The sequence below is a fragment of the Delphinus delphis genome, chromosome 17 (assembly GCF_949987515.2).
Source record: "Delphinus delphis chromosome 17, mDelDel1.2, whole genome shotgun sequence".
Taxonomy (NCBI): Eukaryota; Metazoa; Chordata; class Mammalia; order Artiodactyla; family Delphinidae; genus Delphinus; species Delphinus delphis.
Window position 1 is genome coordinate 41,088,226 of NC_082699.1, and position 288,358 is coordinate 41,376,583.

Below are 288,358 nucleotides of genomic sequence, written 5' to 3' on the forward strand. Positions count from 1 at the left end.
GGTGGCTGTCATGGACACCTGTCATTGGTTCTGGGACCCACCCACATAATCCAGGATGATCTCATCTCAAGGTACTTAATTACATCTGCAAAGACTCTTTTTACAAATAAGGTCACATTCACAGGTTCCAGGAGTTAGGATGTAGACATATCTTTGGGGGGTGGGGGAGGGTACTATTTAACTCAATACAAAATTATAATTCAGTGTGTTGGAAAGAACTTGTTTGGTCTTTGGAGTGAAAAATACATGCGTTCAAATTCCACCCATGCCATTAGCTCAGGCAAATTACTCAAATTTTCTGATATGTTAGTTTGGGTCTTCTGAGAAGAAGATGCCACCTGGAATTAGATGTGCAAGAGGTTTATTGGAGGAAATGCCTGTGGGATTCCTCAGGGATCCTCACTTGCATTTCACTGGATAGACTGTTCTGCATGATTATATCTAGCTGCAAGGGAGTCTAGAAAGATAAGTTTCCAGGCTTTATTGTACAGATAGGCAAGGGGGAAAGGGGATTTTGAGTATCTGATCCGTAACACCTGCCAAGATAATACAGTAATAGTGTCCACAGTGTCTGTGGCATGACGTTTGGAAACACCAGTTCCTATTGTGGAAGCAAAGTGCCTAAATCCAACTAAATCTGTGTTTGGGGATGAGGCAAAGGTCATCAAAGTGACTCTTGGAAGTGCCTTGGTTTGCCAGATGAATGAAGGCATTTCAGGCAGAAGGTGTGCATATGCAGATCTGTGGGTCAGAAGGGCCTGCTGAAGAAATGGCCAGCAATTTGGAAAAGTTAGGCCATAACTAATGAGGTAGAGAGTGTTGAAAAATGATGAAAAACACATGTGTCATATCAAGGCATTTGGATTTTATGCTTTAAGACAGGGATGTCCAACATTTTGATTGTGTAGTTTTATTCAATAAAAATCTTTTTTGGAGTGTATACCCCTAGTGTATATTTATTTATTTATTTACCTATAATTTATATACTGCACCAATTTGTCAGGTGGGTTATAAGTTGCACACTAGAGTATAAGCTCCCTGAGGGCAGGGAATTATTCTTTTATTCACTGCCTATCCCCAGTACCTAGATGGCCCCTGGCACAGAAGAATACTTAATAAATACTTATTAATGACAGAATGAAAATTTAATAGAAAGTGTAATTCTAGATTTCTTCTTGCACCCCATGGATCATCTTGTTACACTTGGGAGGCATGCAACCTCCCCTGGATTTCAGCAGTGTGAGTAATAAGAGTTTCTGAAGGGTTTGAAACAGTAACATGATGAGATCTCAGAAATATGATTCTGGAGTGGTATGGAGGAGACCAGAAGGCAAGTTAGCAGGTAGACTAGAACAATAGCTCCTGAACCTCTAGGATTTCATGGACCAGTAATGGTAATAACAGTAGTATCATCAACTATTATTTTTTTCAGTTTGTCAGCTTTTTTGTTTTTGCTAAATAAGGATTAAGGGGGAAAAGATTATTTGAGATTTTTTTTTATTATTATTATTTTTTGCAGTACGCAGGCCTCTCACTGCTGCGGCCTCTCCCGCTGTGGAGCACAGGCTCCAGACGCGCAGGCTCAGTGGCCATGGCTCACGGGCCCAGCCACTCCGTGGCATGTGGGATCTTCCCAGACCGGGGCACGAACCCGTGTCCCCTGCATCGGCAGGCGGACTCTCAACCACTGAGCCACCAGGGAAGCCCGAGTTCCTTTTTTTATAGATTTTTAAAAATTGTGGTCAAATATACATAACACAACATTTACCATCTTGACCATTTTTAAGTTTACAATTCTGTGGCATTACATATATTTGCATTGTTCTGTAACCATCACCACCATCCATCTCCAGAATGTTTTCATCTTCTCCAACTGAAAGTCTATACTCCTTAAACACTACCTCCCCTTTCTCCCATCCCTTCATCTCCTGGCGGTCACCATTCTATTTTCTGTCTCTAGAAGTTTGACTCTTCTAGGTACCTCATACAAATGGAATCATATAATATTTGTCATTTAGAGACTGGCTTACTTCATTCAGAATAATATCTTCAGAGTTCATCCGTGTTGTAGCATGTCTCAGAATTTCCTCCTTTTTTAAGGCTGAATAATATTCCTTTTGTATATATTCCATGTTTTGTCTATTCATTTATCTGTCAGTGGACAGTTTTTTCCCATGGAATTACTGGATCGTAATTCCATGTTGATAATTCTATGTTTAATTTTCTGAGGAACTGCCTCTCCACAGTGGCTGCACAGTTTTAAGTTCCCACGGGCAATGCACAAGGGTTCTACTTTCTCCATATCCTTACCAACAGTTGATATTTTGTTTTGTTTCATTTTTTATAACTGCCATCTGAATGAATGTGAAGTGATATCTCATCGTGGTTTTAATTTGCATTTCCCTAATGATTAGTGATACTGAGGATCTTTTTATGTGTTTATTGGCCATTTGCATATCTTCTTTGGAAAAATATCTGCTCAAGTCCTTTGCCCATTTTTTAATCTAGTCATTTTGTTGTTGGATTGCAGGACTTCTTTATATATTCTGGATATTACTCTCTTATCAGATAGATGACTTGCAAATATTTTCTCCCATTCCATGGGTTATCTTTTGCTCTCTCGATAGTATCTTTTGATGCACAGAAGTTTTATATTTTGATGAAGTCCAATTTTTATCGATTTTTTCCCTTTGTTGCCTGTGCTTTTAGAATCATATCCAGGAAATTGTTGCTAAATCTAATGTCATGAAACTTTCCCGTATGTTTTCTTCAAAGAGTTTTCTGGTTTTAGATCTTACATTTAGGCCCTTGATCCGTTTTGAATTAATTCTGGTATATATTGTAAGGTAAGAGTCCAACTTCATTTTTTGAGTTTTTTATTTTAAATAAATTTAGACATATCTAGAAACTCACTGCATTGTCTTTAATTTTCCTTTTCCCTGAAGATTGGTGCAAACTTCATCAGAGTCTGCAAGATGATATTTGGAAGCCCCAGTCTAGGGAAGAGATAGTGATGGCCTAAACTAGAGCTGCAGAGTGGCGTGGGTGGGGTGAGGTGGGAATGGAGGAGCTCAGCATGAGGGCGTTCTCAGATGCAGAATCAATAGAATGTCATGGCTGATGGGATGTGGAATGTGAAGCCAGGGAAGAAGTCTATGTGCGTGATGGGCAGATAATATTTTCTTTAATTGTCTGATATAAAAAAAAAATTCTGAAAGCTGGAAGTTACCTTAGAATCCTTCCTAAGCAACAAAGGAGTTTTTGTTTAGAAAACGTCGAGTCCTTCTCTAGGAGGTTAAGGGAATAAACATAGGCCTTGATATGAAGAGGAAGTTAAGGCAAAGGAAGGCTGAACTAGTTTGCAAAGGAAATGAAAGTGGTTTATTTTTCAGAGTGGGCACAGAGGGAGAGGGTGAGGGACCCAGGAAGATGGGGAGGATAAAGAAGATGCAAGGAAGGTGGACCAGTGGAAGGGGTGTTAAGCAAGATGGTGGATGCTGGTACTTAAAAGGAAAAGAGAGCCAGCTTGGAAGGATAGCACAGAGACTTTGAAGAATGGGCCAATATCTTACATTGTTTGTTGTTCTGTGTAGCCTGTAACCACTTCCATTATCCTTAACTTCCAGTAACCATTTGTTACATACTCTGTCTTGTGTTACTGGTTCTTTGGGAAGGTAAGTCAAAGAAAAAGGGACTAGGTACCTTTTAGATGCAAAGTAGAAAGGAGAAAGGTGAGATGCAAAAGAGAGCTCTTTTCTCCCCCAATTAGTAAAGAAAATCTGGTACTGTGCAAGATTGACCCAATCCCTGTGGCCATGAAATGCAAAGCACTGATGGGCTTAGAGCTTGGTTACTCCTCTCTGAGACAGAGAGGTAAGGTTATGCTGACACCAACAGGCCTACCCTTGAGGTTGGGGGCAGGGTCAACCCCGCTCAAATCAATGGCTTCTATACATGGAGGAAGGGGGGGTGGTGCATGGGTGCTGGGGAAGCAACCACAATGTTCACTATAGGGTTTGAGCCAGTTCTTACGATATTAAAGTAAAAGCAGGAAAGCCTGAGGACACTCAGGTTGCTGGTAATTGAGTGACGTAGGATGACATAGAAATACTCAAGTCCAGTGAAAGAAAAAATGGCGCATTGTCTTGACGCCTCTGATGATAATGTTTGGGCATTTTTCAAACATCCTAATTTCTGAATATAAACTTTAATGTATTCACGGAAGCAAGGTGGTGGTGGTGTTCAAATTCCAGCACTTCCCTTACTATGACTCTGTGACTGAGTCTCTTCATCCATAAAATGACATTAGCAGTAATACCGGCCTTACAGAGTTGGCAGGAGGATTAAAGTCACTGAATATGAGTAAACCCCTTAGAACAGTGCCTGACACGTGGCAAGTGTTGGTTAAATAAAAAATTGCAAACTAGAGGTTTCTGAGGTCCCTGATGGTCAACTAAATTTTATCTGCCTTCCAGACACATCTGCCTCCTTCCTCTCCTGTCCCATGGCAAAGTCTCCTAAAATCAGAAGGCAATCAGTTGACTCTCCCTAGCTTCCACAACATAGATTCATCTCTGGGGACCAAGAATAGATAATTGGCCTGTTATTGATTAGACTTTGAGGTCACTCTTTCTTTCCAGTGACTGTTGATCTGTTTAGAACAATAAGCAGTCAGTGATTTACAGAATGTCATCCTGCGCGCACAGAGGAAGATACCCCCTCTAGAATGGCAAAGGTAATGGAACAGGGCTCTGGCTGGGCAGAATCCTTCAAGTGATGCTGGTATTTAAAATCATGTGAGGGTCTATCTTAAATGCTTGGTCATAGCCTTTTTCTTTCTTTTTTTAAAGATAAATTTATTGATTGATTTATTTCTATTTTTGGCTGTGTTGGGTCTTCGTTGCTGCATGTGGGCTTCTCTAGTTGCAGCAAGCAGGGGCTACTCTTCGTTGTGGTGCGCGGGCTTCTCATTGCGGTGGCTTCTCTTGTTGCAGAGCGCAGGCTCTAGGCGCGCGGGCTTCAGTAGTTGTGCCTCGATGGCTCTAGAGCGCAGGCTCAGTAGTTGTGGCTCACGGGCTTAGTTGCTCCGCGGCATGTGGGATCTTCCTGGACCAGGGCTCAAACCTGTGTCCCCTGCATTGGCAGGTGGATTCTCAGTCACTGCGCCACCAGGGAAGCCCCATAGCTTTTTTCTTAATCATAAATTTCAATGACTCAATGTACCGTGATATTTATTACAGTGTCGTTTATAGCAATGAAAAATTGGAAATGTCGAACACCAGGGGACTGGTAAATGAATTAAAGGCACAGCCACATGATAAAATTATTCAGCCACTAAAAGTCATCTTTTCAAAAAAGCTTTCAATGACAGTTCAATGTTTACGGTACAAGGTTAAGTGAAAAGAGCAAGACACAAAACAGTATAAAGTGTAGGAGGACCTCAACCTCGTGAGAAATACACATACTCACCCACCTTCTCACAGAATATAAGACCGGAGGAATACGTATTAGAGGCATAACAGTGAGTGTCTCTGGGAGGTAAGATACTGGGTGGGCTTCATTTTCTTCTTTATATTTTCCAGTGTTTTCTAAAATCCAGATGAGAGAAGCTCCCATTTACCCACTCCCATTTACCCCAGTAAACACCCCATATGACAAATCTCAACAGAGAAGGTCCACAGTCCCACTACTAAGATCCCCGGGCTGCCCTGGATTCTGTACGCACTGCATCCTGGTTGTCAAACTCTCCTTCGGTTTTGGGTGATTACCTTGTCTCCACCCAGTAATTTTCCCCTTTTGCTTAAGAGGGAAGAGATGGTTTCTGTTGCCTGTAAATAAAAGAACTTGAATTAATACTATACCCTAATTGCTTTAGATACATCCATTTTTATATCCTCAACTAGATGTTAGCTCTTTGATGCTAAGGACTCTGCTTTGCTTTCTCTGTACCTCTCAGAGTACAACTAAGCCAATTCTAGGAACAACAGGAACACAAATACTGTGGATTTCCCTCAAATAAGTGGGGAGCTCAAGGGGGCACCTAACACGCCTGGATGGTATGTTCGGTAACTGCGAGCCTTAAGGTATGGGGAAGGTGATAAAAAATAAAGAGGGCCTCCCCTCGCCTCAGCCGTGGGGGCACAGGACTGGGCTTTTCAAGAACAGAGCTAGCTTTTAGGAGGAGAAAAGTCCTGTTTATAAAAATATTCTCTTCACTGCTAGTCATTAACCAGCAGGCCTAGCTCACCGAGAGAGTGACCAGCCACGTGGGCCCTGAGCAGAATCCAGCCCCATCTAATTAGAAGCCCGGTCCTCATCGACAACGATCCTGGGGACATTTCAGGGGCCTTTCTGAAGTCAGAAAATGCAGGCTTACACCTGCTTACAAACTGAGCCCTCCCCAGCCAGGCTTTTCTTTCTTCCTTCTTTTTTTTTTTGTAATAAAGCAATTTCATAGCTGGTGTCTCTACTGCGTGATGAGGATTTTGTACAGTATCTTCCCCTCTTCAAAAGAGGTAAATTTAGACAGGGTAAACTTCACTGCCTCTACCCTGAGCGTGGCGGCCTGCCCCTCCCATCTGTGTGTCTATCCCCTTGGGTCTCTGCTGCTTTGTCCCTGACTCCCTTTCAAGTCTCGGCTCTGTTCCCTTTGGCAGGAATGACTGTGCTCAAATTCCTTCCTGCCATCACCCGCCTACTACCTACCAGTTCTGCTTAGATGCCACCTGCCCCAGAGAACCTTCTCTGACCCCACCCCCAAACCTCACCCGCCTTCTCCCCTCCCGCACCTCTAAGACTGGGTCATACCCACCCACCTGGGTAACACGCCACCCCTGCTCAGGCTCTTCCCAGCGCTTTCACACCGAATAGCGATGGTCTGCTTGTCTGTCTCCCCACTAAACTGAAAACTGCATGAGGCCAGGAGCTGGATCTTACTCCCCACTGCAGTTGCTGTGTCGGCACTCGGTATAGGGTTCACGCATTCGCTCAGCGAGCATTTGTTGACTGCATCCTGTGCGCCAGGCGCTAGGAACAAATGGTGAACAGAAACACGGCGCACACCCCCACAGTCTGTGGCACTTCCTACGTACACAGCTCTCTCCTCACGCCCTGGCTTTCTGCTGAATCCCCTTGTCGCAAATCTGCCGTGCAGAGTGACATCAGGGAGTCAGACTTTGTTATAAAAGTTCTGTGAAAACGCATGCAGGTGGCTGAAGCCACACTCCTTAAGCAGCAAAAAAATGTGTCTGAATCATTTTCTAATTTTGCTCTTAAAAATCTCTCTTCTACCTTATGTAAAGCTGAAGAACTCTTTAAGATGAAAACATGGATTTCCTTGAAGGAGCTAATATAATGCTTCCAAACCTATCTTATGCTATTGGAACAAACCAGGAAGCTACTCTTTAGCCTGTTTCCCTCTTTTTACATGTCTGTTTCATAGATCAAATAATGTCTAGTTGCTACAATAGGCTCTCGTTACTTCTTTGTTTCCCTTTGCGACTCATGGGCTCCTGGGACAATTCATTAAGGTCTAATGTATGACCCCCACTCTTCACCATCTAGGAAGCTCAGGAAGAGACAGCACAGGAGAGGAAAGACAACAACAGCCCCCAAACTAAGAGCAAGAGACCTCAGTGACAGAAGTTGCATGTCAAAGGAAACTGGACAGTGAGAAATGTGCCTGGGCCACTAGCCTTTGGGCACCAGAAGGCTTACACCTGCTACAGGTGGCCCACCCCTGGGGGTCAGTGATCAAGTGAAGGCTGGACAGAGATGAGATGGCTTCGGTTTAGGCTGAGTTTGAAAGCAGAGACAGGAAAATCAAGGCCATTTGCAATTGAAGAATGAGGACACTGAATGATGACAGGAGAGAACGGGACTTCTCCAAGCCAGAGACCTCACTAAGCAGTTGGCCCCCTGTGGATTTCCTGTGAAGTATCCTGGATCTTTAAGAAGATATTTTATAGTTAGAGACCAGGCTAAAATGACACCACTGAATAGACTGGTGTCTTCGTTTTTTGTAGATGTATTTTTCTGTCATAAAAAGTAGCACATACAGAGGAAAAGCGTAGACACAAATAATCTAATCCCATCACCCAGAGACCTTGGGTCTTTCCCTAAAGTCTTTGTTAATCTGCGCATATGAAAGCACCCTCAAACTTTCCCCCCAGATTAGGAAATCACATGGCATATTCTGTGTTCTAACCTCCTTTTCCTCACTTAAAAATATATAACAACGTTGTTCCACATCGATTTATGTAGATTTGTATGACTTTTTATGATTAAATAGTATTCAATCATATGAATTTTGAGTAATTTATTTAATTCCCTCTGGTTTAGAAATTTTTTAATCATTATAAACAATGCTACAGAGAAGTCTTTGCCAATAAAACTCAGTCCATAGCCATGATGATTATCTTAGGGTAAATTCCTACAAGTAGAATTACTGGAACAAACGGTATGCATGTTTTTAAAGAATTTGAATAGGATTCCAAATTACCCTTACAAAGATCATGTCAATTTATATCCCTGGGTCCTGCTGGCAGTATAAAAGCATTTCCGTTTTCTCACATTCCCAATAAAGTGTACCTTACCAGATGTTAATGCAGGAGAACACTGCGATACTAATTAGGCAGATTTGAAGGGAAGTGTGCATGAAAATTTTATCATCCCAGTTTCCTTGCATCCTCAGCCCTCTCACACCCCTCTATTCTGTCTCTTTGTTTTCTCCTTGGCACGATTTGGGTACCCATCTCTCTCTCTTGCATTGTCTTAACAGGTTTGAAGGTAAGGAACATGTCTGATTCAATTTATATTGAATAAATATATTTATTCAATAAGGATAAATAAATATATTTATTCAATAAGGAACATGTCTGATTCAATTTATATTCTTCTTAGGGCCTAGCACAGTTTTGTTGGTGACACATTTGTTAAATAAGCTAAGTTAACTGAATTCAAATGTATAATTTTGATCCAAAATATCTCAAGAGATAGAAAGTGACATAGTGTAGAAAAATGGCATTTGGTAAATTATGAAGAGAATGAAAATGAGTGTTTTATTTTGAAGTCCAAAAGCTGCTTAGCAAGAATCTGTACCCTTGGGTTCCTAAAAGAATCCTTGCCAATGTTGCCCATAGTCAACAGGTTCACTTAGTTATTCATTCTTTTATTCAGACACTTACTAGGGGCCTGTCAAGCACCAAGCACATCAGTGAAATAAACATACTCGCTGCACTCAGGGATCTTACAATGGAGCTGGAGAGCAGAAACATACACATTGATTCTGCAAGAGATATCAAGCGCTCATGATGTGCCAGGCCCCAGGGATACAGAAATAACTATCTCATCTGTGACCTCTAGGAGCTTATGATCCCGTAGAGAAGAGAAACTGTAGAGAAATAATTTCACCATTGTGTGATGAGTGCTATGCGTATCACTGCACCGCACCAGCAGAAGGCACCATGGCGTGGAGGGAAAAGAATGGGCTTCAGGATCAGGCAGATCTACGGTTGAATTTATGATCTGCTTTCTAGCTCTGTGACCCCGGGCAAGCCACTTCTAGTTTCAGTTTCCTTATACCAGGCTTAATGTACAGATTGAAGGAAATAATGTGTATGAAGGGCCTTCAATACCTGTAGGTGGTAAATGATGTTGTTAGCAGGGTGAGGTCAGGGAAGGATTCACAGAGGAGCTGGTGCTGGGACTGGACCAGGAAAACGATGTGACGTTACTGGGCACAAAACATGGAGAAGGACATTTCAAAGGAAAGGGAATAGCATGGGCAAATTAGAGGCCTAAAACCACTTGGTCGGGCTTCCCTGGTGGTGCAGTGGTTGAGAGTCTGCCTGCCGATGCAGGGGACATGGGTTCGTGCCCCAGTCCGGGAAGATCCCCATGCCGCGGAGTGGCTGGGCCCGTGAGCCATGGCCGCTGAGCCTGCATGTCCGGAGCCTGTGCTCCGCAACGGGAGAGGCCACAACAGTGAGAGGCCCGCGTACCGCAAAAAAAAAAAAAAACACTTGGTCTGTTTGGAAAACCATGGTTGTTAAGTGATGTTGTACCATGAAAAATAAGGAACAAGGAAGGGCAGGAAACAAGGAGCAAGAAGTGAGCAAAGTACAGATCACCGTATGTCAAAGTACAGATCACCGTATGTCATAGTGAGGAGCACGGGTGGTGTCTTCTACAGTTGAGATGTCCAATACAGCAGCTGCTAGCCTCATGTGGCTATGTAAACGTAAGTGAATGGCAGACATAGAAAACAAACTTACTTTTACCAAAGGGGAAAGTGCAGGGAGGGATAAATTAGGAGTTTGGGATTAGCAGATACAAACTACTACATATAAAATAGATAACCAACAAGGACCTACTGTATAGCACAGGGAACTAAACTCAATATCTTGTAATAACCTATAATGAAAAAGAATATATATATGTACAACTGAATACTTTGCTGTGTACCAGAAACTAACACAACATTGTAAATCAACTATACTTCAATAAAAAAATAAATTAAAAATAAATAAATGTAAGTGAATAAAAATGAAATAAAATGTAAAATTCAGTTCCTCAGTCACACAAGCCATATTTCAATAGTCACATTTCATTATTCAGTCCCAATAGTCCCATGAGGCTAGTGGCCAGCATATTAGACAGTTCGATAGCGAACATTTCCATCGTTGTAGGAATTTGTATTGGACAGTGCTGCTCTAGAACCCAGCTACTCAGAGTGGTAAGCAGACCAGAAACATTGGCCTCATCTGGGAGCTTGTTAGAAATGCAGGCCCTCAGATCACCAGACCCAGTGAATTAGAATTTGCATTTAACAAGACGCACCCCACTTCCCCACCCCATCTCTGGTGATTCATGTTGCACATAGAAGTGTGAGACGCACTGCTCTCTAGAACAGGGGTCCTCAACCCCTGGGCCGTGAGCAAAGCTTCATCTGCCGCTCCCCAGCGCTCCTTATCACTCGCATTACTGCCTGAACCATCTCCCTCCACCACCCCCCCGTCTGTGGAAAAACTGTCTTCCACGAAACCTGTCCCTGGTGCCAAAAAGGTTGGGGACCACTACTCTAGAATGGGGAGCCATCGAATGGTTTAAGCGGAAACAGCATGGTCAAACTCACATTTTTTTCTTCATTTTTTTATCCAGCTCCCCATCTCCCCATTTCCCCCACTGCCCCACCCCACCCCTCCAGCAAACAGCGTTCTACTCTCTACCTCTATGAGTAGAGATAGAGATTGTCTTTTTGTGCCCATCTTATTTCACATAGCATAGTGTCCTCCAGGTTCATCCCTATTGTGGCAAATGACAGGAGTTCCTTCTTTTTAAAGGCTGAATATCATATCATATATCATATATTATATAAATGTGATATATATATATATATATCGCATTTTCTTTATCCATTCATCAGTCGAGGGACACACTTGGGTTGTTTCCATTCTTGAATATTGTGAACAATGCTACCGTGTACATGGGAATGCAAATACCTCTTTGAGATACTAATTTTATCTCCTTTGGATACACTGTACTCAGAAGTGAGCTGCTGGATTATATGATAGTTCTATTTTTTATTTTTTCAGGAACCTCCATACTACTTTCCATAACGGCTGAACCAATTTACATTCCCACCAACATTGTACAAGTGTTTCTCTTTCTCCACATCCTTCCCAACATTTATCTTTTGTCTTTTGATAATATCCATTCTAACAGGTTTGAGGTGATAGCTCATTGTGCATTTCCTTGATGACTAATGATGTTGGGCATCTTTTCATATATCTGTTGGCCATTGGTATGTCTTCTTTTGAGAAATGTCTGTTCAAGTCCTTTGCCCATTGTTAATTGGGTTATGTGTTTTCTTCCTATTGGTTATTTGAGTTCCTTGTATATTTTAGATATTAGCCTTTTATCAGATATATGGTTGGCAAATATTTTTCCTATTCCACTAGGTTGTCTCTTCACTCTATTCATTGTTTCCTTTGCTATGCAGAAGGTGTTTTTGTTTGATGAAATCCCATTTGTCTATTTTTGCTTCTGTTTTCTATGCTTTTGGGGTCATCTCCAAAAAAATCATTGCCCAGACCAATGTCAAGAAGCTTTTCTCCTATGTTTTCTTCTAGAAGTTTTACAGTGTCAGGTCTTATATTTAAGTCTTTCATTCATTTTGAGTTGACTTTTGTATATGGAGTGAGATGAGGATCTAATTTCATTCTTCTACATATCGATATCCAGTTTTCCCAGGACCATTTACTGAAGAGACTGTTCTTTCCGCATTGTGTGTTCTTGGCACCCTCATAGAAGATCACCTGGCCATATATATGAGGGTTTATTTGTGGGTTCTCTTTTTCTGTTCCTTTTGTCTATATGTCTGTTTTTATGCCAGAAACCATACTGTTTTGATTACTATAGGTTTGTAATATAGTTTGAAATCAGGACGTGTGATGCCTCCAGCTTTGTTCTTCTTTCTCAAAATTACTTCAGCTATTCAGGGGTTTTGTGATTCCCTGTCAATTTTAGAATTTTTTTTTTCTATTTCTGTGAAAAATGCCACTGGAGTTTTGATAGAGATTGCATTGAATCTGTAGATCACTTTGGGTAGTATGGACAGTTTAACAATATCAATTCTTCCAGTTCATAAACACAGAATATCTTTCCATTGATGTGTGTCTTCAATTACTTTCATCAGTGTTTTCAAACCTGCAGTTTAGAAGTTTACTCTTGAATGAGGATAATGAAAGGAAGGCAAGACCAGCAGAAGTGAGCCCAGTCAGGGGACACTAGCAACAGGGCTGCTGTTGCCACTTTTGAGTAAATTTTAAAAAGGCAACTTTTCTTCATAGAAGCAGCCCAGACAAGCTTGGTAAAGAGAGTGTACTAGATTTAAGCCCTGCTTCAGCTCAGGCATCCTTGTGCAATGAACCCAGTGCATGATCATATGAGGAAGTGTATTGGCAGTTGTCCACGTGAGTGATGAGGAAGGCCTGAACTACACAGCTTGAGGATGTTGATTAACAGCAACAAGCACCACTATAGGCAACATTGCTTTGTAACATACCATGTGCATCTTACACATACAAGGGCAGTGGCAGTTGTGAGAAAGTAAGAATCTGCACTGCAAAGACCAATAAGGACGGCTGGCCTCTTTACATCATGTGCTAATTGGCAGCCCTGCCCTGTAGAGCCCCTGTTTCATTTCACATCAGGAAAGTGATTAAACTAATTGCCTTACACCAGTGTTGTATTTCATGTGTATAATACCCATAATTTGAGGTTTGAACACAATTGCAGTAAATTATACTAATCACAGGAAAAGTTCATTAAACTTACATAGGCTTATTGAAAAGTGTGTTGTTTTAAGCAATCAGTATCCGCAAGTTGAAATGTGCTTTCTTGTTTTATAATAAAAGAGATTGCGTACTTCAAAACTCTGTTCATTCGAAGTCTGTTTTTTTCTAAAATAATGGGAGTTTTTAGAAAATGTTTGGAGGATGGTCACCTTTTAAATCATGGGACATAATGCTAAAAAGATTAGGAGAAAAACCTAAAAGCAACCTTAAGTGGAAAGAGTCTTAAAACTCAGTTTCTCTCATTTGTAGAGAAAAATTTTTTTTAAAAAAGAAAAATACCCTCAGTTTTCTCTCTATTCTGAATACTTCTGAATTTCTTGGACGGCAAAGTTTAATTTATGCACTTCCAATGGCTTTAGATAACATGAGTTGGGGCAGAGAAAATGCCTACCATTTGCTATACAATGTTGTACAAACACACACACACAAATATGCACACACATCCTGTATTGGTCAGGGTTCCCACAGTCATCCAATTGGTACACTCAGCCAGGGTAATTGAGGATTGTTGAATAAAAGGGTCATTCACAGCTGTATTGTTAGGGCCAAAGGGAATCAAGGAGGACTGCAGCAGCACTCTGGGTCTAGCAACGGCTGGGAGATGTTACGAAACTTGGCCAGAAGAGGAAAGGGGAGAAGGTAGTTTCTGAAACTCTGCCAGAGAAGGCTGAACATATGGAGCCTTGGCCTTTGGTAGAGGGATGCAGCCAACATACAAGACCTAGCAGAAAGGGAGTTGAGGGAATAAATGTCCCAGCCTCACACTCCTCCCTTCCTCTCTTCCTCTCCTGGCACCTCCCATTGGCCAAACCTAATAGGAAGCCAAATGGTAAGGAATCTATTGCTACAGTCTCTTCAGGAGAGCCTCCCAAAACACAAAGCAAGGGGGAGAAGGGTAAAGAGTGAACAGGAGGGTGGAGTCAAGATAGCATACTAGGAGGACATGGAATCCGTGTCTCTTCACAACTAGGGCACATATCAGGCACCAGTGGGGGACCACGGACACCTAAAGGGACGGGAGGAACGCCCAGCAACCAGCTTGTGGGATCTTGGTTCCCAGGCCGGAGGTTGGGCCTGGGCTCCTGTGGTGGGAGCTCCGAGTCCAAACCACTGGACTAACAGAGAACCTTAGACCCCAGGGAATATCAATTGGAGTGAGGCCTCCCAGGTCCTCATCTCAGCACCAAGACCTGGCTCTATCCAACTGCCTGCAAACTCCAGTGCTGGATGTCTCAGGCCAAACAACCAGTAAGACAGGAATATAGGACCACCCACAAAAAAAAAAAAAAAAAGAAACAACAAAAAAATATGTTACAGACAAAGGAGCCAGGTAAAAACCTACAAGAACAAATAAATGAAGAGAAAATAGGCAACCTACCTGAAAAAGAATTCAGAGTAATCATATTAAAGATGATCCAAAATCTCAGAAACAGAATGGAGAAAATACAAGAAACATTTAACAAGGATCTAGAAGAACTAAAGAGCAAAAAAAAAAAAACAGTGCTTAACAAAACAATTACTGAAATTAAAAATACTCTAGAAGGAATCAATAGCAGAATAACTGAGGCAGAAGAACAGATAAGGGATCTGGAAAATAAAATGGTGGAAATAACTACCTGGGAGCAGAATAAAGAAAAAAGAAAGAAAAGAATTGAAGACAGTCTCAGAGACCTCTGGGACAACATTAAACGCACCAACATTAAAATTATAGGGGTCCCAGAAGAAGAAGAGAAAAAGAAAGTGTTTGAGAAAATATTTGAAGAGATTATAGGAGGGGAGCTTCAAGATGGCAGAAGAGTAAGACGTGGAGATCACCTTCCTCCACACAAATACATCAGAAATACATCTACACGTGGAACAGCTCCTACAGAACACCTACTGAACGCTGGCAGAAGACCTCAGACCTCCCAAAAGGCAAGAAACTCCCCATGTACCTGGGTAGGGCAAAAGAAAAAAGAAAAAACAGAGACAAAAGAATAGGGACGGTACCTGCAACAGTGGGAGGGAGCTGTGAAGGAGGAAAAGTTTCCACACGCTAGGAAGGCCCTTTGTGGGCGGAGACTGCAGGTGGTGGAGGATGGAAGCTTTGGAGCCATGGAGGAGAGCCCAGCAACAAGGGTGCAGGGGGCAAACTGGAGAGATTCCCGCACAGAGGATCGGTGCCGACCAGCACTCACCAGCCCGAGAGGCTTGTCTGCTCACCCACTGGGGCAGCCGGGGGCTGGGAGCTGAGGCTCCGGCTTCGGTCGGATCCCAAGGAGAGGACTGGGGTTGGTGGCGTGAACACAGCCTGAAGGGGGCCAGTGCGCCACAGCTAGCCGGGAGGGAGTATGGGAAAAAGTCTGGACCTGCCGAAGAGGCAAGAGACCATTGTTTTGGGGTGCCCAAGGAGAGGGGATTCAGAGCACCGCCTAAATGAGCTCCAGAGATGGGCATGAGATGCTAAGGCTACTGCTGCAGCCACCAAGAAGCCTGTGTGCAAGCACAGGTCACTATCCACACCTCCCCTCCCAGGAACCTGTGCAGCCCGCCACTGCCAGGGTCCCGTGATCCAGGGACAACTTCCCTGGGAGAACACACGGTGTGCCTCAGGCTGGTACAACGTCATGCCAGCCTCTGCCGCCACAGGCTCGCCCTGCATTCTGTACCCCTCCCTCCCCCCAGCCTGAGTGAGCCAGAGCCCCTGAATCAGCTGCTCCTTTAACCCCGTCCTGTCTGAGCGAAGAACAGATGCCCTCAGGTGACCTACATGCAGAGGCAGGGGCAAATCCAAAGCTGAACCCCAGGAGCTGTGCAAAAAAAGAAGAGAAAGGGAAATCTCTCCCAGCAGCCTCAGGAGCAGCGGATTAAATCTACACAATCAACTTGATGTACAGTGCCTCTGTGGAATACCTGAATAGACAATGAATCATCCCAAATTGAGGAGGTGGACTCTGGGAGCAATGATATATATATTTTTTTCTCTTTTTCTCTTTTTGTGAGCGTGTATTTGTATGCTTCTGTGTGTGATTTGTCTGCTTAGCTTTGCTTTTACCATTTGCCATAGGGTTCTGTCTGTCCTTTTGTTTGTTTGTTTTTTAGTATAGTTTTTAGCACTTGTTATCATTGGTGGATTTCTTTCTTGGTTTGGTTGCTCTCTTCTTTCTTTCTTTCCTTTTTATTTTTTTATTACTTAAAAAAATTTTTTAATAATTATTTTTTATTTTATTTTATTTTATCTTTTCTTTCTTTTTTTTTCTCCCTTTTATTCTGAGCTGTGTGGATGACAGGCTCTTGGTGCTCCAGCCAGGCATCAGGGCTGTGCCTCTGAGGTGGGAGAGGCAAGATCAGGACGCTGGTCCACAAGAGGCCTCCCAGCTTGATGTAATATCAAACGGCAAAAATCTCCCAGAGATCTCCATCTCAACACCAAGACCCAGCTCCACTCAACGACCAGCAAGCTACAGTGGTGGACATCCTCTGTCAAACAACTAGCAAGACAGGAACACAACCCCATCCATTAGCAGCGAGGCTGCCTAAAATATTAGTAAGGCCACAGACACCCCAAAAACACCACCAGACATGGACCAGCCCAGGAGAAAGACAAGATCCAACCTCATACACCAGAACACAGGCACTAGTCCCCTCCACCAGGAAGCCTACACAGCCCACTGAACCAAACTTAGCCACTGGGGACAGACACCAAAAACAATGGGAACTATGAACCTGCAGCCTGAGAAAAGGAGACCCCAAACACAGTAAGATAAGCAAAATGAGAAGACTGAAAAAACACACAGCAGATGAAGGAGCAAGATAAAAACCCACTAGGCCTAACAAATGAAGAGGAAATAGGCAGTCTACCTGAAAAAGAATTCAGAATAATGATAGTAAAGATGATCCAAAATCTGGGAAATAGAATGGAGAAAATACAAGAAACGTTTAACAAGGACCTAGAAAAACTAAAGAGCAAACAAACAGTGATGAACAACACAATAAATGAAATTAAAAATTCTCTAGAAGTGATCAATAGCAGAATAACTGAGGTAGAAGAACGGATAAGTGACCTGGAAGATAAAATAGTGGAAATAACTACTGCAGAGCAGAATAAAGAAAAAAGGATGAAAAGAACTGAGGACAGTCTCAGAGACCTCTGGGACAACATTAAATGCACCAACATTCAAATTATAGGGGTCCCATAAGAAGAAGAGAAAAAGAGAGGTACTGAGAAAATATTTGAAGAGATTATAGTTGAAAACTTCCCAATATGGGAAATAAAATAGTTAATCAAGTCCAGGAAGCACAGAGTCCCATATAGGATAAATCCAAGGAGAAGCATGCCAAGACACATATTAATAAAACTATTAAAAATTAAATACAAAGGAAAAATATTAAAAGCAGCAAGGGAAAAACAACAAATAACACACAACGGAATCCCCATAAGGTTAACAGCTGATCTTTCAGCAGAAACTCTGCAAGCCAGAAGGGAGTGGCAGAACATATTTAAAGTGATGAAGGAGAAAAACCTACAACCAAGATTATCCAGCAAGGATCTCATTCGGATTTGACAGAGAAATTAAAACCTTTACAGACAAGCAAAAGCTAAGAGAATTCAGCACCACCAAACCAGCTTTACAACAAATGCTAAAGGAACTACTCTAGGCAGGAAGCTCAAGAGAAGGAAAAGACCTACACTAACAAACCCAAAACAATTAAGAAAATGAGAATAGGAACATATATATTGATAATTACCTTAAATGTAAATGGATTAAATGCTCCCACCAAAAGACATAGACTGGCTGAATGGATACAAAAACAAGACTCGTATGTATGCTGTCTACAAGAGACCCACCTCAGACCTAGGGACACATACAGACTGAAAGTGATGGGATGGAAAAAGATATTCCATTCAAATGGAAATCTGAAGAAAGCTGGAGTAGCAATTCTCATATCAGACAAAATAGACTTTAAAACAAAGACTATTACAAGATACAAAGAAGGGAACTACATAATGATCAAGGGATCAATCCAAGAGGAATGTATAACAATTGTAAATATTTATGCACCAACACAGGAGCACCTCAATACATAAGGCAAATGCTAACAGCCATAAAAGGGGAAATCGACAGTAACACAATCATAGTAGGGGAATTTGACACCCCACTTTCACCAATGGACAGATCATCCAAAATGAAAATAAACAAGGAAACACAAGCTTTAAATGATACATTAAACAACATGGGCTTAATTGATATTTATAGGACAGTCCATCCAAAAACAACAGAATACACATACTTCTCAAGTGCTCATGGAACATTCGCCAGGATAGATCTTATCTTGGGTTACAAATCAAGCCTTGGTAAATTGAAGAAAATTGAAATCATATCAAGTATCTTTTCCAACCACAACGCTATGAGACTAGACATCAACTACAGGAAAAAATGTGTAAAAAACACAAACACATGGAGGGTAAATAATACTCTACTTATTAACCAAGAGATCAAAGAAATAATCAGAGGAAATCAAAAAATACCTATAAACAAATGACAGTGAAAACACAACAACCCAAAACCTATGGGATGCAGCAAAAGCAGTTCTAAGAGGAAAGTTTATAGCAATAGAATCCTACTTTAAGAAACAAGAAACATCTCAAATAACCTAACCTTACACCTAAAGCAATTAAAGGAAGAACAAAAACACCCCAAAGGAAGCAGAAGGAAAGAAATCATTAAGATCAGATCAGAATAAATGAAAAAGAAATGAAGAAAACAATAGCAAAGATCAATAAAACTAAAAGCTGGTTCTTTGAGAAGATAAACAAAATTGATAAACCTTTAGCCAGACTCATGAAGAAAAAAAGGGAGAAAACTCAAATTAATAGAATTAGAAATGAAAAGTAACAACTGACACTGCAGAAATACAAAGGATCATGAGAGATTATTACAACCAACTATATGCCAATAAAATGGACAACCTGGAAGAAATGGACAAATTCTGAGAAAAGCACAACCTTCCGAGACTGAACCAGGAAGAAATAGAAAATATATACAGACCAATCACAAGCACTGAAAGTGAAACTGTGATTAAAAATCTTCCAACAAACAGAAGCCCAGGACCAGATGGCTTCACAGGCGGATTCTATTAAACGTTTTGAGAAGAGCTAACACCTATCCTTCTCAAACTCTTCCAAAATATAGCAGAGGGAGGAACGCTTCCAAACTCATTCTATGAGGCCACCATCACCCTATTACCAAAACCAGACAAAGATGTCACAAGGAAAGAAAACTACAGGCCAATATCACTGATGTACATAGATGCAAAAATCCTCAACACAATACTAGCAAACAGAATCCAACAGCACATTAAAAGGATCATACACCATGATCAAGTGGGGTTTATCCCAGGAATGCAAGGATTCTTCAATATACGCATATCAATCAACATGATACACCATATTAACAAATTGAAGGAGAAAACCCATATGATCATCTCAATAGATGCAGAGAAAGCTTTTGACAAAATTCAACACCCATTTAAGATAAAAACCCTCCAGAAAGTAGGCATAGAGGGAACTTTCCTCAACATAATAAAGGCCATATACAACAAACCCACAGCCAACATCGTCCTCAATGGTGAAAAACTGAAACCATTTCCACTAAGATCAGGAACAAGACAAGCTTGCCCACTCTCACCACTCTTATTCAACATAGTTTTGGAAGTTTTAGCCACAGCAATCAAATAAGAAAAAGAAATAAAAGGATTCGAAATCAGAGAAGTAAAGCTGTCACTGTTTGCAGATGACATGATACTATACATAGAGAATTCTAAAGATGCTACCAGAAAACTACTAGAACTAATCAATGAATTTGGTCAATTAGCAGGATACAAAATTAATGCATAGATATCTCTTGCATTCCCATACACTAATGATGAAAAATCTGAAAGAAAAATTAAGAAAACACTCCCATTTACCATTGCAACAAAAAGAATAAAATAGCTAGGAATAAACCGACCTATGGAGACAAAAGATCTGTGTGCAGAAAATTATAAGACACTGATGAAAGAAATTAAAGATGATACAAATAAATGGAGAGGTATACCATGTTCTTGGATTGGAAGAATCAACATTGTAAAAATGACTTTACTACCCAAAGCAATCTACAGACTCAATGCAATCCCTATCAAACTACCACTGGCATTTTTCACAGAACTACAACAAAAAATTTCACAATTTGTATGGAAACACAAAAGACCCTGAATAGCCAAGACTTCAGACTATACTACAAAGCTACAGTAATCAAGGCAGTATGGTACTGGCACAAAAACAGAAATATAGATCAATGGAACAGGATAGAAAACCCAGAGATAAACTCATGCACATATGGTCACCTTATCTTTGATAAAGGAGGCAAGAATATACAATGGAGAAAAGACAGCCTCTTCTATAAGTGGTGCTGGGAAACTGGACAGCTACCTGTAAAAGAATGAAATTAGAATACTCCCTAACACCATACACAAAAATAAACTCAAAATGGATTAAAGACCTAAATGTTAAGGCCAGACACTATCAAACTCTTAGAGGAAAACATAGGCAGAATACTCCATGACATAAATCACAGCAAGATCCTTTTTGACCCACCTTTTAGACAAATGGAAATAAAAACAAAAATAAATAAATGGGACCTAATGAAACTGTGCAAAGTTTTTGCACAGCAGAGGAAACCATAAACATAACCAAAAGACAACCCTCGGAATGGGAGAAATTATTTGCAAACGAAGCAAGTGACAAAGGATTAATCTCCAAACTATACAAGCAGCTCATGCAGCTCAATATCAAAAAACAAACAACCCAATCCAAAAATGGGCAGAAGACCTAAATAGACGTTTCTCCAAAGAAGATATGCAGATTGCCAGCAAACACATGTAAGGATTCTCAACATCACTAATCATTAGAGAAATGCAAATCAAAACTACAATGAGGTATCAACTCACACCAGTCAGAATGGCCATCATCAAAAAATCTACAAACAATAAATGCTGGAGAGGGTGTGGAGAAAAGGGAACCCTCTTGCACTGTTGGTGGGAATGTAAGTTGATACAGCCACTATGGTGAACAGTATGGAGGTTCCCTAAAAAACTAAAAATAGAACTACCATATGACCCAGCAATCCCAGGGCATATACCCTGAGAAAACCATAATTCGAAAAGAATCATGTACCACAATGTTCATTGCAGTTCTATTTACAATAGCCAGGACACAGAAGCAACCTAAGTGTCCATTGACAGATGAATGGATAAAGAAGATGTGGTACATATATACAATGGAATATTACTCAGCCATAAAAAGAAACGAAATTCAGTTATTTGTAGTGAGGTGGATGGACCTAGAATCTGTCATACAGAGTGAAGTAAGTCAGAAAGAGGAAAACAAATACCGTATGCTAACATATATATATATAAAATCTAAAAAAAAAAAAGGTTCTGATAAACCTAGGGGCAGGACAGGAATAAAGACACAGACGTATAGAACAGACTTGAGGACACAGGGAGGGGGAAGGGTAAGCTGGGATGAAGTGAGAGAGTAGCATGGACATATATACACTACCAAATGTAAAATACCTAGTGGGAAGCAGCTGCATAGCACAGGGAGGTCAGCTCGGTGCTCTGCGACCACCTAGACGGGTGGGATAAGGAGGGTGGGAGAGAGATGCAAGAGCGAGGGGATATGGGGATATATGTATACGTATAGCTGATTCACTTTGTTATACAGCAGAAACTAACACAACATTGTAAAGCAATTATACTCCAATAAAGATGTTAGAAAAGAAAGAGTGACTGGACTATATCCAGCAGTCACACCACAAACACAGACACAGTTAAACATGTATCTTACATGTTCGTATCACCTCACAGTTAGCAAGAAATTCAAAATATCCTTCAAATATGCACCTGACTCATAGCTAATACATATATATATTTATTTATTATTGAATAAATCAATGAAATATATTATTTTCAACTGATCTAATTTTTTTCTTATTCCCAATAATTAGATTTCTTTATAGATTTATTTTTTTATTATGGAAAAATATACATAATTTACCATTTTAGCCATTTTAAAGTGGCATTAAGTATATTCATGATGTTGCACAACCACCATTACTATCCAGTTCCTTCATTAACCCAAATGGACACCCCATACTACAAATTTGTTTTTAAAGTGACAGACTTGTTTTGTGTGCAAAGATTTGTGAAAGATAATTGGTATATAAGAGCTATTAAATGCAAAATAAATAAATAAAGAGATATTAAATGGTGTGACAATTTTCCTATTAAGAAAGAATAAAGGATAAAGAAACAAACTTCAGTGTGATTCTATCTACAGAAACATAGTGAAACACATGGAGGTACACAGGATTAGCACACAGTGTGTAGTTAATTCAAATATAGGACCTGGATATTTACAGAAATAACTTCCTGTTCACCACCTTGATGATCAAATTGGCCAGGAAGTCGACCAATTCTTCACTTCACTTTGACTATACAGATGTGAATGCCCTGATAGCACAGCCTTCTTCCTTCTCCAATGGGGAAACAGCCATTTTCAATTCTCAGACCTTGCCAATGAAACCAAAACAAATTCCTGAAGAGTTTTGAGCGAGCATAATTTCAGTCACAATTGGCCTGTTAGTGGCAAGTGGGAGGTCCAGTCCTGGGTCTGCCGTTCACTAGCTGCGCGGACGCAGAACCCACCAACCAGGCCTGCCTTATCTGTAAAACGTCAGGGCTGGACTTTGAGCCCTAAAGCCCCCTGTGACACTAGCCTCTGTCCAAAAACCTCCAAAGCTTTCACTGAAAAACTCTCTCAGTCTAAAGACAGCAAATATCTAAACACACAGTATTTACCCTTCTGATGAAATGGACGGTGTGGAATTTGACCCTTTTGACAAATCATGGATATGAAAGCCAACATTCTGTGAGTGTACAGACACTGGAGAAACAAGTAAGCCAGATTCACTGACCAACGTACTTTTTAATGGGTATTTTAATGATGTGAAGAAGCTAGTTCTGAGCTTTTATCTGCAGCACAGTTCTCCCCATGGTGCTGGGACACTGGCACTGATCCATCCTCACCTGGTCTCCTTGGTAACCAAGGGCCTAGATCTGTGAGACGTCTGCAGGACATCTGGCCAGGATTAAAATGCAGCCGACCACGATAAGAGATCAAGCCCAGAGCCCTGGCTTTTGAAGACCCCCTGCTAATTAAAGACTCAGCAGCCTCGGGCTGGGATGTGGAGTGCCCAGAACGTAGGCTGTGGAATCAGACTGCTTGGGACTAAGTACCAACCTGTCTCTCGCTAATGGTGGAACTTTGGGCAAGTTTTAATTTGCCTCTCTGAGTCTCAATTCCCTCACTTGTAAAAGGAGTTTACTAAAGTACCTTCTTCATGTAGTTGTTGTCAGGATGAAGTGCATTTAAAGACTGAAAGTACTTAGGGCAAGGGTTCAGCATGAAGTAGCCAGCAGTAGTAACAATGAGATGATTATGTAACCCAATAAGAAAAATAGAGCTTTCTTGAGATGACCGCATGCAGCATTGTTTTTGGGAGATCCTAGCAAAGGTGCTGGGACTATAAAAACACAGCTGGAAAAGCCTCTGCTCTGTTCCTTAACAGGTACGCAAGGTTAGACTAGCACGGCAGGGATTTGAACAGCAGGAGAAGATTGTGAAGCTTGAAATCGATGATTTTGGCATCAGACAGATCTGAGTTGGGATCCTACTTCTGCAGATTACTAGCCGTGTGAACTCCAGGAATTCAATCTGTCTGAGATTTACTTTCCTCAGATGTACAATGGGCAGAACCTACCTCCGAGGGTGTGTTGATGATTAAATGGATGATGTATGAAAAGTGCTCAGCACACTTTCTAGAACATAGCAAGTGCTCAATAAATATTAATGACTGTTATTACCAGGTCCCATCCTGCTCCATCTGGCCCAGTGTTGTCCCATATCCCTAAGTTTATACACTTGTTCATTCATTCCATCTGTCAAACATTTACCAGGACTAGCTTTGTGTCTATTACCAAACCTGACACCAAGAATTCAAAAATGATTATGAGGTGAGGTTCATGCTCCTAAATATCTAAGCAGCATAAATATCCTCCTAAATATCCTAATGTCCTAGTTTAGTCTGAAAATGAATCCTAGATCCACCAGGTAACAGGAGAGCCACCTTCGGAGCGCCCCGTGCACAGGTGTGAGATTACAGAGGAGGACCCAGGTGGGGGATGAGTCTGGTCAGGACTAAAGGAAGCTCCTGGAGGGTTTTGACAGCTGAGGAGAGGCAGTGTGGTCTAGGGGTTAGGTACAGGCCTGTCTCAGATGGTCGTCATCCTAGATCTGCGCCCATGAGTTCATACGACCTTGGTTAAGTTACTTCATCCCTCCCTGCCTCAGTTTCCTCAGCTGTAAAATGGTGCAATGATAATACTTGCAGAATTAAATGAGTTAAAACCCAATGAAGCATGTGGCTTATAGTGAAAGCTATTGTTATGGCGTGGGTAAGAGAAAGGGAGAATTTTTCAGGCACATAAGATATCAGGGGTTTTGCTTTTTGTTGTTTTGTTTTGAAACTAGACATTACCCCATGGAATGCCACCACTGAACCCCTTGAATTCTAGAAAGATGGATCCTCTTAGTTTACCCCCAGAAGAACCCAATCTTCCTTGTGGCTTATCTGAAACACATGGGGCTCCTAAAGGCCTGCATAGATACTTATTTACTTGCCCTGGGGGCCACTTTTCAGCAAGGGCTGGCTTATTATGTGGGCACCTGGAAGGCCCTTCTCCTCGGTCACCTACCCTCCCACCATCCACTTTCATTTCCCCAGGGTCCTGGCTTCATCCTGACGTTGGCCCTGAGCTGGAGCCAGTAAATATCATCTCTCAGGGCTTCCCACAAATCCGTGACTGAGGTCCTATTTGCCTGTGTTTTAAAATTCTTCAGAGAGGGCACCCACTACATAAGCCAGCCTCTTTCCAGCTAAAACCAATCACTTCCCATAGAATAATTTGTATTTTATACTAAGACCCCTTCCCTGCTAAGGTAGAACAGGGAGGGACAATGGGGGTGAACATTGTTGACCCTACATAAAATATATCATAAAAGTCCCTACTCAATTCCCCACACTGAAGTCCGGCATAGAGCACATTTCGTGGCTTGCTTTACTTATGAGCTCACCCAACGCCAAGCTTAAGCCCCTGAGGTCTAATTTAGGAGGGTTAAGTGTTTAGTGGAGGCTTTGCATTGCTGAAGAGCAGCTGGATAGAAGCGTCACCCTCTGCCCAGCTCGGGATTCTGATTCCAGCAGCATCCCAAATCCTATCATCCCAGTGACTCAGTGAGCAGCCAGGCTCTGTGAGTCCCCACAAAGCTTGCCACTGGATGCGTTTGTCTGCTCGGAAGAGTTCGGAAGCAGTTTGGAAGAGCTCTTTTATAGTTTGATGGTCTGGAAACAACTAAGGCTGTCTTCACATTCTGTGTTGTTGGCTCATTTCTGTTTGGGAAGAGCAGATGGTGCTAGGGCTTCCCTTGCCCTTGACGGTGCTGAAGGAGGCTTATGGACTCATCCTTTCCCTCACAGATGGGTAAGGACCAGTAGTTTAGAATCCCTTAATCAGCAAGCAACATTTCTTGAACAACTAATGTAAACACTACAGATGGCTTGGTCCAGTGAGGGAGAGAGGTGAGGAGAACACCAATCACAGTAAAATGGGAAAAGACCAGAGGAGAAAGCTACACGAGAGGCCATGAGAGAGAAGAGAGCCAGAAGTAGCTTCCCCAAAACAAGAACAAGTTGAGTCTCAAAAGAAGGGCATCATTTACAGAACACCTGTCCTGGGTACTTTACTTACCTCATTTCGATTAATTCTCTCACCAGAGTCACAGAGCTAATAGGTGTCGAAACTGGGGTTTGAATTAGATTGATTTATACCCAAACCCATTCGACTTCATCCCACTGCTGAGAAACCAGGCAGGCCTGGGCAGGTGGGTTGCAGGATGGGATCTCAGGCCAAGGGAATCACCTTCCCAGCGGAGGGAAACCTCTGTGGACTCAAGTCAGACAGAAAAGGCCCGTGTCTGAGGCAGGCACATGGCATTGTTTGTTGCTGGGCCCTGAAGTGGCCTTAGAATCCTTCCCAGTCTCACACTCCAGGACCACCGTGGATCGGATCTGAAACCTATTTGCCACATAGAAGAAGAAAATGGATCTGGAAGAGCCAGAGGCGTTCTAAAGGAACCTCACAGAGCCAGAGGTTCAGGAAGGATGATTTGAATTTTCTCAAGTTTTCGGTTGCCCTAAGGCGAAAAAGTTATTGACCTGAGAATTCCACTGCTAAAAAGCTGAGGCTTAATGCTTGCCTAAGGAAAAGGGCCTGAGCTCAGGTAAACACTTGTTGACTACCCCAAATTCAGACTCCAGAATGGTACTGAAAGCTTACTAAAAAGTGCCCCAAATTGGGTCTTGGCATAGAAAACTTAACAGCTGAACAGATTCACACAAGCTGCTTACTTTGCTTTCCCTAATTAAAGCACTCTTCAGTTAAGGAGAAATGTTAAAGGCTATTCAACTTTGGTCGAAACATATATGTTAGGCTAAACTAACCTGAAACATCACTCTGACTCAGCCAGACTTTGATTTAAAACCTGCCTCGCTTTCTACCTCAAGTTTTTGAGCACTTGGCTGATGTCTGAGGCCCAAATAAGGTTAACCTCCACATCCCATTAAGAGGAAGAACTATTTCTCAGGTAGGTTATTTTTTTTTTCTGGCTGCAATATATTTGTAATATTCTTCCAAGGGCTCCTGTGGACTTAAATATATGACATTCAAAACATAATAGGTAAATGAATTTCTGTCCATTTCACCGAGGGAGTTTTCTCCTCCATTTGTAATCAATTTTTTATGATTTTCTTCTTGCAGGAAACAGAAGTAGAGGTGCATTTGGGCCACATGCATAACTCTGGGATCAGCTTTCTGTGATGAAACTGGAAGCAAATCCCAGGTGAGAGACCCAGCTGTTTCAGATGAACATGGCAAAGCCCCATGCTCCTGACCAAGTTGTCACACACAGAGCAGAACTATGGATGAGAGCCGTACAACATTGTTGCGTGGGTAACCACCCATCCACTGAGCCAGCCCTGAGTCATAAATGGCGTGGAGAGGAGGTCTGCCAGGATAGAAGGCAGTGCAAACTCCTCTCGTCCTTCCCCGTCTCCAGATATGGCCTAAGGATGCCATACAAGGTTAATAGAAACCGAATAGATCCCTAAAGACCTAAGGACCTGTCTTTCCCTAACCCTCATTCAAAGGTTCCTGGACCTCCATTAGTCTAATCACAAAAGTTTCCCAGATTCTCATCAGTGCTTAGCACATTACCAATGCTAAGCAACACTGCTCAAGATGCCAGTCCCTGACTGGTGCTACATCGTTCACATGCTGGCACCTGGCTCCCAGCCTGCATTTTGAGTAGGACTAAATTAGAGAACCAACTCCTTAGGACCAATATGGCAGCCCACCAGAGCTCACACACTTACCTGTGGGGATGGGAAAACTTACCATACGGTTCTGCTTTCATGTATTCTGTCACATCTAAGATGCTGCACACACATTTAGAGAGATAAATTAATATGCCTTCACTGAGTAACTAGTTCCAATTCTCTAAAAACACTCCTAGATATATTCCCCAAAGAATTGAAAATAGGTATTCAAACAAAAACTTGTACACAAATATTCATAGCAGCACCATTCACCATAGCCAAAAGGTGGAAGCAGCCCAAATGTCCATTGATGGATGAATGGATAAACATAATGTGGTGTATCCATGTAATGGAATATTATTCAGCCATAAAAAGGAATGAAGTACTGATATATATTAGACATGGATAAACCTTGAAAACATTATACTAAGTGAAAAGCCAGGCACAAAATGTCACATGCTGTATGATTTCATTTATATGAAATATCCAGAAAGGTAAATGCATAGAGATAGAAAGTAGACCAGTGGTTGCTAGGGACTGGGGGGGATGGAGAAATGTGAGGAGGCTGCTTTACAGGTGTAGGGTTTCCTTTTGGGATGATGAAATGTTCTGGAACTACATAGAAGTGATGGTTGCACAACACTGTGAATGTACTTAAAGCCATTGAATTGTATACTTTAAAAATAGTTAATTTTAGGGAGTTACCTGGCCGTCCAGTGGTTAGGACTATACGCATCCACTGCAGGGGGCATGGGTTCGATCCCTGGTAGGGGAACTAAGATCCCACATGCCACAGAGCCAAAACAAAAAAGGTTAATTCTATGTTAAGTGAATTTTACCTCAATTAAAAAAGAACAGGGCTTCCCTGGTGGCGCAGTGGTTGAGAGTCCGCCTGCCGATGCAGGGGACACGGGTTCGTGCCCCGGTCCGGGAAGATCCCACATGCCACGGAGTGGCTAGGCCCATGAGCCATGGCTGCTGAGCCTGCGCGTCTGGAGCCTGTGCTCCACAACGGGAGAGGCCACAGCAGTGAGAGGCCCGCGTACCGAAAAAAAAAAAAGAATAGTACAAGAAAATGTATAAAAAAGAGAAGCAGAAAGAAAAAATATTCCCCAGAGTTGCACCATGCAAAGCCAAATACCCTTCGCACTTTGTTTCAGTTTATGTTCCAGAGTAATAATTCACAGTGCATTTAAAATTTATATTTTGTTTTCGCACTTAATGTTATTTCCAAACTATTGCCTATGGTCCATATGTTCCATGAGCGTAAACACTGGGTAAAGCTTCCTTGTTGTTTTTTTTTTTAAACAGCAGATTCTTATTACTCATCAATTTTATACACATCAGCGTATACATGTCAACCCCAATCACCCAATTCATCACACACACCCCCACCTCCCCAATGCTTTCCCCCCATGGTTTCCATATGTTTCTTCTCTACATCTGTGTCTCAATTTCTGCCCTTAAAACCGGTTCATCTGTACCATTTTTCTAGGTTCCTCATATATGCATTAATATACGATATTTGTTTTTCTCTTTCTGACTTACTTCACTCTGTATGACATGTCGTCTCTAGATCCATCCATGTCTCAACAAATGACCCAATTTCGTTCCTTTTTATGGCTGAGTAATATTCCATTGTATATATGTACCACATCTTCTTTATCTTCTTCGCCTGTCGATGGGCATTTAGGTTGCTTCCTGGCTATTGTAAATAGTGCTGCAATGAACATTGGGGTGCATGTGTCTTTTTGAATTGTGGTTTTCTCTGGGTATGTGCCCATTAGTGGGGTTGCTGGATCATATGGTAATTCTACTTTTAGTTTTTTAAGGAACCTCCATACTGTTCTCCATAGTGGCTGCATCAATTTACATTCCCATCAACAGTGCAAGAGGGTTCCCTTTTCTCCACACCCTCTCCAGCATTTGTTGTTTGTAGATTTCCTGATGATGCCCATTCTAACTGGTGTGAGGTGATACCTCATTGTAGTTTTGATTTGCATTTCTCTAATAATTAGTGATGTTGAGCAGCTTTTCATGTGCTTCTTGGCCATCTGTATGTCTTCTTTGGAGAAATGTCTATTTAGGTCTTCTGCCCAGTTTTGGATTGGGTTGTTTGTTTCTTTAATATTGAGCTGCATGAGCTGTTTATATATTTGAGAGATTAAACCTTTGTCTGTTGATTCATTGGCAAATATTTTCTCCCATTCTGAGGGTTGTCTTTTCATCTTTTTTATGGTTTCCTTTGCTGTGAAAAAGCTTTGAAGTCTCATTAGGTCCCATTTGTTTATTTTTGTTTTTATTTCCATTACTCTAGGAGGTGGATCAAAAAAGATCTTTTGTGATTTATGTCCAAGAGTGTTCTTCCTATGTTTTCCTCTAAGAGTTTTATAGTGTCCGGTCTTACATTTAGGCCTCTAATCCATTTTGAGTTTACTTTTGTGTATGGTGTTAGGGAGTGTTCCAATTTCATTCTTTTACATGTAGCTGTGCAGTTTTCCCAGCACCACTTATTGAAGTGACTGTCTATTCTCCATTGTATATCCTTACCTCCTTTGTCATAGATTAGTTGATCATAGGTGCGTCGGTTTCATCTGGGCTTTCTATCTTGTTCCATTGATCTATGTTTCTGTTTTCATGCCAGTACAATATTGTCTTGATTACTGTAGCTTTGTAGTATAGTCTGAAATCAAGGAGTCTGATTCCTCCAACTCCATTTTTTTCCATCAAGACTGCTTTGACTATTCAGGGTCTTTTGTGTCTCCATACAAATTTTAAGACTTTTTGTTCTAGTTCCATAAAAAATGCCATTGGTAATTTGATAGGGATTGCATTGAATCTGTAGATTGCTTTGGGTGGTATAGGCATTTTCACAATATTGATTCTTCCAATCCAAGAACATTGTATATCTCTCCATCTGTTGGTATCATCTTTAATTTCTTTCACCAGTCTCATACTTTTCTGCATACAGGTCTTTTGTCTCCCTGGGTAGGTTTATTCCTAGGTATTTTATTCTCTTTGTTGCAATTGTAAATGGGAGTGTTTCCTTCATTTCCCTTTCAGATTTTTCACCATTAGTGTATAGGAATGCAAGAGATTTCTGTGCATTAATTTTGTATCCTGCAACTTTACCAAATTCATTGATTACCTCTAGTAGTTTTCTGGTGGCATCTTTAGGATTCTCTATGTACACTATCATGTCATCTGCAAACAGTGACAGTTTTACTTCTTCTTTTCCAATTTGCATTCCTTTTATTTCTTTTTCTTCTCTGATTGCTGAGGCTAGGACTTCAAAAACTATGTTGAATAATAGCGGTGAGAGTGGACATCCTTGTCTTGTTCCTGATCTTAGAGGAAATGCTTTCAGTTTTTCACCATTGAGAAGGATGTTTGCTGTGGGTTTGTCATATATGACCTTAATTATGTTGAGGTAGGTTCCCTCTATGCCCACTTTCTGGAGAGTTTTTATCATAAATGGGTGTTGAATTTTGTCAAAAGCTTTTTCTGCATCTATTGAGATGATCATATGGTTTTTATTCTTCAATTTGTTAATATGGTGTATCACATTGACTGATTTGGGTATATTGAAGATTGCCTGCATCCCTGGGATAAGTCCCTCTTGATCACGGTGTATGGTCCTTTTAATGTGTTGTTGGAGTCTCTTTGCTAGTATTTTGTTGAGGATTTTTGCATCTATATTCATCAGTGATACTGGTCTTTAATTTTCTTTTTTTGTAGTATATGTGTCTGGTTTTGGTATCAGGGTGATGGGAGCCTCATAGAATGAGTTTGGGAGTGTTCCACCCTCTGCAACTTTTTGGAAGAGTTTGAGAAGGATGGGTGTTAGCTCTTCTCTAAATGTTTGATAGAATTCACCTATGAAGCCATCTGGTCCTGGACTTTTGTTTGTTGGAAGATTTTTAATCACAGTTTCAATTTCATTACTTGTGATTGGTCTGTTCATATTTTCTATTTCTTCCTGGTTCAGTCTCCGAAGGTTATACCTTTCTAAGAATTTGTCCATTTCTTCCAGGTTGTCCATTTTATTGGCATAGAGTTGCTTGTAGTAGTCTCTTAGGATGCATTGTATTTCTGCGGTGTCTGTTGTAACTTCTCCTTTTTCATATCTAATTTTATTGATTTAAGTCCTCTCCCTCTTTTTCTTCATGAGTCTGGTTAATGACTTATCAATTTTGTTTATCTTCTCAAAGAACCAGCTTTTAGTTTTATTGATCTTTGCTACTGTTTTCTTTGTTTCTATTTCATTTGTTTCTGCTCTGATCTTTACGATTTCATTCCTTCTGCTAACTTTGTGTTTTGTTTGTTCTTCTTTCTCTACTGTCTTTAGGTGTAAGGTTAGATTGTTTACTTGTGATTTTTCTTGTTTCTTGAGGTAGGCTTGTATAGCTATAAACTTCTCTCTTAGAACTCCTTTTGCTGCATCCCATAGGTTTTGGATCATCGTGTTTTCATTGTCATTTGTCTCTTGGTATTTTTTGATTTCCTCTTTGATTTCTTCAGTGATCTCTTGGTTATTTAGTAACGTATTGTTTAGCCTCCACGTGTTTGTGTTTTTTGCGTTTTCTTTCCTGTAATTCATTTCTAGTCTCATAGCGTTGTGGTCAGAAAAAATGCTTGATATGATTTCAATTTTCTTAAATTTACTGAGGCTTGATTTGTGACCCAAGATGTGATCTATCCTGGAGAATATTCTGTGTGCACTTGAGAAGAAACTGTAATCTGCTGTTTGGATGGAATATCCTATACATATCAATTAAATCTATCTGGTCTATTGTGTCATTTACAGCTTCCATTTCCTTATTTATTTTCATTTTGGATGATCTGTCCATTGGTGTAAGTGAGGTGTTAAAGCCCCCCACTATTATTGTGTTACTCTCGATTTCCTCTTTTACAGCTGTTAGCAGTTGCCTTATATATTGAGGTGCTCCTATGTTGGGTGCATATATATTTATAATTGTTATATCTTCTTGGATTGATCCCTTGATCATTATGTAGTATCCTTCCTTGTCTCTTGTAACATTCTTTATTTTAAAGTCTATTTTATCTGATATGAGTATTGCTACTCCAGCTTTCTTTTGATTTCCATTTGCATGGAATATCTTTTTCCATCCCGTCACTTTCAGTCTGTATGTGTCCCTAGGTCTGAAGTGGGTCTCTTGTAGACAGCATATAGATGGGTCTTGCTTTTGTATCCATTCAGCAAGGCTGTGTCTTTTGGTTGGAGCATTTAATCCATTCACGTTTAAGGTAATTATCGATATGTATGTTCCTATGACCATTTTCTTAATTGTTTTGGGTTTGTTTTTGTAGGTCTTTTTCTTCTCTTGTGTTTCCCACTTAGAGAAGTTCCTTTAGCATTTGTTGTAGAGCTGGTTTGGTGGTTCTGAATTCTCTTAGCTTTTGCTTGTCTGTAAAGCTTTTGATTTCTCCATCGAATCTGAATGAGATCCTTGATGGGTAGAGTAATCTTGGTTGTAGCTTCTTCCCTTTCTTCACTTTAACTATATCATGCCACTGCCTTCTGGCTTGTAGAGTTTCTGCTGAGAAATCAGCTGTTAACCTTATGGGAGTTCCCTTGTATGTTAATTGTCATTTTTCCCTTGCTGCTTTCAATAATTTTTCTTTGTCTTTAATTTTTTCCTATTTGATTACTATGTGTCTCGGCATGTTTCTCCTTGGTTTTAGCCTGTATGGGACTCTCTGCACTTCCCTGACTTGGGTGCTATTTCCTTTCCCATGTTAGGGAAGTTTTCGACTATAATCTCTTCAAACACTTTCTTGGGTCCTTTCTCTCTCTCTTCTCCTTCTGGGACCCCTATAATGTCAATGTTGTTGAGCTTAATGTTGTCCCCAAGGTCTCTTAGGCTGTCTTCATTTCTTTTCATTCTTTTTCCTTTTTTCTGTTCTGCAGCAGGGAATTCCACCATTCTGTCTTCCAGGTCACTTATCTGTTCTTTTGCCTCAGTTATTCTGCTATTGATTCCTTCTAGTGTAAATTTCATTTCAGTTATTGTATTGTTCATTTCTGTTTGTTTGTTTTTTAATTTTTCTAGATCTTTGTTAATCATTTTCTTGCATCTTCTTGATCTTTGCCTCCATTCTTTTTCTGAGGTCCTGGATCATCTTCACTATCATTTTTCTGAATTCTTTTTCTGGAAGGTTGCCTATCTCCACTTCATTTAGTTGTTATTCTGCGGTTTTATTTTGTTCCTTCATCTTGTACATAGCCCTCTGCCATTTCATCTTGTCTATCTTTCTGTGAATGTGCTTTTTGTTCCACAGGCTGCAGGATTGTAGTTCTTCTTGCTTCTGCTGTCTGCTGTCTAGTGCATCAGGCTATCTAAGACACTTGTGCAGGTTTCCTGATGGGAGGTACTGGTGGTGGGTAGAACTGGGTGTTTCTCTGGTGGGCAGAGCTCAGTAAAACTTTAATCCGCTTGACTGCTGATGGGTGGGGCTGGGTTCCCTCCCTGTTGGTTGATTGGCCTGAGGCAACCCAACAGTGGAGCCTACATGGGCTCTTTGTTGGGGCTAATGGCAGACTCTGGGAGGGCTCACACCAAGGAGTACCTCTCAGAACTTCCACTGTCAGTGTTCCCATCTCCATGGTGATCCACAGCCACCACCCGACTCTGCAGGAGACCCTCCAACACTAGCAGGTAGGTCTGGTTCAGTCTCCCTTTGGTTCACTGCTCCTTCCCCTGGGTCCTGAAGTGCACACTACTTCATGTGTGCCCTCCAGGAGTGGAGTCTCTGTTTCCCCCAGTCCTGTTGAAGTCCTGTAATCAAATTCCACTAGCCTTCAACATCTGATTCTCTAGGAATTCCTCCTCCCATTGCCAGGCCCCCAGGTTGGGAAGCCTGACATGGGGCTCAGAACCTTCTCTCCAGTGAGTGGACTTCTGTGGTATAAGTGTTCTCCAGTCTGTGAGTCACTTACCCAGCAGTTATGGGATTTGATTTTGCTGTGATTGCACCCCTCCTACCTTCTCATTGTGGCTTCTCCTTTGTCTTTGTATGTGAGGTATTTTTTTAGTGAGTTCCAGTGTCTTCCTGTTGATGATTGTCCTGCAACTAGTTGTGATTCTGGTGTTCTCATGAGAGGGAGTGAAAGCACGTCCTTCTACTCCACCATCTTGGTTCCAATAAAAACTGGGTAAAGCTTCTTGATACATTTTTTTAAAATTGCTTCTTAATATTGTTGTACTAATTTATGCCTACACGTGAAATATATGGAAACATCTATTTCCATACTTCCTTGCCAGCATTGACTGGTCTCCTATAAAAGAATAAAAGAGATTAGTGCATGGTTGTTTTAATACTCTTTCATTTGCACAGGGAACTCTACTCAATACTCTGCAATGGCCTATATGGGAAAAGAATCTAAAAAAAAAAATAAGAGTGGATACATGTATAAGCGATTCACTTTGTTGTACACCTGAAACTAACACAACATTGGAAATCAACTCTACTCCAATACAAATTTACAAAAAAATACTATTCCTTTTGCTTGTTAGTGAGGTTTTCACCCTATGATATTTTTTTCTGTTTTGAAATAATAAATGTTTAGTAGAGATTTCTCTGTGCTTTGTCTTTGTCAGAGTAGATACTAGCTAGTTACTATTGTCTGCGGGAGAAGCCAACGGTAAAGGCTTTAAAACACTAGGCTAGACTAGGCTAGGCTAGACACAGTTGTCCCTGAAGAAGGAACTAGAGAATTGGAAGACTGATGCTATCAAATTACCTGAAATGTAACACTAAGCAGAGATAGAAAATATGGAAGAGAAGAACATAGAAGATAAAACTTTACAATTTTGATAAAAATAAAATAGTTTGCATCCATGAAGGACTTTACCTTGCACGACTGAGGGAGGTGGTTATACACTCTATGAGGCTATTGTCTTCCGGAATGATGCTGGAATAGCTACTATTCTAGCCCTGAGAGCTGCGAACAAAGAGTCACAGAAAGAACACAGACAAGCATTGGAATAAATCCTGAGATGCAAGCTGTTCAGTCTTATACATGCTTATCTGGTTATACCTCAAGGTGTGGAGCAGGGGACAGTGACAACAGGAGCTGTGGCTGTGGAGGCCACTTAGTCTTTCTTCCCCAGGAATTAATAGATACTAAATTCCAGACCTGAAACTTAAAAATAATAGCAGTATAAATTTTAGAATTTAATCTGGAGCATTACTGTGTGAGATGCTGCCCACCAAGGTCACACTAAAATACTGAGCCTTGTTAATGAGTCATTGCAAGTGAGACATAGGACCACCATATCACTGATTGCCTTTGGACCCTTGCCTGTAGCCTTTCTGCTCCTCAACTTTGCCTTCTTGCTAAGCATTCCTTTTCAGGAATGTGAAGAATGGCTGAAAACCCAGAAATTTTAGGATTACAATGAACATTGCCCAAGATTAATCTGGTCTCTGCTGTTCTTTAGTAAATCTAGGGGAGAATTTCACAAATTAACAAAGGCTACTGAGGGTGGTAGTCTGTCAAGATGCAGGATGCCCCCTCTCTTTCCAATTTTCGAGTAAAAATAACAAGAAAAATGGATTCACCTTTAGCGTGCACAAGGAGAAACTGTTATTGAACTTGACAAAATCTGTTGAAATAAAGAATGCATGACAGATGGGCTTCACCTCTGGTGAGAAGAAGCTATGTTTTCAGTGGTCACGTCTCAGTCCTTCAACGCCTAATTGTGATACATGGCAGTGGTTTTCACCCTCTATCACTCAGAGTATAATGTCCTACAAGCCAATCCTGCAATCAGAGCAACTCTGCTCATGTTCATTTATATACTGGAGTTGTATTAATATATTGCTTGAAAACACATTCCTAATTTTAAAGTTAGCTTGTAATTCCACTGCCATAAAGGAGGAAACTGTGTATAGTGTATAATCAGTTGGTCCCCATTTTTTTTTTTTTTTTTTTGCGGTACGCGGGCCTCTCACTGTTGTGGCCTCTCCCGCTCCACGGCATGTGGGATCTTCCCGGATCGGGGCACGAACCCGTGTCCCCTGCATCGGCAGGCGGACTCTCAACCACTGCGCCACCAGGGAAGCCCCGGTCCCCATTTTAATTTCTACAAGCTCTGCTATCTTAGACTGGCTACTTATTATTTTGCTTCTCATATTCCTTACCTAAAAAATGAGAATAATACATAATTCTTCACTGAAGGCTATGGGGATCAATATGTGCGGGAAGACTTTTTGTAAACTGTGTCACCATGTAAGTGTTAAGAATTATCATCTACTATCAGTGATTGCAGGATTGTCAGGTGAGAAATGAATCTGGTTTCACTGCTGCCACAATATGTTGTAAAACAGGGTAGTAAACCACTGACAGTTAACCTTAGCATATTTTTCGTATTTTGAAGGATAATACTTCAGGAATTAGCCAGTCAAACAATAAAAAGAGAAAAAAGAAAAAATAAAATGAACAGAACCTCAGGGATCTATGGGACAATACACAAAGGCCTGATGTTTTTGTCATCAGAGTCCTAGAAATGAAGGAGAAAGAGCATATATGTATATATTTGAAGAAATAGTGGCTGAAAATTTCTCAAATTAGAGTAAACTTGGGATTCAATAGTTACAGGTTCAAGAAGCCCCAACAGGGTAAGCTCAATCCATGCTCACATATATCATAGTCAAGCTGCAGAACACTAAAAAGGGTGGGGTGGAATCTTGAAAGAAGTCACAGAAAAATGATACTTTTACTTATAGAGGAACAGGAATTAGAATGACTGTAGTTTTCTCATCAGAGACTATGGAGACCAGAAGGAAGCCACAGAACACTTTCAAAGGGCTGAAAGGAAAGAACAGTCAACCTAGAATTCTGTATACAGTGAAAATATCCTTCAGGAATGAAAGCGAAGTGAAGACATTCTCAGGAGGAGGAAAAGTAAGAGAATTTGTTGCCAGCAGATCTTCTCTGAAAGAAATGCTAAAGGCAGTTCTTGGGAGGGAAAGGAAATGATATCAGAGGGAAAAGTGAAACTTCATGAAGGAAAGAAAATCAATACACAGAAGTAGTAAATATCTGGGTAAATAGAATAATTGTGAAGTTTTAAATATATGTTACAGTTAAAAGCAAAAATAATAACACTATTTGATGGTGTTTTCAATGCATGTAGATGTTACACACAGGACCACTATAACATAAAGGAGGGGTCTCCAACCCCCAGGCCGCAGACCAGTACCGGTCCATGGCCTGCTAGGAATGGTGCTGCATAGCAGGAGGTGAGTGGTGGGTGAGCCAGTGAAGCTTCATCTGCCACTCCCCATCACTCACCATCGCTCCCCATCACTTGCATTACCACCTGAACCATCGCTCGCATTACCACCTGAAACATCCCCCCCACCCAGTGGAAAAATTGTCTTCCAAAAAACCAGTCCCTGGTGCCAAAAAGTTTGGGGACCACTGACATAAAGGGAGGAGAGTAAAGAGACTTATATGATGGTAAGTTTTCTGAACTTCACTTGAAATGCTAAAATATTTATTCTAGGTAGGTTGTGAATGTTAAGTAATATGTTGTGATCTCTAGAGCAACCACTAACAAAATTATTCAAATAATTAAAAAGATAGCAGCAGAGGGGAGGAATCAGGGGAGGTATCAAATAGAAAACAAATAATAAAGTGGAATACTTAATTCAAATACATAAATAATTACAGAAAATTTAAGTAGTCTAACTGCATCTTTTAGGAGAAAGAGAATGTCATAGTAAATAACAGAGAAAGACCTAACTACATGTTGTCTCCAGGAAACCCACTTTAAATACAATTGTATAGGTAGGTTAAAAGTAAAAGGATGGGTAATATAGACCATGCAAACACCAATGCAAAGAGAGCTAGAATGGCTACATTAATAACAGACAAAGTAAATTTCAGAGCAATGAAACTTACCAGGGGTAACATCAGGCTTCCCAACCTGGGGGAACAGCAATGGGAGGAGGAATTCCTAGAGAATCAGACTTTGAAGGCTAGAGGGATTTGATTGCAGGACTTTGACAGGACTGGGGAAAACAGAGACTCCACTCTTGGAGGGCACACACAAAGTTGTGTGCACATCAGGACCCAGGGAAAGGAGCAGTGACCCCATAGGAGACTGAACCAGACCTACCTGCTAGTGTTGGAGGGTCTCCTGCAGAGGTGGGGATTGGCTGTGGCTCACCGTGGGGACAAGGACATTGGCAGCAGAAGTTCTGGGAATTACTCCTTAGCATGAGCCCACCCGGAGTCCACCATTAGCCCCACAAAAGAGCCTGGTAGGCTCCAGTGGTGGGTCACCACAGGCTAAACAACCAACAGGGAGGGAACCCAGCCCCACCCATCAGCAAACAAGCAGATTAAAGTTTTACTGAGCTCTGCTCACCAGAGCAACAGTCAGCTCTACAAACCACCAGTTACTCCCATCAGGAAGCTTGCACAAGCCTCTTAGATAGCCTCATCCACCAGAGAGCAGACAGTAGAAGTGAGAAGAACTATAGTTCTGCAGCCTGTTGAACAAAACCCACATTCACAGAAAGATAGACAAAATGAAAAGGCAGAGGACTATGTACCAGATGAAGGAACAGGATAAAACCCCAGAAAAGCAACTAAAAGAAGTGGAGATAGGCAACCTTCCAGAAAAACAATTCAGAAAAATGATAGTGAAGATGATCCAGGACCTCAGAAAAAGAATGGAGCGAAAGATCAAGAAGATGCAAGAAATATTTAACAAAGACCTTGAAGAATTAAAGAAAAAACACCTAAAAGAATTAAAGAACAAACAAACAGAGATGAACAACAAAATAAATGAAATGAAAAATACACTAGAAGGAATCAATAGCAGAATAACAGAGGCAGAAGAACGGATAAGTGACCAAGAAGACAGAATGGTGGAAATCACTGCCATGGAACAGAATAAAGAAAAGAGAATGAAAAGAAATGAAGACAGCATAAGAGGCCTCTGGGACAACATTAAAAACAACAACATTTTCATTATAGGGGTTCCAGAAGGAGAACAGAGAGAGAAAGGACCCAAGAAAATATTTAAAGAGATTATAGTCGAAAATTTCCCTAACATGGGAAAGGAAAGAGCCACCCAACTCCAGGAAGTGCAGAGAGTCCCAGGCAGGCTAAACCGAAGGAGAAACACAACGAGACACAAAGTAATCAAACTGACAAAAATCGAAGAGAAAGAAAAATTATTAAAAGCAACAAGGGAAAAACGACAGATAACATACAAGGGAACTCCGATAAGGTTAACAGCTGATTTCTCAGCAGAAACTCTACAAGCCAGAAGGCAGTGGCATGATACACTTAAAGTGATGAAAGGGAAGAAGCTACAACCAAGATTACTCTACCCATCAAGGATCTCATTCAGATTCAATGGAGAAATGAAAAGCTTTACAGACAAGCAAAAACTCAGAGAATTCAGCACCACAAAACCATCTCTACAACAAATGCTAAAGGAAATTCTCTAAGTGGGAGACACAAGAGAAGAAAAAGACCTACAAAAACAAACCCAAAACAATTAAGAAAATGGTAATAGGAATATACATATCAATAACTACCTTAAAATTGAATGGATTAAATGCTCCAAACAAAAGACACAGGCTCGAGAAATGGATGCAAAAACAAGACCAGTATATATGCTATCTACAAGAGACCACCTTCAGACCTAGGTTCACAGAATGGATACAGAAACAAGACCCATATATATGCTGTCTACAGGAGACCCACTTCTGACCTAGGGACACATACAGACTAAAAGTGAAGGGATGGAAAAAGATATTCCATGCAAGTGGAAATCAAAAGAAAGCTGGAGTAGCAATACTCATATCAGGTAAAATAGACTTTAAAATAGAGAATGTTACAAGAGACAAGGAAGGACATAATGATCAAGAGATCAATCCAAGAAGAAAATATAACAATTACAAATATATATACACCCAACATAGGAACATAGGAATTATAAATATATATGCGCCCAAATATGAACATAAGGCAAATGCTAACAGCTATAAAAGAGGAAATCGACAGTAACACAGTAATAGTGGTGGACTTTGACACCTCACTTACACCAATGGACAGATCATCCAGACAGAAAATTCATAAGGAAACACAAGCTTTAAATGACACAATAGACGAAATGGACTTAATTGATATTTACAGGACATTCTATCCAAAAACAGCAGATTACACTCTCTTCTCAAGTGCACACAGAACATTCTCCAGGATAGATCATATTTTGGGTCACAAATCAAGCCTCGGTAAATTTAAGAAAATTGAAATCATATTAAGCGTATTTTCCAACAACAACACTATGAGATTAGAAATCAATTACAGGGGGAAAAACGTAAAAATAACAAACACATGGAGGCTAAACAGTATGTTACTAAATAACCAAGAGATCACTGAAGAAATAAAAAAATACCTAGAGACAAATGACAATGAAAACATGATGACCCAAAACCTATGGCATCAGCAAAAGCAGGGAAGATGGAACTTTATAGCAATACAATCCTATCTCAAGAAACAAGAAAAATCTCAAATACAATCTAACCTTACACCTAAAGGAACTAGAGAAAAAAGAACAAACAAAACCCAAGGTTAGTAGAAGGAAAGAAATCATAAAGATCAGAGCAGAAATAAATGAAATAGAAAAAAAGAAAACAATACGAAAGATCAATAAAACTAAAAGCTTGGTTCTTTGAGAAGATAAAATTGAAAAACCTTTAGCCAGACTCATCAAGAAAAAGAGGGAGTGAACTCAAATCAATAAAGTTCGAAATGAAAAAGGAGAAGTTACAAGAGACACTGCAGAAATACAGAGCATCATAAGAGACTACTACAAGCAACTCTATGCCAATAAAATGGACAACCTGGAAGAAATGGACAAATTCTTAGAAAGGTATAACCTTCCGAGACTGAACCAGGAAGAAATAGAAAATATGAACAGACCAATCACAAGTAATGAAATTGAAACTGTGATTAAAAATCTTCCAACAAACAAAAGTCCAGGACCAGATGGCTTCACAGGTGAATTCTATCAAACAGTTAGAGAAGAGCTAACACCCGTCCTTCTCAAACTCTTCCAAAAAATTACAGAGGAAGGAACACACCCAAATTCATTCTATGAGGCTCCCATCACCCTGATACCAAAACTAGACACATATACTACCAAAAAAGAAAATTAAAGACCAATATCCCTGATGAATATAGATGTAAAACTCCTCAACAAAATACTAGCAAAGAGACTCCAACAACACATTAAAAGGACCATACACCGTGATCAAGAGGGACTTATCCCAGGGATGCAGGCAATCTTCAATATACCCAAATCAGTCAATGTAATACACCATATTAACAAACTGAAGAATAAAAACCATATGATCATCGTAATAGGTGCAGATAAAGCTTTTGACAAAATTCAACACCCATTTGCAATAAAAACTTTCCAGGAAGTGGGCATAGAGGGAACCTACCTCAACATAATAAAGGCCATATATGACAAAACCACAGCAAACATCATTCTCAATGGTGACAAACTGAAAGCATTTCCTCTAAGATCAGGAACAAGACAAGGATGCCCACTCTCGCCACTATTATTCAACATAGTTTTGGAAGTTTTAGCCACAGCAATCAGAGAAGAAAAAGAAATAAAAGGAACACAAACTGGAAAAGAAGTAAAACCGTGCCTCTTTGCAGATGACATGATGCTATACATAGAGAATCCTAAAGATGCCACAAGGAAACTACAAGAGCTAATCAATGAATTTGGTAAGGTTGCAGGATACAAAATTAATGCACAGAAATCTCTTCCATTCCTTTACACTAACAATGAAAGATCAGAAAGAACAATTGAGGCAACAATCCCATTCACTTTTGCAACAAAAAGAATAAAATACCTAGGAATAAACCTACCTAAGGAGGTAAAAACCTGTACTCAGAAAACTATAAGACACTGATGAAAGAAATCAAAGATGACACAAACAGATGAAGAGATATACCATGTTCTGGATTGGAAGAATCAACATTGTGAAAATGACTATACTACCCAAAGCAATCTACAGATTCAATGTAATCCCTATCAAATTTCCAATGGTATTTTTTACAGAACTAGAACAAAAAATCTTAAAATTTATATGGAGACACAGAAGACCCGAATAGCCACAGCAATCTTGAAAAAGAAAAATGGAGCTGGAGGAATCAGGCTCTCTGACTTCAGACTATACTACAAAGCTACAGTAATCAAGACAGTATAGTACTACCACAAAAACAGAAATATAGATCAATGGAACAGGATAAAAAGCCCAGAGATAGACCCATAAACATATGGTCACCTTATCTTTGATAAAGGAGGCAAGAATATACAATGGAGAAAAGACAGTCTCTTCAACAAGTGGTGCTGAGAAAACTTGACAGGTACATGTAAAAGAATGAAAATAGAACACTCCCTAACACCATACACAAAAATAAACTCAAAATGGGTTAAAGACCTAAATGTAAGACTGGACACCATAAAACTCTTAGAGGAAAACATAGGAAGAATACTCTTTGACATAAATCACAGCAAGATCTTTTTTGACCCACCTCCTAAAGTATTGGAAATAAAAACAAAAATAAACAAATGGGACCTAATGAAACTTAAAAGCTTTTGCACAGCAAAGGAAACCGTAAAAAAGACAAAAAGACAACCCTCAGAATGGGAGAAAATATTTGCAAATGAATCAACAAAGGATTAATCTCCAAAATATATAAATAGCTCCTGCAGCTCAATATTAAAAAAACAAACAACCCAATCTAAAAATGGGCAGAAGACCTCAATATACATCTCTCCAAAGAAGACATGCAGGTGGCCAAGAGGCACATGAAAAGCTGCTCAACATCACTAATTATTAGAGAAATGCAAATCCAAACTACAATGAGGTATCACCTCACACCAGTTAGAATGGACATCATCAGAAAATCTACAAACAGCAAATGCTGAAAAGGGAACCCTCTTGCACTGTTGGTGGGAATGTAAATTGATGCAGCCACTATGGAGAACAGTATGGAGGTTCCTTAAAAAACTAAAAATAAAATTACTATATGACCCTGCAATCCCACTACTGGGCATATACCCAGAGAAAACCATAATTCAAAAAGACACATGCACCCCAATGTTCATTGCAGCACTATTTACAATAGCCAGGTCATGGAAGCATCCTAAACGCCCATCAACAGACAAATGGATAAAGAAGATGTGGTACATATATACAATGGAATATTACTCAGCCATAAAAAGCAACGAAATGGGGTCATTTGTAGAGAGGTGGATGGATCTAGAGACCGTCCTACAGAATGAAGTAAGTCAGAAAGAGAAAGACAAATATCGTATATTAACACATATATGTGGAATCTACCAAAATGGTACAGATGAACCGGTTTGCAGGGCAGAAATAGAGACACAGATGTAGAGAACAAACGTATGGACACCAAGGTGGGAAAGTGGTGGGGTGGGGGGTGGTGGGATGATGAACTGGGAGATTGGGATTGACATGTATACACTAATATGTATAAAATAGATAACTAATAAGAACCTGCTGTATAAAAAATAAAGAAATAAAATTTAAAAAAAGAATAAAAGCAAGTTACCAGGGGTAAAGATGGACATTACACCACAATAAAAGGGTCAATTCCCCAGGTAGACATAAGTCTAAATGTGCATGAAACCAGCAACAGTTTCAAAATACATGAAACAAAAGCTGATAGTACTGGAAGGAAAAATGGAAAAATTCACAATTATAGCTGAGACTTTAATACTCTTCTCTTAGTAGTTGTTAGAACAAGTAGACAGAAAATCCACAAGGATATAGTAGAATTGAACAATACCATCAACCAACTACATCAAATTGACATCTTTCCAACCGCAAAAGCCTGCAGATGGTTTTCAAATACACATTGAATATTCACCAAGACAGACCATATTCTGTGTTCTATTGCAAACCTTAAATCATTTAAACGAATTAAAAACATACAATGTAAGTTCTCTGGCCATAATGGAATTAAATTAGATATCAATAACAAAAATATAACTGAAAATATTCAAATACTTGGAAATTAAAGAATATCCTACTAAATAATCCATGGATCAAAGAGCAAGTTTCAAAAGAAATCAGAAAATATTTTGAACTGAATGAAAATAATACTACAGCATTTCAAAATTTGTGAAATAAAGTTAAGTTAGTGTTAGATAAGTCATGATTCTCAATTTTGATTCACATTTGAACCTGGAAAATACTGATCCCTGGACCCCACCCCAGACTAATGACATCAAAATCCCTAGGGGTGGAGTCCAAGCAAGGGCATTTTTGCAAAGCAACCCCAATGTTTTTACCATACAGCCACAGTTGAGAACTACTGTCTTAAGTGCTACAAAAGTGATAGAAAATGATCTGGGAGCACAGATGGAACAATGAACACAGCCAGGGCCATGATGGATGGCTTCAAGGAGGGGGCACTGGGTTTGAAGGATATGCAAGAATTTATCAGGCAGGAAAGGATTAGGAGGAAAGGCATTCAGGCATAGGAACAGCATGCATCAAGCCACAGAGATATGAAAGGATATTTAGGGAATGAAGTACAAAGTGTATCTATTGTGCCACCTTACAAATACACATACACACACACACACACACACACACACACACACACACACACACACACACACACACACATGCTTGTATATATATGTACATGTATACCCTCATTCAAATATAAGCTTATTTCTTACCATTAAGGTGAAACTTACAAATGACATAAACTTACACAAAACTCTACATCAAGAAAGGATAGAAAATATTTGAAGATAGGTTCTTATTGAGAAGGAGAAATTTGGGGAGTAAAAATTGCTTAAAAACATTTGTTCAGGGCTTCCCTGGTGGCGCAGTGGTTGGGAGTCCGCCTGCCGATGCAGGGGACACGGGTTCCCCGGTCCGGGAAGATCCCACATGCCGTGGAGCGGCTGGGCCCGTGAGCCATGGCCGTTGAGCCTCCGTGCCCGGAGCCTGTGCTCCGCAACGGGAGAGGCCACAACAGTGAGAGGTCCGCGTACCGGAAAAAAAAAAAAACCATTTGTTCATATTTCAGTTTACATATAAGAGTTTTCATATTGTACAAAATTGTGGCAGACAGAGTCACCAAATCAATAAATCCCACTGGAATAGAACATTTTGTGTTCAGCCTGGACCAGTGTGGGTTTTTTCTTTTGTTCCCTCCCTAGGTTTCTAGTCTCACTTATGACCAATCTCCCTCTGCCCCCCACACCACCTTGTACTTTATTCTTTAAATAGCAGAACACTGAACAGATTCACTTCCCTACTTCTTGCTTCTGTACCTTTGCTCATATCACACTCCTTGCCAAGACGGTCTCACTCTTTGCCCCCCACCCCACCCCAGTTAACTCACTCATCCTTTACTCTTTAACTCAGATATCACCTCTTACAGGAAGCCTTCCCTGAACGAGAGTGCTTGGGTTGGGTCTTCAAGATCCTTTTTTGTAAATTCAGGATACTTTGCATTTTTTCTGCATTGTCTTCAGATGTGCAGTAAAGTTTTATAAAGTTTTATAATTTTATTCTTTCTTAATTTTGAAGCACAGGTCTGAATGAGTTTCAACAAGGTTATGTCATTTCTGAGACTTAAGTGGAGCAGCTGGAATCCTCTATTGTCATTATTTCGCAGGAAGCCGATTTGATAGATTGTAGCAAACAGGCATTTGTTTTTCTTGGGTATTCCAGAAAACATTGAGGAGGCCTTTAGAAAACAAAACTCTAAACTGTGGCAGGTGGTGTTATTTCAGAGAAGAAATTAGGCATTAATAAGGTTGGTAACACTAGACCCAGATGAGTATCTCCTCTCCTGTTGGAAATTTGCTGCGAGGATGCCAGGGTGTTCCGTGGACACATCCTAGGCTCTCTAAGAGACACAGAATTTCATCCCAAGAGGCCCTTTAAGGTAGGGAGATGTTTGTCAGCTGTAAAGCTTTTAACCAGAAGTGAAAACCCCACGTAAACATTAATTCTCCCTCTCCCTGTGGCAGCGGACAGAAAGAGAGAGCACAAAAGTCTTAACAGAGTAAGGAAATTAACCTGGCAGTGGGACAGCCATGGGGATGAGTGTTTTTATGATGAAGCATTATGACTATCACTGGGGACAGAACTGCCAATTGCCCTGCTTAATGATGTGAATGTGTAAGAACAAGACTATGCGTGATAAGATGTTACATGAAAATAAAAGTAAGCTACAGAATACTATATTTAATGTCATACTAACTCTATTTAAAAATAACACGTGCGCCTTACAAAAGCAGTTGTGAGGAATATCTTCAACCTTTCAACAGTGATCGCCTATGGCTATTGAGACTACAGGTAATTTTTTAAAATTCTTTTCCTTTATGGTTTATCATAGGATATTGAATATAATTCTCTATGCTATATAGTGGGACCTTGTTGTGTATCCATTCTCTATATAATAGCTTACATCTGCTAATCCCAACCTCCCACTCCATCCCTTCTCCAACCTCCTCCCCCTTGGCAACCACAAATCTGTTCTCTACAGGTAATTGTTTTTGCTTGCTTGCAGTTTTTGGTATTTTATCTATTTTCTGAACAGAGCACATATTGCTTTTATAATAGAAAAGCATTAAGCTTTATTCAATAATAGTAAATAAATAATAGTAAATTAAAATATGAGGCTGTGTGCAGGAAGAAGGCACTGGCTGGACCTGAGAATTAGACCAGTCAAGCTGTGAACTTGCAGAGTGAAGGTATGGACAAGAGCATTTCTTATTCTTTGCCAATTTGACAAATGAAAAAGATAATTACTCAGTGTCGTTAATTTTTCTTATTTTGATACCAGTGTTGTCGAACACTTCTCTTTTGGAAAACACACTGAGAAATCACTTTGGGAATCTGTTGTACAGTATGATGTCATCCAAGGGACACCCACAGTATTCTCTGTACACACAAAATTCACATTTCTATCCTTAGTGAACTTTCCTTTAAAGCTGGATGGGCTTTCAATGAATGCATAAATAAGGTTTGTGGAATTCTATGTTCCACCAGGGAATCGTTAGCCTCGTGTAGGGACTCCGAACTCAGAGCGGGCCTGTGGATGGTAGGTGAGCTGGGTGGGCTTTGGAGAAAAATTGACAATCCAAAGTGGGGGAAGGTGGTCCAGTGGCTACACTTTCCATATACAAATGGTACCCAGATACCTCCATGCCAGCCTTTATGTTCTGCCACTGGGCTAGGGCCAGCCATCTGCCATCCAGCGGAAACTGGTGACAACACTGCCCGATCATCAGAAGCAGGGTCAGCCACTGACAAAAAGCCAGGGCTTGAGTAGAAAGTGACAAGCAAAAAGGTGATGAATCAAGCCTCACAGTTATTTCTGTGGCTTCCACTCTCCCGTGCAGACCCACTGAGAGTTTTTCTAGGAAGCCAAAAGAATCATTTAGTTCCTGAAAGCAACAGTGATGTGTCACTCCAGGGATTCCCCAGGAAGTCCTCACTACATTTTGAGCCATGACTTGCTGACTTTCATGCCAATGGGAAGCGTTAATGTTAATATCTCTTAGGCTCTTCTTACACGTATGAACCATTGAGAAAATGCTCCAGAGCTTCAGAACACCGTTATCATAATCAGCATCATCACTGTCATCATTACTAACTTCAAGTAAATCGACTATGCGATCTTCATAGCAATCGATAGCTATCCTTTGCTGAACCAATTTTCTGAACAAAATCTTCCTAGTCTGACCATGGGACTGAATGACGTTTTAGAACACAGCAAGCATGAGTCTGATGGTAGGTTTAGCAGGGTGTGGGAAGTGAAAAACAGGAACACTTAAAACAATTAGACAACGATCAGTGCAACTATTATTTACGTAACAAACATTCAGTGATATCAATAACATTAATGACTAATTTTTAAATTAATTTTATTTTTAAAATTCTCATGGAAGGGGGACTTCCCTTGTGGTTCAGTGGTAAAGAATCCGCCTTACAATGCAGAGATGCGGGTTCGATCCCTGGTCAGGGAACTAAGATCCCACATGCCGTGGGACAACTAAGCTTGCGTGCCGCAACAAAAGATCCCAAATGCCACAGTGAGAATCCTCCCTGATGCAACTAAGACCCGACACAGCCAAAATAGATAAATAAATTAATAAAATAAAATAAAAAATATTCTCATGTAGTAAAATCACCCTGTGTGTGTGTGTGTGTGTGTATGTGTGTGTGTGTGTGTACAGCGCTATGCATTTTAGTATATGTAGGGATTCACATACCCACCACCACAATCAGGGTACAGAACAAATCCATCACCTCAGAAAACTCCCTCATGCTGCCCCTTTATAGTCACACCCTCCCCAACCCCATCCCCCGGACACTGATCAGTTCTGTATCACTACAGTTTTGTCTTTTAGAGACTGTCATATAAATGGAATAATATAGTGTGTAACATTTTGAGATTTTCTTTCACTCAGAATAATGCCTTGAGATACATCCAAGTTGTTGCGTGTATTAATAGTTGGCTCCTTTTCATTGCTGAGTAGTATTCCATTGCATGCCTCTACCACAGTTTATGCATCATTTGTGGAAGGACATTTGGGTTGTTTCCAGTTTCAATTAAGAATAAAGCTTCTCTAAATAGTTGTGTACAGATTTTTATATGAACACAAGTTTTCATTTCTCTAAGGTAAATGCCCAGGAGTGGGATTGCTGGCTCATATGAGAAAGTTGCTGGCTCATATGGGAAAGTTCCAGAGTGGCTGTACTATTTTGCCTTCCCATCAACTATGAATGAGAGTTCCAGTTGCTCTGCATCCTTATCAGCAGGCCGTATTGTCAGTAATTTTTATTTTAACCATTCTACTAGACATGCAGTAATATCTCATTGTGACCTCAATTTGCATTTTCCTGATGGTTAATAATGTTGAACATCTTTTCTTATACTTCTTTGCCATCTTTGTATCCTCTCTGGTGAAGCATCTGTTCATCTTTTGCCTGTGTTTTAATTCATTTGTTTGTTTTCTTACTGTTGAGTATTTAGGGTTCGTATATATTCTGGATATAAATCATTTGTAGAATATTTAACTTGCCAATATTTTCTCCCAGTTTGTAGCTCCTATCTTCATTCTCTTAACAATATATTTCATTGACAAAAAGTTTTTAATTTTGATGAAATCTAACTTGATTATAGTCTTTCATGTATCATGCTTTTGTGTCATATCTAAAAACGAACACCAAGTTACAAATACTTTCTCCTGTGTTTTCTTCTAAAAGTTTTATAGTTTTAGATCTATGATCTATTTTGAGTTAAGTTTTGTATAAGGTGTGAACTTAGGTCAAGCTTCTCTTTTTTTTTGCCTATGGATGTCCAATCGTTCCAACATAGTTTGTTGAAAAGACCATCCTTTCTCCATTGAACTGCTTTTACACCTTTGTCAAAAATCAATTGGTTGTATCTGTGTGGGTCTATTTCTGAGTTCTTTATTCTCTTCCATTGACCGATGTGTCTCTATCCCTTCACCAATGCCTCCACTGTCTTGATATCTGTAGCTTTATAGCAAGTCTTACAATCAGGTAGTGTGATTCCTCTAACTTTATTCTTCTTCCTCAGAATTTCATCAGCCAATTTTCAATGTGATTTTGCTAGGAGTCCAACACCATGCCAAGCACCTTATGTGAATGATCTCATTTAATCTTCACAAAAGACCTCTGAGGATCTGTGTCAGTTCAAGCCTGCCAAGAAGCAGATGTCAACATTGATTTAAAAGTGCGAAAGTGGTTATTTTTTTATTTTTTATGTTTTTGTGGTACGCGGGCTTCTCACTGTTGTGGCCTCTCCCGTTGCGGAGCACAGGCTCCAGAGGCGCAGGCTCAGCGACCATAGCCCATGGGCCCAGCCGCTCCGTGGCACGTGGGATCCTCCAGGACCGGGACACAAACCCGCGTCCCCTGCATCGGCAGACAGACCCCCAACCACTGCGCCACCAGGGAAGCCCCTACAAAAGTTTTATTGCGTGCAATTTCTATAGAGGCTGAAAGGGAGAGGGAACAAGAGTAACAGGGAAAGCCTTTAGGTCATGATGCTGCAAAAGGTCTGACACGGTGAAAGAAGGGGGTAAGGAAGGAAGTTTAAGTAGGAGGAGACTCAGACTGTAGCACAGGTCTGAGAAAATCTCAGCCAGGTTTATGGGGGAAATTCTAGAACAAAGCTTTCCCGCTAGAGGAGCCCCATGTTGGGTAGGAATCACCAGGATTCTTATATCCCCACGCCTTACCATGCTCAGCTATTGGCTGGGAGCAGCCTTGGAGAGGCTTGGCCTCTCTGTAATGCTGCAGAGGAATTAATATCCAGAACGATCGGATTCTAACTCTTATTATTTCCCCAAATGCAAATTTCATCTCAAGGTTAAATTTAATTGGAATATTACAAACATGTAAAATAATTTGAACCCTCCCCTGCTCAGAAATGAAGATCTCAAGGTTAATAGAGTTAGAAATTCTACAGCATTTTCCTGCTCAGGCAAAACCCAAATATTAATAGAACTCAATATAATGCATTTCTAATGGCATTTAGATCAATTTCCCTGGCCACAGACACGGAACTGGACTTGGAATCTATTTCTTGCCCTGGCTCCTCATTAACTGATGTTTTTTTTCCTTAATATTGTGGCTCCTTCCTCTTCTTCCTTTCTTATCCTTCTGTATAAATTTCTTCAAAGATCAAAGTCACCATCCACTCATATCCTCCTATCTGGCCAACAGAGGCCAGCCGTCTTCTGCTTTATTAAAAACCACATTCAGAATCTCTTTAATCAATGTTCTCATTTAACATTTGTAATACAATGCTAAAAATGATGAGGCCTGTATGCAATGCCTATCACTGACTGGCAAAACTATCACTGCACCTTGATACTCTAGGGCAGGGGTCCCCAACCCCCGGGGCTGCAGACCTATACCGGTCCACAGCCTGTTAGGAACTGGACCGCACAGCAGGAGGTGAGCAGAGGGCCAATCACTCGCATTACCTCCTGAACCATGCCCCTGTCTAAGTCCGTGGAAAAATTGTCTTCCACGAAACCGGTCCCTGGTGCCAAAAATGTTGGAGACCGCCACTCTTGAGCACCCCATTTGAGCATTCTAGAGCATATCTAGAGCAAATCACATTTTTAGTGTGATTTAAACATGTATACTGACCAGCAGCTGGCAAATCAAGATGTTTTATCCACTGATTTTTCACCATTCTATTCTTTAAGAAAAATAACAGTTACAAATGTAAAATGTATTCTTTTTAATAACAGCAATGATAATATCAATGATGTCACTCCCATTTTACAGATGAGAAAAGTGTGGCCCAGAAAGTTAAAGTGACATCCAAAGCAGAACTGTGATGAAAATCTAAGTTTTATGACTCAAATCATGTGCTCTCTTCTCTATACATGAAAGTCTGTATATAGCATCATAATTTGTAAACATAGAAGATAAACAAACCTTTAAAAAGTAAATAGTTGACAGAAGGTTTGGAGTGTTTGTAAACATGCATCACATGTTTATGTAGGAGCCCAACCACTGACACTAATGGGAGACTGACCTCAAGAAGTTTCAGAGACAGTTGGATGAATGAATGAATGAATGAATGAGTGAGGGCCTGCCCCAAATCCAACACTGCCACTGCCAGCCTCAGGGTCCAGAGGGTAACTACAGAGTTCCACCTGTTCCAGAACATCTCTTCCTGTGTCATGATGTCACATTTTCCTCCCATTTGTCCTGAAGCCCTCCCAGGCAGCCTCTGTTAAGAGCCAGGCAGCAAAGGTAGAGTGTTTTCCCCAGTCCTGGACAAAACATACATTCACAATCTGAGAGGAAATGGAAATGATGGGTCAGCCTTTCCAGAGAGCACATCTAGGCCCGTTCAATTCATCCAGAGAATCCTCCTTCTACCCTGCTCCCTGCTGCCACCACCACTGTCACTTAACTCACCGCTTTGTCTATGTGTTTGTCTCCTTCACTGAGTGAGCAAAGTGATTTCAGCAGCATGTTTATTCATCTTTATATCCTACAGCGCCCATCACTGTTCTTGGTATAGTTGATGATCCTTAAGCAATGGTCTAAATGAAGGAATGAGCCCTATATGCTCAATATTAGGGCTAGTTTTCTAGCATTATGAGGAGGAAGATAATGACAATGACGATGATGACGATGATGATGTTGAGCATGATGATATCGATTAACATTTATCGGCATTTATTATACACCAGGCGTTCTGTCACATCTTTTATACACACAATCTTATTTAATTCTCACATCAGCCCTTATGAGGTAGGAATTTCTACTGGTCACATACACATCCTAGGAAACTGGGGCTTATTGGGCTTAAATAATCTGTCCAGGACCACACAATGAGTATGTGGCAGAATTATATTTTCTTGGACTCCAGGGAGCATAGCCTGAACTTCTATGTTATTCTGCTGGCCATACGGTCCAATCCAGAAAATGAATGCATGGTCCCGACCACGGTACCTCAAAGAGATCAGGAAAGGTTCCTTGAAAGATCTGGGAACCAAGTCAACCTTAGCAATGGGGGAAAAAATTAAGCAGAAGGTAGGGTCTTCAAGGAGCTTACAGCCATAATAAGGAGATGAGATCAACATACATGTTAATGAGAGAGTGACCCAGACACATGAAACTTACTGTCTAGATATCCACTCATTTATCTAGACAGCCGTACCTCTACCAGTTGGTATGTGTACCCTATATGCCCCACCCTATGCTAAATGCTTTACATCTACTTTTAAAATAATCCTTCCAATGACTTTTAGAAAGTACATATTATCTTCAATTACAGATGAACAAGTTCTAATTAGGAAAAGTAATTAATTTGCGCTAGACCACAGAGCCATGAACAAGTTGTGGATTTGGGTTTCTGAGCCAGGTCACAGGACTGCAGAACCAAGATTACAAACCCCGTCCTCCACGTGCTCTGAACCAGGAGTGGTAGAGGTCTGGCAGTCATGCCGTAAGAGGAGAATGTGTTTCCAAAATGGTGACATCTTGATTAAAAATGAGGATTCTTAGCAAAGACTTGTAGATCTGGTATAAACAAGTTCTTTCAGATTAGCTAATAATTCAGTCGGGATCTTATGGACATAGGACACAGTACAGATAGATATTTTATCTTCTGCTCAAAGATGGTAGGTCTGTATGAGGGCCACATGAGGCATCTTGAGTAGACAGGGTGATGGGACATGAGGGGACAGAAGTACTATAGCCCAAGGACTCTGGAAGTCTGAAGAGTAGCAGGTCTGCAAAGTGAGTAAGGGAATTATTAGGAGCAAGTCCATAATTTCACCAGGGACTGGCCCTGTTTAAGGAAGTGGAAGAATCATGTCTTAGAGACTTATTCTTGGAGATTATTCTGCATACTTTGTTATTCTGCTTATACAAGCAGAATATTGTCTAGTAAAAGAACTAACATTTTGGAGCACTTAATATATGTGCCAGTGTTCTAAGTAAGTTTTACATGATTTCTAATTAAGTTTTGCATGAGTTATACCTCATTAAATTCTCACAACTAGCTATTAGGCAGTTCACTCTCAAAAAATATGGGTTGGGGCTTCCCTGGTGGCGCAGTGGTTGAGAGTCCGCCTGCCGATGCAGGGGTCATGGGTTTGTGCCCCGGTCCGGGAGGATCCCGCATGCCGCGGAGCGGCTGGGCCCGTGAGCCATGGCCGCTGAGCCTGCGCGTCCGGAGCCTGTGCTCCGCAACCGGAGAGGCCGCAACAGTGAGAGGCCCGCGTACCGCAGGAAAAAAAAAAAAGGTATTTGAGGAGTCATTAGTACATTTCTCCCTATATTTTGCAAGGAAGCCCCTCAAGTACTTTTTTTAAAACATATTTTGCATCTGTACATACTTTGATTCAACTACCATTCCTAAATCCCTGAATTTGTCATTTCAGAATTAGAATGCAGTTGGTAGGGGTGGGGGGGTGAGAGGTATAAACTACTGGGTGTAGGTATGTTCAAGGAGGTATTGTACAAAACAGGGAATATAGCCAATATTTTTTAATAACTGTAAATGGAAAGTAACTTTAAAAACTGTATGAAAATAAAAAATTTTTTAAAATAAAGATGAGGCAAAGAAAAAAGAATGCAGTTAGTGGCAAGAGTCTGTAGGAGGTGAAGAAATAAAAAGCCAAACTCCAGTGTTGCCTGTGGGGTCCTCCTCCTGTAGAGATGGCTCCTAGACCCTGAAAGAGTTACAGACAAGCAACTCAAATGTGCATCGACAGATGAATGGGTCAACAAAACGTAGGATATACACACAGTGGAATATTACTCAGTCTTAAAAAAGAAGGAAATTCTGACACATGCTAAAACATGGTTGAACCTAGAAGACATTTTGTTAATTGAAATAAACCAGTCACAAAAAGATAAATTCTGTATGATTCCACTTATATGAGGCATCGAGAGTAGTTAAACTCATAGAATCAGTTGCAGAATGGTGGTTGCCAGCGGTGTGGGGAGCAGGAAGTAGAGAGCCATTGTTTAATGGGTATAGAATTTCACTTTTGCAAGATGAAAAAGTTCTGGAGACTTCTTTCACAACAATGTGAATATACTCAACACTACTGAACTGTAGGCGCACTTAAAGATGGTTATGATGGTAAATTTTGTTATGTGTGTTTAATCAAAATTTTTAAAAATTACAGATGATCTGACCCAAATAACAAGGCATCTGCTAGACTTTGAGGAACCTACCCTCTAGTGCTCATGTTTAAAGTTGCACTTCAAACTTAGTTGTACTAGTTGGAGTAGCCTAGACCCCAACAAGTTGACCTCAAAATGTAAAGTGGCTAAAACATAATAGAAGATCATTTCTTTCATGTAACAGTCTATGGCAGGTGGTAAATAAATGTTTGTTAAATGGATGAATGAATAAGTGTGGTTTACAAGATGTGTATACAAGCCATAGTACCAGGTATGAATATCAGTTGATAAACTCAGATGTGAAAGAAATGTGAGTTTATTCTTCCATAATTAAAATAAAAAAATATATTAAACCTTCCTTCTGCTGGGCTAGGTGGCCAAAACTAAATCTGAGACAGCTCCTTGCCACTCTGTGGTGGGCAGAGTAGTGGCCCCCAAAGATGTCCACATCCTAATGCCCAGAACCTATGAATATGCTAAAGTTTCTTAACAGAAGGAACTTTGCAGATCTGATTAAGGATCTTGTGATGGGAAGATTATCCTGGATTATCTGGGTGGCCCAGTGTAATTACTAAGGGTTCTTATAATTTAAAAGAGGGAGGCTGGAGAGTCAGAGTGAGAGAGAGATTTGCTGATGCTACTTTGATGGCTTTGAAGAAAGAAGAAGAGGCCATGAAGCAGGGAATGTAGAAGATTTCTAGAAGCTGGAAAAGGCAAGGAAACAGATTCTCCCCTAAATCCTCCAGAAGGAACCCTGCTGAGTTGATACCTTGATTTTAGCCTGATGAAACCCCATTTTAGACTTCCAATCTCCTGAACTGTAAAATCATAAGTGTGTGTTGTTTTAAGCCACGAAGTTTGTGATAATTTGTTATAGCAGCAATAGGAGACTAATACACACCGTCCCCACTTTGCTGGCATGGTAACTAAATTCTGGAAAGGGGTGGCAATAGTGATACCGAGAGGTGATATAGAGCACAGGGACTCAGAGTAGAAACTGCCTGGATTCAAAACTCGGCTCAGTCACCTGTTGGTTTTGTAACCTTAGTGAATTTATGGAACCTCTCCACAAATGGCTACTTCCTCATCTGTAAATTAATGTTCTCATCTGTAAATTGGGAATAAGATCAGTACCTACTTCTCTGGGTTATTGTGAAGAATAAATATGTTCATTTAAGTAAAGGGCTTAGAACAGGGCCTGGCATGCAGTAAACACGATATAACTATTAGTTATTATTGTGGTTACTCTTATTATTATCATCTAGTCTTAGGCCTTGATTAGTCCATGTTGGTTCCTGCCAAGTGAGCCCTCAACACTAGACCCAGGTCTGTCTTTATTTCAGTTAATTCTGCTCCAGAATGCTCCCACCATTCTGGAAGCAAGATGCTGATTCCCATACCAATTTGAAACAGATATCAGACCCTCACCCAGATCCCTTGGAATCCCTTTTACCTGCTGGTTGATGTGCTTGTCCCCCTAGCTTCTGCTGTGGCTTTGGCTAAGGCTCACCCCTACAACCTTGTCCAGAGGATTGCCCTTGGGCAATGGAAGCCACCTTGCCCAAAGTTAAGATACCCTCATCCAAGGTCAGGAACCCAAGGGAAGGGTATAAACGTCTTGCTCTCTTGTTTCAAGGTAGGACAGACTCTACAGTACAATTTATGCTCCAAAGCTTGAGAGGATCTGATGGAAACCACATGCTTCCCCCTCCCTGTCCTGCTGCCTTCACTACCCTACAGATGCCTCCTGAGAGAACTCCTTCAAGGTATCACTTGCACATGAAATTCTGTCTTTGGCTCTGTTTCTACGGAACTTAATCTAAAATGTGGCCTAAGTTCTCAAGACACTTAGTAGGGGCTGTTTAGGGCACATGATAGGTGACCTGGAAGATGATAATAAGAAGCTATGGGATTGCAGAAGAAGGAGAGATTTGGGCTGGAGGAGCAGGGAAGGCATCCCAGACTAACCTGGGCCAAAATTCCGGTTGTATGCACCTAATCAAAAAAGCATCCTTTCAGACCAGGCTTGTGTCCTATGTACGCAGTCATTGTGTCCTATGTACGCAGAATGTGTAACACTATTTTCAATTCAACCTTAGTTGTCACAAAGTCATTTTTTTTTTTGCTCAAAAGCAATAATGCTTCTACCCCTTAGGTCCTCAATGTTAAAAGTAAAACTTAAAAGCTCAAATTTTTGTTGCACCTGGAAACCAAATAAAAAGTTTCTAAGGCAAGTAAAATTAGGTTTGTAGTTTTTCCTGAATACATTAAAAAAAAAAAGACAAAATAAACCATTAAGTTCTGAGACATCTCAGCAATTCATACTATGATCTTTTTGTTTTATTTTCCCTTTAGGTGATATACTGCTTAATATGTAAGCATTTATTGCCATTGTGTCTCAGAATTTTAATTCATTACATTTTCTGTGGTTTCCATGCTTCTGTTCTTCCTGACATCCTCTGCTACCCAACACAACTCCTGCCCCCATTCAAACTCTTCTCCCCCACCATCCATACAGATGCTTCCCACACACACATTTTCTATTTTTAAACAAAAGAACTATGGCCATTGGCCAGCTATTCTGGGAGTCATAAGAATATCATATGAATTCACTGAAAAAGACACTGACTATATATTCCATTGGAGGTGCAGATAGCAAATCTAAAGGACAGTGAACAACAGGTCCTACCGTATAGCACAGAGAACTATATTCAGTATCCTATGATAAACCATAATGGAAAAGAATATTTTAAAAAAAGAATGTGTGTGTGTGTGTGTGTGTGTGTGTGTGTGTATATATATATATATATATATATATATATATATACACACACATATATATAGCTGAATCACTTTGCCGTACAGCAGAAATTAATACAACATTGTAAATCAACTATACTCAATAAAAATAATTAAAGAATCTGAAGGACAGTGTCTTCCCCAGCACATAAGAACAACCAACAAAGACCAATCATTTGCCGCTGAATAGGACAGAAAAATGGTAATTAGTGACTGTCCACTACACATCTGCTTCTTTATCCCCTTCCTTCTTACCCCCAGTTCCTTACCTTTCCTGGACCGTTGCCAGGAACCAAACACAAACCAAACTGAATTGTGGGAACTGGCCCTAAACTGACTCAGTTCGACAACACAGTCACTCCAGCCCTGCTGGGTACCACCTGGAGAGCCTGGCCCTGCCAGGGTGGCTGAAAGGCTGCAGGTCTTCCACCCTGGACCAGAGGTGCTTATGTATGAAAGGGGGAGTTAGAAGGGCCTCCTTACCTGCCTCTGTCTACTTCTCACTCAGAAACACACTGGCATGTATGTTTTGACACTCAGTTGGAGAGCCCCCAGTGTAATTCTTTGATTTTTGCTTTCTTAGGGTATAAAGTTGAAACTTGGAGGAAAATGACAAAAAAGATGCTTTTACTCCTTCCTCTCATTTCTCTCTTAAAAATATACAGTAATATATGCTTTGGGCTTTCATATAGTCTTTTTTATAATTATTTGCTTTGCTCTTTTTAGTTCTAAACCAAGAATGGAGGTACACCAGAATCCAGATACCTCCTAAATTACTTCAAGGGCAAATGAGGAATCATGCTAGTGAACATAGCATGTCGTAGTTAAACATACTGAAGTATTTCTATTTCTAACAAAAGCCTTGTAAAACATGTTGGTCATCTGCATTTAATATCGTAACAAAAACAGAAGAAAAATAGAGTGATTTGTTCAAAACTCATCACATTATGAGAGGCAAAGCAAGAACCCAAGAACTCTTTGATCTGAACCCAAAAGAGCTTGTTTACCTTCCAGTATAATGGGGGGGGGGTGGTGGAAGTTGTGAGTATACGTCTTTGAACATAAAACAAAAACAGAAATATAACTTCTAGTCCATTTACTAATTCTCAGAGAATGCAACCTCCAGTTTTAAAGTCTGTTTCAGCATTTGAATGATTTCAGTACAAGCCTCAGTTAAGGCTTCATTTAGATTGCTATTAGCAGCATTGCTATATAAGAGATTTTGTGACCACCTAGAGAATTGGGATAGGGAGGCCAGTGGGAGGGAGACACAAGAGAGAGGGGATATGGGGATATATGTATACATATAGCTGATTCACTTTGTTATACAGCAGAAACTAACACAACATTGTAAAGCAATTATACTCCAAAAAGAATGTTAAAAAAAAGAAAAGGAAATTAGATGTTTACATATCATCTCTCTATCCCCACCCTTAAATGTGCATTGCTGTTTCCAGTTGTCCATAAAAGCAATAAAGCCATCATCAACAACTTCTATCTAAAACTGATGTGTGCCTTTATGACTCACTTCTCGTGTACCTATCTTGAGAGCACTAAAGCTGAGCAGGAAAACCATAACTCAAACCCTGCCCTTAAAAAAAAAGTATGCTTTGTCAGCCAATGACAAAGGATCTGCAATGAGAACGTTAAAGGCAAGCAAATTGAGACGTACCAAGAAGAAGACTTCACCAGGGAAGAAGAGCACTAGAACATAATAGAAAGAAATGAAATAATTTACGGTTTTCTCAGAATTAGCAGGTTGGGGTAAGTTTCCTGGCTTACTCTTTTTTTTTTTTTTACATCTTTATTGGAGTATAATTGCTTTACAATGGTGTGTCAGTTTCTGCCCCACAGCAAAGTGAATCAGCCATACATATACACATGCTCCCACATCTCCTCCCTCCTGTGTCTCCCTCCGTCCCACCCTCCCCTGGCTTACTTTTATCTTAATTCTTTACAAATATGAAGACAATTATCACTTTTATTACTAGATAAAATATCTATCCAAGAGTATGATCTCGTATTTGAATTGTCAGAAGGGCTTTCTTGTGCTATTTTCTGCATGTAATTGGCTAAAATGGAACCACAGCCTATTTAATTATTTCTGCCCCTTGTTTCCCTGTTATCTAAAGAAGTTCCAAAACCTGAGAATTAGGTTTAAACTCATAATTTGCAACTCATCTTTCGGTTTTTGTTGCTGTTGTTATCGTGTAAAACAGTTACCATTTCTAACTCTATTCCTGTATTTATTCCCTCCTCTAGGAGGGCAAAAATAAATTGAGTTAGACTTCAATAAAATTAAATGGTTGTGATATTTTTCAATCGAAAAAAACCCCCACCAATATTCTCTATGCTATTAATGACCCCTGCCATCGCCACAGCTGTGCTCTGACTCTCTTGTGGGTCCAAAAGAGAGGCAACTGTTTTATAGGCCGGTGAAAGTTATAATGGGCAAGGATTCAAAACCTTTATCTATAATGCTAATTTAAACTAATCAGAGTTTTTGATCGTTGGGGAGATTTGTGATCCATGTGCAAATTATTATGACAATAAATTATTTTCCAGTAGGGTTTAGTGTAAAGGAAATGAGCATGATGCTATGACTAGGCAGAGGAGAAGTTTCCTAAGAAAAACAAACAAGGGTTGGAATGAGAAATAGTTTCCCAGAGATATGTCAAAATGTGAGTCAGGTACTAATTTGTCCTGAGAGATTCAGTTGAAGCATCTCTGGAGGCTGAGTGATAAATGATATAACTCTGAAGGCTCTTCCCATTCCTGCAATCTGATGATAAATCTGGACATTACATTAGATTTGTGTCCTTTCAAATGGGTGACATGGCCTTCTCTCCCTTTGACTCCAATAAGAAAAATATCTGTTGCGAGATTTTCTTCTTAGACTTCCTGTCACTTTTCCTACCTGAAAACAATAAAGACAGACTCAATTACCTATAAAGGGAAACAAAGTGAAACTGGATCCCTCCCTCATACCAAACACAACAATCAATTTTATCAATATATGAATTATTTATTTGTCAAATGCAAAACTTTTAGAGTTCTGTAGGTGATTATTTTTCTGACCATAGATCTTTTAAATATGTCAAAATGTGCTGGCCATAAAATAAAAGCTTGAGCAATTCAACTACATTAAAACAACTTCAGCTCATCAAAAGAGGCCTTTCAAAAGTGAAAAGGTAAGACTGAGGGAAGGTATCTGGAGCACATATAACAGACAATATTGTTATTAAGATATACACAGAACTCCTTCAAGTTAATAGGAAAAAGACAAATAATACAAAAGAAAAACAGGAAAAAGAAATGAAGAGTCATTTCACAGAAGAGGTAACATAAATGGCCAATGCAAATCAAGACTGTGAGATACCATTTTATACCAACTTAATCGGCAAAAATTAAGAAATCTGACAATACCAAATATTGGAAAGGATCTAAATCAACAGGATCACTTGTACATTGCAAATAGGAGTGTAAATTGATACATTCATTCCGGAAAACACTTCAGCATCATCTTGTAAAGTCATGTCTCATGACACAGCAATTCTACTCCTAGGCATTTACTTGTGCATTACACAAACACTCATATTTTGGAGGATAGAAAAAAATGGACGTTCACACTAGAAGAATAGATAAATTATTCTGTGACATGTTCACTCAATAGAATGAGTGAACTATAACTACAACAACATGCATGAATTTTAGTAACACAACATTGAATAAGAAAAACAAGTCTGAGATATAAAATAAGCAAAACTGGGACTTCCCTGGTGGTACAGTGGTTAAGAATCTGCCTGCCCATGCAGGGGACACGGGTTCAATCCCTGGTCCGGGAAGATCCCACATGCTGCGGAGCAACAAAGCCTGTGTGCCCCAACTACTGAACCTGCGCTCTAGAGCCCGCGAGCCACAACTACTGAAGCTCGCAAGCCTGGAGCCCGTGCTCCACAACAAGAGAAGCCACTGCAATGAGAAGCCTGTGCACAGCAACGAAGACCCAACTCAGCCAAAAATAATTAAAATAAAAAATAAATAAATTTTTTAAAATGCTGCAAATTGAGAACACAATGATAAAAATTATAAAAAAATAAAACAAGCAAAACTAGACAGCATATTGTTTAAGCATATATTTAAAAATGATAAACCAAATTCAGGATAATAGTTTTTTTCTGGAGTTGAGGAAGATAGCACATAGAAAAGTTTAATTTAGGGATAGTTGTAGATCTTAGATTGCATGGCACGTTCTTAGGTTTTTACTAAATAATTAAAGACATAAATAACTGAAAAGAAAAGATAGTTATGCCCAGACCAAAGAGGACAGTGTGAACCAAGGATTATGATTAACCCGGTTTTGTATATATACATCCAAAAGAAATAAAAAAATAAAACAAGTGTTTTCACAATTGGTTTATTTGTGCTTTTATGATATTTCAAGTATTATAAAGTATTGACAAATCTCCTCCATTCACAGATTCTACTACTTAACAGTATGTTTATCCACCTCTCCCCACTTTATCTCTTCTTACTGTTTCCTTTTTGGCTTACAGTTGAGAAAATGAGCAGAAAAGAAAACACTTCAATGTTTTTCTCATAAAACAGTGGTGAGCCTAGAAAAATGACTTCTTAGCTTTTAGCTTTATACCCAACAGCACACCAGTGCCCACTTCCCCTAATTAGCAGCAATGACTTCATAGTTCTTTGAGTTTTTCATTTTTGTTTATGGGTCTACTTTTTTTCTTAATCAATCTTGCTTCAGGGATTAATAGTTTCATTAATGTTTTCAAAGAACTGACATTTTGCTTTGTTAATTTTCTTTACTGTTGGTCTATTTTCTATATTATTATTCCTGACTTTACTATTTTCCTTCTTTCTACCCATTTGAGTTCATTTTGCTTTTTAAGCTGGAAATTTAGGGAGTTGATTTGAAAACTTTCTTTGTTTCTAATATAAGTATTGAAAGTTATGCATTTCTCTCTAAACACTGCTTTAGTTATATTTCACAAACCTTGATACAGAATTTTCATTCACTTGAAAAGTCTTTCTCATGTATCTTATGATTTCTTCTTTGACTTATTGGTTTAAAATTATGCCGTTTAATTTCCAAAAGTTTGGACCTTTTCTAAGTATCTAATTATTATTACTTTTTAATTTGTTATTAGTTTCTGAGTAGTTTCTACTGTGGCCAGAGAACATATTCTGCATGATTTAAATCACTTCTGAAATTTAAGGATACTTACTTTATGTCAAAGGTATGGTGTACCTTAGTGAATGTCCCTTGAAAAGAATGTATATTCTGCAGTGGTTGGGTATAGTGTTCTGTAAATGTCAATAAGGTTAAGTTGATTGGTAGTTTTGTTCATATCTTCTACCTCCTTACTGATTTTTAAAATCTATTTCTTGTATCAATTACTGATAAAAGAGTGTTAAAATATCCAGCTACGATTGTCTTCCTTTAGTTCTGACAGTTTTACTTCATGTCTTTTGAAGCTCTGGTACTAGCTGCATAAATATTCAGGATTATTATGTTTTCCTGACTAAATGACACTTCAATATTATGAAAAGTCTTTTTATTTATTTAAAAATTTCTTTAACTTTTTATTTTATATGGGAGTATAGCTGATTAACAATGTTGTGATAGTTTGACCCGGCCATACATATACATGTATCCATTCTCCCCCAGACTCCCCTCCCATCCAGGCTGCCACTTAACATTGAGCAGACTTCTCTGTGCTATACAGTAGGTCCTTGTTGGTTATCCGTACATGTCAATCCCAAACTCCCTAATTATCCCTTCCCTCCACCCTTCCCCCACAGGTAACCATAAGCTCATTCTGTAAGTCTATGAGTCCATTTCTGTTTTGTAAATACATTCATTTTTATCATTTCTTTTTAGATTCCACATATAAGCAATATCATATTATATTTCTCTTTCTCTGTCTGACTTAATTCACTCAGTATGACAATCTCTAAGTCCATCCATGTTGCTGCAAATGGCATTATTTCGTTCTTTTTTATGGCTGAGTAATATTCCATTGTATATATGTACCACATTTTCCTTATCCATTCTTCTGTTGATGGACATTTAGGTTGCTTCCATGTCTTGGCTTTTATAAACAGTGCTGCAATGAACACTGGGGTACATGAATCCTTTCAGACCCTGTTTTTCTCCAGATATATGCCCGGGTGTGGGATTGTGGGGTCACATGGTAGCTCTATTTTTAGTTTTTTAAGGAAATTCCATACTGTTCTCCATAGTGGCTGTACCAATTTACATTCCCACCAACAGTGTAGGAAGGTTCCCTTCTCTCCACACCCTCTTCCAGCATTTATTGTTTGTGGATTTTTTGATGATAGCCATTTTGACTGGTGTGAGGTGATATCTCATTGTAGTTTTGATTTGCACTTCTCTAATCATTAGCGATGCTGAACATCTTTTCATATGCCTCTTGGCCATCTGTATGTCTTCCTTGGAAAAATATCTATTTAGGTCTTCTGCCCATTTTTTGACTGGGTTTTTTGTTTTGATGATATTAAGCCACATGAGCTCTTTGTAGATTTTGGAGACTAATCCCTTCTCAGTCACATCATTTGCAAATATTTTCTCCCAATCTGTGGGTTGTCTTTTCATTTTGTTTATGGTTTCCTTTGCTGTGCAAGAGCTGTTGCGTTTAATGATATCCCATTTGTTTATTTTTGTTTTTATTTCCATTACTCTGGAAGGTGGATAAAAGATATTGCTACAATTTATGTCAGACAGTGTTCTGCCTATGTTTTCGTCTAGGAATTTTATAGTATCCTGTCTCACATTTAGGTTCTTAATCCATTTTGAGCTTATTTTTGTGTATGGTGTTAAAGAATGATCTAATTCCATTCTTTTAAGTTTAGCTGTCCAGTTTTCCCAGCAGCATTTGTTGAGGAGACTGTCTTTCCATCATTGTATAGTCCAGCCTCCTTTGTCATAGATTAAGTGACCATAGGTACATAGGTTTACTTCTGGGCTTTCTATCCTGTACCATTGAACTATAGTTCTATTTTTGTGCCAGTAAAATACTGTTTTGGTGACTATAGCTTTGTACTATAGTCTGAAGTCAGGGAGCCTGATTCTTCCAGCTTCATTTTTCTTTCTCAATTTTGCTTTGGCTATTAGGGGTCTTTTGTGTCTCCATACAAATTTTAAGATTTTTTTATCTAGTTCTGTAAAAAATGACATTGGTAATTTGATAAGAATTTCATTGTATCTGCAGATTGCCTTGGGTAGTATAGTCATTTTGACAATATTGATTCTTCCAATCCAAGAACATGATATATCTTTCCATCTGTTTGTGTCTTCTTCAATTTCTTTCATCAGTGTCCTATAGTTTTCAGAATATAGTTGTACTGTCCCCTTAGGTAGGTTTATTCCTAGGTATTTTATTCTTTTTGATGCAGTGGTAAATGGGATTGTTTCTTGAATTTCCCTTTCTGCTCTTTCATTGTTAGCATATAGAAATGCAACAGATTTCTGTGTATTTTGTAGCCTGTAACTTTACCAAATTCATTGATGAGCTCTATAATGTACTGTTGGATTCGAATTGCTAGTATTTTTTTTTTTTTTTTTTTTTTGCGGTACACGGGCCTCTCACTGTTGTGGCCTCTCCCGTTGCGGAGCACAGGCTCCGGACGCGCAGCCTTAGCGGCCATGGCTCACGGGCCCAGCCGCTCCGCGGCATGTGGGATCTTCCCGGACCGGGGCACGAACTCGCATCCCCTATATCGGCAGGCGGACTCTCAACCACTGCACCACCAGGGAAGCCCCGAATTGCTAGTATTTTGTTGAGGATTTTTGCATCTATGTTCATCAGTGATATTGGCCTGTAATTTTCTTTTTTTGTGATATCTTTGTCTGGTTTGGGTATGGTGATGGTGGCCTTCTAGAATGAGTTTGGGAGTGTTCCTTCCTCTGCAATTTTTTGCAAGAGTTTGAGAAGGATAGGTGTTAGCTATTCTCTAAATGTTTTATAGAATTTGCCTGTGAAGCCATCTGGCCCTGGACTTTTGTTCTTGGAAGATTTTTAAATACAGTTTCAATTTCATTACTTGTGATTGGTCTGTTTATATTTTCTATTTCTTCCTGATTCAGTTTTGGAAGGTTGTACTTTTCTAAGAATTTGTCCATTTTTCCAGGTTGTCCATTTTATTGGCATATGGTTGCATATAGTAGTCTCTTATGATCCTTTGTAATTCTGTAGTGTCAGTTGTAACTTCTTTCTCATTTCTAATTTTATTGATTTGAGTCCTCTCTCTTTTTTTTTTAACATCTTTATTGGAGTATAATTGCTTTACAATGGTGTGTTAGTTTCTTCTGTATAACAAAGTGAATCAGCAGTACATATACATACATCCCCATATCTCTTTCTTGCGTCTCCCTCCCACCCTCCCTATCCCACTCATCTAGGTGGTCACAAAGCATGGAGCTGATCTCCCTGTGCTATGCGGCTGCTTCCCACTAGCTAGCTATTTTACATTTGGTAGCATATATATGTCCATGCCACTCTCTCATTTCGTCCCAGCTTACCCTTCCCCCTCCCCATGTCCTCAAGTCCAATATCTATGTCTGCATCTTTTTTCCTGTCCTGCCCCTAGGTTCTTCAGAACCTTTTTTTCTTTTAGATTCCCTATATATGTGTTAGCATGCAATATTTGTATATCTCTTTCTGACTTACTTCACTCTGTATGACAGTCTCTAGGTCCATCCACTTAACTACAAATGACTCAATTTCATTTATTTTTATGGCTGAGTAATATTCCATTGTATATATGTGCCACATCTTCTTTATCCATTCATCTGTCAATGGACACTTAGGTTGTTTCCATGCCTGACTATTGTAAATAGAGCTGTAATGATCATTGTGGTACCTGACTCTTTTTGAATTATGGTTTTCTCTGGGTATGGTTTTCTCAGTGGGATTGCTGGGTTGTATGGCAGTTCTATTTTTAGTTTTTTGATGAATCTCCATACTGGCCTCCATAGTGGCTGTATCAATTTACATTCCCACCAAGAGTGCAAGAGGGTCCCCTTTTCTCCACACCCTCTCCAACATTTATTGTTTATAGATTTTTGATGATGGCCATTCTGACTGGTGTGAGGTGATACCTCATTGTAGTTTTGATTTGCATTTCTCTAATGATTAGTGATGTTGAGCATCCTTTCATGTGTTTGTTGGCAATCTGTATATCTTCGTTGGAGAAATGTCTGTTTAGGTCTCCTGCCCAGTTTTCGATTGGGTTGTTTGTTTTTTGATGTTGAGCTGCACAAGCTGCTTGTATATTTGCGAGATTAATCCTTTGTCAGTTGCTTTGATTGCAAATAATTTCTCCCATTCTGAGGGTTGTCTTTTCTTCTTGTTTATGGTTTCCTTTGCTGTGCAAAAGCTTTTAAGTTTCATTAGGTCCCATTTGTTTATTTTTGCTTTTATTTCCATTTCTCTAAGAGGTGGGTCAGAAAGGATCTTGCTGTGATTTATGTCATAGAGTGTTCTGCCTATGTTTTCCTCTAAGAGTTTGATAGTGTCTGGCCTTACATTTAGGTCTTTAATCCATTTTGAGTTTACTTTTGTGTATAGTGTTAGAGAATGTTGTAATTTCATTCTTTTACATGTAGCTGTCCAGTTTTCCCAGCACCACTTATTGAAGAGGCTGCCTTTTCTCCATTGTATATTCTTGGCTCCTTTATCAAAAATAAGGTGACCATATGTGCATGGGTTTATCTCTGGGCTTTCTATGCTGTTCCATTGATCTATATTTCTGTTTTTGTGCCAGTACCATACTGTCTTGATTACTGCAGCTTTGTGGTATAGCCTGAAGTCAGGGAGCCTGATTCCAACAGCTCCATTTTTCTTGCTTTGGCTCTTCCGGGTCTTTTGTGTTTCCATACAAATTGTGAAATATTTTGTTCTAGTTCCGTGAAAAATGCCATTGGTAGTTTGATAGGGATTGCATTGAATCTGTAGATTGCTTTGGGTAGTAATTTTCACAATGTTGATTCTTCCAATCCAAGAACATGCTATATCTCTCCATCTGTTTGTATCATCTTTAATTTCTTTCATCAGTGTCTTATAGTTTTGTGCATACAGGTCTTTTGTCTCCTTAGGTAGGTTTATTCCTAGGTATTTTATTCTGTTTGCTGCAGTGGTAAATGGGAGTGTTTCCTTAACTTCCCTTTCAGATTTTTCATCATTGGTGTATAGGAATGCAAGAGATTTCTGTGCATTAATTTTGTATCCTGCTACTTTATCAAATTCATTGATTAGCTCTAGTAGTTTTCTGGTAGCATCTTTAGGATTCTGTATGTATAGTATCATGTCATCAGCAAACAGTGACAGTTTTACTTCTTCTTTTCCAATTTAGAATCCTTTTATTTCCTTTTCTTCTCTGATTGCTGTGGTGAAAACTTCCAAAACTATGTTGAGTAACAGTGGTGAGAGTGGGCAGGCTTGTCTTGTTCCTGATATTAGTGGAAATGGTTTCAGTTTTTCACATTGAGAACGATGTTGGCTGTGGGTTTGTCATATATGGCCTTTATTATGTTGAGGTAAGTTCCCTCCATGCCTACTTTCTGGAGTTTTTATCATAAATGGGAGTTGAATTTTGTCAAAACTTTTTCTGCATCTATTGAGATGATCATATGGTTTTTCTCCTTCAATTTGTTAATATGGTTTATCACATTGATAGATTTGCGTATATTGAAGAATCATTGCATTCCTGGGATAAACCCCACTTGATCATGGTGTATGATCCTTTTAATGTGCTGTTGGATTCTGTTTGCTAGTATTTTGTTGAGGATTTTTGCATCTATGTTCATCAGTGATATTGGCCTGTAGTTTTCTTTTTTTATGGCATCTTTGTCTGGTTTTGTTATCAGGGTGATGGTGGCCTCATAGAACGAGTTTGGGAGTGTTCCTCCTTCTGCTATATTTTGGAAGAGTTTGAGAAGTATAGGTGTTAGCTCTTCTCTAAATGTTTGATAGAATTCACCTGTGAAGCCATCTGGTCCTGGGCTTTTGTTTGTTGGAAGATTTTTAGTCACAGTCTCAATTTCAGTGCTTGTGATTGGTCTCTTTATATTTTCTGTTTCTTCCTGGTTCAGTTGTAGGAGGTTGTGCTTTTCTAAGAATTTGTGCATTTCCTCCAGGTTGTCCATTTTATTGGCATATAGTTGCTTGTAGTAATCGCTCATGATCCTTTGTATTTCTGCAGTGTGAGTTGTTACTTCTCCTTTTTCATTTCTATTTCTATTCATTTGAGTCTTCTCCCTTTTTTTCTTGATGAGTCTGGTTAATGGCTTATCAATTTTTTTAACTTCTCAAGGAACCAGGTTTCAGTTTTATTGATCTTTGCTATCATTTCCTTCATTTCTTTTTTATTTACTTCCTTTTTTTCCTTTTCTCTTCTTTTTATTTTTTTGAGGCAAGGAGTATGACTTTATTCAGCAAGCCGACAGACCGAGAAGGTGGCAGACTACTGTCTCTGAAAACGACGTTCTTTCAGTTTTTCTTATCTCATCTTTATGGTTTCTTTCTTTCTGCTAACTTTCAGGGTTTTTGTTCTTCTTTCTCTAATTGCTTTAATTGTAAGGTTAGGTTGTTTATTTGAGATGTTTATTTTATTTTATTTTATTTTATTTTGCAGTACATGGGCCTCTCACTGTTGTGGCCTCTCCTGTTGTGAAGCACAGGCTCTGGACGTGCAGGCTCAGTGGCAACGGCTCATGGGCCTAACTGCTCCGCGGCATGTGGGATCCTCCCAGACCTGGGCATGAATCTGTGTCCCATGCATCGGCAGGTGGACTCTCAACCACTGCGACACCAGGGAAGCCCTGAGATGTTTCTTGATTCTTGAGGTAGGATTGTATTGCTATAAAATTCCCTCTTAGAACTGCTTTTGCTGCATCCTATAGGTTTTGGGTCATTGTGTTTTGACTGTCATTTGTTTCTAGGTAATTTTTGATTTCCTCTTTGATTTCTTCAGTGATCTCTTGGTTATTTAGTAGTGTATTGATTAGCCTCCAAGTTTTTGTGTTTTTTACAGTTATTTTCCTGTAGTTGATATCTAGTCTCATAGCATTGTGGTCAGAAAAGATACCTGATATGATTTCAATTTTCTTAAATTTACCAGGGCTTGATTTGTGATCCAAGATGTGATCTATCCTGGAAAATATTCCATGAGCACTTGAGAAGAAACTATAATCTGCTGGTTTTGGATGAAATGTCCTATAAATATCAATTAAGTCCATATTGTTTAATGTACCATTTAAAGCTTGTGTTTCCTTATTTATTTTCATCTTGGATGATCTGTCCATTGGTGAAAGTGGGGTGTTAAAGTCCCCTACTATGATTGTGTTACTGTCGATTTCCCATTTTATGGCTGTTAGCATTTGCCTTATGTATTGAGGTGCTCCTATCTTGGGTGCATAAATATTTACAGTTGTTATATCTTCTTCTTGGATTGATCCCTTGATCATTATGTAGTGTCCTTCTTTGTCTCTTGTAATAGTCTTTATGTTAAAGTCTATTTTGTCTGTTATGAGAATTGCTACTCCAGCTTTCCTTTGATGTTCATTTGCATGGAATATCTTTTTCCATCCCCTCACTTTCAGTCTGGATGTGTCCCTAGGTCTGAAGTGGGTGTCTTGTAGACAACATATGTACGGGTCTTGTTTTTGTATCCATACAGCCAGTCTATGTCTTTTGGTTGGAGCATTTAATTCATTTACATTTAAGGTAGTTATTGATATGTATGTTCCTATTACCATTCTCTTAATTGTTTGTAATTTGTTATTGTAAGTCGTTTCCTTCCCTTGTGTTTCTTGCCTAGAGAACTTCCTTTAGCATTTGTTGTAAAGCTGATTTGGTGGTGCTGGATTCTCTTAGCTTTTGCTTGTATGTAATGGTTTTAATTTCTCTGCTGAATCTGAATGAGATCCTTGCTGGGTATAGCAATCTTTTTTGTAGGTTTTTCCCTTTCATCACTTTAAATATGTCCTGCCACTCCATTCTGGCTTGCAGAGTTTCTGCTGAAAGATCAGCTGTTAACCTTATGGGGATTCCCTTGTATGTTAAGTGTTGTTTTTCCCTTGTTGCTTTTAATATTTTTTCTCTGTATTTAACTTTTGATAGTTTGATTAATATGTGTCTTGGTGTGTTTCTCCTTGGATTTATCCTGTATGGTACTTTCTGCTCCTCCTGGACTTGATTGACTATTTCCTTACCCATAGTAGGGAAGTTTTCAACTATAATCTCTTCAAATATTTTCTCAGTCCCTTTTTTTTTCTCTTCTTCTTCTGCAACCCCTATAATTCGAATGTTGGTGCATTTAACGTTGTCCCGAGGTCTCTGAGTTGTCCTCAATTCTTTTCATTCTTTTTCCTTTATTCTGCTGTGTGGTAGTTATTTCCATCATTTTATCTTCCAGGTCACTTATCCGTTCTTCTCTCTCAGTTATTCTGCTATTGATTCCTTCCAGAACGTTTTTAATTTCATTTATTGTGTTGTTCATCATTGTTTGTTTGCTCTTTAGTTCTTCTAGGTCCTTGTTAAATGTTTCTTGTATTTTCGCCATTCTATTTCCAAGATTTTGGATCATGTTTACTGTCATTACTCTGAATTCTTTTTCAGGTAGACTGCCGATTTCATCTTCATTTGTTTGGTCTGGTGGGTTTTTAGCTTGCTTATTCATCTGCTGTGTATTTCTCTGTCTTCTCATTTTGTTTAACTTACTGTGTTTGGGGTTTCCGTTTCTCAGGCTGTAGGTTCGCAGTTCCCATTGTTTTTGGTGTCTGCTCCCAGTAGGTAAGTTTGTTTCAGTGCATTGTGTAGGCTTCCTGGTGGAGGGGATTGGTGCCTCTGTTCTGGTGGGTGGGGCTGGATCTTGTCCTTCTGGTGGGCAGGGCCAGGTCCGGTGGTGTGTTTTGGGGTGTCTGTGAGCTTAGTATGACTTTAGGCAGCCTCTCTGCTAATAGGTGGGGTTGTGTTCATATCTTGCTAGTTGTTTGGCATGGGGCTTCCAGCACTGGAGCTTGCTAGCCATTGGGTGGATCTGGGTCATAGTGTTGAGATGGAGATCTCTGGGAGAGCTCTCGCTGATTGATATTACGTGGGGCCAGGAGGTCGCTGGTGTTCCAATGTCCTGGACTCGGCTCTCCCACCTCGGAGACTTAGGCCTAACAACTGGCCGGGGTGCAGAGACCCTGCCAGCCACATGGCTCCGAAGAAAAGGATGAAAAAGAAAAGAAAAGAACGAACAGATAGAATCCCAAGGCAAATGGGAAAAGCAAAACTAAACAGACAAAATCACACAAAGAAACATACACATACACACTCACAAAAATAGAAAAAAGGATAAAATAAATAAATAAATAAAAGAATTAAAAATTTAAAAAGGGAAGTGAGCAACAAAACCAATAAACAAATTCAGCAATGATAACAAGCACTAAAAACTAAACTAAGTTAAACATAAAACCAGAAACAAATCAGACGCAGAATGTAAACCCCAAGTCTCCAGTCGCTCCCACAGTCCACCACGTCAATTTTGGGAACATTCGTTGTCTATTCAGGTATTTCAGAGATGCCGCATTTATCAAGTTGATTGTGTGGATTTAATCTGCTGCTCCTGAGGCTGCTGGGAGAGATTTCCCTTTCTATTCTTTTTTCGCACAGCTCCTGGGGTTCAGCTTTGGTTTTGGCGCTGCCTCTGCATGTAGGCCACCCTCAGGCGTCTGTTCCCGCCTAGACAGGAGGGGGTTAAAGCAGCTGCTGATTAGGGCTCTCTTGCTCACTCAGGCTGGGAGGAGGGAGGGGTAAGTCGTCATAATTGGAATGTGTGCAAGCCTGTGGTGTGGTGGCAGAGGCCAGCACGACATTGCAACAGCCTGAGGTGTGCTGTGTGTTCTCCAGAGGCTGTTGTCCCTGGATCATGGGACCCTGGCAGTGGCGGGCTGCACAGGCTCCAGGTGAAGGTGTGGGTAGTGACCTGTGCTCGCACACAGGATTCTTGGTGGCAGCGGCAGCAGCATTAGCAGTTCATGCCTGTCTCTGCTGTCCGAGCTGATAGCCACTGCTCGCACCCATCTCTCAAGTTCACTTAAGCGGTGCTCTGCCTTCTGTGGGCACATGGAGCAGGAATCCCCTCTTCTCACACACCCCGAAACAAAAGGCCTCTTCAGCAGGTCCAGATTTTTTCCCCCACTCCCTCCCAGCTGGTTGTGGCACACAAGCCCCCTTCAGGCTGTGTTCACGCAGCCAACCCCAGTCCTCTCCCTGGGGTCTGACCTCCAAAGCCCAAGCCTCAGCTCCCAGCCCCCACCCGTCCCGAAGGGTGAGCAGACAAGTGTCTCAGGCTGGTGAGTGGTGGTTGGCACCAATACTTTGTGTGGGAATCTCTCCGCTTCGCCCTCCGCACCCCTGTTGCTGCGCTCTCCTCCGTGGCTCCAAAGCTTCCCCCCCCAGCCACCCCCTGTCCCCACCAGTGAAGGGGCTTCTTAGTGTGTGGAAACTTTTCCTCCTTTACAGCTCCCTCCCAGAGGTGCAGGTCCCATCCCTGTTTTTTCTTTTTTCTTTTGCTCTACCCAGGTATGTGGGGGGTTTCCTGCCTTTTAGGAAATCTGAGGTCTTCTGCCAGCATTTAGTAGGTCTTCTGTAAGAGTTGTTCCACATGTAGATGTATTTTTGATGTATTTATGGGGAGAAAGGTGACCTCCATGTCTTACTCCTCCGCCGTCTTGAACGTCCCTCTAAAATGGTTTATTTTATTGTCTAAAATATTCTTCGAACTTATATGGATGAAAAAATACCCAAAGATGTCCAAAAAAAGTGTGAAAAGAAAAGAAAACAATGTGATGTTAGGGAGAGCAGCAATAATGGTTTTGGAAATTTCAGAAGGTACTATATCTTCAAGGTAATTAAATGAGTATGGTATGACATAGAAACAGACAAATAGATCAGTGGATAGAATAGAGAATTGGAAATAGATGGTAGTATATATAAAAATATATGTAAGATGGATGAATACCATAGTTGTAGATGGATATATTTATAGCAATCATGCAAGAGCTCTTATAAGAAAAAGGCATGTTGCCATGTATAAAATGGGAAAAGGATACCAACAGATAATTCACAAAGGGCCAATTCCAAATATAACAAATACACAAAAAGATGCTCTAAAGCTCTGGAACTCAGGAAAATGCACATAACACTAGCAATGAGCTGTCACTTCATACTTATCAAACGGCTAAAAAGAAAGCTAACATCTATTGCTGGCTGTGACATAGAGAAAGGAAAAGCACGATCTCAAGCATCACTGGTGGAAGTGTGAAAACTTTTTGTTGTTGTGAAACTGTCGAACAACATCTGATAAAATTAAAAATGTTTACACTTTCCAACCCAACAATCCCACTCTTGGGAATCTAGCCTTCAGAAAGAAAATCACCATGAATTAAGGAAATATATAAAAGGTATTTCCTGTAAGATTGTTTGTAGGAAACAACTGGAAACAGAATGAATGCCTATTATAGGGAAATGGCTGAATCGAGTAGGAAATACCCACACCAAAGGGAAATATGCAACCATTTAAAAAAATGCATGAAAGTTCTGTCAAGTGACTTGAAGGAATTTCTACAAGATGAAGAAAGTGTTTAATGGATACTATTTTGTAAAACAGTAAGAACAAAATAAACACAAAAAACTCACGTGTGTGTCATGTATGTGTGTGTGTATCCATACAGGGTTACATGAGAAGGGAGGGAAAGGGAGACATCCAGACTGGGCTGTTCACATAGGTCATCTTGGGGTGCTGGCGTGTGGTGAGTTGGCAAGCATGAAGAGCTGCTTTTGCAATGCAACCCTGGAGTGAAATCTGCAGAGAACTTCCCTTCCTTTGCTTCATGAATCACTAACAGCTACAAGAAAAAAGAGCAAACATCAGACATATTCAGTTCTGACTTTATGATAGATTGTATTTTTTTCCTTCCCAGAAGCATTTTCCTTATTTCTATCTGAATTCAAAATAGTGAGATTGTTTTGTTTGTTTTAACAATTCAATTCTCTTTACTTTTATTTCAGAATTTGCAACTTTAGATTTTTACACTCTTTCCCTAGGTTTTTATTCAGGTTTAAACTTGTTATGGTGCCCATGTTTTTAAAGGTAGATTGATGGGTACTCTTGTTTCCTATGCCCTTACTGATGCTGTTCAGTTTTTTGTTTGTACTTTTACCCACAACAGAACATGTTTCTATGAGCAAATTTTATTAATACTCAAATATTCTATCCTAGGTTATAATTAATAGGTGAGAATTAATTGTCTTTTTAAAAATTTTCCTTTCTCCGATTTCTTTATCTTCTTTCTTTATTTATTTTTGGCTGTGTTGGGTCTTCATTGCGGCACAAGGGCTTTCTCTAGTTGCAGCGAGCACGGGCTGCTATGCGTTTGGGTGTGCGGGCTTCTCGTTGCGGTAGCCTCTCTTGTTGTGAAGCACAGGCTCTAAGCACACAGGCTTCAGTAGTTGCTGCACGCGGGCTCAGTAGCTGTGGCTTGCGGGCTCTAGAGCGCAGGCTCAGTAGTTGTGGCGCACGGGCTTAGTGGCTCCATGGCATATGGGATCTTTCTGGACCAGGGCACAAACCCATGTCCCCTGCATTGGCAGGTGGATTCTTAACCACTGCGCCACCAGAGAAGCCCCGAGAATTAATTGTCTTAAAGGTCTTTTACTCAGTTGAGGTGGCTCAGGAAAGGTTACCTGGAGGAGGTGTGTGATACATAATAGGTATTCAAATGTTTGCCAGTGAGGACACTTCTAAACTGACACTGAAGGGGCAAGTAGGAATTAGCCAGAGAATTGGGAGAATAGATAGGTTATTCCAGGCAGAGGAAATACTAATAATAACAATTGGCATTTATTGAGACAGCCTGCATTTATTGGAAATTCACTATGTACAAAGTAACTTGATAACCTCTTTGATGCACTAGCTCACGGATTCTACACATTAACCCTATATTTCCAATCTACAGATGAGGAAACCGAGGCTTAGATTCAGTGGCCTGCTCGGGTGTCAAGGCCTCTTAAAACACCGTAAGGGGACTTCCCTGGTGGAGCAGTGGTTAAGAATCTGCCTGCCAATGCAGGGGACACGGGTTCGAGCCCTGGTCCTGGAAGATCTCACATGCCGCAGAGCAACAAAGCCCGTGTGCCACAACTACTGAGCCTGTGCGCCTAGAGCCCGTGCTCCACAACAAGAGAAGCCACCGCAATGAGAAGCCCATGCACCGCAACGAAGAGTAGCCCCCGCTCGCCGTGACTAGAGAAAGCCCATGTGCCTCAACGAAGACCCAACACAGCCAAAAATAAATAAATGAGTAAATAATACGAAACACACACACACACACACACACACACACACACACACACAGAGTAAGGGGTGGAATTGGGATTCAAACTCCAGTCTGTCTGTCGCCAAAGCCTGAGCTATTACCCGCTAGAGTGTACAGCCTCCCCTAACTGCAGGTGTAAGAGGCTGCATTCTGTCTCCTGAATGTATTGGGTTACTTAACAACTCACCCAGGCATGACCATACTACCTTCTTCACATTTCACTACCTGAAAGAATTTTGTAACGTTTCACACCTGGATGTTTGTACACCTTGCCTTCTAGATCTTTTAGAAAAATGTTCAGTGAAGCAGTTTCCAGCATTAACCTGCAGGTGGTCCCAGTATTAATACTATCTATTCAGAGAAGTATCTATGTATTCTATTCTGCTTCTAGAAATTTTAAGACACCTAACTCTACTGAGTGGGGAAAATATTTTCCCTAAGGTAATTCAATAATTTAAACACATTTTTCCCTAAATTTTTTCTGAAAATCTAAATAGTTTTTATAGCAGCTTGTCTTCATTAGCTGTTCTTTACTCATATATGTGTATAAAGCACTAAATGACAAGGATTCTATTCTATTCCAAGTGAAGGTAAGGTAGTCAAAACTCTGCGTCATTTTCAGCTCTGTCTTTGGGATCGCTTGTTTACCAGGAACAGAAATCCTCTTAAACGAGCTAAGGAAAAAATGAGGAATTTACCTTAAGATACCAGAGTATCTCGTGGATCCTGAAGGAATCAAGTTGACTTGGGTCTCCAAAGAGGCTAGGAAAGGAACTGGAAAAAAATCAGGAACCTACATTATTCTGGAGTCAAGCGTTCTCTATTTCTGATTCTCTCTGTTCACTTGCTTTATTCTTTCTACTGCAGATCAGCCACTTCTATTTCAGCACACAAGGACCCCCTACCGGTTTTGGATGACTCCCAGGTCAATGTACAGTGGAGTTAGACTCTGAGTTCCCTGGTTTAAATGATCTGAAGGTCTGCTGGCCCACTAATAAATTGCTTCCCCCCACATCCAGCCCTGGTCTGAATAATTGTGAGCAAGGAAGTGTGGGATCATTTAATATATAGTATGTAGGGTTCCCTTCCAGGGCTTTGGAGAGGATGAATCTCTAAGAATAGTAAAGGGGGAATGGCTTGCTGCCATCAAAGTAATAGTCAACAGACAGTAGTAACAAGAGAAGTAACATTTTATATAAAATCAGCCAAGATTAGATATTCCTGTCCAGCTGGACATATACAAATGCAATGCAAATAATTTCAAGATGCCTTAATGGAACCTTTCTAAATTCACATATCCAAGTATGGCTCTTAGGAAAATGTTGTTTGATGCCCAAGAACGATGCAGTCCGTAAATAATGCTTTCTTTCCATTTTCATAGGATGAAGTTTGACTTGGACCTTAGTCACAGACTTGCGACTTGAGGAAGACTCTTAGTGTAAAATCTATTAACTCTAACACGTTTCAAGAAAATTCATGTTCCTACCATGGGTACCTGGCATGTGCCAGGTGATCCACGTATGTTTATCAAGTGAGTGAATGTCAAGTTTTGCCAGTCTTTCAAGAACCATGCCACTCTGTTAGGTAAACTGATAAGAATGTTTTGCCTCCTGTTTTATTCAGGGGACAATTTATGTATTATACAATTTTGACTTTCCTGCCTGTGCCCTGCTGCCCAAAATGTGACAATTTTGTTCAACATTAGCACCGAATCAAATTATAAGACTCAAATGAGCCAACTTCCCTGGCAAAGGGTTGACAGAGGTGAATGGAGAGAATAGTGGAAAGACTGAGGCTAAGAATAGATTTTTTGGATTGCTGGTAGATTTTTATCATGGTCTCCGCTCACTTGCCATTATTAGCATGGGTAATTAATAGCTGGCTAGCTGGATTTCCTCTTAGTCTCAGGTTCTATCATAATTCGAGTGAATTTAATCAGGACTGATGCTAATAACTGGATTTCTAGCCTGGACCCCTGGGAACTTTCCAGGGGATGGTGAGTGGAAGAACAACCGAGAACAACCAAGTGGCATATTTGTCCCTCTGCAGTTTCCTGCTGTGACAGATCACCCTGGAACATACACCTGCTTGTCCACAGTTATCATATGATATCCTTAGATACCATAATGATAGAATCCAATGTGTCAGCTTGGGTTTAAAAATATGTTTCTAGTAGCTTTCGTTTTTATTATTTCATGTTGTCTGGTTCTCATTATTTCTTATTTTTTATATTTCTGCATGTTAGTCTCTATATTCTGTTCCTTTGTTATATTTTCTTCTAAGATTCTTGAGGAAGGGTGTTTATTTTTTAGCAATCAGTGACACTATTTGGGAAGTGATGAGTTTTGCTATTGTATTTGCTGTGCCCCTCAAAGTACAGTCCTCAAATGAAGGACTTGAAAACATATATTAGAGAGAAGCCTCTGGCCCTAGTCACAAGCTACACTTAGTGTATTAGATATATTCCACAAAATTCTACTGAATTTTAGTCCTCATCAGGTTAAAAATATTCCAGGTAGCAAAACACACAAATAGGTGACTATAGACTGAATGTCTGTGTCCCCCACAAAGTACATATGTTGAAACCCTAATCTCCAAGGTGATAGTACTTGGTGGTGGGGCCTTTTGGGAGGTGTTTAGGTCATGAGAGCATAGCCCTCATGGATAGGACTTGCATCCTTACAAGAGGCTCCAGAGAACTCTCTCACCCCTTTTACCACATGAGGACACAATGAAAAGACAGCTGTCTATGATGAACCAAGAAGCCTGCTCTCACCAGACACTGAATCTGCCAGTGCCTTGGTCTTGGACTCCTCAGCCTCCAGAACTATGAGAAATACATTTTTGTTGTTTATAAGCCACCCAGTCTATGATATTTTCCTTATAGCAGCCCAAACAGACTAAGACACAGGCCTTCATCATTTCCAAGTTTAGACGTGCTTCTAACACCGGGGGACAAGGCCCACCCCCACTCAGCATGGGTAACTTTTTTGTAGCCAGCTCTTGTGTAAGTGCTTTCACTATTCGTGATTTTTACACAGTCAGATTATCCTTTGACCACAACTGTTCATGCATTTGAGCACAAGAACTTGAATATTTACTTGTTATCATATATCTGATATTCTGTGACTGTCAAAATAGTACCATCGCCTTATTACATAAACTCTCAATGCTACATGACCATTGATTAAAAAATACCCAGTCACTGAGAGTCTCATAAACACCAAGAGCCTTGGGGTATGTCTTCAGGTGCACAGCTACATTCCTTCAACAGATGCATCTGCTAATTCATTTTTATCACTGCCTGCCCAAGCTGAATCAGCCACCATGTTTCTTGTTAGGTGGATGCCCCAATAAACAGCAATAGCTGTGAAAGCCAGTGGAGAAGTGCATTTTCCCCTTTCGCTGGAATTCTAATTTATTTGATGGGTTCTTAACTGCTGGGGAGAAAAGGGGTATGACCTTGCCCAAAGCCTGGAGAGCGGACTAGATCTCTTTTGGGAGTAGAGGTGACATTTTATGGCTTTGTGCATTTCTCTCACATTGTTCATTGTCCTTTGGAAAACTCCTTTCAGAAGTCTCCCCTTCTCAAGAAATTCTTCAACCCACAAATAAATTCTACCGAACCCACAGGATCCGAAACCCATAGACCCGGGTTCAGTTTCCCTCCTTAGAAGCTGCTGACTTAGCGTGTGTAGCTGGACCCTTTTCTGCGGCAGGGGCGAATATTACTTTCATCCAAATTACAGGATGACAGTGGCCCCTAGTTTGGCAGCCCTGCAGAAGTAGGAATGGCCATGTTCAGCCATGTTCAACCCACAAAGAATCCATCTTAAAAATATAGTCGTAGCTCATTCTTCCAAAAACCAAGCCAGACCCACATTGACCCACCCAGGTGCCAGCTCAGTTTCTGTGGAATCAGAAACATCCTGATGTTACAACGCCCAGTCTCCTGATCTTTTTCTTTTCTTTCTTTTTTGCCTACTCTTCCATTTTTCCAAATTACCTCTTGGCTGCCAATGACTTAGATTTGCTTGTTGGGAGCCTGGTAGTTGGGACTTAAAACCAAAGAGGCAGACGTCTCAGAGGTTGTGTTCTCTAAAATTCTCTCCAGTTCTCTAAATTTCTCTAAATTTCAAAACTTATATTTTGAAATATAAGTTCAAAAAATCTCAAGGTCTAGTATCTATATATCTACATCTATGTTTCTTAAAGACTCACAACTCTTATGCAGTATAGATTGAGTTTTAGATGAAAGTTTATCCAAGAAATATTTATTGTGTATCTTTATGCAGTCAGAATGAGAATACAGTGGTGAACAAGACAGAAAGATCCCTGGTTTCCTAGAGTGGGCATTCTAGGAGCAGAATGGCTCCATAGAATTATCTACTTCAGAAGTCAGAGAGAAAAATCGTGCTAGAAACTGGAAGGGAGTATGCATTTGCCATGTTCTGTAGTGTACTATAGACACAGAATTGAAAAAAAAAGATTTCACAGGAAAATATTTCAGGTAGATTACTTCCATTCAGGAAATACATGCTCATTATTTTCTTCAAACTTGAAATTACTTTTTCCTTTGAAGTTCTCTTAAATCTGTTATTATTCAGGATCTCTATCCAATTTCTCATCAAATTGCCCTATTTGTAGCTTCCAAACGTTAACACCTCTGTGCTGAAATGGAGCCTATAAAATGCGTTAGGGGCTTAAACTGTGTGTGAGGCAAAAATGGTATTTAAGCCCTTAATGAAATTCTGAGCTTTGGAAAGTGTCGCATTTTGGGTTTATGGGAGTCTTCTTTCACTTCCTTTTTTTGGGGGGGGGTGGGGTGGGGTTAGGGAGGGTGGGAAATAATACACATTTAATATATTTATTGTCTTCTTTTTTAAAATACAATTTTCATGAACTAGCCATTGTATGAAAATTTCACATTGCTTGAAGGCATCTGTAAACTTCGTGTGTGTGTTTTTCCGACTCTCAAAGCAGTTTCTTCGTGCTGGTCTGATTCTCACAGGCAGAAAAGCTAAACATGTCTCTCGTCGCTTCACCGATCTTTCTCCAGAAAAGTGAAAGTGAAGAGAATAGAAAATAGAGAAAAAAGGAGCACGGAGGAGGAGAGAGAAAAAGGGGGAGAGAGTGGGGGGGGGGGGTGTAAGGGAGTCAGAAAATGAAGGAATACTAGAGCACTGGAGCACAGACTGCGGACGCGCAGACCCAGAGCAGCCACAGCGCGGAGCTGCTGGTGGCCACTGGCCCCCGGAGCTGCCAATCCGGGCGTAATCCTGTAGGAATGTCTCCCGGGTTTAGCTGGGAGTCACACTGCCGCCTCCCCTCCTCGAGACGCCGGGAGAAGCCCGGAGAAGCGGGCTCCGGAGGGAGGCTGGGAGCGGTAGGAGAAGAGGAGGAGGAGAAAGGGAGGAGGACCCTGGGAGGGAGGCGGCGGCGCGGGAGGAGGAGGGGCGCAGCCGCTGAGCCACTAGCTCCGCTCCGACGCGCTTCTCTCCAGATACTCCGGGAGCTCCAGCCGCGCGGATCAGGCGCTCCCACCGCTCTGTACCCAAACTTCAGCTGCAGCTACATTCCAGGGCACCTAATTTATTCCTCAAAAATCAGAAACGGAGCCGCGACACGGGGAAGGAGTCCGCGGAGGAGTACAACAACAGCAGAGCAAGAAGAGCTCCAGAGAGCTGCCTCACCGGAGCAACAGCTAGGCATCGGTTGTGTAGGAACCAACAAGTGAGAAGGCGCCGCGTTCCCGGGGCGCAGCCGCAGGCGCAGCAGGAGGAAGCGAGAGCCCGGAGCCCGAGCTCCCGAGCCCGAGCCGCGGTCGCTGCGGCTGCTCTGCTCCGGTCCTTCTGCGCAGGCTGCGCCGGGCGCTGGGCGAGAGACTTCGTTTTTCCCTCGTTGTAAAGCGGCGGCTGGGAGCAGCCGGGCCCCGGGGAATATGCGGCGCGCTTGGATCCTGCTCACCTTGGGCTTGGTGGCCTGCGTGTCGGCGGAGTCGGTGAGTGGGCCAGGCTGGGGACGCGCGCGCCGCTTAGGGTGCAGAGACCGAGCAGAGTCCGCAGAGCCCGCGGGGAATCGGGGAGCGCCACCTGGGGGATGCCCCCCACTCCCAGACGTGCCCCTCGGCCCCCGGGGATCTGCTGGGACAAATGAGCTCGCTCCTCCACTCCTCTCCCCCTTCGCTTCCCGCAGAAAAGCTCCGCTCGCTGGAGTTGTCCCGAGGTCCCCCGGCATGAGGGCAAGAGTACTGCAGTTTTGTCGAACCGCAGAGGCCCCTGAAGTCACTCCCAACTTCTTCGCAGTCGGAGGGTCTTGCTGCGTGGCCGGGAAGGACCGATGGGGAAGGGTGGCCGGAGAGAGGAAGCCCGGATAGGGCTGCGAGGGAACTGGTCCCCTCCGCGCGCTCCCCGAGACCCGGAGACGCCCTGGAAACTTTGGAGTCCCTTCTCCTGCACACCATCCCCCCCACCCAACCCCCACGCCAGCTTTCCTACTCGATTGAATGCAGGTTCTGGGGAGATGGGGCTCAGCTTTAAGAAACCCTTGAGTGTCCGGAGAGGAAAGTTTGCAAAAAGTTCTTTTGTTTGATGTTCCTCTGGCTGGGGCAAGGGAGCAGACACTACGTGGAAACGCTACCGGCGGAGGGCAGTCCTCGGTCCCGCGGTGGGTGAGCGGAACGCGCCCGAAAATGCCGGGGTGCGGGCCGCTGGACTCCCGGTGGTGCGGCGACCCGTGCTTCCTGCGAGGCGGGGGGCAGCTCGCGGGCCCTTAGGGACAGGGGGGCATTTCAGTATGGATTGCACTCGAGTGCAGCAGCGGGGCGAGGCGGGGTACTGTGACACTGTGATCGGCCTCGGGTCGATCGGCCTCGGGTCGTCCGGCCGCTCGGAGACCGAGGCTTCCATCCCGCCATGCTTGCTTGGGACCCGGCGGGAGTACCCCGAGGCCCGGAGGAGTCTCTTCTCCGGCGGGGCCGGCTGCGGGCACCCAGCCTCCCTCCCCGGCCTCGGCCGTGGGAACTTGGTTTCTCCTCCTCTGGGTCGCGTTTCGGGGGGTTGGAGCTTGTTTCCTTAAGACGCCCAATGAGCGCCCTCTAAAGAGAACTGCCTCCTGGGCTTTCACTTGTGCTTGGCGGCCCCTACCTGGGCGCCCTGAGCTTTGTCCGCGATCCCGTCTGCAGCCTCAGTGCGGTCCGGGGCCTCGGTTAGGGAGTGCAGCTGTTTCTGTCCCTTCCAGTTCGCCATATCTCCTCCCTTTGCCACCGAATAACTTGTCCATTTCTAATAAACTGAACCGCCTCTTCGAAGACAAATAATGTCATCTTTAGAGGTGGTTTTGTGAGTTTTTCCTCCTCTCTTTTGGCGTGTTATTTCTCCCTTCTCCCCCCACCCCAGCCCACTTTTTTGAGTTGATGCGATTTAGGATTGGGAAACCTCTTTGGCACTCAGCAGCAGATGGGCATTTTTCATCGGTGTGGGAGCCTCTGTGTGTGCTAGCAGGTGCCCAAACGTTAGGCGAGATTGGAGAGCAAGTAGGATTGTAAACTGAACACAGTAGATGAGAATTTGGGTGCTCCGGCTGTAGAATAGAACTCCGAAACTTATCAGCATTTCTCTTTGGCAAATGATCGTTTTATCCCTTGGGATTGGTAATCTCCCAGCCAGTTATGAACTTTGGCTCTTTGCACACCGAAAGGGAGAGATTCTCTGTTTATTTCAGAAAAACATTATTGCTCATCTTGTTGCAAAACAGGGCAAAGGGAGAACTCCATCTAAAGATTTTCAGGAGAAGCCTGCCTGCCTAAAAAGCTGTACAGGATTAAGGAGGTCCCTTTTTTGCTGCGTCCTGTTCATAAATTTGCTAGAAAGTGTTGATGTTTGGGGATTCTAGAGGAATAATGTCTCCTTGGAGTTTTGCATAAATCTGACAGTGCTTCTTTTTTTTTTTTTAACATCTTTATTGGAGTATAATTGCTTTACAATGTTGTGTTAGTTTCTGCTGTATAACAAAGTGAATCATCTATATGTATACATATATCCCCATATCCCCTCCCTCTTGCGTCTCCCTCCCACCCTCCCTATCCCACCCCTCTAGGTGGACACAAAGCACCGAGCTGATCTCCCTCTGACAGTGCTTCTTAAGGAAGCTTTTTGGCTGAACTATACCTGTCTTCTCTGGTGACACCTCTACCCCCAACTCTGTGCCTTTGGGGTTCTAATATTTCTCATTTCCAACCAGAATTGGATGCTTTCCAAGTGAGCTGTTTCACTGTGGTAGATACTGTTTTCAGTAATTGGAATATCATTCAAAAGGGTGATTAGATATTTTTAAAATGTCAACTTGAAGACTGTAGCAGAGAGTCTTTGTTAGGCAGTGAGTCAATTTTTCTCAATAGAAGCATTTTCAAGGCCCAGGACAGCCAATAGTCCATTTAAATTACTTTGCAGCCTCTGTTTCACATGTAGCGGCATAAATGTATGCGAAGTTGAAAGACTTCACTTTTCAACATTTAGTTATTAGAGTACCTTATTTCCAGTACTTCTGATTTTAATTGGAAAACTGCAACTGTTTTCTGGGAGTTAGAAGTAGTGATCATCTGAGCGTAAATCCTCTCATTTTTAAAAGGAAAAACATCTCCAGTTAGTGCATTCTTGAGTTTTATACTAAGTTCAAGGGGGGGAAAAAAAAGAGGTTCTCAGCAACCAAGGCTCAAAGCTGTCTGTGGAGAGGAACTTGTGGCCCTGCCTTTCTGGACGCTGGAGACAGCAGGGCGAGCCTGGTCATGGCGGTGCATTTATACCTCCCACCGGCATGAGAGAGGAAAGACTGACAGAGTGTGGCAGTAGTGATATGCTGCTGCTTTTCTATCAATTTTTTACATGACTGTTTATCTTCAGAAATAATACATCGCAGACTGCCATAAACACGTAATTTGAACTGGAAGTATGTTTAAGAAAAGGAAGCGTTTTGAACTAGTGGAATGTTTTGCACATGCTTAGATGTGTGTAAATTAAAAGAAACTGTCAAGTCATTTGGACCCGTGCATTACGACTCAGTGTATTATGAAAGGCAGGCATTGGAAAGCTTGCATTTGAAGGAAAAATTAAATTGGAACCATATAACCTTTTGCAGTTCTTTAAAAAAATACATTTTGGCTGCTCCAGTAATCTGGCAAATCGTACTTGCTAGGGAATCTTAGAGAAATAAGGGCTCTTTCTCTGTTAGTTGGATATTAGCAGTAGGTAGATGTCACTTGAGAAGGAAAGATCTTATTAAGGCCAGGCTTGTGGAAGATGGGCATACAGAGGAATTTGAGTACACGCTCCAACTCCTGCTTCTGGGACCTGGAACGTAAAATTTTGAAGGTGCTTGCCATTTGAGGAACTGTGGAATATGATTACACACAAGGCACCTTGAATAATCATTAGTTTGGAAGGGATTTCAAAAGATCATCTAATTTTTTACCTGCGTAGAACTAGTTCTCAAGTCTCCTAGAAGCCCCCAGAGACCTGTCCGGCCAGCTTCAGGGGGCCCTGAGTCTCCTCAGGTTGGCAAAGCCTGAGGCTGACCGAGCCACACAGAGCCCGGCCAGCTCTGTCAATTCAGGTTTACAGGGAGTCCGGTGGCTTAACGCCACGGTGCTATCGGCATGTCAGCTGGCGGTGATCTTAGGTCATGTGAAGAATGTCATCTGAGTTTAGATTCTCACGAGATTGTCTCTCCTCCTTTGCCAAAAATCAACCCAAAAGATCTTGCCCATCGTTTTTTTCTTCCCAAGACAGAAGACCTGCTGTTCATGTCACTGTCGAAGGTACATTCCGGTATTTCAAAACCACCTAATTCTTTCATGCACCAGAAGCCAAAATAAAGTTTTAGAGAAAAGCAAGAAGTAATGAAGGAGAGCTTTCGCTGAAAACAAGCTACTCTTTTTTAGTCACCTCTGCCAGTACCATCATCTTAATTCTAGATTTGAACCGGATTTGAATCCTGAAGTCCCGTCCTTGACCCGTTCATCTTTGTTGACTTTCGTGACCAGTTGGCCACTATAGGTACCTACATGTTGTTCAGTCCATGATATTTATTCAGCATCTATTGTACTGAGTGCTCAGGATAAAGGCGTAATCCATCCAGGCAGCCAGGAAGTGTTCCCCTTCAGGTTCTTCTTTGTTGGCACCTTGCCAGCACGTGCCCCATGTCAACAGCCTTGCCATTGCCCTTCCTGGCCCAGATGCTCACCTGCTGTTTGATTTACCCTGTACCACTTGGATTGTGTTTTCTTGTTCTCATGGTGTGGAGTCTAAATACCTCTGCCCGATTTATATGATGCTCCAGAATATCGCTCCTTCCTAGTTAGTCCCACCCCCCTGCCCCCATCCCTCTCCATCACGTCTCCCCGCCCTCGCCCACTCATCTCACTTTTGTGAACGCTCCCTGGACATAGCCACCTCTTCAGTGTTTCTCCTTTTAAATTCTGTTGATTCAGATCCAAGCTCCAGACAGCCTTTCATGACTGATCTAGCCATTGTTTTTCTCTTTCTGTAACTAGTAAGGCAGACTGACAATCAGAATCAATGTAAGTATGTAAAAAATAGAGATTTCAGGGCCTTCTAACAATCAGAAGCCTAAAGGGGGTCGGGGGATTTGTATTTTTATAAAGCATCTCAGATGATGCTAATGAATTAGCTACATTTGGGAACCACTGGTCTAGTCACACACTTTACCCCTTCTACGTGCTATTTTGTGTTAGTCCTGGGGCTCCCAGGGATAAGAAGCTTTGTGACCTGAGGGACCAGCGTAGAGATAAAGGGTTTGGGTGGGGGAGATGTTGGTACTTTGCCACTTACTCCGTGTTAGGACTTGGACAAGATACTGACACTTTGAGTCACTTAAAAAAATACATATATGCGTGTGCATATAAATTGCGCCTGAGAATGCCTTTATAACAGGATTGTTGTGAGGCTAAAATGAGGGAGCATGGGAGTGGTACCTGAGGCACAGAAAGTAAGTGTTGTTTTTTTTCCTTCTTCTTTCTTGGGCTGTTTTCTTGACTATGAAATGAGAGAGCCATATATGATATTCTTGAGGTCCCTTAGCCCTCTGATGTTTTGGAGATTGGCACTATCTGAGGGGAAGGTCCTTGTTTCCACACCTTTGACCCCTGCAGTAAACACCTGTTGATGCTCCGTACTTAAGGGCAGGTGCCCATGGCTGGGGCAGTCAGGGTCAGCTGGACCTGCTGAAGCTCCCCTTTGCTCTGGCCACTGAAGACAGTGTGGTCTGGGGTCAGCTGAATCTACCAGCTTGGGGGTGGACCTGGGTTAGTTTGCAAGTTTTGACTCTCGACCTCAGTTTCATCAACATTGTGGTGTTGAAGAATAAAAAGACAAATCCAGTGCCTCCCATCAGCGTACATTCCTGCTTCCTCCCGTGTCCATGTCCTTTGGCTGAGTTGAAATTCTAGCAGGTCGGAAGGAGAGAGTTACAGCGGCATCTCATGCTTAAGTGCCACTGGGTATCTAGAATGAGGTGGCACGGGAGGTCAGGGAATGTCGGGCAGCTGTGAGTAGCAATAGTGAGGATTTTTATTTTGTAAGAGTAGAAATGCATGGAAGAATTTCTTCTCTTAGCAATTTGAGATGTGGGTCCTACTATTAAAAATCTCCATTGCATTTTGATGAGTCTGTTTCTAGGGCAACATCAGTTTTAACAATAAGGCTAGAGGGGTGATTGCCTCTGAGTAGGAAAGGATACTGTTGAAATAGACTGTGTACATCTGTTTTTCTTGGGTATCTCAAAGAATTGGTGGGACTAGGAGAAAGTCATTGGAGATTTCCCATTTGAATCAGCAGTGAGGCCAACTGGTACCCCAGTCGGTGATGTGAGAGTCAGGTCATGGTGTTGGACTCCAAGCTATAGAAAAATATTATTAAAGACAAGATATGTTTTCACATTTCTCTCCTCTGTTGTTGAATCTGTTCTGTGAAAAATGTCACAAAGATGCAGTAAAATGTGTCCTTTACAAAGCATTTTGATGTTTTCTTATCTTTATGCAGGTATGTTAAATACAAATAGTACAGATGTCTAAGGAATATGTACAATTAATAGAGGTTAGTCTCACGGTAAGAATGACACACGGAGCAAGATATACAAATATTAAAGGAAAATTACATTTTTAAAGTTCTTATCATAAAAAGAGTAAGAGTTAAATATGTATTTTTGTACAATGTATTGTTAAATATAAAGATAGTGAAAATAAATGTACAGAATTGAAGGCAAAAGAGAGGCTTTGCACACATGTAATTAACAATCTTAATCCCTGTGGGACCTCAGCTTTCCCATCTATAAAATGATAAAGGGAACTAGAAGAACTTTCTGTCTTTAATATTTATTTTTTTCTATATGCTTCAGGGTGTGATTGGAGCAATGTTAAGATTAACCTAATCAATAAGTAATTATTAAGCTCCTGCCAAATACTTACTATTTTATTACTGGAGCAAGGAATTTATTCACATTACAGAAATGTAATGCTACTGGTAAAATGCTGGTGGTAATCAGTTAACTTGAGCTAACTATTCACCCTGTACTGGGATTATATACATTGCTCTGAATATTCATGATCTAATATCTAGTGTTTTCCCATATATTTTCTGATATAAGCTAATGTAGCAGCAAGAGCAGTTGATGTGATGGAACTCACTTTCATTCTAGAAAGAAGACAACATGACTTGTTGATGTCATCTGGAGGGCTTTTGAAGCATAAGCCACTGAGGGTCTCAGGCTTCTCATTTGGTTTCTGGCCTTGACCTTCATTTCCAGAGAGGGGCCTTTAACTGCCTTCCCTTTGGTTCCTTTCTATAGCACCGGAGCCCAGCGTCAGTGCTGTAGAGACCATAGCAAGAGTCTAAATGAGCAGGCGGTATGGTACAGTGGTTCAGAGCCTGGGCACTGGAGTTAAGACTTGCCTGGGTTAGAATCCACTTACTGTGTAAACTTGGGCAAGTTTCTAAACCTCTCTGTGCTCAGTTTTCTCATCTGTAAAATGGAATATCATCAAATAGGTTCTTAGGATTACGTGGGACAGAACACACTGGAGCTTTTAACACAGTGGCATCTTCACACTCTGTGTCACATGTTAGTTACTCGTGTTCTGTTTTCTGCTTCCCTAAGGAGTGGGGGCTTGACACTCTATGGGCACATCTGATAAGCTCCAGCCCAGAGGGTGGCCTGGAAACTACACGATTGAGCCTGTGTTTTCATAGCTGGGGTTCTTTCCCTGCCTTGGGGAGGCCTAGCTCTACCTCGAGATATTGGGGACGTTTTTGTGTAGATATACTGGGAGATACTGTGGGTTTGGTTCCAGACCACCACAAAAAAGCAAAGATTGCAATAAAGCGAATATCACAATAAAGTGAGCCACGTCAGTTTTTTGGTTTCCCAGTGCATATAAAAGTATGTTTATACTATACTGTATTCTGTTAAATGTAGTGTGTTGTGTCTAAAAAAATCAATGTACATTATCGTAATTAAAAAATACTTTATTGCTAAAAATGCTAACCATCATGTGAGCCTTCAGCGAATTGTAATCTTTTTGCCAGTGGAGGGTCTTGCCTGGATGTTGGTGGCTGCTGACTGATCAGGGTGGTGGTTACTGAAGGCTGGGGTGACTGTGGGAATTTCTTAAAATACGACAACAGTAAAGTTTGCCGCATAGGTTGACTCTTCCTTTCATGATTTCTCTGTAGTATTTGGTGCTGTATGATAATTTTACCCACAGTAGAACTTCTTTCAAAACTGGAGTCAATCGTGTCATACCCTGGTGCTGCTGTATCAACTTGGTTTATGTCATATTTTAAATCCTTTGTTGTCATTTCAACGATCTTCACCAGGGGTAGATTCTATCTCAAGAAACCATGTTCTTTGCTCAACCATAAGAAGCAACTCCCCATCCATTCACGTTTTATCATGAGAGTGCAGCAATTCACTCATATCGTCAGGTTCCACTTCTAATTCTAGTTCTCTTGCTATTTCCACCACATGTGCAATTACTTCCTCCACTGAAGTCTTGAGCCCCTCAAAGTCATCCCCTCAAAGGGTTGGAATCAACTTCTTCCAAACTCCTGTGAATGTTGATATTTTAACAAATGTTCTTAATGGCATCTAGAATGGTGAATCCATTCCAGAAGGTTTTCAATTTGCTTTGTCCAGATCCGTCAGAGGAATCACTGTCTATGGCCCTACAAAATGTGTTTTTTAAATAGTAAGACATGAAAGTTGAAATGATCCATGGGCTGCAAAATGGATGTTGTGCTTGTAGGCATGAAAACAACATTACTCTCTTTGTACATCTTCATCAGAGCTCTTGGGTAACCAGGTGCATTGTCAATGAACAGTAATATTTTGAAAGGAACCTTTTTTTTCTGAGCAGTAGGTCTCAACAGTGGGCTTAAGATTAAGTAAACCATGTTGTAAACAGATGTGCTGTCATCCAGGCTTTGTGATTCCATTTGCAGAGCACAGGCAGAGTAGATTTAACATAATTCTTAAGGGCCGTAAAATTTTCTGAATGGTAGATGAGCATTGGCTTCAGCTTTAAGTCACCGGCTGCATTAACTCCTAACAAGGGAGTCAGCCTATCCTTTGAAACTTTGAAACGAGGCACTGACTTCTCCTCTGTAGCTATGCAAGTCCTAGATGGCATCTTCTTCCAATAGAAGGCTGTTTCATCTGCATGGAAAATCTGTGGTTTAGTGTAGCCACCTTCATGAATTATCTCAGATCTTCTGGATAACTTGCTGCAGTTTCTACATCAGCACTTGCCGCTTCACCGTGTACTTTTACGTTACGGAGACGGCTTCTTTTCTTAAACCTCACGAACCAACCTCTGCTAGCTTCAAACTTTTCTTCTGTGGCTTCCTCACCTTTCTCAGCCTTCATAGACTCGAAGAGAGTCAGGGCCTTGCCCTGGATTAAGCTTTGGCTTAAGGGAATGTTGTGTCTGGTTTGACCTTCTAACCAGACCATTAAACTTTCTCCATATCAGCAATAAGGTTGTTTTGCTTTGTTATCATTTGTGTGTTCACCTGAGTAGCACTTTCATTTCCTTTAAGAACTTTTTCTTTGCTTTCACAGCTTGGCTAACTGTTTGGCACAAGAGGCCTAGCTTTCGGCCTCCCTCGGCTTTTGAGATGCCTTCCTCACTAAGCTTAATCATGTCTAGCCTTTGATTTAAAGTGAGAGACTCTTTCACTTGAACATGTAGAGGCCACTGTAGGGTTATTAATTGGCCTAATTTCTATATTGTTGTATCTCAGGGGATAGGGGGGCCAGAGGAGAGGGAGAGAGATGGGGAACTTCTCCGTGGAGCAGTCAGAATACATCCAACAGTTACTAAGTTTGTGGTTTTATATGGCCGAGGCTCGTCCCCAAAACAATTACAACGGTAACATCAAAGATCACTGATCACAGATCACCATAACAAATATATTACTAATGAAAATGTTTGAATATTGTGAGAATTACCAAAATGTGACACAGAGACACGAAGTGAGCAAAAGCTGGTGGAAAACTGGCGCCGATAGACTTGCGAGACGTAGGGTTGCTGCGAACCTTTAATTTTAAAAAAATGCTATATCTTTGAAGCACAATAAAACAAAGTATGCCTGTACTCACCCTTTTCTCTAAATGTGGGTGACGTGAGAGAATATGTCATTGATTATTTCTGGCCCATGAAAAGTTTCTCCAGTAATTTTATCTTTACAAATCTCTCCAAAGGAAATAATCGTAGCTGGGTAAATGTATTTATTGAAGCTTTACTTATAATAGTTAAAAAAATGGAAACAACCTATGTGTATAATACTAGAGGAATGGTTAAATAAAAGATTCTAAATTATACATGAATTATCATACAACCATTAAAAATATATTGGAAGAATGTTTATAACTTGGAAACTCTTTTTATAATAGAAAAAAAAGTCAGACATAAAACTATGTATAGACAACATTGTAAATCAATGATACTTTAATAAAAAAACTATGTATAGTAAAACGCTGGTTATATTGAATAAATTTAAATATATCTACACATATATGTATATACTATGTATTTATGTATCCACAAACCTGTGCATTGATGAAATTGCATAGAACTAAATACACAGAGACGCAAACACAAGTGAGTACAGGTAAAACTGGGGAAAACTGGGGCTTCCCTGGTGGCGCAGTGGTTGAGAGTCCACCTGCCGATGCAGGGGACACAGGTTCGTGCCCCGGTCCGGGAAGATCCCACATGCCACAGAGCGGCTAGGCCTGTGAGCCATGGCCGCTGAGCCCGTGCGTCCGGAGCCTGTGCTCGGCACTGGGAGAGGCCACAAGAGTGAGAGGCCCGCATACCGCAAAAATAACCCCAAAAAACCTGGGGAAATCTGAATAAGATTGGTCAATTGTATCAATGTCAGTGTCCTTGTTTTTATATTTATAAAATGGTACCATTGGGGTAAACTGGGTAAAGGGTACCAGAAGTCTCTGTGTTATTTCTCACAACTGCATGTGAATCTACAATTATCTCAACAAAAATTTCCATTAAAAAAAATGGCACCAGGGGACTTCCCTAGCAGTCCAGTGGTTGAGACTTCGCCTTCCAATGCAGGGGGTGCGAGTTCGAACCCTGGTCAGGGAGCTAAGATCCCACATGCCTCACGGCCAAAAAAGCCAAAACATAAAAACTATTGTAACAAAAATTCAATAAAGGCTTTAAAAAAATGGTCCACATCAAAAAAAAAGAAAAAAAACCTTAAAAATATGCCACCAGACCTAGATGGTTTTACAAATAAGTTTTGCTGATCCTTCAAGGAACAGATACTTGTTCCAAAGCTTAGAGAATGACAGAAGATTTCATGAGGTTGGCATTATTCTGTGTCAAAACCAGAAAAGGAAAGCACAAGAAAACAAATCACTTGTGATCATAGATGCCAAATTTTTATTTTATTTATTTACTTTTTAAACATCTTCATTGGAGTATAATTGCTTTACAATGGTGTGTTCGTTTCTGCTTTATAACAAAGTGAATCAGCTATACATATACATATATCCCCATATCTCCTCCCCCTTGCATCTCCCTCCCACCCTCCCTATCCCACAATTTTAAATAGAATGTTATCAAACCGAGTACAGCAGCTTATTAAAAGAATAATGATGAGTTCAAGTAGGGTTTATCCAAGGAATGCTTTAGCATCAGAAAGCAATGCAGTTATTAACAGTTTAAGGGAGATAACAGTATGGTCATCTCAACAGATTCAGAAAAGCATCTGATAAAAATTTACAAAACTGTTAATATAAAGGTCTAATATCTGGTTAACTGAAGGCTTACTGTATTAGGGTTAGTACATCTGTGCTGAAGACTCAATACATTTGACATGTTTAGGAACCAAAAAGCCACTGTGTACTGAGTTGTTAGGCAACAGTCTCTGCATGGATGACAGGTGTGTGACAGTGCAGTAAATTATGGGTCATAACATATATAGATCCTAATTCACATTAAGTTGTAGTTCTAGCATTGTCATGTTTCACTTGTGTGCCCTCCCAAATTAAGATAACACAGGAGATGATATTGAAGGGTATGATGATGAGTCAGGCATGCTGTAGTTCAGTTTCTGGTATTACCACCTAAAAGCCACATGACCTTGGGGAAGTTTCTTATCATCTCTGAGCTCGTTTTTCTCAGTGTAAAATTGGGAATTATAATATTTTGCTTTTGGGTTAATTTTGAAGATTAGCCTCAGTAATGACTGAAAACTAACAAAAAACCTGACCCGAAGTAGGTGTTATAAACTCATTTGATCCTCTTTCCTTTCAGCTTTAAGTTTCATGATTCCCAAGTATATTATATATGCACAAATATGTATGCATGTTTCTTGTTTCTTGCTTGCATTCTGACCCTTGGCACCAAGGGACATATATGTATATATATATATATATATATATATATATATATATACACACATATATATATATATATATATATATATATTTTTTTTTTTTTGTACGCGGGCCTTTCACTGTTGTGGCCTCTCCTGTTGCGGAGCACAGGCTCCAGATGCGCAGGCTCAGCGGCTGTGGCTCACGGGCCCAGCCGCTCCGCGACATGTGGGATCTTCCAGGACCGGGGGCGCGAACCTGCGTCTCCTGGATAGGCAGGCGGACTCTCAACCACTGCGCCACCAGGGAAGCCCACCAAGGGACATATATTTTCACACATTTATGACCAGTTTATTTTTCACCAAGCAGGGTGTGATGCTGAATTATATTTTTTCTTTCCTGCATCATCCGTTTCCTGGATTACATTCAAGTAAAGCTCAAAATAGACTTGCATACGGGTTGGAAATTTAGTTGAGATTTGAAAAATCTAACATAGAACTTGGGATTATAATTGTAAAATGCTTAAAGGAGGTCTTATAAACACTGATTTATCTGTTAGGTTTACTAATGAATTAAAGTCTTAACTTCATTTATGTCTCACCTCTGAACTCATTTAGATAAGAGTGCAGAGTATTTTGGTTTGAGTATTTTGTTTATTTTTGAGTTGATTCGATTTTGTAATTGTCCTGGTTAGTTATTGGATGAAGTTTTATATTTGGTAAGTCAGTTAATAGTTAACTCATGTTACTGCACATCAAACAAGGGCAAAGCTCTTGCTTGTCTTGCGGATTAAAAAGAAATGACATGATACCTACCTTCAAGCAACTATTATCTACGTTTTGATTGTTTAGGGTAATTGCACCTGGGTTGAGCCCATATTTAACATATGCATTCTTTGTAAACTATGAATCAGTTTGTTTTTGTCTGAATCTAGTTAAATGTATCTAGCCATCAAACTGCACAAGAACTACAGTTGAGAAGGATAAGAAGAACCCCTTGTAGAAGAGAAGTTACTGCTTTCCTAGAAAAAAGCCTTCCCTGAAGTGGCACAGTGTGCTAGAGAGAAACCAGAATTAGACACTGGATTTTCATACTTTTTAGTTTTCCTTCACCTGCTCTGCAAGCAAAGACTTCCGAATATTAAAATGTACAAAAGACACAAAGAGCAAGAAATTGTTTAGAACCTGTATAGGCTATTGATATTTATATTATGGGAGAAAGAAATCTTACATTTCATCCAGTTTAATTCTCCATACTTTATAAGCTTTGGACTCTTAAAGGGGAGAGCTAGACCTTATACTATGTGTTCAGTTGATCAAATAGTCTTAGCTGATGAATGAAAGAGGTATACAAGTGTTGGGATGATTTTCACCGTGTTCTTTTGCATTCTGCCTTTCAGTATGTAACAATGGGTTTTGGAGCTAGAATTGACTTGTCCAAGATCACATAGTTAGTTAGTGGTGGAGTTACACGTTGGGCCCAGGCTATCTGATTTGTTGCTGTTTTCTTCTTACCATAACACATTCCCTTTTTGGCTCCATCCTCTCCCTTATTCCCTACACTAATGATTAGCACCTAATACACTTACTTCTGCCACATGTTTGATAAATAAATGAAATTCCAAGTGGAACATACATTATATGTTATATACTCTGCATCAGTGTGTTTTGCGCAAAATGAGTATTTGAAGTGATGTTGAGATAATTTCAGAATTTCCAGCAAAAGATGTGCTCCTGCTAACTTCTTTATTGTCTGTGCACCTTTGGGCTGATTAGGGGAGGAGGCCTGAGAGCACTAGGATCTGGAAGACCCAGAGAGAGAGAGACTGAAGTCAAGTTGATTTGTAAATCTTGGGAAGATTGTGGAGACTTGCAGGCAGAAAAGGAGATAAAAACTTCATGGAGATAAGAATCAAAACTGGAAGCGAAATCCTCATGAATTACTACCACATTTTATGTAGGTAGCAAACTGCTGTTGTAGGTTGAGGGGAGAAGAACATTCTTTGGATTTTTATACTAAAATTATGTCAGAGCCTTCAGGGAAAAATGTCTGTGGAACTGAGGGCCCAGGTAGAAGCACTTTTTGCCAGCATTGGATAATCTTCTAATATTTTTCTCTTGAGTACTGACGTCAATCTTAGTGTAATAACATGAATATATTTGAGTCCTAGTTTTTTAGAAAATAAGTCTGTGGGATGATATTTTTAAGAATTGAATTTTGTTAAAAGACAATAACATGAGAAATTACTACAGTGATCTCCTACTGTGTGCTTAGAACTATGGTAGGCATTTCCCATTTATTGCCTATAATTGTCTCACAACTGCTAGGCGGTATTACTTGCCATGGCTGTATTTTAGGTGACAGAGCAGAAGTCAGATCCTCAGTTTTTCTAGCTTTAAATAGCCCTGGCTTGATACTGTAATCTTTCAAGAGAGCAGTGAGAGTGTTTAAATGTCTAATCACTTTTTAAAGCAATCTGATGGGTGCAGCCCCCGTTAGTGAAGGGTCAGACCCTTCATTTGCATTGTTGGGCTAATATTCTAGGTCACACATTTCCTGATTTCTTTACCAACATTTAGCATCTTACCTCAAAGGCTTCTCTCCCCAAGCTTCTGTCTATGGAGAGAATGGGAGAACTGAGTGTAGAATGAATAGGAATCTCTTTAAATACCAGATCTGCTGGTGTCTGGCTGTAGGGCTTTCAGCAGGTTGCTTAGTCTCTCTGGGCCTCAGTTTTCTCATCTGTGAAAAGAAGATGAGTCACAGTAGCAGCTCATCGAGATGCTATGAGGATTAGAGTTCCTGCATGTCCAGCATTTAGGAGAGTGCCTGGTGTAGAATAGGCACTAGTCTCCTGCTGACGCTAATTGAAATGGATGGCTAATTAGGTGTGCTGATCAAAGAAGAAAGCATCCTCTTTTGAGGTTTTGAAACTCAGACAGAGAAGAATGATGGTGCCACTGACCAGACGGGAAAGACAAAAGGAGAGGCTGACTTTTCTTCTTTTTCTTTGTAGCTGTTGTTTTTTGGTGAAAAGAGGTGGTGTTTTACCTCCTCAGCTCTTGTTCTCATCTGGAGAGTGAAGAGCAGGTTCTAGGTCAGTGGTTCTCAGCTTTTCCTGCACATTCAACTCATTCAGGGAGCTTTTCAAAGCTCTCTCTACCTGAGCCCCACCCAGAACCAATTAAGCCAGAATCTCTGGGGATGGGGCCCAGCCAGCTGGAAAGCTCCCCAGGTGATTCTAACTTCTAGAAGATTTGAGAAGAGAACTGTTTTGGGTGCTTTTGTCATCTCCTCCAGCTCCAGAGGAAGTCGGGCACTCAAGATTTGTCTTCTTAAACCATGCCCTCCACTGCCTGTGACCCAGCCACGTGGAATACAGTGGCTTCCCGGCACAGTCTAAGCTGTGTAGAATTGGGAAGTGCTCGCTCCATCCGAGCTTTTTCCTCTTCTGCCCTTCTCTTCAACATCTCTTTCTCTTGGGTTATACTCTTCTGATAATTATGTTGGTGGATGAGGATGCCATTTGAGAGGTTTTTAGACAGAAGATTATACATGTATAAATGAAATTCATCTAAGGATGTCTTAAAAAATGTGAAATATTTCCCTTGCCTTTTGAACGTTCTGCTTGGTGGAACAAAGGATGCCTGTCCTCTTGGCCTGGTGGCAGAAAAGCATGTTGGGTCAGCTTATTAGATTTGCCTGAGTTCACGCTTTGAGCAGAGAGATGGTGTGTTTTACTGATTGAAAGTGTATTCTAGGGCTTGTCTGAATGTCCTGGTCATGTATAAGCCCAGCACACGTGTCTTAATGACGGCCCTCTTATTGTAACTGCACTTCAGCTACTTGAACCTGGTTCAAGTCGAATTAATTCCATGGAAATAGACTGTTTCCGGTTGGAGTTGGGAAGAGAGAGTGCTTTAGGCTGTCCTGTGAATAAGACATCTGAGTTGTCTTTCGTTCTTTCTTAAGTAGAAAAGCAGCAGCCCATTATCTAATCTATTCATAGTTTACTTTGTTCAGATATCTAATTTGGGAGCATGTTTGCCCTCACTCAACTCTGAACACAATTTTCCATCCCTCGAATAAAAGAGGATCTCTTTAATTGACTCAGGGGAAAAAAACCTTGTTTAAGAATGCTGGAGTTCTCAAAGCTTTTAAAAACAGCTCTGCAGGATAACATTAAAATGCTGACCCTTTCGAAACTACCACTCAACATGTATCTGTCCTACAATACAGATGGAAGAAGTATTATTCTGAGCAAGCTGTGAAAGGGAGCCATTTGCTATGATTCATAGGCTTTTAAACCCAATGAGTCTGTAATATCCAGAAGAAAATGTATCGTTACTGTTTATTGTTTTGGCGACAATAGGGTTAAATCTGTCTTTACAAAGTATTAAGCGTGCACAGAGACTAGTCTTAGAAATCAAGGACGTGGAAATGTGAATTCTACTCCCCTCCCCCAGTGTATCCCCTGATAGATGTTCCGGAGCATTAATAGAATAAAATTGGCAGATAAAGGCATTTGTTCTCAGTGGAAATTGAGGTCTGTCGCAGGAGTCATTAACTCTAGCTTTGGACGAGCGGTTCTTAAAGTGTGGATGGATCGCGGCATCTTTATCACCTAGGATCTTGTTAGAAATGTGGGTTCTGGGCCATGCTCCAGTCCAACCAAATCAGAAATCTGGGGGTGGGGCCCAGCAATCTGAGTTTTGAAAAGCCCTTCGGGTGATTTTTGTGGCATGCTAGAATTTGAGAACTACTGAGAAATGGTTCTCATCCCGGACGGTACAGGAACCACTAAAGGAGGGCCCCTAGTGGTGGGCCCCAGATATCGGTGTTTTTTTTCTTTAAAGCTGCCTTGGTGTTTCTACTGTGCAGGCAGGCTCGCAGACCACTGCTTTAGGGCGCTGCTACTCAAAATGTGGGCACTGGACCAGCAGCCTGCGCATCACCTGGGAGCTCATTAGAAATATAGAACCCCAAACCCCATCTGAGACTGCTGACTTCTAATTTGCGTTTTAACAAGACTCTCGGTGACTCATAGCCACATTATAGTTGGTAAAACACTACTTTATAGAAATAGTGAGTTTCCTTTAAAGAAGTCAGTCCCTAGAATGCCCTTAATTTACAGTTTTGAGGGGAGGCAGAATAGCTGCTTTGGCTTCTGTCCGGTGTTGACTCAGGGAAGCAGGCACTGATGAGGACGCAAGGGATGGCTCGATAGCTACTGCTTAGGAGATCCTGGGACCATGAGGTATAACAGTAGCCCATAAGCCATCATCATTTAAGCAGTTAAGACACTCCCCAGTGCAAGTAATAAAACTCCCAATTCAGACTGGCATAAGAAATAAAAAGAAACTTTTTGGCTAAGATAATGGAGAAGTCCAGGAGTAGTTTTGTCTTCAGGCTGGACTGCATCAAGAGGCTTAAGTATCAGGTCTTGGGTTTTACATGTCTTTCAGTGCAACTTTCCTTTCTTAGGTTTACTCCCAGGACTTCTCCTAATTAAGGTAACAGCTCAGCTGTTGTTAAAAAGAGATCTCCCCAAATATAGTGGCTTAAAATAGCTGTTTTATTTCCCTTTGACATAACAGTCCAAAGACAGAGCTGGTGGGGTGGTTTTACCGTGTTCCTACGCAGCTCTTATCTGTGGCTCCAAGGTGGCTGCTTCATCCTTCCCGTCTCCCAGCCAGGAGGAAGAGTCAAAGGGTGGACATGCACCTTCCTCCTTAGGCCACAGCCTGGACGCGTAGTGTCACTTCCACTTACATCCCATTGGTCAGAGTATAGTCGTGGCTACACAAGATGCAGTGCTGGTTGGGAAATGTCTCTCCGTGGGCAGCCACGTGCCTAGTAAGAATCTGGAGAGGTCGTATTACTAAAGAAGGGACGATTTTGGATATTGACGACAACCAGGAGAAACCGCTCCCCTTGTGGTGGCAACATGGGGTATGGCAACTTCAGGTTAGCAAACAGCCTGTCTTCTCAGCAGTTGTGGTAGAAAGAGCTTCTCTTTCCCAGTTATTCTAGTAAGAATCCGAAAATAGCTTTTCAGTAACTCTTTTTTTTAAATATAAATTTATTTATTTATTTGGCTGTGTCGGGTCTTCGTGGTTGCTGTGCGTGGGCTTTCTCTAGTTGCAGCGAGCGGGGGCTTCTCTTTGTTGCGGTGCGTGGGCTTCTCATGGCAGTGGCTTTTCTTGTTGCAGAGCACAGGCTCTAGAACACAGGCTCCGTAGTTGTGGCACACGGGCTTGGTTGCTCTGCGGCATGTGGGATCTTCCCGGACCAGGGCACGAACCCGTGTCCCCTGCATCGGCAGGCGGACTCTCAACCACTGTGCCACCAGGGAAGCCCCCCCGTCATTGACTCTTGATTGGCTTGACCTGACTGCCTCTGGCCTAGGTAATATGCATCATCCCTGGAACTACAAGTGGAGGAAGAGCCTGAATCCCCTTGGACTGTGACAGGAAAGGATTGGCTCCCCAGATAAAAATGGAGTGACTGTTACCTGAGGGAGGAGAATGAATGCTGTCAAAATGGACACCTTTTTTTCCCTTCACCTGTGCTCTGGCTCTTACTATAGTAACTTTTCTCTCCTCTTTCAAGCCTGACCTTCACCTTACCTGATTTTGCCAGGGTAAGATATTTGACACACACAACAGTTTGCCTTGGGGCTTACACTCCTGATGACCATATCTTGGAAGTAGGTTCATATCTTGGAAGGGGGGTCATATCTTGGAAGGGAGGGGGTCATAACTTGGAAGTGGAGGTCGTAACTTGGATGTGGGTTCAGGCATTGCCCTTCGTCCGGGTAAAAACTCCAGTATTCATCTATTTAGTGACAAATTAAGTAGCAGGCATAGTATACAGTGAGCTTACTCTTTTAACTGGCATTTGGACCTAGACAAGAAAGGGAAGTGGAGAACTTGGGGGTGCTAAAGCCAGGGGTGGGGGAGTATTTACTGTCAACTTAGTCGTGTATGGAATATTTGAAGATTATTGGCACATTAGATAAAAGGCATTTAAAAACAAATATTTTGATGAGTTTAATAAACATAGGAGACTGCAGCAATGTACTTTTGATGTCTTATTTTAATGACTGGTAAATATTGATAAAGGAAAAGATACATTTGTTTATCTTTGACTGATTGGTAAACTTTTTTTTAAATATTCTAAATGAAATGGTTTGCATCTTTAACTGCAAAAGATTGTATAAATAGAGGCCATGATCAAACAGTGATGAGTGATGAGTGTTATAAAAATGATGAATTGTGCTGTGTTTACCTCTTATTCTGAAGGTTTTGTTTCCTTTTATATATATATATATATATATATATATATATATAAAATAACTTACTCATTGCATAGAAGATTTGAGGTGATTTCCAGAATGCAAACTTTTCCACAAACTTTAGAAGAAATGCTATGTTGTTGAATTCTAGGAAACAGGAGCATTTTAAAAGTATACCATGTTAAAAAAAAGTTGTAACAGTTAAATGATAGAAAACTAGTGCATAATATTCAAAATAACGTGCTATTTCCAGGCCTCTTAACTGAATGCTTATTGCTTATTTCATTCTTGTCCTTTTTAATAAAAATGTGGATTGCAGGTACATTTGATGTAAATGAATGAAAATTTCATTTGCCCAGAACTTTGTGTATTGCGTTAATAAGATTTACCCAAAACACTATTGTTGGTTTAATAAATATTAAGAGATGCCTCGTAGTGTTTGCCATTTTTCTCCCTGGGCATTAACTACTCTGTGAGTCTTTACCAGACCGCTTGTGTTGTTTTGTGCCTTGAGGTATAAATAGAGACAGAAAACCTAGAAGATTCAAACAAGTTCCATACCATAAACTATTCGCAGATGTGTTTAGTATTCATTCAGGAAAGCCTTTTAATCTATTTCATATAAAACTACTTTCTTTTAGCATCTACATGTGCAAGAGCTTGTATTTATTTTACTGGAAATTTAAAAAACAATAATAAAAACATTTTCTGGAAAGCGTCATCATCTAACAAGCACTAGGAAGATACAATGTGATGACTTCCATCTGACCCTTTGCCTTCTTGGATCTTATATCCTTTTGGACAATTAGGAATGAAAGGGGTGGTAGCTTCCAAAGAGACAGATGTTGATTGAATAAAAGGAAGCCCTTTCTAAAAGGCAGGCGGGGATGGAATAGACCACTTCAGAAGTAGTGAGGGCCCCAGCCTGGGGGTAAGTAAGCATGTGCTTGGATGGCCTTTTGGGATTTTTAGAGGAGATTCGAAGCATTAGCTGGCTGGGAGATGAGCTGACCTGTATAGCTTCCTTCTAACTTTAGATTCTATTGTTCTTATAATATTTTGAAGTTAAACGCCAAACAACTTAAAATATATTTTATTTCCTGATAACTTGGTCTTAGACTAGACATCATTTGTTGCCTTAGTTGAAGGAGTATGGCACTCTAGGGCCAATTTTCTGTTAAACTGTTGGCAAGATGTCTATTTGCCAACTTGAGGGGACAAGTAGCAATTGAAATTTGCCATTGCCTCAAACTTCAAGTGACCCTGACAGGTACTTAAATCAGGCAGAATGGCCAGCATGACTGTCTGATGTGAACCAGAGAGGTGTGGACCTGGGAGATGAGGCAAACTCAAGTCACAGCAAGGGGCCAGGACTTGAGGGCAGCGGAAGAGTCTTCAAAGGAGGAGAGGTAGACGGTCTCCAAGCCAGCATGAAGAGTATCAGGCAAAGAGGCCACTGTCCCAGGCTGTCAGGGATGTGGAAGGTAGGCTTAGCCTCCGAAGCATTCATTCCCCCATCACTTTGTGACATGCACCAAGTACCTCTTCTTCGACTGGATGAGATGGTCATGCTGCGTCATGATCACCCATGACCCATGGGACATAGCACAAAGCTTTCCTTATGAGGCTTAAGCAACCACTGTGAAAAACACCCCTGAAACAAATGATGGGCAGAAGGACTCTAGGTTAGGAACCATTTCTCTACCTCTTTACTCTTGTCCAAATAGCACCCCGTTCATGTTTACTTCTTTATTCTGCATGAAGCAAGAGAATGCTGGCCAGGTAGCCAGAAGACTTGGGTTCTTATAAGCTGGCCTTTCTCTGCCAGTAACCAGCAGTGACCTCTGGCACATCACTCAACCTCTTTTGTCTCATTTCCCCCCTTTGTAAAACCCCCTGATCTCTGCCACCAAATGTGCTATAGTTCTATAATGGCTGCACTCTTTTTTTTTTTTTTTTTAAGGAAATAATTTTTTTCTCCTCTCTACCTGTTGCCTTGGAATGAAGTTTTTGAAATTCCAGTCCACATTTTAACATTTTGCTCTATTCTCTTCTCCTTTGTCAGCCAAGTAAATTGGTTGCAGTTGTCATTTAGAATGCTATAATCTTTCATGACTAACCATTTCCTCTCAGGGATGCCACTCCATCTAGCTGTTATAGCTCAGATTTCTTCCTCCCAGATAGGAGGGTGGAGGTTGCTTCGAGTATGGGAAATAGAAGCTGGAGTAGGAGGTGAAGTTCTCACAGTAGGGAGAATGTTCTCCACCTGTTAGAGACAGGAAACAACTGGGGTGTGAAGGCCAGCTGTCCTTGTTCTGTGGATGGCAATTCCCAGCCGATTTTTTTCCTCATTTTTGGGCTCTGAATATTACACACTGTACAGTTTCTTTGTCCTGGAATCTAATAGTTGTTAAAAACTGTGCAAGTGAATGCACTCTAGAAAGATACTGAGACTTTGAGTAGCTCAAGCATGGTATTCTGGGGTTTCAAGGAGTGACTGAACCTCCTCTTCTAAAGGCGAGCATTTCACCCAGCATGATTTATCCACAGAGTTTCAAATTTGACTATCTCCCAAATGCCTATGAAATTGATGGCAAGCATTAGTATGAAAAATGCTGCCCAACTGTGATCACGACTGGCCCACCGATTTATAGCTCATTAGCTCCAGGACTGCCCAGAGGAGGCTTTCCAGGTGGATGGGTCTCCCTGCCTAAAGTGCTGTCCTCACACTGCCTGGATTGGAATCATCTTGGGGGAGGGAAAGGGGGGTTTGTTAAAAATGCACGTTCTTGGTTCCCACCCTTGACTCTGCATTTTAATGTCTAAACACACTGAAGTTACAGAATGAACTGCTTTTGGCCAAAAAACTAGAAAGCTTGGAAGGACTTTCTGTGGACCCCACCTCTATGCTAATAACCTTTTTGGTGTTTTTAGTTCTGGTCTGAGGTCCTCTACAAAATGCAAAATTTGACACTGAGCTCAGGATCAAAACATACCTTGCATTGTTGGGAAATTATTTAGTTATTAAAAGATAGTTTATTTGGCTGTGCAATAGGATCACTGGCAAACAGTCTGTCTTTTATGCTGCTTGCCGTTGAGGTACATATATACATAGAATTTAATAGCTTTCTTAAGCTATAACTCACATACCACAAAGTCACCCATTTAACGTGTACAGTTTAGTGACTTTTAGTATTTTCACAGTTGTGCAACCTTTGCCCCAATTTGATTTTAGAACATTTTCATCACCTCCAAAGGAAACCCTCTACCCATCTACCGTGACCTCTAGTTCCATCCCCACCAAGTCCTAGGTAACCATTAATCTACCTTCTGTCTTTATAGATTGTCTCTATAGATTTGTCTATTCTGGACATTTTGTGTAAGTGAAGTCATATAATATGTGGTCTTTCGTGACCAATTTCTTTCACTTAGCATAAACTTTTCAAGGTTCCTCCATATTGGTGCCTGATGAGTACTGCATTTCTCTTTTATTGCTGAATAATATTCCGTTGTATGGAGGTACCAAATTTTGTTTACCCATTCATCAGTTGATGGACATTTGGGTTGTTTCAACTTTTGGGCAGTTATGAACAATGCTGTTTCGAAAATTCTTGTACAGGTTTGTGAGTGGACATGTTGTTTTGTTTCCCTTGGCTGTATACCTAGGCGTGGAATTGCTGGGTCACATAGTAACTCTATGTTTAACATTTTGAGGAACTGCCAAAGTGTTTTCCAAAGTGGCTGGAATATTTTACATTCCCACCAGTGGTGCACAAGGGTTCTCTGCATCTTTGCTAATACTTGTTATTTTCTGTCCTTTTTGATCATAGTCATTCTAGTGGGGGGTGACATGGTACCTCACTGTGGTTTTGCATTTAATGACTAATGATGTCGAGCATCTTTTTGTGTTCCTATTAGCCACTTGTATTTCCTCTTTGGAGTAATGTCTGTTTAAATCCTTTGCCCATTTAAAAATTGGGTTCTTTGTCTTATTATTACTGAGTTCCGAGAGTTCTTTATATGTTCTTAATGCAAGTCCTTTATCAGATGTTCAGTTTGTAAATATTTTCTCCCATTCTGTGGATTGCCTTTTCATCCTCTTGGTAGTGTACTTTGAAGCACAGAAGTATTAATTTTTATTAAGTCCTGTTTATCTGATTTTTCATTTGTTGCTTTTGGTGTCACATGTAAGGAACTGTTTCCTCACTGAAGGTTGCAAAGCTTTACTCCTATGTGTTCTAATAGTTTTATGTTTTTAGCTCTTACGTTTAGGGTTGTAATCCATTTTGAGTTAATTATTAATTTTTGCATGTGTTGTGGAGTAGGGGTACAACTTTTTTTTTTTTGCATGTGGTTTCTAGTTGGTTCAACACATTTTATTAAAAAGACTATTCTTTCCCCCATTGAATTGTCTTGGCACTGTTGTCAAAAATCAGTTGACCATAAAGGTAAGGCTTTATTTTTGAACTCTTGATTTTATTCCATTTATCTGTATGATCTATAATTACTATATGTACATATTTATGTACATAAATAATGTGTGTCTCTCTATAGACACACCTATGGAAGGGAGTCTTCAAACAAACTTGGTTGTGATGGATGTCTTTCCTTTGGCTTTAATTTAGGTGGTTAGGAAATGGGATGAATTAAAAAGTAGGAATGTAAGACATTAACTCTATCAGGAGACTTGGCCATGAGGTCCCTCAAGCCTCGTTGAGCCCACTTGCCAGGGATACAAAGGGTAGGTAGCAGAGTGGTTGGATTGCTGTTAGTTTTTATTCTGTTTTTCTCCCTTCTGAAATGGAACGCATTTCTGAATGTTTGGAGTGGAGCACATTTTAGGTCTCTGGTCCCTGGCTTAGCCTTGCCGGTAAAAACTTGGTTAAGTGACCTTCCTGAGCTCTGACTGCCTCTACCCTGCCTACAGTTTCTGAGCCTGGGTTCCTTCAGCTGTGAAATGAAGGAGCTTGAGTAGATGCTGATGCTTCTCCCCAAGTCAGCTTGAAATTGTGTGATTTTTGTGCCTGGCCACCCTTTAAAAAATGGTATGTTTTATCATTGTCGCCTACACATATAATTGAAAGAGTAAAGACGTGTCCTACTAATGTTCTCTATTGGTGATTCTGGTGAGAAGAGGCTGGGAAGCACATAAACGGTGGGATTGAAGTGATCAGTTCTCTTAGTTTAATGGTATAAAAAGCCTAGTCGTGTGCTTTCATAATATTTCTTGGTTATTTTAATTTTTAACGATAAAATGTGTGACACAGAAAAAGGAAAAAACAAAATTTTGCTGTGACACTGTGTACTTCTGCCTTGTGGATATAGTTAGAGAGACTGCCTTACCTTGAGAGCAGTTAACTTACAGATAAATAGGTGAAACTTCTTTCAGAAATGTCTTAATTTTATTCTTGGGTTTGTGGGAATTTTAGAAATAAAGGCTTTTAATTGTTCACAGCTGGTGCATGGATATAGTGGTAATAATAATTAGGAACAATATGGTTCACCTCTTAAGTTGTTAGTTTTAATCCACTAAATTTTTTTGATCTGAAGTCCGGCAGCGTCTTCCAGTGGAACATTAGGTGGGGGTCCATCCTAGTTTTCAGTCAGGAAGTGTGCGTGTCTTGCCTTGTCTTGCCAATTTGTTAGAATGATTTCCATGGTTTGATTTGAATGTCTTCCACCTAAAAGGACATACACAAAACCAGCCCATACTCAACAAAATCCATCCAGACATCCTCACTACAGAGCCCTTGAGCAGATGCAGTGAGTACCATGAGCCGGGATCAAGCATATCTGGGGAGCTTGGGGCCTCAGATGTGGCCCCTGCAGTTGGACCCTACCTAATGGAGATGCGAGCCTTGTTAGGAGAGGAAGTGAGCTTGAATTAAGCGCTTGTGAATGGGGGCTGAACCCCATTGTGGCGTTCATTACTTCCTTGGGATAAAAAACACTTTCTAAGGCTTCCCTGGTGGGGCAGTGGTTGAGAGTCCACCTGCCGATGCAGGGGACACGGGTTCGTGCCCCGGTCCGGGAAGATCCCACATGCCGCGGAGCGGCTGGGCCTGTGAGCCATGGCCGCTAAGCCTGCGCGTCCGGAGCCTGTGCTCCGCAATGGGAGAGGCCACAACAGTGAGAGGCCCACGTACCGCAAAAAACAAACAAACAAACAAACAAAAAAAACCTCTTTCTATTCCCTGGATAGTAGACCCAAATCAGAAAGCTGATTTTTATAAGTTATTTATCCCTCCCACCTTGCTTTTTGTGAAGTCTTCAAATTCCAAAGTATTAAGACAAGTTATTGGTGGAGTTCATGCTCCATGGCTCCATCTTAGAGAAATTTTTCTAAGTGATAAATATTTATTAGAGAATAAGTATTGGACACAGTGGTTAAGACTCTGTGTTTCCACTGCAGGGGGCGCGGTTACATCCCTGGTCAGGGAACTAAGATGCCACATGCCATGAGGCGCAGACACAAAGAAGAAAAAAAGAGAGAGAGAGAATAAGTATTAAAAAACATGTATTCTTGAACAGTGATTTGGATGGAAGTAGTATTCTGAGAAACTTTTTTTTTTTTTTTTTTTTAGGATAATGAAGCTATTTTAGTATTATTTAAAATAAGAACAACCTTTAAACCGTATGAAGTGGGCAATAGGGGAGAAGCACGCCTTCCTGAGAAGGGTCTTCTCAGGGGCAAAGGCAGCAAGGGTGGGTGGGCAGGAGGGAGTGCAGGCCTGGACGTCAGCGGTGCTTCCTCGGGGCGGGCTCTGCAGGTAGGAGAGGTGGCTCTGGGGCTTGGCAGCTCCTGGCTGGAGTGGAGGGAGCTGGCCTGGCGGTCCGTGCCAGTGACTCAGGCAGGGGTAGGGCAGGGGTCAGCTGGGGAAAAGAAATGTGGGTTTGAGTGTCAGGAGGAGGTGGCCCTGGCTTTCAGGACTCAAGGGGGACGTCAGGCTGCAGGAGGCCCAGGCCCGGGAGTGCTGATCCGCCCCCATCTCTCCAGTGAGGCTCTGTGACTGTGCCCTGGGCGGGTGGGGGGTGGGGGGGCCTCACAGCAGGGTGGGCGGCAGACGGGGAAGGCTCAGGCAGGGCTGCTAATCAGGCTGGGGCTCAGTGTCCTCTTCTCGGAGGCGCTTGCACCCGGAGCAGGTGCTTCTTATCAGAGGCCCCGGCCTGGGCACAAAGACAGGGACCACTCCATTCCTCATCACGGGCCGGAAGGCCGACAGCCTGGGCTCGGGGCTCTCAGACCTGAGAGGCCCGTCGAGCCACCTTTGTCCTTCCTCGCGTCGGCTGAGGGCCCTCAGCTCGGTCTCCATGGCACAGGGGTCTGGGGACTCCTGGCTGGGCGGACACGGGGACAAGCTGTTTAGGCTTTCAACGGGGGGGGTACGGATGTCCACCAGGCTCTGCGTGTGGCAGGAGAGGCGGACGGTGCACCGGGACCTCATCGTGAAACCGTTGCCATGGCCGGAAAACCCCAGCCCCGAGGAGGTGCGGAGGGGCGGCCCGCTGGGAAAGCGCCTCCAGCCCTGGGGCGCCGAGGACCCGCGGACTGGGTAGTACTTCCAGCGGCGCAGGGCGGCGGGGAGCGGCCGCCTGCAGCGTAACCAGAGCTCATGATCCTGGCGGCGGCGGCGGAAGGACAGGATTGGGCGCCCGTCCCGGTCCATCGGGAAGTAGGTGCCTTGGGCGGACCCGGTGCGTGGCAACCATGGGGACTGGCACTTCCGGACGTGGGCTGGCTGCGTGGCCTCGGCCGTGTCCAGGTACATGCTCAGGTAGCTGCCCATGCTAGCGGGTCAGCGGGGTCGGATTTTCGACGGGCTTTGGCTTCTGGGAGGCCCCGAAGTCAGTAGACGCGAAGCTTACGGCGCTAGGCGACCGTTGGCATCGGGGTGTGTGACGGTTCGTGGGGCGTCATAACCTCTGGGCACGAGGTTCTGCGCGAGCCAGGCCGGGGCCTCGCGGACTCACTCGGGGCCTCGCGGACCCACCCGGGGCCTCGCGGACCTGCGGCCTCGTGGGGCGCCCCTGTGTTCTCAGCACAGGGGATCCTTCAGCTCCCACTGCTGGCCCAGGCGCTTGGCTCTGGGTGGCGGGGGAGCCCTCCACTTTTTGCCCTTGACATTTAAAGGGAGAAAATATAATAATTTGTACCAGGTCCTGAAAATTGACTGAAGGGCACTCTCTTTCATTACTGTAAAAATGAACAAAATGCACTTGAATGCTCCTTTAAGGAAAAAGAGCGAATTTACTTGTATTTCTACAGAGGCTGTGTGCTTCTTCTAGAATGGTTGCTAATGTCACTTTTTGTAATTTTATTCTTTTTTTTTTAACATCTTTATCGGGGTATAATTGCTTTACAATGGTGTGTTAGTTTCTGCTTTATAACAAAGTGAATCAGTTATACATATGTTCCCATATCTCTTCCCTCTTGCGTCTCCCTCCCTCCCACCCTCCCTATCCCACCCCTCCAGGCGGTCACAAAGCACCGAGCCGATATCCCTGTGCCATGCGGCTGCTTCCCACTAGCTATCTACTTTACGTTTGTTAGTGTGTATATGTCCATGCCTCTCTCTCGCCCTGTCACAGCTCACCCTTCCCCCTCCCCATATCCTCAAGTCCGTTCTCCAGTAGGTCTGTGTCTTTATTCCTGTCTTACTCCTAGGTTCTTCATGACAGTTTTTTTTCCTTAAATTCCATATATATGTGTTAGCATACGGTATTTGTCTTTCTCTTTCTGACTTACTTCACTCTGTATGACAGACTCTAGGTCTATCCACCTCATTACAAATAGCTCAATTTCGTTTCTTTTTATGGCTGAGTAATATTCCATTGTATATATGTGCCACATCTTCTTTATCCATTCATCCGATGATGGACACTTAGGTTGTTTCCATCTCCGGGCTATTGTAAATAGAGCTGCAATGAATATTTTGGTACATGACTCTTTTTTAATTTTGGTTTTCTCAGGGTATATGCCCAGTAGTGGGATTGCTGGATCATATGGTAGTTCTATTTGTAGTTTTTTAAGGAACCTCCATACTGTTCTCCATAGTGGCTGAACCAATTCACATTCCCACCAGCAGTGCAAGAGTGTTCCCTTTTCTTCACACCCTCTCCAGCATTTATTGTTTATAGATTTTTTGATGATGGCCATTCTGACTAGTGTGAGATGATATCTCATTGTAGTTTTGATTTGCATTTCTCTAATGATTAATGATGTTGAGCATTCTTTCATGTGTTTGTTGGCAGTCTGTATATCTTCTTTGGAGAAATGTCTATTTAGGTCTTCTGCCCATTTTTGGATTGGGTTGTTTGTTTTTTTGTTACTGAGCTGCATGAGCTGCTTGTAAAATTTGGAAATTAATCCTTTGTCGGTTGCTTCATTTGCAAATATTTTCTCCCATTCTGAGGGTTGTCTTTTGGTCTTGTTTATGGTTTCCTTTGCTGTGGAAAAACTTTGAAGTTTCATTAGGTCCTATTTGTTTATTTTTGTTTTTATTTCCATTTCTCTAGGAGGTGGGTCAAAAAGGATCTTGCTGTGTTTTATTTCATAGAGTGTTCTGCCTATGTTTTCCTCTGAGAGTTTGATAGTTTCTGGTCTTACATTTAGGTCTTTAATCCATTTTGAGCTTATTTTTGTGTATGGTGTTAGGGAGTGATCTAATTTCATACTTTTACATGTACCTGTCCAGTTTTCCCAGCACCACTTATTGAAGAGGCTGTCTTTTCTTCACTGTACATTCCTGCCACCTTTATCAAAGATAAGGTGTCCATATGTGCATGGGTTTATCTCTGGGCATTCTATCCTGTTCCATTGATCTATCTTTCTGTTTCTGTGCCAGTACCATACTGTCTTGATTACTGTAGCTTTGTAGTATAGTCTGAAGTCAGGGAGCCTGATTCCTCCAGCTCCGTTTTTCGTTCTCAAGATTGCTTTGGCTCTTCGGGGTCTTTTGTGTTTCCATACAAATTGTGAAATTTTTTGTTCTAGTTCTGTGAAAAATGCCAGTGGTAGTTTGATAGGGATTGCATTGAATCTGTAGATTGCTTTGGGTAGTAGAGTCATTTTCACAATGTTGATTCTTCCAATCCAAGAACATGGTATATCTCTCCATCTGTTTGTATCATCTTTAATTTCTTTCATTAGTGTCTTCTAATTTTCTGCATACAGGTCTTTTGTCTCCTTAGGTAGGTTTATTCCTAGATATTTTATTCTTTATGTTGCGATGGTAAATGGGAGTGTTTTCTTGATTTCACTTTCAGATTTTTCATCATTAGTATATAGGAATGCCAGAGATTTCTGTGCATTAATTTTGTATCCTGCTACTTTACCAAATTCATTGATTAGCTCTAGTAGTTTTCTGGTAGCATCTTTAGGATTCTCTATGTATAGTATCATGTCATCTGCAAACAGTGACAGCTTTACTTCTTCTTTTCCGATTTGGATTCCTTTTATTTCCTTTTCTTCTCTGATTGCTGTGGCTAGGACTTCCAAAACTATGTTGAATAAGAGTGGTGAGAGTGGGCAAGCTTGTCTTGTTCCTGATCTTAGTGGAAATGCTTTCAGTTTTTCACCATTGAGGATGATGTTGGCTGTGGGCTTGTCATACATGGCCTTTATTATGTTGAGGAAATTTCCCTCTATGCCTGCTTTCTGGAGGGTTTTTATCATAAATGGGTGTTGAATTTTGTCAAAAGCTTTCTCTGCATCTATTGAGATGATCATATGGTTTTTCTCCTTCAATTTGTTAATATGGTTTATCACATTGATAGATTTGCATATATTGAAGAATCCTTGCATTCCTGGAATAAACCCCACTTGATCATGGTGTATGATCCTTTTAATGTGCTGTTGGATTCTGTTTGCTAGTATTTTGTTGAGGATTTTTGCATCTATGTTCATCAGTGATATTGGCCTTTAGTTTTCTTTCTTTGTGACATCCTTGTCTGGTTTTGGTATCAAGGTGGTGGTGGCCTTGTAGAAGGAATTTGGGAGTGTTCCTCCCTCTGCTATATTTTGGAAGAGTTTGAGAAGGATAGGTGTTAGCTCTTCTCTAAATGTTTGATAGAATTTGCCTATGAAGCCATCTGCTCCTGGGCTTTTGTTTGTTGGAAGATTTTTAATCACAGTTTCAGTTTCAGTGCTTGTGATTGGTCTGTTCATATTTTCTATTTCTTCCTGATTCCGTCTTGGCAGGTTGTGCGTTTCTAAGAATTTGTCCATTTCTTCCAGTTTGTCCATTTTATTGGCATATAGTTTCTTGTAGTAATCTCTCATGATCTTTTTTATTTCTGCAGTGTCAGTTGTTACTTCTCCTTTTTCATTTCTAATTCGATTGATTTGAGTCTTCTCCCTTTTTTTCTTGATGAGTCTGGCTAATGGTTTATCTATTTTGTTTATCTTCTCAAAGAACCAGCTTTTAGTTTTATTGATCTTTGCTATTGTTTCCGTCATTTCTTTTTTATTTATTTCTGATCTGATTTTTATGATTTCTTTCCTTCTGCTAACTTTGGGGGGTTTTTTTGTTCTTCTTTCTCTAATTGCTTGAGGTGCAAGGTTAGGTTGTTTATTCGAGATGTTTCCTGCTTCTTAAGGTGGGCTTGTATTGCTATAAACTTCCCTCTTAGAACTGCTTTTGCTGCATCCCATAGGTTTTGGGTCGTTGTGTCTCCATTGTCATTTGTTTCTAGGTATTTTTAATTTCCTCTTTGATTTCTTCAGTGATCACTTTGTTATTAAGTAGTGTATTGTTTAGCCTCCATGTTTTTGTATTTTTTACAGATCTTTTCCTGTAATTGATATCTAGTCTCATGGTGTTGTGGTCGGGAAAGATACTTGATACAATTTCAGTTTTCTTCAATTTACCAAGGCTTGATTTGTGACCCAAGATATGATCTATCCTGGAGAATGTTCCATGAGCACTTGAGAAAAATGTGTATTCTGTTGTTTTTGGATGGATTGTCCTATAAATATCAATTAAGTCCATCTTGCTTAATGTATCATTTAAAGCTTGTGTTTCCTTATTTATTTTCATTTTGGATGATCTGTGCATTGGTGAAAGTGGGGTGTTAAAGTCCCCTACTATGATTGTGTTACTGTCGATTTCCCTTTTTATGGCTGTTAGTTTTTGCCTTATGTATTGAGGTGCTCCTGTGTTGGGTGCATAAATATTTACAATTGTTATATCTTCTTCTTGGATCGATCCCTTGATCATTATGTAGTGTCCTGCTTTGTCTCTTCTAATAGTCTTTATTTTAAAGTCTATTTTGTCTGATATGAGAATTGCTACACCAGCTTTCTTTTGGTTTCCATTTGCATGGAATATCTTTTTCCATCCCCTTACTTTCAGTCTGTATGTGTCTCTAGGTCTGAAGTGGGTCTCTTGTAGACAGCATATATATGGGTCTTGTTTTTGTATCCATTCAGCCAGTCTATGTCTTTTGGTGGGAGCATTTAGTCCATTTACATTTAAGGTAATTATTGATATGTATGTTCCTATTCCCATTTTCTAAATTGTTTTGGGTTCGTTATTATAGGTCTTTTCCTTCTCTTGTGTTTCTTGTCTAGAGAAGTTCCTTTAGCATTTGTTGTAAAGCTGGTTTGGTGGTGCTGAACTCTCTCAGCTTTTGCTTGTCTGTAAAGGTTTTAATTTCTCTGTCAAATCTGAATGAGATCCTTGCTGGGTAGAGTAGTCTTGGTTGCAGGTTTTTCTCCTTCATCACTTTCAGTATGTCCTGCCACTCCCTTCTGGCTTGTAGGGTTTCTGCTGAGAGATCAGCTGTTAACCTTATGGGGATTCCCTTGTGTGTTATTTGTTGTTTTTCCCTTGCTGCTTTTAATATGCTTTCTTTGTTTTTAATTTTTGACAGTTTGATTAATATATGTCTTGGCGTATTTCTCCTTGGATTTATCCTGTATGGGACTCTCTGTGCTTCCTGGACTTGCTTAACTATTTCCTTTCCCATATTAGGGAAGTTTTCAACTATAATCTCTTCAAATATCTTCTCAGTCCCTTTCTTTTTCTCTTCTTCTTCTGGAATCCCTATAATTCGAATGTTGGTGCGTTTAATGTTGTCCCAGACGTCTCTGAGACTGTCCTCAGTTCTTTTCATTCTTTTTTCTTTATTCTGCTCTGCAGTAGTTATTTCCACTATTTTATCTTCCAGGTCACTTATCCGTTCTTCTGCCTCAGTCATTCTGCTATTGATTCCATGTAGAGTATTTTTAATTTCATTTATTGTGTTGTTCATCGTTGCTTGTTTCATCTTTATTTCTTCTAGGTCCTTGTTAAATGTTTCTTGCATTTTGTCCATTCTATTTCCAAGATTTTGGATCATCTTTACTATCATTATTCTGAATTCTTTTTCAGGTAGACTGCCTATTTCCTCTTCATTTGTTAGGTCTGGTGCACTTTTATCTTGCTCCTTCATCTGCTGTTTTTCTGTCTTCTCATTTTGCTTATCTTACTGTGTTTGGGGTCTCCTTTTTGCAGGCTGCAGGTTCTTAGTTCCAGTTGTTTTTGATGTCTGTCTCCAGTGGCTAAGGTTGGTTCAGTGGGTTGTGTAGGCTTCCTGGTGGAGGGGACTAGTGCCTGTGTTGTGGTGGATGAGGCTGGCTCTTGTCTCTCTAGTGGGCAGGTCCATGTCTGGTGGTGTGTTTTGGGGTGTCTGTGGATTTATTATGATTTTAGGCAGCCTCTCTGCTAATGGGTGGGGTTGTGTTCCTGTCTTGCTAGTTGTTTGGCATAGGTTGTCCAGCACTGTGGCTTGCTGGTCGTTGAATGAAGCTGGGTGCTGGTGTTAAGATGGAGATCTCTGGGAGATTTTCGCCGTTTGATATTATGTGGAGCTGTGAGGCCTCTTGTTGACCAGTGTCCTGAAGTTGGCTCTCCCACCTCAGAGGCAGAGCCCTGGCTCCTGGCTGGAGCACCAAGAGCCTTTCATCCACACGGCTCAGAATAAAAGGGAGAAAAAGTAGAGAGAATTGGAAGGAAGGAAGGAAGGAAGGAAGGAAGGAAGGAGAAGGAAGGAAGAAACGAAAGAAAGAAAAGAAGGAAAGTAGGCAAGAAAGGAGGGAGGAAGGAAGGAAGGAAGGCAGGAAGGAAGGAAAAAAGACAGAAAGAAAGAAGATACAGTAAAATAAATAAAGTATAATAAAGTTATTGAATTAAAAATAATTATTTAGAAAAAAAAGGGACAGATGGAACCTTAGGACAAATGGTGGAAGCAAAGCTATACAGACAAAATCTTACACAGAAGCATACACATACACCCTCACAAAAAGAGGTAAAGGGGAAAAACTCATAAATCTTGCTCTCAAAGTCCACCTCCTCAATTTGGGATGATTCGTTGTCTAAAGGAGGGAGGGAAGGAAGGAAGGAAGGAAAGAAAGAGAAGGTAAAGTATAGTAAAGTTATTAAAATTAATTATTAAGAAAAAAAATTTTTTTTTAAAAAAAACAATGGACGGATAGAACCCTAGGACAAATGGTGGAAGCAAAGCTATACAGACAAGATCTCACACAGAAGCATACACATACACATTCACAAAAAGAGGAAAAGGGGAAAAAATCATAGATCTTGCTCTCGAAGTCCACCTCCTCAATTTGGGGTGATTCGTTGTCTATTCAGGTATTCCACAGATGCAGGTACATCAAGTTGATTGTGGAGCTTTAATCCGCTGCTTCTGAGGCTGCTGGGGGAGATTTCCCTTTCCCTTCTTTGTTCTCACAGCTCCCAGGGGCTCAGCTTTGGATTTGGCCCCGCCTCTGAGTGTAGGTCGCTGGAGGGCGTCTGTTCTTCACTCAGACAGGACAGCCGGAGTGACGTTGCACCAGCCTGAGGCCCGCCGTGCGTTCTCCCGGGGAAGTTGTCCCTGGATCCCGGGACCCTGGCAGTGGCGGGCTGCACAGGCTCCCCGGAAGCGGGGTGTGGATAGTGACCTGTGCTCGCACACAGGCTTCTTGGTGGCGGCAGCAGCAGCCTTAGCGTCTCCCGCCCGTCCCTGGGGTCCGTGTTTTTCGCCGTGGCTCGCGCCCGTCTCTGGGGTCCGCACTTTTAGCCGCGGCTCGCGCCCGTCCCTGGGGTCCGCGCTTTTAGCTGCGGCTCACGCCCGTCTCTGGAGCTCCTTTAAGCAGTGCTCTTAAACCCCTCTCCTAGCGCACTAGGAAACAAAGAGGGAAGAAAAAGTCTCTTGCCTCTTCGGCAGGTGCAGACTTTTCCCCGGACTCCCTCCCAGCCAGCCGTGGTGCACTAACCCCTTCAGGCTGTGTTTAAGCCACCAACCCCAGTCCTCTCCCTGCGCTCCCACCGAAGCCCGAGCCTCAGCTCCCAGCCCCGCCCGCCCCGGCGGGTGAGCAGACAAGCCTCTCGGGCTGGTGAGTGCCGGTCGGCACCGATCCTGTGTGCGGGAATCTCTCCGCTTTGCCCTCCGCACCCCTGTTGCTGTGCTCTCCTCTGCGGCTTCGAAGCTCCCCCCTCCGCCTCCCGCAGCCTCCGCCCGCGAAGGGGCTTCCTAGTGTGTGGAAACCTTTCCTCCTTCACAGCTCCCTCCCACTGGTGCAGGTCCCGCCCCTATTCTTTTGGCTCTGTTTTTTCTTTTTTCTTTTGCCCTACCCAGGTACGTGGGGGGTTTCTTGCCTTTTGGGAGGCTTGATGTCTTCTGCCAGCATTCAGTAGGTGTTCTGTAGGAGTTGTTCCACGTGTAGATGTATTTCTGGTGTATCTGTGGGGAGGAAGGTGATCTCCGTGTCTTACTCTTCCGCCATCTTCCCAGCACCCCTCCCGAGAAACTTTAAAGCAACGACAAAATAGATCTCATATGAGAACATGTAATTACATCAAATTGTTAAAAGATACCTCTTTTACCTTGGATACCTTGGGGAGAAAAAAGAATCTTAAATTTACATTTCATGGCAAAGAAATGTAAATCCTAATTTATGTTATTTTTAGAAGTTAGTGGTAGAACTTTAATTTTATGAACAAATTGATAGCTTCTTATAATTCACACAGACCACTAATTTGGCTGCGGCAGTCCACACTTGTGTTCTGAAACTAAGTGATTCTCATAGCACATCCTCTTCACTTTTCCCACAGGACTTCCTGGAACATGAAAACTTTTGCCAGGTAGAGCTGGTATAAGAATCCTGCCAAGAAAACTTTGTAATGACAACCTTTTTGCTTTTAAAAGAACACATTGTAAAAAGCTCTCTTGAATCTACAAATAGAACCCATTTTACAAAGCTAAGCTGTTGTTCACATTGTATTTCCAGGGGAGCAAGTTGGAATTGTTTTTACTTCAGAGGGCCATGGAAGTGAAGTGGAGAGAGGTTCTGACTTTGTGGAAACACTAGGTCACTATTAGGAATTAGTGTGAGATCCATAAATTTAGCAATTTCTAAATGGGTGATTTTTGTTGTTTTAGTCACTTTTGCTATTTCATGAAAGATTGTCTGTCCAGGTGAACAGAGGGACAGTAAGAATCCCTTTAATAAGGAGCCCTACCTCCCTGCCCCTCAAAGACTCTCTTTTTTTCATCCCGAGCTGTTTATATATGATGAACGTGTGGACACTGTGCATGCTTATGTCTTTTAAGTATTTGCTTCTGGAGAGCCAGCTTGAAAAAGCAAAACAGAAAAAGCCATTGGCATTTTGAGAGTTGAATCCACAGAAGATGTTGTTTGCAATGTGCCGAAAACATAAGGTCCAAACAGCCGGAACAGGCCTGGTGCCAGGCAGTTTCACTGTGAGAGAAAGAGGAGGTCTGAAGTAGTCCTTTTAGGATTATCTCCAACTCCGCAGCTGCTGTCTGAGTTTGATTATGCACATCCTGCTCCGGGAGACCTGCCTTAACCCTTGGGCCCCTGGGGAACATCAGGGCTATCTTTTAAACAAAAGACTCTTCCCCTGCACACCCAAGGGCAAAAGCCAAAACAATATGGAGGTTAAAAGAAGGTGGAGCTTTTGAAGATTGGATTTGAGAAAACAATCTAGGAAGCAACCTGATTGCAGAAGTTCGGAACTGCATTGTGCCTTTTAAGACCCTTTAATTTTACAGACGAAGGAGCAGAGGCTTGGGGAAGTTAAGTGACTTGCCCAAAGAGAACTAGTCAGGACTGAAATCCAGGTCTCTTCGCCCCCAGATTACAGCTGTTTTGTAGAGCACCACATTCTTTCTTTCTTTTTTTTTTTAAGGTTCTTAAATAAGGAAATTTTTTAATTACAACATTTTGACACCCATGTAGAGAAGAAATTTGATGTACATGTTGAAGGAAATAATACCTAAGTTAGCAAGATGTTGCACCAACATCTATCAAAGTTGCATTTTTCTTTCAACTAATTATTTAACTTAGCTTAAAGAATTCTGAGGTTCACAAAGCTGAATAATCCAAAAGCAAATATGTCTCAGGCATAGCTTTATTCAAGAGTCAAATGATAGCAAGAGACCCCCCCTTTATTTCTCTTCATTTCTTGGTACGAACTTCTCAATTGTTGGCACAACCCTGAGGCTTTGCGTGCTCATAATATGATTACAGGAGTCCTGTGGCCACTCTCTCAGAAGCCTCAGGAAAATTATTATGGCTTTGTATTCCCTAAATTGCATTCACAGTGGTCTGGAGAATGGAATAATTAACTCTGCCGATAATTAACTTAGGCGAATGACAGTCAAAGGCACATATTTTGCCCTTGAATTTAGGGTTGGGAAGCAGTAGATTTTTTTCTCCAAGTTTTCTCTGCTGTTTTTTTTTTACATCTTTATTGGAGTATAATTGCTTTATAGTGGTGTGTTAGTTTCTGCTTTACAACAAAGTGAATCAGTCATACATATACATATGTTCCCATATCTCCTCCCTCTTGCGTCTCCCTCCCTCCCACCCTCCCTCTCCCACCCCTCCAGGCGGTCACAAAGCACCGAGCTGATCTCCCTGCAGCACCACATTCTTAATGACACGATTCTCACATTAATATACGTAATACGTTGTATATTTTTGAAAATTGAGCCGAAAGAGAAGAGACTTTAAAAAAGCATTTGGAGTTATGAGCTAACCAGCCACATTCAGATTTTTCTTTAAAGCAGTAGTGTTTCCTCCGTGTGTAAATCCTAATAACTGGACCAGTATATAGATTATTCCAGTAAATTCTGTGTATGATTCCTAAAGACAGAACAGGCATATTAGAGAGGTGTTGGGAGGGAAAATTTGAGTCTAGGAAGGATGTTTACATAAAGAACTCTTTTGTTCAACAATGGTGGTGTCTGGAGCAGGGCTGCCACCTCTGAGGATTTATGGCCTCCAGTCTGGAGAAGGTAGGTGGGCTCACATTATCTGTGCTGAAGAATGTGTGTGGGGTCCTTGAGCCTAATGGTGTCCAGGTAACAAAAGGCTTCGTCAAAGAAGATGGCTGTCTAGAGTTCTTGGAGAGTAATGTGTGGCTGTTTGTTTCACATTTGTGTTGGGAAGTGATAATTTTCCCTGCTCTGTAGTTGAAACAAGATCCCCATTTTTCTTCCTTTTAAAGGTTGGGAAGCGAATTTCTTGTAGGAAATAATACATTAAATCCAGGGATGTCACTGAAATGTGAATGCTTTCCCTTCTTGGCCAGTTAAAGGACTGAACTGGTAGAGTTTTGTTTGGTATAATGGAACTGGGTATCATTGTTGACCTAAAAGGGTGTTTGACTAAGGAAGAGAGAAAAATCAGGATGATCTTATTCACTAACAGGCCAAGTGGATTTGGAACCTATTATTTTTTAATATAAATTTATTTATTTATTTTTGGCTGCATTGGGTCTGTTGCTGCGCGCGGGCTTTCTTTAGTTGTGTCGAGTGGGGGCTACTCTTCGTTGCGGTGCGCAGGCTTCTCATTGCGGTGGCTTCTCTTGTTGTGGAGCACAGGCTCTAGGCACGCGGGCTCTAGAGAGCAGGCTCAGTAGTTGTGGTGCACGGGCTTAGTTGCTCCGCGGCATGTGGGATCTTCCCGGACCAGGGCTCAAACCCGTGTCCCCTGCATTGGCTGTCAGATTCTTAACCACTGCACCACCAGGAAAGTCCCTGGAACCTATTTTTATACTTTTTAATAGTGGGGTTTTTAATTACTTTATTCACTTTTAAAGGTTATGTTGCGTGTGAGCTGAGCATCCTTTTCTATGTCTCAGCATCCTTTCTGCAAGACTTAATAGAAAATACTACATTTAGGATACCCTACTGAGATAACAGTGGAATGTCTTCCTTTGCATTTATTCTCTTTCTAGGATTTTGGTGACGTCTATAGCTGAAAATAAAGGGGTTGACGGGAGGTCTGGAGCATATCCCAAACAGGCAAATGTGAGAGTCTTCTTTTAGAGCTATGCCTTGGGAATGTCTTTTATTTAGCGGTCTAATTAGGACATGCCTGAGTCCGTTTATTGATTGACAAGCTTTTGAAGTACCTGTTGCCTGCAAGTGAATTTTTCAAGTAGTTACCTGATTTTTTTTTCCCCCTCGACTGGAGAAAAGTTAGGGCACAAGAAGAAGCTATATATTATTATCCTTCTTTTCTTCACCAAAGACAGAGTTTTGGGAACTTTGGAAAGAGAAGGTTATCAAAAGGTAATGAATCCTTTCCTCCTTTGTTTCCCTTAATTGATAGCAGTGGCTCTTTGTTCCTTTGAGAAACACTTTCTCAATGCTATTCTAATGCTGTAATGATATCAAAGGAGGCAACTAAAGTGATTTTCTCTGAAGGCAATTATTCCAGTTTATGATATATTATAAAACTTTTTGAAGAGCCATTTAGACTCATAAGAGAGGGGAAGTAGCTTAGGGATCTGTGATCTTTATTTGAGATAGTTATTAGTCTCTCTAATTGGATATTTTGAGCAGAATGGTCAGTTTCAGGATGTGTAGCATAAGATGAATTTTGTGTATGTACTGCCTCCAAATTGTCACCTTGCCCAGAAGCAACCTTCTTCAGGTGGAAGCTTTCTCTGGGAAGGGGATGTACATGTCTATTTGTGGATTAGTTTCACACAAATGAAGTGTCTTTGCCACCTGCTGCTCTCTGCCTAGGGTTGGAAGTTTTCCCTTTCACTGCTTGTCACTTGGCCTTTGAATGGCAATGTGTCCTCCCTTGCAGAGCCAGAAGATTCTGCGTAATTCATCAGGAGAAGTTTCTCCGAGGAGTTATTAATTCAGTCGCTCCGTAGCAAATAGCTCACACTGCAATGATAAACCTCTGAATTTGAAGTCTCTTAAAAAATTTTTTTTTCTTTTCTTCCCAAAATGTATACAATGGATTTCCGAGCAGCTAAAAATCCCACATTGCATCGCGCTGTCATCGTCTGTAATCTCTTTTTAGAGGATTCAGTGTCGTTTAGCTGCTTCAGCTAAACCACATTAACATGAAGTTCAGGCTTTTGAAGTGTAGAAGCAGTGAAGGAATAATAACGGGAGATCCTTTAGATTTCCTTGAAGAAGAAAGAGGAATGTATGGTGAATATACATGAATGTCCCATGTTTGAAAATGTGACTTATTAATTTTGGCTGGGAGTTAAGCTTGCCCCTGGTGCCTTGGGCCTCTTCCAGGAGAGGTACTCAGAGTCCTAGGTACTGTTAGAGAGGAGCCTTTCATTCTTGGCGTTCTGGGGGAGATTTACATCTGTAAGCCGGATAAAAATACATGGAAAGGTGATTAGTTTAATTGGCCCACTATTATAATTATTCAGTAGGAGGTGACTGTACAGGACGGCTATTCCAGCCCGAAATGCCTGGTAGGAAGGGGAGGAAACTCATTGAAAACAGCAGCAACATTATAAAATGTTGGTTTAAATGTGCGTTTAAAAGCAAATTACTCTGGCACTTTAAGAAGGATGGAGGAATTCTTAACTATGTGGGATTAGAATCCACCCTCACCACCCCCAAAAGAGGTGGGCTTTTTTCAAGGAAAATTGTGGGGAATTCTGCTAATGATCTCTCTCCCCTTAAATATTACCAGGGTAACAGGATTTAGTGGATGTAAACTCCTTCCAAGTGTTTGTAACATTCAGATAGCCATTCATTCCCAAGGTGTTGGGACCGACAGGGTGGCCACAAGGGTGGGGATGTTTGGGCTTCTTTCAGAAAAAGCCCCGTCGAAGGGAATGTTGTAAAGCAGAGTATTTTTCTTTCACATCAAAGGGCAGGGAATGTTGTACAGACAGTGAGCTAAGAAGTAGGGAACAGGCCTTTCAGTGCTCGCTTTGGGAAAGTATGTGTGGAATGTCGTAGTTCACGGACCTGGGCCCCCGTCCCCAAGTGAATCCAGGTGCCTGCCCGGGGCTGTTTTCCTGGAGCCCAACGACCGGAGGCAGAAACTGAAGCCAGATGAACCAAAAATAAAATTGATGGCTTTATTGGACATTCTTTTCATGAAATTTAACTTTCTAATGTGCACATATATCACTCGGGGGATGTCATTATCTGTGGCTGACCTTTTGTTTGGGGGAGTTGCAGCTCACTGCTGCTGTGCTCAGCTCGGCTTTGATTCAGCCTACATCTGTTGAACATGTGGGGTATATATATATATATATATATAATTTTTTTTTTTTCCCTCTGAAGCACACTGACAATTGGCTAAAAAGATTTAATGAAAACCAGTCAGAACTAATTTCACTTAGCTATTCCAGTTTAGGGTCTCAGCTCTCCTCGTTTCAGATGTAGACGTTAGGGCTTCCTGCAAGTCACAGCTGGAGGCAGCATCAGGAAGGCTTCTTGGGCGGGGGACTGGGTGCCTTTGTCTGACAGCCCCCCTCCGCGCCCCTCCCCCCGCCGCTTCCCCCCCCAACCCCGCTCCCGCTGCCCGGGTTAATGATTGCAGGGCGGCTGGGAATAATGAGCCAGCGCTGCAAGGCTTGTTATCAACGTGCTCGAGAAATATTTAAAAACCATCCCTCCTCCCTCTCCGCCTTTCCAATAGGAGTCAGAGCATGGCTGTGGTTACACCTAATAAATCCCTTAGACTTCACTGGGCTGTTTAATGGGACCTAATGGAGTGTCATGTGCACTTCAGTGGGTGGCGGATGGTTCTTATTTTTGTGTGGTGTACTGCTCACTGTTGAAAAGCTGTGAGGTCTGAAGACTTTCCAATAATTACAGTCTTTTATGGTATCAGAATCTGCGGGAGACAAGACTTGGGCCATTATTTAACAAGTCATCCGAATTTCCTTGTGAGCTTGGGGGATATCAGAGGAATTAGGTCACAATAATATAAAATTGGACTTTGTCCTTCAACTTACTCCAGAGAAGTGGCTGGAACGCCTGCTCTCCCTTCTTCAGGCAAATCCCAGTCATGGTTTCTCCCTCTGCCCAAGTGCCCCTGAGTGTTCCTGGCTGCCCGTTCCTTCTCCCTACGGCATCCTCACTCTCATCTTTGGCCAATCTGGAGGCAAGCAGTGGTGAGGCTTCTGGTTTGGGTATGATGTCACTTAGGGCAGGAGATGGCCTTGTCTTGAACTTGGTCATCCTGGAGAAGCTTCTGCCTCTCACCTTGGAAGATGCCCTCCTTGGGGTTGATGCGGCCTTCTTTCCACAGCAGCTCCATGTTCAGCCTCCCAGCTGTGCTTGGTTAATACTGGTCAGCCTCGTTCCCTGTAGCACTGGGCCGTCCACTTAGGTCACTGGACAAGTTCCTCGACAGAGCCCCCTTCCTGTTAGACTGAGGCTGCACTGCCTCCTACCCCTGCTGTCTTGGTTGGACTGCATTATCTGTGGGCCGCTTAGGGAGCAGGGACAAGGTTCTTGCCCTGGGAGCTAGAAGTCAGGCCCAATTCCTTCAGTCTTTGTCTTCAGCTTAAAGCTTTCTTGTGATAAAATCTTCCTCTGCTGGTCTACCCTCCAGGCAGGTTTGTTGAACTCTGACAGATTGAAACCGCGGTGCTTGGAAGGGTTAGACTCCTCTAAGATCATACCTTACTATTGGATTCCCCAGTCTTTATTCATTTCTGGGGGCTTTCTCTTGATTTGTTAGATGCCCACCTGGCCTGGAAAAAGCATTGTCTGGCCTTAGTTTCTCCGTAAGTAAAATCAGATTAAGACAACTAACTCATGTAACTGAAAGGGGAGCAGTCACAGTGCCTCCAGAGGCAAGGATCTAGGATGTTTTCATGGCTCTTCATAACTTACAGAGCTTTTCTCACACTTATCAAGGTCATTCCTCACAGTAACTGTGTGGGGTGGGCATCACTGACCTTGTTTCACAGGTGAGGAAAGCAGTCTCCTCGCGAGGTTGAAGGACAGGCTTAGCAAAACTGAGCATTCGGTCTGAAGTTTATGAAGCGTCAGATGGTAGACGTGGCCTTGACTCTTGGACATGACGGGTAGTGGGAGGCATGTTTTGCCTTTCTTGATGTTTTGGGCCTGGCAGCCTCCCCAAAGTGGCTTTGTACCTATTTTTGTTATAGGTCTAAGGAGGTTAGAATTCAGTGAGTACATACTGATTATTTGTGATTCCTGATTTTAAACATAGGAATCTTTAAAGGGAATGCAGACTTTTAAGTCTTACAGAAAATGAAGTATCAAAAATCATTTTACATAAGCCAGAGAAAAAGTTACAAGTTTACATGCTCGATGTACAGAGCTGATCTCCTTAGAGCAGTTGCTAAAACCACCCTGTTATTATATAACAATATGTGATTCTTGTTACGCCTTACATGCAGAAATTTCTTCACTCCTTTCCTTGACGTTAAAGAGGTGGAGCAGGGCTTCTCTGGTGGCGCAGTGGTTGGGAGTCCGCCTGCCGATGCAGGGGACGCGGGTTCCTGCCCCGGTCCGGGAAGATCCTGCATGGCCGCGGAGCAGCTGGGCCCGTGAGCCATGGCCGCTGGGCCTGCGCATCCGGAGCCTGTGCTCCACAACGGGAGAGGCCACAACAGTGAGAGGCCCGCGTACCGCAAAAAAAAAAAAGGTGGAGCAGATGTCTCTAGTCTGTTTTCAGTGCTATGGGGGAAATAGAGAAACTTCTTTCTAGATGACACGAGTGCCAAGAGGGTGGTCTCCTGTTAACAGTGGGTGGATTGTGCCCAGAGAGCTGTGGAAACCACACCCCCATCAAGGGGAGGAGATTAAACAGTGAGCAAAAAGTGGGGAAAAGCCCATCCTTTTTCTTCATGAGAATTAAGGGCCTTCGTAAGTACTTGGGATACATCACAAAGACAAAGTGGACAAGCCAGGGAATCCAAAATTGGGTTCTGTTTTGATCCCCCTGCATGTAGCCATGGTCGGGGCGCCTGATTTCACTTGTCTCTGTTGATCCATCCGTAAAACCGGGATGGTGATACCGCTTCAAGGAAGGCTTGAAAGGCACTCACAGGGCTCCCGGATCTGCAGGGGGAGATGGGGGCCTGGCCACTGGCCTGCAGTGGAGAGACAGGTGTCCTCTGGAAGATGGTGGCTCCGTGCAACAGTCTTCCTGATGTCCGGGTGACGCCGGTTCCTAACACTTGGTGTTTGGATGTCAGAGTCATATCCTTCGTTCTCTTGTGACACCTGCTGATTTTTGGCACTGACCCATCCAGGATTTATTTCAACAGCTAGCATGGTGCCTGACCCGTAGTAGGTGCTCAGTGAATACTGGTCGAGCGAATGTACCTCAAGGGGAAGAGGGACAGTGTGCTTACTGACATGTGGGGAGAGACCATGCCTGGCGACAAGTTTCGAGCTTCATTATTTCTGCTTCTGGAGCGTTCAGATGTACCCTACATAGCAATAGAGGCGATGCTGCAGTGCTATAAATATCACCAAAATCATTCTTTGTTTTCCATTGCCATTGTCCTGGTCACTGCTTGTCTAGAACAGGTACTGCGGGAGATTCCCAGCTGTTCTTGTGCCTCTGTTGGATGCTTTTACACTAAGCTAGCTGTCCACTCTCACGGCTAAATTTATCCTTCTAAAAGAGAAATCTGATCACGGCACTTTCCTTACTACTTAAGTGCCCTCAGCGGCTTCCTATCGCCCCCAGTGAAGTCCGCACTCCTTGCTGCCGCGGCACAGGGCCCTCTGATCTGGCCTTGGTGCCTCCGCTGTGTGATACCCCAGGGCCTCCTTGGGCAGCCCTGCACGCTATTTGGTGGGGGGGAGGGGGAGGGGCTCGAATCTGCCAGGTGGAATTAGATCTGCTGGGTTTAAAAACAGGGAGTTTTAAAACCAGCTATGTGCTGAGTCTCCAGATGAGCTGAGAATCAATATATTTGGGACAAGTCAGCAAGGTACACTAAAAAAAAAAAAAAAAAGTCATTGAATGTTTGGAACAGGAGTGCAATAATTCATGTTAAGTGACCAGAGCAAATTGAGATGTTAAGAGTTCTTTGCATATAGTCTTCAAAACTCTATTCAATAAAAAGTGTTTTTCAACTGATCCTATAGTTTATCTGAAAGAATATATATGTTTGTATAGGTACACACATATATACACACACATATATATATTTTACTTTGGAAAAGGAATGAGACGGGGACTTGTACTACTGGAGATTAAAACTTACTGTAAAGGTATAATAAAAGAGGATGATGTGGGAGTAAAAATATTCAAACAATCAAACAGAATAACACCTCTCAGAAGTTTTCAGTGTGGAATAGCAATTCCATGATAAGTCCTTGGGGGAAGGTCCAGATTATCTGGTAAAGGAGGTCGTGAAATTGGATAGTTTAAAAAAAAACATACACAACCTATTTAGATCCTTGCCTCAGGTCATCACCAAAATATATTCATGTGGTTTGGGTTATATATTTTTATATAAAACAGAAAAAAAAGGATATTTGATCTCTGAAGAAGGATATCTTTTAAAGCCTGAAAGCAAGAAACTTAGTGATTTCTCAACTTGAATATAGAAAATTATCCCTTTTACCAAGGAATTACAAATGACAGTAATGATCACTAGTACCAAAAAATACAAACCCAAACAAGTGTTCATTGTTCTATCCTATATTAGACAAGCTTTAGAAAATGCAAATACCCACTTGGTATTTGCATTAGGATACATCCTTTCTAGATACATTAGGATACATCCTTTCTAGAAAGAAATGTAATTTAAAATAAATTCTAGATATTTTTAAGTGGTTTGGATTTTACATATACTGGGGGAATGTTACTATTTCAAAACTAGTGTAAATTATTTCAAAATGAAAATCTCTAATTTTAGTTTTATAACCCTGGTTTTTCATCTTAGTTTTGTTGTTGTTTTTTAAAATAACAAAGGCCTTTTGGCCTTTGGGTTGTCCAAAAGAGAGATATCTATAATTTACTTCTATTAATCATTTATTTCTCCATATAAAATATGGCAAAGAGATAAACCATCGGGGAAAACATGCCTTATGAAGGGGATTTATGATCCTTAATATTCTAGAAGATCATAATGAGGCATCCTATGTAAAAAACAAGTCATCCTAGACTCCAGTTTCTGAAATGTTCACATTGTAAGTCGCAGGGTGACTTTGTTTTTTTGTTTTTCTTTTAATTTGGCTGCATTGGGTCTTCGTTGCTGTGCGCGGGCTTTCTCTAGTTGCAGCGAGCGGGAGCTACTCTTCATTGCGGTGCGCGGGCTTCTCATTGCAGTGGCTTCTCTTGTTGCGGAGCACGGGCTCTAGGCGCGTGGGCTTCAGTAGTTGTGGCTCACGGGCTCTAGAGCGCAGGCTCAGTAGTTGTGGCACACCGGCTTAGTTGCTCCGCGGCATGTGAGATCTTCCCGGACCAGGGCTCGAACCCATGTCCCCTGCATTGGCAGGCGGATTCTTATCTGCTGCGCCACCAGGGAAGCCCCACGGGGTGACTTTGAACAAGCTGCTTTACCTCTCTGGGTCTCAGTATCCTCATCTGTAAAAATGCGAGAGTTGGATTAGCTCACAGTTTCCCAACTGGGATGCCGTGCTACAGCTGTGCCGAGATTCTGATGCCCCTGAACCTTCAGGGCAGCTGGACAGAGCCTGTGGTGGAGGCCACAGGTCCGTCACTTCCAGCCAACAGCAGCCATTTCTTTCCCCCAGTGAGTCGTGCAAATACTACCACAAATCACACGTAATGCATCAAACCTGTGTGAAGCAAGTTGTTCTGTTCTTAAATTCAAGAGGTGAAAGCTAGGTGGAGAAGGAGATAATTTCAAATATCATAATAAACCACTCATCCTTTCCACTCAATATTCAATAGCGTGTTAAAAAATGAATGGTGGAAAATACATCAGAATGTTATCAGTAATTGTTTCTGGTGGTGGGTAATTTTATTCTCTTATTTATAATGTTCTATATCTTTTAAATCTGCTGTGTTAGGAATGGGTTAAGTTTAACGGAAGAATAGTCTTTAAAAACAAATTCTCCCTGTAGCCGTCCTTATATTCCAAAACTCCATAAGTACAGGTGGCCACTTGCGGCTGTCAGTGTTAAGATTCTAACAAAAGTAAAACACCAAACCCGGACCCATTTCTCTTTATGTAAATATCCCTGGGCATTTTCATCCCAGGGTTTCTTGCTCAGGCTGGTTTAAGGTGTGAGAAGTAATCTTTAAGCAGAAGACTTATCTGTCAAGGGAGTTAGAAGCCTTCTCCTTACTCAAGGGTAGCTCACCAGAAAAGTCTTCTGCCCCATATTCCTCCCCAGATGCTCTCTTCTCTGTCTTTTCCCTTCCCTGGGATCTCTGGAATTACGGAATAATCCTTCTTTCTTTGTTCTTCTTGATCCCCGGTGTGGATTTAGTTAGATGTCCCTTGTGCCCGCTCAGCTAAGTGATGGAGATTCTGTTAACCTGTCCTTTATATGGCAGCCCTTCTCCTTCCTTAGTCATTATTGTTTTTCCTCTGCCAGCCCCCACCTGCTTATTTACATCTTTCTGGTAATAATGAGTTGCCTGGAACTTTCCAACCTATTAGTTTAAATCAGATTGGGGAACGTGGGCTTTTTTTCACCCTTTGTTGGCTTTGCTTTACTTTGAGGATAAACATTATAGACATTAAATCTGTTTAAACCCTATTTTCTCTGGCTTCTTAAACAGGTACTTTTGATTGACTCCAAACATTTTAATTTTCTGAAAAATGTAATTGCTTTGTCTAAGCCATGGGAGTGGCGGGCGCATGGGAAATGAGACGTGCCATTATAATTCTTAAGCAAAATTTTAGGTTGATTAATAGTGAGGCTACTGTGGCATATAGTAATTACTTATAAAGTTTAGAATATACTGTCATATTGTTTATATTAAAACTATACTAAATATAGATTACTTTCTTTTATATAACACTTTAGGGTCCTACAGGGTGCTTTGACATTCTGAGCAGAGATAACAAACTAAGGTATTAAGTAATCGAAATTTCCAGTCGGTAGAACCCTAGTAAAGAACATTGTAATTATATATTTAATTTTTAAGGTAATGTCATTTTCTTAAGTGATGCCACTGCACTTTGAGCCATTGTAACAAATTTGTTGAGTGCTTCCTGATTATACAGCGCCATGCTCCGCATTGCAGGTGATAGAATCACTTAGTAGCTGGCCACTGGCAGTAGCTCAGACTTAAAATTTAGAGTTACAAGATGTCAGAGGTAGTATGGACCCTGAGGTCATCTTATCCAGCGCTTCCCAGCCATTTTCACATCATGGCACACATTGAAACGGTTTGCACAGCCCACTGCCGGGAAACAAATGGTCGCTTTTGGCTGGAGGTAATGGTTCTGGGGCCTCCAGAGTGGGCTCTGTCCAGATGCCCTGAGGGCCCAGGGGCATCAGAATCCTGGCACAGCTGTGCCAGCGCATCCCAGTTGGGGAACTGTGATCTAAACCCACCCTCCCATTTTACAAATGAGACGTCTGTGTTTACACTGAGACCCAGAGAGGTGAAATAGCTTGTTCAAGGTCATACAATGAATTAGTGATGTGTTATAGTAGATAGAATTTGGAGCATGTCGGAGTCTGAAATGACTTCTTTTTCACATAGAATGATCTTTTTGAAGATCATTAAGGACCATGAAGACCTTTTATAGGGCACGTTTTCCCAGAGGTTTATTATCTCTTTGCCCTATTATATAAAAGAGAAGTACATGCTTAAGAGTAGGAAATTATACGAATATTTCTTTTCAACAATCCGAAGAATAAAAGGTTGCTTAAAAAAACAGCAAAATGAAGGTTATGAAACTAAAAACAGTCCAGTATACGTAAAAAACACCAAACCATTTTAAAATATTTTATTTACACAAATCGAAAATGTACTCAAGGGCTTCCCTGGTGGCGCAGTGGTTGAGAGTCCGCCTGCCGATGTAGGGGACACGGGTTTGTGCCCCGGGCCGGGAAGATCCCACATGCCGCGGAGCGGCTGGGCCCGTGAGCCATGGCCGCTGAGCCTGCGCGTCCGGAGCCTGTGCTCCGCAGCGGGAGAGGCCACAACAGTGAGAGGCCCGCGTACCGCAAAAAAAAAAAAAAAAAAGATGTACTCAACCTTTAAAACCTGTAAGTTTGGGAGTTATCTTGCTCTTGAAATTCAAGAGATAAAAGTAAGATGGAAAAGGAGATGAAAAATGTTAATATCATCATGAACCACCATCACCTCCATTCTTATGTTTACTGACCGACTATTTAATATGACTCAATGATTCTAGTATATTCGTGGCTTGGTTCAGCCTTATGTACGTCCACGTGTGTGCCAGTCGAGATGGGCACTGGAACACAGCATCTCATTTTCAGTTCCTTGACTGAACTACAAACTCTGTGTGCCAATTTAGGACAATTTATGGCGTGCCAGAGTTGTGACATCACATCGAGTTGTTCCATCGTTACCTTTAGATGTGTAGCTCTGGACCAGTATCACCTGCCATTAACAGCTATATGACCTTGAAGTTCCTTAATCTCTCTCTGACTCTTTCTCATCTATACAGTGGGGGAATAATAATACCTGTCTGCTAGGCTTGTTGCACAGATTAAATACTTTTTATAAATGCAAAGACTTAAGAATAACATCTGGCACATAGTAAACCCACAATAAATGTTAGTTGTTGTTATTATTTGCCACGATTGTCATTGAGAAGGCAGCAGTTGGGGTCTTCAGGTGTAGCTAAGAACCACCGTAATTTGTTAGTCTCAGACTTACACCTTTTATATAAACAGCAGTCACCTAACTGAGTGCTTGGGACCCCAGCGAGTGACTCTTGCCAGGCACCAACTGGCTGCCTTTTGAGGGGGCTTTTTGTTGGGCTTTCATATGTGGGGGGGAAAAAAAGAAAGCCCACCTCCTGGGACATGGGTAAATATATTTTTCCCCATAGTTAACATGAAATTCTAGTCATTATTTTGCAGAATATCGTGGAATAAGAAGGAGGGATAAAGGTCCCAACTTCCGGCTTTCCGAAGACTGCAAGTACCAATAATCTAGACAGCTTCTGGCCCACATATGACTGAATACATCCTGGGCTGTGCCTTCACCTTCTCTGACAGTCCTCCAGGTGGGAGCCAACTGCTAGAGGTGTTGTGAGCCATCAGGGATATGGTGTAAGAGACTAGCTAGGTGCCTGGAATGTAGACTGCATGCCATGAATGTGACTTCTCTCTTCTGAGTTCATTGGTGCCAGCGTGCAACAATGAACTCAGAATGCATTTTTTTTTTTTTTCTTACGCCGGCCTCCCATAGCTGTGGCCTCTCCCGTCGCGGAGCACAGGCTCCGGACGCGCAGGCCCAGCGGCCATGGCTCACGGGCCCAGCCGCTCCGCGGCACGTGGGATCCTCCCGGACCGGGGCACGAACCCGTGTCTCCCGCATCGTCAGGCGGACTCTCAACCACTATGCCACCAGGGAAGCCCAGAATGCATTTTTTTGCCTTTGTCTTTGGGCAGTCTTGTGTGGTGGCCCATGGGAGGCTATTTCACTCCAGTGGCCTTTCCATGGTGGCTTTCAATGCATGGTTCTCAGGTTCGTCGTCCTCTGCCCTCTTCCCTCACAAACTTTTTGAGCATCATTCTAAGTTATTTCAGCCCCTTTAGTTTTGTCACCCAAGTTCTCAGTCCCCTCATCACAGCCTCTAGCCTCACTGCGCTTCTTTGCTGTCTCACTGTCCTACCCCCTCACCCATAGGGTTGACAGATAAAATACAGGACTCTCAGTTAAAATGTAATTTCAGATAAACACCAAATTTTTTTTAACATGAGTACCTCCTATGCACTAAGTGGGACATACTTATACTAAAAAGTATTCATTATTTGAAATTCAGATAGCTGAGCATCCCTATTCTTAGGGCTGACAACCCCGTGCATACCGGTACCAGTGACACTGTTGTAACTTGCTCCTGCAGGGGCATCTTTTGGCTTTAGGAGCGTCCGCGGGAATAAGAGAGGCTTCCTAGGCACCTCCCGAGGCCTTGGTTTGACTTCCTTGAAACGAAAATGGCTGCAGGTTAAGAGGAGAGTCTGACAGTTATTAGGGGGCTCTGTGATGTCAGGGCATGAGATACATATCTATTACTTTGATTTGGGAGATTGACACTATAAAAAGATGGTCGTTCAGCAGTTAAGTGTTACATCAGGCAGTTTTATGAAACGTAGAAAAGGCGTTTTCATGCAGCTCAAAGGCATGATGTTGAAGGGGAAAACCCAATCAGGAATGATTTGTGTTCATCGACTATGAACACTTCTGGAAATGTCCATGGAGCGCACCGAAGTAATCAGATGACATGGACTTGCCCCACGAGGAATCTGATTCATGGGTGAGAAATCTGAAAATAGAATGGCTCATGCCAACTTTTCTTTTTCTTCTTTTTGTTTCTTCCTTTCATTTCCCTCCCGAAAGACAGAACTAGGGGCTGCCACAGCTCTGGATAGGACTAATTACGTGAAGGCTGGTTACGGCCAGAATGCTCCCACGTAGGGGTTACACTGATGGCTCCGTGATATTTCCTGAGTACCTGCTGGATGTGGGTGGTCATCGTATTTATTGAGTGCCTTGTGTGTGTCTGGCAGGGCTGTAGGTGCTGGGGTTGCAGCAGCGAGTGACATGGGCACAGTCCCAGCTACGTGGAGCTTGTGCTCCATCCATGTGGGCGCTTCGAGAAATACAGATGTACCAGGTTGGGAGGGAACCCTGGCCTCCAGGAGCCTAATTAGGATTGGTTCCTATGTGCTTTCCCTCTGTTCAATTAGAGAAAGAGTCTGCCGTTGACCAGAGCACTGGAAGTCTGTCTGTGCGTTGTTGTTTGGGAAGCTCATCAAACCTCAGGTCCCTCGTTGAGGAATTTTATACCAGAATCTTCGGTAGCCAGTCCAAGCTGACAGTGGCAGGCTGTAATAAAATAGCTAGTCAACCAGCCAGTCCGTCTATCTTCATAAACTAATGAAGGAGCCCTCCATCTTTTGTTAGATAGCATGCCTCCTAATATTGGTACGTTAGCAGTACTTTTGTAGGGGGTCTACTGTTATGAAAAATGGTGGAACTTGATTAATTCTGATGACATTTTGATAAATTTGAGGGGGCTAAAAAGATTGTACTGTGACAGTTAGGTTTTTCTTCCTTACCAAGAGAATTTATAAATGGTTCAGAGTAACAGAGAAAGCTCATGGTTCTGGAATTTCTAATTTTTTTTTAAGATAAGAGAAAAAATAAGCCTTATTTTAAACCCCTTGGAGTTTGAACTCTTGCCTGTATTCTAGAAGCCTCTTGGGCTGCTTGAGATCCCCAGCCTGAAGTTCACGGGATCTCACAGTGTCCAGGTATCTCAGAGATGTCACAGAGTTCTCCAAAAATTCTGAAAACAATATACTTAAGGAACAATATACTTAAAGAGGCACGCAGTGGAGTACTCTTGAGGGCTAGCAGGGTTCTCTGTGGGGGGGAAATAGCAAATCAGGCAAATCAGGTGGTTATCATGTCAAAAAGACTGCATAGAAATCATTGGTTTTAGGTGTTCAGGGAAGTTGAAAGAAACTAATAACTTTTCTTCTGAAAGATTTTTGCTTTGGGGTATTTTGTTTATTTTGTACTGGTTTCAAATGCTATTTTAATGAGCCTAGTATTTTGTAGTGGGCCTATAACCTAGCCATGAATTTTAAGGATAATTTAGGGGGGAAAGAGTTCATTCTCCTATTCCTTAAGGGCTAATACACTTAAAAGTATGTCTTTAAAATCTTTTTATTTACAAGTGACCTCTGACTTTAGACCTAATTGGTTCCCGAACGTTTAGTCTTGAGGCATGGCCATAACACAAACTCTTATTTCCTGTAGGCTGTGTTAAATGTAAAGCTTATGTGATGTATTGGGCTTCCATTCCTGGAAGTCGGTTTTATAATACTAAAAATAACAAAATGGATATGAAAATATATCAAAAATACAAATGCACTTTTTAAAAAACAAACATTAAATATTTTAAATGAAAGATACTAAAGATAGTAAAAAAAAAAAGATTTGCTGTAAATGAATGTTACTTTGGGGGAATTTTTCTGCTTAGGTTGGATTGATTGAAGCTTGTTATTTGAATTTCCCTTAAGCAAATATAGGTATTTTTTCCATTGCTTCAAGGACCTTAAAATTGTATTATATGGTAGGGTTGTCTGCCTCAGATTCTGTTGCACATGAAAATTGTTAGAAATGCCACTAAGTTTCTTAATTGCTGAAAGTTGAAGGAGGGGCAGTTGCCATGGCAACTTCTGCAGCCACCCATGCTCTGATATTTCAGAAGGATCTTCTCTGCTGAGCAGTGAATGAAATACTAAGAATTCATTCAAGTCTTCAGAATGAGCAGTTGCTAAAGAAATTCATTTCCCCTAAGTACGGTTAGAGCAGACAGTTAGCTGGATGTGTGCTGTCCCCAGCTGTGTCAGCCAGGCCAGTTCACTGACCAAGGCATTGACTTTTGTGGGTCTGATTGCCATCAGTTTTGTTATCCCCATAAGGATCTTTTAAGAGGAAAGGCAGTTCCAAGTTGAGCTGTCTTTGGGGTTTTCTGCCCAAACATCATTAGGATGTTCTTTAATCTGTGTGTGTTTGTGTCTCAAGAAAGTAAGCAAAACATAAATTTTGGCTAAGAGAACAAATTTATGCTGTAATCATTTGTTGGTTTTCCTTTTAAATAAGAAAACAAAGCGGGGCCTGGCATTACTTGTAATAACCAGCACTGACCATAGAATTTCATGTAGGAGTTCCTGCAGAAATGACATTAAAGGAAGATCTTTTATCTCCCATGTTGTCAAAGATGAAACACATCTAAGTGTGAACGAGATGATATAAAAGTATTTTCTTCAAACATCTTGGGGTACTTATTTTTTCTTACTGATCATCTCATCTAGATTTTGTGCTTTGTAGAGTTGCATACATGGTAAATTACTTAAGAATTTATGGATATGTTGACTCTCACTTTCTGGTAGAATTTTTATTTTAAAAAAATAATTGAATTATGTTAAGAAAGGAAGAGAACCAGCAATCTTGCATTATTGCTCATAGTCAAGTAAACATCAATCTATATATCAACATGTGTTAATCAACAGTAGTTATTTGCCTAGCACTATACCACAGGGGTCCAAAGGAGACATGAGGAATGGTCTCTACTCCCTTGAAGTCGCCTGACCACTTATTAGTGATTAAAAAGCAATATGACATGAGTTTAATGAGGTTTTCACTACCAGTGCATTCTACGTCCATTTTTTTTCATTCATCCAGTTTGCTTGTGTTAGATAACATTTCTGGTATTCTTAGTCTTATAGATCACTCCCCTATTCAGGTTTCCCAGTTTTCTAAGGTGTCCTTTCCGGATCAAGGTATAATTCAACCCTTTCCTACCCTTTGGGACATCATATGAGAGGAATGAACAGAAGGAGTTCTGACCAATTAACGTGGTTGGGAAAATGAGACCATATTCACAGAAGAAATGCTTCTAAAACAAGTCATTATATTTAGCTTCACTGAGATAATTAGATCAAGCTTCCAAGAAGTTCCAAGGAGTAGGAAGAAAAAGTGTCGGGTTCATTATGAACAGCGTCTGTGATTATGCATTTCTGATGTCTGTTTAGAATCTCAAGGTGGAGGGAGGAAGGAAAAGGGAAGCCCCTACAGGGGCGGCAGTAAACGCCTTGATGACTCAGAATTGTACACAGTAGCTTTCAGCAGGTCCCCCCGTGCTCACCTGCCCGCCTTGAGAGGTCACCCTTGTGGAGACAGTGGCTGCCCAGAGGCCCCTCCCCACACACAGCTTTTTTTTTTTTAAAAACTTCTGTGGTTTGTGGAAGTCTGGATTTGAAAAGATTTAGCAATTGTTTATTCATTCCGTAGCGGCTTTCTCTTTCCAGATGAAGAGGCTACCTTCTTGGCCTCCGTGAAAATAGGTTTTACTCCTGCCATGAAACAGAAGCATTAAAATAAAAGCTGATGGGCTTCCCTGGTGGCGCAGTGGTTGAGAATCTGCCTGCCAATGCAGGGGACACGGGCTCGAGCCCTGGTCTGGGAAGATTCCACATGACGCGGAGCAACTGGGTCCGTGAGCCACTATTACTGAGCCTGCACGTCTGGAGCAACAAGAGAGGCCGCGATAGTGAGAGGCCCGCGCACTGCAATGAAGAGTGGCCCCCACTTGCCACAACTAGAGAAAGCCCTCGCACAGAAACGAAGACCCAACACAGCCATAAATAAATAAATTAATTAATTTAAAAAATATATATATATATATATTATAAAAAATATAAGCTGATAAAAGCAAGGCAGTTTACTGGAAAAATCTCAGTTCACACAGGCCAAGTGAGCTTTTAAGTCCCACCTTCTCCTTGAGTGGTAGGTAATAGAAGAGAGCCTCGGGAAGCATTTTCTTACCTGATTTTTTTTTTTTAAATTGCCAATTCATCTCTGTTTCTCTAAGAAATTTCAAATAGTCCGGTCTAAGAAAGAGACTTAGAGCTTCCCTGGTGGCTCAGTGGTTAAGAATCTGCCTGCCAATGCAGGGAACACGAGTTCGAGCCCCGGTCCAGGAAGATCCCACATGCCGTGGAGCAACTAAGCCCGTGCGCCACAAGTACTGAGCCTGCGCTCTAGAGCCCGCGAGCCACAACTACTGAGCCCACGTGCCACAACTGCTGAAGCCCGCGTGCCTAGAGCCCATGCTCTGCAACAAGAGAAGCCACCACAATGAGAAGCCCACGCACCACAACAAAGAGTAGGCCCCGCTCGCCGCAACTAGAGAAAGCCTGCTCACAACAACGAAGACCCAACACAGCCAAAAATAAAGTTAAAAAAAGAAGAAAGAGACTTAAAACTCCCTCACATGTGGGGAGACTGTGTTCTAGTCTCTGAGGTACACCTAGTTCGATTCAAAAAGTATTTATTATAGAAAAACTGTCCACGGTCTATACATACAATGGGTTATTACTCAGCCTTCAAAAGGGAGGAAATTCTGACACATGCTACATGGATGAACCTTGAGGAGATTATGCTAAGTGAAAGAAGCCAGTCACAAAAGGCAAGTATAAGTATTGTATGATTCCACTTTCATATGAGGCACCTAGAGCAGTCAGATTTATAGAGACAGAAAGCAGGAGGGTGGTTGCCAAGGGCTGAGGGAAGGAGGAATGGGCAGCTGTTTAATGGGTGCAGAGTTTCAGTTTTGTAAGATGAAGAGAGTTGTGGAGGAGGCTGGCAGTGATGTTGTAGAACATAATGAATGTAAACACTACTGAACTGTACACTTGAAAATGGCTACGATGATACATTTTATGTTCTGCATACTTTTTATGTTTTTTTTTTAAAGTATTTGTTGGTCATCTGTTTTTTGGGTGCCAATTATACTCCAGTGACTGACACAAAAGCGCCCAGGTTTGAAGGTGCTCACAGGAGAGGTGAGGGTGTGATGCTGCTGGGATGAGGAGTACAGTCACGTCACGGTTAAGGATGATTTGGTCCTAAACTCAGGTGAACCTGAACCGAGCTATGAAAAAGGACCAGACGTGGTTCTCTGATTCCCACTTCTGCCCAGCTTCCCCTCACAACACGTAGTGCTGCCTTGTTGCTGCATCCCCAAAGCCAGTGCCTTGGGATCATTTTTTTTTTTTCCTTGGCTGTGTTGGGTCTCCATTGCTGCGTGCGGGCTTTCTCTAGTTGTGGCGACCGGGGGCTACTCTTCGTTGTGGTGCGCAGGCTTCTCATTGCGGTGGCTTCTCTTGTTGTGGAGCGTGGTAGGCACACCGGCTTCAGTAGTTGTGGCTCGCGGGCTCTAGAGCACAGGCTCAGTAGTTGTGGCTCGCGGGCTCTAGAGCGCAGGCTCAGTAGTTGTGGCTCGTGGGCTTAGATGCTCCGTGGCATGAGGGATCTTCCTGGACTAGGGCTCGAACCTGTGTCCCCTGGCGGATTCTTAAGCACTACGCCACCAGGGAAGCCCCCTTGGGATCATTTGAACCAGTTTTTCCTTTAACTGTTTTGCTTTCTGCTCTGTTCCCAAATCCAGCTCTGTTCTTCCTCCCTGGCCTGCATTTTTGTACCCTCTATTTGATGTGTGAGTATCTCTTACTTTATAGCCCATGTCATTTTCCTTCTTGGACTGTAAATTCAGGGGGGACGAGGGCTATGCCCTTTGACCTTTGCAGCACCCAGCACAGTAAACTACACTTAATGAATGTTTTGGATGAGCCTCTGAAGTTGGAAGATGACATTGCTAATGCCTATTTAATTGAAGGTTATTAATGTCTCTTTAACAGTGAAGGATAGTCCTCCGTTTAAACCAGAGGTCAAACAAGGCCTCAAGCTTTTGCCAGTGGTCCCAAAGAATTTGCAGTCAGGTACATTCTGACCTGGACTTTGCACCCCAGAAAGGAGGAGAGATGGGGCAGCAGGGCAACTTTATTTCTTGTTCATGGTTCAGAGATGGAAATCAGGGCTGGGATGGGTCCGAATACTTTTTTTTAAGATAGTCTTTTATTTTTAAAATTTTTGTTTATTTTTTATTTTGGCCACACTGTGCAGCTTGTGGGATCTCAGTTCCCTCACCAGGGATCGAACCCAGGCCACAGCAGTGACAGCGCTGAATCCTAACCAGTAGACCACCAGGAAACTCCCGTGTCCGAATATTTACATACTAGTTCAGCCTATAAAATAAGAGATTTCCTTCTCTCCCTCTTCCTGAGTAGACTTTTCCCTCTACCTAGAATAATAGCTGTAGGTAGGGTTACTGAATGTCCCGGTTTTTTTTTTTTTTTTTTTTTTGCGGTACACGGGTCTCTCACTGTTGTGGCCTCTCCCGTTGCGGAGCACAGGCTCCGGACGTGCAGGCTTAGCAGCCATGGCTCACGGGACCGGCCGCTCCGCGGCGTGTGGGATCTTCCCGGACCGGGGCACGAACCCGCGTCCCTGCATCGGCAGGCGGACTCTCAAACACTGCGCCACCAGGGAAGCCCCTGTCCCGGTTTTTTATACCTGTTTTTCTGGCTTAATTATTAATAGCTCCCCTCTTTCACTCACCAAAGTGCCCTGGTTGATGATAAAGTTTTTTGCTACTGTGGTAAAAGGAGGAACATGTAGAGAAAATCAGTTATTAAGGGAAGGTGGGGAGAACGAGGAAGGGAAATTTATCCTGCTAGAGATTCAGGAGGTGAGGAATTTGAGAAATAGCTGTGTAGTCTGGCATGTTAGATATTCTTTGGTTGGAAAAAATTAGTTGGCTCTTAAATTATAAGCATGCTAGTCTAATATGTTAGAATTTGAAAGTCTTGAGGGCTGCATGGCATCAAATGAAGATTTATTTTAATTAGTCACACTATAGAATCCTTTAGTGCAGGTTAGCAGGTTAATATATTTACTTAGAGCTTCAAACATTTTTATGGCTAATGGCAAAGGAGTTCACTGTAACGTACAAGTGGATGTGAATATCTTGCATTTGTTTCTTTAACTATGAGAATGAATTTCAATCTTTTAAAGTTCTGTTTTATATGTGTATGTATTTAACTTAGATAATTGTATATTGGGTATTCGTTATTGATTGACCCTTGCTTTTAAAAAAAGCCAAGATGATAATGAAGGAAATTAGGTAGGACCATAGTAATATCTTTTTAGTTATTGAGGGGAACATCATGTAATCTGAACAGAATAAGTGTTTTCTTTTTAAATCCAGTATCATTTAGGATTTTTTTATGTCACAGGTTTCAATTTAAACAAGTTTGAGCTGATTTTCTGTTAAGGAGGTGTTTCTGTTTAAGTAAATGGAAAGACTAGCTGTAGGGTGCTTTCAGGGTTGGTTTTCTAGCAGCCCAACAATTTCAGCACCATCCTGTTTATTTCCATTTTTCTGCACTGGCATCTCTGGTATCTGCTTCTGCCTGAGCCTAGCGCTCGCCTTGCTGTGGACAGTCATCATGTTATTTGAGGGTCTTTATTTTTTTTTTAATCACGACAATGTGTACTTAAAAATAAAATTTAAAACTTTTCGAAACTTATCCAGTAATATTGCCTTACATTTTGAAAGAGCTTTATAATTTCACAGAGGACCTTCCTTCACATCCATGCTGTTGGAACAGCACTCTTACTGGGTGGAGAAATTATCATTTGCATTTTGCATGCGAAGAAACAGAGTGTGAGTGACTTACTGCAAGTGTTACAGCTGACAAAATGAACTTGAACTCAAACCCAAGTCTTCTGACTTTACGTCCACTGGTCTAGCCATGATGCTCCCTGGTACTTTTTCTCGCCTAGTTTATTGCAGAATATCGTTTTTTCCCCAGTTTCCTTTCCATGGAGGCTTAATTTGAGGTTGGGCTGCACTACTGTTAGTAAAGAAATAACCTGGGTGCCTTTAGGCTAATTGGACATGGTTTACCCATCAGCAAAGTGACTTGACCGTTGTAAAATCATCCCCATCCTACAGGTATACCCAAGAGAGGCCAAGGAGCGTCCGTTCAGTTATCCTGTCGACAGCTCTGCCTCAATTGCCATCCCATTCCATTCCGAGCAGAAGGATTTTCCCATTTGTGTTCTTAAGCCCTTGCCCTTCTTGCACGCTGACTGTGCTCTCAATTCTAACCTCAAGAACCAGGTGAACTGCTGCTGCCTCAGTGCTGTTTTCCCTATTGATTCTAGTAATCACTCCTTCTCTCCTCTAGTACCTTGAGAATCTCATGGCACTTATCACACACTGCTTTGCACTATTTTTCTGTATTATATTCCTTCCTACAAGATCGTGCTGAGCTCCTCAAGGGCAATGAACCATTTCTCATTGATCTTGGTGTCCCCACCGCAGTTAGCACAATTGCCACATCCCTAGGAAGCTTTGCAGTTAATTTTTTTTTTAATAAATGGATGGGTTTAGCCATGGTTATGCCCACTCATAAGATTTGAGGACTGAAGCTTTTTATAACACATGCATATTCTAGGGAACCTTATTATCGCTGTAATTATCACCTGGTTTGTGCATAATTTAAAAAAAAATAATTGTATATTTTTATGCAGCAGGTCATCATGTGCAGTTTTAAGTCCCCACTACTTTTTATGGGCCTGTGGTTTAATGAAATGGCATAGGGATTTTTGAGACACTGCTGTGAGGAGCGGGGAGGGGCAGAGTTGAGGTCTTTTCCAGAAGCTCAGTGAGCTGTCTCTTTGTACTGTCAGTATATCCTGTTAGGCTAAGCCCTGGCACAGCTGTCCCCACCTGACTAGCTTTTCTCTGGTAGCTGGCATCTGTTGCATTAGCTGAGAGAGCAAGTTTAAAGACTTTAACTCTTCTCTGCCTGGCCTTGGTTTCAGAAGTATTTTAGAGGACTTTTGGAAAGTAGAAATTTAACAGACAAGATTTTGGTGGTTTTGAGAGTTCTCTCAGTTTTTCGTCTATTTCATTTCTTAACGTTTACGTATTTACATTTCACTCCATGTTCCACCAATTCTGTAGCACCAGGACTGGGCTAATAACTGGTATTTTAAGGACTAGGTAATCCTGATGTGTGAGGTCAGAGAAAAATTCACCTCGAGAGAGATCAGAATAGATCAGTATCGGGGAAGGAGGGGCTTTGAGATAGACCTTTTGAAATGTGTAAGATTTAGGTAGGTGGAGAATATTTCCATGTAGAGGTAAGAAATAGAATAGAAGTCTAAGGTGAGAATGAACACATAATATTAGGAGGGAGGCAGGCAAGGAGGATCTTACCCAGGCTTCAATGGAGGATGATTTGTGAGCAACGGTCCACAAACTGTGGGTGCATGAGAAATGTCTACGAGCTCTGTAAACACGCACATTCCTGCACCCCACTCTGAAATTCTGTCAGTTTGGGGTGTTCTGAGATTTAGGGTGTGGCCTGGGCATCTGCATGTCTGACAGACATCCAAATGACCTTGAACTCCCTGCAGTGGATGGAACCCCTGCTCTGTGGAGTAAAGAGGATAAGCTGACGGGGTAGCAGGGACTACATTTTGGCAGCCCTTCCGTTTTGGGATGAGGTTTTGGGGTTTAAGGTGGGGAGACCAGAGCTCTGGCTGGGGAATCGGTTCCAGGGCTGTTGAGTAATCCTGGTGAGGAGTTACAAGCAGGCAGGGGACAGGGAGAGGGGAGAATCAGGAATTAAAGGGCAGAAGTTTAACTCGGAAGAAGATATTAGCTGAAAAAGGAGTTTACTCTGCTGTAAACGGCACAGAAATTGCGGAGAAATTTTCCATTTCATAATCTGTTGCAATTTTTTAGAAAGGTAAACCTTTTCATCCATCCCTCGAAGGGTCTGTCAGTGGTCCCTCACAGACATCCAAACTAGACTAAGATCGGAGAGTGGTCCAGTCTTGGGGTTTGACTAGGAATCCGTGAATCCTGGACGGACCTAAGGATTTCATGAATCAACTCCAGAAACTGTAGAATTTTGTGTGGACACACGATTTGGGGGGAGAGGGTCCGTAGTCTCCCTCGTGTTCTCAGAGGAGCCCTTCCTAGGATTTGGGTTAAGATAATTTAGTACTTGGCCGATTGGCTGGCTTGCTTTCTGTCTCTTCTCTCTTAAAATATGAAACAAAGTTCCTATTAGTGAAAAAATTAGCCAAGAGAACACAGAAGACTCCAGTCCATAGTATGGAGCGATGGAGGAGCCGTGGACTTCCGTGAAGAAGACCGTCCCTTTGCTTTTGTGTGATGGGAATGCCATCGTCATAGTAAACTGGAGGAAAAGGGGAATGGGGAGCTTTTTGTAGAATGTGTGATGAATTTTTCTGTTCCTCATGGAGCAATTTCAGTGGTCTCAGCTGAAGTACAAAGAAAGGGCTATTTTAACGACAGGGAGGTGAATTACTAGTTATCGCTATCAAGTTTGGAACTGAGGGAAAAAGCTGGTGTGTGAAATAGGACTACGTGTGAATGGATTTCTCATGTGTTTCATTAAAGATTTGTCAGAACGGTTAGCCCTCTAACCAACTGGAGTATCGCCTCTGATTCCTCTGTGGAATTAAAAAATGTTTTTGGGAAGAGGGCTTCCACAAGCCTTTTGTTTGAATTTCCATATATTGATTAATGGGCCCAGCAGAGCATCCTGCTGTGAATTCCCTCTGCTGATGGGAACCTTCACAAAGAGCAAAGCTTTTCTGAACTGGCACTTTCCACGCAGCCTGTAGCCTGCTCTACTGGGTGTGACCATTTTAAAAAAGCCACCGTGCTAGAATGAAAGGGCCTGTTGATTTGCAAAACCTTTTGGTGTCAGATTGAATGGTCTCATATCTGAGTTGAGGGGGAAACGCAGGCTATTTTCAATTTATTACTGTGTCTCAAAGGTTTGAGTTGACGACATTTAGGCAGTGATGTTCCCCTGCTGTTGAAAGGTCTACTACCATCAGGTGCCTTGGATGTACATGTAAAAATCTGGTTCAGTAGCTTATCCTATGAAAGACTCCTGCAGCCCTGCTTACAGCGTGAGTCACAGTCGGTAAATATGGATCTAGAAGGCCTAATTATGACTCGAGCTCACCCATAAACTTGGAGCCCACCTCCCCACCAGCGCTCTCCACCCACTATTTATAGAAGAAGCCACCGGCGATTGTCAGGGTCTGTATTCTTTCGCCGCATCCCAGTATTCAATCTTGAGGCCAGTCTGGGCTCTTCATAAGGTTTGCACATGGTAATGAGTGGCATCAGGGTGTACCTGGGTAAAGTTTTTTTTGTATTATTATTATATTTTTTTGCCTGCTGACCAAGGATATCAAAGTGGCTCTTACACAAAACTGTGGGGTCTGGATTTAAAGGATGCTTTGTTTGTCTTGATATCTGGCCTGACTTGAGTGGGTCCTGGTTTGACTTTTTATGCAAATTATACTGCAGCTTTCGTAGATGTTTATTACTAACACTAGCAACAACAACAATGATAGAGGCAGTTGAGATATCCACTATTTGTCTTTCCCCAAACATGAAAGGTCAAGGAGGAAGAAAGTTCTAAGTATCACAGATGCTTTTTGCTGCAGACAGACGTACAACGTGATCCATCTTGATAGAGGGATTCTCCTCACCTTCAGGCAGTCTTCCCTGCAGGGAGCGAGTGGCCGTCCTTTCACTGTTTTTTAACCTATATTTTACCCCACCATTTCAGTGCTTCCTTTTTTTCTTTTTGAAGTGACAGGAATATTCATGAAAGGTGAGGCGCTACTGGAAGTAGCTATGACCGGAAATGGACCAATGAAATTCCTGGTCTGAACCTTCTGTTTAAACGGCCAGTTTTAAAGGTGAGAATCTGCTTTGCAATGAACACGAAACAGGGAATTTGCAGCTTTGAGGGCATGCAGTTTACTGTCTTCATGTCGATTTTGGTGGTAAGTAGGACCACAGTAACAAAAAAGCTCTGATTCCCAACTTTAGAGCGTCCTAGAAAACTGCGCACACGGAGTAGACATCATTTAATGGGTTTCTGTGGCATATTATGTGTTGTGTACAATTCCTTCTTATCACTGTTCTAGCAAATTGAACTCAAATGCGCCTGGGTACCTTTTATCTCTTGGATCTCAAATTCTCTGTCAGAAACATTTCTTGGGTAGTCATAATACAGGAATCTAAAAATGGAGTGTTTAACAGAACACCTTATACTGAAATTGAGATCCTTAGTTCTTCAAGAAAACTTAGGGAAGAGTGTTATTTGAAACCAATTGGATGCATTTCTAAACTTTCCCCCTCTTTTTCTCCTTTGCATTCATTTTCCTCCCAAGCAATGGCCTTGACATGGGGAAAAAACAAACAAAAATGTTTTTCCCAGTGTTTTCTGTATGTTTCCTGCTCTTGAACCACAATCCCCCTGAACAGCTGGGTGGCTTGAGGCTCTCCTGAAGGGTGTGGTATAAGTGAATAACAAAACACTTATCTGTAGGTAACCCTGAAAATGGGACTGAAGTCTTTGTCTCTGAGAGCTGTCCAGCAACTGCTGTGAACTGAGCAGCCTTTTAGAAATGAGTGGCTTATGAGTTGTTGGGAAAGGGGAAGTTCAAACCTGACAGCAACACTAGGAAGCTTTAACACAGCTGGTAGATAGACCCAGTTGTCCTTCACGAGTAGGCCCTTTGGAGCCAGTAATTTGCGGATTGTTTATTAATTGGCCCTTTGTTTCGCCTTGTCTGGAGTATCTTCATCAGGCTGTTATCTTGGTGCCTCCTATCAGGGACAATATGGTTTTAAAAGCCCTAGTATCAGTTTCTCTTCTGAGGGCTATGGTAATAACTCCCATATGTTCGCATACCCAGAAATGCCTTTGTATAGGGGCTCAGTAAGTACTGAATATTACTCAAATAATTACTCAAATATTACTGAATTTGATTTTTTTTAATTTAATGAGCGGTGTTTAAAACAAATAACGCCTATTTCCTTAGGTTGAACCAGAGCCTAGAAACCGTTGCAGTGATTAGTAATCCTTTAGCTGAAAGAATAGAGTTAGAAGAACTTTTCTGATTCATCAGTTTTGAAATCCAGCTCACCTTTGAGACTGCTCTCTTTCTTTTCGGTTTGAAATTTTACCCTTGGGCTTTTGGGGTTTCCCTAGTAGTGTACAGTCCCTCCAAATATGGTCAGCTTAGATAGGCTGGGATCTCTGTGCTCACATGAAAATTTGAACCCTAAAAGCTTGTCAACGGTCTCATATTTACAAGTGGGTATAATGTAAAATATAAAAATTAAAAGCAAAATGGAGGACGGGATGGTTGCCCCAGTCTCACTGTAGGATTTTTGGTAGAATCTAGTGATAATTCAAGCAGTTGATGGAGAATGCTAACAGTCATTCCCAGAGAGAGACAAATTCTACTGAAAAAGAAAGCTTAATGGCTAATTATACTATCATTATTGGCACCACACTTGTGCCAGTGGTGCTGGTGAGGAAGGAGTTTTAATACTCCCCACTGTGCATGTGTAGCAAGTGCACTGACTTGGGCTGTTTCCCACCCAACACACAGAGCCCTAGAACCCTGGGGAAAGTCACTGGGCTGGTAGAACCAGGAATTAACCCAGCCTATCTAGCTCCAAGGCTTTTAGCCCAAATCAAGTCCCCTGACCTCCCTTCGCTAGAATAAAGTGTTCCATTGAAGTATATGACAGTGATTCTTATTTAAACTGGCCAATCGTTAACAGTCAACCGCCCTTCTGTGATTATTCCTCATTGGCGTCTGGAGCCCCCAGGAGCCTCCCGTGTGGGTCTCGCTTCTGGAGTTACAGGAGTCAAATTACTTCCTGTTGATGGGCGCCCTGATCATTTTTCTAGTTCCTAATATCATCAGCTCTTGGTTCCTACCCACGGTCTCCATGATCATCGGTCTGACAAGGTCCCTGGGTTGCACACAGCTCGCAGGTTACTGTTGAGGAGGACTCCGAACTTGCCTCCTGCCCAGCCAGTGATTTCAGCACGCTCACCCAAGTTCCACCCGCGAGCAGGGCTACTGGAAAAGTAGGTGACTGTCCCTGGGAAGCTCCGCTTGGTTCTAGCCATTGAGCACATTAGCCCATTCGCCGGGGGAGGCTTTCTTTAGCCCACACCTAGCCCAGGCAGGTGGTGTAGGTGCAGAGAAGACACCTGTCACGTGCTTGTTGTGGGTTGCATCACATTCCTCCTACAAGCCCCAAGAAATTCACCTCTCACCCCCTAAATGGGATTAAGAGAGAAAATCTGCCTGTGGTTAAAATTTTCCTTATCAAACCCATCTGTTCTTCATAGGACAGTAGAAAACCGACGACTTCGTCAGTAAATAATTACTAGTAACTAATGCTATGCACTGCTTACTTAGGTGCCGAGCAGCTCTCCTAAGCAGTCTATGTCTGGAGTCCTCACTGCCATTGTGTGAGGCAGGCATACTGTTATCCACCCCAGGTTACAGGTGGGTTAACCAGAGAGACCCGGGGCAGGTAAGTCACTTGCCCAAAGTCACTGGGCTGGTAGAACCAGGAATTAACCCAGCCTATCTAGCTCCAAGGCTTTTAAGCTCTTGCACTGCTCGTCATCAAGTGCAAGCTAGTTTTAGGGTGGTTAATTTTGGATTCTAATGGGCTTTTCAGGTGACTGAGTTTGATTATTTCTGAGACTAGGCAGGTCATTTTGAGAATCTACGGAGGAGAGATATCAAGAAAGAAGCCAGTAACAGAAAGAGTTCTTGACCAGCTCAGCGAGTCTGGCAGGCCCAGTGCTCTGAGACTTCTCTCCTTCAGCTCTGATTCCAACCTCCGTGAACCTGGGTGCCTCTTGTGCCCATTTCCTTTTTCTTGGAATAGGTTTTCTTGGATATCTCCATTTCCTTCAGATGTTTTCTTCTCTTCCTCCTTCCTTTTTCTTGAACAAGATCAGCCTGTGTTCACTCTGGGGGGGGGCAGGGTATCTGCCCCATGAGTCAGGGACTTGATTGGCAGTGCGAGGGGCCAGTTCTTGCTGCCTCCTTGGAGGGCTTGATGTGTCCTGATTTGGGGAAAGTAACCCACTTCAACATTCTTCAGCAGAAGCTGCGACACATTGGTATGTATTTGGCTTGCCTCTCATTTGATGGTGCTCTTCTCCAGCGAGGCTTGGCCAGAACCCCTGCTTCACCCAGACCTTGTTCCAGTGACTGTCTCAGCTTCCAGGTGAAACGAGGAATGAAATACAGATTCTAGCATCTAATATAAAACTCTAACTTGTTTTTACTCTGAGCTGCATCTTGGGACTCTGTTCTATCCAGAGGCCCCGAGGACCTTCTTTCCCTCTTTTGTTTTGATACATTAAAGTTCTTGAATTATATTCCATGTTATTGATCTTGGCAAATGGGGGTTTCAAAATTGAGAGACGTAAACGGTGCCGTGTCGTTACCATGCATTTGTTTGAATTCTATCCAACATCTAAAAGGAAGGAATTCTATCCAGCCACTGTCTTTTGACATAAAATCAGTTTGCACTTTGGATTGACTTACTCAATACATTTGGTGTTTGCCGTATCTAAGAGTTTATTCTGATTCAATGTCATTGTAAAGTCCTAAATTTTACTTAGGACAAAATTTTCTAACAGTCCTACCTATAGGCAGTCTTCCTCTGCTTTCAAGGCTAAAAGGGACAAAGGAGTTTTTAGACTTTTGTCACTAACTTTTAACATATAATTAAAAGTATTTTCATACTGTTTTGAAGTCTCTCTATTTTGTTTTGTGGTTCTGTTTTCCTGTAGAAGGGATACTTTACAATCCTTCAGTGTATTTAGTTAACTTTTCCTAGAGTGTGGTCTCCCCTCCCCCATCCCCCATTGGAAAACTGAATGATGAAATTCCTGTGGAGTCTTGAAGCTTCTTGCCTTTGTTAGCGGGTAATGCTTCTCCAATTCATTAAGCTTATAAGAGTTTTCTGGGATTGAATGAAAAAGTCTTGTAGGTATTTCAGGAATTCCAGAATGGCTATTTTATAATCAGACTGATGAAAAAAAAAAAAAAGCAGTCTTGGGCTTGGAGTTAATATGTAATGCAAGGTTGATATTTTAAAAATGATGCAAAAATCTGACACGCTTATTTTACAAAATGCTCTTCTACATTGAGGGAGAAATTGCTAAAAGGCATAAAATAAGTTTCATTTGATAAATACTTGTAAGAAAAATGTGTTTTATGAGGCACACTTTTTAAATAGACTTAAACCCTGTAAACCAGTATGAATTTCAGAAAATATTAATTACAGGCATTCAGTTCTGATAACAAATCTATAAGAATACTATACACATGGGTTGTATGAGAAGGCACTTTTATAAAATTTTATACTGTTTTATTATTTTGATTTTTTTAAATAATTTTTTGAAGATCCCTACAGCAGTTGTAACTGTAAAGGACCTAGAAGTTTACACTGTTTGATATGCAGATAGCCTAAACAGTTGAGGGCTGTGTGTGTGTGTGTGTGTGTGTGTGTGTGTGTGTGTGTGTGTGTGTACTGAGTCATTCCTCTTGCTAAAGTTTGATTGCTTTAATGTTTTCCTTTTAGGAAGAGATAAGGGTAATGGGAAGCTGTAGAGATAAGCTAACCTTATCCCAACATCAGTTTAGAGCACCTCGCTTTTTTTTTCTTGCTTGCTTTCTTTTGGCAGCAAGAACTTCACCCACCAAAAACAGAGTAGATGATACAGCTATTTATCCATCGTAAAGAACCACAGATGTATTCTTTTCTTTCTGCTTTATTGCTGTACTTCAGGATATTGCCTTCAGACCATGAGAGCCACTTGTACTTCAACTTATTTATGTTTAATTGTACACAGGAATAGGTAAGCTCTCTGTCTAGTTTGGCTCCGAGCTCTCTGTGTAATGAGATAATTGATTGATGACATACAGTTCTGGATTTATACCAGGGATATTTTTTTCTAGGGAGGTTTACATGGTGATTATTTAAGATATGAGATTCCGGTGCATTGAAATATAATAAATGAATATCCGAACAGCCGGCCATCCATCCGTAAAGGGTCATAGAACAGGTTAACATCTGAAATTTAATAAGGTCTTGAGTTTTGTAAATATCATTTCCTTCAGTGAAGCACAAGTATGAGAGTATTACTCTTAAAATGATTATATCTTTGGACACATTTTCCTAACTTGTGATTTTAAAAGGAGAAAGTAGATTTTATGCAAATTCTCGTTTCTTTTACAGCATTTAATTAAAAATAATCTATACTCTTATAATGCTATTAATTTGCTAAACACTTTACAAAGCAATTTCACATCCTTCACCTAATTCATTCCTCACAAGGTGCTCTGAGGTAGGTTTTGGTATCTTCGTTGACACACTGAGTGGGGCAGAGGTCAGTGCCCACCTGATTTTGCTCTGGGACTTGGGACTAGGGATCACTTGTCTGATTTGGGATCCAATCCACTTTCTACTGTGCTACGTGGAACTTTTGGGGGGTTTTGTTTTTTCTCTTTTTTTATGTTAAGATAAAGACACATCCTTAACTAGATGCTGCAGGTCTGGCCTCTGCCTACTTCTCTGCCCTCTCGACCTGTATTGCCTGCCTTCCTGTCAGCCAGCGGTGTGGGCAGCTTTCAGCTTCTCCCGTGGGCTGCTTCCTTCCTCCAGGGACTTTCGCATTAACCGCTATTTCTGCTTGAAACGTTCTTCTTCCCTGTTTCCTCTTCCTTTGCTTCCTTCTTGCCTTAGTAAAGACCTAGCAGCCTTCAGGCCTCAGGGCAAGTCTTCTTTGACCGCCACCCCCCCCCCCCCCCCCCCCCCCCGCCAAAAAAAAGCCAAACCCTACATACTTTCACAGCTCTGCTCACCTCTCCTTGGAAGCGCTTTTTTCTACAATTTACTTTCATGGTGCTTGATTGTCTCTCATTAGACCAAGCTCCAGAGGATGGGGATTTTGTCCAGTTTTGCACCCTGTGTTATCAATGGGGGAGTATGGCCTCCTTGTGGGGTCTTTAAGGATCATCACAAATGGCCCTAGAAGTTACCCCTGGAGAGGCATATGAAATTAAAGGAGTTACTACACTCACAGGTCCCAGAAGAGGGAGGCCCCGCGTGCCACTCAGGGGACCGTGTGAGAGGAGCTCCAGGGAGCACATTCAGCCAGGCAGGTGGGGGGCCCAGGGGGAGAGAGGACCCACGGGCAGCTGCCTTTGTTGGGCTCAGATGGAGTACACAAGTATAGGACGTGAGGTGAGTTCCTTGGTATGTCTGAATGTCACTAGCTCGCAGTCGGGGAAGGGCAGGAAGGGGAACTTGTGGTAAGACCACCTATATTGTAGTGCTGCAACTGGTCACCTGGACAAGGTGTTGGCAGCCTATTTGGGGGATGCTGAGGCATAAGAAAAATAAGAAGTTGGAAAAATTTACTATACACATATTATATTCTCAGCCATTCGCTTGGTGCCCAGCACATAAGAGGTTTCACATACCTGGATGGGTAGATCGATGGATGGATAGCGCAGACTTGTTTTGTCTCCTTTCTTAGGCCATTAGAATCATGGGGAGCTCATGGGATTCAGTTAGCATCCTTTAAGCGTAGCTGGGATGGGAATTCCCTGGCGTCCAGTAGTTAGGACGAGGCGCTTTCACTGCGGTGGCCCGGGTTCAGTCCCTGATCTGAAAGCCATGCAGCGAGCCCCCCGCCTTCCCCCCACCACAAAAAAAGAAGTAGCTGGTATGGACTTGGCCTGATTTGAACAAATTAGAAATGTTTTGTTTAGTTCCAACTCCAATCAGTTAACCAATATCTATTGCATATGAGACAGGGTGTGAAGTGTTGTAGCTCTGTTGTCTTTTTGATGTCTCCATCTTAGCATTTATTCGCGTTTATAGAGCAATGAGAATGATTCAAGTAGCTGATGGAAACCACCAGGTAAAACTGCACAGCTAATAGATACTAGTATTTATTTAAGGGAGCTGCATAAACATTTAAACGCAAATGTGGAATTGATAAAGTGGGCTAGATTAAAATGTTTTCCCTCTGGCATGTAATACTTCATGGTCTTGGAAGTTTTCAGAAAATGAGGTCACTTCTCAGTTACTCCTGACAACACTTACTCTTCCGATTTAATAGCATTTTCTACACCAGTGTCCTTCCTTTGTTCATCTCTCAGACTCCCTTTACTGACCCTGCAAATTGAGGCATCCGTACTTTGCCTGTTGCAGAGGTTTGAGATAGTATAAATTTTCTCATGATCTAAGAATAATATATATCCAGCTTGAGCCGTAATAAATTGTTAAACTTAGTGAAAGCTGGACCTCTCAACTTCCTCTTGAGCTTGGTTGTTAAAACATAGTTTGTTTGGAGTGAATTCTCAGAATATCACACATACACGTATATTCGAATGGGATTAAGTGACATACTTGGAAGTCCAACTTGAATTAGAAAATTTATGGTTTGGATTATTTTTGTAATGTTAGTTCAGATTTTTCACCATTATGTTTCCCTCTCTGGGGCTGATCATCTGAGAGGTTAACGACATATAAGCCAGCTTTATAAAATAGCTATAAAATAGCTGTGCAGTTTCACCTGGTGGCTTCCATCAGCTACTTGAATCATTCTCATTGCTCTATGGGGGATAATAAGAAATGTTATTATGTTTAAAAGAAAAAGAAACTAAACATGGAAATTATTCCTCCTCTTCGGCCACACTACTGCTCTCACACCGTGGAGTTTTAACTTTTAACCAATTTTAAGATTGGATCAATTGAATATTTTGTCATATGTGCGATCACTCCATATCTTTATATATAGAGTGTTGTTTCTCCATATGTAAGGATATGTGTTGTTTCCTGCTAAACAATATTTTTGTCTCTTTGATACTTGCCCCAAGTCCAACAACAAAACAGCTGTGTTGTGTAGCAGAAAGGTGCTAGAATGCCAGGCCGGGATTTTTTTTAAAGAAGATACACAAGTACAGGTGAAACATAAGTACATTAAACCGATACTGAGGATAGATGTCAGGGCATGTCTAAACCGTGTCTACACTCAGTGTACTTTGTAAGTGAAGCCCATACGCATGAGTAGTTAGCAGTTCTAATTGCATGAAACCCGTCTGAGAAGGATCCATCCTGTTCTTGGCGGGTGAGGAGATTGTAAGTGTAGGGTAGAGATGTGTGTCACTTAGAAATGGTTTGCTAGGGTTCAGACATGCTGCTTTTCTGGTGGGTGGAGAGGAAAGTAACTGGATTTGCCCTGGTTCTTGGGAGAGAAGAGGATTTGTGATTCAGGCTCAAGGTTTGGGTAACCAGGAACAATACTCAAGCAAAAGAGATGGCAGATGGTGGCATTGTGGCAGGAAGCTGATGGACCTTCATTGGTAGCGATGTTGCCTGTGTCGGCGCCTGTGTTGGCTGTTGTCTTCAATTGCATCCTTGATGTGTACGGAGGAAATCTTTTCAAAGTGAATGTAACGATGCTGCATTTCTGAATTTCACCTCTTGAAATTGGCTTGAATTGTGATGATTAAGTTCCTGACACCTAGTGGGTGCTCTGAAATATTTATTGAATGGAAGAACGCTGTGATTTTTAAATGGGATAAGTCCATATAAATCAAATAACCGTTTTTGAAGCACTTCCATAAATCATATGAATTTTTTATTACTGTGTAATAAACCAAGTGATATATATTAGTAAAGCACCTCAATAGAAAACTCTTAAATCACACATTATCTTAAATGTCACTTATAAATATAATTTCCAGATTATTTCATGGATTGCTAGTAGAGGAACTGGTCTATTTTTAGACTGTTTCACATGACTTACTGGAGTTGGGGAGTAAGTCTACTCATGGTAATTTAATGACTAAGTTATCTACCTTATACTCAGTTCTGGTCTAGGTGCTTGTCATGTGGGACCTCCTCCCCAAAGAATGATGGTGGAAACAAGGTTGCCATATTTGGTACAAGATCTGGTGGTGACTAGATAGGATGTAATGATGTGAGAGAGGAGAGTCAATGCTGAATGGCCAAGAAGGAGGTGAGATTTGAGGTGGGGCTTAAAAGATTTAGGAGTTTGAAGGCTAGAGGAGAGAATGAAAGCGATTGCTGGCGAATCTCCACTAATTTGGAGATGGAGTTGAGTGTGAGACTGAGGAGGGTGACCGACCTTGAGGCTATTATAATAGGTGGGAAATGAGGTGGGGTGTGAGGCCAGGCAGAGGATATGGGATTTAATAAGATAAATAATAAGAGACCATTGAACATTTCTGAAAAGAGAAATTAAAGAACGAAACTGTGGTTTAAAGATAAGCTTGAGGGCTTCCCTGGTGACGCAGTGGTTAGGAGTCCGCCTACCGATGCGGGGGACGCGGGTTCGTGCCTCGGTCCGGGAGGATCCCGTGTGCCGCGGAGCGGCTGGGCCCGTGAGCCATGACCGCTGGGCCTGCGCGTCCGGAGCCTGTGCGCTGCGCGGGAGGGGCCACAGTGGTGAGGGGGCCCGCGTACCGCAAAAAAAAAAAAAAAAAAAAATGCTGTGTTCATGAGTACTTCTCATGACATTAGTATAACTTGCTGTTTCTATACCCCTAATGACCAGTAATGATTTAGGGATTAAACCTTTCTGAGTATTAGGCTTTTGTCTCCATTTTTATCCCTCTCTAAGTTAGAGTGTAAATAAGTAGTTCAGTCCCCACTCTACAGGCGGGGAGGAAACTAAGGAGTTCTGCAGCCGAATTCTAACCAAGCTGGAATTAATCCAGGAATAGTAAAGCCATCTTTTCTCTTCCAGTTAGTACTGAACTTCCTAATGTGAAATGAATTGTAAATACTTGGGGAAACAAAATACCTCCGTGAGTTTTTGAGTTGTATTTACTTTGATCTTAAAGCTGACAAAATATTGAAAATTGATTCCTTCCCTTAGTTTTTAATTGACTTTTTAACAGCTTTACTGAGATGTAGTTCACATGCCGTATAGTTCATCCATCTAAAAAGTACACAGCTCAGGGATACAACCATCACCACACTCTAACTTGGGAACTTTTTCATCAGGCCCCTGGAAAAAAACCTGTATTCATTAGCAGTCATTCCCCCCACCGCCCAGCAGTTCTCACCTCTTCTCTCCATCTCCCCCCTCCTCAACTCTAGGCAACCACTAATCAAATTTCGGTCTCTATAGTCCAATTGATATTTTTTAAAGTAGTATTTTACAGAGGGCTTCCCTGGTGGCGCAGTGGTTGAGGGTCCGCCTGCTGATGCAGGGGACGTGGGTTTGTGCCCCGGTCCGGGAAGATCCCACGTGCCGCAGAGCGGCTGGGCCCGTGAGCCATGGCCGCTGAGCCTGTGCGTCCGGAGCCTGTGCGTCCGGAGCCTGTGCTCCGCAGCGGGAGAGGCCACGGCAGTGAGAGGCCTGCGTACTGCAAAAAAAACCCAAAAAACAAAAAGCAAAACTAGTATTTTACAGAATGTTACCACAGATTTCGGCATCAGAAGACCTAGGTTCAAACCCCAGCTTACTAGTACTATGACCTTGAGAAAAAACTTTAACTTTGTAAGTCTGTTTTCATACTTTTGAAACATGAATAATATCTACTTCACAGCTTTTTGTGAAGATTAAAGGATGTTTATATAAAAGTGTTAAGTGATGTATGTGTTCATTGTTCCACAGGAGGTGTGTAACTGAATTACTAAAGGGTCTCAAATATTCATCCTTTAAAATAGTTGGTGGAACATAATATGATGCATAACAAATGTTTGCATATAAAAGGACAGAGTTTATATTTTTAAAGCTATAGTTTTATTATTTATGTGACTCTAGGGTTTGACTTTTAAGATGGAAGAAGTGTTTCTGGATTTCCCTGCAGAACCTAGTGTAGTGGTACTTGGGCTATTTTTGGATCACAAACTCCTTTGAGAATTTGATGAAAGCTGTACACATACACTTGATTTTATTTTTTAAAAAATCAGGAGGCTGATGGCTCCCTTAAAACCATCCATATACTCCCTGCGTACTAGATTAAGAGCCCTTAGTCTTTTAAAAGAGAGATAAAATAGCTCTTCAAAGCTGGAGTGAACAGTCCCACACCTTGGCAGGAAAACACAGCCATCAGCTTGAGTGTGTTTACTTACCCTCCAAGTGTTAGTATCCATGTCAAAGTGTGCCCAGTATGTGTGTGGCCAAGCAAGGTGGATTTTCTTCTAGGTATAGAAATGTACACACATTTCACATAGACAAGAAATGAAGGGTAGTGTCCTTGAAAGAGAGAGCTGGTGAGAAAAAGAGAAAACAACCAGAGCATCTGTCATATTGTAAGCACCACCCGCCCTGGTCCTGCCCATTTTATTTAATTTAATTAATTAATTTATTTATTTTTGCGGTATGCGGGCCTCTCAGTGTTGTGGCCTCGCCCGTTGCGGAGCACAGGCTCCGGATGCGCAGGCTCAGCGGCCATGGCTCACGGGCCCAGCCGCTCCGCGGCATGTGGGATCCTCCCAGACCGGGGCACGAACCCATGTCCCCTGCATCGGCAGGCAGACTCTCAACCACTGCACCACCAGGGAAGCCCCTGCCCATTTTAGAACCCTTGTATAAACAAACATTGGATTTCCAAAGGACTGTGGAGAAGTGGGAATTCACAACAGCCTCACTGTGCAAGGTGAGTGGGATGGCCTTGATTGAGTTTATTCTCCAGGTAGCTGCTACTCACGAGCCGCTTGATATTGTTCCACTGTTGTTTATTTCATCGTGGTTCCATGGCCCCATGGTGCGGCATCCCTTCGTAGATTTAACAAAGTTCTTACCATATCGAAAAAGAAAAATTTTGCCTTATCATATCTATTTTCCCAGTTCCTTCCCTTAGTTGGAAATGTTTATTATTGTGGGAAAATATTTGGGCACCGGCAGTAAAAGGATCTGACTAAGAACAAAACCCAGAGGGTCGCGATGGGGAGAAAAAACGAGCAGAAAGCGAATCAAGGCTAGTAAACACAGAATGGCCAGGTGGCCCCTGTCAAATAAGACCACTTGCTGCACAACCTTTGGATCATAGTTCTTTATCAGATACATCTTCTGTAAATATTTTCTCCCAGTCTGTGGCTTGTCTTCAAAGACACTTGGCAGTGTCTTTTACAGGGCAGAAGATTTAAATTTTAATGAATTGTTATCAATTATTTCCTCCATGGACTGTGCTTTTGGTGTTGTCTCTAAAAAGTCATTCTCATATACAAAGTCGTTTAGATTTTCTCCTATGTTATCTTCTAGGAGTTTTATAGTTTTGTGTTTTACATTTAGGTCTATAATCCATTTTGAGTTAATTTTTGTGAAGGGTGTAAGGTCTGTGTCTAGACTTTTTTTTGGGGGGGGGGGGACAAGTGGATGTCCAGCTGTTCTAGCACCATTTGTCAAAAACATGTTTTTTCTCCATTGTACTGCCTTTGCCTCTTTGTTAAAAATCAACTGACTCTACAGTTGACCCTTAAACAACATGGGTTTGAATCGTGCGGGTTCACTTTTACGTGGATTTTTTTCAGTAGTAAAATATAATACTGCACTACTGCATGATCCGTGGTAGGTTGAATCGTTGGCGTGACAGGCAGATGCAGAGGATACTGGCAACAATGGATATGGGGGGCCAGGGATACAGAGGGCCAACTGTAAGTTACAGGTGGATTTTTCAACTGTGAGGAGGGTTGTCGCCCCTAACCCGTGCGTTGTTCAAGGGTCAGCTGTGTTTCTGCCGGTCTGTTTCTGGGCCACAACCTTTCAGTGACTTAAAGGTAAGTGACAGAGGCAGTATGTTTGCCGGAGCTGCCTTGCCTCCCTTGCTTGTTCTTGGCAGGCCTTCTGAAGGCAGTGGTTCACGGGGGAGTCGGGCTGGCAGGGGGCTGGCAGGGAGGACGCTCCCTGTGGGTCTTGGGAGCTCTGGGAGTTTCTGAGGAAAGGACTGTTACCAGAGGCTCTGCATCAGTAGAATAACAATGAGTACAAGCCTCGTTTCCCTCTCTTCTGCAGGCTACCCGTTCATAGCACACTCATTCTCACTGGTAAGATAGTTATCAGTGAGAATGAGTAACTACTAGAACCAGGGATTCCATTGATACAAATATAATTGGTAGTCCTCACCTTCAATTCTTCATTCTAGTGAAACCTAAAATAAAATTAGAATTGTTTTCAAGCAGAGCTTTTGTGCTTAAATTACCCCACTTCTCTCTCTGTATCTGCAGGCTGATCTAAATTCCAGATTTCCTATTTGGGGACTTGAATGGTTCTCCCACGGAGGTCAAGGTTCATTTGATGATAGGTTAGTGAATGTAAGAGAGGGGCCAGGGCTTCCCTGGTGGCGCAGTGGTTGAGAGTCCGCCTGCCGATGCAGGGGACACGGGTTCATGCCCCGGTCTGGGAGGATCCCACATGCCGCGGAGCGGCTGGGCCCGTGAGCCATGGCCGCTGAGCCTGCGCGTCCGGAGCCTGTGCTCCGCAGCGGGAGAGGCCACAACAGTGAGAGGCCCGCGTACCGCAAAAAAAAAAAAAGAGAGGGGCCAGTTCACTGTAAGAGTCCCATTCTTTTTTTTTTTTTTTCTCTCTTTACATTTCCCCCTGCAATATCACTTCACTCTGTAGCTTCACATCATCATTTTCACATGCACGCCTCATCCCTGATTTGTTTTTCTGGCTCTATGCTCTTTTCTCTTTCACTGTTCTAATCACCTGATAGACATTTTCCTTGGACACTCTGTTGGTACCTCAAACACCGAAAGCGACATTAGCTGGTCTTCTCCCAAACTTATCCTTTTCATTGCTTTTTCTGTAAAGGGTGTCAGTGAGATGTCTCTGTTGCCAAGTCTTACTGAAACTTCCAGTCCTGACACCTTACAAATCCCTCCCATGTCCATATTTCATTACCTTGCTCTAGAGTAGCCTTCTTGACAGCTTTCTGTCAAGTCTTCCTAGCTTTTCCTAACCCACCCTTCTCATGATCTCACTTCCTGCCCCCAAACTTTCAAGAGCTCACAATTCCCAGCTAGAGTGTGGGCTTCCTAGGCTGGCACTCAACCAACTTGAATATCCTGGCTTCTCTACCTTTCATTTTTATTTCTGGTACATTCCTTCATGCTGTTTGCTACCTAACTAAGCTGAGGGTTCTTTCCGTACCCCTGTTTCCTATAAGTATCTTATACTTTTTCACTTTTGTGTCTTCATTCTCTCCTAAGCTAGTGGTCTTCAAACTTCAGTGGGCATCAGACCCACCTGGTAGGCTGGTTACAGCACGGATCACTGCATCCCACCCTGGAGTTTCTGTTTCAGTAGGTCTGGGGTGGGGTCTGAGAATTTATAGTTCTAACAAGTACCCAGGTGATGCCGATGCTGGTGGTACAGAGCTCCACCTTATACCTTGAGAACCGCTCTTCTAAGCAATTTTCAAAGCTGATGTGGAAGTATTACCATCCATGTTTAATACATTTGGGTTAAAAGATAAATTTAACTCTTAAGAAGGTTGTCAGTTATTCAGATCTGTGCACTGGAGTTTGTTTACAACAGTGCTAAAATTGAGTTTTGAACTTTAAAAAACGTATAATTTAAGCTCTTACTCTGTGCCATCTGACAGGCCCTTTGCCTGTGAAAGCACTGTTGAATTGAGGGTTATACTTCTGTTTCCTCTCTACATACTGGATGAGGACACTTGTCATCTTTACTCTCAGGCCACCGATGACCTCGCTCTGTCATTACAGACCAACAGGCTCTACAGCCCGTCAACTGCCAATTACCAAACTACAGGCCTGTGTACTGATGCTTTGCCAGCGTCTTGGTTGTTCTTTCTGTTACCAGGCCTAGGCATAATCTTGTAGCCTGGTGGCTTGGTAATTACACCCTGTGAAAGACTCAGGTGTCCTCATCTGTCCTAGCAAGAAGGTTTTACATTTTAGTCTTATTTTTAAATGTAGGGATCTGTCCTTGTCCCATTTCAAATGGTTGTGTAAGCCGCCTGTAGTACCATCAGTAGGGGTGGGAAAAGAGAGGGGTGGCCTGCAACCTGTTAAGAGGCACTTTTCATGCTTTTAACTTTGCAAGAGCAGGTCCAAGGGTGAATGCAGTTCGAGGAGGGTGTTTGGGACTCCTGAAAAGGTAATCAATACCTCATAGATTTCACTCCTCTTCTCATTGCAGTTACATTCTGCAGGTCTAGCCTGCAGTCCCTTAAACGTTGCTTCCCTGTGGCCTGGCTTCACACAGAGAGGTAAAGGACCTCTCATTTAATGGGGCTTCATTTGTGAAGGATTCTAAAGGGAAAGCCTGAAGAGTGCTTGCTGTTGTATGAACGTACCTAAGATGTTTCCCTTACCCACCTCTGGACTTTTGATATCTAACCCAAAATAAAACATTCCAAGGAAATGCTATCAGATTTTAGATTTTTTTTCTGTGGTTTATCTTTACGAGTTTTATTGTTTCCCGTAAGTAAGTGACGAGGTCAGCCCTGCCAGTGCTTTGGGAAAGCGCCTTGCCCATTGCTTTGGGAGTTGAACTTTGTGATCCTTTGGAAAACTGACTTGTCTTCTGTTGCATTTTAGTCTTTCTCTGTCCATTGTTCACGCCACTTCATAAACTTTGATAAGTTAGCAAGCTTATCAAAGGGTAGGTAGGTATCTTTTTCTGCCCAGGTGTATTTATTTATTTTTTAAAAATTGTACATTGAGGAAAGGAAAGTAGTTTTTAGGAAAATTACAGTGTGTTAAGCATTACAGTAAAGGCATAAAACGTTATCAAGTATTTTAGTTACAGTTTTTTATGAATGAATATTATATGAATGAATGATTATATGAAAGAATAGTATGCGTTAATACACTAAGATCTTATTTCTGAAGTTTGTTTTAGAAATGAGATTTTTGTTTAGTAATAGTCTGGCTAAGTGGGTACATTTGCTCTTTGTAAGTCATCAATTTTTTTAAATTGTCAGAATTTTTTCTAGAGGTGAAAGTTTTATTAGAGATGCTCAATCTCTCATTTTATAGTTAAGTGCAGTGAGGTCCTGATGAATCACACTGATTGCTGAAACCACCCTGAATCTGATTTGATCTTTTATTCAGAAGATACCTCAGGTCCTATGGGATCATCATACTGAAAAAAATCTTCCTTGTTTCTCTATGCAGAAGAAATGAACTTAGGTTGAGTCTTAGTTTAGTAGGGTTTTGGACAAACTGAGTGTAAAACACGTACATCCTAGCACTGTGTTCTTATGTGGTCTTGTCCATTAGGGTGAGGACAGGGTGGGCGGCGGTGGGAGAAGGGGAGTCAGAAGTGAACCTCTGTGACACCAGCAGGAGCTGCTCCTATGACTGTAGTGTTGAGAGTGTCACCTTGTGGCTGTGTCTCAGTTTTCCCTGACATCCATCACACCCACATCACACAAAGATTGGGGAAAACTGCATTTCCTTCCACAAACCCTAGGTGTGTCTGATCAAAAAAGCCTCATAGATAACTGCCATGAAGAAATTGGAGACATTTAGAATGTAATGATGTTTCCCCTGAGTGCGGAAGGTGAAGGTCCAGGGGTGGAAAATTGAGGAATCAATGACCCAGAAGTTGTGGAGTTGAAGTTCTGCAGCCAGTTGAAATATCTGGGTTGTTAGCCCCAGAAGACTCATACTGTGAGTGAAGAACACCGTGGGCGTGGCGCCCTGAAGACCTGGGCTTGAGCCTGCTTTCTTTCCCGCCTCTTATGTCACTTAGTAGCTGTGCGATCTTGAGTAGGACTCTGTAGACTCACATTCTTTTCTTTTTTTTTTCCAAACGAAAGGTCTTAACGTATTTATTACCAAGCCAGCCCACTAGTGCAGAAGCATTGAAACGAGGAGAAAAAATCATTTTCCCGATAAAGCACATCCGGCTGTCCAGATAGTAGCAATGTTTTCAGAGTGATACGTTAAGATACAAGTGACCTTGGTAACAGCGTAAATATGTGTGCCAGCTTACGTGCAACTCCTTATAGACCCAGCTTGGTTCTTCTCCAGTGTCTCCTCTTGGATTTGTACTTGATTTTATTACAAGTTTTCATCCAAATCCATTGGGGAATTGGGACAATTCTGTTTTGTTTCTTGGCTAGGAATCACTTGATCCTGAAAATCTTGTGAGTAGACCTGGTGAGGAACAGATTCTACTGCACACACCAGGATGGCGGAGAAAAAGAGAGAGCACCCTTTTGGATGTCAGTGATGCCCACTGCCTGGTCTACCTCATCTGGGTGCTGGGAGCATTGACTCCCTCACCTGGGTGTGGGGAGCATCTCCCTGGATGACATGAAAGTGTGGCATAGATGTAAAGCAGCCGAATGAAATGTCTGGTGTCTATCATGATAATTGTCGTGGTTATATTATATGTTTATTGTATTGGCTGACTTTATTGTGGGTTTCTTAGATGCTTTCTCTTAAAGAAATATGGGATTTTAATTTAAAAGCACATTTCATGTAAGAGCATTGGAGTGGATTTTGGTAAATTCATGAACTTAAACACTTAAACTCTCTCCTGGCCTTTAATTATTTCTTGATTACTTAAGAGCATTTAATTCATCCTAATGCTTTGGAGTTATAAAACCATTAATATTATTATGGCTCTGAAAGCAAAGGCTACAGCTAATTCATGAATGATAAGGAATGATAAGGAATATTGTGAAAGGGTTTTCATCATTCTACTCACAACATTCCTGGGAAAATAATGAAACGTGAACCATAATAGAGTTTATCTGGGCATATTTTACATGTCTAAAGAAGCCTTTATAATAACTATTGTACTTATTAGTTTTATGTGAAAGACAATTAATAAGCATATATAACATTCAAGAAAATATTTTTGCTGATCTTACTTTCCCTAAGATTTTTTTTGTTTTAAAGTCATTCTGACCTTGCAATTTGAGAAGCATGGGCATTATTTTCATGCTTTCCTTTGTAAGCACTTATATTTAGGGAGGGAGTCTGTGTATGTGTTTGTGTGTGTATGTTCAAGTATATCTATCAAATGTCATCAAAGGCTGACTTCAAGAATTCTAGTAGCAAAAAGATAGGGAAGAATTCTCATTTCTCACTTGCAGTTTGAAGAGAAAATGGTGTCCTGTTATGAAAGTCTTAAGTTTTGGCACGCTCTGCCATCTTTAATCTGATTGAGTGTTCACAGGGATAATTTAGTTGTCATAGATACTTTTTCCTCAACTTATTTTTGCCATAAAAGCCTCATTTCCCAGCTGTATTCTGAGAAGTGGAGCGGGAGTAACATCTTTTGAGTACCTACTATGTGCCAGGCACTGTTAAGACACTTTATGTGCAGGTGTCATTTTACCATTGTAGGGGTATAATCTTCACTTTTTAGCAGGGGCAACTCCTGTGAACTCTTGCTGTCATTCAAACCTAGGTCTCCTGCACACTGAATGTCCATATTTTTCCCACTGTTTCCTTGTAGAGACATAAATTGCCAACTCTTTATCTAACATGCCAGTACAGCTTATTCTACACTTAAAGGAGAATTGTCTCCGTTTTCTTTGCTTTGTCTTAAAAGTTATATGAGTTAGGGGTCAGGTAAACCCTCTGTCTGCAACGAAGCCTGTGGGTTTTTCCTCTCTTCCTCAGAAGTTCTTAATTACATTGGGCACATCTTATAGTGAAAGAATACATCTTGTGGGGGTGAAAAATGAAATGGTAACCATAATGAATAAAATTGTTAGCCAGTCCAACAAGTTGGTTTAAACAAAAGGGGGGGAAGCACCTCGAACGAATTTGTTTTTCATAATATACCTTTAAAACGTAAGTTTTAAATAATAATAATAGTTAATAATGTAATAATAATAGTTATTTACTGAATGCTTATTATGTGCCATGCACTATGAAAGGACTTGATTTGTATTAACACCTCTAATTGTTCAACAGCCCAGAAAGTAGGTACTATTTGTTTTATAGGTGGAGAACCTGAGGCACAGAAGTTGAATCGGTCCTCACAGGTTGCTTATAAGTGCAGAGCCTGGCCCAGCCCTAGTCTTTTGGATCCAGAGTCTTGTTCTCACCCACTTTGCTCCCTGCTTGCCCTGCTTCGGAGTTTAGACTAGCTCCTGGAGCCAGTGGAGGTTGTTAGTGCTCTAAGCAGGGGAGTGTGTGCCCGTGTAAAGTAATCCTGGCACTGTTGTGTAGATGGACTGTGCAAAGGGGGGAGATGCCTGGAGCAGAGCAGTCATCCCTGACACGGCACTGGCAAGACATATCAGCGTGATTTATTGACTTAACAAACAGGCGGAGCGCCTCCTATGTGCCAGGCACTGTTCAAAGTGCTTTACAGATATTAACTGATTTAAGGTTCATAGCAACCCTACGGGGTCGGCACTATTACGATCATCCCCACTTTATAGATGAGGAACCTGAGCTTCAGGGAGGACCCCTAGATGGTAAGTGGCAGGGCCAGACAAGGCTGAGTCCAGGCTCTTAACCACTGTCCATGCTGCCCTGAGTCTTCCTGTAAAAGGGAACATTTGATTACTGGTGGTCCCCAGGGATGCTCGTATTCCAGATAGTAGAGGATCTCGGTGATATTTTGGAGATGGAGTCTTCCACTTGTAAAAGCATCTGCTCTAAAGACATTAGTCTAGGAATATTTAAACGATTCTGTTCTATTTAATATATGCTCGGCTTAGAGCAGAAAACAAAACAAAACAAAAAAACAGAAGACACAGGCCCTGCCTTGAGGAACTTATATTATGCTGGGGGGAGACAAAACAGCACATAGACATATAAAGAAAAAAATAATTTTGGCTAGAGAAAAGTAAGTGAAAAAAGTTTAAAAGGTGATGTGATAGACCTATACTATCCACTACGGCAGCCGCTCGCCACGTGCCCATTGAGCCCTAGAGACGTGGCCAGTCCACACTGTGAAGTGCTGTGTAAGATACACACTGCAGTTTAGAGACTTAATACGAAAAGAAAATTATCAATATCTCAATTTTTACATTGATTACATCTTAAAATAAATTGTTTATATATTAGATTAAATAAAATATACTAAATAAATGACAGGTGAGATACGCTAGGCCCTAAAGGACAAATATTGTATATTCCACTTATATGAGGAATAATTGGATTCCTAGAGATAGAAAGTAGAATGATGGTTGCCAGGGGCTGGAGGGGCAAGAAATGGGGAATTATTGTTTGATGGCTATAGAGTTTCAGTTTGGGATGATGAAAAAAGTCTGGAGATGGATGGTAGTGATAGTTACTAGACAATATGAATGTACTTAATGCCACTGACTACTAAAAATTTAAAATTACGTGTGTGGTTCGCATTGTATTCTTATTGGACTATGTTGGGATAGCGAGTGGTGGGTAAGATGGTCAGGAAAGGCTTTTTTGAGGAGATCTTCGAAAAGAAAAGATGAGTCCTCTGAAATGAGAAGGAATTGACCACACAGAAGCATGAGGGAAGAGTTTCAGTCAGATGAAGAGCTGGTGCCAAGGTCCTGGGGTGGGAACAAGTTTGAATGCTTGGGGAGGCGGGTGAGATGAGGATGGAGGTGGGGATCCCAGGTCATGCAGAGTCTTATGAGCCATGGTGAAGAGTTCAGATACTACTTCTGCTCAACTTGAGATGAGAAACAAAGCAATAAAAAAAATGCAAAGTCTGTATAGACGACACCATACAAAATTGCTAATATTTCTGACCTACAAAATGGCAGTTTCATCTGACGGAACCTAATCTTGGGATTTGTTATGCCCTTCCTGCGAGCAAAGAACGCACTTCATTGTTTCTAATTACTTGTTCTTTGACGGGCGCCTCAGAGGACAGCACCCTTCCTCTGAGAGCTTGCAGAGCACTACGCCTGATAGCAAATCTGTGTTGAAATGGAAGAAAACCTAGCTGGCCACAGACTGACACTGTCACAAATCATAAAAAGATTCTGAACGCAGTCTCTTGAATGTTTCCCGTTTTATAAACCTTTGTCTTTGCCACCTTTGTGGCTTTTGGAATGTGGAGGGAAAGATAATAGTATCATTAGCACCTTTGGATCTCTTGTCTCTATCAAGTCATTGCAGGCGTTTATTATTATTGCACAGGGAGACTTTTCCTTCTGGAAAGGGCTTGACTCAGGATAAGAAGATTGAAGGGGTGGCCTTCCCCGTAGGGGAGGGTGGTTAGGAAGGCAAGGTGGGTGGTTCATCCATGTATTAAAGGCCGTCGGTGCTGGCTCAGGTCATCTCGTGGCCATGCTCTGCATCCCGCACCCACCTTGGTGGCCTCGTTATGTTATTACCACCTTTCCCGGAGCAGGGGGCCTGGGATGATGAGAGGAGACCCCATGGGAGGTGCTGCAGGACAAATCTTTTTCTTAATAGTCTTCGATACCCGAGCCCCTGGTGGAAAATGTTTGTTCATATTAGAGGGGGAGATGGTTAATACCTAAAAATCTTTCATTTGGTGAAAACATTCTCTGGGCTTTGAAACCTCTCTGGCCACCTGCTGGGGACCAGTGGGTCCAGCCAGCAATAATGATTACCGCCTTGGGCTCTGGTCTTTTGTGGAAGTGGTCTGGGTCCTGTTTGAACTCCCCAACCAAACGCTTCTAAGTGGCTCTGGGCATCTCAGGTGGTGTGAGGGGAAGAGGTGAGTGTGGATTCCTCAGGCTATGTGGAGTTTTAAAAGTTACTGGAAGCGTTGTGCTCCCCTGGGATGACTAGACATCTTTTCCTGGTAGCCTAGGTGCTGTGCAAGCTAATTTTCTAAAAACAGTAGAGGCATGTTATGTAAGTATTGATATCTGGGCCACAAAGCAAAAATCTGTCCCATAATTCCTAGAAGATCTCTCAGCTCTGCATATTGTGATCTGTTTCTGTGGGGTCACCGTTGTGTCATCTTTGTTGACTGTCAAATGGTCAACTAATAGAAGTCATGAACTACATTCATTCCCCACTTTCTAACCACATGAGGAACTCCTTGTGGATAGTTTATATGGAGGTGGAGTTGGGTTTAGGGTAGTAGCAGAGCTTTTCCTTTATTCTTCAGTCCTGATCAGCTTCATTTGGTTTGTTTTATATCCAAGTTACCAGATCATTGTGACCCTCAGGCTTCATTATGACACAGACTAAGAAAGCCGTGTGATTCCCCAGAGGAGCTTGAGTTTGAAGAACAGTCACTTTTTTTCAACAGCGTACCGGATCTGCCATAAAGAGCAGATGTGTCTACACAATTATAAGTAATCATGCATTGGGTTTTTTACTTTACAGTTTACAGTAGCTGTCTCACACATTGCCTCTCTTTAATCTTCCCATGAAACCTGGGAGATGGGCGTTGTTATTTTCTCATCTTACAGGTAAGGAGGCTCCGCCTCCGAGTTTCTGTCCAGGTGTGCTGACTTCAGGTTGGATTCTCTTCAGCCCCTTCTAACTCACATGTTGCCTACCTTTCTGGCACGTGGCCCAGTGGTCTGTAAGAATCTGGTCATTCAACATAAGGGGAGGAACCCATCATCCATCAGGTATTTCTGATTCTCTGTCTAGTGACTCCCACTGGCACGTCCTGCTTGCGTGGTCACCAAACTCATCATGTCTCAAACCACCTTGCTGTGTGAGCCGCATGCCTGCTTCTTCCTGTATTTCTGAGTCAGTGAAAGACTCTCCCCCTCCTTTGACGAAACCTGGGTGTTAGGATTATACGGTGCGTGATGGTGGACACACCATGTGATCGCTAGGGCTCAGGGTTCCACAGCTGTAAAATGGGGCGAATACCTGTCTTACTGGGTGTTGGGAGTATTTTGGGGTCTCATCCATTTACATTTGGCACACAAATGCTCAACAAGGATAGCAGCTACTGTTGTCATTTTTAAAATATCATTATAGCCTCTTTCCCCTCATTCGTTCAATTGGCAGGTCCTGCAGATGCTACCCACGTTAATACCACCGACTCTGTCCTTTGCAATCTCTCTGCCTTAGACTTCTTCCATAATTGCTGCCATAGTTTGACTCATCAGCCGGGGCTCCAGTCCAGCCCCTCTAATCCATCGTCTGCACTATATCCAGCCTCATATTTCCAAAAGCACAAATCTGAACTTCTCCTTGAAGTCCTTCATTTGCTTACAGAATAAATATAAATTCTTTAGTTTCTCCCCAAAGACCCTTCATGACCTGACCCTTTTCATAGCCTCATCTCACTATCACTCCTGTTCCTGGACACACACGCTACCCTCCCCCGTGCAGAACTGGGGCTCCTCTGAGTAATTCCCCATCCTGTCTGGGTCCCCTAAATGTCTTGGTTCTCTGTCCCCAGTTTCCCCTCTTCCCTCCTGCCCCTCAGACCCCCCCTGCTGCCACACCTAGCTGGTGTCAACCCACTTCAGCTTCGTGGTCTCAGCACCTCACATGGCATCCTGCACACAGTAGGTGCTCAAGAAGTGAACGAATGAACTCTTGACTTCAGTGGATACTGCATGGCCAGCATCTTTAGCCCAGGGTCCTCTCACGTCTCCAGTGCCTCTCGGGGGGTGGCAAGGCTGGACGCAGACTGGATCTTCAGGGCAAGACCCTGGGTTGGTAGCTGAGCCAGCAGGAGGCCTGGAGTCTGCCCCTGGGAACTTGCGGTGAAGAGAAATGAGGTCATTGTCACCACAATTCATCCACTTCATCACAGCAAGAAAGCCTACCTGAGGTTCAAGTATATATAGCAGCAGCTGTCCCACCAGGAATTTATCCAGAGTTGCCATTTGACTGTTCAGAATTTACATCATAATTGTCCCTAAATATTCCCTGCAGAAGCAGCCACCCTCCCCCCACCCCCACCCCATCAACAACCAGCTGAGAGTGATTACCCATGGTTACCAGGCCTACCATCTCCATCAGCCGAAAAGTGACAAAGCCAGACCTGCTGGCCCTACAGTCCATAGGCACTTACCACTACGCCTGTTGTGGCTGGAATCACACTTGTCCAGAGTCATCTGACAGCTTTCCACAGAAGGTTGTGAGACGTTAGTCTAGTCTTATTGTTTTGTGAGAAAGACATTTAACGCTTCCCTCCATATGTTATGCTCTGGAAAACTCAAGAAGCATGGAAAACTTATTGCATTACATGTATGTTTGAAACCACTAGAAATCCAAGCCTCTCTCCTTCATGAGAACTATGGGCATTTGCTTTGTCCCCCCCCCCAAAAAAAAGATGCAAAACCTGCTAAGTATGTTCCCAAGCAAGTGTTGACATCTCTGAGTTTCGTGCTCAGATATATAGAAGTGCCTGAAAAAGGACCCCACGATCCACCTGTTACGGATCTTGGAAATGCAGACTTGTCTGAAAGAGAAGGCTGTGACCAGGGAAAAGGATTTATTCTCTAAGACATAGGTTGCTCTCTTTATGCTGGTGTGTTTCAGTCAACTTTTTACTGAAGTATAACGCCATCAGAAAAGGACACAAATCAGAAGCGCACAGCTTGAATTTGCAAGTTGCCCTTTTCATGTGTTAATACATAAAGATTAATAGGATTTGGCGCCACCACCAATTTCTCATTGAATTAAATGAAGGGGTCGGTGAGGATGGAGATGGGAATGAAGTTCTGAATTCCATTCTCTTGACACAGCTGTTTAATAACCTCCCCGTTACTCACATGCTCAAGAAGGCCAAGTTTTGTTTCCTGGTGCTCACAGCCTATAACTTTTGTCTCCAGTTCTGTTGCTTTAGGCTTTTGAATACACAGATGAATTCCAGTGAAGCCCCCATATATAAAGGTGGCCTGCTCCCGTCCTACTTGTTTGTCCGAAGAAAGGACCCCAAAGAGTTTATCTGCACACGTGGTTCTGATAAGGGAGTTCCTTACCTAGATTGGATTTCCCCCCCATATGACAATGCCTCTCTTACCCCTATGTCTTCCCCTTTTCTGTCTTCAGAGGTGGAAACTCTTTAGGGCTGTAGTTTATCTCTCAAGTTCATGGCCTTCTTTTCTTCTAGAAGATTTGTCTGATCACCTCCCCTCCTCCTATGTCGTCTTCTGTGGGTCCACTTAGTTGAAGCCAACTTAATTTTCAGTCAAGTGCAGTTCACTCTTCCCCCTTGTTAGGAAAACAGCACTTTCTTGGCCCAGTAGTGATGAACTAATACTCCATAATATTTTCTAATATCCAGTCCACATTCAGTTTTCCCCAGTTGTCCTAAGTATGTCTTTTACAATTAAAAAAAAAAAAAAACAGAAAAACAGAGTATACTAGAGTTTTTATTCCTGGTAGTTTATTAATGCATCAGAGAATATCTGGATGACTGTGATGGCTCAGTGGATAGAACAGTGGTGCAGACGTTGTTAATCATGTAGACAGTTCCCCAGGAGAAGACTGCATTTGCCTGTCTGTTGTTGGCAGTTCCCTTACTTGCTTGATGCAGCAAGTGTAGACAAAAGTGAATGAATAAGCATGAACGCAGACACCCATCACCACTGTGAATGGGCCACTTATCACTCCTAGAAGTCTGGAAGGTCTCATTTCTTTCGTGAACCTAATTGTCATTGGTGTGAGGCAGCCACATACGCACGTTGTTAGTACCCAGGAACCATCTCGTGTGTGCTGGTTTGCCAAAAAACGTGTGTTTTTATTCTAGAAAGGAGCATAGCTCAGCACAGGTACATGGGCAGGCCTTAGGAATTCACCAGAGACTTGGACGTCGTGATAATTAATAGACTTTATTTTGGGGGAGTACATGTTAAGATTTACAGAATAATTGAACAGATAGTATATAGTTTTATATATCCCCCAGACCCCTGCCCATTTTCCTTATTGTTGCATACATTGGTTACAATTAATGAACCAATATTGGTACGTTATCATTAGCTATAGTCCACAGTGTACATTAAGGTTCACACCGTGTTGTACATTCTGTTGGTTTTGACAAATGCTTAATGTCATGTATCTACCATTACAGCTTCACACAGGATAGTTTCACTGCCCTAAAAATCTCACTTTCCATCTGTTCCTCGGTCCCTCCTTTCCCCGAACACCTGATGCTTTACTGTCTCCATCGTGTTGCCTCTTCCAGAATGTCATATAGTTGAAATCGTACAGCGTGTAGCCTTTTCAGACTGGCTTCTTTCACTTAGTAATATGCATGTAAGTTTCCTCCTTGTCTTTTACTGGCTCGATAGCTCATTTTATCTTATCGCTGAATACTATTCCACTGTTCGGCGCTACCACACTTTGCTTATCCACAAAGCTTACTGTTTTATTTATTTATTTTTTTAAATACATCTTTATTGGAGTATAATTGCTTCACAGTGCCGTGTTAGTTTCTGCTGTACAGCAAAGTGAATCAGCCATATGCATACATATATCCCCATATCCCCTCCCTCTTGAGCCTCCCTCCCACCCTCCCTATCCCACCCCTCTAGGTCATCGTTATTTTTAAATAGATGATAGAACATTCCGGCACATAGTAGGTGTTTGGTAAATCAGTAGTTGTTATGACTTAATTAGATTGAATCCTTACTTTTTCTGACAGGTGTGTAGTGCAAAGGGAGTGTTGTGATGGAAAAGGCAATTCTGTGTTAGGCATTGATTTCTGCTAATATGCAGTTATTGTTTAAGGAGAGAGCATTTAACCCCACAGCGGCTTAGCCCAGCAGCTGCAGACAGCTTTGATATGCCCAGGCTTCCAACAACAGTTTAAACATTCTCCCTAGCACTGCGCTGTCCATTGTAGTAGCCACTAGCCACGTGTGGCTATTTCAATTTCAATTGATTAAAAGTAAATAAAATAAAAAATTCAGTGCCTCTGTTGCACCAGCCACATTTCAATTGCTCGATAGCTATATGTGACTAGTGCCTCCCATTTTGGACAAGGCATGTCTTAAACATTGTCATCATCACAGACAATTGTATCGGACAGCCCTGATCTAGAGCATTCAAATGGAAGGAGGGAATTGAAATGAGTTGACCAGGCCAATTCTGGTTTCTCCTTAATGCTTAGCTGTTTCTGAGCTGTAACAATTTTACAATGGAAGAGAGGAAGGCCAGAGATTTGTTTGCTGGAGAAAAGTTGCTTAAAATAACTTACTGGGGATTAAAAAGGCTGCCCAGGCCAGTGAAGCTGTGAAATCCTCCTTGTGTGACAACCCCAGGAGGCCTAACTTGCCAACGGTTTAGGCCCTTGATCAGCTAGTGTTACGGAGTTTTATAGAACTCTGAGTTCTTACTTATTTAGTTTGGTGAAAAAGCAGGGGCCTTCTCTAATTTGAGGGGTTGGGTTGGGTGTGGAGAGGGAGTTAAACTTCTCAACTAATAAATCTGCAAATTGTATACCCACCCCTGAGTAAACGCCTATGGTCCTTGGATGCCAGGAATGTGATATCAGATATCAGATATTTGCCACAGAAATTGTAGCTCATTCCCTTGAAATTGAGATTCCTCTTATTTGGGAGCAAAGCAAATGACAGTTAAGTTTTCTTGGTTTTTTTCTTTTTTGCCAGCTCTTTGGATGTGATCAGATCTAATTTCATTCACGTGGTGAGTGCCATGCTGACACAGTGTTATGGGTTTTTTCAGTCTACTTAGATTTGAATTCTGTATGCATTTTATGTATGGCATTTCAATAAAGTCTTCAGGTTTTTTTCTTCTAAATAGAAGTACAGATAACAGACATTATATGAAATTGTGCTTTTCCTTAATGCTTAATCTAGAAATTGGCTGGTGATGTTGGTGAGGGTTTTTAATATAATTTTCATCTGAAAACACCAAATTGCTCTGTTTGCACATTGTAGCTTTAAATATTGATTTTTCACCTTTTGACATGCTTGGGTTTCTAAGAGGGCCACATGTGGAAAGGCAAATTTGACAGAATAATATATCTACCAGAATTCCTATGAAAAGACTTAAAATATTCTGGTATTTGGACGTCCATTCAGGATGTGACCACTTGGAATCATGACTGTCTGTAAACACAGGCTTAGAATTGATAGTTTTCTCTAAGAATAGGCACAGAGAAAATGGCATATTATCTTGCAAATGAAGAATTGGAAATGTCAGACCTCAAATGAAGACAGATTTCCCTTTAATCTTTCGGCTAGGGTCACCTGCTAAACAATTCTTAGAAGAGTTGCTGAGATTTAATCAGTATTTAATAATTATTGCATTTGTTCAACTGACTTTTCTTTGAAGACAAACACGTTGGCCCTTGAATAAAAGGCAGGGTAACGGATGGATTTCTTGTATTTACTATGGTTTTCCTTTCATTTTAAAAAGTATATTTTAATTTAGACACTGTTTCATGTTAGCAAAGTCTCAAGAAATTGATTACGGTTTCTTCCCATGGGATTGCTCTCTTAAAAGCCATGCAAGGGGAAAGAATCAATATTAGGGCTTTCCGAGTGGCAGCTTTTTACAGAGCTCCCCAGCGCGATTGACTACAGCTGTTTTTGTAAAGGATTTTAAAAGAACAATCTGTATTAGAAGCCTCCTTCTTTGGTATGAGCTGGAACAGTTCCAAGCGGATTTCCACAGGGGCTGCGCTGCCGTGTGACCACTTGAATGAAGGGCTTGTGGCCGCACCGGCGCGCCAGGGCGGCCGGGCGGGGAAAGGCTATTAGGTGAGGGGTTGTTGGCTTGCATGCCGAAGAGGTTGCCCTGGCAGCTGCCGTCAGACAGCCGAATCCCTCAGCCTCCAAAGCAGGGGGGGCAAGAAGAAGTGGTTTTTCTACCAGCCGTGTGTAAGCGGCTGGAAGAGAGAGATGGAAGTATCCATATATCTGTGTTGCAGAGCATTGGCCAAAGGCAGGTAGGTCCAGTCCAAGTTAGGAAGGATAGAAACTGATAGCCCCCTAGCTTCCACATCCTCAGCTGTGGCCTGGAGGCCAGTGAGGAGTGGCCGCATCTTCCTTGGGTCTCTTACTCTTGAGCCCCAGGAGAGAGTTCTTCTCAGGCTGCCTGCTGATCTTGTACCAATTAAATAATAAACTCTACTCTGTGGGCAGAGGCGCTATGTGGCAGCGGGGTGCCTGGAGCAGTTCCATCTATTCGAAACCGGTCCCATCTCAAAAGGCTGTGACAGGACCCAAGTGAGAGACCATGAATGTGGACTGGGCTCCCCGAGCTTTAATTCTCAGTAAGACCCTGTGCTCTCTAGGAAATGAAGATGTAACAAGTAGCTCCAGGCGGCTGTCATCCGGAAAGGCGGGGCTTTTCACATAGATCTTGCCATTGGTTGCTTTGCAGAAGGCATTTGCAGGCATGGGTTGGCCCAGTAATTTGGGAAGAAGGAAAGATCCTGGGGAATGTGGGAATTTTTAGAAAATAATTTAGCACAGTTGGGTGCGAAATCCCCTCAGAGGCTTTCGGTATGGCTTGCTTCAGAACTGATGGAATCAGCTAGTAAGCTGCTTTTATTACTGGATTCACCTGGAGAAAAAAAAAAATTCCTTGCGATGATCTGATATGTTTTTGACTCGTAACCATTTGCTTTTCCTTATCTCCCATATTTTTAGAAAACGAAGTGCTGTGTCTCCTATGAAATGGTACTTATGAATGTGTGTTCCAGCTGAGACTTTTAATTATCACTAGCGAAGTACCCTGAATTGGCCTCATTTGGGTGCAAAAAATAATGACAGGCTCTTTTCAATATATTCTCTAAAGAGCTTCTTAAATATTATCTTTTAACTGAGTATGTAATTTTACCATCTTGCAGGCTCTGTTTTTCCCTTCATCTTTGACATCCTCGTATTTTAAGAATAAGAGTTACGATTCCATCAGCAGAATGTCAGAATGTCTTCATAGATAGATTCTGATGGAGGTAGATCAGAAAGACAGGCAGCACTGGGGTGGATTAGGTTACCTTTTGGATTTTTGAAGGCTTTGCCCACATGTTAATTTGAACAGCCAATAAAGTGTTTACTGTTTTTGGAAAAAAATATGACTATCCACACATCTCCTTTCCTCTTCCTATGGCAAGACTGTAAATGTTATCTTCAGATAAATAACTCATAAACAACACTTGAGAACACCAACAGGAGCGCTTTCTAAACTGCGTTCGCTTGAGAGATGGCACAGGTCACGTGACTGTAAACAGTCCTTGTGAAACAGGTGCTTTTGTCTGGGAGCTCAGGCTTCGTTTCTTGGGAAATTCCATGCAGGGTCCACAGTGGATTTCATAATGGGACTCTAATACCTTTAAACTTTTTCCCCCCGCTTTCTCTATCAAGGAAATCATTTCTTTAAAAGCTGCTTGGCCTTCATTGTTTACTGGTTGGAAAGTTCGATCAAGAACAGTTCCTTTATATAACAAGAAGAAATACAGGGCCAGGGGCTATGTGCCTTGGGCAGAAGCAGAGTGTTTTTCCAGTAGATAATCAAGAATGTGAATAATCCTTCGGCATACGGTGCAGCCGCCGCTATGACTTGGCACTAGGTGTTAAAAGCCCACTGTTCATGTACACATTGCTATATTTAAAATAGACAACAAGCACCTACTGTATAGCACGGGGAACTCTGCTCAATGTTCTTTAATAACCTACATGGGAAAAGAATTTGAAAAAGAATAGATATATGTATAGCTGAATCACTTTGCTGTACACCTGAAGCTAACACAACATTGTTAACAATACTCCAACATAAAATTAAAAATTTAAAAAAAGCCCATGTTCAGAACAGCTTGACTCCACTTTTTTTTTTTTTTTTTTTTTTTTTTTGTGGTACGCGGGCCTCTCACTGTTGTGACCTCTCCCGTTGCGGAGCACAGGCTCCGGACGCGCAGGCTCAGCGGCCATGGCTCACAGGCCCAGCCGCTCCGCGGCACGTGGGATCTTCCCGGACCGGGGCACAAACCTGTGTCCCCTGTATCGGCAGGCAGACTCCCATCCACTGTGCCATCAAGGAAGCCGTTGACTCCACTTTTGAAATCCGTGTTCTCATCCCCTTTGGGTGTATCCCTCTCTGTGTAGCTTTGTTCCTTTTATTTAGATAAGTACTGACACATTCTCAGTCTTCCAGCGTAAGGAAGTAGCCGCATGTCATTTTCTTCATTGAAAAAGTCTCCTAGATCAGGTAGTCACTGTGCCAATCCAAGGCTCTCTGGAATCAGCAGAAGGAGAGATAGAACAAGAGGCTCCCTTTGCAGACAGATGAGATCAGTGTAACAGAATGGACTCTGAAAACCAGGAACAACGCGAAACATCTTGGGGGCTCACTGGCACATCAGCCCTGGAGGTGTGTCGGGGGCACAGTGCTCCCAGGTCAGGTAGTGGCCACTGCAGGGGGGGACTAAGCTGGAAAGGAGCTTGTTGACTGGGGCACCGGCAGCCTCACCTTGATGTGGAGTGTCTTCCTTGCTTTAAATAACTCAAGAGCAAAGAGTAGCTAATGAGATGGGTAATTAGACCCAGGACATTTTAGAACCTAGAATCTTGTGATTAAATGTCCATTTTACTATACCTTTTGCCTTTATGGCTTCAGTTAAACTGGATCGGAAGTGGCCCAAGCACTGTGGTATGATTCTGTGGCACTTTTCTGAAGTGTTCACTTTTTTTGTTAGTGTTTGTCACTTATACACCCATATACTCCCATGATGCTTTCTTTAGGTTCTTTATATATGTATGTACCTGTCTGTTTGAATGCATTAACTGTTAGAAGTTACTGTTGGTGTTTGGAAGTTGGTCGCTGGCCCTTTCCATTGATCTTGTGCTTTCTGTGCCTTTAGCAGCATATATATGTTGGAAAATATAACAATAATATCAATTAGGAATGAAATCATTCACAAGCCACCACCCTCACCAATTAACTCTCTTCATTTTTCCACTCACCTTTCAATGCTTAACCAAATGATATGAAATTTTAAGAGTTGTAATATTAGAAAATATTAAAGCAATATATGCTTTTTAAATATAGTGTGTTGTCTAAACTTTTTACTCATTGTTCTGTGGTATATGATTTTTAATGGCTGTGTTGAGAAATTAACGTATCATACACAATTGACATAGCTACCCCTCTAGGGTTGCATTTAGGTTGTCTCAGTGAGTTCGCTTTAATGCAGTAGTAAACACCCCACCTCTCCTTTTTTTTTTTAGCATCTTTATTGGGGTATAATTGCTTTACAATGGTGTGTTAGTTTCTGCTTTATAACAAAGTGAATCAATTATACATATACATATGTTCCCATACCACCTCTCCTTCTTTTTAGAATATTTCCTTAGGATAATTCCTGAGAGTAGAAATACCTGATCAGATGGTAAGAAAGATTTCATATCTTCTTAAAACACATTGCCAGTGTGCTTCCCAAAGGACTTGTGCCCATTTCTTTTAGTTGGCATCTTTGAAATAAAGCTTCTCTTGACTGGCCCGCAGTAAAGCTTCCCATATTCCTATCAAGGTTCAAACTCAGTGCTAGCTTAGACCTGAAATACAGGCTCAGTTGGAAATTCCATCCACCAACCGCCGCTCACTGCCAAGAGCAGGTTCATGCTCCAGCATCAGCTGGAGCCTGGAAGGGCGTGGTGTGCCCTTTGGACGGGTCTTTCCCATTTTTCTGTCCCGTAGGTGTCCTGTGGCACTCTGTCAGCTCCCGTATAGGGTGGAGAGTATATGTGGTTGTGCCTTGGGGCCTAAAATTGTAGCAGATGAAAAGCCTTTTGAGTGAATTATTAAATCTAAACCAGAGCCTGTTGGCTTCCTGTGCTTACTTTGGAGTCTGTTCCATTATGGTAGTTTTTACAAAACACTTCTGAATGAGAAATAAATTCCAAATCTCTTTCCCGCCGCCCCCCTCCTGTCAAATGCCACCAGGAAACAGAATCTCGTTATTTCAGTTAGAATATATTAATACTGACCCTCTCCAACACTTGGGAGTTTTCAGGTTAGGCCCACACAACTTCTATTTTTACCCTAGTCTAAACTGTGGTCGTATGGATGGCAAAATAAAAACTGGAATATTCTAGTTTGGGAGGGGGAGAGGCAGCAGTGCTTATGATAACATGGCTGCAAACCTCTTACTTCCCTCTGTTTGATATTCCAAAAAAGGAAGAAAGCACAACTTGGAGCACATCTGTAAGTCATGAACATTTTCCTTTTGTGTGTCATGCATATTCAACATAATCCCACTCTGCATCCCAAGCGTTGCTTTAATATACGTTGCTTCACAGAGCCCTGTTTTTGTAGCCAACGAATTTAATTCGAGACAAAGGTGGTTTCCCTTCTCTCTCTGGATCAAGAATCCGAACGCTTCACCACAAACAGAAGTAAGAAGTGTTGGTGTGTTCCGCTTTTGTCCCCCATTACCTACCCCTAACCCCCTACCTTCCGGTTGACTTCCTTGCTCCCGGAGAGGAAGACTGGTTTTTGTTTACTATTAGAAGTAAACCAATCTCAGGAAGAGGATTTAAAAAGAAAAACATATTGATTGAATTTTGGTAGTATAGATGTTTCGAAATTCAGAAGTTATGAAAGGACATAAAGTGAGAACTCTCTCCAGGTGAGAGATTTTGCATTTAATTAGCTGTCCCTGTAGTTTCTCTAGGTGACAAAGCATAAAGTATGTCAAGAAATTGGGTGCAAGGTTTAGATTTCTTTCTGCTTGGTTTATTTAGTGGAGGGCTTTTCTTCATGAAATGGTGGCTTATAGAAACTAAGGGCTTTGGAACATGGGGTTTTGTAGAGTGATATGCCAGTGGTATGATTATCGGTAGATGAGCATATTCTCAACGAGTCTGTGTAATCAGGGCTGTTCATTGTTACCAAGGTCTAGATTAAAGAGAAATGGGACTGGGGACCTGCATCCTGCCTGTTCCGTGTGTCGTAATGCTTGGGGGCAGAGGAGGGTTGCATCATTCCGTTAAATAAGCATACAGGATTTTCTGGGTCCTCCTATCTGAGAGGATGGTTGAAATTTACCCAACAAACCACTTACTGAGCCAGGTACCCTACCGTAGACTCAACAGACAAACGTTGTAGGGAGAAAAATAATTTTGAAGCTCCAGCCGCACCAATATACCTACAGTGAGGCATGTTTGGTGAAAATGATGTGGATTCTGTTGAATCATAAATATAAATTGAGATGAGTCAAGTAATCCTTTGGCAAGATGATTTTGCTGTTGTTTTTTTTAACACGCTGATTATTGGACTGAGCGTTTTATTAGAGAAAGATTTTATTTGAGCTTTGTTGGCTAGAAAATCTAAGTACTTTGAACCACATTCAGTTCTTTTTTTTAAACAAAGAGGAAAATTTCTACTGTGAAGTACACTAACTCAGTGTTACTTTTTAAAACACTTTTCAGCCATTGAAATGTTCTCCAGAGACAAGTGCTGTACCGGCTCATTGGAGGCATTCGTAATGAGTTGGTGGATTCTTCTAAGGTCATACTTATCTTTCTGTTAGTTCTCCTCACAGTAAAAGGCTGAATTCCAGATCTCCTTTTTTTTTAATTTTTTTTTTTATTTTTTAGGTACGCGGGCCTCTCACTGTTGTGGCCTCTCCCGTCGCGGAGCACAGGCTCCGGACGCGCAGGCTCAGCGGCCATGGCTCACGGGCCCAGCCGCTCCGCGGCATGTGGGATCTTCCCGGACAGGGCTACGAACCCGTGTCCCCTGCATTGGCAGGCGGACTCTCAACCACTGCGCCACCAGGGAAGCCCCCAGATCTCCTTTTTTTTTTTTTTTTTTTGCGGAACGCGGACCTCCCACTGTTGTGGCCTCTCCCGTTGCGGAGCACAGGCTCCCGACGCGCAGGCTCAGCGGCCATGGCTCCCGGGCCCAGCTGCTCCGCGGCATGTGGGATCCTCCCAGACCGGGGCACGAACCCGTGTGCCCTGCATCGGCAGGCGGGCTCTCAACCACTGCGCCACCGGGGAAGCCCCCAGATCTCCCTTTTTAAAAAGAGACCTAGTAAGAGTACATCGATTGAGTTTTCCTTGATGTGAGGTAACCAGCTAACATTTAAAATACATGGTTATTTCCTTTCACCAAATGGCTTAAAGCTTGGGTTTAGCCTTTCAGAAAAATGTGACTTCTCGTACTCTTTCTTGAACCTTTACCGTATGCTGGCTCTAAAGCAGTAGGGGATACAGAAAACATCAGACCTGCTCCTGGTTCCTGGACCTCTTCAAGGAACGTACATTCTAAGTGGTGAGATAAGATTCCCACTCTGTTTACAGTGTCCAGCAGGAAAATCCGCCATGACTGGTCAATTCCAAATGAGTGGTTCAGACCTGCAGGATTGTGAATAGATACGGTAGGAATTCTGTCATCTGTCGTGCTTTGGTTTGTTTCAAAAGGTTCATGGAACAGTTGAAATTTTCCACAGTTGCTGATGATTTGACTTTTTTTAGAATTTATTTTTTGATGTGACGTTTTTATGAGCAGCCCAGTCATCTTTTTGCCTCACTCACACCCAAATGTGATTCTGCCTTCATAAACCTGATTTTTTCTTTTCAGCATTGGATTTATTTTCCTAATATGCACCAGTAAATAATTTAAACTAAATCCCCACTTTATGGAAGGTATGCTGAAGTGTTTCTTAAAGTTAGAGACTTTAGCAAAAAGCTAAAAGGACTAGTAATTAAGGACTAGTCTAGGTGTTTGAAACAGGTCTGAGCTAAAGATCTTTCTTAAGGATTTCTTAAGTAAGGATTTAAGAATTTGCTTTCATGTGTGACCTCACCTTTGACCTCAGCTTTTGTGGGAATTATATACAGGTTAGTAGAATATGCCTAGGACGTTGTTAGGTACCAGGTAGTTTTCTGTAAACAAGTGTTTGGTAAATACAATAGCATTTGCCTGGAAATATATAATGCAGTCATATCTCACATATTCAAGGACAGCAGTATCTTTTCCCAACAATAAACATAGGCTTCTTTCCTTCCATTACATCTTTGGTTTGGATGGGACATCTGATAGAGATGAAGGTATTACTAAAAATGAATGAATGGCAGTTGGCATCCTTCACATGGGCAGTTTGCAAGAAGTTAGGCAGAGAAGAAATTGTTAAGCTAGAATTCTAACTCTTCACACAGATTTTTTTCCCCATCTGTGATGCCAAGAATACTAGTTCTAAAAGATGTTAAATAGATGTTCGGGGAGGGGGGGTGTTGGAGAATTTCCATGGCCAAAGTTTGAAAGTCCTGGATCAAGCAGAGTTCAGCAGGACTCTTTATTACAATTCTTCTCAGGACCTTTATTGTGTGTGAATCACAAGGGAGGCTGGGGGAAGGCACAGCACGGCCAGCACTCTCAATGACCACACACTTTGAAGCCCAGATTTGGACGTGAACCCCTGCTCGCCACTTCTGAGCCGCCTGTCTTTGGACAAGCCTCAGTTCCTTGGTCAGCAGTGGAGATTGTTGAGATGATTCAATGTGCCAGTGCTTATAAACACTTAGCACAGAATGCGTGGCACATAATAAACACTTAACCATTAGCTACAGCTAATCCTTTTGAACCCCAGGCTGACTGGCTCTGATAGCTTCACGTTGCAGGACATTACGGTGCCATAGTAAGAATTAGGAGGCAAAGCTTTGGGGGCTCTAGTTTGGCCACCAACTAGACTGGGTGATTTTAAGAGACTTTGCCACTGTGTTCTGTGTCTTCACTTTTGAAATAAATAGGTCACCTGGATACCTGTAGTGTCCAGTCAAGCTCTAAGATTATATGTTCCTCTGGGCCCTACCTAAGCCAGAATTGGCAAGTTCATCGTAAGGGCAAGTGTATCATCTCTGTGAGACTATGTGGGAGAAAATGTTAACTATTATTTCTTTTCCAGTGTGTGTTAGCTAGTAATAAAATAGTTTATTAAGTCACCTCTGGAAAAATAAGGTAAAGTTACAGCCAGTTTGGTGCTTTGTAATCACCATAAAATTTAATATACATTTGAGTCTAAGTCAGGACTGGATGTGCCTTTATCCTAAAACGGAGACACCATCCAGGTGTTTGTTATCTAAGATGTGATTTAGAATGTCATAGCAGGCCACGTGAATATTTAATTTTCATGTCCAAAGGATAATTTTCTGAAGCTTGGGTCTGGGAGTGGTATCCATAAATAGTTAGGTTTTCTACTTTCTGACTTTGTTATCAACCTAAGTTTCCACCATAAGGTGAATTTAACACCTACTGCTTTGAGCTTTAATTATCTTGACCGCTGTTTATCGGTTGCACCAGTTTAAGGCATTTAGAGGACATTCATCTAGTAGATAAGGCAGTGTATCTTTCAAGGAAGACCTCTAATTTCTAAATAAAAGATTTCCACCCTGGCACTTTGAAACATGATATTTGTTCGATGTAAGCTTCACCTCACAAGAAAAAACCAACAAGTAGATTTGTTCAGTTGCCGTCCCACGATTTTCTTTGCTGAGAAAGCGGGCAGCTTTGTGATATTGCTTACTAAAATCGAGATTGGTGCACTTGTGGTCTTCCAGGCACTGGATCAGCATTTTCTCTGTTCATTTTTATTACAAATACCATGTATGTTTGGGCCGAACCGTCTTGTCAGAATATTAGTTTTCACCATTCTCGTGTATGTGAGGCCTAGATCACCATTGTTTTCCTCAATTTTCTGTCCTTAGAGGAGTGTATTTCCTCTTAGGGGTTTTGTATAAAGGAAATTGGTGTCCCCAGGTCTCTGAGTGGAGTTTTTTTGGTCATGGAGCCCAGGGTTTGGGCAGAGGAAGTGGCAGCAGCTGACACTGGAAATGCAGGTGAGGTCATATGGTATTCTTTCAAGGAAAAGGCATTTTTCTTTCATCCTATAGGTGATAGGGAGCCACTAAAGGGTTTTTTCCAGCAGGGGAGCAATGCGATCATATTTAAGAATAGTCCCTCAGCAGACAGTGGGTTCAAAGACAACGTCTTGAGCGGTGGCTAAGTACGGAGGCCTCTGTAATGGTGTGGACCCAGCATGATGAGGTTGCTGCAGTTCGAAGGCTAGAAAAGAAGGGATGGAGTTGGGAGACAAACGTGTTACCTTGCCTGCCTTCCAGACGTGTGGGGACCCAGCCCTCAGGCAGTGGACCTTCTCCTCTGGGAGGAGCTGCTTCCGCTATGAAGGCAACTTAGAGCTCCGTTTCCGTGGTTGAACCTCCGTTTGGTCCTGCAGTCAGTTTTCCTTCTCGTGTACCCAGCTGCTCTCTACAACTTCCCTTTGCTCCCCTGCATGCATGTCTTGCATCAGCCAAGGGGGGAGAGGTCTGAAAGACCAGCTTTGTTTTTCTTCCAGCTTGTACTCTGAGCCCTGTTAGCCAACAGTATTGGCGCTGCCTCGTAGAGATGGCTGGTCCCAAGTGAAACAAATGCATTAGGAAATCCTACCGTCCGGCTGCATCTCCGCACCCTGGGCTGTGCCTCTGTCCATTTCCTCCTGGTTCCTTTCATCCAGTGGCTCTGTCTCATCAAACACGAGAGCGTTCAGTGTGTCTTGGGGTTTTCTGCTTCGTGAGGCACATCGCAGTTGGCTGGTGTAGAAGCAGTAGCCTTGAGTCACCCCTTCTCTTGGCTTTCTAGAGATGCACATCTTGCCCCCAGGGAATGTCAACGCAGAATTCTTTTTCCTCTCCAGGCATGTTAACTGCAGCAATCCTTTCCACAGACTGCGGAGGCTTCACCCAAGGAATTATCATGTGTGTGAAGGTGGTTTTTGTTTAAAAGGAAAGACAGTGGAGGTGTTTCTTTGAGCATTATCTGCTACCGAGTGAAAAGGAGTCTGCTTAAATTGGACTCTATAGAAGGATAGATATTGGTAATTCCTCTTAGGTGCTTGTGCCCCTGACATCAGAGCAGGAGTTAACTTTTAGTGTGAGGTCATCATTATTTGCACCACACCGGATGCTGGAGGAACAAATATTTTTAGCTGCCTTTGAGCACATTAAACATCCCGTCAGCCACAGGACCACCCTGGAGCTCCGCAGAGCCTGAGGGCAAGCCAGCTTCTCTACATGCATCCTGACCCCAAGTCTTACAGTAATTCAGGTCTGCAAGCTTCTTCCTAAGGAGCCGGTTGTCCTGGAGAAGTGACTTGCTTGTCAAGCCTCCCCGTGTGGTTGAACTGTGCGGTGGCCAGAATCCTCTGGGAGGCGTTTTTGGCCCATCTGCCTGTGAGTGTGACAGACATGTCCATCCGACAACTGGGTCACCTAATGAATAGAAATTCAGTTTACAAGGAGGGATTAAATATCTTCGTGTGGCCGGTGCCACCTCAAACTTCTTTAACAGAGCCAGGAGGAAAAAGGCGTTCAATGTTAAGAAAAGGCAAACAGGTTTCTGCTTTTAAGACTCAAGGTCACTTAAGCCAGGTGCCATGCCATGTGTGTGGGAGGTTTGGGGCCAGTGATCTCCCAGGCTTCAGATGGAAAGATTTCAACTTTAGGGGTCTTGTGACATGTGTTATCTCTGAAGCCTGAGTCGAAGGCCAATTTGCTTTCGGTAATCTCAATTGGCAAATATTTATTGAGTCCCCATGCAGTCTTAGAGGCCCGGGGAGCACACACAGGGCATTTGAGGCCCTGCCTTCTCCAAGTGTGCTCTGCTGAGGGGCAACAATTTAAAATAACACTGAGTGCTTCCCTGGTGACGCAGTGGTTGAGAATCCGCCTGACAATGCAGGGGACACGGGTTCAGGCCCTGGTCCGGGAAGATCCCACGTGCCGCAGAGCAACTAAACCTGTGAGCCGCAACTACTGAGCCTGTCCTCTAGAGCCCATGCGCCACAACTACTGAGCCTGCATGCCACAACTACTGAAGCCCGCATGCCTATAGCCCATGCTCCGCGACAAGAGAAGCCACCGCAATGAGAAGCCCGCGCACCACAACAAAGAGTAGCCCCCGCTCACCGCAACTAGAGAAAGCCCGCGCGCAGCAACAAAGACCCAACACAGCCCAAAAAATAAAATAAATAAAATTTAAAAATGTATATATATAAAAAATAAATAACACTGAGAGTTTGTCTTAAACTGTTCATAGGCTACAAAATCCAAAATAGTAGTTTGGAACGAGGGGACATGGAAGGACTGAAGAAGTCGGAGCCTGTTTTGTAGACAGGATTTGAGAGAAAGAACGACAGGGTCCCGCAGATGAGGTTCACAGGACAAAGCTTAATACAAGCAGGACAACAAACGAAACAGCCCAAGCAGTGTTTACTGAGCATGTACTATACGCCAGATACATGATTGTGGGGAGTTGGGGTGGACTGAAGGTGTAGGAGGTGCAGTCCTCGCGCTCAAAGGAGCTGACTGCATACTGTGGCTCAGTGACGCTGATGGTGGGGCTGTGGAGACCAGGGCTCCTGATACGGCCGGTTCACAAGCTTGGGAAAACACCCGAGGCCTGGACTGGGGAGAGCCTTGGAGACCCGTGTCACGCAGAATGGCCTCAGAGGGCGGAGCTAAGCTCTGGCCGTTCTAGTAGGAAACTCCAGCACACTCTTGGCACAGGGTGGTCACTCAGTGCCTGCGGGCCAGGCCACTAGGAAACCAGTCCCAGATTAAAGTCTCAGTTCTCAGAATGTGCCGATGTGGCGGCTCACACAGAGTGGGCGCCCATACCTCCCCGTCAGTTGTCCCTGACGCCTGGAGAACACGGACTCGGGTTGAGGACCCTTCAGCCTCTCCAGCCAGCGGCTGAAACCTGAGGGAAGACGTGCTGTGATGGGGCGCGGCCAGCATCCTCCTAGGAAGGTTGCAGTCCCAGTGACAGCTGGAACAGAAGGCTTTGAAGGGAATCTAATGAAAGCCTCTGTAGTGAGGGAAACATTTTTTGTCATTCCTATTAGGAAGAGACATTCCATTTGATTTTTAAAACTAGGACAATAATGAGTGTTGCCTTTTTCCAAACACAGATGTTGTTTAGAAGCTGACAGATTGCTGTATTTGTTTCTGGGCTCTCATGAGATACTGGTGGTAAAATATCAATTTACTGAAACCATTTAAGAAAAAAAATTATACATCTACTCGGCCTCCAATTCATGCGACTTGATCTCTTGGTAGGATTAGGTTGAATTGTAATACTAAAATGCTTACCGAAGAGCTAAGAAGCTGTGGAACTGGTCGACTTAGTGAATGATCCCTCTCCACATTCACGGTGTGATTTGCTGTTACCAAGTGCCAGGAATATAAAAAGAATGTGCTCATGTGGGTTTATCTGCATTTGTCATTAAGGCTCTGCTAAGCCTGTGAGCCCCAGACGCGGCTCACGGTGGGCTGTCGCCCTGGTCCACGAGCCTCGCAGGCCCTGCTCCTCGAGAGGTATGGTGCTGGCATCTGCGTGCGTCTGGGCTGTGGCAGGAAGCCCTGTGACAGCCTGCCCGCCACCACGAGCTCCTGGCTGCGGTGATGCCTCTCTGAGTGTGGCCGGGCCTGCAAACATCCAAGGGACCTTGACGGATCCTTGGGTAGTGATTTTGCCCAACACCCTAATACATCCCCAAGAAAGTCTTAAATGATTTGAATGTCTTGTAACTTTTCCAGTAAAGGGGCCTCACGGTGACTTTGTGACAACAGGAATGCCTGAGATGGTTCCAACCAGCACTGGGGGGCCCTGGAACTCAGACAGGTTTAGTGGGATGTAAGGAGGTCAGCCCGTGATAGGCACTTCGGCCTCTGAGCTATCTTCATGTTACTGAGTTAGGTTCTGTAGGCTTCCCTCGGGGGCATTTGTCTGTGATCAGCCCTTGACGTAATATGAGTTGTCAGGGTGCCCTAAGGAGGGGTAGGGCTAGAAATGTGGGTTCCAAGGAACAGGGGAGAGGGACGGGTAGTCGCTGAGATGTAAACCTGCACAGTGACTTGAACAAGCTCATGTCCTAATTTCTCATCATCCTGAATCCCTTCTCTCTCCTTTCTCAGCGGGCAGAGCTGACGTCTGATAAAGACATGTACCTTGACAACAGCTCCATTGAAGAAGCTTCAGGAGTGTATCCTATTGATGACGATGACTATGCTTCTGCATCAGGCTCGGGTAAGGCAGGCTACGTCCACGCTCACCTCTGTTCTCTGTGCTTGTGTAAGTGCGTGTGTGCGCACGCACACACACACACACGTGGAACTTACTTCAAGGAGACGGGCAGTATGCACGATGGTTAAGAGCATGCCCTGTGGAGTCACAGCATCTGGGTGTGAATTCTAGCTCCCCTCCACTTGAGCTGTGAGATCTTGGGAATGGATTTAACGTGGCTGAACCTCGGTTTCCTCATTTATAGAATGGAAGGTAATCATAGGCCCTCCCACATAGGTTTGTCGTGAGGCTTAAGGGGTTGACACATCTGTAGCTCTTAGAGTATGCTGCTTGGCATGTAGTCAGTGTTCTGTCAACATTAGCTTTTAATTTTATTATTAAGGCTTTCAGAGCGATGTCATGGAAACCACCCTTAAAGAGATCCCTGAGACACTGGTTTCACACAGCTGCCAACCCTACCTTAAAGATTATAGGTGAGACCAAGAAGAGTTATACTTTCTTACTCCTAGTGTATTGCTCAAACGCAGGAGGGAGAACGTAGTAGCCAGGTAAAATGATCGTACAGTGATATCCTCAACTCCAGTGGTGTATCAGTTATCTATCACCGCAGTAGTGACTCGTAACAAACCACCCCGAAGTGTAGTGGCTGAAAACAACAGTCATTTTATTGAGCTCATTACTCTGCAGGGTGGCAATTTAGGCTGGCCTGACTGGGCTCCCTCACATGTCAACGGTCAGTTGCAGGTTGGGTTTGCAGCTTTGCTGATCTCTGGATTCTGTCATATCTCTGGGGCAATGGGGCAGACTTGGCTCTGGTCATGCGGTCTCTCGTCCTCCAGAAGGCCAGCCATTTGTCCACAGGGAGGAGGCAGAGATCCCAAGACAGCAAGCAGGACTGAGCAAAACCTTTTGAAGCCAAGGCTTAAAACTGGCACAATTTCACTACCATGTCTGATGGGTCAGAGCCAGTTATACGGCCAGGCCGGAGTCCGCCTCTTAATGAAAAGAGCTGCAGGGCCACATTGCAGAGGATGTGGATGCAAGGGGGAATAAAGGATTTGGCCGATTTTGCGGTCTACCATACCTGGGAAATGTTTCACCTGTGCCAGGATGGGCCCCCAGGTAGCAGAGAAAGAAGAGCTTGTGCATATGTTAAGGATCCAGTCAGGAACTCAAAGTCAGCAGCGTGCTAGGCAAGTCTTATCCAGGATCTTCCTTGATCTGAGTGTTCATTTTATGTTCAACATTTGGTAAAAGTTACGCTGAATGTCGATGTCTCACAATCAGATCGGCCTGGGCTTCAGAATGACCCAGAGGAAATTAAAATGAGTTGTGTCTTTGGGAGAGCTCTAGCTACATAAGAGTGAGTGTTTTAGGTTGGGAAACAGCAAGACTGAGAAAGACAAGAGGGGTGGTGGCTGACCTAGTAACAATGAGCTTACAATGCAGTCCTCATGTAAAAATAGCCCTCATGTAAAAATAGTTATTCTGGGGAACGTGATATATAACGCACACGCGGGAAGAGTGTGAAAAGTTCTTCTCCAGAGTCCACAACTCTATTAATACCGTTCACTCATGGCGCTCTTCTTTTCCGTTAGCACCTCAAAAGTGCTTCGTAACTGTCTTCTTCCAAATGTCCCAGGAAATAATAAATATGGATACATTTTGGTCCCCATTTCACAGATCTTAGAATCTAAGAGTTGTTAGAGATCTGTGGAGGTTGTCCAAGTCATTTTGCTGACTTCTGCCAAGAGTGTCCCTAAGTTTAATATAAAGGACTCAGGTTCAGTCCTGCTCTCTGGCAGCACCTCCCCTCCCCCACTCCCCCCCATCCAGGTGAAAGGGGATTGGAGTGGGTCATTTGAAATCCTGAACCACTCATCAGACGGATCGAGCTGAGGCTTAAATGTGGGCCCACGTTGCTCCTGCCTTGGCTCCAGCCTTAGGCAGATCATTGCTACGAAGAAGGGTATCATTCTGGGGCTTCCCTGGTGGCACAGTGGTTAAGAATCCACCTGCCAATGCAGGGTACACAGGTTTGAGCCCTGGTCCGGTAAGATCCCACATACCGCAGAACAACTAAGCCTCTGCACCACAACTACTGAGCCTGCGCTCTAGAGCCCGTGAGCCACAGCTACTGAGCCCGTGTGCTGCAACTACTGAAGCCCGTGTGCCTAGAGCCCATGCTCCACAGCAAGAGAAGCCATCTCAATGAGAAGCCCTCATACTGCAATGAAGAGTAGCCCCCGCTCACCGCAACTAGAGAAAGCACGCGTGCAGCAACGAAAACCCAACACAGCCAAAAATAAAATAAATTTTAAAAATAAATAAATTATTTTTTTTAAAACAAAGAAGTATATCATTCTGGATTTTGGAAACCTCCTTGCATTGCACTGGGGATGTTGATTTTCAGCTTAAAGGTAATAGAAGCTGTAACTAAAATTTGTAAAGCCCTTACTGCGTGTCAGGCACTGTTCCTAGTCTTCTAATATCTCTGTAAAGAGAGATTGTATTATCTCCGTTTTTCACATGAAAAAACCTGAGGCTCAGGGAGATTGAATAACTTGCCTCAGATCACACTGTTGGAAAGAAATGGAGCTGGGATAGGGGCCAGGGAGTTGGGCTTGAGAATGTGTTCTCTTTCACTCCTTTGCTCTACTGCCTCCTTGTGTCTTAAAACTCTACTCCAGAATGAGGAGACCCTGCCTAGCTGATGCCCAGTCCCAGCTGGAGACTGGGATCCCCCAGGTTTTGGCCAGAGGGTTTCGTTCCCTCTGTCCTCACTCCCGTCATGCTATTCAGTGGAAGAGCAAAGAGACTGGAGGAAAATGGCCAGAGGCCTAGAGGGTGCTTCCCAGCTGAGAAGATGGTACCAGACTATATATGTGCACTCAGGGGTGGACATTGGCAGACATGAAAACTTCAACCATTCACTTAAATGTTTCATGGGCATTCACCGTGGACCAGACAGACACTAGGCCATGTTCTTGGGACACAGATGAAAAACTAGGTTCTTGTCCTCAAGGAACCAAGAGTCTGATGAGAAAAATGTAGACATGAGAAAAAAATAATTGTTATACCATGTCATGGGTATATAACATAAGAAGGTGCTATACAACAAAAATGTAAGAGTGAAGTGCAGAGTTCTGGTTAAAGGTGGCAGATTGAACACACATACCTTTCAATACGCAACTAAACCAACAATAAAGGAATTGGGCCTAAACTCACAAGGACAAACAAAACAGTACAGGAGACAAAGGCCATAATGTTTTGAAAGCTGAGAAGCAGATGGGCTAGTAGTAACAGACTTGGCAGACGTGAGAAAGCTGAGTTAGCCAGTAGTGGGGGTGGGGAGAGCCAAGAGGCAACCACTTTACACAGTAGAATCCCCATAGGGCCCCAGAATTCATGACATTAGATGGAGCGTGAAAATGGTACTAAACTCGGGATGATTGGTTGAAAGTCTGTTCAAGATGCAGGTATATTCCCTAATTCCTTCCCACCATAACGCAGCAAAGGGGCTGATGCTCCCAACCTCAGGAGAAAACTGGAGGTATATCATCTGGGGAAGATAAAACAGAGGGTCTTTGGACTGGGAGTGTACCAGGCACAGATGGGACAAGGGACACCACACTGAAAACAGGAAATACAAGGTCTTAGATTAAGAGTTATTTAATGCGGAGATATTCCCAGTTGTCTTCTCCCAGTCAGTTCCTGGAACACTGACGGGCTGGCCTTTACCCTCTCCAGGAAATTGGACCAACTCAAAGGAAACAACTACAAGACACTGGCATTGGCAATTTCTCCAACAAAACACACAAGTCTATCTAACTGATGATGCTAACATTTGACAGCGCTCTCCTGTGTGCTCAGAACTTCTAGTCAGCTTCTCAGCCTTTCCTTCTTAAATATGAGAAGACAACCAAGGCTCCCCAGACATTTACAGGAGAACTTGTAACTTCTGAAAGATGGAGACCTTCCCACACCCCCAAATTGGAAGAGAACAGAAACTCACAGTAAGAAGAGAACTTACAGAAAAACTTATTACGGTTGGAGAGATAAGGCTCTTTAACATTGAAACAAGAAGAGGATACTTTGAAAAAGGAACATTCTGAGAGTGCAAGAGTCCTTGGAGGGTGGAACAGTCATCTAAGAGATAAAAAAACTCATTAGGAGATGAGATAATATGCAGATATTTATTCAATTCTTTCCACAACTATTTAATAATGACCCATAATACGGGGGAACAGACACCATTCTAGGTGCTAGGAACACTTCAGTAAATACAATCTAATGATGCTTTCTCTGGTGGTGGAATAATTTTATTTATTCCTTCCTGTATTTCTGTTTCCCAATATCATCTATGAAAAATGTATTTTTTAAAAACATGTATTCTTTTTATAAGTAGAAGAAAATGTTATTTTTTAAAAAAGAAGAGACTTAGTGAACAGTGGAAACATAGAGAAAGAAACAGTTCCACGATGGATGGAAAGGGGATGACACTGATTCTGGGCGTAAAAGTGTAAGCAGGAGTTTCCCAGGTGGAAACGAGCTTTGGGCTCTGGGCTAGGATGTCTCAGGCAAAGCGGACTGAAAGGGGGTCCCCAGATTTCTGGTTTGGGCAGGAGGGTCAATCTTTTTAATAAAGATAATAAATGCAGTGGAAGAGCCCCTGAGGTGGGTGACTCACCTGTCTCTAATTTAAGAAGCGCCAACTTGAGGGAATTTTCTACTTTACAAAATCTCTTCTCTCACAACAAATTCTCTGCACTCCTAATTTGGCAGTTCGTATTTGTAACTCTTGTGAACCAAGGGAGTCTTGAAAGCCCTTAATTGAAAATTTTTCATTTCTCATTGAATTTTGTTTGTAAGAAGCAAATCAATCATATGTATAAAACTTTGATGGAAAATCGGGGAGACTGATATGAAAGAGCAGTGTACTTGGAGCCATCATTATTACTGACTTACATTTATGTAACATTTTATGTATACAGAACGCTTTCAAATATACATATTATGTTTGCACCTCTGAGACTTAGTTGTTGTTATCCCCATTTTACAGGTGAAGAAACTGACTCAAGCGTTATTTGCCCAAGGTCACAGAGATAATAAATGCCAGAATCGGTACTAAGTGTGTTTAATGCCAAATCCAATATTTATTCCAATAGACCCTCACCATTTCTTCTCTGTATAATGAGTGTACGTGCCAGAGGCAGTCGATATATCAAAATATTTTTAAAATGAGCCTTGTTCATAGCTTTGCACTATTTCCAGTATCTCACCTCTTGCTTTTTGAACCGCTTGTTATTGTAACATGCTTCTGTGAGGAACTGGGGGCTATTCATCCTTTGTTCCTGTCCGAGGAAGCAGGTTAGTTCGAGTTACAAACTTTGAGGTTTTTTTTCAGTTGTTACAAATTTGACGCATGGTCAGCTTAAAAAGAATGTTATAAGAAAAGAATGTTATAGTCTGAAGTCCGGGAGGCTAATTCCTCCATCTCTGTGTTTCTTTCTCAAGATTGCCTAGGGGCAGGACAGGAATAAAGATGCAGAGGTAGGGGATGGACTTGAGGACACGGGGAGGGGGAAGGGGAAGCTGGGACGAAGTGAGAGAGTGGCATGGACATATATACACTACCAAATGTAGAATAGATAGCTAGTGGGAAGCAGCCACATAGCACAGGGAGATCGGCTCGGTGCTTTGTGACCACCTAGAGGGGTGGGATAGAGAGAATGGGAGGGAGATGCAAGAGGGAGGAGATATGGGGATATATGTATATGTATAGCTGATTCACTTTGTTATACAGCAGAAACCAACACACCATTGTAAAGCAATTATACTCCAATAAAGATGTTAAAAAAAAAAGAATGTTATATTTGACTGTGAGAAATTCTCAAATTCTTCTGATAAAAAAGCAAAACAAACAAACAAAAAAACATAGTGCCCAGCTGGCAGTCAGTGGTCAGTCCTTACTGCACAAAACCTGGGTCAGAGTCTGGAAGTGTTGGGACTCTGTTAGGTACTTGGCGGACAATCCCTTGGCCATATAGAGCTTCAGTCTTGTAGGGGAAACTTCAGTCAATCATTACACAAACAAATGCATCATTACAAACTTTTGATAAATGCAGTCTTAGGGTAAGAAAGGTGGTGTTAGAAAACCATTTAACGAAGACTCTAATCTAATATGGAAGGGAGGCCTTCTCCAAGGAATGACATTTGTGCTGAGGTCTGGAGGTGAGATAGGAATTAACTAAGCAAAGGCTTCTGGCTGAAGATTGGGGACCACAGCTGGAGCACAGGGGACAGCAGGGAAAATGATGCTGTAGGAAGCTGGAAAGGTAGGCCAGGGCTGGACCACACAAGGCTAGGTTGAGGCATTTTATATTCACCTTGAAATCAGTGGAGTGCCATTGTAATAGCTTTAAACAGGAGGATGATGTGGTCACAGCCAGCTTGTGGACAGTGGACTGAAAGGGAGCTGTTAGGAAGAAGGTAGGTACAGTGACTGATAGGAAGATTACAGTGGTTTGGATGAGGGCGGTGGCCCTGGAACCATAGAAAGGTGTAAGAGTGGAGACGTAACAAAAAGGTAAAATCCACAGAACTGGGTGATGGATTCAATGTGGTGGTAAGGAGGAGGGGAGGGGGCCAGAGCTGTGATTTATAGGAATGGAGGGTTCCATTCACTGCAAGATAATGTGGGGAGAAGGCCAGGTTTGTAGAGGGGAGAGGCAAGGAGATCATGAGTTCTATTTTTTTTTTAATTTTTTTACATTTACAATGTTGTGTTAATTTCTGCTGTACAGCAAAGTGATTCAGTGTATAATTAGATATATACACACTCACACACACATTCTTTTTCAATATGCTTTTCAATAGTTTATCACAAGATATTGAATATAGCTCCCTGTGCTATACAGTAGGACTTTGTTGTTTATCCATTCTCTATATAATAGTTTGCATCTGCTAATCCCAAACTCCCAGTCCTTCCCTCCCCAACCCCCCCGTCCCTTGGCAACCACAAGTCTGTTCTGTGAGTTGTATTTTGAACATGATAGAGATGTATATAGTACCTTTGAGTCATTCAAGTGAAAGTGCCAAGTAGGCCAGTGGATATGTAGGTCTACATTTCAGAGGAGTGGTAGAAGCTAACGATGTCAACTTAGGTTTCCTTTGTCTTTAGATGGTAATTGAAGCCTTGGGTGAGAGAGAAAGTGTGGAGTAAGAAGCAGCCTAGGGCTCAACCTTAAGGAACTCTTCATATTTTGTGTCCAGGTAGAAGAGAATGAGCCTGAAAAGGAGACTTAGAAATAGCCAGAGAGGGGAGGGGAGAAAGCCAGGAAGTCAAAGCCACAGAAACCCAAAGGTAGTATATCAAGAAGGAGGTGAGAATTGACAAGCGTCCAATGGCGCTAGGAGGTTCAATTAGATGAGGACTCTGGAAAATGCCACTGGGTATGGAACGTGGAGGGGAATGGTGACCTTAACAAAACAGTACCAGTAGTGTGGTGACAGGGAATACCTGACTAGGGGGAGTAGAGCACAGAGTGGAGTAGATGGTGAGGGAAGAGGCCGGTGAGTCTGCACACCACCATTAGAAAAATCTGGTTGTAAAAAGGGGAGAGAGGGCAGCAGCTCACACAGATAAAGGGTCAGTGTTCCTTTTTTGTTGTTGTTATGTTTTAAAATGGAAAATGTAGCACCTTTCGGCATAGAAGGGAAGAAATCTCTTGAGTAGGACAGACTGAACTGGAAGTAAAAGAAGGGCTACTTGAGAGCATTCAGGATAATAATAATATAGAAAAAATGCCAGTCTCCCCACAGATCCACCTTGAAATCACTCTTCACTGCTATGAAGACTGCAGGAAGGTTTGTGCTAAGCTCTCGAGGAGCGGGTATTTTGAAAGAACATGGCTCTGTCATCGTCAACCTTAGACAATGTTGTCTGATACTGTAGAAATCTGTGTCCTGATTCATGTGCTTAGCTCATCTTTGCTTATTTTGCCAGGAGCTGATGAGGACGGAGAGAGTCCAGAGCTGACCACATCTCGACCCCTTCCAAAGATTCCGTTCACTATTGCTGCTCCGAGAGTGGAAACCACGACTCTGAACAAGATACAGAATAAGATCCCCGCTCAGACAAAGGTGTGTTTTGTTTTCCATTGCATTCTCAGGTTATTGTAAATGTGCATTTTTTAAAAAATTGTACAGACTGTGCCTTTTTTTGTTCGTTTGTTTGGTTTTTTTTTTGGTGGTACGCGGGCCTTTCACCGCTGTGGCCTCTCTCGTTGCGGAGCACAGGCTCCGGATGCTCAGGCTCAGTGGCCATGGCTCACGGGCCCAGCCGCTCCGCAGCATGTGGGATCTTTCCGGACCGGGGCACGAACCTGTGTCCCCTGCATTGGCAGGCGGACTCTCAACCACTGCGCCACCAGGGAAGCCCCAGACTGCCTTTTGAGAGGTGCCCTTTAAAACTGTGTAAGGACAAATGGTCTTTTCATTGTATCGTAAATGGCTCTCCCTTACTCTTTATGATCGTTTTGACATTTGCCCACCTACTGCTTTTTTTGTTGTTGCTGTTAGATAGACTTTATTTTTCAGAGCAGGTTTAGGTTCACAGGAAATTGAGTGGGAAGTACGGAGAGTTCCCATAGACTCCCACACATGCACAGCCTCCTCCCATCAACATCCGGTGCCAGAGGAGTACACTTCTTACAACTGATGAACCTACACTGACAGGTCATAGTCTCCCAGGGTCCAGAGTTTTATCTTAGGGTTCACTCATAGTGATGTACATCCTGTCAGTTCTGACAAATATATAATGGGCATGTGCCCACCATTATTGTAGCCTACAGAATAGTTTCACTGTCCTACAATGCTCTGTACCCTACATATTCATCCCTCCTGCCCCAGCCCCTAGAAACCACTCATCTTTTTCCTGCCTCCATAGTTATGCCTTTCCAAAATGTTGCATAGTCAGAATCATGCAGTATGTAGCCTTTTCAGATGGGCTTCTCTCACTTAGTAACATGCATGTACGGGGCTTCCACGTCTGTTCATGGCTTGATAGCTAATTCTCCCTAGTACTTTTATCACCCAGGCGTAGCTTATAAACGAATCTTTTTTACAGGGTACTCCTTCTTAAGGAACTCGTAGCCCAGTTAAGAAGCAAAACCTTTTCAGTTTATTTGCCTTATGCTAAGAAAATTTGTTTTTATTTCGTAAAGAATGTGTTCTGAGTTAAAACCACTGTGAACTTTTAGATCTGCTGAAACAGGTTATGGACTAACGAGGCTCCGGGTACTAGTCGCAATAAGTGTTTTCCCAGAGTTTTTTCAGGCCCACCTTCAGTGGTATGTAAACCCTGACGTCTTCCAATGCTAATGATGAATGCGGGTACATCCCTATATTCATTCTGAGAGCTGACTTACTAAGAAATAAGGTCTTTGGCCTTAGAACAGAGCAAAGCTGCTAGTTAATGGAAACTGTGACACCAATGATTTTGGCCTTAGTAGCGTGCCGCTGCAACTAGCTGACGACCCACTACTAGGTAAGCTGTTTAAGTTGGAAAATGCAAGTTAAAGTCTGAAGAAGGCCTAGGTTTCAAATCCTAGGTCTGGTCAAGTTTCTTAGCTTCTCTGAGCACATTCCTGATGGATCCTTGAGAAGGTTGAATGTGAGGGCATGCGGCATGGCACCTGAGAGCCAGTGAGCATTTTGTAAGCCTTCATTGAATTTGGTTAGAGCAGGAGAGACCGAGGCAGTTGACCAGGTGAGCCTGTGGAGTGACAGCAGCAGGAGGCTTTGCAGGCGGCCTGGGGGTAGCACGCTGCTTATGAGAACTTGGAAACACAAGTGCCCCCTCTTGGAGCTCACCCGTCTGCTGGTTAGAAACGAGGTGCAGCTAAGCTTTAGCAGCAGAAGGGCTGTGGAAGGCTGTGTCACGAAGGTAGGGACGGGCCTTCTCCCGAGTAAGGAGCACCCCTCTGCAGGCCGGAACGCACGCAGGCTTCCTGCCCATTGACGCTCCTCCCCTTCCCAGAGTGCAGTTGTTCTTCCCCTCGCCCACCGTCCTCCCGGTGCCTGGGCACAGGGTGGTGAGGGACAGGCTGGATGGGTTTCTGTAGATGTGGAGCAGTCAGGTCAGGCCTCTCCAGACTGGAGTGCTGTTTGTCGGATGGAGAAGGGCTCGTTGCCGTTAGCAGTACACTGACTTCACAGGCCAGGCAATAGGAAAGGAGGGAGAAGCTCTGAGCACTGAGGCAGACACACCTGGCTCTGTGCACGGTAGCTGCTCCAGAAATGGATTCGGTTCAGTGAGTGAAAGGAAGAAGGGAGAAGAGGGGCGATGAAACGTAACAGGTGCAGCTGAGGGTAGGTCATCCAGTGTGGCTGCTGAAAGATGCATCTGGCTTTGTTTATTTGACCACTTGTCATAACTGAATCCTTTGAAGTCAAGAACCGTTAGGAACCGTTAGGACTCACTAGCGTGAGACAAGAAATTCAGTTTTGGCTTTTCATGGTGGAGTTTATCCTAAGCAAAACCTAGTTTGACATAGAGCTCTCTGGTCAGTTGACAACAATGAATTGAAAATTGGTTTAAGTTTTTAAGAATTGGTTTTAAGGAAGTAATTGTGTCAGATTAAAATAAAGAAGACAGATGTTTGGCAGATGAGCTCAGAAATTAAGGACCCCCAAATCTTTTAATGTATTCCTGGTATCATTTGTGTTCGATGTAGTAATAATAAAAATTCATCCTTGGGCTTCCCTGGTGGCGCAGTGGTTGAGAGTCCGCCTGCCGATGCAGGGGACATGGGTTCATGCCCCGGTCCGGGAAGATCCCACATGCCGCGGAGTGGCTGGGCCCGTGAGCCATGGCCGCTGAGCCTGCGCGTCCGGAGCCTGTGCTCCGCAGTGGGAGAGGCCACAACAGCGAGAGGCCCACGTACCGCAAAAAAAAAAAAAAAATTCATCCATTTGTGGGAGATTTACTGAGTGCTACTCATTGTGTCAAACACTTTTCAAGGTACTTATCATGATAATACTGATAATGAATAATATTAATACTGGTGATTAAATCTTCTATTTTGTCGTTACATGGCACAGCTAAATTAAACGTTGCCTCTATGATACCATTAAAGTAGACTTTGCTTTTGAATGGGCACCACTGTGGCATTAATGTCACTGTTATAGATATTCTGTCTAGTTTGTTATAAATTTATGTGACCGAATACAAAGAACACAGTTGTTTGTTCAAGCAGAGCATTGCTCGTCGTCTTTACTTCCGTCACATTTCCATGGCATCCAAACAACCAGACACGGATGTGACAGATCTTTAATTGGCTTAATGTAATTATCTCTGCTGCCTTTTCGTACTTTCACTTTGTACATCTATACAGGAGTTAAGGTATTTCAGGTTAGTTCTATACTATTGGAAGAATTCTTATTAGTCAAGCTCTTACTTTCCTACAATAAAACTTTTAAATTTAAAGAGCGAATGTTCCAGCCAGAGCACCTGGAAGTTTGTACACTGGTGGACCATTCCTGTGAGTCCGTGGTGGCCCCAGTTCTGTGGAGACCTCCTGTTCCCACACCCGCAGAGCCCCTGAAAATGCAAGCTCCTTCCTGGCTACTGGATCAGAAGCTGAGTCAGAGGGAATGTCAACTCTCTCAAATGATTTTAGGGACTGAAAAAACCTGAGGGGACTCATGTGATCTGTCATAATAATGGGACAAAGATGATACGGATGAGTTAAATTCAGTCTCTGATATCACAATCGCTACTTATTCTCCCCTCATTCGCCACCAGAACTTGCTTTCCTCTTTCCCTAGTCACAAACCTGAGTATTAACCTATTTTTCTCTTCCCTTTCCTAACCCTTCCCTGACTGCTAACGCGTAGTGAAAAGGCTCCTAGATTAGAACCCAGATAATTCATTCTCTCATCTGTCAAGTTGTCTGTCCTTCTACCAGGTATCCGAACAGCGATGGGCTTTCTATGAGAAGAGTGTACTTTAGACTTGCAGGATACTCAGGGACCTGAGAGTGCCATTCATTGGACAGATATAGAAAATGAAGTCCAGGAAAGTGGTAGGACTTGATCAGGACCACATAGGAGCTACTTGCAGAACCCAGGCCCCCTGAAGCTCTTTGTAATCCAGGGTTTGGTGAAGGTGTTGTAAGAGTGAATAAAAAGAGGGGAGCATTACAGATGAAGCCTGGGGGCTGCTCCCCACGGAGCGGTAGCAGGCAGAGCCCTGGGAGAACACTTGGAGAGAGTGCCAACAAGGAAGCTGTCATCACAGTGCCCTGTGTGGCAAAAAGATGATAAAGGAGTGAGGAGAATTGGGGCAGTGCTGTTGGGTTGGAGCAGCCAGAGGGGGATGGTGGCCTAAAGTCAGAAGGGTGATGAGAAAGAGATCTTACGAAATGTCGACTAAAACAACCTAACCGTGTCATTAGGATGATTATGAACTCACTAACTATCCATTTTGCCTATACATGTGATGGGTGTTATACAAAACCATGAACAACGTGGGTCCACCATAGGACTCACCCACTGTCTGCACACCACACAAAGCGATTATTGCAATTCTTTCCTAAACTCAGTGTTTGCAAAGAACGAACTTGGGAATGTGCTCATCTACTATTTCTTCTTTCCAGCCCATTAAAAGAAAATCTTCATAATCTTTTTCTCTTTCCCCAGTCACCTGAAGAAATTGATAAGGAAAAAGTTCACCTCTCTGACTCAGAAAGGAAAATGGACCCAGCTGAAGAGGCTACAAATGTGTACACTGAGAAGCACTCAGACAATCTGTTTAAACGAACAGAAGTCCTGGCAGGTGAGTAGCCCAGTGGGGATCAGGTGGCAGGTCCTTAAATAGGCCTGTGTTTGCCTAAGTGATATTCAGAGGTATCGGCAAAGCTTGCTGGATGTTACCTTAGTGCTGAAAACCATGTTGAGCACCTGTCTCATTCCAGAGGGAGAGGCAAGAGTTAGGCAAAAGTTGTCTTTATTTTCTGTCAGCTCCCTCAGCCTACCCCCTCGGCCAGCCTTTTGGGCGGGGTGCGGAGAGGCAAGAAGAAGAAAGTTAAGGCCTGAGTGGGTCCGGAACAATGGGGCGTCGGGGGTGGCAGAATATGAAAATCAATCAGTCTTGATCCAAGTCATTCATCATCCTGATTTCAAAACAAATTTAAGAGAAGGAAAGGTTCTTTATGGAGAGGGCCCAAGGTATTAAAGCCCAAGGTATTAAAGGATGTTGTCTCTAATCGTAACTTACTGATGAAAGTATTAACATTTGATTTTAAAGGGGAAGATGTGCAAGATTTTAGAACACTTAATCCTTTTAAAAATTTTTATCTTATTAAAGTATACATTTACGTTTACAATGCTGTGTTAGTTTCTGGTGTACAGCAAAGCGATTCAGTTATACGTGTATATAATAGTTCGCACCTGCTAATCCGAAACTCCCAGTCCATCCCCCGCCCCCGACTCCCCGCCCCCCTTGGCAACCACAAATCTGTTCTCTATGTCTGTACAACACTTGATCCCTGAAAGAGGATAGTCCCAAATCCAAGACTAGAAAGGAAATTTGCATGCTTTTTTCATATTTATTTTCCTTTACAGAATTTAAGTCGATTATATCATGTTTTGTGTTTTCATTGAAAAAAGCAATTAGAAGATTAGACTACAGAATGTGAATATCGAAAAGATTCAAGAATTTTAAAGTATGGAATTAGTTGAGGTCACAGCCAGATATTTCTTATTGAGGCTTTTGGGGGATATTATTAATATTAATCAAAGAAAGTATTATACCTCCTGAGGAATGTCAGACTTGCATAATTACCTGGTTGCTGCATTGAATCCAGTTTTGGGGTTTTTAAATTAAGCTTTTTAGGAAAGTGTAGATAGATTGGGCTTGACAAAGCTAATTTCTGCCACCCTTGAATCTCTTCTAAGAGTAATCTTCCTTCTGGTGTGTTTCAGCTGTCATTGCTGGCGGGGTTATCGGCTTTCTCTTTGCAATTTTCCTTATCCTGCTGTTGGTGTATCGCATGAGAAAGAAGGATGAAGGAAGTTACGACCTTGGAGAACGCAAACCATCCAGTGCTGCTTACCAGAAAGCACCTACTAAGGAGTTTTATGCGTGAAAACTCCCATTTAGTGTCTCTATTTATGAGATCACTGAACTTTTAAAAATAAAGCTTTTGCATAGAATAATGAAGATCTTTGTTTTTTTGTTTTTTTTCATTAAAGAGCCATTCTGGCACTTTAATGATAAAATCCCATTGTATTTAAAACTTTTCATGTATTTCTTTAGAACAACATAAAATTCAAAGTTAACATCTGCAGTGTTCTGTGAATAGCAGTGGCAAAATATTATGTTATAAAAACCCTCAATGTTCATGGAATCGGTTTAAACTTTTATGTGCAAATATGAAAAGATTGTTTTTACCCTACGGTTTGAAGATGAAAGCTGTTTCATTTGAGTCTGCATGTCTCAGATTGACCTTACCAAGTTCGTCTTACTTTGTTAATTTATCTGTTGCTCCCCTCTCCTCTGCTCGCCCCTCTTGTCCCCTTGAAAACGAAACAAAACTCTATGCCTTTTGTAGCTGTTACGGTGCAGTTTGTCTTTGGATATTTCAGATAATGGTAATTTAGTGTATATGTGATTTTCAAATATATCAACTTTAACCTCCACTTTGTATAAATTTTTAAGTGTCGGACTATCCGTTTTACACTTGCTTTGTTTTTCATTACCTGTAGCTTCAGGCAGATTTGCAACAGCAAATTAATGTGTAAAATTGGATTATCACCGCAAAACTGTTTAGTCATGTCTGTCTAATCAGATCTTCTTTTGGGAGGATTTGAGTTACTGACAAGCCTCAGCAAACCCAAAGATGATAACAGTATTTTGAGAAGTTGCTGCAGATTCCTTTGGCCACTGTATTTGTTAATTTCTTGCAATTTGAAGGTACGAGTAGGGACTTAAGGAAAAAAATCAGTTTTTGTTCTTAAAAATGCATTTAAGTTGTAAACATCTTTTTAAGCCTTTGAAGTGCCTATGATTCTATGTAACTCTTCGCAGACTGGTGTTAATGAGTATATATAACAGTTAAAAAAAAAAGTTGGTATTTTATAAGAACAGACAATTATAATGGTAACTTTTGTAGTCTTACGAATAGACGTAAATTGTAATTTGAGAACATAAAAACTACTGAATAAATCATGTGGCCTAATATTGAAAATGTCACTGTTATAAATTTTGTACATTTTCGGTCAAATGTACACCTCCCCTTTGCTAACGACCGTCTGCTCTCAAGGATGTTGTGGGTTTGATTTCTGAGTGTTCCACAGTGTCTGTAAATCAAACACCAAAGAGCTCAGTGATGAGGCTGTTTGTCACCAGATTCACTTGTGAACTGGCCAGAGGAAATCTGAATGTATCATCCTGTGTATGTTTGAATGTAGATATCGAAAGGCCGCCAGAGAGGGAATTGTGACTTTTGCAACCTTTATGGAGATAGCTGATGGCAATATTGAGACGAATGCCTGCTCTTGCAAATAACTCTTAGGACCATAAATTCCCAAGGACTAAAGGGGGCTTTCCTGGCATCGGTGTCTATGGTTTAGTCCTGTAGATTGTTTTACCTTCGAAACCGCTCCAAATCTCTCCTGAAGCTTAACCGAAGAGGTAATAGATGGAATACCATAGTTCACACTGTAGGGAAGAAGAGTCAGGCAGGGAGGCTCTGTGCATTCAAAGGAGGGCCTCCCTGCTTAGGAATGCAATTGCCAGAAAGCAGCGATGCCTGAGGAAGAGCTGGAAATATGAGAGTACCCTGCCTGGGGACTGCCTTCTAACTGAACATTTCCTTTTTCTATTTTGCCACCAATTTTGTTTTAAACTGTGAATGGCCAAAGTAGGAAGACAGCAAAAACAGCCACCTTTCCAACATGTAATTTACTTTTAATGAAGTATGAATCCTTCATTTAGAGAACATTCCCCGGAATTGCCACAGAACTCATTAAAAAAAATTTTTTTTTAATGCAGCACTCGGAACAGTGTTTACGTCAATTCTTAATGGCCTTAATTCTCAAATTCCTGTCCAGTCACTTGCACAATCAGTCCACTTTGAAGTGATTAAAAGGAAGTGATAGCACCTTCAACTGCACAAAGTCCCTCGGTTACGGAGGTTAAGAATGTAGTGGGTATACCTCTAACTGTGCAAAGCATAGCGAAATTCAGTTCGTAGAATAACAACTGCTTGGAATATCCATGCCAGGAAAAGGAGATTTCTGGCAAATATTTTGTCACTGCTGTAAAGCAAAATATTTGTTAAAGTGCCAAAATAAAGTCTGTCGTGCTGAAAGTAAGAAATCATTGTATAGACTGACATCCAGTTTTCTTCAACTGTACATTTTCTGCTTAGTTATTTTATTTTTAAGATGCAGTAAATAGTACTATAAGAAGTGTTAGTGATGATTACCAAGTTCAGGAAAATTTTGGTAAAATAGAAATATTAAAGCCAATGCGAAAATTTCCTGTTTCCTTAACCACATCTAAATGACTTCCTGCATGTGAATGAATATGGCTTTGTTTGAGAGACCTGCAATATTCAAACTGTCCCATTTTCAGCATGTGGGGGAAATGGTATGAGCTCATTTTTTTAAAAAGTTTCACCTGCAAGTGCCTAGTACCTGAACTTCCGGATTAGGACCTGGTTAATAACATTGAATTTCGTCTGGACAAGATTGCAGAAGTTGCCATCTATTAACATTAAAAGTTGATAGTTTCAGATCAAATGTTTAGTGAATTGATATTTGCTCTCTTTTTTTGGCAAGTTAGACAAAATGCACTTGCTTACTGAGGATGTAGCCCGTTTGTCTAGGGTCTAAGAGACTAAGCTAAATAAGTAGAACATAATTAATTTCTGGCTGCCCTAAAGAACCAAAGGGTGCTAGTTCCTGAAAGAACAGATGCGGTGATAACTTCGTAGTTTTTAAGAGTGTATTTCTTCAATATCTCAGACATTTTGAAACCTGAAGGAAAAATTTTAAGTGAGGAGCAAAAATATAAAACCTAAAACTATTGCAGGGTTAATTTTATCATCAGGATCTTCTTTACAGCTCTATTATAATCATATAATGGAATGCTAGAAAAAAAATGTTTTAAAATCTATTTGGTTTAAAAAGGCAATGACGTTAAACAAAACAATCTCTAACTTGAATTTTACGTTCTAAGCCTCTGGCAGAAAATAGTGAGACCCTAAGAGGTTTCCAGATAAGGGGAATCAAGCCAGCTGATACATGGAGTTGTCTGAATTAAGTAATCACTAAGGTTTTCTTCAATGCCAGTATTTTATGACCAGAGTGAAATTGGAGGTGTGGTCATTTCTGGGGAATTAGATTTAGCTGGCATAGAAAACTGTAAAAAAGATAGGACAACTGTCTGCCAAGTAACATTGGTAAAATAGTATCAAAGTGAATTTTGTTCCACTCTGTCTCCTAACTCTGGGCGGCTTCACTCTCATGATTTATGGTTCCAAGATTTCATTCCTTTTCGCTTATCTGCTGCACGCGGTCTTTAGCAGAGCTTTTTCTGACTAAGGAATCATGGTGACTTTGGGAAACTTGGTTTCCTGTGAATTGAGAAGGGTGTAACCCAAGCAACTGTCCTAACGGGTAAATAGCAGAGTGAAGCTTTAGGCCTTGATGCTCCAGATGTGCTGGGTGCAAGACCCATTCATTCCAGTTGCCTTGGCAACTAACACATAAGGCACAGATGCTGGGTGCAAGGCACCGGAGGTTTAATCAACAGATACTTGCCTAGTGACTTGTCCTGGGCTCTCTTCTAGAAGCTAGGTAAACAGAGATCCTGCTCTCGTGGGGTTTGGAGAGGGGTGCAGAGGGGAAACAAAATTAATGAATAAAACCAGCAAGTAGAAACGATCACTTGGTGGTATTTCCACGATGGCCCTGAAGCAGGCTGATGTAAGGGACTGAGGGACTCTTTCAGCCCAGATGGGCTAGGTATGCTGCAGTCACCATCTCAAAGCCTCAGCAACTTAAAACAGGGAAGATTGATTTCTTGCTCATTTCACGTGTCCGTAGGTTGGCGGAGAATTCTGCCCTGAACGATCATCATTCTAAGTCTGGGTCTCAGGCCGGTGGAGGAGCCATTATCTGGTACGCTGCCAATCTCGTGGCCGAAGAAAAATCGTGGCAACACACAGTGGCTCGTAGGCTTCCACCCAGTGGTGCCGTATATCGCTTCCGCCCACGTTTCATTGGCCAGAGCAAGTCACGTGGCTACAACTAACCGCCCAGGTGCAGAGAATTGCAATCCTACTTTGTGCCGCTATGGAGCGGGATGGGACGTTTGCGAAGAGCTGTAATTACTACCGCCTAGTCAGGAAAGTTCTCTGAGCGGGTGGGGACTGAATGACGTGGAGCCGGCTGTGCTAACATCAAGACAAGCGTTCCAGGCTGTGGACAGCCTTAAGGAGGTAAGGGGCTTGGCATGTTGCAGGCACAGGGAGAAGGGGAGTGGCTTCCAAGCAAGTGAGTAGGTGTGGGAGAGCTGGGGTAAACGGGCTGAGAAGTGTGACTGCCTCCGAATCAGTCTTCCTTCCGCTTTTCGGCCCTTACATTTTATTTCCCACAAAGAAGCTAAGCTGATCTCTTTATGGTATAAATTATTTATGTCACTCCCTTCAGTGGCTCCTAGAGCACTTAGAATAAAGTCCTGACTCCTTACACTTGCCCCCCAGGCCTTCAGGAACTGACCCCCGGACGGTGCGTTGGAAGGAGACGGGGTAGGGAGTAGAGTACCATGGCCAGTTAGGATGTCATTCTTGTTCCCTGTCAGAGCAATGATGGTGGTTTGGCCTAAGGTGGTAACAGTGAAGGCTCAGAAGACTGGAGAGGTACTGTTTGGGAGACGGAATCAGTGGGTCTTGCTAAAAGGTTGGAAGGAATAGGGAGTAAGGAAAGAAGGGAATCAAAGATCACCCATATTTCTGGCTGAGCTGGGTGATCCACATTCTGAGAAGGAGAATATCGTGGGGAGTTGGCTGGTAAAACAAGTTCCTTTCGAACCTTGTTAAGTTAGAACTATTAGACACCCAAGTGGAGGTGTCAGGTGAACAACTGAATGTAAGAATCTGCAGCTCAGGGAAGGGGTCTGAGCTGGAGATGTTAATTTGGGAACAGTGTCCATCGTTGCCTGTTGGCACTCTGATTCATTTCCCTCTCTTCCCTGCTCTGCTCTGTATTGAAGTGGGGGCGACCCATGCAAACTACATTTCCCAAACTTCCCTGCCAGCTGGCTCCTGGGAAAATCTGGCCAATGGAAGGTACTGGCAGAACACTAAAGGTCAGGAGGAATGGAAAAGCCAGCGTTCTTTCCCCTCTCCCTGCTTTGGGCAGCATCTGTAGCATTAATGAGTCTCCTCTATGGTTTGAGATCCCACTGGTCTGACTCTCCTCCAAGTTCCCTGCTCCCACTCTTCCTAAACTCTCATAAACACCCCCGTGGCCCTTTTGTCTCTCCAGCCTCAGGGAGGGTCACAGCTTCCCGCTGTTGCTCTACTCTGGGTTATCTCACCCTCCCCGGTTTACCCACACGGCTTTTCCAACATCTTTGGAACTAATTCCCTGGATAAATTCCTTCCATTGTGTTACCCGGCATGGGTTCTATTTTCCTTCCTGGACCCTGACTGATGACACAGGAGCGAACAGCATGTAGATGGTGTTAAAAGCCATGGGACTAAATGAGATCATCTGGAGATGTGCACAGAGAGAGAAGGACCATGGCCCTGGGTCGGCCGCTCGCAGTCTTTCTTTGTAGATGAACCACTACCAGATTCACTCTTTAGCGCTGGTCACAAGACTGGATTTTCGTTTCGGCAGATGGCTGGCAGAGAACACAATTTTTAATGGCCAGGGGAAAAACAAATCCCCACGAGGCTTGATAGAGAGCTCATTTTCGAGCACATTAATAAGCATGTTCAAGTATCCACTTCTACCAGGTCGTTAACAACATACACTACGAACTGTTTTTAAAACTGAAAGAAGTAATTGGAAGAGTAAGAACTATTTGAATATTCAGGAAATATCTCTGTCATCTGTGTTTCCAATGGGAATAGGTCAGCAAACAAAACAGCAGTTCTCCTACTTGTAGCCTTGTCCTGGGATCATTGAAAGCAGGATTTTGCCTCTTTAATTACATGCTGCTTAGGTAAATACCAGAGTAAGCTGGCATGTCCTCTGCCCAGACCAATTTCAAGGAAAAACAGTAAAGTTGGTACAAAATGTAGATGGATCTGGCTCCATGTCAGACCCAGAACTTGGGGATTATGAAAAGTTTCCTTTTCTGATAACCTTGTATCTCAGTCCTTTCCTTTTTTAATTTTTTAGTGTCTGTTACTCTTCTTTTTCGCATTTAGTTCACTTTTTCCTGTGTAAAATAAAGATGATAACATACACCGTATGCCTTGTGGGAATTCAGTGAGGCACATTCAATGAGGTGCTGTACCTAGAGCAATATCTGGCATCTGGTAGGACCTCAATACAGGATCACTTATTCATTCATTCACCAGCTGTTTCCTGGGCACTCACTATGTACGAGGTACACAGTTCAAGCTCTGCGAACACAGGAGTCAACAAAACAACATCCTGGCTCTCAAGTAACTTACATTCTAGTGGGAAGAGACAGACCATGAATATGTAATGTATCAACAAGAAAGTGACATTTGAGGGGGGTGAAGGTGAGGAGGGTTTGAGCCATGATAGGTGGGGTAGGAGGCCTGAGGAATGGGCAACATTCCAGGCCAAAGGAACAGTAAATGCCAAGACCTTGAGTATAGCCAAGGAGCAAGTGAGCTAGAGACTAGAGTGATGGGCAGTCAGTGAAAGGTCCACAGGCCAGATGGTATATGGATGGCCCTGTAGCTTTGTAATGGCCTTGGAGAGTTGCAGGATTTTGATCCAAAGAGTGACATTAACTCACCTATGCTTACAGTTCGCTTTCAAACCTTAACACGCATCAGAATCACCAGGAGCACTGGTTAAAACACAGATTTCTGGACACTACCTCCAGAGTTTCTGATTCTATAGGTGAAGAGAACCCAAGAATTTGTATTTTCAACAACTTTCCCAGCAAGGACCCCACTTTGAGAACCACTGCTTCCAAAGGATTGCTTTGATTATTGTGTCAAGAATAGATTGGCTGTGGGTGATGGATGTAGGCAAAAACACAAGCAGGGAGACTAGGGAGGCTGTTGCAGTCCTCCAGGAGAGAGAGAACCAGGGTGGATGGCAGTGGTGAGAAGTGATGTATACTGGAGAGCCAAACTGGCTGCAAAGTCTGGAAATCTAAGTGAATACATAATAAATGGTTTATTGACATTATATTATAACACCTGATCACATTATATGATTCATGCTCCCAGACTTTATGGCCACCCCATGTTCTGAAGGTGTAGTCAACAGAAATTGCTAACAAAGCCTGGGTGATACTCTTCTCCCAGATGGCCACAAGCTCCTGACTCTTCCCTTCTTAGGATATCAGGAACCACCGTCATGATCCATTCCCCAATCAACCCCACTCCTTTCTTTTCACCCCCATAACCTTCAACATATACCTCGTTCCAGCCTTGTGTTACATACCTGCTTTTTCCTTCAGCTCTCCGTGGTGGGGGCCTAGATCAGGTTTGATTCATTGTGCGGCTTCCCACCCACCCTAAGCACCTAGCCCAGTTCCTAGCATTGGATGATGGACGAATGCCCATATCATCAGATCTCTTACTAGCTCTTACTCGTTCCTCCCTGAAATTTACTAAGGCCCCATATGTCTGGGACATTCAGCCAAAGCAAAGCAAACCAAGGAATCTATATCACATCAAAAATCTAAACAGAATCCAAGCAACTAGGTATTCACAGATATTTGTTAAGACCCTGGGTTTGACCATCACCCACTTAAAACACAGGATGTGCTCTTGGTGGGTTAACGGTTTTCTTGCAGATATATTTTATCATCTTGTAGATAAATATTTAGCATTTATACAGGGAGCTGATTAGTGTTTTCTTGCTTTCTTCTCTCAATATTTCCATTATTGTACCATATTATCACCAAGCCGGATCTATGCTGTCCTGAGATCAAAAACTACCCTTTTTATGACCCCCTCTCCCATTTATGTGAAGGAGGCTGGGCTGTAAACACGGTATGAAAAAAAATTCTTATATGCCATCTTGATGGCTAACATCTGTTCAAATTTCCATTCATAAATTTAAAATTCAGGCCTCTACAGCCATCTGTTTTCTTGCAACAATCTGAAAAAAAGAAAAGCCCAAGGCAGATGTGCAGGTGGGAGAGAAGGTTCTGCCTGGCTTGGCTAACTTTTCTGAGGTTTGCTTTGCTTTCTTTTACCTCCCCAGCAGAGGAAGGCATGACTTTCCTTCCTTCAGGGAGGGATTTCAGTCCCTGTGTCAGTTTCCTGCTGTACTGGGAGAAGGCATAAGGAGATGGCCAGCATCTTCTTTTTCTCCCCACTCCTCTTTTTAGTTTATTTAATCATGTTAACCCTATCTTCTGGACAATTTGTAAAACACTGTATTTATTTGTTTGTTTGTTTGTTTGTTTTTGGCCGTGTGGCTTGTAGGACATTAGTTCCCGGACCAGGAATCAATTGAACCTGCCCCCTTGGCATGGAGTCCCAACCACTGGACGGCCAGGGAATTCCCTAAAACATTTTTTTGTTCATTTTATCATTGCCTTCTAGTGCACTCTCTGTCTCTCCTTGTCTCTTTGTCTGTCTGTCTGTCTGTCTCTCTCTCTCTCTCACACACACACACACACACACACGCTAGGAGTGGAGTGTCCATTTTATGAACAAGAAATCATCCTACTGACTTGCTTAATCAGGTCTCCCTGGCCATCTTGGCAGAAGCTGGAGAACTGGAAGCCACGGCTTGCCTGGATCACGGGCGATTGTGTAGCTTGCTGGGCCACTGGGCCTCTCACTGGGAAGTGTTCTGAGGATGACTGTGGCACGGTGAACCGATATGATTTGGCAGCTGTAGTACCCAGATGCCACAGCCCTTTTGTATTTTGTTCTTGGCGCTGTCGTCTGTGTCTAAGGGACTGGGCTGCTTCTAAGGCTGCTTGGCTTTATCCCAACGGTGCTGTCGCGGCAACTGTGAAATGCCTTTGAAAGCTGACGTGACATTTTGGGGGCCTGCTGGGCTACAGTACTCTCTCAAACGCAACCTAGCCTGGGACTCACTTTTAGCTTTATATAATTAACTTTTTCTAGTCTATCTTGAGAAATAATCCTCAGCAAACCACATGCAAAGTCTATTTCACATTCTAATGTCCCTCTCTGCAAACCTCAGCAGTGTGAGCAAGGGTCCACCCATCCCAAACCCTAGTTTAACAGCCCTGTACGTAAGCTGGTGGTTTGTGGGATCATCTTGCTGGGTTCTATGTACTCATTTTCATCCTACTCTGACATGGCTTTTATATATAACTCATGACTGATCTCACTGTATGACCTGGAATGAATCCTTTAACCATCTGACAACTTCTTGAAATGCCACGAGAGTAGACAAAGACTTGCCTCCCTTGGGCTTGCTGGTGTGTGGATCACTGGGGTGACGTTTGTGAGTGTGAGGAAGGGCTAGGCTGGCGTGGTTGACACACAGATTTTCAACTTGCAAGTTACCCATAATTCTGAACAGCTGTTGTCACCCCATCAGAGAAGTCTCAGCCACTAGTTTCACCAGGCCCCCCACGCTGTCAATGGAAGCCTCGAGCAGTTTCTGCTCTCAGAATCCCTGTCCTGTCCCTTTCTTCCACTCCCTGGATTCCTCTGGCCTCTAGATTGAGACATCTCCAGAGACAGGGTCACAGGCCTTACCTTACAGCTTAGTGTCAGGGTATAAAAGGGTCTGGAGCAGAGATGGCAAATGCCTGGCTTTGGGGCCTCTCTTCCTGCTTCTCCATTCATGGAAGACATCATTAATTGACACTGGCATCCTTTCCTGCTAAGGCCAATCTCAGAATTCTTCTCCAGACAGTGGTCTGAGTTCTGTGCAGCCACGGTCATTGATTGGAATTGAGTTGGGAGATAAAACCTGTTCACTATCCTTTGCCCAGCGGGACACTGGTCTTGAGGCCATAATTGTTCTGAATCAGCCATGTTGTTAAAAAAGTTTGGTCTATCTAGGGGCTTCCCTGGTGGCGCAGTGGTTGAGAGTCCGCCTGCCGATGCAGGGGACACGGGTTCGTGCCCCGGTCCGGGAAGATCCCACATGCCGCGGAGCGGCTGGGTCCCTGAGCCATGGCCGCTGAGCCTGCGCGTCTGGAGCCTGTGCTCCGCAACGGGAGAGGCCACAGCAGTGAGAGGGCCGCGTACCGCAAAAAAAAAAAAAGTATTCTCTGTAAAGCCCTTAGAATAGTGCCTAGCATACAGAAGGTAAAATATAAGAGCTCATGAATTAAAATAAATGCCATGTTCCGATCTGAACTGGGAGGCTATATCTGTTTCCTTTTATTCTCTCTATGAAACAAAAAAATGAGATGATCACAAATTTTGTAGTTGTATAAATGAGGTGCTATTGGTATCTATTAATAGTTTATTTAACACTTTACAAATGTATTAACTCATTTAGTACTCCCAGTAACCTTCTGTGGCGGGGTGTTAGTTCCAGTTTTACAGGTGAGATAACTGAAATGTTTCTATATGATATTAAAATGGACTGGTACAGCCAGACACACCCTTAGGCACCTCTCAGCTACATGCAGCCGAGGTGATGACCCTATGCCAGAGACAAGGAGATACTTCAGGGACTTTGTCCAAACGTCTTCTGTAACATTAACACGTCCCAGAGGATAAAAATGTGGGTTATTCAAAGTTGTATACACTGACCCCATTGATGCTTTCCCCCAATTCTGTTATTTAAATTTTGCTTAAAAATTATCTTTTACTACCACAGAAAAAGGGCATAGACGCTGTCGTATATTAGAAAATAAAGACAAGCAAAAATAAGAGAATAAAAACGTATTCCCGCCGCTCAATGAGTACTAGTACTAAGGTTAGTACTTATCCTTCTAGAACTTTACTTGTATTTCTCTTTTTTCCGCAAAATCAGATCACATGATGCTTACCGCTGTTCTATTACCTGCTTTTTTTTTCTTTTCTGGTCGATGATGTCCATTTTTCCATTTCAACACATTTCATCTCATCTAATAATAAACCATATTTACATTGCCTAATCATCTCCAAAATGTGCTTTGTTGCTATTTATCCAAATTTGAATCTCATCCAAGACCGTGTTTGCATCTGCTCGTCATGTCCCATAAGCCTCTTTTAATCTATCCCTGTTTTCATGACACAGATTCTTTGAAGAGACTGGGCCAGTTGTCCTGCATCCTTGACCTTTTTTTTTTTTAATTTGGAAACAATCGTAAATTTACAGAAAAGTTACAGTACAAATAATTTGTATTTTTTTTCTGAAGTATGTGAGAGTGAGTTGCTGACATGATGCCCCATCACATCCAGACACTTACGTGTATATTTCCTACAAAAGACATTCTCCTACATAACCACAATACCCCCATCAAATCAGGAAATTAACATTGATCCATCACTACCATCTAATCGTCAGACCTCCTTCAAGTTTCTTTCATTACCCCAGTAAAAAGCCTTTCAGATGAAGGATTCAGTCTGGAATAACGTGTGGAGTTTGGGTGTCGCATCTCTTTAGTCTCCTTTGATATGGAACATTTTTCAATCTTTCCTTGACTTTCATGACCTTGACCTTGGTGGAGATTGGAGGCTAGTTATTTTGTATAATGTCCCTCCATTTAGATTTGTCTGGTGTGTCTTCATGATTAGATTCAGGCTATGCATCTTTGGCAGAAATATCACAGAACTGATGTTGCATTCTTCTCACTACATCCCATCAGGTGTCCTAAGATTTACATTTGTCCCATTACTGATGCTGTTAACAATAACCATTAATGTAGTGTCTGCCACCCAGGCATCTTTCTCTTTGTAATTAGTCAGTATCTAATGGGGAAGCACTTTAAGACTAGCGAAATATCTCATTATCTTATTACTTTTTTCTTTTTTAAAAATAAATTTATTTATTTATTTTTGGTTGCGTTGGGCCTTCGTTGCTGCGTGAGGGCTTTCTCTAGTTGCAGCGAGAGGGGGCTACTCTTCCTTGTGGTGCATGGGCTTGTCATTGCGGTGGCTTCTCTTGTTGTGGAGCATGGGCTCTAGGCATGTGGGCTTCAGTAGTTGTGGCTCACGGGCTCTGGCTGGAGGGCTTCAGTGGCTGTGGCGTGCGGACTCTAGAGCGCAGGCTCAGTAGTTGTGGTGCACGGGCTTAGTAGCTCCGCGGCATGTGGAATCTTCCCGGACCAGGGCTCGAACCTGTGTCTCCTGCATTGGCAGGCGGATTCTTAACCACTGTGCCACCAGGGAAGCCCCGCATTATCCTGTTTCTTATCACACCTTCAATTTGTTATTTATTTATGTCAGTATAGGTTCATGAATTCCTCTTTTATTTAATGGGTCATAATCTATAACTATCTTTATTTTCATGCTTATTATTGTTCCCTATTTGCCTAGTGGGAGTCCCTTCAAGCTGGCTTCTGTGTCTTTTTGATGTGACATGTCTCTCAATTCTTTGATCACTTTTTAACTTTCTGGTACAAAACGAGGTTTCAGGGTTATCTTGTACTTTTCCTAGCCCAGCTCTGGCATCAGCCCTTTATCCAAGGACCCCTGGTGTCTTTTAGTGGAGAATAGTGTTTAGAAACCAAAATCTAGGCACTTAGGGTGCTCACTGATATTGGAGTATCACGACTCCCAGATCCTCTCAACGCGCAGAGCTAGGGAATGTGTATTTGTGCATGTACACACTTACATTTTTTTATCTATCATCTATCTATCTATCTATCTATCTATCATCTATCAGCTTTCTATCTATCATCCATCTATCTGTTTATCCTCTATATATCTGTCTTGAAAATTATGTGTTCACACCATCACCTCCACCTCTAATCCAGCACCACAGGGTTCACTCTAGTCTTCCCTTTTCCATATTTGTAATGTCCTTCTCCAACCGTGAGACATCTAGCTTTCCTTGTCCTTAATACATTTTCTTATTTAATCAACCCACCTCTATGTAACCGGTCTCTCATCTGTCCTCCTTATACCACTTGGGCTCCATGTGGATGTCCTTTTTCACCCAGCTCAAGCCCTGCCACTTCACAGCACCTCGCCCTTCTGTCTGGGCAACCTCCTCACCCCACTGGGGCTCCAACCCCGTCCCAACCTCCCCTCCACCCCCCTCAATGTGGACATCTTCCTCACTCTGCTCAGGCTTTAATGTCTTACACTGGGTTGCACCTCTGTGGGGAAGAGACATCCTTCTCACCTTGTTCTGGCCATGACACCCCACACGGGGTCACCCTCCCACATGGAGACTTGCCTCACCCCACTCAGCCTTCAGCTCCTTACACGGGCAGCTCAACTACATAAATGCCCTCCTCATCCTTCCCGGGCCAGGCTACCCTGTGCTAGGCTTAGCCCTTGTGTGGGCACCCTCCTTCTTCCACTCAAACACTAGCACCCTCCTCTGGGCCACCACAGCTTACCATCCCCCCAGGCCCTAAACACACACACATACACACTTTACTTGCTCAGCTCTATCTAATGGCTGTTGCACAAATTGTTCGGGAAGGAGAGAGGAAGGGAAAGAAGAGAAGGAAGAGGGGCCACAATTGACACTGGAGGAAGAGAATACTGTACTATCATCCTCTCCCACCAATGATCAAGACTCCAGATCCACACCTTTATTACTGGCTGGATAAGAAAGTGTTTAGTAGTAATTCCACAAATACCATGGGTTTCTTTCCTGTGGGTATTTTTTGAGAGAGAGAGAGCCAGGAAAAGATTTCTATTGTTCTTTCCCAAGGAATTTGGTGAAGAGAGATGCCAGTTTGCTAATAATTAGTAGGGAACTGATTAGTTTGCAAGGGAACCCATAACAAGGTACCACAGACTGGGTGGTTTAAAAAACAGACATTATTTTCTCCCTGTTCTAGAGACTAGGAGTTCAAGATCAAGGTGTCCTCAGGGCTGGTTTCTTCGGAGGCCTCTTTCTTTGGCTTAGAGACGGCCATCTTCTCCCCATGTCTTCACTTTGTCTTCCTTTTGTTCATCTGTCCTAATCGCTTCTTGCAATAAGAACACCAGACATATGGGATTAGGGCCCACCCTAATGACTTCTTTTTAACTTAATTACTTCTTTAAAGATTCTATCTCCAAATACAGTTACATTTTGAGGCACTGGGGCTTAGGAAGAAATTCGAGGGGACACAATTGAGTCTACAATAGTAACATACTCCCATAGGCTAAAAGTCTTATGTAAGGCTAAAAGTGGCCAGAGTGCCTTATGCAAAACAGGTTTTTAAGACTTCCTTATTTGAATGACTAACCTCTCTGTAAAAGCTTATTCTTTCTATGCTTTCCCATCAAAAATTCCTATTAACAAATCTGGGAAAAATAGTCTGAATATTTTGTTCAACTATAGAGGAAGTTTTGACCTTTGGGTTTCCTGAATAACATCAGTTAAAGCCAAGGGCAACACCACCAAAAGAAGGGGAACACGTATTAAGGGGCCCGTGCAAGGAAACAAAGGGCCCACAGGATGGAAACAAAATGACTCAGTGGTTCTCGCTTATAGAGAGAGGTCTGGCTCAGGGGTCCTGGGCCGGGTGCAGAGGTTGGAGACATTGGCCCATGGGATACAAAGGGTGCAGCCCAGGGTTTTCGGAGGAACTGCATTCAGGGTGAGCCTGAAAGAGGCGGCCAGGCTCAACGTACCATGAAGTGTCAATCCAAAGAGATCCAGGTACCAGACCACAGGACAGAAGTAGAGATAAGGAACCAGAGAAGAAGTTTTAGAGTGGAAAGTACAAAGTGGAACCTGGTGCAATTTTCTGAACCAGTGGGACATAACTAGGAGCTGTGTCTCTAGGTCCTCAGCGGTGTCAACCATGGGTGAGCTTAGCCCTTACACCTGCTAAGGTAATCCAACCAAATCATGTACTCTATGAATCAGGACTCTCTTAGAAGCAAATGGCAGAAACACTAGCTAAAATAAGCTTAAATAAAAAGGGAAGTTAGGGCTTCCCTGGTGGCGCAGTGGTTGAGAGTCCGCCTGTCGATGCAGGGGACACGGGTTCATGCCCTGGTCTGGAAGGATCCCACATGCCGTGGAGTGGCTTGGCCTGTGAGCCACGGCCGCTGATCCTGCCCTCCGCAACGGGAGAGGCCACAACAGTGAGAGGCCCGCGTACTGAAAAAAAAAAAAAAGAAAAAAAAGGAAGTTATTGGTGCATGTAGCTGAAAGGGGCAAATCTAGCTTCAGGAACAACTGGATCTTGGCGTTCAAATTGTATCAGTACTTTCCAACTGATATCGGCTCAACCCTGCCTCCCTTTTTGGTTTGGCTGCATTTTTTCACCACATATGTCCTTTCTAGCGCTAGGAGAGATGTTTTCAAATAGATCAGCTTCCACTTTCCTTTATCTGTCCAGAAGAATCCACCCTCTCTCTTCCAGTGTCTGCATTATATTTTAAGGAAGACTCTAGTTCAGTTTGAGTCGTATACCCACTTCCAAACCAGTCACCTGGTTAGGAAGATGGCGTACTCACTCTGGGTACGGTGGAGAGTTGGGCACAACTGTACGAAAACCATGTGGAAAGAGAGAGCAGTGGATCCCTAGAAGGGCAGCAAAGTGCTGTTGCAGAGGAATGGAGCATGGATGCATGGAAGGTGGGCCAGACCATGCGTCTATTCCAGACTGCTCTGCCAAAACCAGGGGTGGACACATTTTACATCTTAGGTCCTGAAGTAGTCTGTGTGCTAGATGATCTCTAATGTGCCTGAGAATGACCTCAGAAGACTAGGTCTGAGGACTCCTAAAGTTTCTTGCTGTGGCACTGGCCTCCTTCTGAGTCAGGCGCTGTCTCTACCTGCTAAACCAATGTCCGCTCTCATCCACTTTTGCTTGTCATTTTAGTGTCCACAAAGAGATCGGTAAGAGTTACCTTGACTCCAGTACATATAGTAGGCAAAGTACATCCAGCCTTGGCCAAGCAAAGAAATGAATCTTCACGTTTCTGGTGAGATGTCTCCTGCCCAAGAGGCCTAGTGACAGTTTCTGCCTTTAGTAGAAAACGTTATAATATACTCACAAATAAGGCAGATAATATCAGGTTGATTCTCATTGTGTTTCCTTCATTCCATCTATCTCTAATCTATCTATCTATCATCATTTATCTTCTATCATCTATAACACTTATATAGCACTCACCATGTGCCAAGCATCATTGTAAGTGCTTTTTACAAATACCAGCTCCTTTATTCCACATAATTTTCATATCCTAACAGTCCCCTTTGTGTCACAGTTGAGGAAAGAGTTTTTCTTCTGCAGGTTTATGAAAGTCCAAAAATTGATCCTGAACATCTGAAAGTCAAAGTAATCAATAATTAAAACTAACATGGTGGGTGGGGTGGGAGGGAGGTCCAAGAGGGAGGGGATATAGGTATACATAGAGCTGATTCACCTCATTGTACAGCAGAAACTAACACAACATTGTAAAGCAATTATACTCCAAAAAACAACAACAACAACAACTAACAATGAGAAACTTACCTCAGGGCAAATCAAGTTTACCCTCCCTCCCCTGCCAAAAAAAAAAAAAAATGTTGAGTAAGTATTCCCTGAAGTATTTAGTCCTTGGGTCTTTTGAAAATTATAATTTCAGACAGTCCTCTGAGCTACCTTAATGTGATATAAATAAAAGGAATTCAATCTTCTACGTATTGGATACTATGCTAAAAATATATATACTTATTTATTCGTCCTTAGTGAATGAGTCACAGGTCCTGCTCTCATGAAACTTACTCTCTAGTGAATAATAGTCAAATGTGGCAGAGACTGATAATGGTCTCCCTGTTTATTCCATCCTTCTTCCTATTAGTAATAGAATCCCCAGAAGTTTCAGCTGTGCCTATGGCTGCCAAGGTAGAAACTGCTTTCCCCAGCACCATTGTAACTAAATGTGGCAGTGAAATTATATTTTGGCCAATCAGGTGTGAGCAGAAGTAATGCATGCAACTCCCAGGTCAGTTGATTAAGAATCCCCTTTCTCTCCCGTTTTTTGTCTACCTTCCGGTGGATTAGAATGTGCAGATGTGGTGCTGGGGTCCGGCTTCACCCACGGGGTAAGAACCACACTCTAGCAGCCTATCTCAAGTGGGGTTCCTGTAAGAGAAATAAACCTTACAGAAAATGATTTAAGTAACTTTTTTTTAAAACATCTTTATTCGAGTATAATTGCTTTACAATGGTGTGTTAGTTTCTGCTTTTAAGTAACTCTTATCTCCATTATTCCAAGGAGGGTACAAAGCTATACTATTCCAGATACATAAGAGAAAGGTTAATTCATTACTACAATGGATGCTTTAAAGCATTAAGGCTTAATTCTCTCAATTGGGAAGGGCTGCTTGAGGATGTTGAAGCAAGAAAATAAAAGAAACCTGTATTCCTGGATGTCCACTTGGACTTCAGCCTCCAACCCATTTTGACTGCCTGCCCATCTCTGGACAATATGAGAGAGAAATGAATGTCAATATTATTTGAGTTTCTGTGTTTTGTGGTGTCTTTATACAGCAGCTTAGCCTTTTGCCTATCTAATTTATACCAATAGGAGAAAGAGCATCGCAGTGGGATTCAAGAGAATTGGGTCCGAAGAGCTGTGTGATGTTGGGCCAGTTGCTCTCAATCTGAGAAGATAAATAAGAACGCTTTGGGTATTGTCTTTGGCACAATGCTTCAGCCAAGGGAGGCCATCTGGACAGAGCAGTAGCTACAGACTCAAGGAGAACATCTCTAAAGCAATGCCAGGAGGTGCTTTTTCCACTTGCCTCCTGCCCAACTTTGTCCTAGACACTTCTGGGGTAAATACCTCTCTTATTCATGAACCAAAAATTCAAACTGCCAAGGAATAAAGTGGATGTGTAAAAGAACTGTCAGACCAAACACATATCATTTGGCTGGCTTTCTTCTGGGAGACACATCTTTCCCCAAAGACAAAAAGTTGTAGTTGCCAGCAGAGAGGGTGTTTTATTTTTTGTTTTTTTTTTTACATCTTTATTGGAGTATAATTGATTTACAATGGTGTGTTAGTTTCTGCTTTATAACAAAGTGAATCAGTTATACATATACATATGTTCCCATATCTCTTCCCTCTTGCGTCTCCCTCCCTCCCATCCTCCCTATCCCACCCCTCCAGGCGGTCACAAAGCACCAAGCTGATCTCCCTGTGCTATGCAGCTGCTTCCCACTAGCCATCTACCTTACGTTTGGTGGTGTATATATGTCCATGCCTCAGAGAGGGTGTTAATAGTCATCTTAGGGGAATACTATATTCTGGGTTCTACTTATTTTTTTTTTTATTTTTGCGGTACGCAGGCCTCTCACTGTTGTGGCCTCTCTGGTTGTGGAGCACAGGCTCCGGATGCGCAGGCTCAGCGGCCATGGCTCACGGCCCAGCAGCTCCGCGGCATGTGGGATCCCCCGGACCGGGGCACGAACCCGTGTCCCCCGCATCGGCAGGCGGACTCTCAACCACTGCGCCACCAGGGAAGCCCCTCTACTGAATTTTTGTTTCTCTCCAATATGTTGACTTTGCAGCACCAAAGTCAAACCACTGATCTCTCTCCCCATAGCTCTTATCCATAGAGTCATGGCATGCTACATATAACTAGCAGTGGTGCCCCAAATGCAAAGTCCATGGACAATATCACATGCAAGTCTTGCAATCACAAGATGGGGGAGATGCAAATCTAGATTTTATGGGTGAGAAAACTGATGTCTAGAGAATTTTAAATAACTTGTAGAAGGCCACAGGGATATTAAATAATAGTCTGTCTGTAGCCTCTAAGTATTGAGAAAAAATGGCCTCTATTGTGGATTGAACTGTTGACCCCAATTTTTCACCTCTCCTTGTATCTCCATTCTTTACAAGTGAGTTTACAGTTTCTCTCACTAGAGGCATGGTGTACTTCCCTGCCTCTTGTCTTTGGACTCAGCTATATGTCTTGCTTTGCCCAATGGAATGTGGATGGACATCATTATGTCCCTGTTCTGATCCCAGGCCTTAAGAGAATCACCGTTTCTGCCTTCTCTCTGGGGCTTCTGCCATTGCCATGGAAAGAAGATGCCCTGGATGGTCAACTGCTCCAAGGAGGATAAGAAGAAGCCCCCATAGGTAGTACTTCCCCTTTATCCCAGGTCCCAGAATTAACACACATGGAACAGATGTGAGGTCCATGGACAGTGAGGAACTGAGCCCAGACAGACTTGCAGGTTGAAGCAGAGAAGCCAGCTAAGCCCAGCCTAGTATAGGCCTGGCCAACGACATGTGAGCAAGACTAAATGAGTTCTTTTATGACGCTAGGATGGTTTGTTATACATCAATAGCTGGCTGAAACAATCTCTTAAAACACTTTTTATCCACTGTGGAAATATTGCATTGTCCTGAAATGGGGATGTAATCATTCTGCTTATAAGAGCTCCCTGTAGATTTTATGATAAAGTCCACACTCTAACTGATCTCCAAACAGTCTTGGATCTGATCCTTGCCTAACTGTCCACTGTATCTCCTCTGCACACTTATTACGTTCCCTCCCCACATAGGTCATCGTGTTTCACACCTCCATGCCTTTGTGTACACGGCAGCCTCTTCCTAGAATGTCTTGACTCCTCTGCCTAATTAATTCTAATCATTCTTCAAGATGAAGCAAAACATCACCTCTTTCAGGAAGCTTTCTCTGCCCTCCAGTATGATGTAGATGCCCCCTTGGATGTGCTCACCTTTAGTCTAGCCCTTGTCACATCGTATTAAAACCATCTTTTCACATGCTTGTCTCTTCCACCTGCCTCTAATCTCCTTGAGAGCAGAGACAGTGTTTCATTTGTCCTTGATTCCTGGACTCCAGCACAACGCTAGGCAGAGGACAACCCCTGCAAGAAATGAATACTAAACAAAAGCATGAGATATCAAGCAATCACTTAAAACATTCCCAAACTAAGAAATCCATCTGTATCTTTAAGAAGAGGCTCTTTTCCCTCAATAAGAGAAGGATTTTAACTGTACAACTACTTAAAGGCTGCCACTATGTTTTTGTTTTTTGAAATTTTAGTTGTCATAAAATGCATATGCCACAAAATTTACCATCTTAACCATTTTTAGGTATACAGTTTAATGACACTAAGTACATTCACGTTGTTTTACTACCATCATCATCGTTCATCCATAGAATGCTTTTCCTCTTGCAAATCTGAAATTCTATATCCCTTAAACAATAACTCCCCATTCTCCCTTACCCCCATCCCCTAGCAACCACCATTCTACGTTCTGTCTCTATGAGCTTGACTACCCTAGGGACTTCATATAAGTGGAATTATACAGTAATTTTCTTTTTATGACTGGCTTATTTTACTCAGCATAATGTCCTTACGGTTTATCCTTATAGCATGCATCAAATTTTCCCTCTTTCTAAGCCTGAACAATATTTCATTTTATGTACGCAACACGTTTTGTTTACCCATTCATCTGTCAGTGGAGACTTGGGTTGTTTCCAGTTTGGGGCTACTGTGAATAATACCACTATGAATATGGGTATATAAAAATCTATTTTCAATTCTCTTGGGTATAAACTGCAGGGGAGGAAAAAAATCTTTTTCCTCTACCTTCTTTGGTGACTGGGACCCTGAAAATTCAACTGCCGAAAGACAGGCTAACAAGAGAAATGGTTTACTATGTATGCATATAGAGGACTTCATAGAAAAGAAGTAAAGACCCAAAGAAGCAGTTAGACCCAGGGGCTTGTATACTATTTTAACAAAGAGCAATAAATTTGTGGAGACTTGCCAAAATAAAAGAAAAGAGGTTTTGGATTTGGGGGGAGGTAAACTGTAGGAAGGTAAATAGATGCTGGAAGATAAGTATTATTTTAATAAGATTTGTTTGTGCAGGTTCGTTCTAGTGCCATCTCTAGCAATGAAGGTTGTTTTCCTTCTCTTGGTACAGGAAAGGGGTGTGGGGACTTCTTCACAAAGGAAAATTTGTACTCTCCCTTTAGGCAGAAAGGGGAGGGTAGAGAGCTTTCCCCTGCACCTGCTGTTTGTCAATTGTCTTCAGCTCAAATTAATCCTTATGCTAAAGTGGCATATTCTTTTGGTAGCGCATTCTTTTCCTTTAAAATTTTATTTTATTGAAGTATAGTTGATTTACAATGTTGTATTCGTTTTTGGTGTACAGCAAAGTGATTCAGTTCTACATATACATAAAAGTTTGCATCTGCTAACCCCAAACTCCAAATCCTTCCCTCCCCCTTGGCAACCGCAAGTCTGTTCTCTATGTCTATGAGTCTGTTTCTCTTTCATAGATAAGTTCATTTGTGTCATATTTTAGATTCCACAAATAAGTGGTATCATAGGGTATTTGTCCTTGTCTGACTTACTTCAATTAGTATGATAATCTCTAGGTCCATCCATGTTGCTGCAAATGATATTATTTCATTCTTTTTTATGGCTGAGTAATATTCCATTGTGTATATACATATATATGTATATATATATTCAATTATATATATATATATCTATATATATCTATCTCACGTCTTCTTTATCCATTCATCTGTCGATGGACACTTAGGTTGTTTCCATGTCTTAGCTATTGGAAACAGTGCTGCCATGAACCTAGGAGTGCAGGCATCTTGTCAACTTATAGTTTTGGCAGGATGTATGCCCAGGAGTGGGATTGCTGGATCATATGGCAACACTATTTTTAGTTTTTTGAGGAACCTCCATTCTGATCCCCTTGAATACTTGGAAGTAGAATTACTGGATCACATAGTAATTCTATTTTGTAATTTTTTGAGGAGCTACCATACTGTTTTCCATAATGGCTCTACCATTTTACATTCCCACCAACAGTGCATGAAAGCTTCAAATTCTCCACATTCTTTCTAATATTTTAATTTTTTTTGACATCCTTAAGGGTATGATGTATGAGGTGGTTGCTACTATGTTTTAAGTAAATTCTTGTTTGGATTCAGGACATACTGTCCATAAGAATTTTCAAAGGAAGCAGAAAAGTATTTAAACTCAGCAGTGTTTGTTCGACCAGGGTCCAACTGGAATCATTTTCAGAGGTTATAATGAAATCATACAATACGCTTAAAACCAACCAACACAACACCTATCACAGGTTGGGTTTTCCAGGATGCAGACTCTAAGAGAGAAATTACCATGCAGAAATATTATAAGGGAGGGCTGGAGGGATCAACATCTGTGGAAAGAAAGGGCAGGGAAGAAAGCAGGATAAGACAGAAGCTAACTCTATGGGAAGCTCTGAAACTAGGATGGGTCTTTCCAGTTTTCCTCACTAGGAATGTGGTCTGGGAAGGCCATCTGTTTTCGAAGTGTGTATTGTATTTCTTTGAAGGTGACATAGACCTGTTCCAGAATCCTGGGGGACTATGTTGTGGTTCTTTCATTAGGAATTTCCATAAATTCTCTATGGTGTGTTTTCCCACACTGATAAATCCAGTATCATAGCGTTTGCCTGGTTGTGTGGCCCAACTTCAGGGCAGTGCTTACTGCAGTCTGGATCTGCTGAAGAGCCTTTTCCTGCTCTGGTCCCGCTCAAACCTGGCAGCATTTTTTGTCCCTCAGTATATGAGATAGAGAATCCCTAGTTATAGAAATGTTGACTCAAGGAACCAAAGAAGTCTACCAAGCATTGTGCTTTCTTCTCTGTGGTGGGAAACGCAAGATTCAATAATCTGCCTTTTACTTTGGAGGGATGTCCCAGCACACCCCAGACCACTCCTCAAATATTTTACTGATGTAGTGGGTCCCTTCATCTTGTTTAGGTTTACTTCCCACTCTCTAGAGCTCATGTGTCTTACAGTATTGCTACCTCTCAGCCTTTTTTGCTCATCCTGTCCAATGAGTATCATGTGACTGCTATAGTGGACCAGTGCAAAGTTCTGTGAGATGTCCCGCTGGCCTACGTGTTTTTATACTATATTACGACAGAGGATGGTAGAATTAACATAGCCCTGGGGTAAGACTGTTCGTTCTAAATGTACATGACTTTTTTTCTCATCTTCCTTTCTCATGAGGATGGAAGAGAATACATGTATCTGATTAATGGCAGCATACCACATGTCTAAGACCATGATAATCTGCTCAAGCAAAGGTACCACATGGAACTGCAGCTTCACTCAGGTTACTATTTGACTGCGTTTACAACAGTGCACTGTCATCCTCTAACTTTATTTAATTTTTGAGGGAACCAGGCTGAAAATTAAATGGAGGTACAGCGGGGACCACCACCCCTACATCCTGTAGATCTCTGTGTCACTCTGAACCTACTGCCACAATTTTACATTTTGATAATTGGACACACCTCCGTCTGACAGTTAACTGCAGCTACCTGACCTCTATTATCTTGGAGTTCTTGCCCCTCTCATCAGCCCATCCTTATTGCTTTGGTAAATGGTTGGCTGGTGGACTTTCTAGCCTTAGGTGATCTATCTAGTATGCCCACCTCTCTGAACCTTTGATCCCTTCCTAAACCATCTGCCTTGGCAGATCTGGCACTTGTAGTTTGGGGCATCACTTTTTCCAAGATTCCCAAAAAACTAACCTAGCTGCATATTAGTATCCTCTTGTGAGGTCCTTGCCATATGTTAAATCCTATCTCAGGAGAAAGTGCTACCATGTTGACAAACTCTCTCTTATTAACCTCTGTGTTCTGCCCTCCTTGATCCTGCATCATTAGGGACAGTACCATATTGATCGAGCTCCTGTCGGTACATAGTAATCAGATTCTGCCTCAACTCTGGGAATAACCCCTTATTCCTGTACAAGGTCCAGCACAGCTCAACCAGAGTCCTGACCTTTGCATAGGAAACCTGCCTAGTGTGAGAATTCTACCTTCTTCGAAGCTCTTCTCTAATGATTAAGGAGGGTCAGAAGCTTTTTCTGCTCTCCTGTGTAGCAACGAAACCTCTTTATATGCCACCAAAGGAGCACTCTTGGCTTTCACACTTATCTCTTGATTACACATTAATCATTCTCAACCGCTGTCTATTGTCTTTGCACAGCCCCTCAATCCCAATGTTCTTATAATTTCTTCCCTATTGCCCTAATACATCACACCCTCTTTTTGTGCTAAGAAGTAAGGAAGCACTCCGTGAATAAGGCAACTGCAACGAAGGAAATGCTGGAAGAGGGCTAACAGCTGCAGGCTGATTGTCTGCCAGCAGTACTTCCAGAAGTTAGGGAAATAAAGGCAGAGGCCTGGAGTGCCGTGGTATATGCTGAACGACTCTCAGCAATTCAGAACTGGAGTTGGAGCTGGAGCCACACAGCTAAGGGTTAGTAGAGTCAGAATTCATGTCTTTTGAGAGTTAGCTTAGTTATTGTTCTACTGTAACAAGCAGTCACTGTGAAGTCAAATAAAGATGTTTCCCCAACATCCTTGGTGATGTTGGGGAAAAGCCAGGTGCTCTCCTTTTCTGCTTCCCAATACCACCACCCCTTGTCACAGGAACAGGACAGAGGGGTTCAGCAAAGGGGCTCTGGCAGGACACTCATAGCTCAGGCCCTATTCCAATGTTTGGGGGATCTTTCAGCAACAGTTACTGACGTTCCCTTGGTGTCCTCTCCTCCCCCTACTCCCAGGTTCAAGGGTTACTGTACAGCCAGATCTGCAGGGAGGTAAGATCAGTGCTGATGACTAGTGATTGTCCCCTTCCTCTTTCCTAAGAGGCAGAGGATGCAAGAAAGCTCTACCTTCTGTTTCTAGGATTGTTACCACAACCTTCCAGTAGAGACTCAATTTTATTAAAGGATGTCCTCTGACTGATCAATCTGTATGAGGAGGTAAATCGTTTTCAGTGTAAAAGTAATAAAAGTTAGTTATAGAAAAATTAGAAATTTCATACAAGAAAAAAGAAGAAATAGACACATTCAACCCATCATACAGAGACAACCATTGTTAACATTTTGGTTCATTTCATTTCCAAGTTTTTCAGGATTTTTTTACACAGTTAATCATATAAAGCATTTTTCCTGCTTTAATATTATAACAGACTTTAATATTATAACAAAAGCATTTTCTACTGTTTTAATCCTTGTGAACATAATATTAAGTGTAATATTATTAAGTGTAATATTAAGCATAAGTGTATTCATAATATTGATATTATTACACAGCAATGAGAGTATTGCCTACTTAATCATATCCTTGTTTGGGGGCAGATGTATGATATATGATGAAATACATATATTTATATAATTAAAGCATTGTAACTATGGCCATGTATCAAGCTTTTTAATTTAAAATTATATGCTGATATTTCCCATGTCATGAAGAATTATTTTTTAAGCCTGATTTTTTTTTTTTTGCAGTACGCGGGCCTCTCACTGTCGTGGCCTCTCCCGTCGCGGAGCACAGGCTCCGGACACTCAGGCTCAGCGGCCATGGCTCACGGGACCAGCCGCTCTGCGGCATGTGGGATCTTCCCGGACCGGGGCACGAACCCATGTCCCCTGCATCGGCAGGCGGACTCTCAACCACTGCGCCACCAGGGAAGCCCAAGCCTGAGTTTTAATTGCTGTATGATATTTCACTTTGTGAATGTACATAAATTTGTGAATTATTCTGGTATTATTAGTCACCTGATATATTGTCAGTGTTTTATTATACTAAATTAATCTGCTGCCTGTATAATCATTTCCTTAGAAGAGATTTCTAGAAGTGCATTACTGGGCGACAAAGACTGTGAGCTGTTCAGCAAACACATTGCCCCTTCTTCCTGGACACACATCCAGATACATTTCCCGACCTTCCTTGCAGTGATGTGTGCCAACGCGACTGAGTTCTGGCCAGGGGAATGAGAGCCACTTCCAGGCCCGGCCATAGAACATTACACGCAGACTCCTATGTATTCTCTCCAACTCTGTAGAATGACTCTCAACATCTCCATTAAATTGGGCCAAGGATCCATGAATTTCCAGGGTCCTGAGTGACTGTATGGAGCATCTATCTTTCTCTCTCTCTCTCTCTCAAACACACACACACACACACACACACACACACACACACAACTAAAACCTGAAGCAGGGCTTCCCTGGTGGCGCAGTGGTTGAGAGTCCGCCTGCCGATACAGGGGACACGGGTTCGCGCCCTGGTCTGGGAAGATCCCACATGCCGCGGAGCAACTGGGCCCGTGAGCCATGACCGCTGAGCCTGCGCGTCCGGAGCCTGTGCTCTGCGATGGGAGAGGCCACAGCAATGAGAGGCCCGCGTACCGCAAAAAACAAAAAACAAACAAAAAAAAAACCTGAAGCAGTTCAGGAAAATCATGTGAACAAGAAGAAAACTTTTATTTTGTTTGAGCCATTATACATTTTTGGATCAATGTTGTCAGACTAACAAAAAATACACACTTTAAAATATCTTTGTACAGTTTGTTATTTTTGTATATATTTTTAAACTGCTGTCTAAAAGGTACTGATAATATATATTCTCATTTGCAATGTATGAGAAAGCCCACACCATGGTCAACGTTAAAAATATGTTGACCACCTTACTTGAAAAGACTCTTATTAAATTTGCCTTTTTTGATTACTGGTGAAGTTGAATATTTTTGTTTATTAATCATTTGCATTTTAGGAAGTTTTTCAAGTATGGAAGTTATATAATTGTTTTAAAGCATTCAAATATATCTTTCCTTCTTCGATGCACTTCATTGTTCCAATCTACAAGTTTATAGACAATTTGAAATTAATACTCTATTGACCTGGAGAGTCAGGCTTAGTTTTCTTGGCTAATATCTTAGAAGATCCTAAACTATCATTATGTTTTAAAGGTATAGTAATATCTCATGACCAACAAGACCAAGAAAAAAAGCCCAACTGGATTTGGTCCTGCAATTCTGGGAAAAGTAAATTGTTAATCAGATAACTGCAGAATAGCACATTCAAAATAAATATCAAGCAATTCCTTTGAAATTCTGGTGTTGGAAAACAGGGCCACCACCTGGTGTATTCTATATTTATTTGGTTTTGGGGAATGTAATTTGGCTGTGATTCACTATAATTAGGAACAGTATTATAATGAAGTTTAGCTCAACTCATACATTGGCTTTGACTTATGGGACACGTTACCATTTTGGGTTTCTTACATGAGCTGAATGCTTTATTTCAAGCATGGTTTCTACCATAGTGCTGTACTCTGCTGAGAGTGGAGGAACGGCTGGTGGTTAGGATTCTGGAAGTATAATCCATTCCCTTATACTTAACTTTACCTCTCTGTTCTTACATGGCCTGCAAGTCAACTTACTTTACTCTCCCGGTTATCCTGGCCAGCTCAGTCTTAACTATTATTAGGACTTACAACACAAATATTTATTGAGTGCCAACTATGTGTCAGACAGTGGTCTAGGCGCTGGGAATACAGTAGGTAAAAAAGGAAAACTCCCTGCCCTTGAGGAATTTTCAGAAGGTATACAATAAACATAATAAATAAATATTATTATATTGTATGTTGGAAAATGATAAGTGCTATGGAAAAAAAAATAGAGCAGGGTAAGGGAGATTGGGGGCTGGTTACTATATTAAATGGGTGGTCAGGGTTAACCTCATAGAGAAGATGAGATTTGATCCAAAGCTTAAAGGAAGTGACCGAGGAGAGTTGGTTAAGTAGATGTCTAGGAAAGAGGAGCAACTAGTGCAAAGTTCCTAATGTGGGAGTGTTTAAGAAGTGGCAAAAAAAGAAAGCAGTATGGATGGAGCAGAGTAACCCTGAAGAAAGGAAGCGAGGATGGAGGCTACATCATGCAGCCTCTTGTAGGCTGTTATAAGAACCTTTACTCTCCGGGTACAATGGGAAGCCACTGGAGGATTTTGAACAGAATGACATTATCTGACTTTCACTGTTTAGAAGTTCTGTTCCCATTATCTACTGTTGTGACAAACCATCCCAAAATGTAGTGACTTAAAACAATTTATTGTTATCTCTCATGGTTCTGTGAATTGACTGGGCTGAGTTGGGCAGTTCTTCCTTGAGTTCTCTCAGTCAGACGACATTTGATTCTCACTGTTGGTTGGGTCCGCAGCTTGAGTATTGACTGGAACACCCACACGTGGCTTCTCCATGTGGCTTGAGCTTCTCAAGCATGGAAGGTAGGTTCCTAGGGGAAGCATTCCAAAGGCAAGACTTCCAAAAGACCAAAGCAGCAAGGGTTCTTACGAACTAGCTGTGGAAATCCCAGAATGTTACTTCTGCCATTGTTCAAGCAAGTCTTTGAGGTCAGCCCAGATTCGTAAGAGGTGTTGTAGACCCCACTTCTAGTGGGGGAACGGCAAAGCTCACACTGCAAAAGAGTATGTGGTATGGGAGGTATTATTATTTCTATCTTTGGAAAATATAATATGCCTCAGAGTCCCTCTAGCTGTTGCGATGAGAATAGATTGGGTGGTTGGGGGAAGGATGGGAGTGGCAGGTGCCAAAGACAGACTATCCAAGAGGTTAATCTAAGCAAGAGGTGACAGTGGTGTAGACCAGAATGATAACAACAGAGATAATAGAAAGTGGTCAGATTCTGGATTTAGTTTGAAAGCAGAGCCATCATTATTTACTGATGACTTGAATGTGGGTGTGAGAGAAAGAAAGGAGTCAAGATGTTACCAAAGTTTTTGACCTGGGCAACTAGAAGGATGGAGTTGCTAACAGATGTGAAGAAGGTTGCAGGTAAAGCAGATACAGACACGATAAGTTCAAGACATCTGTTGGATATTCAAGTGGAGTAGTTAGCAGTTGGATATACAAACTTAGAGTGAGGATACATTAACGTATTCAAAATACATTATGAGTGTTCTCTGAATGCCTTCTAAGCCCTAAAAATCTGGTAGGTTTTTATTTTCCTTGTTTTAAAATACTATGTGTAACACTAATTGCAATAGCCCCAACTAGATACTTCCCAAATGCCCATCAACAGTAGAATAAGTAAATATATTGTGGTATATGTATATAATGGAATAGCAATGAGACTGAGTGAATCATAGCATGTACAATAATATGAATGAATCTCCCAAACATACATTAAAAAATCTTTAATTATGGTAAAAAAACATGTAACAAAATATATTAAGTGTACATTTTAAGTGTACAGTTCAGTAGCATTAGGTGTACTTGCAATGTTGCACAATACGTCTCCAGATCTTTTCCATCCTGCAAAACTGAAAAACTGTACCCATTAAACAACAACTCCCTATTTCCTCTTTCTGCTAGCCCCAGGCAACCATCATTCTACTTTCTGTTTCTATGGATTTGACTACTTTGGATACCTTATATAAGTGGAATCTTACGGATATTTGTCTTCTTGTGAGTGGCTTATTTCACTTAGCATAAGGTCCTCAAGGTTCATCCATGTTGTGCATGTGACAGGATTTCTTTCCTTTTTAAGGCTGAATAATATCCATTGGATGTATATACTGAATTTTGTTTATTTATTCATCTTGATGGACTTTTGGGTTGCTTCACTTCTTGGCTCTTGTGAATAATGCTGCTATGAACATGGGTGAGCAAATATCTCTCTGAGACTCTGCTTTCAATTCTTTTGGATATATAACCAGAAGTGGGATATCTGGATCCTATGGTAATTCTATTTTTACCATTTTGAGTCACCATCAAACCATTTTCTATAGTGGCTGCACCGTTTTACATTCCAACCAACATGGTACAACAGTTCCAATTTCTTCATATCCTTGCCAACACTTGCTATTTTCAGTTTTTTGTTTTTTTAAACAGTAGCCATCCTAATGGGTATGAGGTGGAATCTCATTGTGGTTATGTTGAGCATCTTTTCATATGCTTATTGGCCATTTGTACGTTATCTTTGGAGAAATGTTTGTTCAAGTTCTTTGCCCATTTTAAATCCAGCTATTTGTTTTTGTTGTTGTTGTTTTTGAGTTATAGGAATTTTTATACATTTTGGGTGTGAGCCCCTTATCAGATATATGATTTGCAAATATTTTTTCCTGTCCTTCAGGGATAAATTTTCACTCTGTTGATTGTGTCCTTCAATGCACAGAAGTTTTAAATTTTGATGAAGTCCAATTAATCTATTTTTGCTACTATTGCCTGTGCTTTTGGTGTCATATCCAAGAAATCATTGCCAAACCCAGTGTCATGAAGTTTTTTCCCTGTGTTTTCTTCTGGAATTTTTATAGCTTTATGTCTTGCATTTAGGTCTTCAATTCATCTTGAGTTAATTTTTGTATATGGTATAAGGTAATAGTCAAATTTCATTTGTTTGCATGTGGATGTCCAGGTTCCCAGCACCATTTGTTGAAGAGACTGTCCTTTCCTCATTGTGTGGTCTCAGCACCCTTGTCAAAGAACATCTGGCCATATACATGATGATTTATTTCTGGGCTCTCTGTTCTAAGCCATTTGTCTATAAGTCTGTCTCTATGCCATCAAACATTTTTAAATAAAAGGAGTCAGAAAATAATATAAACTGTATGATTCCATTTACATAAAATTCAAAAATAATCTAATCTATGGTGTTAGAAGTCAGGGGGTATCCTTGTGGGTGTGGGTGGTAACTGGAAAGGGCAAGAAGGGGGTTTTGGTGCTACTGGTAATATTGTTTCTTGATCTTTGTGTTGATTATACAGGTGTGTTCACTTTGAAACGTCATTGAGTTATACAGGTATTTAGCATTCATGATTACCAGCAGACTCTTTATACTATTTAATGTAGTCTTATTTAAAAATGATTGCATAGAAACAGAAATATGATCAAAATCCATTGATCCTGTACTGCTTTTAGTTACTATGACATGCATTTTTTTTTTTTTTTTTTTGCCATTGGATTCTCAGTAGACAAGATAAGTGTCTTGGTATAAGTTTCAGCCATTCATATTTAGGTAGACTTCTTTTTTCATATACCTGGGAGAGTAGTTAGGAGTGAGTGATGAAAGAGAATAAGCAATGCTTCTTATTGCATTCTTTGAAGAATCAAAACAACATTGACTTTTTCTAGCTGACAGATAGCATTTGATTATATCTTCCCTAATTGCAATATTCTGATAGTGCCAACTTTGAAAAAAAACATTTTTCCATCATGCCAAGTTGATCAGGACCCACCAAAATAAGGACCCAACAGTTATTCCTGCAAGCCCATGTCAAGGGGAAAAGAAGGTATAGACCTCTCTTCAGTAGTACCTATACTAGAGCTGCCCAATCTGTGTGCCTTGGCACACTGCATGCTGGGAATGAATTACGTGTGTAGGGAGGCATGGGTTCTACTCAACCTTCAAGGGTGGTCAAGCCAGGATTGAAGAGAATGAGATTACTGGGCTGGTCACTCCTACAGTGAGATACCTCAATCCTTCAATCCATTGTTTCCTGCAGGTATCATTTTCTCTGTGTGAAGTAATGTACAAAGGGTTGGAAAGTCAGTAATGAGAAAAAATAGGGGTAAGAGACCCCTAGCACACGGAAAATTTCCACTTATAAATGAGAATTATTCTTAAATCCTGATAGTAACCCAGGTTCCTGGATGGGCAAGAGGAGCCTCTAGGGAAGAAAAGTAAGGTCTAGTGGTTTCCAGGGAAGGCTCGAGAGTCAAACTACTTGATTTTGAATGATGACTCTACCATTAAGCAACTGTTTTGTAAAGTACTTAAAAAACAAAATGACACTGTTTTGTGCCTCAGTTTCTTCACCTATGATTCATAGAAACCTACCTCAGAGAGTCATATGAAAATTAAATTGCATTAGCTCAGTGCTTAGCATATAGTAAGTGATTAAGAAATATTAGCTATTGTTAACATTGAGTACCATTGTGTACCATTTATTGAGTACCAGGCTGGAGTGCCAGGCTTGCTAGGAATTTTTATAAAATTTATGCAATCTAATTCACAAAGCAGGTTTATTATTTCCCATTTTATAGATAAAATAATTAACGCTTAGAGAAGTTAAACAACTTGTCCGTGGCTAACAGCTAACAAACGGCAGAGCCAGACTTTAACTTCTAGGTCATGTAAACCCATGGTCTTCAAATGTTTTTGCTACTGTATTCCTTGGCACATTAAAAAAAATTACTTCTATAGTTTTCATTGTAAGTATAGTAGTTACAAAGAATGCAATCTCCAGCATTGTGAATATTGGCATTTCAAAATAAAACTGTTATATCACTCTTCTAAATGTACCCAAAGGCATTTAAATTTCACAGTGATTGGCTACTCACCACAGTCCATTTTAAAAAAAATACTTGAAAAAACTCGCAATAGTTATAAATTTACACTGTTCTCCTTTTTCTTTTCCAGTCCCACCCACTTTGCCAATTATTTGTCCCACATACACATCCACCTCCCAAACCTGTCTTCTATTCATACTTGAGGTCTTAGTTTAGATCTCTGGGCAGCTTGCCTGGGCTTTGTGAGCCACTCTCTGTCCCACTAACTTTGGTGCCCTTCCAGGGGTGTGCTGGAGCCAACTGGAACAGGTTCTCAAAGCCCATTGTTCGCATCACGTCCCGGTTTCAGCATTGTGGGACGTAGTGTTGGCATCTCGAAACTGGCCATCGTGGGAGTATTCGCATCAGGGAAATTGACAAATGGTACAAACCAGGATTTTTTTTTTTTAACTGATCAATAAACATTTACTGGAACAACGCTGTGCGCCTCCTATATTTTCATAACACTTGGAACACCATTTACTTCATTCATTCAGTGAATGTTTACCCACTGCCTACTATATGTCAGATATTGTTCTTGTCGCTGAGGATATAAAGGTGGGAAAATAAGATAATCCTTGCCATCATGGAGCTGACAGTGTTGAATGTGTGAGACTGACCGTAGTCAAATATCCACATAAACTACATTTAAAATGATAATTATGTTAAGACCTAAAAACGCTTTAAAACTCTTTAATAGGATATTTGACCTAGTCTAGGAAGGATTTCCTGAGCTAAAATTGGATGAAGGATAAGTTTAGGTTTAGGTAGGAACCAGATGAGGGGACATTCCAGGTTCAGGGAACAACATGTGCTATGGTTGGAGGGAACATGACCCCCAGGGGCAAGGGAAATAGGACAAGCATGGCAGACAGGAACCAGGAAGCTTGCTGGGAGAGGCAGCTGCAGAGTGGAGGTCACACAGAGTTTTGTAGGTCCCACCAAAGAGTTTCCTCTTTATCCTAAGAGTCATGGAAAGTCAGTGAAGTGTTTTGATCAGGAAGACCTCATGGTGCAGTGGAAAATCATAGCGTGGTGGTTCAGAAATCACCTCTGGAGCCTGGTTGCCTGGCTTGGAAGGCTGACTCCGCGACTTACTAGCATCTTATTAGTGACTTCTCTGTGCCTCAGTTTCCTCATGGGCTAAATGGTGATCAAATAATACCTACTCTGCCAGACCGTTTATAAAGCATAAAGGAAATTCCAGTTGGAGAAAGCAGCACTGAAAGGTGTGGAGATACACAAATGACAGTGACTCAGGATCTTAAAGCTTAACGCCAGACATCAATAAAAGACAAGGGTGCGGGGGTGGAGGGGAATTCCCTGGCGGTCCAGTGGTTAGGCTTTCACTGCGGGAGCCAGGTTCAATCCCTGGTCGGGGAACTAAGATCCCACAAGCCGCGTGGTGTGGCCAAAAACCCCCCCAAAAACAATAAACACAAACCAGTGGGGGAAAAATGTAGTAGAGGGACCAAGGGGTGATTCATTTCAACTCCAAAGCAAATGCGGAGGATTTATGGAGGAGGGCTCACCTCAAGGTTGACGGTATAGGCCTGCTCAGGTCAGAGTGCTAACTCTGCACCTCACTAGCTTTGTGATTTGACTTCCCTAATCCTCAGTTTCTTGATCTGTAAAGTGGGAATAATAATAATACCTAACTCATAGAGTTGATAAGAATTCACAGTTAATGCATGTAAAGTCTTGGCATAAAGTACCCAATAAATGTGATGCCATTATTGTTATTATAACGTTACAAATTGAACCTTGAGTGAGAAGAACTTTGATTGGCACTGAAGGAATAAAAGGCCCCAAAGTCAAAAGGCACTTTTAAGTATGGTCATCAGTGTGAATCTATGAACAGTTTTTACTGGCCTGGGATGAGATAAATATAGAAATTGAGAGTAAACACTTAGAAATTAAAAGAACACAAAAATAAATTGACAGTAATTTTATTTTTGTATGCCTGTTATATACCTGTAATGAAAATTGGGGCTTGTAGTTTTTTATGTCTTTTTTCACTTTTCTAGCAAGTTTTTAATTTATATTACAAGAATGACAGTCCGTAACTTATCGGAAATAATAAAACTTGTCCTTTACCTCAGGTAGTTTGAGAAAAAAGTAATTCAATGGAGCTGGTTATAGCACCATAGAGATGATCCTGGAAAGGTGGGCCAGGGTCACATTGTGAGGAACTACTTTGAATGTCTGAGTTCACACTTTATTCGGTGGGCAAACGGGGTTACTAAAGTTTAGAGAGATTGTTAACTGGGGGTCAAGTGTATGCAGGTAAATGGACATTGCAAATTTTGTACTTTTTTAAGTTCCCAGTGAGCACGTGTTTTTTCTTTTAATTAAAAGTTTTTTTTTTTTCCTGGTTAAAGAGGAGACCTGAATTGCTCCGTGTTTCACAAAGATAACTGTTTGTATTTGAGAAAAGTGTGGTTAAACAAAGGAATTCAAATTTATCAAAACAGAAAACATTGAAACTACGTGAGCACACGCTTTGTGACCAGCGATGCGAGTGACTCGTTGAGATAAGCTACGCCGGGTAATCAGGTGAGTCTCCTTTCTTCTTGGGCACCCTCATATAATTAACGCATAAACCAAAGAGACAGGACTCTTTCTGATCTCCCAGTTCGGGTCCTCTCGTCCACCTTCCATCATCACCACCTCTCTTAACAATCCTGCCCGGCAGGATGGGACAATAACGGTTTAATAACCGCGTGTCCTATCCACGCTTACAAAGCATGGGGTTTCCAGACGCCCTTATGCAGGCGCAGAGACAGAAAAACACCTTTCACGCTTTCCTTTCAGCTCCACAACCCCTTCCTTCCCTACCTGCACGGCCACTCATGAAAGCACAGGACACCTCGGCCAAAACCTTCGGCCCACCGGAGGTTACAGCTCTTGAAACCTCCGCCGGCCAGAGACCCGCGAGGGCCTGAGGGCGACGCTCGGGCGCTTTGGCCCCTAAATAAAGAAGCAAGGCCGCGGGGCCCAGGACCCAGGGTGGGACACTGATTTTCTAACGGGAGCCAGAGCCAGAAGGTGAGGCACCAGCTGGTCGGCCCGCCGCCCTCGGGTCTCCCGAGGCGCAGCGAGGCCTGCGGGCGTGGTGGGGGCGGCGCCCCGCCGGGCCGTCCCGCCCGCGCCCAGCGTCCCGGGCCGCTGCGCCCCGCCTTCCCGCTCAGTGCGCAGCGGGCAGAACCGCAGACACCCGGCAGCGTGACCCTGGGCGCCGCCTCCGCCGCCGCCGCCGCAGGCCGAACGGTCGACCAGGTTAGTGCGCCGCGGGCCGGGCCTTGCCCACGGGCTGCTGGGCCCGGCTCCTCCCGGCGGGCGGGCCTAGGCGTTGCCGGCACCGGTGTGGACTTCCCAAGTCACCCATTCGTGGGAGCGACTGACGGACAGGGTAGGGAGGCCACCGGGAGACGGCCAGGGCGTGCGGCTTCCGCGACAAGGGCCAAGCAATGGGGGGGGGGGGGGGGGCGCGTGCGGACGCCGGGATAGAGGGAGATGCTGTGCACGGAGAGCAGTGAGCCAGGCGTGATGTCTCCTTTTCTCTCTTGTCTCGGGGAGGGGAGGTGCCCCGCCCCAAGCCGCCCAGGAGCTTACCTCGCCTGCATCTGGAACCAGTACCTAGTTCCCCTGAGCCTCCAGGTTGCTTTATCGGGTCTCCTTTGTGGTTCTTTTCGCCTTTTATCTTGTACTTTCATTTTTGGTGTGTACGTCTAGGCTCCACGTAGGCTCTTAAGTTACACGAGGGCAAAGCCCCTGTCGGACTTCTCAGGTACTCGGTAGTACTCAAGTGAGCAATTGAATGAATGAGTGAGTTTCTATGAGGGAGAACTGGTGAATTAATGAATGAGTACACATGAAGTAGAGCTGAATGAAGGAATACATGAATGGATATAAATACACACGACAAGGAGACAGTGGTGACACGGGCTTACAACTCTTATCTTCTGGTAGTTTCCCAAAAGCTGTGTGAATGTGGCACTCTTGTAAATGGAGTCATTCTGACTGTGGCTACTTAAAAGTTCTATTCTATGCTGTTTCAAAAGAAAATAATCACCAGAAGCACCCCCTCATATTTCCACTCTAAGTAGATTCTCCTATATGCATTACTTAAAGCAAAGTATGCCTAGGCTTTTTTTTTTTTTCTTGAATTTTGTTTTCTACTTTGGAGAATCATTGTCACTATAATATTATTTAATGTATTTCTGAAAGATAAGGATGAATCTGAAGGTAGTACCACATGACTCTGCTTTTAGTAACTTGTTTGTAAAACCAGATGTCTCTTTGAATTCAGGATGGTGGAGGATCTTGTCTGTCTTCCTGAGACAAGTGCTGGCTGGTTTGTGGGTGACCGTAGAAGGCTGAATATAGTTCAGAGAGGAAAAGAGAGACATTTATCGGTGTGCAGACACTTTGGAAGTGACATAGGTTGAGCCTGCTTTAATTCGATTGGTCACTGCATCACTTCTAGGTTTCCAGACCCAGGTTTCAGAAAAGCTGGATGACTTTAGATGTGTTACTTGATCTCTTTAGGTCTCAGTTTCTTAATCTCCAAGATGCAGGAGGTTAGGTAGGGCCCCTTCTTGAGTTAGACTTCTAGGATTCTCTTTTATCGGTTAAAAGATGAAATTGCAGGTGATTTCATGAAGCCTGCTCACTTCAGCTGCTCCTCTTGGGATTCTGCAGAATTTTGGCTCCACTGTTTTCTCTGCAGATTCCAACTCATTCCTCATCCTCTCCACATCTGCTACAAAAGGACCTGGGAGCTTGAGATGAGAATTATAGACTCTGGGCTGGAGGGGAGAAAGAAGGGCAAGATTGTTTTGTGCATGGTCCTGGGTCTAACTTGTTTCCAATACAACCAGCCTGACAATGCCGTATATTTTCAGTATATCTAGGGAGTTATATCACTATTAATTTGCCTGGATTTGAGATTAGTTATCATAGATCACAACATTTTGGAAACGGAAGGACCTTAGAGATTTTTAAAAGGCACTTAAAAAGTCATTTTACGTACGTATTGGAATATTTCTTGCATGCTACATTTCACAAACACAAAGTCCCAAACATGTTAAGTAAAGTAAAGTTAATGTTACCTACTTCAGTTCTTTCAAGTCTATTGGGAGAAGTGAAGTCAAACATGGTGCTTGGTGAAAAAGACCAACTTTCTCTGATTCTTTTCTCAAAGATCCAATTATGGGGTCACATGTGGTTCCGGCATGGAATGTAACAGAGGTGATGTTTATGGGGCACTGACCACTCACCAAGCACTGTTATATTTAACCTTTTTACTTGTATTGCCCCATTTATTCCTCGCTATAAACCTAAGTGCTAGGTACAGTTGTAATCCCTATTCAACCTTCCTAAATGGAAACAGTGCTTGGGAAATGGGAAAGTCAGGCATTCAAAACACAGGTAGATGGAGGCAGGATTTCTGCCAGAAATATAGACAATCCCTGCTAGGAAAGCCTTGTAATGTTGTCAAATGTGGTCTCTGTGTGTGTTCCAGGTAGTATATTAAACTCTTGGGCATTGTGGGTAAGTAAATTTAGAATGGGAGCTCAGGGGTGGAATGATTAAGACTGAACTATAGAGAATTGTTTGTTTTATCATTTTGAAAATTATTGAGTTCCATTGGTACTCTAGACTCTGATATTTTGACCTAGATGCACATGCATCCTAATTTTAAACGTGTTCAGATTTAACAATCCAGGGAGTATAAAAAGGATGACATCAAAAGCTATGTGGGTGAGTGGCATCTAAGGGCTTCAAACTCTGAGTACTAAACAGTGTTGTTTCTTGGGCTAGTTGCTGCCTCCCAACCTAATGACAACTCCTAATGCAGACAGAGTACAATGCCTACCTCAGTGTAATGTAGGGGCAGAAATGTGAGACGAATTTCCAGCACGCTTATAATTAATTGACAAGTGCAAAAGCGGAAAAGAGGGGCCCATAAAGTAACTGGGAAATGATTTTGTTTCTTCTTTGTCAGTCAAGTTTAGTCTCATAGAAGGCAGAGGCCAATTGCGGCTGCTCGAAAAACAGAGAGCCAGTGCCAGTTTGACTTAGCTCAGGAGGCTGAAACTTTCTGCCCTGAAGGCCGGTGTGATGGAATAGACCTTCCCATTGCTCACAATATTACGAAAAAAAACATTAAAGCAACAATTTTTATTACTTGCCCTGGAGCTAGAGCTTTAAAATATACTTGCTTCTCCCCCTGCCCTCCCTAAGCCACTTAGGTTTTAAAAACAAACAACCCATTCATGTGTTTGCTACATCAGATTATTAGTCCTTTTCTTTATCCCTGGGCCCTGTTTCTTTAATGCAGCTAAGAAGGAGGACTGGTGTGCTTCTAGATCTATGGAATTTTTCTTTAGTTATTCTTTTACTCAGCGCATATTAATTTCAGTAAACATTTAATGAGTGCGTACTGTGTGCCAGGTAAAGATGAATGAGATACCGAGTTTATGTAGGAAAGTGACGCATCCACAAAGAATTGCAGCACAGGGTGATGTGGAAGTAGTGGCCACTCATTCTCCCAGGAGAGAGGTATGGTCAGAATTTAGGAAGACTTCACAGAGCAGGTGAATTTTGAACTGGATTTCGAAGGCCGAAAGCCAAGAGGAGGGAGAAGGGTGTTTGTTCTAAGCACAGAGAACTACATGGGCAAAGAAATGGAGGCAGTCTGAGCGTGGCACTCCCAGGGGGAGACGGGTTGGGTGCGTCTGTAGTAAAGAGGTCTTGTGAGGTTGGGGCCAGAGAAGGAAGGTCCTTGAATGTCATGTTTTTCAGGCTTTATCACAGCCTAGATAATCTTTAAGAGTTTTTAAGCTGAATTTTTAAGCAGAGGAGTGCTATGATTGGATTTCCTTTAGAAAATAGCTCCAGCAATAGTATTTCAGAGGAACTAGAGAGGGAAAAGCCAAGGAGGCCAGAAGAAAGTGAGGATGATGTTGCTATAGTCCAAATGAAATAGAATAAGGGTGTAAACTAGTGTAAGTTGGAGAGATATTCAGAATATAGGGAAGGCAGGATTTAATGACTAGCTGCATATGGGAAATAAGGTTGAAAATAATTCTGAGGTTTTGGAATTGCTTACCTGGGTGGATGGAGATGCCACTAATGAGGGTAATGAACACCAGATGAGGAAGAGGTTCTGGCAGAAAGACAGTGAGACAACTTTGGAACATCCAGGGGAGATCCCTGGTGTACAGCCTTGACTGTAGCTGTACTGTGACGTCATATATAGCCAAGACTGGCCAAACTTTACGACAGGTCCACAGTCTAAAAAGACAGATCTGTTCAATAAAACACTTAAAAAGAAGGAAAAAAACCACATTAGACTTAACTAATGAGCCTTATATTTCAGGTGAGATCTTTAGAACTCTAAATATTATGTAAGTTCTAGTGAAGGAACAAAGTTAGATACTCAGACAATGAGGGGTTATTATAAACCACCAAGAGAAACCAAAACAGAGCAACACAGACAGGAGTGGTTGAAAGGCACAAAGATGAGCAAATGGCAGGAGTGTAGCAGAGAGGACTGGTTGCTTAAAGCACAGGTATAGGCAGATTTGGAATACAGAGAGGAAATTTGAGCTGGCTCTTCCAAAGAACGTATTTCTTTAGTGGTAAGAATATCACAAGCTTTGCTTTCTCATCTTATTCACCTTGTCAGGGAGAGACAGATAGGTGATTGTTTCGAGGTGCTGTGCAGAGGGTTTGATCTTATTTTGCAGAGAAGGTGTTGGGAGACTTTGAACTAAGGGAAGAATAACAAGTAGAGTGAGATAAAATGAAAAGGATAATGATTAGGAGGAATTGTCAGAACTTTTAACGAATTCTGTGAGAAACAGTTGCTAACAGAGAAAAAGTTAGATTGATGTAGTGTTCTCTTAGGGTCGTGGCATTAGACTTGCTTGGAAAAAAGGGTATATTAGCATAGCACCTTATATTTAAAGATAATTTTTATATGAACCCTCAGAAGCATGTGCAGGCAGGCACTATTATCTTTCTTTTGTAAACTGAAAATCTGGGTATTAAGGAGGCTGTAGTTTGCCTCAGATCCCATAACTGGCAAGAACTCTAGGCCTTCTGAGTTTCAGCCCACTGCTCTGTCCATTGTATCGGAACCTTGCTTTGCCTTGGAACCTTGGCGTTTTACAATGAGTCCCCTCCACCTCCCACCATGTCCATCATGTAAAAGTAAGACTAAAGCAGTTGATATTTGAAGGCCAACAGAGCCAAGATCTCTGGGGAGACAAGGCAGTGGTGGAAAGGATCCTTAGCACCAACTCTGCTATGTGCAGTAGGGATGGTTACGAAGGGTTGTATATAGAGAATTGCTGTGGAAATCAAATAATACTTAAAATGTAATAGGAGAGTTTGCAATATAAAAAAATCTTGGGACTAAATCTTCCAAGAGGCAAATAACCTCTTTACAAAGTGAACTATTAATCATTCCTTAACATATTATCTGGATAAATCCAGACTTTCAATATGGGGTTTGCTTAAAGCAAGATACATCTGCAGTAAGCTATGTCTACATTGATCGTATTATATGTGAAGACTTTTCCAAGTTGAGTATCAAGTAAGAAAATGGGGACCTGGACCTGGATCCCCTAATTATTTGAGGCCATTTACAGCACATGGAACGTAATGATTTTCAATTAAATCCATCTAGCTACCTTTGCTTCTTATGAAGCACCTACAGGTAGGACACTGGCCACAGCTCAGCTGGGAAATGGAGAGAAAAGCCCAGCACTGGCACTGCCCCTGGTGGGACCCACAAGAGACAGTCATCAGTGTAAATCCGTCAACATAGTGGGCCGGAGTGGGAAAACCAGAAACCTTTACGGACCTTGAGTTCCACATCATTATTAAAAAGAAACCAAGTGTAATTCAAAGCAAAGAGCATTATACCAGATCTAGAGTTGATAAAAGATAAAATCTATAAGGAAGACAGAATAGCTGTGACATTTTATGGGCCAGGCATTTAAACATATTTATCTTCAAAGAATATAAAGGAAATGGTCAGAAGTATGAGAAAATGACCAAAACAATTAAAAAAAATTAATTTTTATTAGAGTATAGTTGATTTACTATGTTGTGTTAGTTTCTGCTGTACAGCGAAGTGAATCAGTTATACATATACATGTATCCACTCTTTTTTTAGATTCTTTTCCCATATAGGCCATTACAGAGTATTGAGTAGAGTTCCCTTTGCTATACAGTCGGTCCTTATTGGTTATCTCTTTTATATATAATAGTGTGTATATGTCAATCCCAGTCTCACAGTTTATCCCTTCCTCCCTTCCCCCTTGGTAACCATAGTTTGTTTGCTACATCTGTGACTCTCTTTCTGTTTGTAAATAAGTTCATTTGTAGCCTTTTTTTAGATTCCACATATAAGCAATAACATATGATATTTGTCTTTCTCTGTCTGACTTGACCAAAACAATTTATAGGAGACTTTAAGATCTGTTGTTTATACGACAGATCAAGCAGACAAAAGCCAAATGGTAAGATTTGAATAATATAATTCATGAGGTTGAAGAATATAATTCATAAGGGTGAACAGGGATATAGAAAGTTTCAATAATATGGTATATTAAAGGTTTATCAAAAAGTTCTTTATGTTATATATGAATATATATGTGTAAGATATATGATTATATATGTATATATATGGTCTCTTATTCACAAAAAATTCATTTCTTCTTCAAGCATTTATGAAAGATTGTAAAAAACGTTTAACGAAGAATTCAGTGAATTCGAGAGGCCTGCTGGTCTTGTGCCTTGATCCTCTGGTTTAAGCCCATGTTTTCAATTAGCTTTGTAATTGATTGAAATGGTAAAGAGAAAACATCTTCTCTTTCACGATGCTGTCAAGTGGCTCATAGAATGAATCTTCCACCTTCATATGTCCCTTTTGTTTCCAGAACATCGTTTTGAGGTTCTTTTACCATTATCAATACTTTGGATCTATGTTATCTGTGACTCATCTGAAGATGCATTTGTTACATTTGTTTAGTGTTCTAAATCATTAATACCGTGTGTACTGTATCGCAAAATTTACCATCTGAAGCATCTGGCTGTTCTTTTATAGGGTTTTTCTTTTCATTAGCTTTTCTGAGATAAGCCTTACAGAAAACCAGGGGCCATAGGAAGACGAGGGAATGAACGGAGGATCCCAAACCCCAGTTAAGTTCTTTGGGAAGCAGAGGGCAAATCGTGGAAGTCAGCACTCTTCAGACTTCATTCCACGACTTATTCAGCCTAAATTTTAGGGTTTACCACTTAAACTAACCATCACTAGCACCCTGTATTTGCTGTAGTTTAACAGTTAAGAAAATAGGATCGGAAGTCGGTTTCTTGGGTTCAGATTTCAGCTCTGTCACCAACACTTGTGTGACCTTGGACCAATTACATATCCTCTCTATGCCTCAGTTTCTTCCTTTGTAAAATGGGAAAACTAATTATAACTATCAGTGGTAGGCAGAATAATGTCCTCCCCCAAAGATGCCCATGCCCTAATCCCTGGAACCTGTGAATATGATAGGTTATGTGGCAAAGGAGAATTAAGGCTGTGGATGGAATTAAGATTGCTCATTATCTGACTTGAAATCCATATCCTGGATTATGTGGTGGGCCTAATTAACAGTGGGAGAGGGGGGCAGAAGAGGATCAGAGAGTTAGGGTGATGTGACTATGGAAGAACGGCCAGAGAGATGCAATGTTGTCAGCTTTGAAGATGGAGGAAGGAGGCCATGAGACAAGGAATATGGGTGGCCGTTAGGATCTGAAAAAGGCAAAGATCCTTCCCTAGAGCCCCCGGAAGGAATGCAGCCCAGCCAACACTTTGATTTTACCTGGTGAGTCCAGTGCTGGATTTCTGACCTACAGAACTGTAAGATAATAACTTTGTATTGTTTAAGCCACCAATTTTGTGGTAATTTGTTACAGCAGCAATAGAAAACCAATGCATTATCCTCTAGGTTTGCTGTAGGGTTAAGAAATATAAACATTTAGGACAGGCCTGCTCAGTCAATATTAGGCACTATCATCATTAGTTTTTTCATTGGTATGTTCCCTCCTGTCTTTGCACCTTTGTAATAGCTGTTTTGTGATTACCTGAAATTGTTGGAAATCACCCCCCTCCTTCCCCAAGACTGTGGCCTTAGGAGTTTCTCACTCTCAAGGTAGGCCATACTCAGTCTCCAGCAATTTGTCAAAATTACTGTTGAGGTATTCCTAGACTTTATGGGTCCAGTGGCTTCTGCTCCAGATAAGCAGGTCTGGGCTGTGACTCTCTGGATTTTCCTGTCTCTCTAGATTTTAGAGTGGTGGTTTGCTTTGCACTCTCACGTCTCTGCTCCAAGGAGTCATTGGTTTTCAGTTTGCTCATTTTATTCGTTGCTGTAAGGACAGGAGTGATGACGGAAGTGAGCTCAGTGCTCTCATTGCCATGTGGCTCTAAAGAGCTCCTCTGTTCTCAAGAGATCTCTAGCTCTACACTTGACGTTCTTCTGATTTCTGTTCTCTGGTTTTCAACTCATCAATTTCATTCCCAAATATGCTTTCTGGGTTTTCTATTTTGGTTAATGGCATCTCAATCTGTGAGATAGTAGGTAATGTGATGTATCTGAAATATAGGGTACGAAACAGGATCAAAATCTGGGAGGTTAGCCTTAACTCTTCCCTTTTCCTCATCTTCCCACATTATTAAGTCACCAAATGCTGTTGTGCCTACCTGTGATAGCACCTGAAATTTTCTTTTTTTTTTTTATCCCCCCATCCTTTCTATCACGACTCTAGTCACATCCGTTATTGTCTCTTGCCTTGGCCAGGCAGAATTTTTTAAATTACTTCGTCTTCCACACTGCTTCAAGAGCTGGATCATAGGCTCAATCATATTACTTCCCTTCTCAAAAGACCTACATTTTGAGAAATTGTCTGCGGAATAAAGTCTAAACTCCTAATAAAGTCTAAACTCCTAATATGGCATTAAAATGTATTTCTCGGTACGTTCCTGGTGCATTCACTTACTGTATTAGTTCGCTAGGCCTGACAAAACAAAATACCATAGAGTGGGTGGCTTAAACAGTAGAAATGTATTTTTTCCACAGTTCTAGAGGCTGGACGTCCAAGATCAAGGTGTCAGCAGGTTTGATTTCTTCTGAGGCTTCTCTCCTTGGCTTGCAGATGTCCATCTTCTTGCTGTTTCCTCACATGGTCATTTTCTTTCTGTTCGTGTGCATCCCTGGTGTCTCTGTGTGTCCAAATGTCCTCTTCTTATAAGGACCTCAGTCAGATTGTATTAGCCCCACCCCCCGTGCCCTCATTTTAACTTAATTACCTCTTTAAAGTCCTTATCTCCAAATATAGTCACATTCTGCGGTACTGGGTAGTAGAGCTTAAACATATAAACTGTGGTGGGGCACGATTCAGCCCATAACACCTACTAGATCCCTCCATGTATTCTATATGTGTGTATCAGATCACATCATGAGTGCACATCACGACCTGGGAAGATTTGAAAAATACTGATTCCTGGCCCCCACCTAACCCTGTGGGTTCTGAATCACTGTCTGAAATGGGACTGGGAATACACTTCTTGTATGCATGTGTATGTTTAAATTTCTCCCTAGTGCTTTATAATACTTCAGCTTTTTATACGCCAGAATTTTTTTTAAAATCATTTCTGGGGAACATATTATAAATGTTCACATCTTTGCTCATGGTTGTTCTTTAAATACCCTTCCCACCATATAACTATGCAAATTCGTCTATCCTGCAAGGCTGAGCTGGAATATCATCTTCTCCGTTATTGCTTCCTTGTTCTCTCCTGTGATAATCCTGCAATACTTTGTCATTCCAGTTGACCCTTGAACAACTTGGGGGTTAGGGGCACCAACCCCACAGCAGTCGGCAATCCGAGAGTAACTTTACAGTTAGCCCCACCCGTCTGTGGTTTTGCATCCTCAGATTCAGCTAACCTTCGATCCTGTAGTACCTGCAGTATTGATTGAAAAAAATCCACATATAAGTGGACAGACACAGTTCATACCCGTGTTGTTCAAGGGTCAACTGTACTTTATCGTTAGTACCTGAGAATCTGTTTCCTTTTGTCTCAGTATCGCAGTCATTTGCCTTCCTCTTTCACTGGCTTCCTAAGGCCTAGGACGACATATTCTTTATCTCTGTATATCTGAAACAGTTGCAGTTGTTCTGAGCATAATAGGTAGTCAATCAATGTCTGTGGTATGAATAAATGAATGAACTCATTAATAAATGCTAATAATTTTCTTATGACTTTTTATCCAGTGGAGACCATTGGATAAAACAAATAAGCTTATCCAATGTAAAACTAGTGGCAAATTTTTATTCTTGAATTGAGCATCCTTAACATGATACATGAACAATAGTCTTCATGTATATTTCCAATTTAGGACTTTAAACATGTAAAATTTTTTCTTGAAGAAGGTATTTGATAATAGGAAGAGGATATAGCGAAGGCATCATAACAATTTATGATAATTTGTGATAATTCATAATAATTTATGATAATGACAATATTTTTTTGCTTTGCATTTTCAAGGCAGAGTGTGGATGGTTCAGTTCTTAAAGATGAACGGATTCCCTAGTGTCCAGTTGTGGTGTATCCTTGTTTATCCTCCCGATCAAGAACTGCTGCCTTATAGGGGGTATGTTAAGGTGGAATTGTCTATTCGCTGAGCTAATAATAAGCTGTGTTTTCCTGGGTCAGTGAATAACAGAAACAGTTCTCGAAATAATTACATCAGCTGAGACCCAACTTCCAGGCAAGGATCAAGAGTCTGACTTTTCCTTTGTGTTAGTTTTCCCCAAACTACTAAAATTTCTAGAGATGGAGTAATTGCCTCTCAAATAATTTCTCCAAAGCCTTTTCTGAACCAGAGCAGGCAGTGACAGAGATTGGCAGGGGAAGGACTGATGTCTGCTCATGAGGGGAAGAATGACACTGCCTTGAAAACACAAATGAGCCTTTGGATGTGGAAATTGACAAGGCTCAGAGAGCCCCGAAACATCTTTAGAAACTGAGCCCAGCGGAATAATGGGAGGCTGTGTTCTGGCTTGGCATGGGAGCCTGTCTGGCACAGACTACACTGTAAACAACTCAAACATTTCAAACATTTGCATCTGCATACATGACATTAGATTCTCAAAATGTCCAATTAAACACTTCCTCAGCTGACCTGGTGTCAGCCTGGCCTTTCTGATGGGGAAGGAGTTTCAGCTGATACTGTTGTATGCTCTTCCTCTCTGGACCCAATCTTGTCCTTCTTGTTCAGACACAATTCTTCTTAAGGGAATTCCCTGGTGGCCCAGTGGTTAGGACTCAGTGCTTACGCTGCCGTGGCCCAGGTTCAATCCCTGGTTGGGGAACTAAGGTGCGCAAGCCACGTGGCATGGCCGTGTGTGGCTGAACCACACTGACTCCATTTTGTCATCTCCATCTTAGGTCCACAGCCCTCCCCCCTCCCCTTTCTGTGTGACTCAGCGTTAGCTTAACTTACAAGGGTATGTTCCCCATCAACTTTTACCCTTGTCTTCATCTGATGTGGAAACTGGAAGAATGCCTTATGCTGACACAGATGGTTAATGGTCCTGAGATCCCTGGGGGAGGGGAAAATCCCCGGTCCCCGTCGGTGTGGTCATGCTTCTCACTTGGTAGTCAGATTCCGTGTTTAGCTCTGGCCCCTTTAGATCCCCCGGTACCCCTTTCCATGGTGCAAAGTGCAGCTGCGAATGCCTCTGCATCATCCCGTCGGCCTGATCCTTCCTGCCTGTGTGTACGTTACCCACGACAAACTTCATAATTGCACTTTATGGAATTGCCTGCTTTGTTTTTCTGTCTCAAAGTTCCTTGTCAGTTTGGAGGATATTATTCAGTATCTCTGCCTCCCAATAATTGGTACAGTATGGAGAGAGAATTTGGCTTTGGAAAGGAGGGTGAGCACTTCTTTCACTGGGACGTGAGCTGAGAAGAGCGGTATAGATAAAGGGATAGAAGGGTTACGAGTTGAGGACGAAGAAAGCCAAGTCATCTCATGGTCGTAATATCGTATTCTCAGTTATGTAGAAGAGAAGAGCTTTTGCTGAGCATGAGGGGAGTAGGGGTTGAATCTGGGGCTTAAGGAGAGTGGAAAAACTTTGTAGCAGCTGCTGTGGGGAATTTGATAGGGGTCAGTTGAAGATAAATATAAGGGTTGCTGAGCAATGCAAGTGACCCAGCTGAGATCAGACAGCCTTTAGTTCATATGGAGATATTTGGCATGATTAAGTAAATGTTGATGATGGTGTTATGCAGCACGTACAGAGAAAGTTCAAAATTAGTTTTGAAGAATTGGCAACTTGGGTGAGGAGGAAAAGCAAAGGTATTCTAAGGTGCTAATGAAAGCATTGTTGGAATCATTAATTACCAGTTGAGGTTTTGAACCAGGATTAATCTGAAATGGTGAGTTGGGTGGATAGAAGTACAGTCAGACTGGAGACGAGGAAGTGTCTTAGTTCTGACTGCTGTAAAGCGCCATAGACTGGGAGGCTTATGCACAGCAGAAGTTTACTTCTCACAGTCTGGAGGCTAGAAATCTGAGTTCAAGGTAGCAGCATGGTCAGGTTCTGCTGAGGACCCTCTTCTGGGTTGCAAACTGCCACTTTCTCATAGTGTCCTCACATGGCAAAAGAAGAAGGTGCCCTTTTATAAGGGCACTAATTCCGTTCATGAGGGCTCTACCCTCATGACCTAATTACCTATCAAAGGTCCCACCTCCTAATATCATCACATTATGGTTAGGATTTCAACATATGCATTTTAGGGGGACACATTCAGTCTATTGCAGGAGGCTCTTCACTTAGCCAGTGTCAATCTAGCTGCTTCTCTGTGCCACACATGTGCTGAGTGGTGGGGATACAAGGATGAAGAAAACACAGTTCACTTTAAAAGCTCAAAAGCATTTATTGAGCTTTTACTGTATACTGGGTGGAAAGACATTGATCTTTCCCTTGAAAAGCTTTAAGACTAGTGAGATAGTCTGGATAATTTTGATTCAGATTGCGGTAAACTTTGAAGGGGGTAAGCAGAGGGTGCTAGAAAGTTGTAGAAGAGGACATTCAACACAACCTGTGAGAAGAGGAACCAGGTCATCCTGCTAAGTATCCTCCTACTCCCCAGGATCACCCCCCTACCCCCAGTTATTTGAACATTATATAGAGAGAATGGTGTGTACATGGCACAAGGGTGAATGTCTGAATCTAAATTCAAGTCACTTCATGTTCCTCCTCTGCATTTCATTAGAGGCATTTTGTGGCTTAAATGAGAAAGTGCTTGTTTGAAAAATCTTTGTAAACTGTAATGTTCAGATGATGGTGGTTTCTTTATTTCTCTTTCTATGCTGTATGAATTCTAAGTCTTTTCCAAACTCTAATTTTCAGCCTTATCTCCTCTTTTAAAGTGAATTCCTCTCTATCCCCACGCTTAGCCCACATTTGGTTCTATCTTTCTCTACTGTTCCTAAACCTAAAATGCCCTTCTCTTTTCTCTCCTGGCAACTAAATCTTAACCATTTTTTTTAAAGGCCTGACTGAAGTCCTGCCTCTTTTATGAAGTCCTTCTTAATTATTCAGGTCACCTATATTCTCTTTTTTTTCTTATACTTCATTTTTCACTACTGATTATTTACTCTTTAATTTTTGCTTATCTTTCAGTCTCCACAATGTATTTTATACTTCTGAGGGCAGGAATCCTGACTTTCACTATCTTTATACCATGCATAGTTCTGGTCATATAGGTTTAAATAAATAGTTGGTAGTTAATTACTTGTTAATTGGGAAAAAGTGCTAACCTGCAATAATTGCACTTTGGATATGCTTAGTGAGCTTCTCTTTTCCCCATAGGAATAAATAATTGTGGATTGATTAGACTGACAGATGTGGAAACAATTTAGTCCAATTTAACACAAACCCTTATTGAGTTCTGGAACATATGGCAAGTGCTCAATAAACGTTCATTTGTTCGCTTATTCAGTCAACAAATATTTATTGAGTAGCCACTCTATGCCCCACACTGCGTGAGTTATTGTAATACATGTAACCTATTAGACATTCAGACATTGAGAATCAAAACATGACTATGACATGGTTCTCATCCTTTTCTTTAATAAATTTATTTATTTATTTATTTTTGGCTGCATTGGGTCTTTGTTGCTGCTTGCGGGCTTTCTCTAGTTGTAGCAAGTGGGGGCTACTGTTTGTTGCTGTGCACGGGCTTTTTATTGTGGTGGCTTCTCTTGTTGCGGAGCATGGGCTCTAGGCATGTGGGCTTCAGTAGTTGTGGCTCGTGGGCTCTAGAGCACAGGCTCAGTAATTGTGGCGCTCAGGCTGAGTTGCTCCATGGCATGTGGGATCTTCCCGGACCAGGGGTTGAACCCGTGTCCCCTGCACTGGCAGGTGGATTCTTAGCCACTGCGCCACTAGGGAAGTCCACATGATCCACATCCTTAATTTGCTTTGCTTAAATGACCAACGATGACATCATTGGTTGATTATAAGGCATTATAGAAAAGTAAATAGTATGCTGTGGACATACAAAGAAAGGAGCAATTCATTCTGACCTGATAGTTCAGGAAAGGATTCACAGAGGAGATAACATTCAGGAAAAAAATGAAGTGGGCAGGGAGGTAGCTTTGACACTCTTGTTCGCTTTGTTACAATTTTGTATTTTACACAGTGTGTTGTTAAAAATTAACATGCTGGAGAGTTTCCACTTCTGGGAAGATGGGGTAGATGTACTTTTTCCTATTTATCCTGCTAAGTACAACTAAAAAAATGTAAAAACCTATGTCTGTCTGTCTGTCTATCTATCCATCTACCTACCTACCTACCTACCTACCTACCTACTCAAACATAATAAGACTCTGAAAGGTGGAAAGAAGGTAGACCAGCTAGGGATATTGGGACCCAAGTTCCTTGGGTTTTCTTTTTGTGTCATATATCTCAGACTTGGAGCTGAAAAAGCTGGCAACTTGGAAATACCAATGAGTACAGACAAAAAACAAACAAACAAAAAAACCCAACAAAACCTGGCTCTCTCTAGTCAAAGGACCAGGAAAGGGAGAGTCTAGCAAGACAGAAGATTTTTAGAAAGTAATCACTCTATTCCAGTCAAACATTACAGAAAAATATGTAGCCCACTGTGTGACCCATGTCAACAAAGACTGAGTGGATAGCTTAGACTTCTACCCATCTATCCACTCAAAAAAGACTGAGTGGATAGCTTAGGCAGGGTATCCCAACATGCCTCCTGGGTGGTGTCACAGAAGACCAAGCAGGGAGTCAGGACTTTCATACCCACCAGCCACTAATGAGCCTCCCCAGCCCCAGCCCCACCTGTAGAGTAAGTAGAGACCATGTGGGGAGCGGGGACTATGACCCATTTGGCAACAATGTACCCCTCCACTTACCTGCTGGCATGGTGTCAGAGGGGATATCCTGGAGAGTCAGTACTTTCACCATTGTCAGCAGTAGTGAGACCGTCTCACTACATAGTTAGTGAAGACCACGTGGGGTATCTGAAACTCCAGTCCTCCTTCAGAATTTATAAGGAGACCCCGCTCTTTGAGTGTCTGTGGAGGCCAAGTGGGGAACCTGCACTGCTACCTCCACTGACAGTGTTGCAGCAGCAACATCTCCAACCCACTTCCTCCACTGCAGTGGTATCAGAAGAAACCAGCTAAAATAGGAGGTTTCAAAAAGATCCAGAGTCTCATAATGCAACAATGTCTGTGTTTCAGTTGAAAATCACTTGTCGTAACAAAAGAGCCAGGGAGATCTCAAACTGAATGAAAAAAGAAAATCAATCAATGCCAATACCAAGATGACAGAAATTTTAGAATTATCTGACAAGGACTTTAACACAGCCAGATAACAATGCTTTAATGAGCAATTACAAACATGCTTGAAACAGATGAAAAAATAGAAAGCCTCAGGGAAAAATAGAAAGTCTCAGTAAAGAAATAGAAGATATAAAGAAAAATCTAATGGAAATTTTATATATGAAAAATACTATAAGCAAAATAAAAATCTCAGTGAATGGCTTCAATGCAGAACAGAGGCGACAGAAGAAGGAATCAGTAAAATGGATGATAGAGCAATAGAAATTGCCCAATCTGACCAACAGGGAAAAAACAGACTGGAAAAATAAAGGAACAGAGCCTCAGGAGGCCATTGTACTATAAGAAAGATAGTACAACATTCTATTCTAACATTCAACATTCTATTCTAACATTCAACATTCATGCTGTCAGTGTTTCAGGAGAGGAGAAAGAAATCAGAGTTGAAAAAAACTCTCAAAGAAATAATGGCTGCAAACTTCCCAAATTTGATAAGAGACATAAACCTAGAGATTCAAGAAGCTGAGCAAACTTCCAACAGGATAAACTCTACTGGATCTTTGCCAACACACAGCATAATTAAACTTCTGAAAACTAAAGACAAAGAAAAGAACCTTGAAAGCAGCCAGAGCAAAATAACACCTTATCCTTAGGGGAAAAATAATTAGAATGAGAGTATATTTCTCACTAGAGACTATGGAGGTCAGAAGATGATGGCACAGTATTTTCTGGGTGCTGAAAGAAAATAACTGTTAACTTAGATATTATATCCAGCAAAAATATCCTTCAGGAATAAAGGGAAAATCAAGACATACTCAGGTAAAAGAAACAACCTTAAGCAGACCTACCCTAAAAGAATGGCTAAAAGAGTTTCTCTGAACAGAAAGGAAATGCTAAAAGAAGGAATATTAGGAAGGAAAGAAAGAACATGATAAACAAATATGTCAGTAAATACAATTGGCTTTTGTTTTCCTCTTGAGTTTTCTTAATTATGTTTGATGATTGAGGTGAAAACTGTTAACACTCTCTAAATGTGATTCTAAATGTATGTAGAGAAAATATTTAAGAAAATTATATTATAAACATGGAGAAGTAAAGGGACATAATAGGTAAGTTTTTTATACATCACTCAAACTGGTAAAATATTTTACCAGTGATGATATATATATGATATATATGATATATAGATGATGTATATATATATATGATGTTACACCTATTACAACCACTAAAAAAGCTATGCAAAGAGGTACACTTGAAAACACTACAGATAATTAAAAATGGAATTCTAAAAAATGTTCAAGTAACTCATAGGCAGGCAGGGGAAAAAAAAACAGAAACAAAAAGCAGAGAGGAAAAATAGAAAACAAAAAGTAAAACAGCAGTGTTAAGTTCTAACATATCAGGAATTACGTTAAATGTAAATGGTGTATATATAGCAATTAAAAAACAGAGACTGGCAGGGACAATTAAAAAAAATGTGCTCCACTGTATACTGTCTACAAGAAACTCATTTCAAATATAACAATATGAGCAGGTTGAAAATAAAAGGATGGAAAACTATAAACAGTTGATTATCATTATTTTTGGTAGCTAATAAAGTTACTATGAATGCTGAATTAGCAAATACTGAACTGCCGCTTCTAAGGGAAATGCAGGGTTAGGTTCCTGTGAGCCTGTGTTCACATTTTTGTCAACTGATCAATACATATTCTTGTTTTATGTGTTTCTGTTTAAAGACACCTTACTGAGTATATATTGTTGATTCATTAACTTTGAACTCACTGCCACCTGCACTGTGATTCATATTTGATCAAAGCTTATCTAGCACATGTTTTCTCTGTAAAGCAAATCATAGCTTCTTTTACTTAGGAGGAGTAGACAGCACTTCAGCACTATGCTTGAGGCCATTTTAACAGTAAAATTACCAACAAAAAGCACAGAAATGAGAAGACACAGATAGCAGTACCAGGACTGAAGCAGGAAATCTGCAGACAGTAAGAGGTTAATAAGGGACTACATACTGCAAGCAATTTTACATACATAAATTTGACAGTGTAGAAGAAACAGACCACTTCCTTGTAAAACACCAACTACCACAATTTACTCAATATGTAACAAATAATTTGAATAGTCTTATAACTATAAAGGAAATTGAAGTGATAATTTAGAAACTCCTAAGAAAGAAATCTCTAGCCCCAGATGGTTTCACTATAGAGAATTCTACCAAATGTTTAAAGAAGAATTCATATCAGTCCCCAAAATAGAAGGGAACATTTCCCAAATCATTTTATGAATCTAGTATTACTGTGATACCAAATGGCAAAAACAGTACCAAAAAGAGAACTACAGACCAATGTCCCTCATGAATATAGACACAAAATCCTTAACAAAATATTAGCAAATAGAATTCAGCAACACAGAAAAAAAACTGTACGTCATGACCAAGGAAGGTTTATTCCAGGAATCAAGACTAGTTCAGTATTTGAAAATCAATCAGCATTGTGGTGGCTGGAATGATGAGGAATACAATATAGAAGCATCCAATATACAGTATATACAAACTAAAGTGTGAGTGAGTGTTTGTGTGTGTGTTTGTGAAAAGCATGTGCAAGTATGTCTTAGGGAGTGGACATAATTCTTCTTTTTCAGTATTTCTAATGTTCCATTGTAAACTGTAAGAGCTACACGGTAGTGTAAAGTGGCATTTGTAATCCTATTCAGCTCTTAACTTGCCAAGAAGAATACCCTCTCTCAGGATATGTAGCTTCACTACATTACTAACCATTGTATTGTCAAATCCATGTGAATTATGGAAAACAAAAGAAAAACAAATGGCGTAGCTAAGGTTTGGCAGCTGCAACAAGGAACCTATCGATTTGAGGTTTATTGTAATGGATTACATTTAAAAGAATTCTTCCAAGTAATTCTAGAGCTTGAAATGAATGAAGAATCTACAACTCACTTCCAAAAATTAGGGAAAAAAGAAAATAAAATTCTTGCCAACTTTTTCTTGACTTGTATTTATGGAATATATGAAAGTTTAGCATTTTAGATTTTTTCCTAATTATTAGTTAATTTTCTTGATCTAGTTAAAACAACTAAGTTTTAGCTAGAGTGGTAATTCACTACTCTGGTATTCAGGGATGTGGCAGAAAAATAGATTCTATCAGATCTTATGGTTTAGAGTAATTCTTACAGATTCAGGTGTAATAGATGAAGATTTTTGCTTTTATAGAACCAGATAATTGTTTTTCTATGCAGTATCCAATACCAGCTTACTACATAATAAAAATGAAACCATAAAAGTAAAAAGGAGGCAAAAATAAAGCTTTATGGACATCTGAAGCCATTTGTGAAAGCTGCTGTGTTACAGATCACAAGGCAGGTAGTTAACAAACTCCAGGTGCTTGGACAGGACTGCACCATTGCGCTACTCCTAGACCATGTGAATGACGTCCTCTGGGGTCATGTATTACATAGTCAGCTCCGTTCTGTGTAACAGCCCTGGAACCTACCATGTGCCTGATACTGTTCTAGGTAGTGGGGATACAGCAGTGAATAAAACAGATGAAAATCCCTGCCCTCATAGAGTTTCCATTCTAGACTAGGAATATGGACTATAAGCTAAATGGGTAAGTTAATTTTATAGTATGTTGAGAAGTGACACGTTCTATGCAGAAAATAAATTGAGGGAGGAGGAAAAGGACTGCTAGAGCAGGGAGTCATGGGAATTTTGAATCTGGTGGTCGAGGAAAGATTCACTGAAAAGGGAATTTTGAGCATAGCCTTGAAGGTACTATGTTCCTTCTGTGTAAGAGTGTTCCAGACAGAGGGAACAGTTAGTAGCGAGGTTCTGAGCTGGGAACCTTGTACTTTAGCAAGGAGGTCAGAGTGACTGGAGTAGAGGGAGGGAGTAGTAGAGAAGAGATCTGAAAGTAGCAGGGGCCTTGTGGGCATCCTGAGGACTTTGCCTCTTACTCTGAGCGAGATGGGGAACAATTTGAGGGCTTTAAGCAGGGGAACATCCTGTTTGACAGATAGCTTTGGTGTGAGTACCACATTGCCTTGCTAGTAAGGAAGCAGCTCAAATACCACAATGAAGCAACTTAGCAATAAAATGCTAAGTTAGGGCTGCAACTGGGGAAAAGGGTGGTTAGACTGAAAAAAAGAAAAAAAACCCCAAACCACACATACACAACACCGGATGAGAATTTTCTGTTACTTTTTTTTTTTGCGGTACGCAGGGCTCTCACTGGTAGCACAGGTAGAAATAGCCCAGGCATCTCCCCATCCGCAGACCCCAAGGGTGGCCCACAACCCCTTCCAGGGGTCTTCTCTCTTCTTAATAAGAGTAAGGTGGTGTTTGCTTTTTTCATTTGTTGACATGTGCACGGACGGTACAAAAGCAAGTGGGCATGAGCTGCTGACACTCAGCCGGCGTGGTGCCCACCTGTGCTCACAGCCACTGAATTCTTCACCACCAGATTTTAATCCACTTTCCTTTAAGAATATCCATGACAAAACTGTAAAAATTACTAATTTTCTTAACTCTCATCCCTTGAGTACACATCCTTTTAATATCCTATGTGACAAAATGGAAAGGCCACCTTCTTCTAGGTGAAGAACCCAAACTTCGAAGGCTATCTTGAGAACAAGCACTTGTACAATTGTTTGAATTCAGAGCTGAACTAGCCCTCTTTTTTTTTTTTTTTTTTTGCAGTACGTGGGCCTCTCACTGTTGTGGCCTCTCCCGTTGTGGAGCACAGGCTCCGGACGCGCAGGCTCAGCGGCCATGGCTCACGGGCCCAGCCGCTCTGCGGCATGTGGGATCTTCCCGGACCGGGGCACGAACCCATGTCCCCTGCATCGGCAGGCCGACTCTCAACCACTGCGCCACCAGGGAAGCCCTCTGTTACTTTTAAGATAGTGGAGGTGGAGGAGTCGGAGATAAGAGTCTTGTAATGAAAGCAGTCCTGTATCTAAAATAATTGTTGGACTAGAAACAATGAAACTGATCATAGGAGATCTATTTTAGTAGGTAAAGCAATAATATACCAACCATTACCGTGGTATCTTAAAATTTTCAACATGGCGAAATACCCAGAATACCTGTTACAGCTTGGATTCCTCCAACTGGAAAAACCAGTTGGAAACAGAAGAGGTTCTGTAAGAGGAAGGATTCTGAGAAGTAGAAGGGACTGAAATGCGTGGATTTTCTGAACTTTTTGTGTTTTCCTTAATGATGTTGTGTTTAAAACACTTTTGTGGATTTATGGAGATTGTTTAATCTCATTAAAGTCAGATCTACATGGCTGGATAGTACTGTTTTGTAGTCTCTAAGACTTCATGACCCAAGTCAAACTTTTATATTACCCTAAATTAGTGGTACCAAGGTTATCAGTTTCCTTAAGGAATGTTTGCAGAGACTTTAAAATGATGGAAAACTACCTGTCTTACTTGGCTAAGAATTATTGCATTAGATAAACATTTCTCTAGATAAAGGTCTGTCAGCACATCCACGACAGGCACATATTTTCGGGTTGAAACTTGGCATAGCAGTTGTAAAGAAGAAAGAGATTCAAACAAAATGTGAACAAAATCTTTCTTTTCTTTTGTTTGAAGAAGGAGACATTCCCTTTGTACCCTGATACAGCTCCATCCCACAAAAGTGGGAATCTTGATTTTTATTTTGTTTTTAGTAAAATAAGGAGTGCCCTTGAAAAACAGTTTATCTTTGGATGTAAAGGTAGAAAGACACCTTTTGATGTTGGGCAACAGATTTGCTTAAGAACGGAAATGGTTTAAAGGGCTTTTAAAAAGGAGGCGGTATCGTCTATTTTTTTTTTTTATCCTCGAGATCATAATCACATTGAAAATTGGAACACTGATACCCTTAAACATGGAATTTATCTGGCCTGTCCCTGGAACAAAACAAGAATACCCACAAAGGTGACACCCTCTTTAGAAGAACAGACACTAAGTGCATATTTGTTGAGAATTTGAGAAGATACATGCCAGATAAAAGAAAGCATGTAAAGAAGGCTTTAAATTTTTATAGTTTTTGAGGCAATATATGCAAGTGGAACACCACTCAAAAAGGGTGTGTAGTGAAATGTCACTTTTCCTATTCTTCCTGCTCTAAGCTGCTGGGTTACTCTCCTGAGAGGCGCCCCTGTTCTAAGAGGTACCCCTTGTTATCAGTGTCTTGTGTATCCTTCAGGAGACAGCATATTCTTTTGTTTTTGGTAGTTAAAGGGTAGCTTACTATACACTTTTTTTGTGTGCCTTGTTTTGTTTTTCTGACATTTCATCTTGAGGCTCTTCGATATTTGTTCAGAGAGAGCACTTCATTCTTTTTAATAGCTTCATGTTTTACCTTACGATGTGCCCTAATTTACTTAATCTACTATACACAGGCATATAGGCTTTTCCAAAAACTTTTGCTATTATAAACTATATCAAAATGAATATCCTTGTGTATAGATCATTTTGTTTGAGTATATCTATAGGATAATTTCTAGAAGAGGAATTCTTGTGTTAAAAAGTGCATGCTCTCTATAGAAATTGTACACTCCCAGCAGCAATATGTAACTGTGCCTATTTCCCTATTCCCTTGTCACCACCATGTGTACCAAAGCTTATGATGTTTAGCAATCTGATGGAGGGAAATTGTATACTGTTTTGGTTTTTATCTCATCATGAATGATGTTGAGCATCTTTTCCTAAATTTAAGAGCCATTTGTATTTTCTGTGAACTGTCTGTTCATATCTTTTGTCTCTTTTTAAAAGCATTGTCATAAACAAAATGAAAAGACAACCCACAGAATGGGAGAAAGTATTTGCAAAGGATGCAACCGACAAGGGATTAATCTCCAAAATATACAAACAGCTCATGCAGCTCAATGTCAAAAAACAAACAACTCAATCAGAAATTGGGCAGAAGATCTAAATAGACATTTCTCCAAAGAAGACATACAGATGGCCAAAAAGCACATGAAAAGGTGCTCAACATTGCTAAGTATTAGAGAAATGCAAATCCAAACTACCATGAGGTATCACCTCACACCGGTCAGAACGACCATCACCAAAATGTCTGCAAACAATAAATGCTGGAGAGGGTGTGGAGAAAAAGGGAACCCTCCCACACTATTGGTGGGAATGTAAATTGGTACAGCCACTATGGAGAACAGTGTGGAGGTTCCTTAAAAAACTAAAAATCGAACTACCATATGGTCCAGCAGTCCTACTTCTGGGCATATATCCTGAGAAAACCATGATCTGAAAGGATACATGCACCCCAATGTTCATTGCATCACTGTTTACGATAGCCAAGACATGGAAGCAACCTAAATGTCCATTGACAGAGGAATGGATAAAGAATATGTGGTACATCAATACAGTGGAATATTACTTAGCCATAAATAAGAATGAAATAATGCCATTTGCAGCAACATGGATGAACCTAGAGATTATCATACTAAGTGAAGTAAATCAGATAGAGAAAGACAAATAGCATATGATATCACTTATATGTGGAATCTAATTAAAAAGAAAAGATAGAAATGAACTTATTTATGAAACAGAAACAGATCTACTGATATCAAAAACAAACTTATGGTTACCAAAGGGGAAAGGTGAGGGGAGAGGGATAAATCAGGAGCTTGGGATGAACACACACATACTACTATATATAAGATAAGTAACCAGCAAGGACCTACTATATACTCAGTATTCTGTGATAACCTATATGAGAAAAGAATCTTAAAAAGAATGAATATATGTATATGTATAACTGAATCACTTTGCTGTACACCTGAAACTAGCTGTTTTAACTTCTGGTTGCAATGTACTCTTCCTTTAAAACTCCTATCAGTCTTGTCTGTGTATATGAAGAGTAGTTATGTCACTATGTTATGTTTATATTTATCTACTTTAGTGAATTGTTGATTATATAGTTTTTCAGTTGGTTCTCCAGTGTTGTCCTGGTAACTAATCATATTATCCGAAAATAATGATAATTTTACCTTATCCTTTAAAATTTTATACCTAATTATTTTTTATTGTCTGCAAATATTGGGTAATATTTTTTTATATTTTATTATCCAAGACCCTCAAAAAATTAATAGTGGTCATAGTAGACATCCTTGTCTTCAACTTGACTTTAATAAGAATACTAATAGTGTTTTCATTAAGCATGATATGCTGGCTTTTGAGATGCGATAGGGATAGTTTGTCATGTTAAGTGAGAATTCATCTATTCTTAGTATAGTATACAGTAAGAATTTTTGACAAAAAGGATGTTGAATTTTAGCAAAAACTTTTCTTTCTCCTCCCTCCCTCCCTCCGTTCCTTCCTTTTCTTCCTTTCCTTTTTTTTTGAAGATCTAATTGTCTTTATTCAACAATTCATGAATCTGATGGCATCCCATCTAGCAAACTAGAAGAGCGCTCCCAGGAAAGGTGGGGCATGGGGGGCTATTAGTAAAAGAAAAGAAAGGATTATTTTTAGGTCAGGACACCTTCTTTTGTGGGGCAAGGGATTGTCAAGGGTTTTGTCATGCAGATTGACTCTTCTTCCTGTGGTGGTGGCGAGGGGTGGATGGGGAAGGGCTCATGTGTGACAGATTACCTCCTTGGTTCTCACAGGAAAATTTCAGACTGGTTGATTAAGATTACATTCCTGGGGAAGGTTGAAACTGCAATTAAATCAGGTATTAAGTCTTGGTTTGCTGACGTGGGCTTTGGCACAAGTAACACCATTTTGGGCCTATGGTTTTCTCTTTAATAATTCCTCCCTTTTGGTCAAACTCTCAGCTTGATTGAGAGATGTGATAAAAAATTAAGGTATTAGCATCACTCTCAGCTACCACTCTGAAGCTTTGTTGTTCCTTGGTGTGGCACGGTATTTTTGCTTAATTCCCATGACATCCGTAGACCACAGTTCCAGGTTCACATGTCCTAAGTTGGTCATTCTCTTCATTTCTTTTCCAATGTTCCCCTCTTAGGGAGATCATTGCCTGGTGCTTAGCGGCCGTGAGCATAGATTTAAAATTATTGAGAGAATACAGTGCTCCAGGAAGATAATCATGATTATAATAAGCAGGATAATTCCCTATGTTTCTCGTGCACTTTGGAGCCATGGTCCCTAAGACTCAAACCAATCAAAGGAAGACCCTACTGAAGAAATCACTCTTTTAAGCCAAGTGGGTTGTTTCATGATCTTATGTAACTGAGTTTCAACTTCCTCAGAAGTGTCAATCCAGGTACAGCAGGTGGTGTTGGCCACAGTGTAGACACCTCCTTGCTCAGCTAAAAGAGAATCAAGGGCTATCTTATTATCAAGAGCACCCTTAGCCAGAGAATCTTAAAGATTTTTGTTGGGCAGCTAGCGTCTAGCAACAGAATCTACAATGTCTCTAAGAGTTAAGGAAGGGTTCCTGATCATATTGTCATTTGTATTAACTCCTAACCAGGGAAGTAGGGCCCTACCAAGGTTAGTGAACCTTGAATCATGGAAAGCATCCCAATGGGTCCTTTCTAGAACAGTTAGGGGCACAGCTAGATAACCTAAAAGACATTGCCCAGCTGTGCACTAACCATCTAGGTTCAAGGAGAATGATAACCACCCCAGACAAAGATAAATCCTGTCAGGGCATAATTGCCCCTTCAGGTCTGGGGTCAGTTAGATTTTCCCTAGCCTGAAATAAAGCGTTATGCTAAATTCCAGAGGTTACCCCTCCCCCATCCCCCAGCAATGCCCTGGGAGATACAGATGATGGCATTATTTTTCCAGGTCAGTGCCAGAATAAAGGAAAGAAAAACAAGAAAGGGTTTCGTGTTTAGTTAAAGTATGAAAATTTGACCCAGAATCTTGGGTAGAATCAATCTACCTTGATGTCAACTACTTCTCTTCCTTATCATTTGATTCGGAGGTCTTCAGAGTTTGTATAGGTGTCAGGTGAAGCCTTCTTTAGCTGTGAGGTGTGTACACAAAGCTTCTAGTTTCACAGCAGTGTCAGTGGTCATGACCACTTGGTAAGGTCCCTTCCACGGGGGCTCTAGGGCTGCCTTGGTTCAATGGCCCTCCAAACTGGTGAGAAAACAGTGAACTCAAGAGGGTTCTCAGGGCACCATTCCTGTGTTTCTCATTGTCCCGAATGCTTTTCGAAGCTCACTTTGGGTCCTGTTGCTGCTACCAATTCTGCTTGACTACACTGAGCTTTCTTGTTTGGAGCTCCTTTTCCAAGGATTTCCTTTGCACCTCAGTAAAAGCTTTTTCACAGTCTATGGAGATGGTCATTTAATTTTCTTTTTTATTATTAAAATGGAAAATTATTGAATCAATTTTTAAGTTTTGAATTATTCTTTTATTTTGGGAATAAACTCCACTTGGTAACGGTATTAATATACTTTAATGTGATCCTGGATTCTGTTTGCAAGTATTCATCTAGAAGTTTTCATCAGAATTCATAAATGAGTTTGGGCTGTAGTTTTCTTTTTTCTATACTACCTTTATTGGAGTTTTATATCTTCATAAGTATAATTTTGAGGCTTTTCTTCTTTGTCTATGCTCTGAAACACTTTAAATGGCCTTGGGATTATCTGTTTCTTAAGGATTTGGCAGGATTCCCCTTGTGAAACCAGCTGTGTGTTGAACTATTTTGGTAGGAGTAAATGTTTGACAACTTGTCCTACTTTTTCTATGGACATTAGTCTGTTAAATTTTCATTCCCATCTGGGGTGAGATTTCTTAGAAAGTAATCTATTTCATCTTAGTTCTCAAATTTACTCACATGGAATTAGCAAAATGGTGTCTTAGGATTCTTTTAATTTCTTATGTTTTGCGATTTTTCTCATCATTGTTTCTTTCCTCCTAACTAAAAAAATTAGGCAAGTTAAAGGTTTTCTTTTGTATTCCCCCCTTCCCCTTCACCCAAGAAACAGTAGTTTGGTTTACTTGTTAATTCTACCATGTTCTGTTTTTCTAATTCATTAATTTCAATATTTATTTTTATTAATTTCTGCCTACTGTCTTCTCTTTCTTTCCTTTATTTTACCTTCTTGAGTTGAATGCTTAAATCATCTCTTTCATTCTTCCTTGTTTCTTAATATTTTTAGCTATATCCTCTAAATAATATAGTTATCCTGTTCTTCTATATAGTGTTTTAAATCTATATAGTTCTTTTTCTATCATTATCTTCTAGATATTCTACATCTTCAGTTTTGATTTCATCTTTGATGCAAAAGTTAACAGAATTTTATTTATTTATTTATTTATTTATATCGAAGTATAGTTGATTTACAGTGTTGTACCGATTTCTGCTGTACAGCAAAGTGACTCAGTTTTATACATATATACATTCTTTTTTAATATTCTTTCCTATTATGATTTATCACAGCATACTGAATATAGTTCCCTGTGCTATACATTAGGACCTTGTTGTTTATTCATTCTAAATGTAATAGTTTGCATCTACCAACCCCAAACTCCCAGTCCATCCCTCTAGCTCTCCCCCTCCCCCTTGGCAACCACAAGTCTGTTCTCTATGTCTATGAGTCTGTTTCTGTTTTGTAGATGGGTTCTTTTGTGCCATATTTTAGATTCCACATGTAAGTGATATCATATGGTATTTGTCTTTCTCTTTCTGACTTACTTCACTTAGTATGATAATCTCTAGTTTCATCCACGTTTTTGCAAATGGTATTATTTCGTTCTTTTTTATGGTTGAGTAGTATTCCATTGTATATATGTACCACATCTTCATCCATTCATCTGTCGATGGACATTTAGGTTGTTTCCAGGGTTTGCCTATTGGGAACAGTGCTGCTATGAACATAGGGGTGCATGTATCTTTTTGAATTATAGTTTTGTCTGGGTATATTCCCAGTAGTGGGATTGCTGGATCATATGGTAGTTCTATTTTTAGTTTTCTGAGGAGCCTCCATACTGTTTTCCGTACTGGCTGTACCAACATACATTCCCACCTACAGTGTAGGAAGGTTCCAAAAGTTAACAGAATTTTAAAATATCTCATGGTAGAGTATTTTTTATGTTCTAGTTTTGTTATTTTAAAGTTTTACTGCATTGGGATCACAGATGTCTATATTGCTTCTCCTTTTTTGGAACTTGCTAAAGTTTTCTTTGTTTCCAGATAGTCAGTCAGTTTTGTAAATGTATCATGGGAACTTGGAAAGAAGGTGTATGCTCTATTTTCAGAGTATATCACGTAGGAATACATTATCTTATTTATGTTTTCTTCATTCTGAGATATATTTTGTCTGCTTGTTCTGTGATGTACTGAAAGAAAAGAATTTAAGTTTCCTATTGCTGAGATTATATTTTCTAGTTTAAAACTTGAATTTTTTGTAGGTTTTTCTTTATAGCAGTGCTATATTGTTGGGTACTTAGATATTTGTAACAATTAATCTTCATTTTGGATTGTACTGTTTAACATTATAAAGTTTCTTTTTTTCATTTAATGCATTTTACTCCGCATTCAGACTCATCTGATATTAATAACATGAACTTTGTTTTCTTTTATTTGCTATGGCCTGTTAGAGCCTTTGCCCTTCCTTTTATTTTCAACCTCCTCTTATATGCAGCAGATAGTTGGATTTTGCTTTGAGATTCAGTCTGAGTCCTTTTTTTCTTTTAATAGTTAGGTTTGGGCCATGTGCATTTTTGGGAATAAATGTTAGCTTTCAGTTCTGTCATTTTTTGTTTGTTTTTAAATTTACAATTTGAACTGTATTTCTGCTTTTATGGGTATGTATGTATTTTATGATAATTTGGAAGATTTGTATTTTTGTTCTAACAGTTACCCTTATGACCATATCTTTACATAGTTCTTTCTCTTCTCACTATGAACACTGATGAACTTGGCAATTTCCACTTCTTTCCACTACCTCCACCCCTAAGTTGATGGCATTATATTTCTTTGTGTCTATCTCTTTACATTTAATATAATTCTACATTTAAATACATTTCATATATTTAAGACATATAATTCTAATGCTTGATTTATCGGTTTTAAATGATATCTTTTGACTGCTAGTATATCAGAATGTTTTCATCAGTGAGTAACTAAAAATACATCTAATGATTGCTTAATCAATAAAGACATTTGTTATCTCAATAATAAATGTCCAGAGGAAGGATAGTTCTAGTATCTCAACAGTGTCTTCAGTACCTAGGTTTTTCCATCTTTCCACTTTGCAGTTCTCAGCATGTAGGCTTTATCTTCATGGTTATCTCTTTCTGGTTTGATTATAGGCATGGGGTAGCTATGAAGCTATGGCAAGAGAGAGAAGAATGTGCTGTTTTGGCTTCTCACATTTCTTCATAAGAGCAAAGAAACAAATGACTCCTCATGCCTCATTGGCTAGAATTGAATCACATGTTCATGCTAAAGCGTTATTATTAAGGCAAATAGACTTACAAAGTCTGGCTTAGATCCGTTCCCTGGATCAGGGGAGAGCCCCTCCTAGCTCTACCAACAAAGAAGCAGGGGAGGATAGATTTGTGTAGGTGGGACCTACACATTGGTGTCTGCTATCCCTGCCTTTTTAAGATGAGGAAACCAGCAGAAGGATATTACCACTTTCTTGCCCCCTTGTTCTCTTAACTTGTTGATTATAAATTGCTACATATTAGGGCTTATAACTTATTCATTCTATCCTATAACCATAATCTGTATATATTTTTTTGGTCTTAGTTGTTGTGACTTCAGTACTACTATTCGTCATTTTTGCCAGAGTTTTTTCATTTATTTCTTGATTGGCTGAAGTTAATGTACTAGCATTTCTTCTAGGGATGGTGAAGAGGAGGGAGGGAATCAATTATTTGGGTCCTTGCACGCTCAAAAAATGTCAGCTGTCATTATACTTCAGCAACAGTTTTGTTGGATACAAAATACTCGGTCTTAATGTCTTTCCTTGAGAATTTTTGTCTAGACAGGGAAATAAATATGGATTGAATCCTGTTCCACTGTTTTGATTATGCTCTTTGGGGACACTAGCTATGCATATGTTCGGTTCCATTTTTTGAATTCCATATATTTCATTTTAGCTGTAACCATTTAAAATTTTTTATTTTTGTTGTAATTATTTTTAACTTGCATTTACAGTTCACTCTTACCACTTTTCTCATTTGTGTCCTTCATGATCCTTACTTTGTTTTCAGCAGTCTCTTTGGGCTGTCTTGAATATGATTTTCATTTCTCTGATGGTTTGATTTTTCTCTTCTGTTTATGAATTTTATCAATATATAATTCATCTCTTTCTATTTCCTTTATTTAACTTGAGCTCTTGTATATTTACATTGAGTTTTTGTTTTATAGAGGCGTTTGCTTAGTTTTGGTTTTGTGACATTATATTTGGCCACGGTTTTTATCTGTTCTGTGGCAATATTTTTTTATGTCACTTTTTTTTTCCTCCTCTGTGGCTTTTATGTAATTTTTTTTTTTTTTTTTTTTTTTTGGCTGTGCCATGTGGCTTGCAGGATCTTAGTTCCCTGACCGGGGATTGAACCCAGGCCCTGGCAGTGAAAGTGCTGAGTCCTAACCATTGGAATGCCAGGGAATTCCCTTCCCTTCTTTTTTATAGTCATCTTTAAATGAGGCATGTACTTTCTGGATCAGTTATTTGTATAAGGTTTGTAAGGGAGAGGGACTAATGCCATGTTCCAGGCTAACAACTATTGTCCTTTGTGACATGGGATTTTATGGGTGAGTATGGTTTTTTAGCTTTTACTTTCTTCCCCAATCCTTCATCTTTAGCTTTCTGAAAATATGGCTTGTATATTTAGTTTGTTGTTTGTTTCCAGCCACCTTCTTTCTTTTGTGCTAAGTTTGGTCCAGGAAATCCGCTGCCACTTCATGCTTCTACTATTCATTACAAGCAAGAGGTTGTTAGTTTTTTCTATCAGCGTGCGGCACTTTGGAAAACTGTCCTCTGCTGGTTTTGTCTCAGATCGGTAGCCACAAGTGCTCTCTTTGACGTCTTTCTGTACCCCTGTTTGAGCTGTGACACAGGTTGACATGTCTAATGCAAGGGGAATGATGTGTGCCCTGTTTTTTTGAATGCTGGAGTTGTTGACTTGTTCAGACTCTCACGGTCTCTCCTGATAATGGCAGGAATTAGGAAAAGCTGGCCTAGAGTACTCTTCCCACGTATCTTTTAAGAGCCACATTATGACTTCCTGTTCTCACGACATAAATATATGACTATATCTGTGGCCTTTTATGAAACACAAAATAAAATGTCCTGCTAGCAACTGACACCCCAAATCCAGGAGGTAACCATAATTGCTTTAGGAATATAAACGTTCCCAAGGCAAGATCCATGTGTAAGACATCTTTATGCATCTAAAATGCTAGCACAGTGTCTATTTTGTATATAACAGTCTCTTGAGGAATATTTTTCTAGTGGAAGAATATATCTGTAGAAGCTGGTTGTATTTGTTTCCTAGAGCTGCTAAATTACCACGAAGTTGGTGACTCAAAAGAACAGAAATTTATTGCTTCATAGTTTTGGAGGGCAGAAGTCTCAAATCAAGGTGTTGGCAGGGCCGTGCTCGCTCTCGAGACTCTAGAGGAGAATCCTCCTGCATGTACCAGCTTCTGGTGGCTCCACGCATTCCTTAGCTTGTGGCTACATAATTCCCCATCTCTACGTCCATCTTCACGTGGCCTTATCCTTTGTGTTCTGCATCTCTTATTCTGTTCTTATGAGGACACTTGTCATTAAATCTAAGACCCTCCAAGTAATTCAGGCTGCTTTCATCTCAGGATCCTTAACTTTATATCCACAAAGGTCCTTTTTCCAAGTAAGGTTTCAGTTAGGTTCTGAGTGTTAAGATATGTACCAAACTTTTTGGGGTTTAATCCACTACACTGGTGTTTCTATTTGCATCACCTCCCTTCGTACGTTCAGACCTTTACAGAATACTACCTTTGTGAATAACACTGTTCTAGAGGTTTCAGAGTGTTTACTATCACTATTAGTATCATTAGTACTATACTACTAATTATCAGTATTCCTCAATATGTTTATAATTTAGTTGAGGACTTAAGAACTACATTTGAACAATGATACAAGTTTAAAAAATAAGTTAAAAAAGTGGAGCATCTTGGTAACTGGTGTAAGAATTACTTTGCTAGGAGAAATGTCCTTTTTGAGATGATGCTTTGATAAGTTTGGGCAAGAATTAGGCTCCAAGGCCGGGCTAGTCCTCAAGTTTCTGCAAGAATGAATTTAAAAGGCAGGATGGCCAAGAGGGTCATCGATGGTGGTATGAGAGGTGGCTTTAGGGAGAGGAAAGCCAAATGGGTATTTCTCATGTGAAATTCTGTGTTCTCTGCAATGTGACCCTTCCTTATTCTCTTTCTCTATATTAGTAAAACCATAAATAAAATGATAAAAGTTTGTGGAGTGGATTTCCTTTGGAAACCAGTGAAGGAGCTGGGATTTATAAAAACACACAATTGCATATGATTAAATGTAAGACAGTGATGCTATTAATAAGTCCTATAATTTTGGAGAAGGGCAAGGTCTCTGTGGTTGGAGTTGTCTCTGGGAAATGAATCTTGAGCTGAATCTGAAAGGAAGGGTACAATATGACTGAGAAAGAGGGCATTCCAACAGTGACTATGACATTAGCAAAGGCAGGAATGTACCTAAGACAAGCTTGAAACAACAAATGAATGTTCTGGTCTGGCTGACTCCTTCAGGCTTTCAATAGAAGTGCAAGATTGCGTACTTACTTGTAAGTGAATATCAGGACTATTCTGAATAAAGTTGTAGTTTTTTTTTCGTTGTTGTTGTTGTTTTGGCCACACTGCATGCCATGCAGGCTTCTAGTTCCCTGACCAGGGATCAAACCCATGCCCCCTGCAGTGGAAGCCTGGAGTCCCAACCACTGGACCGCCAGGAAAGTCCTGAAGTTGTAGCTCTTAATAAAGGGTGAGCCTTCCATAGCCTGTGAGTTTTTACCATACGTCACAGTGAGAGCCACCATTCATTTTGTTGTGAGACTTGGCCTTAATAGGGTTAAAAAAGGTGGATTGAGGGAAGGAAGGAGACAGAGAGGAGTCTGTTAAGAATACAGAGAAGGAGCCACCAGAGACGGGAGAACCAGGATAGATTGGTGTCATGGGGGTGAAAGTGGGAGAAAATTTTGAGAAGCATGATTGACCCTTAAAACCCATAGCTCAGAGAGGTCAGGAGAAGGGCCTTTTGGCCACCTGGAGTTCCTGATGTTTAATAACACATCGCAGCACTGTGGGTGTGTGACTGGTTGGAGGGCCTTGAAAGGCACATTGCAGAGAATTAGGAGGAGGAGGGCGGGGAGGAAATGGAGCCGTAGGGACAAGCGTGGCAATAAAAGGAAGGAATGGAATGAATGGCAAGTCGAGCAGGTGGTCCAGTCAGGTAACTCTGTTACCAGGCAGAGAAGATTTGTAGCACCAGGTGAGAGGGTGGAAGGAAACAGTTTGGAGACAGGGACTAGAGATGTAAGAGTGAGGGGTGCCATGACACTGGTCAAGGTAGACAGGATCTGGACAAGTAGGGCTGAGTTTACTTGGCAGGAAGAGGGACGTTCTCCCTCTGGATGTCTCCTTCAGGGGTGGTTCCGTGAGCGAAAATGCCAGAGAAGGGGAGAGCAGAGCCTTGACCCCCAGAACCGGTAAAGTATGGGGTCAGGGTATTCTGGGCTCTGCTGTATGGAAGAGGTTTAATCTTTTGGTAGGTATGATTCTGGTAGAGAATGGAGGCCAAGGAAGATATTGAGGGAAAATATGGGTTGAGTTTATTTGATTACTAGAGTTTTTTTTTTTTTTTTTGCGGTACGTGGGCCTCTCACTGTTGTGGCCTCTCCCGTTGCGGAGCACAGCCTCCGGACGCGCAGGCTCAGCGGCCATGGCTCACGGGCCCAGCCGCTCCGCGGCATGTGGGATCTTCCTGGACCAGGGCACAAACCCACGTCCCCTGCATCGGCAGGCGGACTCTCAACCACTGCGCCACCAGGGAAGTCCCACACCTCTTATTTTAAAGTGAGATGCAAATAAGTGGAGTCAGACACTTCCCCAGAGTTCAGTAAGAGGTGGCCAAACTGTTCCCATTCTAAACTATCACCTCATACCTCCCCCATCCCTTCCCAAATGATAAAAGAAGATATGGAGTAGAGAGGAGAAAGTTACAGTTATGAGTTGCTGACCAAATATCCAAATGTTACGGTGTTTCCCTCCCTTCCTGCTGACCTCAAAGCCCTGTGAAATGTGGACTACTTGATGAGAGCCTGGGGGTGTCCCAGGAGACTGGCTCCTCACCCTGGCTAGATGGTGGATGAGATGGGGCAGCAGAGGCCCTCCTTGGTGCTGTCATTAGCATGGAGTGGAGCTAAGTGTGGGGAAGGAAGGAGAGAGGCTGGTATGGCTCCCTGAAGTGTAGGGGCATATGTGAACTTGGAGACTGATGGCTGCTTCTTGCCTGGCTCTGGTAGTCTGCCAAAGCTGATAGAGACACCGCAGGGTAAGTAAGGTGTCTAAGAAGGCAGAGGAACTCCCCCACCCTACCTGGAAGGCCCAGAAGAGGATTTTCATGGTTCCTGTGGCTTCCCAGAAGAAGCATAGAATGCAGAATGGGAGGCATGAGTTTGGGGATGATCAGGTGACATCTAGTTAGGGGATGGGGCAGATGCTTGGGGGCATGGACCTCTGACAAAGACAACATGGAAACACAGTTGCCCCACTCTCTGAGAGCATTCTCAGTCCCGGACGGAGAAGAAGTGAAGCAAGGCATCTCTGCAAGTAAACCACATGCACCTTCTTGGTAGAAACTGGCAAATTAGCGAAGACCACGTGGACACTCGAATAGACTCCTGAAGCTGTCCGCCTCTCACAGGCAGCTGGCCTGAGAGGTCAAGCCCCGCCACCTCATGGATCTCACTCTCTCTGCTCTGAAGCACTGGCCGACGGAAGCCTGGGAGGTGGGGAAGGGAGGAGGTACCCTGGACGCTGAGCATGTCTCCTCTCTACCAGGAGCGTGGAGAGGGGGGAAGAGCAGACCAGGGCCTCTGCTCCCTCTAAGCCCCTACCTGCCCTGAAGAGGGGCTGGCCCTGGGGAGATGGAAGAGGGAGCGCTTTAAACTAAAAATAAAATAGGTCTGAATCTTAAAAACTGGAATGAGACTCTTCTAATAACTGAAAGTGATTGGAAAATCGTGGAATCCACCCAGATGTTACTAAGGGACAGTAAGGTATGGTGCTTTGTAGCACAAGTGGCAGGAGGGACTGGGGAAAATAAAACCATCTCAAGTCCGTGTTCCATTGAGTGCAGACCATACAATTACCTGGTTATATACAATATAATAGAAAGGATATAGATATTAAAGTCAGGCTGACTTGGGTTTGGGACCTTGCTCAACCACTTACTTTCCACATGATTTTTGGCAAATTACTTTCCGCACAGTTTTCTTAACTGTGAAATGGGGATGGGTTGTAATGTCAACCTCCCAGACATTTGGGGGAAGATGAAATGAAATAAGTTCTAGGAAGTGTCTAGCCTGATGGCCCCAGCATAGATCCTTGAAAGGTGGTTATTACTATAACTCGAGACAGATGCGATAAGTCAAGAACTAACAGCCAAGGTAGCTGTCAAATGTCGTTTGCAGTTAGTTAGACGTGTCGAATCTGGTGTGGTTTTTTTGTTTTTTGACTTTTCTTTTTTTTTTTTGGTATGCGGGCCTCTCACTGTCATGGCCTCTCCCGTTGTGGAGCACAGGCTCCGGACACGCAGGCTCAGTGGCTGTGGCTCACGGGCCCAGCCGCTCCGTGGCATGTGGGATCTTCCCGAACCGGAGCGCGAACCCGTGTCCCCTGCATTGGCCGGCGGACTCTCAACCACTGCGCCACCAGGGAAGCCTCTGCTAAGTTTTTGATGTTTTCTAAATCCCAAACTATCTTTTTCAATGAAGGCAGTACAGTTTCAAAGCATTTTTCTGCTTAATTTGGAAGTTTAAACGTATCTAACTGGAATCTAATACCATGAAGACCGTGAAAAAGGGCCTCTTGTCCTGATCAGAAAGATGAGGAAGCTCGAAAGAGGACATTTGAGGCCAGGCTGCTGCCAGCCTGCAGACGTGCCCCACACGTTTCACTGGGAAGATGCTCTGAATGGCATGCTCTCAGCTTTGCAAGCGTGTTTCTTGGCAACCTTGGCAGGAGGGGGTTTTCATGTTGCCAGCTAAAGCCCTGCCACTTGGGGTTGGCTTGAGTGTCTTTGCTCCCGACCGTTTCCCTATCCCCAACCCAAGGAACTTTTGTTTGTGTGATGGCCATTGTATCTGTTCCCTTCTACTCACTGGCCCGGGCCCAGTCTTCCTCTCCACATCCTCTAGCTCAGCCATGCACGTGGGAGGTTTGCTCTGAGAAGGCCCCCGCTTTGGCATTGCCATTCTCACCTGGATCCTTGTCTCTCGCTTTACTTTGTCTGGAGCCTGGATTCTTTGGTGACCCACTGAAAACTGAAGTGCTGGCAAGATGGCAACGCTCTAGTCCCTGGCTGGCATGGGAAGGGGCAGTTGCAGAGTTGCGGAGTTCACAAGAAGGCTCCTTCTGCCTGTAGATGGTCGGTTCCTTCCCTTCCCCTCCCTTCCCCTCTCTTTCCTTCCCTCTTCACTCATACTGTAAACAAGTGTCTTTTGTGGTCTATTTCATGCCATATTTTTCACATTTTTGTGCTTTTTTTGGGGGGTGATTACACTGTTTAAAATGGCCCTCAAGTATAGTGCTGAAGTCCTGTCCAGTGTTCCTAAGTGCAAGGAGGCCTTACGTGGAAAGTACACGTGTTAGATAAGCTTTGTTCAGGCATGAGTTATAGTGCTATTGGCGGTAAGTTCGATGTTAATGAATCCATAGGTGTTATATGTGGTACCTTTAAAAGAAACACACATAAAACAAAGTTGTATATTGATAAGTTGACAAAAACATTGTAACCTAGGGCTTCCCTGGTGGTGCAGTGGTTGAGAGTCTGCCTGCCAATGCAGGGGACACGGGTTCGTGCCCCGGTCTGGGAGGATCCCACATGCCGCGGAGCAACTGGGCCCTTGAGCCACACAACTACTGAGCCTGCGCGTCTGGAGCCTGTGCTCCGCAACGGGAGAGGCCGTGACAGTGAGAGGCCCGCGCACCACGATGAGGAGGGGCCCCCGCTCGCCGAAAAAGCCCTCGCACAGAAACGAAGACCCAACACAGCCAAAAATAAATAAATAAAATAAAAAACAAAAACAAACAAAACATTGTAACCGGAGGGTCACAGGAACCTAACCCCGTATTTCCCTAGGAGCCATGATTTAGTGTGCTATGGTTCAGTGTTTGTGGCGACTTTATAGAGCGTAACTACCATGAATAATGAGACTCAATTATATCTCTCTTTCTGGCAAAGATGATAACAGATATCTCCTTACCATCTAAGTTTGGCTAGACATACAGCCATCATTCTAAGCCATGTTGTCAATTTGCTAAACACTGCCACTCTGCTATACAGGTTTTGTTTCCTCACTTCATAAAATCCCATACACGATATCTTACATGGTCCCTAGCAAGTGGTTGGTGCTCAGTAAATGCTTATTGAATGAATGAGTGCATAAATGAATAAGTGAATGCTTCATATCTACAAGGTAACCTAGTCTAGTATTCGACATCTTGAGAAATACATGAATTGATCTGGGAGTCAATATTTTCTTTCTTTTTAGGTAAGCCATAAAACCTTTAAGTTGCCTTCTAGTTGATTATATACTATTTGTGTATAGTATATAGTCCAGTTCCCCAATCTGGCTATTGGGACTTTCTGAATGGAATTTTATGGTTTGCCGTATAGATTGTTTATTTCCCTCAGTCCTGTCTGATAAGGTTAAGGTCCATTTGGATTGGATAAGAGTGCACTATTTGCTTACCAAGAGCACTTTGATAAACCAAGAGGTTATCAGCTACTTGTGTGGATACCCTGTGGTCTGTTTGGCTGTTGTTGGGTTCAGAGGTCAAGAATCACCGACTTGGAGAGGTAGATTATGTAAGGGATTCTGGCCCCTGAAGAACCTTATAAATGCCCGGGGACCTATGGAAGTGGAAATTTTTGTTTCATTTATTCATCTGTTCAACAAGTATGTTGAACAAGTATTTTGGTGCTGTCATTTATAATATAAAAAATGTGACTTCCCTGAGATTGCAGCTGTTCTGTGGCATATTGGAAAATAGTCCTATTTTCCAATATGCCTATATTGTATTGGAATATGCCAAATGCCAATATGCCAAAATATTGTATTGTATTGGAAAATACTCCTATTTTCCAATATGCCTATATTTCCTATGAAAGCAATACATTTCATAATTTATTCCTTAAATATTCATTGAGTACCTGTTATGTCCAGGCACTTGGGATATAACAACAGACAAAGCCTCTGCCCTTTGAAGTTTACATTCCTTCAGGAAAAGCAGACCCTGAACAATCCGATTAGAGAAGTACTCTCTCCTTTGGCCTTGTTCCTAACCCAGCCAGTTTCTCTCACATCACCTGTTTGATTGTCCCCATATTATTACATAACATTATCTTGCTTTTCGGGGGGTCTGTTTGCTTATTGTCTGTCTCTCTTTTCATATAGATATGTAGCTCCAAGAGAGTGGAGACCTTGTTTTCCTGTTGCTGAATTTTCATCACCTAGACTAGTGTTTGGTCTAATAGTGGGTGCTTAATAAATGTTTGTCCTTATTTAATTATAATTGTGGTGATGCTATGAAGTGTATTCCTAGAGATTTTGACTTAGTGCAAGGCATCAGGAATGTGTCTTTAAGAAAATACTGATTGAACTGAACTCTGAAGAAGTAAGAATTGACTGAAGGCAGCAAGGAGGGTATAACCCAGGCAGAGGAATCAGGACAAAGCATGGCATGTTGGAGTGTGTGAGATAAAGTCAACATATCTGGAGTTCAAGAGTAGGAGAATACATGAGAAGAGCCTATAAAGGCAGGAGAGGGCAGGACATTGAGGGATTTCAGGCTGTGTGTAGGGATTTAAAGTTTTATCCCATGAGCAGTGGGAAGCAATTGAAGAACTGCAAACAGGAAATCAATCTTGTGGCTCTGTAGATTGGAGGGAGACAAATAAGTGTGACCTTTTGTGGTTCTGAAGATCAGGCATTCAGTTTTGGAAATCTTGAAGTCGAAGTACCTGTAAAACATCTCCAGTTGGAGATGTCAAATAGACGATTGTGTATACATGTTATTGGGTTCAGAGAAGAGGTCTGAAGTGAATATACACATTTGAGTGACAGCACTGTAGATGGTGTTTGAAGTCAAGGGTATTGATGAATTGGTTAGGGAGAGAGTATAGACTTCAAAAAAGAGAGTCTCAGTCGTGGGGAACTTCAACTTTAAAGACCTGACAAAAAGGATGAACAGGGAAGAATCTTAAAAGCAGGGGGGGCTGAGTTATTGACACCAATTTCTATAGCCTCTCTAAACAGTTTTGTTGTCAGTTGCCCAAAGATAGTTGCATCTACCTCGAGCCTAATCTCTCTACTGGAATTCAACTTAATTTACCATATTTTAATGATTCATTTTCTTGTCCATTCCTTCTATTGTCCTTGAGAGCCGGGACTTTGTCTTTTAAAACTAGATGCTTGAGACCCTAGCATCTGGCACACTGACAGCTTAGTAGCCAAGGAATATGTCTGTGTGAGTGGGAATAAAGATCCTCCTTAGGAAAGATGAGTAAGAATGGAAAGCAGAGTTCTTCTCACATAGCTTCTCTGTCTGGCAACCGTAGACACTTAATTTTAAGAATTTTGTCTGTAACTGAAATGGTGACTTTCAGGTATCAGCAAGCATATGGGAAGCTTTCTGGGGGCAGAGGAATCCAAATTCTTCATCTATGGTGTCTTTGCATGGATTTGCTCCTACTCTAAGACCTATGGCTGCTAGAAGTTATTTGCAGAAGCTGCTGCATCAGAGTCTGGGAGCCATCTCAGAACGCTGGCCCGCTCAGGTCTACCAGTAGGCCTTTTCTCTCTTTTCCATCTCCTCTCTTTTCTTTGGCTGTGCTGCGTGGCTTGAGGGATCTCAGTTCCCTGGACCAGGGATCGAACCCATGTCCCCTGCAGTGAAAGTGCAGAGTCCTAACCACGGGACTGCCAAGGGCAGCCTTCCATCTCCTTCTCGATTGTGTACTGCCACTCTCCCTAACTACATGGATCCTTCTTTTTCCTTTGCCCAAAGAATCCCAGGGGTATGTTTCACAATTATAGGCATTATTTTACTCAGGTTTTAATTATAGTTTTGTATGGTTAGTGCTGCTCTTCTCCATGTTCCATTCTGAAATATATTACTTCATTTCATGCAATTTTTACCTTTGATAATGAATGAGGTTTCTGTATTCTCTGTGATAATGGCTCTAACGATGCTAATATGATCGATGGGCGAAGGTGAGTGGGCCGTGCTGCCCTCCCATCGTTCCTCATTCCTGCGGGGGTGTCTGTGCTAGCATAGCCTGCCACGTCCATGTTTGGAGATTGGCTCTTTTTCCTGGGCTGAAGCAACAGCTGCAATATTGAACGTTGCTGTCAGCTAGTGATCCAGTCCTTGTTGCCTGGACCGTGCTTTAATTCGTGATCTTTGCTGCCTGAATTTTCTTTTCTCGAGACTTACTGTTTTGTTCTTAACCTGTGGAATTTTATGCTTACTTGACCTGGGGAATTTTTCTTAAGTCCCTGGTTTTGAACCAATGCCTCTGTACTTTTAAGCCAGCTATGTGTTTTTCAGCCTCTGCCTGTTATGTTTCTCATCTCCAGAGTGACTTGGATGATTGGGCATTTTGTTAGCTTTGGGGAAAAGCATCAGCGTGACCTGTGTGACTGGAAAGAGTGGGACTTAGCTTTTGAGGGTTGGGGGGTGAGTGTGTGGAGGGTGTTGGGGTAGAGAGTCTTTTTTTTTGCGGTACGCGGGCCTCTCACTGTTGTGGCCTCTCCCGTTGCGGAGCGCAGGCTCAGCGGCCATGGCGCACGGGCCCAACCGCTCCGTGGCATGTGGGATCTTCCCGGACCGGGGCATGAACCTGTGTCCCCTGCATCGGCAGGCGGACTCTCAACCAACCGCGCCACCAGGGAAGCCCTGGGGCTAGAGAGTCTTAGGGGCTACTTTGGAGGGGGACTTTCAACAAAATAAATTTCACTGATTTCAAATCAAGATGAATATGAAGTTCTGTCTACATGAGTGAAGACCAATTTTTAAAACATTTGAAGGCATACATTTAAGGTGACAGCCTAATGTTAAAATGGGAAGTTATGATTCATAAGCAGTAGTATAATTTTGAATAACGTGACCTCGTTCATCGACACTAACTTGCTTTACGTCTTCAGGTTTCATTATATTAGTACTGTGAATAAAACCCAGCAAAGTTATAGAGGAGGATGTGATTTTGATTTTGTTTTATTCAATAGTCATTACTTACATCCCTTTTACATTTTTGCAAATTTTAAATTGCAGTAGTGATCTTGCTACTCAATTTGCCTATTGCTTACGACTATAACCTTCTGGAATAGCCACAAATATAGGAGAAAACTGAAATAAAAAACTTTGAGCTCAATGAAAATATCTTCCACAAAGCCCATGGTTTGACTCGGTAAAACCAGAATGGCATTTCCTTTTTTGTAATAGGCCCAGAACTTACTTGATTTAGTTATATCTATGACATTTTATTTTCTCCTGGAAACATATAGTTTTTACTTTTGACCTAGGAAAGAAAAGGAGGCTTATGGCTTCAAAAACAGCCCTGCACAAAGTTATAGGCCTGAAAGCATAATTGAAGAGCGTCACTGAGGAGATCAGTAGAACTTTCTGTGATAACGGAAGTGTTTGTCTGCACTGTCCAGTACAGTGGCCGCTGGCCATGTGGCTGTTGTGACTGAGAAACTGAATTTTAATTTTTATTTCATCTTAATTAACTTAAGTAATCACATGTGCATAGTGGCTACTACCTTAGATGGCACAGTTCTAGATCATTGTATTAGCTTCCTATTGCTGCATTTAAAAAATTATTCTAAAATTAGTGGGTTAAACAATACGATTTTATTTTCTTACAGTTCTGTGGGCTAGAAGTCTGGCATAGGTCTCACGGGGTTAAAATCAAAGTGCTGGCAAGGCTGCTTTCTTTTCTGGAGGCCCTGGGGAGAATCCATTTCCTTGCTCTTTCTAGCTTTTAAAAGCAGCCCACATTCCTTGGTTCATGGCTCCTCCCCTCCATTTTAATGCAATGTTACATCTGTCTGTCCCTTTCTTCCATAGTTCTGTCTCCCTCTGACTCTCTTCTTCTGTCTCTCTCTTCCTCTTTTAAGGATCCTTCTGATGACACTGGGTTCACCTGGATAATACAGGATAATCTCCCTGTTTAAAAGTCAGATGCTTAGCAACCCTAATTCCTCCTTTCTGTGTAACCTAACATATTCATAGGTTTAGAGATTAAGAGTTGGACATCTTTAGGAGTGCTTTATTCTGCATACCACAACGTCTTGTGAATACGGAGCCATCTAGTGAAAGGGCAGGCTAAGCCCTATGCATCTTTATCACATTATTTGTTGAGCCTATACCTGTTTTTCATTCACCACAGTACAGTTCTCATAATGATTTTAGAACAACAGAAATTTAACTTTAAAAGGGACCTCATATGATACCTAGCCCAATCTTCTATCCCGTAAAGTATCATTCTATTCTATAGAATCTATAGTTCATTTAGTGTCTGTCAATAGTTTCCTATGAAGGGTACTCCCTACTTAGCAACAAAATCAGTTGCACTGTTGTATAGCTTTAATTGTTTTGTCATCCTACCATCTGGTCCTTTATCATCTCTACCCAGTAGCCCTCTGGTTCTGACTTTTGGAACAATGTAGACATACTTTTCCTATGGTGTTACTATCTCAAGAAATGGTGCTACCACCCACACAGTTGTCTGAGCAAAATTTTTCAGAGTCCTGCCTCTCTGTTCACCACTATTAGATATCCTAAAATATACAACTCCTAAAATATCTCTCAGGTCTCTCTACTTTTTTCGTTTTAGTAACTATACTTTTCAGTCCTAGGATGTAAAAGTTTTTAATAGTTTCCATTCCTCTACTTATAGTCTCATTTGTTTAATAATGAAAACCATATTTTTTTTCTTGAATTCTCTGAGCATATATATTTTCGTTTAATTTCTTGAACACATTTATAATAATTATTTACAAGTTTTTGATGAATCCAACACCTGGGCCGTCTTGGGGTCAGTTTCTATTGATTACTCTTTTCTTAACTATGGACCACATTTTCCTTTTTCTTTGCAGATCTAGCAATTTTTGATTGTATGCTAGATACTGCAGGTGATACATTTTAGATATTATGTGGTCTGTTATCTTCCTCTGAAAATATCTTCCTCTGAGGAGTATTTTTTCTTTTTTGAAGGCAGTTGCAGTGTTTTTTTTAGAAGTCACTTGATCACCTTGAACTTGGATAAGCTTGGGTTATGCTTTGCTAGAATGGTTCTTTGGAAAGCTCTATGTGTTTACCGAAGCCTCTCTAACTTACTGGGACTTCATTTATAAACTCTGTTTCCTTTGAAGATCTTGTTAAGGTTTAGTTTTAGGCTTTTCTTGGGAAGGTCTAGAGTAGTCTGTACTCTAAGGCGGTGTTCTCAATCTTTTTAAAATTATTACCCGTCAAGGAGACTTTTTAGGCATTTTCACTCCTTCCCCCCATCTTTGACCCTGCCCCCACTTCCCCACTCCCCTTGTGAAGTTTTAATACCACAGATATAACTATATACCTGCTTATGAGCTGTGTAATATCTAAGATGTTTTTCACTCCCTCTCCCCTCCCAGAATTAATTTTCGCCCTTTTGGTGATATCATCCTTGTTGAGCGTACATGTCAGAGGATGTGGTCCCTATTCGTAAGGTGAAGCCTTTTTGGTGTTTCTGCTGGATGCCCAGGGGATTTATGAGGTGATAATGAGATTTTTCCTCTCGGGCTGTGCCAGAATGCCAGTGTCTTCCACCAAGGCTCAAACTCTAGTTTTTTTGTTTCTTTTTCAAACCTATGGCAGCCACTCTCTGGGAAGCTTTAGGTAGTCTCACCTGGGGCTGTACAGTCCAGCCCTCAGCTAAGGACTTGCAGGGACACCACATGGACTTCCAGGGCCCCTTGTTATACAGCTTCCTTCTCTCTAGTGCCCTGCCTTGCAGATTCCAACTCTTCAAATTCAGAACTCTGTTTTCTCAATTCGGTGAGCCTGCTGTGCTCTGCTTGGATTCTAGCTGACTTTGCTGTTTTTGGTTAAGTTGTTCCTAGGCAAAGAGCTGGACAGTTGGGGTCACCTTGCAAATTTTTCTTCTCTCAGAGGTTGCAGGCTTGCACTGCTTCTTTTCCAATGTCTGAAAATTGTTGCCCTTATTCAGTTTTATGGTTCTATGGCAATGGTGGGCGGGTTAGTCCTGTACCAGTAACTCCAGTCTCTCTGACTTCTATTGGAAGCAGAAATCCTTCCTCTACCTCTTTTAGTCCCCATCCAAAGCTAGTACAGGTGATAATCATTGCCCTAGGATTAAAACAATAGCATTTTAACTAGTCTCCTGGTCTCCTTACTTTCAGCCCCCATACAACTTCTAGAGGGAGCTTTCTAAAACACCAATCTCTTCTGTAATTTCACTGTTGGAAACCCTTCTTAGGAATTCTGTTACCCTTAGGATAAAGTTCAGAATCTCTAAAGTGACTCATGGTCCTCCCTCTTTGACTCATCCCCTAGCTTCCTCTCCACCTTTGGGTTTTGTTGCCCTATCTTGAACGCTCGTATGTGGCACACTGATCTTTTCCAGTTGTCAATTGTGCACTGGTGTCACTTGCCTTTGTACGTTTATTTTCCTGTGTCTGGAATCCCCACATCCCTGACTTCCCACCTTACTTGGCTAACTCTTGCTCTTCCTTTAGGTTGCAGCACAGAATTATCTTTTTCTGGAAGGCCAATATAGGTTTCCTGCTATCTGAAAGTAGAGCATTCCTATGAAACCTATGAAGCCAAAATGACTTAAAGCGAAAAGGTAGTTACAGCGTATCTTGCTAACAGATGCACAAAGTAAATTGAGATAAAGCACACATGCTCACAGACACGGTTCAGAGCTATGGCGGCTTGATGCTGAGATGCTGAGTGCAGTTCCCACGGAAGGAGCTTGGCGCTGCCACTCACTGCTCCGCGTGCGCTGCTTGGGGTGCGTGCTGCCTCTGTAACAGTTTGCTGCGAAACAAACGCTGAACCTTTGCGTTTTGCCTTTTGTCGTAAAAGTGAAATTACTCTTTGAATTTCTTTTGGTTAGCAAAAACCGGTATTAATGTAGGTCTTTTGTAAAAGCAAAGTGGTATAAAGTGAACTTTTGAGAAGCGCGAGATCCTTGTACCAGGACAGAACCCCTTCTTTATGCTTCATACACTAGCTTAGTGTAATTATTTTCACAGTTCTATTTTTCCTCTTTACTCCCTTAGGAAATATGCTGTATAAAGGCGGGAATTTGATCCGTCTTGTCTGGTGCTGTATCCACAATGCTTATAAAATGCCTGGTGCATGAACAGGCATTCTGTTAATATATATTTGTTGAATGAATAGATAAACAGATCATGCTTATTTCCTTTTTCATTTGACTGCTCTTCAGATATACAGAATAGCTATTGTGGTTCCTTAATCTTCACTTCTTCAGGCTATGTATCCAGAGATCATAAAAGAAAAGTTTAAATGTCTATAGCAGGGGTTGACAAACTGCAGCCAGATTTGGCTGGCTGGCTGTTTTTGTAAATAAAGTTTTATTGAAACACAGCCATGCCCATTCTTTACAGATAGTCCATATCTTTTTTAAAGTAAATAATTCAATCACTTTCTTTTAAAATCAGGATCTAATGGTTTTTAAAAATTGATTTTATTTAAAAATATTCAATTGACACAATTGTCCAAGAATATGCCAGTCATGCATATTAAATGAAATACAGCAGTGTTTTAAATGACCCGAATGATCTCCCTGACACAGGGGATTGTTTTATTAATCCTTATGTGTACGTCCCAGCTTATGGTGGTTCCACTTATGATTTTTTGACTTTACAGTAGTGTGAAAGCAATATGTATTCAGTAGAAACCATACACTCAGTTTTGAATTTTGATCTTTTCCCAGGTTAGCGATATGTGGAAAATATTTTCTGGTGATGCTGGGCAGCGGTAGCATGGGCAGCTTTCAGTCAGCCATGTAACTAACCACAAGGATAGACAATTGATATTCTTACAGTCATTCTGTTCCCAGACAACCATTCTGTTTTTCACCTTCAGTATAGTATTCAATAAGTTACATGAGTTATTCAACACTTTAGTATAAAATAGGCTTTGTGTTGGATGATTCTGCCCAACTCTGGGCTAATGTAAGTGTTCTGAGCACCTTTAAGGTAGATTAGGCTAAACTATGAGTTTAGTAGATTAGGTATATTAAATGCATTTTTGACTTAAGATATTTTCAGTTTACGATGGGTTTATCAGGACCTAAACCCAAGCTGAGGAAGTTGAGGAAGATCTGTAGACTGAAAACTTATCCTCTTAGTTGAGTGTTATTTAGACTGGTGGCTTTGAAATTCTCCTCCCCTCATTCTGTTTGTTATAAGCAATGAAGTCTTTCCAACAAACGAAATCTTAGGAGGACGCTCAATTTATAAAACACATAAAGGGAGCAGCTGTGGTTTAAGAGGGCTAGCGCTGGATCCCTATCTACTTGGTCCCTGTTTTATTACCCCATCCCTCCCTCCCTATATGGGCACCTTTGTAGTATCCTTGAAGAGTGAAAACCACTGTTTATGGCATCTCCAGGACAGAATTTTGAATTGGTCTGGTTAGCAGGTCCTGCTTCTGACATAGGTATAAAAACACTGTTAGTGCCTGTTCAGAGTTAGTCTCACTGCTGTGTTCTGTGGTGCTGCTGTCTTGATTTTTCTAGCTCCTTGAGTCCTGACAGTTCTTTTACATCTCACCTACTTTTCCGGCTTCAAAAGACCCCTAACTTGCAGCTAAGTGTTGTAAAAAGGTAACTCACAGACTCACTGCCTTCCAGATACCTGGTCTTTTCTCACCTTTGGCAGCTGAGGGCTCCTTGAACCAGGGATGACACATTCAAATGCTTATTTGATCCAGGATGGGAACACTAATGAGTGACCCAGGATTCGTGTGACACCATCAGGAGAAGCGGGACTATGGTGACCTAATGACCGGTTAGCCACTTCTCATGGGGCTGCTCCCATGTCTTCTGATTTTTCCAGAAAAAAAATAGAAATCCAGATTTTTATATGAAATCTCCTGACCTTTTAATGTCGCTAATTGTTCTGATATTTGGAAAAACACTGTGCAGGCCAAACAAAATATATCTGACCTGGATGCAGCCCACAGATCACTCATTTGTCACCTCTGCCTCAAAGGTTGGCTTATCTGCCCTGTGCTTTGGCTACTGCCTGGTCTCAGCCCCTATCTGCTGTTCCTACCCGGGTGTCACCTGCCTCTTGGGGTGATAGTTCATTGAAATGGCTGTCATGTTAACCTTGACTTCCCAGTCATCTGGTACTGAGAATAGGCAGGACAATGTCTGAGCACTTAGCCTTACTGCTTGTCTTAAGTACTTTTACCAAATGCTGGTGCTTGGGAGGCCTGACTTGTTTTGATACTTTTAGTAGAAGAGAAATGTTATATGGAAGGATACATTATGTTGAAAAAGTAAAAGAGGCCAGCATTTTTTTTTTTTTTTTTTTTGTGGTACGCGGGCCTCTCACTGTTGTGGCCTCTCCCGTCGTGGAGCACAGGCTCCGGACGCGCAGGCTCAGCGGCCATGGCTCACGGACCCAGCCGCTCCGCGGCATGTGGGATCTTCCCGGACCGGGGCATGAACCCGTGTCCCCTGCATCGGCAGGCGGACTCTCAACTGCTGCGCCACCAGGTAAGCCCGAGGCCAGCATTTTATTATTCAGTGACTCTTTGCCCTTTAGGGTTTCTCTGCTTCATTGTGCTCTAATGTGAGTCAGGTGACTCCAGTGTAATTAGAAATTGGATTTCCCCTTCTTTTATCCTAATAGATTGATAGGCTAAAGAGCAGTCCGTTTTTTTTATTTATAAAAAAAGGTGTTTAACCGTCTTAGAATTTTCTCTACCTTTTGATTTGTGGATTTTAGGCTTTTGAGCATTTTGGGCATAGCCTTGAAACAGAAAACCTTTGCCTTCCTTGGGATTATTTGACACGTTCTGAGGGTAGATGTGGTCAGTATCATCTTGGGAAACCGAGAAAGCACTTTATAAATCACAGAGTTTTCTCTCTTCTTGAGTCAGTATCAGAAATATTTTCTGAGCCAGCTGTGCTGGTCTTCCAGGTGTGGGATTATAGATGTGGTCCCTGAGATTGAGCTAGTGGAGTTCATCAGAGCACAGGGTCATATGTTTGATCCCCATACAGGTCTGTTAACTAAGCCGAAGGAGGGACTCCTGGCTCAGCCTGTCTGGCAAATGTATGGTTTCAGGCTCAAGAAAAATCAGATTAGAGAGTGAGAAATCCTTCATCACTAGGCGAAAAAGGAACTCAAAGCGCATGTCCTGTTGGATGTATTATGTCATTTGTGGATGGAATCAGCACCTAGATTACCTACATACAGGGAGAACGTTTGCATCACAACAGATGTAATACCCGTCACACAAATTTAAATAACCAGTGGAAACCAGTGGCTTCCAAGAAATCTGGGAAATGACAGGGAGTCTTACAGCTGACGGAGCTGGGGTGGACCTCCATGGAACTCTGAGTATGCTAGAGAGCTCTGTGTGATTCCTTGTTAGGTGTGAAGCCATGCGTGTGCACCTTGAGACAACACTTTTCCCATGCAGGGTGGGTAAAAGGGTGGAGAGAGTTGTATTGGGCATAGTGTAGACCCTCATCCTATGGCTGCCTTACACACCTTGTAGATTTGGACATCCTGGTTTCACATCTCCTGAGCATTTTCCTATGGAAGTCTTCATTATAGGAAAGAGTATTTTCTAGCTGTGCCTATTTTTCAGGGATGAGAATTAAAAAAATTATTTTTTATTATGAAAAACTTCAAACAAAGTAGTTAGCATATAATACTGAATATATACACATCATCTGGATTTAATAATTGTCAACATTTTGCCATATTTGCTTCATCATTTTTGTTTTATTGCTAGTGTTAAATCATCCCTACATATTTCTCTAAAAATATGACTATTTCCTGCAGTACCATATACTATTATTGCCCTTATTAAAATGAGCTGAAATTCCTTAATATCATCTAATACTTGATCCATATTCAAATTTCCCATTTGTCTCCAAAGTATCTTTTGTAGTTGGTTTGTTCAGTTCAGGATCTAATCAGGGCCAGTGCCTTTCACTTCATTCTTATGTCTCTTCAGCCTCTTTGCGCTTAGAACAGTCTTTCCTCATCCTTGCTTTTGTGTGTATGTGTGTGTTTGTGTGAACACAGGACATTGACTTGTGGAAGAGACAAGCCAGTTAGTTGGCTTATACCATGTCTCATCTCCTGAATTTGTCTGATATTTCAGGATGAGTTTTGATGCTTTATTTGATATTGAAAATGGCCTCGGGTCTGGAGATTGTCAGCAGTTGGGAGACCCTGTACACAGAGGGCCTTGGATAATGAGGAGGATAAACACAAAGGCAGTGGCAGTGTTCCATGTTCCCGTGTCTTGCCCCCTGTCAGAGCTGACAGACGCATGTGAACGCTCAGGACCATAGTCCTTTCAGAAGGAATCAGCTAATTTTTTCTCTTTGCTAGGCTAGCACAGAGCTTGAGGATATAATGACCCTACTGGACATATATTTTAAATAACATATCCTGAATAGAACAAGTTAAAACGAAGAGACGGGAAGATGAAAGGAAACTAAAGCTATGAGAAGGCCATAGAAAATTACCAGTGGCCTGAAAGCTTGAGTTTCTTCTCCTCTCCTGAAGTCAGCTCATCTCTCTTGCGGGCAGCAAGAAACCAAATTTGGAATAGACAACTGCAGAGGACCAAGTGTCTTGGGAGAAGCTGATGACAGACATTAGGATATTAGACTTGGGAAGATGAACACAGCCAAAGAAGAAAGCTTAGTACAGGGAGGGAAACAGTGAGCTGGTCCAGCTCATCTCTTTTCTCCTTCCCCCAAAAGACTGGTGGTTGTCAGAGGGCCTGTAAAATCTTTCTAATCTTAAAGGTTTTAGAAAACGACTCAATCCTTAGCATTTCTAACCTGGACCAGGGGATCTGAAACTTGAATGGTATCACGCGGGAAGCTTTACAAAACCACTGATGCCTGGGTCCCACCCTCAGAAATTCTGATGTAATTTGTCTCAGATGTGGCCATGGCAACAGGCGTTTTAAAGGCTCCCCAGGTGATTCTAATGTGCATCTACGTTTGAGACCTACTGACCTAGAGCAATAAACTGTATATACATTAACTTTAAAAAAAGAAAAGACATTCAATTGTCCTCCCTACCTCCATTAAACTTTATGGAATTCCAATGCATAAAAAAGATAAAAGTGGAGGTTCTTCATCTAAGATAGTTCTGAAACCTTGCTCATTGGGCACCATTTACCACTTGCATTACTAATTTTTTCCAAACTCTCACTTCCTTCTTATAGCAGCATCTGCCTAGAACTAAGCTCCAAAGAGGAAGACTGTTCAAAAAAATCACTGATCTAGAGTTTACTGGATTTTAACCATCTAGACCTTGATTTGAACCGTGTCTCTGTCACTTATTAACTGTGACTTTGGACAACTATAGCTAAACTCTCTGAGCCTCAGTTCCTTTATCTCTTAGTTAGAGATAATACCTGTCTCACAACTTGTTAACGGAAACGAACGTTGGATATAAGCTAGTGTACTCTTAATACAGGTTGGCTCCTTGGATACTGCAGGCTTTCCTGGAATCCACCATAAGCTTTCAGGTCTGTTCTGGCGTGGGATTGATGGTTTGGTTTAATCTGGGAACTTTCAGTTACCTTTGTATTGTACTTGTACTGTAGGATGAACACGGATTCCCTCTACATATGATGGGTCCAAACTTCTTGATTGACTTGTAGCATCACGGGACCAGATGGGGTGGGGGAGGAGTTGTTCCTTGTTGAATGACGAAGGAGAAGCCAGGAGCTTCCATGAAATGTCTCAGGAAATACTCTGTAACGTGA

The 288,358-nt window shown here is 41.8% G+C and overlaps 3 protein-coding genes and 1 pseudogene across 3 annotated transcripts in view; 2 read left to right on the forward strand and 2 right to left on the reverse strand.

Moving 5' to 3' along the window:
• Positions 1-82,289: 82,289 nt before the first annotated feature.
• Positions 82,290-204,449, forward strand: SDC2 (syndecan 2). The gene is made up of 5 exons (XM_059994939.1): positions 82,290-82,857; positions 187,589-187,700; positions 195,706-195,842; positions 200,403-200,538; positions 201,687-204,449. The coding sequence occupies exons 1-5, from the start codon at positions 82,798-82,800 to the stop codon at positions 201,848-201,850; spliced, it is 609 nt and encodes a 202-aa protein (XP_059850922.1). The 5' UTR covers positions 82,290-82,797; the 3' UTR covers positions 201,851-204,449.
• POM121L12 (POM121 transmembrane nucleoporin like 12) lies at positions 109,139-110,763 on the reverse strand. Its single transcript, XM_060035216.1, has one exon. It carries the CDS (start codon positions 109,854-109,856, stop codon positions 109,158-109,160), a length of 699 nt encoding a protein of 232 aa, XP_059891199.1. The 5' UTR covers positions 109,857-110,763; the 3' UTR covers positions 109,139-109,157.
• Positions 159,406-171,811, reverse strand: LOC132413380 (large ribosomal subunit protein eL39-like; annotated as a pseudogene).
• A 32,905-nt stretch (positions 204,450-237,354) lies between the features above and the next one.
• The window catches only part of CPQ (carboxypeptidase Q), a 463,854-nt gene continuing 412,850 nt past the window's right edge, over positions 237,355-288,358 (forward strand). Inside the window, exon 1 of the mRNA XM_059994940.1 lies at positions 237,355-237,539. The gene's annotated coding sequence lies outside the window, so the exon portion shown is untranslated. The remainder of the gene's footprint in view (positions 237,540-288,358) is intronic.

What these genes read in the sequence shown, in the direction of transcription:
- SDC2 (XM_059994939.1), top strand. Translation starts at nt 82,798, where the DNA reads ATGCGGCGCGCTTGGATCCTGCTCACCTTGGGCTTGGTGGCCTGCGTG. An exon ending in CCTGCGTGTCGGCGGAGTCG is followed by an intron (nt 82,858 to 187,588) that starts GTGAGTGGGCCA and finishes CTCCTTTCTCAG; the next exon opens with CGGGCAGAGCTGACGTCTGA. An exon ending in ACGAACAGAAGTCCTGGCAG is followed by an intron (nt 200,539 to 201,686) that starts GTGAGTAGCCCA and finishes GGTGTGTTTCAG; the next exon opens with CTGTCATTGCTGGCGGGGTT.
- POM121L12 (XM_060035216.1), bottom strand. Translation starts at nt 109,856, where the DNA reads ATGGGCAGCTACCTGAGCATGTACCTGGACACGGCCGAGGCCACGCAG.